The 288,358-nt window shown below is 44.1% G+C and overlaps 5 protein-coding genes, 1 long non-coding RNA gene, 2 other non-coding genes and 1 pseudogene across 19 annotated transcripts; 4 read left to right on the top strand and 5 right to left on the bottom strand.

Annotated features, from left to right (window-relative positions):
* Positions 1 to 53,179: 53,179 nt before the first annotated feature.
* Positions 53,180 to 68,301, top strand: LOC140618025 (uncharacterized). The gene is made up of 4 exons (XR_012018171.1): positions 53,180 to 53,492; positions 61,625 to 61,764; positions 62,511 to 62,748; positions 67,332 to 68,301. It is a non-coding gene; the product is annotated as an uncharacterized lncRNA (long non-coding RNA).
* Positions 68,302 to 70,923: 2,622 nt separating this feature from the next.
* Positions 70,924 to 96,845, bottom strand: SNX5 (sorting nexin 5). 8 transcript variants are annotated; one of them, XM_072799951.1, is made up of 15 exons: positions 96,590 to 96,637; positions 96,268 to 96,350; positions 92,337 to 92,488; positions 85,140 to 85,244; positions 83,570 to 83,680; positions 82,441 to 82,562; positions 81,162 to 81,285; positions 79,238 to 79,333; positions 77,995 to 78,100; positions 77,834 to 77,909; positions 76,887 to 76,926; positions 76,651 to 76,737; positions 74,794 to 74,953; positions 72,911 to 72,996; positions 70,924 to 71,783 (listed from the first exon to the last, which is right to left on the bottom strand). In XM_072799951.1, exons 3-15 carry the CDS (start codon positions 92,466 to 92,468, stop codon positions 71,733 to 71,735), a joined length of 1,296 nt encoding a protein of 431 aa, XP_072656052.1. In that variant the 5' UTR covers positions 92,469 to 92,488; positions 96,268 to 96,350; positions 96,590 to 96,637; the 3' UTR covers positions 70,924 to 71,732. The 8 variants fall into 8 exon arrangements, with proteins under 8 accessions (XP_072656052.1, XP_072656054.1, XP_072656055.1 ...); XM_072799953.1 differs by lacking the exon at positions 92,337 to 92,488 and having other exon boundaries at positions 96,590 to 96,845; XM_072799954.1 differs by lacking the exon at positions 92,337 to 92,488 and having other exon boundaries at positions 96,268 to 96,346; positions 96,590 to 96,727.
* LOC140618918 (small nucleolar RNA SNORD17) lies at positions 90,074 to 90,311 on the bottom strand. The gene has a single exon (XR_012018911.1). It is a non-coding gene; the product is annotated as a small nucleolar RNA SNORD17 (small nucleolar RNA).
* Positions 96,540 to 115,973, top strand: MGME1 (mitochondrial genome maintenance exonuclease 1). 2 transcript variants are annotated; one of them, XM_072799958.1, is made up of 6 exons: positions 96,540 to 97,015; positions 98,420 to 98,993; positions 101,139 to 101,171; positions 103,043 to 103,259; positions 114,170 to 114,302; positions 114,911 to 115,973. In XM_072799958.1, exons 2-6 carry the CDS (start codon positions 98,486 to 98,488, stop codon positions 115,082 to 115,084), a joined length of 1,065 nt encoding a protein of 354 aa, XP_072656059.1. In that variant the 5' UTR covers positions 96,540 to 97,015; positions 98,420 to 98,485; the 3' UTR covers positions 115,085 to 115,973. The 2 variants fall into 2 exon arrangements, with proteins under 2 accessions (XP_072656059.1, XP_072656061.1); XM_072799960.1 differs by lacking the exon at positions 101,139 to 101,171 and having other exon boundaries at positions 96,548 to 97,015.
* A 17,659-nt stretch (positions 115,974 to 133,632) lies between these two features.
* Positions 133,633 to 212,021, bottom strand: OVOL2 (ovo like zinc finger 2). 4 transcript variants are annotated; one of them, XM_072799945.1, is made up of 7 exons: positions 210,247 to 212,021; positions 164,315 to 164,493; positions 162,823 to 163,650; positions 162,499 to 162,624; positions 161,958 to 162,178; positions 148,642 to 148,831; positions 133,633 to 134,323 (listed from the first exon to the last, which is right to left on the bottom strand). In XM_072799945.1, the coding sequence occupies exons 3-7, from the start codon at positions 162,920 to 162,922 to the stop codon at positions 134,013 to 134,015; spliced, it is 948 nt and encodes a 315-aa protein (XP_072656046.1). In that variant the 5' UTR covers positions 162,923 to 163,650; positions 164,315 to 164,493; positions 210,247 to 212,021; the 3' UTR covers positions 133,633 to 134,012. The 4 variants fall into 4 exon arrangements, with proteins under 4 accessions (XP_072656046.1, XP_072656045.1, XP_072656047.1 ...); XM_072799944.1 differs by lacking the exons at positions 164,315 to 164,493; positions 210,247 to 212,021 and having other exon boundaries at positions 162,823 to 163,884; XM_072799946.1 differs by lacking the exons at positions 162,499 to 162,624; positions 164,315 to 164,493; positions 210,247 to 212,021 and having other exon boundaries at positions 162,823 to 163,878.
* Positions 147,604 to 147,735, bottom strand: LOC140618913 (small nucleolar RNA SNORA43). Its single transcript, XR_012018907.1, has one exon. It is a non-coding gene; the product is annotated as a small nucleolar RNA SNORA43 (small nucleolar RNA).
* A 24-nt stretch (positions 212,022 to 212,045) lies between the features above and the next one.
* On the top strand, positions 212,046 to 216,354 carry PET117 (PET117 cytochrome c oxidase chaperone). The gene is made up of 2 exons (XM_072799948.1): positions 212,046 to 212,249; positions 215,208 to 216,354. The coding sequence occupies exons 1-2, from the start codon at positions 212,154 to 212,156 to the stop codon at positions 215,355 to 215,357; spliced, it is 246 nt and encodes an 81-aa protein (XP_072656049.1). The 5' UTR covers positions 212,046 to 212,153; the 3' UTR covers positions 215,358 to 216,354.
* Positions 215,662 to 250,775, top strand: KAT14 (lysine acetyltransferase 14). The gene is made up of 10 exons (XM_072799943.1): positions 215,662 to 215,920; positions 217,879 to 217,997; positions 222,793 to 222,914; positions 229,172 to 229,353; positions 231,404 to 231,820; positions 231,954 to 232,522; positions 243,995 to 244,131; positions 245,650 to 245,825; positions 247,166 to 247,356; positions 250,070 to 250,775. Exons 1-10 carry the CDS (start codon positions 215,662 to 215,664, stop codon positions 250,241 to 250,243), a joined length of 2,346 nt encoding a protein of 781 aa, XP_072656044.1. The 3' UTR covers positions 250,244 to 250,775.
* Positions 250,776 to 285,130: 34,355 nt separating this feature from the next.
* On the bottom strand, positions 285,131 to 285,780 carry LOC140618861 (trafficking protein particle complex subunit 2-like; annotated as a pseudogene).
* Between the last annotated feature and the right edge of the window lie 2,578 nt (positions 285,781 to 288,358).

Raw genomic sequence — 288,358 nt, 5'->3', positions numbered from 1 at the left:
GGGTGGGGGGCATGTGTGCAGAACTCAGCACAGCAGCTGACCTAAGGAGGGCGCCCAGGGGAGACACGGTGTGAGTGAGAAAAAGACAGAGAGACAGAGACAGAGAGACTGGTTCTTCTTTCCAGACTTCAGCCAACCCCCCTCTTAGCTTCTCTCTCTCCTGTCTGAGAAGTGGGGCCACCCTTTTTGCCAGGCTTGGGTGGGTGGATGGTTGTGGTGGGAAGGCCCTGAGGGCCTGACCTTATGGAATTTGGTCTACGTGGGCAGCTTTGCTGAACCTTGACCACTTCCGTCTAGCCATTTCAAACAAAGGGTCCACGGGGGACGCCTGGCCCCAGCCTCCAGCCTGGCCACCTTCGCCTACAGCCTATGACCCCCATGAGGAGGTTAGTCCAGCCACACCTGCCTGCAAAGGCCTTTTTGGGAAACAGTGCCACCTCCTCCAGGGTCAAGACGTAAGGCAGGCTGGTTGTGGCAAGGCCCTCGTACAGCAGGGAAGGGGTGAGGACGGGAGCTCTGCTGGGTCAGTGATCCAAGCAAATATTTGGCAGATCGATGCTCAAGGTTGACCTTGACAGTTCATCACCTGGATCATCAGGAAGTGGCTTCCAGATGCTCTCCCCCACACTTCCCTTCGCTGCGGCCTTCGCCTTCCGGGACAGACATTTCTGGCTGGGGCCGGTGGCTCACCCATCCTCCCAGGCCCATTAAGCTAGAGCTCCTTGCTTCACCCACCTAACCATGGTGGTCCCAGGACAAATGACCTCCCCCAGAGTGAGCAGCCAGGGGTGGCAAGTGTCTGGCACCGCGCCGAGTCCCTCCCAGTGAAAGGCCAGCTTGCTTGCTCTCCCCAACCCACCCAGCCACACATCCTGGCCCCCCTCCATCTAGCAAGGACATCCCTTCCCCAGGCCCCAGAGGGATAGAGACTTTGAGGGAGCTGGACCCACATCTCCACTGTAGCTGGAGAGGGAGTCCGGTGCTTTCTCAGAAAGCTGCTGAGTGTTGCCTGGAGCCAAGAGCCAAGAGCACAGCGCTGCTTCTCAGAGCGCTTTGTTCCACTTACTGGAGGGCTAAAAATACCCTGGCACTGCCACAGGGAGCCCTCGAGAGCCCAGGGGAGCTGGCAGTGGAGACTAGGTATCTTGGCACCTGGCACAATTAGAAGGAGAAACACAGTCCCTCCTTTAACACAGAATTCACCAGCCCCACTAAGCCCCCGTGCCCATTTTGTCTCCAAGACTCTCCCTTCCTTTTCTTCTTGGACATGTGGGCTTCCCTGTACCCCCACTCCACCCCCTGCTTCCTTCCTCTTTCCCTAGCCTAGACCACCTTCATCCCTGGTGGGAGCCTGGGGCTGCCTACTTAACTGTGCTTTTACACATGTCAAGACAGCAGCTCTCCTGCAAAATGCCCAGGAAGCTTCAAATTCCTCTAGCAAAGCCACAATTAGCAGCAAGACTCAAAATGAAAATCTCCTTAGCAGGCAATGACCCAGCGGCTTAATTCAAGAACTATGTATTGACACCTGGCTTCAATTGGTTGTAATCTTTCCAGGACCTCAAGCCTCTTTGAGAATCTGGTGGAAGCTATGCACCCAAAAAAATTGCTCCTAAGCAGCATTCGCTGACCAATTTTAGGGTATTTATGAATAGCATAAGCTCTATCCAGGAGTCCGCCCCCCATCCCCTGTGCCACACACACACACACACACACACACACACACACACACACACCTCCAAGCAAGGTACCCTTGGTTACCTGGCAGCCAGGCCCTAAGCTGGACCCTGAGCTGGAAAGATAAGAGAGAGGGCTGACTTGCAGACACATAGCAGCCAACACCATGTATGTTCAGAGAGGCAGGAGCCAGGGGCCTTGGGATTGGGGAGTGGGGAGGAAAGCCAAGAGAATGGGGTATATCTGAATGGAGTTTTGAAGGACAAACAAGATTTTACCAGAAAGAAAATGCAGGGTTAGAGATTTGTATACAGAATTCGTGTTCTTAGCAGGACATGCAAAGGAAAATGTATTTGAAAGCTGGGTGGGCCTGAGGACTGGTAGAGGCAAGCAGGGCCAGTATGTTGGTTTTCTGTGGCTGTATAACAAACTACCACACACTTGGAGGCTTAACACAGCACATGCTAGGGATGCCTGGGTGGCTCAGCTGTTGAGCATCTACCTTAGGCTCAGGTCATGATCCCGGAGTTCTGGGATCGAGTTCCACATCGGGCTCCTTGCAGGGAGCCTGTTTCTCCCTATGCCTGTGTCTCTGCCTCTCTCTCCGTTACTGTCATGAATAAATAAATAAAATCTTAAAAAAAAAAAACACACAGCACACTCTTTTTTTTTTATTTTTATTTATTTATGATAGTCACAGAGAGAGAGAGAGAGGCAGAGACATAGGCAGAGGGAGAAGCAGGCTCCACGCACCGGGAGCCCGACATGGGACTCGATCTTGGGTCTCCAGGATCGGGCCCTGGGCCAAAGGCAGGCGCTAAACCGCTGCACCACCCAGGGATCCCATGTGCCACCCAGGGATCCCTACAGCACACTCTAATGATCTTACAGTTTCTGTGGGTCAGGAGTGAGCATAGCTATGTTGAGGTCTTCACTCACTCACTGCAAGAAGTGTCATCGGGAGCTGTGATCCCATCTGATGCTTAATGAGGGGGAAAAGGTGCTTCCCAGTTCACACACAGATGGTGGGCAGGATTCATTTCCTTGCAAGTCTGGGACCGAGAGCCCCAACTTCCTCCTGCCTGGGGCTGGAGGCTTTCCCCAGCTCCTCACCTCATGGCTCTCTCCATAGGCAGTTCACAGCACAGCTATGGCTTTTTCAAGGCCAAAGTCAACTAAGACAGACTCTTCTATAACATAACCTGATCGAGGGAATGACGTCCCCCCACCTTTGCCATATTCTATTGGCTAGCTGCAAGTCACAGGTTCTAAGGCACGTAAGGGGAGAAGACTATACAGGGGGCCACAAAAAGAGTGGAGGTTTATGGGGAATTCTCAGAATTCGGCCAACCACAGTAAGACTTAGTTGGAAAGAGGGGTAGAGCCCAATGGCGAAGGTCCTTGTAGACTGAAGTAAGGACTAAGAACTTTATTCTGGAGACATAGGAAGCCACTAGAAGGGGTGGAGAAGAATGATAAGAGCAGAGGCAGAGAGGCCATTGCCCTTTTGCAAGGTGATTACCTTGCCTCAGAGGCAGAAAATGAGGAGCTGTGGTCACAGGGATGGAGAAGAAAGACCCGATACCCGCCTGGCTGACCCTCATTTACTTGTGGTTTCAACTCACACATCACCTGATTGGTAAGGCTGTCCCTGTCCACCTAACATAAGGTAACTACCTTCCCTCCTCTCCCGACCCCTGGCCCAGGCCTATTGGCTCACAGCACTTACCACCATTTGTCATATTACGCACTTACCTATTTACCTATTTGTGGTCTTTCTCTCCCTAGAACGTAGGACTCTGTTTGGCTTACTACTGTATCTCCAGCCATTAGAACAGTGCCTGGGGTGTAGTGTGGGTTCTTAAATGTCTGCTAACTAAAAAGATGAATAAACAAACAAACGAATGTGTTCAACAGATACTCTGGTCATAGGCCTGCTAACCTCCGTACAATGAAAATGTGGTAGCAGAGGAAGGATGTGTTAGTGATGTTCTCAGTTTTCTGCCTTGACAGACTGGGTGGTGGCCCAGTGACCTGTGAATGAGTAGCTCAACACGGGAAGGGGACACTGAGTGAGTTTCACTTTGGTTTAATGGTTCCTAGCTGGTTATGGATCAGCCACTTTGGGATATCTGGTGGGAAGTTGGAAAAGTGAGATTCAGAGCCCGTGAGGTAAGGAGGAAACAAGAAAATAGATCCCACAGTCGGTGCTAATAGGGGTAGATGAAGTAATGGGCTTAAATGAGAAAAGAGAACCAAGGAGCCAGGCTGAGAGGTAGAAGATGTGGAGGTGCCACAGGAAGAGTGCCAACAAGGAAGGCAGGTCATATTCAACGCTACAGTGAGGCAGAGCAAACAAGATGAGAATGTACAGGACAGACTTTGGTGATGACCTCGTGAGAGCAATCTCAGAGGGGTAGGGTTTCCAGGTCAATGAGAGGCTGCAGAGGATCGATCACTCCTTTGAGAAGGAACATGGTAATTCTGAGAGCACATTTGAGGGCGAGGAAGGGAGGAGAAGGAGAAGAATATTCCCTTCCCTACTTTGCCCCAACCCTCCCCTCAGTGGAATGGTGAGCAGGCCCAAGAGGAGCTGATGGAGGAAGAGACTGGGGAAGAGAACACGTTGGGGCCCCTTGAACCTGCCCCTGACCTTGGGCTTCTCCTAGCTGTTGACAGAAGCTTAAAAGGGAAAACTCATTGGGAACCAAGGCAGTGGTGAGAGTTTCTGCAGGGCACATGGAGCATTCTACCATCACCTTTTCTCTGGGAGTGGAACTCAACATGGCCCTGTGGCAAGTGGCATTTCCTCAAAACAACGTCACCAGTATTTCCCACCACAAATGCTCATCTGCAATGTGGCTTTGATACTCTCTCATCGAGAAGTGGGGTCTGTGTCCCTTCACCTTGAACCTGATGGGCCTTTGTGACCTCCTCAACTAGTAAAGTCTGGCAGAAATGAGGTTGAGGGGCAGCCCCGGGTGGCTCAGCAGTTTAGCGCCACCTTCAGCCCAGGGCATGATCCTGGAAACCCGGGATCAAGTCCCACGTCGGGCTCCCTGCATGGGCCTGCTTCTCCCTCTGCCTATGTCTCTGCATGTCTCTCTCTCTCATGAATAAATAAATAAAATATTAAAAAAAAAAAAAGAAAGAAAGAAAGAAATGAGGTTGGGTGACTTCATCCTCATGATGGGACCTCACAGTTGGATGGGCCATGCAGCCTCCACAGGCCTCTCTCTCCTGAGACATGTATCTTTGAAGCCCTGAGCCATGGTGAAATACATCCAGTTATCCTAAAGCCACCACAAAAAGACAACCCCAGCCCAGCCTCAGTGAGTTCCCAGGCAACACCTGGGCTTTCAGGCCACACCTTTTACTATGACTCTTGGCTATAGTCTGCCTTGTTCTCTGGAGGTTTTCACAAGGGCCTGCCCCATCACCCCTGCTATGCATTCCCTGAGAAGGCCAACTTTATCCCCCCACATACACCCTGCCCAAGCTCCAGAGTAAGTGATAAGCAAACAGGCCATGGGAGGAGTTCACCCTGAGCAAGTCCTGGTGGTGGTGAGCCCAGGTCACCTGCCCAGCTCCCAGATCCCCACCCACTCCACTCCAGGAAACATGGAAAATCCAGAGACCATCCCAGGCCCAGCTGCACTCCAGGAAGAAACTGGGCAGGCAGCCCAGAATTGCACAAAATGGACTTTGGGCTGGTTGCCCAAGCTGGACTAACACCCCCACCTTCTTAGAAAGGGCACTGTTTCTGGAATCAAGGCCACGGCTTGTCACAAAAGCCAGATGTTGGCGGAGCAGGACTGATGGGGGTGGAGGGGCCCCTTGGGGTAGATGAGGCACATCTCTGATGCTTCCCACAGCCTGCCAATCAGGAGGGGGGAAGGAGACCCTCACACACATGAAACACAGATAATCCTCATTGTTGCAAGCAACCCAGCTGCTTCTTCTTCTTCTTTTTTTTTTTTTTTAAGATTTATTTATTTATTTATTCATGATAGACATAGAGAGAGAGAGAGAGAGAGAAAGAGAGTCAGAGACACAAGAGGAGGGAGAAGCAGGCTCCATGCCGGGACCCCGACGTGGGACTCGATCCCGGGACTCCAGTATCGTGCCCTGGGCCAAAGGCAGGCTCTAAACTGCTGAGCCCCAAGCCCAGCTGCTTCTAGGAATGGACTCTAAGGCATTGGAACTCATCCCCCTCATCCCAGCCATTGGCAGTGAGTCAGTTTGGAAGCATAACAAGATGGTGCTCCTTAGAGCAAAACTAATAAGTAAGAACCAGGAAAAAATTACTTCATATTTTGTATTTGTGTTAGGATACATGTAACCTGTACCCCTGAGGCATTTAAGATAGGATTTGACCGATCACTTAAGTTGCTTTATTCTCAGTTATCCATTTTTTTTAAGTTATCCATTTTTCAAGCAAAAATTCATTAAGCATCTACTATGTGCCAAGCACCACAAGTAAAAAACACAGTTTCATAAATAAATATGCATGTGGATATGCAAAGGATACCTTTAGAATGGTGGTTCTCATCCAGGGCCCCTGGGAACATTTCTCAATGTCCTTGGCCATTTTTGACACCTAGTGAGCCAGGGATGCTGTTGAACATCCTAGTGCACAGGATAGCCCCACACAACAAAGAATCATTTGGCCTCAAATCTCGTTACTGCTAAGATGGAGAAACCTGATCTAGAAGGAGACACAAAAAACAGGTGTACAGTGGTTACCTGGTGGGGGAGGGGGACAGGGCCACCAGGCCTCATGGATGATCACTTTGCACTGCGTGCCCTTTTGAAGCATTTTGTGGTGTGCAGGTATTACTTTTTTTTTTCTTTTTTTAAAGAATAACCATGACTTGAGCCATAATTATTTACTGGTCTTCTCCTGACTACAGAGAGAAAAAAATTTGAAGAGGAGGGAAAAACAAGCACTGCCCAATGCCTGCTGCCTGCAGCCTGTGACCCTACCCAGCCTCCTCTAAACCAGGGTTTCTCGACATTGGCACCTCTGACACTAGAGACCAGATCATTTTTCCTTATGGGAGCTGTCCTGCACGCTGTAGCATGTTCAGCAGCTTCTACCCTGGCTTCTACCCACCAGATGCTAGTAGCACCCTCCCCCAGTCGTAGCAAAAAAAAAAAAAAATATATATATATATATATATATATATATATATATTTCCAGATTTTTCCAAATGTCCCATGGGTGCAAAATCACCCCTGGTGGGGAACCACCGTGCTAGGCCCACTCTGTGCAAATCCAAACATGAAGAAGTTTCCATTCACTGACTTACTGAACTTAGAGTCCAGCTGGTCCCTCAACTGGACACATAACCACACAAACAAGCCCCAGGACGTGGAGTGAGCAGACAGTATGCAGAGCAAAGGGTTGGGGGGTGCAAGCAGCCTGTGGGAAATGTTGCTCATGGATCTCTGAGTATAGGAAGGGGCCTCAGGGCTCCTCTGAACCATCATCTGCCCATTTCACAGAGGAGGGAATAGGGCATGGGGTGATGTGGCCAAAGTCACACAGTGAATATGGCCAGGTGAAGCCGGGATGACTCTATTCCCTGTAGCATCCCAAGATGTCCCTTGGAGATTTTCCTTGTTCCTCATCTACTCCCTGGCCCCGTGGTTACCCCAGGGTCTCCTGGTGTACCCCTCTTGAAAGTGATCACCTATGATGGCACATAACTAGCATCATGTGTCTTTGGCATTCACCCTGTCTTTCTAGATAAGCAATCTCTCAGCTGTTCCCTAGCACTGCAGCGGGCTCCTGCAGGAACCAGCTTGTTTATGGACACACAGAGATGTCGTCTATGGGCTGGAGTATCACTCCAGCAGCTGGCTGCAGCAGACCCAAACGTGTAAATGTCCATCACTGTGGCTGTGGCCCCTTCTGCAGCCACAGGCAGCTAAGACCTGGGGAAACCCGGTTGACAAAACTCTCTGACTTCTCCACAGAAGAGAGCAGCAAGGAGGAGTGGCATGAGAATCAAAATCCACCTTGTTTCAACTCCTTGGGAAAGGCAGGGCAGAGTGAGCCTGGCTTGAGGCAATGAAGCCAGTTAGTCCCTTCCTTCCTTATATTGTGAAAAGCTGGGTTGCCCTTCCCATAGTTAAAAACTCAGCCCAGACTGCCTGGGCTTGTAGCCCCATCCTCCTATTTGCGTGGTCTCAGACAAATTACTTAACCTCTCTAAGCCTGAGTAACAGCATCAATAAAATAGACATAGTAACAGTGAGCTCTTCATACTATCATTATAGTCAGCTGAGATGCAACATGTGATGTTCTTAGCATGGTGACGATCACATGGTAACTCAAGTTAACATGATTTCTGCTGCTATTATTTTATTACTAATGATAAATATAGTAATAAATACCTATTATGGCTCATGAGCTGATGAGTGGAGCCTGATACAAATTTACACAAATGAATTTCAGTCTGAGGTCAAAAGGGTCAAAAAACCAATGAGAATTTTGTATTGGTCATTTGTATAATATTCTCCTTCCCCCCTCCTCACTGACATTCCATGTTGGAAAATAAAAGGATTTTTAAAAAACACATTTAAATGGTGTTTTAGCTCATCTGAACAGCTAAGACATGAGGGCCATGTTCTCGGTTTCGGCTCTTTTCCAGTTGCGGTGTTTTTCTCATTGATTAGAGAGAAATCCCCAAGGTCTGGCAAAGGAAGCTTTTAATTGCTCTGGATGGACTGATTTTTGGCATAGCTGCTCAAGCATATAATTGAATGAGAGAGAGAGAGGGAAGGAGAATGAATCACTTTGAGATTGCTTTGAGATAAATACATAGTCAGATCTCTTTCTGACCAGACCTAAAAGACACCCCAGCCCAGCTCCCAGGAGCTCTGGGGGAACACGAGTGAGCTAGCACAAAGAGGGAAGTGCATTTTCCTGATTCTTATCAAAACAACAATGGGTGGTAGCAACTGTAGCTATCCTTTGTCATTTGTCCTTGCCATTGTTGAATTTCCCCAGAAGCAGACCCTGAGACAAGTGTTGCGGCCAATCTAGTTGACTTGGAGGGAATCTTGGAAGCACCAAGAAGGGAATAAGAAAGTGATGCAGAGAAGGAAAGTCAGCCAGTAAAGGATGCGTTATGAAGCAGGTTACTGCCAGGAACCTGGACCTTAGTCCCCTAGGAACTGTGGGGGCCTGAAGGATTTATACCCCAAGCCCTATGAGTCATTGAGTGAGGGCTGCTCCCAAAGGGTATTTATTCCAGCCATCACAGCACAGAAAGCCCTGGGGTAAAGAGTTGCAAGGAATATCAGGGCCTTCTAGAAAGGGGATGTTGCAGGGGGAGGGCACCAACAGTGCCCAAATAAAAGACAGTCTCTGAATGAGATGACTCCCCAATATCCCCATTCAAAATATCCGAAGGATTTATGACCTAATTGAATATATAATCTTTTTTAAAGTAGATGGAATAAATACCTGTCTTTTTTTTTAAGATTTTATGAGTTTATTCATGAGAGAGAGAGAGAGAGATTGAGAGAGAGAGAAGCAGAGACACAGGAAGAGGGAGAAGCGGGCTCCCTGGGGGGAACCTGATGTGGGACTTGATCCCAGGACCCCAGGATCATGACCTGAGCCAAAGGCAGACACTCAACCACTGAGCCACCCAGGCATCCCTAAATATCTGTCTCTAATAATTAATTTATTATTTACTGTGCATGCCTACGATCACATATGTTATAATACGTTAATTCACAAGAGTTGCTTCCTTCACCATCATTCTCTGACTCTACTTTTTGCCAGTTCCTCCAACCTGTCTTGGTGCTCAGGGTCTTCATCATCATCAAAACTCCCTTCTGAGTCATCTGAGTGTCTGAGCACATCTTCCCTTCCCTCTTGGCTCTTGGCAATACAGCATTTTTGGAATCTGGAGGATGCTTTCAATGAAATTCTTTTTTTTTTTTTAAGACTGTATTTATTTATTCATGAGAGACACACAGAGAGAGGCAGAGACACAGGCAGAGGGAGAAGCAGGCTCCCTACAGAGAACCCATGTGGAACTGATCCTGGCACCCCAGGATATGGCCTTAGGCAAAGGCAGACGCTCAACAGCTGAGCCACCCAGGCGTCCTGAAATTCTTCATCCTAAACCTAGAGCACCTCTTTGCACACCATTAGGGCAGTTGGTTGTTCCATTCATCCTGGAGATGTTAACGCGCCATCTTCATAATGTAACCACTGACGGGATGGCTTTCCTAAGTGTCCTTAAAAGACTTGTTTACACTCCCCTTGCAAAGCTATGATGCCACACCTTTAGGAATTTAGGAACTAGTTCCAAATCTGGGTTAAACTTCTTAGCCTCCTTTTATCAGTTCCTTCAGATGACCTCAGTAAGAGGCCAGAGCGACCGCCAAGGGAGGTTGATTCAAGTTACATGTCTCACCCAAACAGCACATGGCTGTTCAACATAAAATAACTGAGAGCACCCCATGACATGAAAGACCTTGTGAGATAATTTTCTAAAGTCAAGAGCTTCTTATCCCAGGGATCATCCGAGGAATGGGGAGCTTCACAGAGAATCCAAGATAGTGGTCTTGGCGTAATGCACAAACTCATCCAATCTTTACAACCACACCACAAGGTGGGTTCTTTTACCATTCTCGTGTCACAGATGGAGAAACTGAGGCTCTATGTGGCTCAGACAGCTGTGGAATGACAGTGGTGGATATGACTCCAGCACATGTGTCAGCCCTCTCACTGCACTGCCAGCCCTGCCAGGTGAGCGTAGCTATACCCATGCACTTAACTAGTAGACTCCCTTGCCCATCAAGAAACCCTCAGCAGACACAGCAGTGTGGCAAGGTCCTCTCTCTCTTCTCCCTGGTCTTCCAGGGAGAGCTAGAGAAGCAAGAGGCAACTTCCACCACATCAGCTGAAAACTTCTGTGAGGAAATGCAAGGATGGTTTTCTATCTGCAGGGATCTGGTCTCCTTCCAAAAATGAGGCCCAAGACCATTTCAAATGGGCAAGCAAATGTCCACAAGGGTTTTAAAAATAAGACAAAACAGAAAAACCTCGATTCCCCCTTTTGTTTCTGTCTTGTTGGTCAGTCGGTCACTGAGTGACAGAGTGACACTCTGTGACAGAGCAAAGGACAGGGAAGGATTGTGACAGGGAGATGGAACTCAGCGTGATGTCATAGGAAGACTGCGGGCCTTGGAGCCCCACAGGGTTGGATTCACCACCTTCTGGCTCGCTCAGCTTTAGTTTGCCATCTGTAAAATGGGTACTAACCCCTACTTTGAAGAGCATGATGACTATTAAAATAGAAGGCAGGGACGCCTGGGTGTCTCAGCGGTTTAGCGCCTACCATCAGCCCAGGGCATGATCCTAGAGTCCTGGGATCGAATCCCACGTCGGGCTCCCTGCGTGGAAACTGCTTCTCTCTCTGCCTATGTCTCTGCCTCTCTCTCTATGTCTCTCATGAATAAATAAAACCTCTAAGACATGAAGGAATTTTCCTGGGGTCACACTGAAGTGGCAGTGGGGTGATTTGAACCCAGGTCTGGCTGGAAACAGAAGAGAGAAGGGAGGGATAGTGAGGGCCACCTACAGGCTGCATGGCACAGGCTGGGTCCCTTGAGCTGGGGGGTCGGGAGGTGTGCCTAGATGGAGTGAAGAAAGCCATTTCAGGAGTAACAGGGAGCCAGACACCTGGCTTCCTGCCCATGCCCTGGCAGGGGCATCTCTGCCAAACCCTAAGAGTCTCCCTTGGGTGGCCGACGATGTGCCTGTCTGCCAGAACTCCTCCTCCTCACTCCGCTGGGGAGCAGTCCAGTCCAGGCTGGGTACCAACAGGTTGTGTTGCGGGGGGGCACCCTGGTATCCCCAGGCCTGGGGATCGGGGATGTCCAATGAACTCACTTGCACCCCCAGGCAGAGCTTCTCACCTTCTGGAAACCGAAATGCATTGGGGCCACAGGCCTATGAACCCCCACACAGAGCTGTGGGCGTCCCAGGGGACCCGGAGTTCCCACTGGAAGGCTGCCCCTCACCTTGCTCTCACATCTCTTCACAGCTGTGATGTGCAGAGGCTTCTTAAGGGCAGGGTTTCAATTTTGCAAATGGATCCTCAGAAAATTGTTGCCTCCCAGCTCCCCGCAGCCGGCCACGTCAGCAAAACATACCCCTGGAAAGCGGTCTGCTGCCAGCAAAGCTGGGAAGTGGCCCAGAAGCCGAAGGCGACTCAGGCTGCTCTGTTTTAAATTAGCCGATGGCCGTGCCCTCCCCCTGGTGACAATAACCAGATTCGAGGGGGAGCAGGAGTGCCCTGTTTTATGAACGACTTAAGGGCAGTCCCCAAGGCACACTGTGAGACCGGGACCGTCTCACAGGCCACACAGAACCTGAAGCTCACACACAGCTCAGTGTCCTCAAGAGGAACCTAAGAGGATCATGTGAGGTGGCTTCTGGGACCCTGCCCCCTTCAGACACTCTCTACTTCCAGCTTTTCCCTCAGCCTCCTTTGTACTATCTCCACAAGGTCTGCCAGGCTGATGCCAGAGATGCCCTCGCCATCTAAACAAAGCAGTCTGTGTACTTCACGGTGATGGCACTTAGGGACGTCATGATTGGGTTTCGAGTAGACAGCTGTCATCTGGGGCAGCCTTTTCCTATCTGGGGGAGAGGGACTCTCCCATCACACAGATCTGGGTGGGAGATAGGCTCCTGCCTCCTACCCTGGCAGGCCAGGTGGGGCAAAGGCATAGGTTTTTGCCCAGATGCTTGGATAACCCTGGCAGGCCTTCAGATGTTGAGAGATGAAAACGATCAGGAGCCGATCAGGAGCCAGTGTTCATTTCATGGTGGTGGCAGCTTGTGGCGAAGGTCATGGTCGGTGGCCACGGGCAATGATGTCCAGCAGTGGTGGGGTCCAGAGATGGTCTCCAAATGGGCCCATCCTGTGCTTTCACCTGTAGTCCTGCTTTTGCTCTAGTCTATTTCCCAAGTCCACAACTTTGGGCTCTCTGTAAATTCTGTAAGCTACCCGATAACCTCCAGTATATTCTTCTTTTTCTTTTTTTCTTTTGCTTAAAGTTAGCTACCATTGACTTCTGTTGCTTGCTCCCTTCCAATGCTGACTGATGCAGTGTGCCAAACCATTCTTTTTAATTTGAGTTAAATCATGTCAAAAAATAATTTGGGGTGGGGGGCACCTAGGTGGCTCAGGTCGGTTAAGCATCTGACTCTTGATTCTGCTCAGGTCGTGATCTCAGGGTCCTGAGATCCAGCCCTGCATCAGGCTCCCTGCTCAGGGGAGAGTCTGCTTGAGGATCCTCTCTTCCTCTGCCCTTCCCTCTGCTCATGTGCCCATGCACTCTCTCTCTCTCTCTAAAATAAATACATCTTTTTTTTAGAAAGAATCATTTTGGTGAAAAAAGGAATAAATTATGACTCTCATAAAAGTATGAAAATTTTATTTAATTCATTCATGAATGAGGGATTGAGTTGAGGTGTTCTAACAGGTTCAAAGGATATTTCCAAGAACCACACACATACAGGTAATCAGAATGCTGACATGACTTTACAACAGATGCAGGAGTCTGTCCACAGGGCAATAATCAATTGAGTTCCACTGCACGCAATTAATTTCTATTTCTATGAACACATATCATTGGCATCATTATTTGTTTTCTATGACTAACAGGGTTGTAAAAATAGCTTTTCAAAGACAATGAAAGGCTGAGATAACCTGGAAGGGTGGCCAAGACAGGACATCCAGTGATCTATTTCTCCTGTCCATTTGAAAGTCTTTCACTGATTTTCCCTGACAATCATACAGGAGATGACCACATGGATGGAAAAGACAACGAAGGCAACCACTTCAGGGTAGAACAATGTGGAAAATTCTTGGAGGAGACAGAAACTGAACTGGGTCTTCAAGGCTGACCAAGAGTGAAGGGAAGGGCATTCTGGGTGGATGGGACAGTGTGAGCAGGAGTCTGGGAGCAATAAGGAGCCTGGCATGTTCCATTGGCAGAGTACACCCATCCCCCCAGAAAAGCTGCTTTATGAAGAAACTGACAGGTGACAAGTTTCAAAATATAAATCGGAACATCCTCGGGGCTTATTACTGTGGCCCTCAGAGCTTATTCATAGTCTTAGGGTAAGATAAATAAGGTGATAAAGTTAAAATAGTGTGCAAATACTCATTTGAAAGGGATATTTGGAGGTACCCTTTCCCTTAGTTTGCCCATAATACACAATTTTGGGGTGTCTTCCTAATGACTCTGTCTTTTGGGCGACTTTCCCCCCTTCTTTGCTGAGGATGAAGCAGCAGTTGAAGCAGATGACCCCACTCTTTGGAGAGGAGGAGGGGGAGTAGATTTAAACTCAGAAAGACCCAACCACAGTCAGGTGATGCTGACCCAAGAACATATACAATTGGTGCTCCAGTTGTTACCATGGCAACCCAGAGCCTGTCATACACAGAGTTTGGGGGAACAGAAGCACAGAACCTCAAAGATATAGTCAGTCTGTGGGGAAATGGGAGCAGGTTGGCAAAGAAGTGACCACAGCCCCAAGTTGTCTGGCAACCCCCAGTCATGAGCCAGCAAGGCTCCTCCTCCATTCCAGGTGCCTACAGGGGACCGTTTCTCCCTTGACTCCACCTGAAAACGGCTATCTGCTCTTAGCCCCCAGCCTGGCTTCCAGGAGTATGCCAAACCCGGAGCCATTTCTCCCCCAATATCCACTCTGTCTGTGCTGTGGGCAAAGTATGCAGGAGCATTATTGAATGAAGATCGAATGAATGAATGGACTATGAATTGTACAAAATTCTGTAATTTCACTTCTTTAGGAAGACCGAAGACATTCAACTTCACCTTTTTCTTGTTCATTAACAAAACATCAATGGTGACCTTTCACTGGGCCCTACTATGTGCCAGGCACAATGCTAAGCTCTGCGCATCTCAGAGGCAGCAGGTAATGACAGGTTCAGAGCTGAGCTGAGCCAACTGCCTGAGTTTAAAGCCTGGTTCTGCCTCTTTACCAGCTAAGTGACCTTAGGAAAGTTACTTAACCTCTCTAGTGTGGGTTTCCTCACTCACAGAATGGGAACAATAACTTATCTGCCTCAGGCTGTTGTGGAGATTCAGTGAGTGAAAACAGGCAGAGTATCGAAAATGACACCTGATACAAAGTGAATATTAAGATAATCTTCAAAATACTCTTCAAAGGTAAATACTCTTATTATGCTCATTTCAGAGAAAGAAAAATTAAGTTTAGAGAGGTGAACTCTTCTCCTGAGCTCTGACTAGCAGTAGAGCTGAGATTCAAACCATGGCTAATTCCAGAACCTGTTTACAGAGCAATTGTGTTGTGCAGCTCCAATGTTTATTGTGTGTCTACGAAGTACACAGCACAAGATCATAGAGATACAGATGTCTCCAAGACACATCCAGTCCTGGCCCTCATGGAACCTGCTGCTCCAGCCCCCAATGCTCACTGGAGGTGGAACCAGCTGGACCTTCAGGGCAGCCTTTGCTGGAAACCTGTGCACCTCTGCTCCCTTGATGTGCCACAATGTGCACCCAACCCAGCCCCCTCTGAGGACCCAGGTCTGTGGTAACATGTCAAGGAAGGAAGGGGAAATCCACTGCAGGAGGGAACCTTCTATGGGTGACCAATGTCTCCATGAGCCCACTGCTTCATTCATTGAAGATGGCAACATTCAGATCTTTTTTTTTTTTAAGATTTTATTTATTCATTCATGAGAGACACAGTGAGAGAGGCAGAGACATAGACATGGCGAGAAGCAAGCTCTCTAGGGGGATCCCGATGCGGGACTCGATCCCAGGACCCCGGGATCACGACCTGAGCCAAAAACAGATGCTCAGCCACTGAGCCACCCAGGCATCCTGGCAATGTTTAGATCTTTTAGTAAAATATGGTCCGGCCTGAAGTCAAACTGGAGGGGACCCTGAAGTCCAGGTGCACGGCCCTGCCTGTCTCCCAGCTAGTTGGTAGCAGAGGCTTAGGGCCAGCAAGATGCACGTAGCATAGCCAGCCTCCTAGTCTCTAGCCCATCCACCTCTCAATCTGCTTCTCATTAGCTTCAAAAGTGAAGCCTGGCTCCCTGCAGGGCTGGGAGGGACAACAAGGGCTTGGCCTGGCTGTTCACTATGAAGATGGACCAACCCACCAACTGTCTGGCCTCCCTGGGTTTGGTTTTCTGCGCCCAACCCAGTCCATCAGCACAGCCGACCGCTTTGAGGCCCCTCTTACTCCCAGGACTAACTGGAATTTAGAGCATTAATCTTCCCAAGGAAGGCCCTGTTTTCAGGGACAGGAATTATGGTTTCGTTTTAGGATAGCACAAGGGAGTAGGAGGCTGGAGGGGCCTCTCTAGATATTCTAGATGCCTCAAAGGCTGTCAAATTCCGCAGTTTACATTTGTTCATTGAGCATTAGGGAGCACCATCCCCGTGCCAGGCGCTGTACGGGGGACCCACAGCCTCTGGCAGATCTAGGACTTCTCAGAATCCAGAGGCAGAAAGACACGTAAAAATAAACAATCACTAAGCAACAGATCGCTGAGGGCAATACGGAGGAGTCCAGAGCTCTGCAGAAAGGGAAGAGGAAACAATTCCAAGCTAATGGAGGGGTGGGGGTGGGGGGGTCAGTTAGGGAACCTCCCTGGGGTGACGGGGAGCTTGGTCTTAGAGGAGGCCCCCCGCGTGGACCGAAGGCACCCCTTTTCCTTAGCTCTGGGATGGGTGACAGGTCCCATTTGCTCTGCAAATGAAGCTCCATGCGGATAATGGAAAAGTAGAGGCCCTGAGCGAGTGGCGCCCTCCCCAAGAGCTGAGTAAAGGGGTGTTCCCTCCCATCCCCAGCCAGCTCTTTCTGCTTTCAAACTGGGTGGGAAGTTTGCCAGGAAGGGCAAGAAGACGATGGGGAGGAGCAAGGCTAGGACGATAAGTGTGGAGCCGAGCAGGGGACCTGAACTTTGTCCCATGCAGGCACAGGGAGCCTGCGCGGACGTGCCCACACTGCCACACTGCTCCCACAGTCACAAGGCCAGATTGTGTCCGTGTCATTCCTGTAACTGCCCCGAAGCAGGACTCCTCACCACTACATATAGTTTAAAACCCTGTGATTTTAGAAGGAGCCTGCTCAGGGAGAGAGGGGGCTGTCCCCTGCCTGGCCCCTTGCTGTGCCAGTGAAGGGAGTGGCTGGGAGGACCGAAGGGGCGAAGGGGCGCTACTGTTTACAGGACACTGAGCTAGCCAGGCCCCTGCTGGGACCTTCCCAAATATCCATCCCCTTCGCCCTTAAAAGCCCCTGGGGCAGGCATCATCAACACCAAGCAGAATGGAAATATCTGAGGCAGAGTGGCCTGGAATGACAGTAGCACAGAAGCCCAGCTCTGTCTCAGCCATATGGACATCTCTGGGGTGAGGGGGGTGGATTTTACCCCCACCCCTCTGCTCAAGACTGCAGGAGGGCAACATGGGGAGAGGGCAGGCTAGAGAGGCACGGGTCCCCTGCTTTACTCTGACCCAATGAGTTGGGTAGCAGGACAGGAACCTGCTTGGTAAGGTTAGGGTCAGATGGAGCGGGAGGCACTGACCAGCTGCAGGGCAGCCGGACTGAGCAAATAAAAATAGAAGATGCCTGACTACATTCGAATTTCACATTAACCAGAAATGATGTGTAGTATAAGGTGTCCCACAGTCTAGGCCATGGCAATAGAGATGAAGAGAAAAGGCAAATATTAAGATCTGGTTTGGAGGTAGGCTCTGTGGAGACTGGCCGCGAATGGATGCAGATGATGAGGATGTGGGGAAATCAAGGATGACCCCCAGGCTCCAGACTGGAGCACCTAGTGGTTGATGGGGCCACTGGGTGAGAAAGGGAAACAGAGCAAGATCCGATTAGCAAGGTGGGGTGCAGGCCCTGTTTCTTCTGATGTTGAAAGGATATCTACCCAAGCCTTAGGTGGAGGTGCAGGGCTTAAGGAACAGCTTGCCTGGGAGCTACCTGCCGGGGATGGCATTCGAAGCCAGGGTTCTGGATGTGACAGCCTGCGGAGTGAGAATTCAGACAGCAGAGACACGGGTTAGACCCCGGCTTTGAAGATCCTCACCTTCTGTGGGTCACTCAGAAGAGGAGCACAGCTATGGAAACTGACTCAGAGCAGCCAGGGAGGCAGGAGGAAAATCCGCAAGATGGGTAAGAAGGCAACAGAGCAGAGAGTTTCTAGAAGGCAGGGGCTGACTGTGTCAGGTGCCTCAGGCAGGCCTGGAAAGAAAGGGGAGGAAACCAAAGACAGCCTGCTGTGGATCGAAGAAAGAATTCTGGACGAGCATGTAGAGACAGGAAACATGCCCGCCATCCATCCTGAAATCCTGCAGCGCAATAGGGCTGAAGGCAGGGTCTGGGCAGGTTTCCATTTGTGACCTTTGGGGGCACTGCCCTGCCGGGAGACGTAGAGATGGCTCTTGACCACCCTCTAACAAGCGGTGGGACCCCAGACAAATCAAATGGAAACCATAAACAAGGGCCTTTTAAAAACTGTATCTGGGGCACCTGGGTGTCTTAGTCGGTTAAGTGCCCGACTCTTCATCTCAGCTCAGATCTTGATCTCAGGGTCATGAGTTCAAGCCCCGCATTAGGGCTCTGTGCTGGGCATGGAGCCTACTTTAAAAATAAAAGCAGTGGAGGCGGGGGGAGCCTATTAAGTGACATAGAAAGATGTGAGGGAAAAACCCACCATGGTACCCACACACACAGTACGCCCGATACGCACAACAGTATGGATGGATTTCAAAACCATTATAGGGAGTGAGAGAAACCAGACTCAAAAGAGCATCTGTGGTATGAGTCCATTTATAAGAAGTTCTAGAAAGCAAAACTAACTGATGATAAAATAAAAATCAGAAGAGTAGCTGCCTCTGGGGGCAGGGTGGAGACGGATTGGGCAGGAGCATGAGGGAAACTTCTCGGTGATACAGTGGTCCGTATCTTTATAGGGACTGGATTCACACAAGTGTGTGCATTTGTCAAAACACAGTACATGGTACGTTTTGTTGCATGTGAATTCTACCTGAAAAAAAATGAACTACATTTATTCAACTCTACCTAATGATATATATGTTGAGGTGTTTAGGGGTGAAGTGTACTGAAGTTTGCAACTCCCCCTTAACAGAATAGAAAAATAATCTTGATTCTTGGGTAGACAGAGAAATGGCCAGATAAACGCTGAAGCAGAGTAAAACGTCATCCAGGTGGTGGGTAGAGAGGGTGTTCACTCAATTCTTTTCAAACTTCACTCAAATTTCCTGTATATTTGGAATTTTTTACAGCAAAATGTTGAGGGGAAGTAGAAAAAAGAATGTGAGAATACTCATCATCTAACCCAAAGATATATGTTGACAGAACGGTTGGTGGTTGCCCAAGGTGGGGTGTGGGGATGAGGGAAATGGAGGAAGGGGGTCAAACACTACCAACTTCTAGTTCAAAATTAAATAAGTCTCGGGGATGTCATGTACAGCATGGTGGCTGTAGTTCACTGTATTTTACTGCATATTTGAAAGTTGCTAAGAGAATACAAATTCTCATCACAAGAAACAAATTATAACTGTGTATGGTGTTGGATGTTAACTAGACTTACTGTGGTGATCATTTGCAATATATACAGATACTGAGTCATGCTGTACACCTAAAACCCATATAATGGTATATGCCAATTGCATCTCAATTTAAAAAATAAAGATACACGTTGAGTGCACACTGTGCATCAGGTGCAGCAGACAGAGAAGTGGTGCTGACACAGATGCTCAAAGCTGTGCCACAAGGTGCCACCTGGTGATGGCCAGCTGACTCCGTAGACCAGAGAAATGTCTCCTTAGACCAGAGAAATGTCATTGTCCCTTCTCAAAGGAGAGAAGCAGGGCCAGAGGCCCAGGAGTGAGATTAGGGTAAAGGAGAAAAGTACACATAGGTCTGCCAGGAACAGATTTAAAGAAATAAGCCGCTGGATCCTGTGGGGAGAGCAAAAAGCCATGTGGCCTGACCCCCGGGATAGGGGATTGGGGTGTTCAGCACATCCTAAGAAAGTTAAATGCACTCAGGCTTGAAAACAACAGCTTAAACCCCACAGTAGAAATATGCCCCTATCTAATTTGCCTACTGCTTGGGGTTTTGAAGAACCTTCGGCCCTTCTCTCTATACAACAGGAGAATAGGAAACCCAGAATCTCCCACCATCCCACCAGGTTGTGTCCTTAGAGATGTTTGTCACAGCACTGTTTTAAGGGTGAAAGTTTGCCAACAGCCAAGGTGTGCATGGTGGGAGCCACTGGTTAGTTCCTTTATACTGGTTTATAAATGCAGTGCAATTCTATACAGCTATTGGAAATGAGTGAGGTAAATCTATATATCCTTCGAATCTTAATGTGAAGAAACAAATAAGCATATATATATTATATATTTATTAAGATATATATACGTTTTTATTTATTTATTTGAGAGAGAGAGAACACGAGCGGGGTGAGGGAGGTGGGTGGGCAGAGGGAGAGGGAGAAACAGGCTCCCCGTTGAGCCTGGAGCCCCATGCAGGGCTCAATCCCAGAACCCCAAGATCATGACCTGAGCTGAAGGCAGACGCTTAACCAACTGAGGCACTCAGGTGCCCCTATATATTTATTTTATGTTTAATATATATCTTTTTAAACAGCGCAGATTTTAAAGTTGTATATATGTGTGTGTATGTATCCCATTCATATACAAATTATATGGCTAACTATGTATGGATATTAATATAAATATAAATTAATTAACTATAAATTGCATGTTACAGACCCCAAATACATATGTTAAAACCCTAACCTCTAGTGTGATGGCATTAGGAAGTGGGAACTTTGGGAGGTAGTTAGGTTAAGAGGAGGTTGTGAGGGTAGAGCCCCCAGGATGAGATTAGTGTCCTTGTCTGAAGAACAAGAGACTAGGGGCTGCTGGGTGGCTCAGTACATTAAGCGCCTGCCTTTGGCTCTGATCATGATCCCTAAGTCCTGGGGTGGAACCCTGCATGGGGCTCCCTGCTCAGCCATGAGTCGCTTCTCCCTCTCCCTCCCTGTGCTCATGCTCTCTCTCACTCGCTCTCACTCTCAAATAAATAAATTAAATATTAAAAAAGAAGAAGAAGAAGAAGAAGAAGAAGAAGAAGAAGAAGAAGAAGAAGAAGAAGAAGAAGAAGAAGAAGAAGAAGGAGAAGGAGAAGGAGAAGGAGAAGAAGAAGGAGAAAGAAGAAGAAGAAGAAGAAGAAGAAGAAGAAGAAGAAGAAGAAGAAGAAGAAGAAGAAGAAGAAGAAGAAAGAAGAAGAAGGGACTAGAGCTGTCTCTCTGCCACGTGGGGAGAACACAGAGAAAGAAATCAGGAAGAGGGCGCTCACCAGACATCAAACTGCCCGTACCCCAATTTTGGAAAATACTTCTGGATAGAAGACAGCTAGCTCCATTCGACCTAACAGAAGGAGAGTCCGAATTAGTATCAGAATTTAACTCTCAGCCTCTGGATCTGTGAGAAATAAACATTTGTTGTTTAAGCCACTCAGACTAGGGCCTGTTTGTTGCAGCAGCCCAAACTAAAAGTACATAAGTGCACATGCACAGCACCATAGCAATGTGCCTCGAAATGCTAATAATGGATTTATATTATACGTTGGCAAATTGAATTTAAATAAAATATTTTTTAAATAATAAGATTTTTAAAAATAGTTACTTTTCCACAAGTGAATTTGAATCATTTTTCTTCACTTTCTTCTTGATAGTTTTCTTACTGTTTAAAATATTCACAATCAGCAAATTTAATTTTAATGAAACCATCATTTTTAAAGATAATTTGGCGGGAGCTGTTAGAGTAAACAGATGTTTGTGACGTGAAGAGACTGTCGCTTAACCTCAAAGGTTGACAGAGACCTCCTCTAGTCCTACCCTGAGTCAGGGACTGGGGCAGGTAGTGACTTCACAGATGGTGGGTGAGCAGAGGACTCTTGCTGGGCTGTGACTCTGCTCCCCATCTGTCCCTGAGCCCTGAGACAGGAGCAGCTACATATTTTGTGGGACCCAATATAAAATGAAAGTATAATGCCTCTTGTACAAAAAAAAAGAAAAATTAAGAATTTCAAGATGGTGACCAGTAAACTAAGCCAAATTAAGCCAAGTGCGAGGCCCTTCAGAAACCAGGGCCCATGCGACTGCATGGATTGCAAGCCTGTGAGGCCAGCCCCGCCTGGTGAGAACTTCTGAGCAATTACAGAATATTTGCTGCCAGAGAAACAGCCAGAGAGGAGGCCAGGAGACATGGTCAAGGAGGAGCTGGTCAGGGCCTCAAGACTCTGTGGCCTAAGTGAGAAAGAGTTCCACACAGGACACTTCAACTCACCAGGAAGTCACCGGAGCTAGCAGGATGAATATTCACAAGGTGCATTTGGAACCCTGGCCTTTTGAGATGGGTAAGGCTCCCAAGCCGGCTGCATGGGCCCCGGGTGCCAAGTCATTGTAATGAGTAAGGGGGGCAGTCAGGAGAGCCTTCAGGTCAGGCGAGGCATGTGACAGCCACCCCCCTGTGGTGTCCCCTGGCTGGCCCCAGAGAACCTTCCCCTGGGACCGCCCACACCCTGGAAGTGAAAGGCACTCCTTCCCGCCCCATCTGTGTGGGGCCTCAACTCTGCACACCGCTGCTCCACGGAAAACCTGTCTCAGAGCCTCCCATCCTCCTTCCCCACCCCCGCTCCCCAGCTCCTGGGTCCCACAAAGAGAGCCTGTATTGGGGCCAGCGGCGCTGAGTGCGCAGACAGCCCACACCTCCCCTGTGCCACTCAGCACAAAGGCCGGTCTGTGCGTCCAGCCTGGAGGTCCCACCGCCTCCCTTCCTCTGCCAGGCACTGGGACACCGCCACGGGAGTCTCCCGGGAGGCTCAGCTCAGGGTCTGCAGCAGGCCCGGTGGCCCAGGAGCAGACCACGCCCAGGTGAAGCACACCGGATGGCCTGGTGGGGCTGGTGTGCCCAGAAAGCGGCAGCGGGCTCCAGGCTGGCTGGCAGAGTGTGAGCCGCCTCCAGCCTCTCTGAGACCCCTTGCTCTCTCCGGGTTCGGCCCTGCTGGCCGCGGAAGGCCTCTGTCGAGCTGTCCGCTAATCGGGATCCCCACCGGCAGCCTTCCCACATCCCCCCAACCCACCCTAAATAAGAGAGCCGTGAGGGATACAGAGACCTGCACAGGCCCCCACTGTCTGCGGACAAAAGCCAGCACGTCCCCTGGACACCGCAAGTCCTCATCTCCAGACGCACTGCCTCCTGCTGCCCCCGCCCAGGCCCCTGCAGCCCCAGCCCCGTTTGACTTGGAGCTCCTAAGCCACCTGTGCTTAGGGGGACCTGGGGGCCTCAACAGCTCTTAAAGGCCTTCCCAACCATGTCAACCATTCAAACCCAATGCCCCCCAGTATTCTCAATTCCCTCCGCCATGAGGAACATCCTCTCAATAAACCTTTACTGAGCACCTACTGTGAACAAAGCACAGTCTCTTCTACAAGGTCCAAGAGCGCTTTGCATCTCTGCCTTAGCGCCTCTAGGACCTGGGTGGGTGCCTCGTCCTATTCCCTTCTGTGCACCCACCAAGTGCTTGAAGGTGGGTTCTCAGCTGAAGACACCATTTGTCCTCCATGGAGCCTTTGGCAGCTCTTGGGCACCCCCCACCCCTCAGCCCTCCTGTGTGCTCCCCTGCGCTTAAGCAGACAGTTTCCAAGGAAGAGTGTTGCTGTCACCTCCGGCGCCTGCATGGCTGTCCTTCTCCAACTAAAAGCCTCTCTCAGCTGTTCAGCCTGTGCTCAGAACAGCCCAGAGGCCGGGGATTCAATGCTGTCAGGAGCCCGCCACCTCCCACAAGAGTGAGGAGTTGGTGGATAAATCCTGCAGCTGCCCCCTCCCAGTGAGACCATCCTAAGGTACGTCCTACCTGCTTCCTCAGGTGATCCCAGCAGAATGGACTCCCAGGTGCCCACGCTGGTAACCGCCCACGAATGCACCTGCCATCAGCCTCCCCCTTCCTGTCTCCTTTCCCCACTCATTTCCCCATGCTTCTGGAATCTTCTAGCAAACACACTGCCTGCACTCAGGTCACTGCTAGGGGTCTGCTTTGGCATAGAATAGCATTCCAGGCCTTCCCCAGGCCCCCAAGCTCCCCCTACCCCCCGCCTGGTTCACATGGACTACAAACATTTGTCACCTGCTTGTTATGTATGAGGCAGTAGTGATTTGGGGCAAAGAAAACATTCTGTGTGCCCCCTGTCCCCTTTCCCCTAGCTCTCATTGTGAGGGGAAGGGGGAGGACAAAGAAAACAGAATCTAGGAGAGGAAGATGGGGGAGAAAGGGCAAGGGGAAGGGGAGAGAAGGGCCACATGGCAGGGCGCCACTTCCTGGGGGACAGGTAGGAGGATTTCTCCCTGGGGTGAGCCGCTGGGTCCTGGCGTTCAGGCACCCTGGCTGCCTCTCCAGAAAACCCCTCTGTCCTTGCTTGTACTCTGCCTCCCAGATCACTCCCCGCCCTGCTGGCACCCTGGAAAGCTGAGGCTGGGGGATCGTGTGGCCTGGGCATCCTGTTGTCTTGCTGTTGGATCCAGCCTGCAGGACACTCAGGCAGGAGATTGGCGGGCAAGGAGGCGGGGATCCTGCAGAATCATCCCGACCCCCCACTCCTCCGTCAGTCCCCACAGCCTGGCAGGGGCTTTCCAGCCCCTGACCCTTCAAGTGCAGCAGGTAACATCTCCCACAGCTGCTGGGGCACTCGGTGCCTGATGCTGGTTCCCTTCACTCAGCCCACCGGGCTGTCAGCCGCCCCCTCCTTCCTCGTCCCTGCTGAGCTGCTGTGCCTGTCCTGTTGCCCTGAATTACAGATCTGGGCGACTTCTGTCTCCAGAAAAGTGGCAAATGTTCAGCATCCAACTCAGGTGACCTTGGTTCGAATCACCACTTACTTCCAAGGTCTTGGCTTCTCTCCGCCTGTATTTCCACATCTGGAAAATGGGTATGATCAGAGCAGGGCTAATCGCCTCAGCATTCTCAGTGTGGCAGATAGCAGCCCGTGAGCGAAGAAGGAGGAATTACGGGAAGGCACTGAGCACCCGGACAAAAATAAGGAACTAGCTCGGTGCTCACCCCTGGTTCTTTTTATCTCTCTGCGTCCACATGTCTCTCCTGCTTCCCTTTCTGCTATGCCTCGCATGGGGTCAAATACATCTCAGCTCATGAGTTCCTATATTCTAAATAAATACAGACTTTCTGCGCAAAAATGGGCTCACTTGTATACCGCACTGCAACCTGCTTTCATTGGCTACCGGCGCGAAGCGGAGCCCCGCATCGGGCAGCCCCTAGGGTTCCTCCGACCCTGGGCCTTACTTCGGGACCTGTCCCTAGCCTAGCACCTTAGCATGTTTGTGTGGCAACTATCACTGGCGTCCCTTCCCCAGGGCCATCTCCCAGGATCCCTTTTAAAGCGGGGGACCCACTCACCCTCCGTCTCCATTCCCCCTTCCCACCCCCAGCCCTGATCTGGCTTTCGTTGGAAGGCCACCCCAGCCAGCGCGGGGGCAGACAGGGCATCCTCTCTTTCCGCCCTGCTTGGACTCACTCCAAGCTTTCCGAAGATGTCCCCCTCAGGGACGAGCCCACCGTGTTCCCCGGCAGCTGTGACTGAAAACGCAGTTGATTCCCGCCCTGAAGATAGGCACAAAGCCACTCTTCTCCCCTTCTCCCAGGGCCAGCTCTGCTTTTTAAGTTCAAACAACAGCAATTCTATTGAACACACGCATCCACTCCTCTCCTGAGACCTTCGAGAGAGGGAGAGGATACCACAGGACTTTCTAAAACACTGCACAAAGTATGATTTCGAATATCACGTCAGTCATGGTCCCCGGGGACCCAGATGGCTGCAGTCAACCTGGACAATTTGAGATGAGTTTGAGAAAGACACCATTTATCAAGGTGCAGGGAGGATTTAGGGAACCAATGCAGGGACTTGCAGAGCCCGGGGGCAGCAATCCAAGGGTGAGGGAGTAATCACTGGAACCTGGAGAGGACAGCAGTGGGGAGGGGGCTCTGGACGGGAGCTGGGGCCTTCGAAGACAGGTGCGCCCAACCTTGGGGTCCCAGACCCTAGCTGGGAGCTGGGGCAGGGGGGTAGTACAAATACCGAGATGTCACTTTCCTATTCCCTCCAGATACCCTCCTACTGGGTGGACCCAACTGGAAGCGAGATGTGATGGCTGCCTTTGATACAAGCTATGTGTCCAGGACACAAGTCAGAGCAGACAGGGACCAGGGAGGGCTGGGAGGGGAGCAGGAAGGGAGAGCTATGGAAGATAATTTTCCACATATGCTTTGAAAGTATGCAATCCAATTAGAAATTATGAATTTAGTGAGCAGAAACTGGGGAGTGATTATTTGTGCAGCTAAATGATTTTTTATGGCTTTACAAACACTTTCAACTAGTTGCCTTTTTTTAAAAAATTATTTATTGATTGATTCAGGACAGACACAGAGAGAGAGGCAGAGACAGGCAGAGGAAGAAGCAGGCTCCATGCAGGAAGCCTGATTCGAGACTCGATCCCAGGACCCTGGTGTCATGACCTGAGTGGAAGGCAGATAGATGCTCAACCACTGTGCTACCTGGGTGCCCCAATTAGTTGCCTTTAAATAACAAACTTCCCTCTGCATAAAATATGGTTCCACTTATGGAAAATTCCGCTTATTCAGAGCTGTTCAGGACTCCAGACTTTCAGGTAAATGCAAATATGGCACAAACTTGGGTTGGATTTCAGTTAAGGACATTTCCTGCAAATGTCCCCTCCAGCCACCTCCTTAATTGCCAAGTTGAGGAGAGCAGATAGTTCCCAAGAAGGACATGCAAGGGGAAGCAGACTCTGGAAGGCCACCGAATGCCAACCATCCATTCCACAAAGGCACAAATTAACCTGCAAAGGTCACCCCACTGTCAGTGCCTGAGCCCCGATCGAAAACAACAAGCTGTTCTCCCCAACAATTCTCACAGATATTCCAGGTGGCCTTCCACATTGAACTGTGATCTTTAAGCACCCAATCAGCAGGGGCCTTTCCCAAAGATGTTTTCTCTTGATGTTCCCATCAAGAATACCGGATCTACCATATGCACCCTCTGCCTAGGGTGACCTGGTACCCCGCAAGTATTTTCCAAGGCAAGTCTTTCTAAGGGGATATTTCTTTGCTCTGTTCTCAGAGTCCCAGACATGAGACATCACTGCAAAGTCATCCTTCACTGGTAATAACTGAGCATATGACACCAATGGGAATAGACTCCTCCTTCAGCTGAGCCTTCTGCTCCCATCCAAGGCCCGAGACACCCCTAGAGCCGGGGCTAGCAGACACATGGCTGAGCCCGCACCCCGGCTCCCAGCCCAGGACAGCATGTCAGCTAGCACTGTGCTGGACACAGGATCTCAAGAACAGAAGTCAGGAAGCAGACCAACCTCAGCGTGCCTGCCCAACTCCTTTAAACACATCATGCTCAGACCCACGCCTTCTGGTTCCGAATCTCTTCTGGCCTTCTGCTGATGGAGAATGATGGCTTTGTAAACTTGGAAAATGGATCCAACAAGTGCTGCCCTGGACCCAGCAAGGACAAACTGCAACCAAGGTCAGAAGACACTGTGTGTTTAAAAAGCTGTTTTGAACAATTGACCTTTTCCAACAAATCCCAACATTTAAATGTCTCCCTTGACATCGTCTCAGAGACAGCAGGTCAGGAGGGTGTGCAGGGCATGGTGGCTTCTTGCTGACCCGCTCAGCAATACCTCCTGTGCCCTCTTGAAATATCTATTGTTTCCTGACGTGGTGGCCATGGACTGGCTGGTCCATTATGTCATATTTCCTCAATGGAGACCATTGTCTCCTGCCGGCAGCTCCACGGCTTTGGTCTTCACAATGCACTGCCCTCACCCCAAGCCCTGCTCCATGGGCAGTGTAATGTGATCCTGGCAGGCTCAAAGGAGGCCTCCACTCCCTCCCAGCACGTGCAAGAGTCCCACTGGCAGGACCAAGGAAGGGAGATCTCTGTCCCGGAGATCTCTGGGCCCGAACTTGGCCAACTTGAGCGAGGGCAGATTTCACCACACCCTCCAGCTCTGGGCATTCCTGATTCTCTTCTGGCCGCCTCACACCCCCACCCACTGTTCCTGAGATAGCAGGCTTCCAGATGGACCCCACCTCCTGGCCATCCGGCCCTCCTGCGGTCACCTCCCACACCCCATAGGGCTGGCCTGTGTGATGGGCTGTGGAAATGCCAGCATGTGACCTGGTTTTAGCAGCCATTGAGGCTGCCAACTTGTTCTCCTGGGGGAGAGCCAGCTGCCCAGTTGTGAGGACACTCATTCCGGTGGTCCATAGGGTGGAGAATTGAAGCCTCTTGCTAATGGCAGGTAGGAAAAGCCGTCCATGGGAGTGAGCCATTTTGGAAGCCGATCCTCTGGCTTCAATCAAGCCTTTGGATGAGTGCAGAGCTACTGCATCTTGATGTCAACCTCGTGAGAGACCCGGGGCCAGGCCCACCCTGCAAAACCACTCCTGGATTCTGGACCCACAGAAACTGAGAGACATTAAATGATCATTGTTGTTTCAGGCCCCTATGTTTTGTTACAGGGGATGATTTCTTTCACAGCACTGGCTAGCTTAATATTTCTGGGTGATAAAGTCCAAAGAGGTCAGCCTCTAGAGGCTCAGAGCAGAGTGCAGATGGCAGAGAGCAGACATAGAGGGGCAAACTAATTCAGCATGCTTGGTTTCCTGATCCTTTACCATGTGCCTCTCATTTGGAAAAAAAAAGAAAGTGTTAAAAACTGAACAAAGTTGTTCAACATGCTCCAGCCAGCGGTGAGTATATACGACCATTCCCTTCTATGAGCCAGGCACTACCCTCCCCACAAAGAACTCCAAACTATGTCCTTATAAAAAACAACCCCCACCATTGACCACTAAAACCATTGACTAATAAAACCTTTTCATGTAAACTGCTGCCAGGCCAGACATCTTCCCCCAGTTCTGTGCGTGGGCAAAGGATTTCTCTTTAAAATCTAGCTTTCTTGGGATGCCTGGGTAGCTCAGTGGTTGAGCATCTACCTTCTGCTCAGGTTATGATCCCAGGGTCCTGGGATCAAGTCCCACATTGGGCTCCCTGCAAGGAGCCTGCTTCTCCCTCTGCCTGTGTCTCTGCCCCTCTCTCTCTGTGTCTCTCATGAATAAATAAATAAAATCTTTAAAAAAGAAAAAAAAACATAGCTTTCTCTTTCATGAGTTTCATCTCAACTTTATTCTAAAGTTCCAACCTCTCAAAATAACTTTCATCTTGATTCAGTCAGTTAAGCGTCCAACTCTTGATTTCAGCTCAGGTCATGATCTCAAGGTCGTGAGATCGAGCCCCACCTCAGGTTCTGTGCTCAGTGGGTCTGCTTGGGATTCTCTCTTCCTTTCTCCTCTGCCCCTCCCCTCAAAAAAAAAAAAAAAGTCAACTGAAAGAGTGACCTGGACAGAGCTAATGCCAGAGCCCCTTTGGCACTCCTCTGTGGACTCTGCCACTGCCCAGGTAACAGAGACCCCTTAATGATGTACACTTGGTACAGAGTTGTGGAGCCTGCCATAAATCTCCTGGAAACACTCTCATTATAAATGGGTTTGCTCAGCTTTTTTTAAGATGCGTTTACTCATCCCATCCACCAGCACTGTCTACAGAGGAAGTTCCCTTGGCTGGTGTATTAGCTTCCTTCCATTGCTATAACAAATGACCACAGACTGAGTGGTTTAATACAGGAGAGATCCATTCTACAACAATTCTGGAGGCCAGACATGTGAAATTTAGAGTGTCTGCAGTGCTGTGCCTCCTCTGGAGGCTCTAGGGGAGACTCTATTCCCGCCTCTTCCATCTTCTGGAGGTCACTGGCATCCGCTGGCTTGTGGCTGCATCTCCAACTTTCAAGTCCAGCACCTTCCAATCTTCTTCTGCTCTGTCTTCACATCACTTTCTCCTCTGCCTGAGTGTCAGGTCCCTTTCTGCCTTTTTCTTATAAAGATACTTGCAGTGGCATTCAGGGCCCACTCTTATAATCCAGGATAATCTACATATCTCAAGATCCTTAATCACATCATCAAATATCCTTTTTCCTTACATTTGCAGGATCCAAGGATTAGATCCTGACACCTTAGGAGATCATTATTTAGTCCACCACAGCTCGGTACAGCTCACCGCCTCCATCAAGCTTTCCCACGTGGGCATGGTATTCTTCTCTAAAGGTTACAGATAAACTATGTCATGCTCTGCTCTATCATCTTCCAAAAAGTTAACATATACATCACCTGTCTCTACTTCTTGGAATCCACTTGAGATCTGTATTTCCCCCAGGTCACATCAATGTAAAAATGAAAATGGGTTCGTAATAAGCAAAACCAGGGTTTCTCAAATTTACCATTATTGCTGGCTTTCTAGCCTCCTAGAAATGTCAGGAACCCTGGGTTGCCTGACTGGCTCAGTTGGCAGAGCATGCAACTCTTGATCTTGGGATTGTGAGTTCAAGCCCTATGTTGGGTGTAGAGATTACTTAAAATTTTTTTTAAAAAACCTTTAGAAATGTCAGGAACCCCAGGATGTATCTCTTAAGAGGAGGCAGCCTAGAAATTGAGGTCACAGTTTCTCAGCTCAGACTGCCCTGGTTTAAATCCTGGCCCCGTCACTGTGGCCAACTATATTTTCCAAAGATGGCCACAAAAATATCTCTCATCCTACACATTCTTCTGCATCAAGCAGCAGCACCCATTTCTCCACCCCCTTGAATCTAGTGAGCCTCTAAGTACTTTCTCCAGCAGAATATGATGCACTTGACATAGCCATGTCCATAGAACATGATGCACATGACACTGTGCCATTTATAGGCAATGCTTTTAACTAGCCTAGCATTTTCCTATTCACGCCTTTTAGAATGTTCATTCTTGGGATGCTGCTCTCTAAAGCCAGCCAGCATGCTGTAAGAAAGCCCTGGTCACACAGAGAGACCACTTAAAGATCTCTGGCTAACAGCGCCAGCTGATCTTCTTGCATGGGAGTGAGCCATTGTGGGTGTCCCAGCCCAATAGAGCCTTCAGATGCCTCCAGCCCCACCAACATCTGCCTGCAACCACACAGAGCCTAAGTGAAAACAAACAGGCTGAGCTCAATTGATCCACAGAATGATGAGTGATAATAGGGTGCTGTCTTAAGACATTGAGCTTTGAGGTGGTTTATTATATAGCAATCGACACTCAGATGAGCCACTTAAGAATTTTGTAACCTGAAGCAAGTGATGGGCGTTAGTTAAGAAGCAGACCTGGCAACAAAGACTTGGTGTGTGTCATTTATCTGAGTGGTGGTTCCTGGAACTACAGGTGGGAGAGTAGGGGAGTGAAAACAGAAAGGAGGCAGGAAATAGAAAGAGAACATTTACGAGCAGGTTACCACTATGATCAGTCCTTCTGGGGACCCTCTGAGAGAGTTCAAAACTCATCTCACAATTGTCTCATCAAGAAAATGGTGCAGCCACCATGGAAAACTGTATGAAGGTTCCTCAGAAACGTAAAGATAAAATTACCATAGGATCCAGCAATCATATTTCTGGGCTTATATCCAAAATAATTGAAAACAGGATCTCAAAGAGACATTTGCATACCTATGTTCACTGCAGCATTATTCACAAGAGCCAAGAGGTGGAAGCCACCCAAGTGTCCATCAGTGGATGAATGAATAAATAAGATATAGAATTTGCCTACAATGGAATATTTTTCAGCCTAAAAAAGAAGGACATTCTGTCACATTCTACAACCCAGATGCACATGGAGGACATCATGCTAAGCGAGATAAGCCCATCACAGAAGGACAGATACTGCACGATTCCACTCATATGCTCTATGTAAAGTAGTCACATTCATAGAAACAGAAAGTAGAATGGTGGTTGTTAGGGGCTGGGAGGGAGGGGGAAAAGGAGAATTGTTCAATGGACACGGGGTTTCAGTTTTACAAGACGAAAAGTTCTAGAGATCTATTGCACCAAGTGCATATAGTTCATACTACATACTGTAAACCTAAAAGCACTTAAGATGGTAAGGCTTATGTAATGAGTTTTTTGACACAATAAAAAAAATAGTCTTATCAAGGAGCAAACAAGTTGGGGTATCCACCATCAATTCCCTAGTTGAGAGTTGCTCTTGGGTTATTAACTCCTCACACCCCAAAGGACAGAGAACATCCCTGAAAAGAGATGCAGGAAGCTGTCAGCACAAATGGAGATCTTCTAGGGTGCCCTCCAGGGGGCTGAGGACATTGGGTGAGGCACTGGTGGGATCTGCAACATCACTTAGGTTGGAGTCTTGCTTTGTCTTTAAAACAGAAATGAGAAATACCCACCTGGACAGACAGTTGTGAAAGCTATTTTGGGTGATGCATGCTCCCTGCCCGCCCCTGCCCTGTGTCCCCACCTCAGTCTGAATCAGGAGCCCACTTGGTCTCCAGCTGCCACCTTCCCACAGCCACACATCATGCCTTCATCCTCACTCTTATTTTTAGAAATCAGTAAAATATTGCCCAGCTCCAAACTTCTGGAACAAGCCTCTGAGTTTTGCAGAGATTGGGGCAGTGGCTCTGGGCCCTCCAATCCACCCCATGGGTCTTCCCTGGGCTAAACTTTCCCCTTCTCGGCTTACAGACTTTGTCCTGGCTGAGTGAAGAGGACACGCAGGCAATCCTTGCTCCCCAGCCTTCGCTAGCATGACATCACCTACCCCAGCGGAGAAGACTTAGCTGTCCCTTATTTTGTTTCGTGCTCCAAGCACAGCTTTCAAAGCCCTTTCTGGAGGCTGAGAGCAAATGTGCCAAAATATTAGCAGTGATTACAGCTGGTTGTAGGGCTCACAGAGTAGGTATTTTCTTCTTTCTGCTGTTTGTGTTTTCCACAATAGACACATTCTATTTTTTATTGAAGGAAAAACACATTGGTTTTTTTGTTGTTGTTGTTGTTTTGTTTTGTTTTGTTTTGTTTTTTACATTGGTGTTTTTTAAGCAAGCAATTTAAAAGCTTGTGCAGATGTCTTCAGGAGGTTTCATAGCCTCCACTGATTCTGGGCATCAGCTTTCCAGACAATACTCTTTCCAATGTTTCCCTCTCTGCCTTGAGTCCTCCTCTTCTGCACCTTTGCTCCTGTCCTTTGAAGACCTGAGCTCATTGCAGCTGCTCATGCAAACCACACCAACCTCCCTATATGTTTTTTGATTTTCCTCCTTGCTGGGAATATTTATTAATCCAATTTGTTTTAAAATCTCCCCAACTAAGAAATTGACCTCCTTCTCCTGATATGATGTACAGAGAAGAACCTAACACCCCTGTCCTATTATTCTTGCCAAAATATGCAACGTGGGTGTACTCATGAGGAAATGTCAGACAGATCCACCTGAGGGGCTCTCTTCAGAAACACCAATGTACTGAAAGACAAGAAAGTCTGAGGACCAGTTCCAGCATGGAGAACAGAGTGGACAGTAAAGTGCAACATGTGATTAGGGATATTGTTTACACATGAAGGACATTATTGAGACCCTTAGTGAAATCCAACCCTGAATAAGGTTTATAGATAGTTGTATTGAATTGACATAGTTTCCTGAGTTGGGTAATTACACTGTGGTTACATAAGAGAATGTCCTTTATATTTTTAGGAATTATACAATTGGAGCTTTGAGAGGTAAAGGGCATCACATCTGCAAGTTATTCTCATATGATTAAGAAAAAAAATACACACCACACAGAATCTGGGTGAAGAGTAAAAAATTTCTTTGTTCTATCCTTACAGGTTTCCTATAAGCCTGAAACAATGTGAAAATAAAAACTTAAAAGATGAAAACAATTGGGCAAACCTCAGACACCAGTGGCTTTCACCCCAGGGGACTGTCCTATCTTCACAAGTGCAAGGAACTCCATGTCAAAGACATCTCTGTCCTGTCTGGAGGCTCATCCTTCTCTCACCCACCACTCCAAGTCCCCACTGAACCTTCAGAGCTTCCACTTGGGGCTAAGAATCCCTTTCTCTAATGAAGACAAAAAGGCCTTTCCCATCCAGCTCTAAAGCAGGAGTCCCCCGCTGGCGAGCCCCATCAGCTGAAACTGTGCGTCTCAACCTCTGGAGACGTTTACAACTCCAAAGCTTGGAAAACACCCTAGATCAAAACCTCTGAGGGTAAGGCCCCAGCACCAGGGCTTTTTAAAGCTCTCCAGGTAATTCGAGTCAGTAGGCAAGACTTTAAAAAATTGACCCTTCATCCCACCCGGAGAGACTTCAAAATGTCTGGGCAACATTCCAGATCAATCAAACTGGAAGCTCCAAGCACAGACCTTTTTTTTGAACTCCCCAGAAAATTATAACTTAACGATGCTGACTCCTTTTTTTTTTTTTAATGATGCCGATTCTTAAAAACAAACAAACAGGGGCACCTGGGTGGCTCAGTCAGTTAAGTGTCCAACCCTTGATCTCAGGTCTTGATCTTAGGGTTGTGAGTTCAAGCCCCCACATTGGGTTGTTCCACACTGGATGCGGAGCCTAGTTAAAAAAAAAAAAAAAAAGTAATAATACATTTAATTTAATTTTAAAAAAGAAACAATCAAAAACAAATTTTAAAAGGTAATCAACTAGAAACAGATGATTCCAAAGAGCAGATATGGGGATCCCTGGGTGGCTCAGCAGTTCAGCGTCTGCCTTTGGCCCAGGGCATGATCCTGGAGTCCCGGGATCGAGTCCCGTGTTGGGCTCCTGGCCTGGAGCCTGCTTCTCCCTCTGCCTGTGTCTCTGCCTCTCCCTCTCTCTCTGTGTGTCTATCATGAATAAATAAATTTTTAAAAAAAATCCCAAAGAGCAGATATGTTTTTGAATCAGTGATTGCGAACAGTGATTCTCAAACATCATCTGGCATCTGAATCACTGGCAAGGCTTGATAAAACACAGATCACTGGGTGCCAACCCAGAGTTTCTGATTTAGTAGGCCCAGGATGGGGCCCAAAGAGTGGGCTTTTCTACAAGTCTCCAGCTAAGGGTGTAAAGCTGCTGGTCTCAGGACCACACTTCAGAACCACTGATGAGACAAACTTGCTATTTAAAGTGTGGTGCTAGGACCAGCAACATCAGTCTCACCTGACAGAATACTAGAAATGCAGACTCTTAGTAACACCCAGAACTCCTGAGACAGAATCTGCAAATTAACAAGATTCCCAAGTGATCTGTGTCCACAGGAAAATTTGAGGAGCCCTGCTTTAAAGGAAATCCACATCATCTCACACACATTATGTGTATTAGAGCCTCAAGTACTTAGGACTCTGGATGAAATGCATGCAGGTAGGGAGAACCCCCAGGGATCCCCCAAAAAACCCTCTTGTCAAAGAGGTGACAAGTGGAAGCAGCCAATCCACTGCACCCAGAATGGGAGTTTTAGCTGGTACTGTTTGTCTGGCCCTGATCATGGTAAGGACACTGATGGGGAAGGAGAGGATAGAGCCTTGCAAGGGTCCACTATCCAGAGAACACAGGTGGGGGTGAAGACCCTGCCCCCTTGGAAGACAGCTCAGCCCCCTGGCTTGCCCCTGGATTTTGATCTCTAGATGAATGAATTTACATAGCAGCCTGACTCCTAGGTGACTCCTAGCCAATATTTTTGCTTGATATTCTTCTTTTTTTTTTTTAAGACTTTATTTATTCATGAGAGACAGAGGGAGAAGCAGGCTCCACACAGGGAACCTGATGTGGGACTTGATCCCAGGACTCCAGGATCATGTCCTGGGCCAAAGGCAGGCACTAAACCACTGAGCCATCCAGGCTTCCCTTTGCTTGATATTCTTAACCTTGGATTGTGTCCTTACTCTGATATAGCCCCAGTAGAGACACTTAGCAGGAAGACCACCAGTTCAGAGTTGGGTGGTCTGTCACCATGCCATCATTACCAGCAGGGGCATCTGACTATGTGCTGGTGCTGCCCTAAGGACTGTCCTTCACTCACTTCTTGCTGTAATCTTGAGGTTGGTGTCATTATCCCCAATTTACAGATGAAGAAACTGAGTCACAAAGAGATGAACTCATATGCCCAAGAACATAACAGCTATTAAGTGGCAAGGCCAGAACTGACTCCCAAATTTCTGTGGCTCCACAGTCTTACACTAAACCACCCTGAAGTGGAATCGTCATCAGAGATATTGTTGAGAAGAGGATTTATTGGACTCATCTGCCCTGTTTCTGCATTTCCTCTCTTGTTTTTCCTTTGCCAAAATGATGGGAACAAAAATTATTCTAAAGCTGTGCTACCTGATACAGTGACCACTGGACACATGTGCCTATTTAAATTTAAATTAATTAAAATTTAAAAAGTTTAAAATTCAGTTGCTCAGTCACACTAGCCATATTTCATGGCCTCTGTGGTTACATGTGGCTAGTGGCTACTGACAGTGGACAGCTCAGATTGTAGAACAAATTGCCAAAAGTTCTATTGGACAATGTTAGTCCAAAAAAATGTCTCGCACCCTTCCCTACCCAACGTCTCTTCATTTAAAGTTACCTCTTTTTTAAAAACAAAACTTCAAATCCACAAAATATACTTTTATACTGTTCTCATATGTCCCAAGGAAACCAAAATTTTCAGCAGTAGGAGCATCAGGTGTTAGGAGGGAGGCACCTCCTGGCAGCAAGTGGGATTACAAACTAGCACAATCAAACACTGGAAACTGGCCAGAGCCGGGGGTCTGATAGCCATTAGCCAGGGAATCTACAAGTGAGGCCGGAAACCTATGCCAGGAAAGGACAAAGATGAAGTGCTGGGAGGAGAAACTGAGTCATAAAGTGCATCCACCAGACTGAAATCCCCAGTATTGTATCCCTCATGGCTAGCACCAAGGACATACATAATAAATGTCAGTTATTTAAATAATTAATTGATTTGTTGATTGATTGATTCTGGGGATTCCAGAACTGAATCACCGTGCATCTTATCCTCAACATTTTTTTTTTTTTTTTTTTTTTTTTTGCCAGTTGGACACATCTCTTATTTTGAAATCAACAGAGAAATAGAATTTACTGGGGGTGCCTGGGTGGCTCAGTCAGTTGAACATCCAACTCTTGATTTTGGCTCAGGTCATGGTCTCCGGGATGTGGGATCAAGCTTGTGTAGAATTCCATGCTGGACATGGAGTCTGCTTGGGATTCTCTCTCTCCCTCTATCTGTCCCCCCGCCCCCCCACACACACAAACACACACACTCGTGCACACATACACACTCTCTCTGTTTGGCAATTTCTTCTCTTTTTTTTTTTTTTTTTTAAGATTTTATTTATTTATTCATGAGAGACAGAGAGAGAGAGGCAGAGGGAGAAACAGGCTCCATGCAGGAAGCCCGACATGGGACTGGATCCCGGGTCTCCAGGATCACACCCTGGACTGAAGGCGGTGCTAAACCACTGAGCCACCAGAGCTGCCTAGCAATTTCTTCTCTTGAAAGAAAAAGAAAGAGGGGATCCCTAGGTGGCTTAGCCCTTTAGCTCCTGCCTTTGGCCCAGGGCGTGATCCTGGAGTCCTGGGATTGAGTCCCACATTGGGTTCCCTGCATGGAGCCTGCTTCTCGCTCTGCCTGTGTCTCTGCCTCTCTCTCTCTCTCTATCATGAATGAATAAATAAAAATTTTTTAAAAAAGAAAAGAAAGAAAGAGAAGAAAAAGAAGAAAGAAAGAAGAAAGAAAGAAAGAAAGAAAGAAAGAAAGAAAGAAAGAAAGAAAGAAAGGAAGAAAGAAAGAAGAAAGGAAGATTGATTTACAGTTTCAAACAACTTAGCTGACACACAAGTATTCAATCATTAAGAGGGATTAGGACTTCATGAAATCATCAAGAACAAGATGTCAAAATTTTCGAGTCTCTGGTAAAACATGAAAAGATGGTCCCGTTTTTTCCTTTGGCCCAAGGTGGCACTAATGAGAGACAGATTGTCTGATTGGGAGATGAATCAGGCCCTAAATCACTCATTTATCCATTCAGTTCACAAATCCTGATTGGTCCACTTGGGAGCCAAGTGTAAAGCAGCCCTTGCTTTAAAGCAGCCTCCTGTGCACACAAATGAACATAATGCATCCAGAGTTAATCACCAGTCTGGAAATCACTCTGGGCAGGGCAAATGTTTACAAAGACCTGAGCTGGGGAGGACAGCCTGTGGTCTCTGAGGAGCTGTTTGGGGATCCAACCATCTAGATACCAGGAGACTTGTGCATTTGGATGCAAATCTTGACTCTCAAGAAACTGGAGTGTAGATAGTGATACAATCCCAGGGATGTGGAGGACCCCTGTTACTGGGGAGGTTGTTCATGGGACCCAAGAAGGCTGATCAACAGATCTTGATAGCAAGCTGGCAGCCTAGGGCCCAACTGAAGAAAGATAGATATATTGCCTACAGCACACAAGGGAAATGAGCGACTTGCTCTTACACACAATAATAGGGATGAATCTCAAAAACAATGTTAAGAGAAAGAAACCAGATATGAAAGTGCACATCCCGTATAACAGTATATATGAAGTTCAAGAACAGGAAAAACTCACATATGGTGATAGAGGTCAGAATAGTGGTCACCAGTTGGTGCAGTGGGAGGTAGGGATTGACCAGAAAGGGACTCAAAGGAACTTACTAGAATGAGGGAAATGTTCTCTATACTGATCTGGGTGGTGGTTACACAGATGTATGCATAGGTAAAAATTCATCAAACTGTCCACTTGAGATTTGTGCTGGATGTAGGTTAAGCCTCAATGAAAGAGGAAAAACAATTAAAAGCTTTGGGTGACCACGCTTGATAGAAGCACAGCTGGACACCAAAAGCTTGTGTGTAATACAGTGGACATGGTCATCTGGGGATTTAATAGGACAGCCTCCAATACAATCACTTCCCAAAATCTTTGGCCACAGTTTCAATCCTTACTGCTCTCTGGCACCAAAAGAACAAACAGATGCATTTCTTTCCAGGCAAGGAGGGTATGGTCCTGCACAGAGCTTGTGAGGGCCTCACTCTCCATGAGTTGTCCTCTTACTGCTCTCACAGCACCCAGGGCCAATCACATGCTGCCAGCCTGGCCTGGCATTCCAGAAAGCCAGGCCTGCCCAGAGCTCCCAGGAGGGCCCCACAGGTCTGTAGAGGGAATTTATGGTGATGTGAGCACACTGGGCACACAGAGCTAGCATACAAGAAAAGACCAGATGAAGAAAGAAGCCCTATGGGAAGATTCTGTTTTCAGGGCGCCACTTATACCACCAGAATTACACAGGTCAGCCCGTGGACCAGGAGTTACTGATCTCAGCTTCACATCAGAACCCCCGGGGACCTTTCAAAACATAGGCTTCCCCCAGGCTCGCCCACCTAGTCCAGGCCAAAAGAATCAGGACCGCCAGCACAGTGCTTCTCAAAGTAGATTCCAGAAACAGGAACTTGTTAGACCTGCACATTCTCAAGCCTACTCCAGACCTGCTAGATTCTGGAGCTGCCCCAGGAATTTCTGTTCTAATTGTTCTGACAGGCCATCCAATTTGATGCATGCTCCAGGGTGAGGCCCACTGCTGTGGTCAGAAATCTGCATTTCTAGTGGGCTTCTAGGTGATGCAGCTGTTGCAGCTCTGGGCACCATGCTTGGAGACCCACCACCGTCTCATGGGCAGAGCCAAGCTTGTGGACAGAAAGGGAGAATTAAAAGCTACCCAAATAAGTGACTCCGATGCAGACGAAGGCGAGCAAGTGCTTCCCTAGACTTTCATCCTGTAATCTGGCAGGAGGCCCACATCTGGGCAGGAAGCCCATAGAGGTAAGAATGCTACAGGAGAAGAAAAATGATTTGCTGCTCAGCGTGACCTATCTGGGGCCTCTTTTTATCCCATAAAACTGCAATGTGGGGTTCCTGGTGGTGAAGATTTACTTTCTAGGTGTCCATCCCTGAGAGTTTGTCCTGACGCTACTGGACCTAGAGAAATTTCTGGTAGGAGACTTCACAGAAAAGTAAATTTGCCCCCAAATTGGGAAAATTTCCCCTCAAGTTGGGGAAACACTTGATTTTACCCTTAAAGGTTAATCTGTTGTCCAAGATAGATGGAAATCAAAAGCAGGGGAAATTAAGGAGGAGCAAAGGCAGTGAACAAGAAGAGATTGTGTGTAGGGCTGGGTGAGAGGCAGGGAATGAGCGGGAATGGGAGGAGAGAGAAGACAGAGCACCTCAGGTGAGAAGGGCAGAAAGCTACTCTTCTTTCAGAAGAGGCCTGACTCAGTCTTTTTTTTAACTGAGCACTGAGAGAGGTTTTGTGTATAAGTGGATAGAGGAGCTGGGCAAGCCGACCTGCAAAGTAAGAAAGGAAGAATGTGAAGTCAATTGAGGGTAACCATCAGGAGTCAGGGGGTCAGAGAAGCCAGCATGCCATGGAGGGGTTCAGCCATCATCAGCATTACAACTTCCTGCTCTGAAAAGGCACACCAACTCCTGGGAGAAAATATTAACAATACATATATCTTTAAAAAGAAGAAGAAGAAAAGAAGAAGAAGAAGAAGAAGAAGAAGAAGAAGAAGAAGAAGAAGAAGAAGAAGAAGAAGAAGAAGAAGAAGGAGGAGGAGGAGGAGGAGAAGGAGAAGAGAAGGAGAAGGAGAAGGAGAAGAGAAGGAGAAGGAGAAGAGAAGGAGAAGGAGAAGGAGAAGGAGAAGGAGGGAGGAGAAGAGAAGGAGAAGGAGAAGGAGGGAGGAGAAGAAAAGACACCTGGGTGGCTCAGTGGTTGAGTGTCTGCCTTCTGCTCAGGCCGTGATCCCAGGGTCCTGCCTGGGATGGAGTCCTGTATCACGGTCCCCGCAGGGAGCCTGCTTCTCCCTCTGCCTGTGTCTCTGCCTCTCTCTCTCTCTCTCTCTCTCTCTCTCTCTGTCTCATGAATAAATAAAATCTTAAAAACAAACAAACAAACACATGTTATCTTAAGAAATAAAAGGTTTGTCCAAAAACGTGCACTGCAGCTTTATTCACAATTGCTAGTAACTGGAAACAATCCAAACATCCAACTAAGAAATGGGCAAACAAAATTTGGTGTATCCACAGAAAGGGATCATAATATAAAGGATGAAATTACTCACAGACACCAGGTGCCTGGGTGGCTCAGCCAGTTGAATGTCTGACTTGATTTTGGCTCAGGTCACAAGATCAAGCCCCAAGTCTGGCTCCAGGCTCCACAGGGAGTCTGCTTCTCTATCTCTCCCTCTGCCCCTCCCACCATGCGCTTGCTCTCTCTCTCTCTCTCTCTCTCTCTCAAATAAATAAATCTTTTTTTAAAAAAAAAGGACCAAAGAAATTACTCATAGATGCAACAACACAGATGAATCTAGAAATCACTGTGTAGGATACAAGAAGCTAGATGCAAAAGAGTGCCTACTCCATGATTCCATATAAAAATTTTAAACAAGTAAAACTGATTTAGAGAAAACAAATCTGGGCTTGCCTGGAATTGAGGAGATTAAAAAAAGAAACTAAAGAACTTTCTGAGATGGTGGACAGGCCCTTTATCTTCGTTAGATTCTAGGCATTGGTCAAAATTCATTGAACTGAATATGTAAAATGCATAAATGAATCACATTGCAAGTAAATTATACCTCTAGTGAAATAGCAAAAAAATTTAATGAGGCGTACCTCAGTTTATTGCACTATACTTTATTGTGCTTCACAGACACTGCATGTTTTTGCAAATTGAAGGTCTGTGGCAACCCTGTGCAAAACAAGTCTATCGGAACCATTTTTCCAACAGCATTTGCTCACTTAATGTCTCTGCATCACATTTTGGTAATTCACCCAATATTTCACTTTTTTAATTATTATTATATTTGTTATGGTGACCTGTGATCAGTGATTACAACTCACCGAAAGCTCAGATGATGGTTAGCATTATTTAGCAACAAAGTATTTTTCAATTAAGGTACTTACATTTTTTTAGACATAATGCTATTGTTTGCTTATTAGACTAAGGTATAGTGGAAATGTAACTTTATGCACACTGGGAAACCAAAATATTCATTGGACTCACTTTATTGCAATAATCACTTTATTGCAACGATCTGGAACAGAACCTGAGAGATGCGTCCAGTGGTATGCCTGGGGAATTGTCCTTCATTTCTGTAGAGCGGTGTTAACTATAGTCATCGTGTTGTACATCACATCCCTAGAACTTATTTATCTTGCAACTGCAAGCTTGTACCTTTTGACCACCTTCACCCATTTCCCCTACGTCCCACCCCTTGCCTCTGATAAACACAAATTTGGTCTCTTTTTCTATGAGTTTGGGGTTTTTTTAGATTCCACATAAAACTATTGGAATGATACAATTTTGTCTCTCTCTTTTTGCTTTATTTAATTTAGCATAAAGTCCTCAAGTTCCACCCATGTTGTCACAAATGGCGGGATTCCCTTCTTTTTTATAGCTGAATAGTATTCCATTATATCTATAGTTTTATCTGTCATATTTTCTTTACCCATTCATCTGTCCATGGACACTTAGGTTGTTTCCATTGTAAATAATGCTGCAATGAGGAGTAATTCTTGAGAGAGATGGGTTGACAAGTAACAATGGGGGAGAAGGGAGCAGGGAGTGCACCTTAGCCAAGCAGGTTTTGTCAGGATGCTTGAGGAAGGAGAGAATGGGATCCTAACAGAGCTTGCTATGAGAGTCCCCAGGAAAACCCACCTGGTAGCCTGAATTTCCCAACATCTGTTATGTATCAGTTCTTCATTTCTACAGAAAGATGGACCTTATTTTAACTGCCACTCTGGGGCAAAGCATGTCAAAAGTCCCCATGCCCTTCCTCTATAAGGACTTATCCTATACTTGCTCTGAGAAAGGCTGAAGAAACAAGGTGAATTGTCCCATCTTGAGTTCCAGGGTTAAGACTGGCATGCTCATCTAGGTCTCCTTTCCACTCATTTGTGTTGCTGGTGGGAATATATACTGGTATATACTGGCACAGCCTCCATGGAAGACAGGTTGGCAAAAATCTATCCAAATTACACATGCATATACCTAACACTCCTACCTCAAAATATTTATTTTGCAGAAAAACTTGAACACATGTGAAACCATGCACGTCCATGGTTATTTATTGCCTCACTCTTTGTAACACTGCTTGGCCAGCAACAACAAAAATGCTCTTCAGTAAGGTCATTAAATAAACACTAATATTTATATAATATTGAATATATTATAATTGTATTCTTATGTTTATATTTATTATGTTTATATTTATTTCTTATGTTTATATTTATTATTTAATATATTTCTTTTTTAAGTATGGAACATACCAACAATGGATACAATTCTGGTTACCAAAAAAGTAGTAAAGATGCTCTCTATGTACAGACATTGAGTATTTCCAAGATACATTTTTAAGTGAGAAAAAAAGCAAGGTGCCTAACAGTTGTACAAAACCATTTACATCTAAAAAATAAATAAAAGGTACATAAGTCATGGAGCACCTGGGTGGCTCAGTTGGTTAAGTGTCTGCCTTCAGCTCAGATCATGAGCTCAGGGTTCTGGAATCAAACACTGCATCGGGCTCCCTGCTCAGCGGGGAGCCTGCTTCTCCCTCCCCCTCTCCCTCTGCCCCTCCCCCTGGCTCCTGCTTCTGCTCCCTCTCTCTTTCTTTCTCTCAAATAAATAAATAAAATCTTTTTTTTTTTAAAGGGTGCATAAGTCAGATTCAGAAGAATATATTTCTTTATAAATCCTCCCAAAAATATCATGGTCAGAGTCCTTTAACCTCTTAGGTTTAGTGCATGGGGGTCTGCATATTAAACTGACGAGAGACATATTAACAAGAGAAAAGATAGCTTATTAACACATGCAACATATATATATATACATGCATTACTCATTACTCATGCTCATTTCTCAATATGAGTGCCTTAAAGTGGTCATTAGACTTTGAGCCTTATATATACTTATATACCTAACTTCATAGGGAAAAGGAAAGGAGAGAATAAAGGCTTCTATGAGACGAGCAAATAGGTTTCTTTAGGAATGACAAATGGGTTTTGAGAACAAACTGGAGATCAGAAAGTTTGTGATGTTTGTTTATGCAGGTGCAGGTGGTCTTTCCCTATTCTTCATGGCCATAAAACTCTCCCAGAGAAGGGACTTATGACAGGCTTACTCTTGGTCTCTCTCCTGGACATAGAAACTGCTCCCAAGAGAGGATTTACAGCAGTCCTCCTTTCTCAGAAATTTCTACTTTTAGTCAGATAAGGGAAATTCTGAAGGCTTTTTCTGCATCTGTTGAATCTCAAATGCCTTCAGCTTAAAATAATCTTTATAACAACTCTGGGATTCTGAGTGGGTCCTCACACAAAGCTACACCAGAAACTGATAACAATGGTAATGCCTTTGTAGGGCAGAGCAGGGCATGGCAGTGAATAGGAACTGGGAGGCTGGGGACAGTGGTGTGGAGAAGACTTTTTGGGTACACTTTTTTATCTTTATTTATTAAATTTTAGCAAAATATGAATGTGTTGCCCATTCAAAAAAAAATGAGTTCTAAGTATGTTTCAAATCTATTTAAGGAGTGGTTTCCCACACACACTCTCTTTAGAAAAAGATAAGATTTTTGCCTCATTAGCAAGGCCTAATGGGATCCAGCCCTGAGGGAAGTGCAAAGATTTTTATCATTGGCTGCAATTTCTACCCAGAAAGGTTGTAAAACAGAGTCAGAGCACCCTTTCCACTTTGCTGAGAGGGACCTTACAAGCTGAAAGTCCCAGGACCCTCTCACACTGTCCCACTCCAATCTCCAGGAACACAAAGGCAACTGCAGAGGATGGAGGGTGGGAGGGACCTGGCCGTAGAGCCAAGACCCAGTGGACAATGGAAACCTGCCCCCTTCAAACAGATGTCAGGATTATTACTGGGGCTTTGCATGTGGTGGAAGACAAAAGGACTGTCAGAACCCTGACAAATGCCTGCATCTTATTCTAACCTTCTGACTCATTGCCCATAAAAGAATCAAAGTGCTTTCTAGCTCAGAGAGGAAGACATTCCTGATCTGAAGATTCCAAAATAAGAATTCGAGGTCAGTTGAATGTTTTTCAGATAGAATTCTTGAGCAGACACTATGACCCAGCAATTGCACTACTGGATATTTACCCAAAGATAGATGTAATGGAATGATGGGACACCTGCACCCCAATGTTCATAGCAGCAATGTCCACAATAGCCAAACTGTGGAAGGAGCCAAGATGTCCTTTGACAGATGAATGGATAAAGAATATGTGGTGTACCCTCTCCAACAGAAAGGACAAATACCTATCATTTACATGGACGTGGATAGAACTGGAGGGTATTATGCTGAGTGAAATGAGTCAACTGGAAAAAGACAATCATCATATGATTTCATTCATATGTGGAATATAAGAACTAGTGAGGGACGCCTGGGTGGCTCAGTGGTTGAGCGTCTGCCTCCAGCTCCGGGCATGATCCTGGAGTCCCGGGATCAAGTCTCACGTTGGGTTCCCTGCATGGAGCCTGCTTCTCCCTCTCTATGTCTCTGCCTCTCTCTCTCTCTCTCTCTCTTTCTCATGAATAGATAAATAAAATCTTAAAAAAAAAAAAAGAACTAGTGAGAGGGACCATAAGGGAAGGAGAAGAAACTGAGTGAAGAAAAATTAGAGAGGAGGACAAACCATGAGAGACTTCTAACTCTGAGAAACAAACAAAGGGTTGCAGAAGGGGAGGTGGGTGGGGGGATGGAGTAACTGGGTGATGGGCATTAAGGAGGACATGTGATGTGATGACCCCTGGGCATTATACTATATGCTGGCAAATCGAATTAAAAAAAAAAAAAAGAATTGATGAGCAGATCTTAGATGCCCTAAAATTCTAAAAAACAAGCCAAACAGGGAAGGGATCAAGATTCTGTTCTAGGGGGCACATCTCAGTTGCAGAATATGCCAAGCACACTCCCACCTGAGGGCATCTAAACCAGCTGTTGCCTCCACTGAGAATGTTCATCTCAATCTTCTCATCCTGGCCTCAGCTTCTTATCCTGATCTCAATTTACACTCCCCCTCCTCGGGGAGGCCTTCTCTGATCACCCCAAATGTAAGTCCACCAAACACTCTCAAACACATACATCCCCATTTTCACTTATTCTCTTCATAGCCTTTACTATCATCAAATTCTATATCTGCTTGTTGGCTGTTTCTCCCAACTATAATGTCCTCCAATGGTATAGCCATAAGTAGCTCATTGTCCCCACATCCCTAATGTTTAGAACAGTTGCCTAGACCATAGTGGGTGCTCAATAAATATTTGTGCAGTGATAAAATCACTAAAAGTTAACTTGAGATGTCTGTGAAATATCCAAGAAGGGATGTGAAGTAAGAGAGTTGTTGAGTTGTCAGAGTGGAGAAGATCCAGGCCGGAGGCTCATATTTGGACATCATTAGAACAAATTCAATTTTTAAATCCATAGGAATTGATGAACTCTCACCCAAGGAGAGACTTAAAAAAAAAAAAAAAAAAAAAAAAAAAAAGCCAAGATCCTGAGCTCCAAGGAAGCAAAAATTGAGAGGTTGGAGAGAAATGGGAGCAAGCAAAGAGTGAGGAGAGACCAGCAAGGTAAAAGGAAAACTAGAAGCAGGTGTCCGGAGGCTGAGAATCCAGGGTTTTTCGAGACAAGGAACCAAGCCATCTGTGTGGAACGCTGCCCTCCCAGCTGCCAGCATGGATGCTCTCAGGACAATGAGGAGAGAGACCAGTTTGGGTGCAGTGATGGGAGAAGCCTGCCAGAACAGATTGAAGGATCACTGGTACATGAAGGAGTAGAAGTGCAGCTGAGTTGGATGGCAAATATGCTCCATGTATCAAGAGGGAAGCAGATATGGATCAAGGGAAGATTCTTAGTTGCTCAACTTTTTATTTTGAAAAATATCAAGTCTGTAGAACAGTTGAAAGAAGAGTACCATACACACCTCTTCACTCTTTCTCTTCATGCATCCTTTGTAAAGACTTTGCCACATTTACTTTCCACACACACCCAAATATATTCATTTAAGGGTGAATCATTGGAAATAAAACTACAAATACCTCTAAATACTTCAACATGCTTTTCCTAAGAAAAGGGCCATTCTCCTGTGTGACCTCAGTGTCATATCCCATCTGAAGAAATTTAACATCGAATCAAAAATATCATCTAATAAACCATATTCACATTTCCCCAACAGTTCAGAAATGTCCTTTTTAGCCATTTTCTTTTTCCCTGGCCTATTATCCAATCAAGTTTCATGCATTCCATTTGGTTGCCACATCTCTACATTCTCCTTTAATCTGAAACAGTTCCCAGTATTTTTTTGTCTTTCATGGCACTGACATGTTTAAAGAGTTCAGGCCAGTTGTCACGTAGCATGTCCCACATCCTGGATTTGTCTGATTGTTTCCTCATGATTGGATTCAGGTTAAATACTTTTGGCAAGAATACCTCACAGATGATGTGAACTTCTCAAGAGAGAGGGGGGTTTTTTGTTGTTGTTTTTGTTGTTTTTGTTTTTTTTTAAGATTTTATTTATTCATTAGAGACACACAGAGAGAGAGAGAGAGAGAGAGAAGCAGAGACACAGGCAGAGTGAGAAGCAAGCTCCATGCGGGGAGCCCGACATGGGACTCGATCCGGGATCTCCAGGATCACACCCTGGGCTGAAGGCGGCGCTAAACTGCTAAGCCACCCGGGCTGCCCAAGAGAGAGGTTTTTTAAAGGTGGAAAATACTCAACCTACTTAAACTCCAGTGGAAATGAGTCAGTAGATGCAGTAGATCAAAGATGGATGATGGGCAAGGAAATCAGAAAAATTAATGAAATCTTTGAATTGACAGGAGGGGGCTCAATTGGTTAAGCATCGGGCTCTTGATTTCAGCTCAGGTCATGATCTTGGAGTTGTGAGATCAAACCCCATGTTGGGTTCCATGCTGGATGTGGAGCCTGCCTAGGATACTCTCTCTCTGTCTCTCTGTCTCTGCCACGACTCCACACCCCTTCTCTTATTTTTTTAAAATATTTTATTTATTTATTTATTCATGAGAGACACACAGAGAGGCAGAGACACAGGCAGAGGGAAAAGTAGGCTCCCTGTGGGAAGCCCGATGAAGACTCAATCCCAGGATCCCAGGATCATTCTCTGAGCCAAATGTAGATGCTCAACCACTGAGCCACCCAGGTGTCCCTCATACCCCTTCTTTTAAAAAAGATGAATTGGCAGAAGGGTAGTAAGTGGAATTAGATGAAGAGATTTGTCCAGACTGGCAAATGACATGTCTCTGTGGTTATAGAAAACAGAAGAAGATGGTGTAAATGAATAAATGCAGTCAGACACAGGAAGAATGAGTGTGTTTGGACTTGATGACTTCTAGTCTCTCAGCAAAGTGAAGCAAAGCCAGCTGTGGAAGGGGAAAAGGGAGCTTTGAGGAAGGAAGATATAGTCTGATCATTGGTCATTGGTGGAAGTGGCAAAGTAGGCTTTCCCAGAGAAATATCCGAAGTTATGCAGTACTGTTGTGACATGGACAGATCCAACAGGACATCCGTATGTATGTCCAAATCAGTATGGATATAGTTGGACCAATAGCACCACATATCAAGTGGATATAAATGACATCCTTACACTACTTCATCCAACAATAGCACAATACACATTTTTCTCAAGCTCACAAGGAATATTCACCAAGATAGACCATATTCTGGGCTGTAAAATACACGTTAACAAACTGAGAATTGAAATCATAAAATGTCTGTTCTCAGACCATAGTAGAATTAAACTAGAAATCAATAATGGAAAGATAACTGGAAAATTTCCAAATATGTGGAGATTAAATAATACATTCATGAATAACAATGAGTCAAAGAGGAAACCTCAAAGCAAACTTAAAAATATTTTGACAATGAAAATACAACTTATTAAAATTTGTGGGATATAATGAAAGCAGTACTCACAGGGAAACTTATAGAATTGAATGCATATATTGAAAAAGAAGAAAGATCTTAACAATCTAAGTTTTGGGGCACCTGGGTGGCTCAGTCAGTTAAGCATCTGCCTTCAGCTTGTGTCATGATCCTGGGGTTCTGGAATCAGGCCCGTGTTGGGCTCCCTGCTCAGAGGAGAGTATGTTTCACCTTCTCCCTCTGCCCACCCCCCATGTTCTCTCTCTCTCTCAAGTAAATGAATGGAATCTTAAAGAAAAGAACAATCTAATTTTCTATCATTAGGAAACAAGAGAAAGAAGAGTTAAATTAAATCCAAAGTAAACAGAAGGAAAGAAATAAGAGAGCAGAAGTCAATGAAATTGAAAACAAGAAATCAATAGAGAAAATCAGTGCAACCGAAAGCTAGTTCTTTGAAAAGATCAATAAAGATCAGTAAGATCAATAAAATAAAATCTAGCCAGACTAAGGAAAAAAAGGAAGAAGACACAAACTTCTAATATCAGAAATGAAAGAGAAGGGCAGCCCGGGTGGCTCAGCGGTTTAGCGCCGTCTTCAGCCCAGAGCCTGATCCTGGAGACCCAGGATCAAGTCCCACGTCAGGCTTCTGGCATGGAGCCTGCTTCTCTCTCTGCCTGTGTCTCTGCCTCTCTCTCTCTCAATGTGTGTCACTCAGTGGGGGGAAAAAAACAAAAATGGGAAAAATTAAATTAACCTGGAAGAAATGAACCACTGTAGGAAACAGAAAAAAATTTCTCTATTATTATCTGATTAAGCATCAGAGAGATAAGGAAATAATGCAGGGATGCCTGGGTGGCACAGTCAGTTAAGTGTTCAACTCTTGATTTCAGCTCTGGTTGTGATCTCAGGGTTTTGAGATTAAGCCCCTTATTGGGATCCACACTCAGCATGGAGTCTGCTTATGTTTCTCTCTTCCTCTGCTCCCCCCTCACCATGCTCACATGCATGTATGTGCACATAATCTCTCTCACTCATTAAAACAAATAAGTCTTTTAAAAAGAAAGAATAAAATAATGCATCCAAGAAACAAGAACAGGATATCAGGGGAAAAGGTAGCCATTAGAAAACAAGAGAGTTTTTAGAAATTAAAAATATTAGAGCCGAAAGTTTTTTTAAAATATTTTATTTATTTATTCATGAGAGACACAAAGAGAGAGAGAGAGAGGCAGAGACACAGGCAGAGGGAGAAACAGGCGCCGTGCAAGGAGCCGGACGTGGGGACTCGATCCCAGGTCTCCAGAATCACGCCCTGGGCTGAAGGCAGCGCTAAACCGCCGAGCCACCCAGGCTGCCCTAGCTGAAAGTTTTAAATTCAATAGAAAAGACTTTTATTGCCAGGAAGATGGAGTAAACATAATTCTCCTTATTCTTCCTTCTGCATATAACTAAAACTCCTGAACATTAAATATAAAAGAAAACTGTGAAAGATAGAAGAAGGCACATGATTAGGGGACTTGGAACACAAAAAATGACATGGCAGTAAGTTTCTTGGTTTTTCTTTTTGCCTTATATATTCCATAGCTTCCTGAGAAGCCCACAACCCAGAAATGCAAACAGGTATACACCAAAAAAAACAAAAAACAAAAACAAAAACAAAAACAAAAAACAAACAACAACAACAAAAAACCTCTGCTCTTTAGCCAAAGGACTGGGGGAAAGTAGCCTTGCAAGAAATTTGGAAGATAGAACTGTAGAAATTACCCAATCTGAGGCACTTGGGCCCTCAGTTGGTGGTTGAGTGTCTGCCTTCAGCTCAGATCATGATCCCAGGATCCTGGGACTGAGCCCAACATTGGGCTTCCTGCTTGGTGGGGAGACTGCTTCTCCATCTCCTCCCCACTCATGCTAACTCTGTCACTACCTCTCTCTCTTAAATAAGTAAATAAAATCTTATTTTAAAAATGCTATAAATAGGGACATCTGGGTGGCTCAGCAGTTGAGTGTCTGCCTCTGGCTCAGGGCATGATCCCGGGATCCAGGATTGAGTCCTACATCGGGCTCCTTGCAGAAGGCCTGCTTCTCCCTCTGTCTGTGTCTCTGCCTCTGTGTGTGTGTGTGTGTCTCTCATGAATAAATAAATAAATAAAATATTTTTTTTAAAAAGTAAATAAGTCAAGATGTAATTCAAAAAATGTTCAAGCATTTTGAACATTTCAAGGGGAAAGAAAACAGGAACAAAAGACAGAGATAGCAACAGAAAATAAAAATAAGATGGCAAAGTCAAACCCTAGCATATCAATAATTATATTAAATGTAAATCATCTAAATATACCAATTAAAAGACAGAAATTGGTAGAGTGGATCAAGAAATATGACCCAACTATATGCTATCTACAAAAAAACTCATTTCAAATATGAAATACACAGAATATAAAAGAATGCATACCATCTTTAAAGAAATGGTAGTTCACCCCTATCATGGAATACTACTAAGCAATAAATAGGAATGAACTATTGGTACAATTAATAACCAGGGTGTAATTCCCCATTGTGTGATTCTATTTATAATTCCATTGTTGAAATGACAAAATTATAGAAATGTGTTAAACAAAAAATGGTTGCAAGAAGCAAGTGGGCTTCAATAGTGCTACCAGAGAGATCCTTATGGTGACAGATGTGTTTTGTGTCTTAACTGTAAAAATGTCAATGTCCTGCCTGTGATGTTGTACTATAGTCTTGCAAGACAGTGATGTGGGAAAATACATTATGGTTCAAAGCTGACGGCCAAGAATGAGTTCTTGAGACGTGCAAAAAGATGATTTTTGGTGCAGAAAGGTGATTTTATTAAAGCACAGGGATTGGTCCCATGGGCAGAAAGAGCTGCCCTCGAAAAGAAGAGTGACTCCTTTATACTTTCAAGTTGGGAGGGGGTTAGGGAAAGAGTAAGTCTCTAAGGAATTTTGGAAGCAAGGTTTCCAGGACCTTGAGGGGACTGGCTCTTGTTGGGAAAGGGTCATTTATTACTGTCTACTAAAACCTAAGTCATGAGACCCTTTGGATGTATGTCGGTGGGTCATATTCCTGGGGGATGATTGCCAACACGTATCTTGGGGGGTTTGAAGATAAAGGAAATTTCTCAAAGTAGACTTACAGGGGGCAGCCCCGGTGGCACAGCAGTTTAGCGCTGCCTGCAGCCCAGGTTGTGATCCTGGAGACTCAGGATCAAGTCCCACGTCGGGCTTCCTGCATGGAGCCTGCTTCTCCCTCTGCCTGTGTCTCTGCCTCTCTCTCTCTCTCTCTCTCTCTCTCTCTGTGCCTCTCATGAATAAATAAATAAAATCTTAAAAAAAAAAAAAAAAGTAGACTTACAGGATCCCAGGGGTCCGGCTAGGATTACCTGTTGCCCTTAACAAAGTACTAACACTGAGCAGTTGCCTCCCTAAAGGTAGGTCAGTCTGCCTGTTTCAAGGACTCTCAATGGGCTGTAGGCAGTAAGGAAATTTAATAATTTCTCTTCTGCCTTTGTTTCCTACATCAGTTACCAGTAGAGAGAAGGATAAAGGGTACGCAAGATCTATCTGTATTATTTCTTACAACTACAGGTACATTTACTTGAAAAAACAAATCCAATAGAAACATTAGAAAATGAAGTTGAGGTACGCCCCAATGGCTCAGCAGTTGAGCGTAGGCCTTCAGCTCAGGGGGTGATCCTGGGATTCCAGGATAGGGTCCCACATCAGGCTCCCTCCAGGGAGCCTGCTTTTCCCTCTGCCTGTGTCTTGCCTCTCTCTCTCTCTCTCTCTCTCTCTCTCATGAATAAATAAATAAAATCTTAAAAAAGAAAAGAAAAGAAAATGAAGTTGATGGGCCACCTGGGTGGTTCAGCAATTGAGCATCTGCCTTTGGCTCAGGGCATGATCCTGGGGTCCTGGGATCGAGTCCCACATTGGGCTTCCTGTGGGGAGCCTACTTCTCCCTCTGCCTGTGTCTCTGCCTCTCTCTGTGTGTGTCTCTCATGAATAAATAAATAAAATTTAAAAAAAAAAAAGAAAATGAAGTTGACGAGATATTCCAAAAAATAGAAGAGCAACAAAAAATGATAACCTAGAAACCAAAAAGAAAACATAAGAAAAATACAGCATTAATGCAGATGGTCTGACATCCAGCTAAGAAGAGTTCCAGAAAAAGAACAGAGAAAACAGTGGAGGGAGATTATCCAGGAAATTATACAATGTAACTGCCAGAATGGAAGGAAGTGATTGTCCATATTGAAAGATTCACATAAAGGTAAACCATCACAAAATGTCACAACTCTAGGGTCAGAGAACCCAGAAAGGAGAAAATAAAGGAGCCTTCTGTGGTGTAAGTCATGTCACTTGGCAACCCCCACCGCTGACTGGGGATCCTGTTGTCTCCTGTCCACTAAGTCTGTCAGCGACTCCTCCATGAGCCTTCCAGCTCCATTCTCTCCATCGTCGTTGAATTTTGTCTCTCTTTACCGTCATTTGAACCAAGATTCAGGAGGGAGCTACGACTGGATGGATACCTGTGCTCAATCGACCCTCAGCTCAGAAGTCAGATGTTAGAGTTTTCCTTTATGTTTGAATCTAAAATCCAAATTCTCTTTTCTGCCTCTGACCACCTCACAGGCGGCTCATATGCAACCAACCACCCAGTCCCTCTCCCCCGCAGGCTCCAAGGGGGCTCAGATGCCATCTTTTTCATGTGAGTTTGCCCTTGATACTTACTGTTCGTTCAATCCATATCACACCCACGTAGCAGAGTGCATCGTGTGTCCCTCTCTCGGGGGCTAGGGAAGAATTCAGGACATTTGGTTTCCAGTGTAACTTTGAGGGGCGGGGAGAGGCTTTTGCTTGCCTTAGATCAACCTTGCCTGGATGCTAAATTTGTTTTCATTATGCAAGTAATATTTAAATGCATTATTTTCATAAAAATTAAAGCATTACGAAAGTTTCCCTCTCTACCCACCACTCCTGATAAGCAGCAGCATGCATTTCCAGTCCCTTTCCATATATTTTCCTACATATTTATGTACCTATAGAAAATACCGAGTGTTGTTTGTTGTTGTCTTTTTTCACTCAATAATGTGTGTCAGCCACATTTCCATGTCAGGAGTCGTGTCTTTATGTCTTACTATTGCGTGGATTTTATAGCATGGACATAAAATGTTTTATGTATTGATAAATATTTAGGTTCTTTCTGATTTTGTTTGTTTTGCAAGCAACACAGCAGAGCAGCCCTACTCAAAGACTGGGGTCCAGCACCTGGTGATAGCCCCCGAGCTATTAATTAGCAGTCCATGATGGGATACGAATAGAAACTGAAGGCAAGGGGTGCCTGGGTGACTCAATTGGTTAAGCGTCTACCTTCAGCTCAGGTCATGATCCCAAGGTCCTAGGATCAAGTCCCACATCTGGTTCCCTGCTCAGCATGCAGTCTGCTTCTCCCTCTGCCCCTCCACTGCTTGTGCTTGCACATTCTCTCTCGCAAATAAATAAAATCTTTTAAAAAAAATGTTTTAAAAAAAGAAACTCAGGGTAAGCACTGAGAAACTTTTATTTGACAGAGTGATGTTATGTTGAATCCCATAATAAAAATCGCAGGCTTGTATTTTCTAAGCCTTGAATTTTAAAATTTCATTCTCTAGCAATTCATTGTTATTATAAAATAAAAAATGTACATGTTTGCAACCATTTGGAAATAAAAAGCCTACAGATGGTTGAGAAGTGCTGCTTTGGTGAACAGCCTCATGCATACCTACTTCCTTATGCTAGCTAGTGTGCAAGGGTCTCTCTGCCATAAATTTGAAGAAGTGATTCTCTGCATTTTGGATATGAACATTTTTTATTGTACAGGCATACCGCAAAGGTATTGTTGGTTTGGTTCCAGATCTCTGCAGTAAAGTGAGTCAAATGAATTTTTGGGTTTCCCAATGTATATAAAAGTTATGTTTACAATATTCTGTAATCTATGAAGTACGCCATAGCAGTATGACTAGAGAAATAATGTACATGCCTTAATTTAAAAATATTTTATTGCTAGGGACGCCTGGGTGGCTCAGAGGTTAAAACATCTTCCTTTCCTTTCTGGGTCTCTCATTAATAAATAAATAAAATCTTTAAAAATAATAATAATAAAAATGAAAAAATTTTATTGCTAAAAAATGCTAACCATAGGAAAGTTGGTTGGAGGGGATGAGTAAAATATGGGGATTAAGGCTATGGGGATTAAGGAGTCCACTTGTGATGAGCACTGGGTGTTGTATGGTATTATTGCATCACTATATTGTACATCTATAACTAATATAACACTGTATGTTAACTACATTGGAATTTAAAATAAAATCTTTAAAAATCTCAACACTTAAAAGATTAACAAAGGCAGGGATGCCTGGGTAGCTCAGTGGTTTAGCACCTGCCTTTGGTCCAGGGCATGGTCCTGGGATCCTGGATGGAGCCCCGCATCAGGCTCCCTGCATGAAGCCTGCTTCTCCCTCTGCCTGTGTCTCTGCCTCTCTCTGTGTCTCTCATGAATAAATAAATAAAAATTAATAAAAGTAAAATTTTAAATGCTAACCATCATCTGAGTTTTCAGCAAGTCATAACCACTGACCACAGATCACTCTGACAAAGTATCATAATAATGAAAAAGTTTAAAATATTGCTAGAATCACCAAAATATAATACAGAGACACAAACTGAGCAAATGCTTTTGGAAAATGTTGCCAATAGACTTGCTTGACTCAGGATTGCCACAAACCTTCGATTTGTAAAAAATATACCATCTGCGAAGTGTCATAAAGCAAAGCACAGTAAGACGAAGTATGTCTGTAATACCTAGTGTCAACTTGCTAGCTGGACAACTTCCCCCAAACTCCAGCATGTTTTGCATGTTTTCTTAATTCACCTGTTCCTGAATACCAGTGAGGTGGGGCTTCTTTTTATATGCTTATTGTCTGTTTACGTGTCTCTTGAAGCCTCAAGCCCAGGAAGCCAGCCAGGCCCTGGGTGGTGACAATCCCTTTGTAAACTCATCTGCTTTGCTGTTCTGGGCATTTCTAGGAGGTGGGCTGGGGAAGGGGAACGTCTCCTTCAACACTCTCTCGATTCCTCCCGGGGGAAACGGAGGCTGGGGCTGCGCATGTGTACTGTTGGCAGAGCCCAGGTCCCCTGACCCACCTGTCTCTCTCCAAACTCATAAGGATGGCCTAGGTGCAAAAGTTCACCAGGAGAACAGGCTGGGAATATACAGATGGTCAGGCAGTCAGAATAAGAACCAGAAACAGATCTGTGAGGGAAGAAGAGGAAGGGGGACAGTAAGAAATGGTGACACACCCCAGTGGATGTACTGGGAAATTGTAGCTTATGGAGATGTCAGAGGAACCCTGGGACTAGAGATTAAACAGGTTCTCTGTCAGCCCAGCAGTCTAAGCAAACAGGAAGCCAGGAGTTTCTTTTGTCTATTTGCCTAATCTTTTAACACAGCTTATTGGTGGGTTGATGTAACTCAAGCCTCCTGAAATAGTACAGGAGCTTGTCCCCATCCAAGCTAAACAATGCATGTACGATTACTAAGACATTAAGCCAAAGCATCACTCATTCTGATGGGATGTGACGTTGTGCAAATGTGCACCCATTTCCTAGCCGGTCCACCTTGCAGCAAGTGAGCAGGCAGCAGAGGAAGAATTTGCCAGAAGAAGCCAAGGGAAAGGGAGATATCAGGGTTGAGGGGAAACCTAGAACCATTTAATGCACCCAAATCACAGCTTTAGGTACCAGCCCTCAGTACCATCTCTGTGAACCTCAGTTTCTCCATCTGTAAAATGGGGATGCGCCTGTAGTGGGCGTTACTGGTGCCTCACCTGTGTCCTGGAGAAGAAAGACCCTTACCATCTCCAAGCACAACTCTGCCACTCTTGCCTGCATCTTAGAAGTGTTAGAGAATTATCATGCCCAGGAAGAGTCCTCAACCAAAACCTAATGGGAGTTGGTGGGTTCCTGGGTGGCTCAGGCAGTTAGAGTCTGCCTTTGGCTCAGTCATGATCCTGGCGTCCTAGGATCAAACCCCATGTCCGGCTCCCTGCTCAGTAGGGAGTCTACTTCTCCCTCTGCCCCTCCCCCAACTCGTGCATGTGCTCTCTCTCTCTCTCTCTCTCAAATTAATTAATTAAAAAAATTAAAAGTGGATATCTATAGATTTCAGGGGCTCTCATCACACACACACACACACACACACACACACACACACACAAAATAACAAAAACTAACAGGAGTTGGTATATAAATACCCCAGCTCCTGAGGGACAGGATTACTCTTAAACACGTGTTCTATACTGTCTCCCTCCAGGTTCTACAGCTCCAGGGACGCATAGTGATAATATGCTTGATACTACAGTGACAGGTGCCCTCCATTTCCTGTCTCACTTCCCCACTCCCCACTGAGATCACATCCCAAAGCAAATACTTGCACTTGAATCCTTATAACAAAATCAGCTTCTGAGAGAACCCAAACTAAGAAACGTTCCAGCTTTCTCAGTTGTTGGTAAGAACAGGTCTTAGACAAGGGCCAAGGTTATCATCATAAAATCTTGACCCTATTCTATATGCCAGGCAAAAGGAGCTAAGGGCAGTATGAGTTGGGTATTCTGGGGCTTTTGAACTCTAGGCGTTCACTGTGGAGCAACATCCAAGCTCCAACTGGTGGGAATTTCTTCCAAAGAACCTGCTCTGCCAACACACCTCTCAACTAAGGAGTAGGTTTTGAACACAATCTGGCCCATAACTGATATCAAACAGAAGATGTAATTTGTGGCTGCAGTAGATCACGATGTATGCAGAACACCAAGAAGGATACTGAACAGGGTCACCTGGGTGGGTGGTGCAGTCAGTTAAGGGTCTGACCCTTGGTTTCAGCTCAGGTTGTGATCTCAAAGGCATGAGAGATTGAGCCCTGTGATGGGCTCTGCTGCCCGCATTCAGCATGGAGTCTGCTTCTGCCCTCCTACCTCGCTCTCTCAAAAATAAAAATAAAATAAAATAAAATAAAATACATCTTTAAAAAAAGAGAAAGAAGAAGAAGAAGGATCTCTAACAGCTGAGTGAGACCAGCAGCAAATCCTGGAACTCTGAGTGAAACCATATACTGAAAGAACACAGGAGCTCTCAGCAGCCAGGGTTGGAATCATCTGAACAATAAAATAATGATAGTATTAGAGTATAATCTACAGAATAAAATATCCATGAGTCCACGCTGATCTAAATAATTGCTGAAATAAATCGATGGAGCAGAAATGACAGCTCTTTCTTGCAATGGAAATGAAGAATAAATGTGGAAGGAAGGAGAAAAGGTGAAAGTCAGCACTGGGCAAAAAGATGACTGCTATGGACCAGATCTGCTGATAGATGCTAGAATCTTTGGAAGGTTTAAGAAGAAAAGGGATTCGAGTTGCCTCAAGACATCTCTCCTAGTTTGTTAACTAGTCAGGGAGTGGCAAGTAGATGTAATGCCATAGAAGAAAAACCCATCAGAGACCAAACTGACCGCAGATCCGGGCCATCAGTGCAGAAGACACATCAATGCCATGACCCCACAACATGACACATTGAGCTGCACACTGCCCTTGCCTGGGATGCACGACCTCCACCCAATTGTGAGAAGACCCAGACAGGCCTGTACTGAGGGACATTCAGCAAAGTAGTTATCGATACTCTCTGTGGGCATCCAGATCCTGAAAGACAAGGAATGACCCTTGCAGACAGCAGCACAACAGAGGGAAAAAAGCCAAGTAAATGCAAACATGGGTTCCTGAACACTTCCCTGGAACAAAAGGAGATTAGTGCAAAATCATGGGAGGTTCTTACAGGGGCTTTAGTTTGATTAAGGTGTTAATACCAAGGTCAATATTTTAGTTTTAATTGCTATGCTATGGTTTTGGAAGTTTGAGGGGAGGTTGTGGGCGGGACACAGGGTAACTTGGATTTTTGTCAATAAATACAGGTCAGGACCGTAAATGTATTTTCTCTTCCTTATGATTTTCTTAATAGCATTGTCTTGCCTCTAGCTTATTTTATTACAATAATACAGTATATAATACTGTATATGTATAACCTACACAATGTGTGTTAATCAACTGTGTATGTCATTGGTAAGGCTTCCAGTCAGCAGTAGGCTATGAGTAGGTAAGTTTTGGGGGAGTCAAAAGTTATATGTGGTCTTTGTGAGGGGGTTGGAGCTCCTAATCCTCCACTTTGTCCAAGGGTCAACTGTATTTTGAAATCCAGGAGTGGGGAGGAAAGAGCCAAGGCATTCTCTGAAACATGTCCCTGAGGTTCGAAGGAGACAAAAATTAGAAGATCCCTTGGGGCACCTGGGTGGCTCAGTGGTTGAGCGTCTGCCTTTGGCTCAGGTCATGATCCCAGGGTCCTGGAATCAAATCCCACATCGGGCTCCCTGTGGAAAAGCTACTTCTCCCTCCCTCTGCCTGTGTCTCTGCTTCTCTCTGTGTGTCTCTTACGAATAAACAAAATCTTAAAAATAAATTAGAAGATCTCATCTGAACAGATTTGGAAAAAATCAATGTTCAGTGACGTGTCTGAGGGCTTCACACATTTATCAGTGGCTCTGTGGCTCGAGTTCAGGTCTTCCTGGCCTCACCCAATACCAGGATCTGATTTCACAGAATATGATGCTCACGTCTTCCTCAAACCACACAGCCTTTCACCACAACGACCTCCCCATGGCTTGTTCAGACTTGGATCTGGAGTCGTGCTGTAAGCCTGGAGATTTGGGGAACATTTAGAAGGTTCTGAGTTCTGGGCCTGTAGTCCAGATGTGATGCGTATGGAGCCAGAGGACAGGTTCAGGGGGTCTCTGAGGGGAAGTGGAGTCAAGGGTGATGTGAGAAAGCTCTCTTCAGGCCTTGAGCCCCGTGCTGGAGCCAGGGGCAGAGGCAGGAGGCCAGATGATTCGAACATGTCATTTTTTTTTTTTTTTTTTTTTTTACTTATGATAGTCACAGAGAGAGAGAAATAGGCAGAGACATAGGCAGAGGGAGAAGCAGGCTCCATGCACCGGGAGCCCGATGTGGGATTCGATCCCGGGTCTCCAGGATCACGCCCTGGGCCAAAGGCAGGCGCCAAACCGCTGCGCCACCCAGGGATCCCTTCGAACATGTCAAAGACCAGGTGGCCCACACAGAAATGCCAGGCAGGAAGCAGAGAGCAAAGTTGGCCATGTCTGTTCCTGCCCTTTAAGCAAATACCAGGCTGCTGGAGGCTGGTAAAGAAATAAATATTGACAAAGGTGAGGAGCAGCAGGAGGCCTGGTGGCCAAGGCTGCAGAAAGAAGCTGGCCTAGAGAGGGTCCCCTGGAGGGAGCTCCGAGAAACGCCCAGCCACTGAGCTCCCCTTCCCTTTCTCCCCAAGGTCCTTGATGCCTTTCAGCTGATGCTCCTGGACCCCTGCAGACTCTGAATCAGGCCTCCAGGGTGGGGGGCCCATCCCCCAGGGCTCCGCAGCTTGTGTTTGGCAAAGGTGTAGCCCCAAGGGGCCACCTGTAATCTACGACGAGTGCCAGGGTTGGGAGGTCCTGGGTAAACAGTGTCTCTGCTTCAGTGGGTACTTGGTGGGTCCAGGTCCAAAGGGCCTGCTGGCAATCTCAGGGATTCAGGAGGAGCTTCTCAGGGCATGGGTGCCGGGTGGGCATGCACATTCCTGGGCTGCACCTACCCCACACCCACCCCTTGCAACACTCCAGGATGAAGCCCAGGAAGGAACCTGCAGTTCTAGCACCTTCCCTGGTGATTCTGATGCCTACAGCTGTGAGGCCTATTAGACCCATTTGATGGAACAGTAAGCCAAGGCCTACAGGGAGTGAGGGCAGTGAGGGAGGAGAGCCCCAGCACCCTGGCTTCTACTTCTCTCCACAGCCCCCAGGGAAGGGAGCAGTCAGATGTGCTTCTGTCACTTTGGCTGGGAATGCTTGCTCCTGCCTCCCACCCAGACTGTCCGGATAACCACTGCAAGCCAAGAAAGTCTCAGTCCCTTCCCCTAGGAAGGCTTCCCTGGATCCTGCCCTACCCTCTAAGCCCTGGGCTTCCCTCTCTTCTGGCACTGCAGTGTGACAAGCCAACACTTGGGTGCCCCACAGCAGCGTGGTGCCTGGTAACGTGGACACAGGTGCAGGGGCAAGGTCATCAGGGGTCTTGCTGCAGTGGCACTCAGGTCAATCTGGGGTGATGGCGCTGACGAGGCACGTCACCCAAAGGAGAGAAGGCAGCTGGTAGGCAGAGCCCAGCACACATCCGCATCCAGCCCATCTCCCCACCTCTACCTCCCCAGACCAGGGCCCATCCATCATGAGGGCTGTGCTAGTGATCAAAACTCTTCAGAATTGAGTCCAATCCCATCTCCCTGTCTCTCTTACACCTGCTTCTGCCCTTTTAGTGCCACACAGAACAACCATTCCTTTTGTTTAACGGCCCTTAAAGGGTCGGCTGACAGCTCTCCTGTCCTCCACCAACCACCCCAACGGCACTCCCATTGGCACTCCCATTGCATCGGTGTATCCCTGGTCCTGCACTTCCACCTCCTCTGCCCAAAACTCCAGACCTTTCCCCTGCCGGCTGCCTGCCCAACACTGGACACCTGCTGTTCGTCACACAGGAACCACTCCCCCGGTCCAACCCTCAGTGTACCCCAATACCTGCCATCCCAATCCTCACTGTAAGAGCCATCTAAACCAGGCCCCAAATAGAACTGACAGTCATTATGCCAGAAGCCGTTCTGATTATTTATAATGAAAAAGGTGAATATCTCCAAATTCTCTGACCCTCCTAGAGACTGGACCCACTCGTGGGCACTCTTTTCTTGGGCAAGCTCCCAGGACAGCACGTGGAAGCTCTGGGGAGCCTGCCTGACTGCTGAGAGCACAAGCCTGGCCTCACCCACTGCGGGGCAGGGGATCCCATGGAGCAGAGGTGAGCTCTCCCAGTTTGGGCCATTCCAAACCACCAGCCCCAGCCCACCTGGCAGGTGACCCCAGACAACGCAAGGGAGCCTCGCTGCCAGAACTGCCCAGCAGAGCCTGCCCACTGAAAATAACCAGTGCTATTTTAAGCACCAGGGTGGTTTGTTATGTAGCAATAGCTAACTGATCGCACAGAGAAGTTCCCTACCTCAAGACCTTTGTTCTTGCTCTTTCTTAGCCTGGAATCTACCTGTTGGTCAATGTCATGGTTCCCTGGTCCCTGCTCAGTGATGTCATCCTGGCAGGTCTATATAACATAACAGCTCCGCCCCCATTCACTCTCCCTGATAGATACCTGGCCATAGCACGGGTCACTTCACCTCTTATACTGGCTTATTAGTGTATTGTCCCTCCTGCCTCAACACTCCCAGCAGAGTATGAGCTCCATGAGAGGAAAGATACTGTTTTCTCCATGCAAGTCCTGGTGCCCAGCCCGTAGTAGGGACTCAGCTGCTTGTGGAACATGATAGAATGAGTTCATCTCACAGACTGATGATTCTGGGAATAGTCAACCACTCAGTAGATTTATTCTGGGCATCCCCTCACCTCCCACCTCGCTCTTGGCCCTCAGCTGCCCTTAATCACAGTGGTCCTTGCATTTAAATAATTCCGTTAGCATGTAAAGGGACCTCCACATTCCTCTGTTTGGTCCTCCACAATCTGCCAGTGGGGGACACTCTCACTCCTCTTTTTTAGATGAGAAACCAAAGACCAGGCTGCTTGGTGTACTCTGAGGCCCATCTTGCCTGGAGCTCCCTCAGATCACGAGACAGAGGTTCTTCCTGCTACGGCCCCCACCCAGACTCCCGGGCAGGAAACCCGGCTCTGAGCCTCTCTCCTCCTCCCAGCAGCACTGGAGCCTGCCTCCTGTGCAGACGAATGCCCAGCCCCCAGTAAGAAGCCAGCTGACACCCAGCCCCTCATTTAATGCCAAGTGAGCAAAGGAAATGGGAACAATAGGCTAACAAGTCTTGGCTGTGGGCCACTCCACTCAGAGCTTGAGAGACTAAGAGAGGAAAGGAAGGGGCTCCCCTGCAGCCTCAGGCTGCTCCCACCTTGCACCTCAACCTCCTTCACTCCCTGGTGGGGGCCTCAGGGAAAATGCTGGGAATTTGGGAGGGAAGCCGCAGAGAGCAAGTCTCTGGAACTTGCCGATGCTTTTGCCTTCGCGTGGGCTCCTTCCAGAGTGGACACTTTGCTTGGGAGGTAGCCTCAGGAAGTCTGGCAGGGGGCATGAAGGTACAACCGAGTCCTTGAGGAGGGACTGTGTAGAATCCACCTTCAATTCATCCCACTGAGGGATCCCGCCTCTCGCCAGGTGAGGCTCACTTGTGGGTGCCACAGGCAGGTGTGCCCTGGGCCAGAGAGCCAGGACCTGAGGTAGAGCCAGCCTGTGCGTGCAGGGACCCCTGAAGTGGCCTCTGTGTCCAGGGCTCCAGGGAAAACTAAGAAGCCAGAGTGTGTATCAAAGAATGGTTCCCTGGTGAGCCTTTCCACAGAAAAGGCCAACGCATGGCCTGGGCAGGGTCTCCTGTCGGGGACTCTCCGCCTTCAGGCTGGGTGGGGCATTGTCCAGGCTGGCCTGGCCAAGCAGCTTGGCCCGCAGAGGCACGGGTGCAAAAGCAGAGCAGGGCCCTGGCTGCTGCGGGAGCTGCCTCCCAGCCACAGAAAGCCATGACCCGTTGCCTCTGGTTATAGGCTGAGAACTCTTCTTTGGCAGAGATGGAATTCCTAGAATCATCCCCCAGGTAAATGGCTCCAAAGGAAAGCGCTGTGTGCACACAGCCAGCAGCCAGGAGAGGGGCAGGGACCAATCATAAGACACAGTCACTTATTAGGCACTGACTGTGTGCCGAGCACCATGCTTATAAGGCTTTACATGGACTCCCTCGAGCCCTCAGACTGGTCTGAATTATCTTCATCACAGATGGGACCGATGCCCCAAATGCTTCTAAGGTGCAGGCACTGGGGCCAACCACTTCACCAAATAGACCCCTTTATGGTGCTGGGAGTAGGTTGCCCCATGCCACCAATGCCCAAGCAGTGAGCTCAGGAGTGTGCACTGTCACCCCTGCCTGGAAGTGAGGCAGAAACCTACTCCTGCAAGGCCTGGATGATGCCAGGACCTCACCAAATCCTTTCCTGCCGGAGCCACATTTCAGTGGGGTAAAGGAGACCCAGAGGAGGGTGAGCAAGAGAAGTTCACCCCAGCACAAACCGGTCACCGGAGAGGTGACAACCCGGAGCTAGACGGTGGCCCCCAGATGTCCTAGCTGCTCCTGCCCTGGTGGTGGGCCCCCTGTACTCTTTACAGATTCTGGGCAGTTTCTAATTAAGTGTCTGAAAGACTTACAAGTGGCCCTAGGTGGACAGAAGGGGTTGCTGCCTTCTACTCTGCAACATTTGCCACCGGATTCCCGCCCCCTCCTCCCCCCAGGGGGGAAGGGCTCTAGGGCTGCAGTCCCTCCCCCTCGGGACAGGCTGGAAAGCAGCCCCTTTCAGGAGGCCAGGGAGGGGCCTTCCACCGGAAAAGGAGCCCCAGGCCTGGGAAACTGCTGAGGAGGCAGTACAATTAGAGGGAAGGGCGGCGAGCAAATTACAGAGGGGGAGCGGGCAGGGCCAGAGAGTCTCTCATTAGCCTGATGAGCTCGGAGGGCCTGGATGGAGGGAGGATGGGCCCTGGAAGAGGTGGTTCTCGGCCTCCTGTGGGATAGAGGGCCTCTCCCAAGCCCAGGACAGGGCTCGGAGGAAGGCGGGGGAAGAGGGGTGCGCCCTAGCCCCAGGCCCCTGCCTTCTGGGGAGGGGAGGACCAAGGGACTGCCAGATGCAGCATTTCTCACCCTTAGCTTCTGGGTACACAGGGAGCTCTGAGCCTCCTTGTCCTCATCTGTAAAGTGGGGCTGGCTCAGAGGCAATAACCAGGATTCATGGAAACAAGTGCTTTTGTTATTTTTAAAATTTTATTTATTTACTCATGAGAGACACACAGAGACCTAGGCAGAGAGAGAAGCAGGCTCCCCACCAGGAATGCCATGCAGCACCCAATCCCCAGAACTCCCGGGATCAGGTCCTGAGCTGAAGGCGATGCTCACCTGCTGAGCCACCCAGGTGGCTACTTTTTTAAAGTATCCTCCACCTCCACATTGGGCTTGAACTCACAACCCTGAAGATCAAGACCTGAACTGAGATCAAGAGTCGGATGCTTAACCGCTGTGCCACCCAGACCCAAGTGCCCTTAAACAAGTGTTTCTAATCCTTCCCTATCTCAGAACAACCAGGTAAATTCTGTGAACTGCCAACACTGGGGCGTACCCTGTACCATCAAAAGCAGAACCTGTGGAGGTGGGCCCAGGCACCAGCATTTAAAAGAACTTCCACAGTGACAGGTTGAGATGAGACGATGCCTGTGAAAGTGGCTACAGCTCCTGTGTTCATGTCACAAACACCACGTTCAATAACGAATTTGAGGGTGGCCTTCCTGACCCTAATCCTCTTAAGAGAGACTACCTGAGGACATGGGCACCTGTCATGGGGACCTCTGTATCCCCAGGTCCTGGGACAGTACCAGTACCTGGCGTGGAGTGTTTGTTGAATGAATACTATTAACAGGGAGTCTAGGGACAGTGAGTGAACAGCACAGCCATATATTTTTTTTTTTTAGCACAGTCATATTTGAGAGGCATCTGGAAAGATGGCACCTGCTCATCCACTTAACACTTTGTCACTCATCCCACCAGTATCTACTGAGTACCGCTTGTGTGAAGGGCACTCTTCTCAGCATCTGGGGCACATCAGAGAACAGGGAAGGTGAAGACCCCAGCCTACCCTCCTTGATCTCATAGTTGAACAGAAATAGACGGAAAATAAGCTATATATAAAGAGTCAAGGTGGAGAGGTTTGTGAAACTTTTATATAGAGTAAGGTAAATTGAATCAGGAATTATATAGGGCGGGGTCAGGGAAGGCCTTACTGAAAAGTGAGCTTTGAGCAAAGATTGGAAGCAGAAGAGGGAATGAGCCAAGGGCATAAAGCAGAACATTCCACCACGGGGAGGAAGTGAAGCAAAGGGTGGAGGCAGAAGTGTGCCTGGAGTTCCCTAGAGTGGAATGAGGGAGGGGGCCTATGGAGGGAAGGTCGGAGAGGTCAGGGGAGTTCCACTGCTATTGTTGAGAGCAAACCCCCACAATTTCAGTGGTCATGCTTCAGGACAGGGTTTAGTGGGAATGGCTTGTCTGTGTTACAAAGTTTGAGACTTCAGATGGGGAGACGTGACTGTCTTGGGGTGACAGAGGGACTGATCTGGAGCTCTCTAGAGTGCTCACTGTAGTAGCCACCAGGCACTTGCAGCAAATCAAATTAAAATACAAACAAAATTTAAGTCGCTTTCTCAGTTGCACTAGCTACATTCCAGGTGCCAGACTTAGCCAGTAAACATGCAGGAGGCCCAGGGAATTTGATTTCAGATACACAATGGATAATTGTTAATGTAACTATATTCCAAATAGTACATAGGACATACCTACACTACAGAAATATTTACTGATTAATTTAAATTCAAATGGAATAGGGTGTTGTGTTCTCTCTACAGCTTAGCTAACATACAGCTAACAGCCATCTTATTGGACAGCACAGGTATAGAACATTTCTATCACAAAGTTCTATGGGACACTGTTGATCTAGAAGCTTCTAGAGACTTGTCTGTTCCTGGGCTGGGATGACTGGAAGGCTGGGCTTAGCTAGGACACACCCAAATGAGGCCTCTCCCAAATGAGGCTTGGCTTCTCCCAGCTTAGCAAATGGATTGAGAAAGAAGAGACAGAAAGAGAAAGAGGCCCTGGAGAACAAGGATCATCCAGAAAGCAGGGCTTCCTCTGGTCTATACTGGGAGGGGACCTCCCCACATCACTTCTGTCTCCTTCAATGGTTTAAACAGGTGTCACTAAAGCCAGCTCAGATTCAAGGAGGCAATTCCAGTGACAGGGCAGCGGCAAAGTCACATACAGAGCACAAGGGACTGGAAACATCATCTTGGAAAGTTTTGGAAAACACCTCCTTTAGGACAGGGATGGCTAATCAGGCAGGACCTTGTCCTTTGAAGAACTTGGGCTTTTCTGTTGCATCAAACGGAGAGTCATGGAAGGGAGAGAAGGGTCTTAATCAGACGTGGGTTTTAAAATAAAGCATAAGGGGTGAAGGCAGGAGCGGGGGTGGGTATCTAGCACAGAGCCAGGCTGCGTACCAGCCCCTGGCAGGACCCTTTAGTAGGTGCTGCAGGGCCGACCCGCGCTCCTCCCAGCCTTCCCCATGGACCCTTGCAACACACCACAGGGCGTCTCCATTTCCAGGCAAGTCACTTCCGGTCAGGTCCTGTCCTCTGCCCCTCCTAGTGGGACGAGGGCTTCCCAGTGCAAAAGGGGTGCAAAGCACTGCAGACACAAAGCAGACCTTAGAAAAACACTGTGCAAGGTCCGTAGGGACCCAGCAGATATTTCCAGCATTTTCCTCTCTGCCGCCCAGACGGGATTTCCTGTCTTCTGGGGCATTCGCTGAGCAGGCCAAGATCAGCTTCACGGAAGGACTGGGGCTTTATCCTTCGCCTATCTGCGCACACTCCCTGGCTCCTTCTCCTCTGGCTCCCGGAGGATCCGGTTTCTGTATTCTTCCTCCTCCTGCCCCTTTGTCTGCCCCCAGACACAGGCTCGGCCACCTGGCTCCCAGCATGACCAAATTATGGGCTCTGTGATACAGCCAGCAGCTCCAAGGAGCAGAGGCCCTGGGAGCCACAGCTGGAACCAGCTGGAATCTTGAAGGCTGACTCTGGCTCAAAGTTTCCACACTGAGCAAACCGCTTTGCAGAAATCTCCCTTGTGCTGGCAGGATGGCAATGGGAGTTGTGACTTCCACCAACTATGCTAAGGATGACCCTGCCGATCAGGCCGAAATCAGGAATCACTGGTACTAGCCTAACGCCCCCAGCAGCACTTTCTCTTTGCTATTCTGGAATTTTGCCTCGTGTCTTGGGTTCATCATCGGGGTGTGAAAAGTTCCTTCTGTGGGTTTGTGTGGAGGGGACACGGCAAAGAAAGGACAATCTCTCTTCCTCTGCAAACAACTCTAAAAGTGACGGGAGAGATCTGCGACGTGGCAGCTAAAAAAAATATGACCTGTCACAGTTCCCGAAACACAAGCTGCCAGCCAGCTCCAGCCTCCACTACGTAATTCTGGCAGCAAAGTTCAGTGGGAGTCCTAGGCCCCGACCTCCAGATCCCCCCCCCCCGTAGTTTAGGGGGCACCAGATGAATTAATCAAGAGCTGGAAGGCAACCGTCAGAAAGAAAAATGGCCATGGGCCTGGAGTCTCCTTTTCCTGTTTTCAGTATTACAGGTCCCACAGTTTAACAAGCTGTAAGGAAGTTTTGTAAAGCGGGAAACTAAGACCCAATTAAAATTAAAATCCTCTAAAAATGGCCACTGACTTCAGTCTAAATTAACAAAACCTGTGCGGGGCGGGGCTGCTGACAGGGGGCGGGCAGTGGGAAGACAGGATGCCAGAGGTGTTCAGGCGGCAAAACCATGATCAGCCCAGAGATACTTAGCAGCTAGGAACCTCCAAAAATCACAACTCTGGCATCCCTAAATTGTTTTCCATAAACAACACTACATGTATGGCTCAAAAACAAAACAAAACAAACAAATCCATCTAATAACTTTTTAAAAAGTCTTTTGGTAATCTCTATACCCAACTCAAACTTATGACCCCAAGTCCCACACTTCCAACTGAGCCAGCCAGGCACCCCTAATAACGGACTTTTATAATATAGAGGACGTTCTAGTTTATACATACATGTATTGCTCAGCATGTATGACCATTATAGTCTGAAATAAAGATCAGAAACAAAAAGCAAATACCTTTGGTGACAAAGCAAACTTCAGATGAGCAATCTGCTCTGCCCGCCCAGGCAAAAGGATCCGTACATTCAGGGGAGGAGATGTGAAAGGGTTCTCCCAGCCTTCATTCTGGGTAGGTCACTTGGTCCAGCTCTGAACCACCTCCCCCATGCTCCCCTACCCCCGCACATTACCCCACAGCTTTGTGCGACACCAGTCCCGGAAGGCAAATTCCCAGAACCGGAGCAGCTTCAGCAACAGACATTGTCTTGGGTCACCAGGGACCAGAGGCCCACGTCCTGAAGAGGACTGCTGGTCTGGGAACACACCATCCAGAGTACTTGAAATCTTTGGTCCCATGACATTTCTCTTCCTGCCTCAAGATGATCCTTTGAGCAGCCCTGCAGGACCACCAAGCTCTCCCCCTCAGCTGCCCTGAGGCCCCACAAGAGGGTGTGTGGCTGCCCTGGGAGCATCTGCCGCCTACAGGCGGAAGCCTGATGGTGCAAGGTGCATAACTTCCCAGTCTGCAGGAAAGAGCTTCCAAGTGAAGTTTCAGGGCTGGGTCTAGGCATTCTCTAACCTTGCAAACCCAAAAGGTGGGCAAGTTTCCAAGTGAGTTTCAGGGCTGGGTCTAGGCATTCTCTAACCTTGCAAACCCAAAAGGTGGGCAAGGCAAATGCTGACACTCAGAAAAACAGAGGTGGGTCAAGTGAACCTGTGGGGAGGCAGCTAGCCCACAGATAGCGCTTAATGACCAAAATTTACAGACTATGGTGGTCTTCCCTGGTCTATCTGTAGGGAGGATGCATCACCTCTGAACAGTGGCTGCATATGCTACAATGCAACATCCCTGCAATCACTAGCGGTCAGGCTCACTGAACACCCCCACAGATCATTCTGAAGTGACCCCAATTCACCCACTGGGCTTACATTTTGAAATGCCCAAAGCCCACTGTCCCTCCTAGGTTCCTCAGCAGCTAGTCTCCCCCTGGACTTTCTCCCTGCAGAGACCCACACACAAGTGGCCTTCCCTTTGCTCTGCACCCCTCCCCCCAAGCTCTGCAGCTGGTGGGACACACCAGCACCCAGCACACCGCCTGCCTTCAGGTTTCCAGGTGTCAGCTACTGCTGCCGGTCGGCCTGGTTCCTCAGGAATACTGAGCTCAAGACAGCACAAAGGCAGGGTTGGCTCTGTGGAAATACTCAGAACCCAATGGTTTCATGGAAAGGACTGGCAGATCCAATTGCGACTCAACTATCCTTGAAACCAAGAGACTGCAGAAGGCGCACACCTGGAAATGTACTCAATTGTACTTGAAATCATTGGTATAAAATTGAGAGGTACCTGAAGAATTGCTTCACTCAGCATGCAGGGTCAAGACTGAGGACCCCAAGTGTCCTGGCTGCTTATCTGACACCCAACCAGACCTAGTTCAAAGCGCAATAAGGCCCCAGTGAAGCATGGTGGATCTACAGCTGGAGCTCCTTAGACAAGCTGTGACCCAGGGACAGATACCCACCTCAAGCACACATAATAGCCTTTGTGCTACCATCAACAATATGGGGCTGCCAGGTAAGCAGGAAGACAAATGCACGCGGAAATCCAGGCCAGAGCTACTGCTGTATATAAATCCACTCATTTTGTGTACCAAGCTGCCTAAATATTAATAGAGAAGCCAGCTAGGTCTGGCCCGTTTAGTACATTTAGGTACCTGGCCAATTTTAGTTAACTGGCTGGGTGGGGAAGCAAGGCTTGAATGCCATTTAATAAAAAATGTTCCTGGTCGTGTTCAAGTATCAATATTCTGGTAACCCTCCTACCAGTTACAACTAATTAAAGAAAAGGGTAAAAGTGGTAGGTAAACACCTTTTAGTTTCAAAGATCTTCCCAATAGTTACTTACAAAGGCTAAGATGTGAAACTTCACAGGGAACCCCTGGCAGGCACTACCTTAAAAAGGACAGACTGAACCTCTCTGAGGACACTTACTCTAAGCCTGTCAAAAATGCAAACTTGAATCAAACTGAAAGCAAACAGACAAACCCAGATCTGGGGACCTTCTAAAAAACTGGCCATCGACAGTCTCAAAAAATGTTAAGATCAGAACAGAGGCTAGGACAATGGGCAGAGACCTCAGAGCTGTCACCACCATCAAGGTTTAGCACCAGCTGCACGCTTGGGGCACACCTGGGCTTTGTTTTCCACAAAAACACTCCATATGGTAACATGATTATTTTATTATACACTTTTTATAAAAAGTCCAAACACACACATACCCTCCCGTTGTGATCAGGAAGGGGGCTCACATCTTTAATGTAGACTGCCCATCTTCTGAAGTAGGCCATATATTTGTTTTTACACAAGATACTTCTTTCTCTCCCCTAAAATATTTACAACCCAATTACACGCACGCGCACGCACACACACACACACACACACACACACACACACACACAAAATGACCTGTAAAGGGTATATAAAGACAAATGAGATTTTCTTGCTCTTGTTATAGTACAATCACTTAAGATGTCTAACATACCATAAATGTAAGAAGGGGGAAAAAAAATCACCTTAATTAAGGAATGGAATGTTTATGTTACCTGCAACTAGCAGCAGGCATATTCGTTGTCATTGGCACCTACTCTAAATTAACTGGTTTGTAGGGACATGAGCACATGAAACAGTGAGACAACATGTGCCAGGCATTGCTTGTACTTGTTTCCAGAAGGCACATGTTTCCTGCACTCTTTAATAACTAAAGACAAGTTACAGGAAAACTTAGCATTTAGATTCTGCCCATTTTGAGGTATTAAATGCATAAGGAAAATATTAGTTATGTCCAAGTAGCATGCAATAGAAATATTTTTAAACCAACATGGTTAAGTGTTAAGATTTTAGAAATCAAAATATTTATTCACATAATTTTTAACTAAAGTGAAAGGTAATAAATCTTCTGTGGTAATGATTTAAGTGCAAGTGATACTGGCTTTCTTTCACATTCGTGTCCTTCATTCATAGAAAAGGCAGATCAGTTGTTCTTGAACAAGTCAATGCAGCTCTGCAGGAGGGAGACATTGTTCTGAAAGAAAGATAAAAGTCAAGGTAGACCAATGAATCTCTGGAGTCCAGACCTCCTACATATCTCTTTAAGAATTCAAATCAAAACCACTGACAAGCTTTTCACAAGAAATTTTTTTAAAGCCAGTGCAAAACTGGGTTGGTCCTTTTCTTCATTAAATCACAACTGAACGTCAACCTACGACCTGTACCCTCTCCTTCTGAAGGTTTAAGACTGCCGCCTGGAGAGGCTCAGAGCTCCACCCAGGTTTGTTCTCAAATGCATTCACACTAATTTTGCTTATTGTGACTTAACCTAAATGCTATTTAAGATTTGCGTTTTGAAGTTGAAGGCCTTGAGAAGACCAGATAAAAAGGTGCTAATTTTAAGATTATAAATGATAAACATCCATACAGAACTTAGCACGAATACCATTACAAAATTCTCTTTAAAGGAATTGAGAAAACTCAGAACACCCAGAACATTATGGGTACGATTTACGTATACATGACACTCTAAAACCACAGATGAAAAAGTCGTAAGACAATAGGACTTGGACTTAATCAAAAAGTAAATGTTGTAGTCAAAATAAATAAATTCTAAGTACATATGTATGTTCAAAGTCTTTCTGCGTAAACAAATGTTGATTGGCCAGTGACAGTTCTCTCCTACAGCAGCTTCCTGCTGATCCTGCTGCCCTGGGCCAGACAGCACTTCTAGGCTCCCATGCACTATACTGCAGGAGCCATGCCCAAAAACTGAGTGAATTGGTCTGTGCACCTAAAAGTCCTTAAAATTTCCTTAGTTTTAGTATGTACCCAACACTGAAGACCATTTTTCTTCATCTTTTCTGTACCAAATTAAGCTACACACATTAAATATAGAAAGTTCTCCCTTTCTAAATAAGAAATCGGTATTAGAAGACACTAGTATGCTCTTCTCAAAAGCAGTATTTCATCATTATCTTACAGAATTTTAGTTTGCAGCAGAAAAAAATATTCCAACAAGTAACTCCCACCTATGTCACAGGAGATTAAAACCACAAAGGAAACCCCATCTGCCCAATGACATTGATATGGTGAACTGGGAAATAACTTGGGAAGGGGGAAACCTAAAGTTTCTGGCTTAATTTGAAGGAAAACACTCACCCTGGCATGCTTTATTTCCAGTTCAGACATTTCAATTAGATTCTTTCTAAATGCTGCCACTCTCTTTCGTTTGAAATTGATTAGTTCTAGAAAAGAAAGTTTACCAATAAAAGCTGAACAATTCTTAGGCTTAACCCCAAATATCATTCTTGCATATAATCTCCAGAGGCAAACAAGTTAAGACCCATTCATCACAATGTTCTACAGAATAGTGTACTTTTAAAAAATAAAATATACCTAAGTTTACATTTTTAATAAAGAGTATAAAAATCTAACACAGGGACAAATCTTAGGCAAGAACGACAGGCCTAAATTGTGCATTCAACTTTGCTTTGTTGATTTTCTTTAATCTCCTCTCAATTTGTCAGGGCTACAAAACTCTGGCCTGTATAATAACCTAAGATTTCAACTCAGTAGTTTCAAAGTCTGTTCTTTTCCTTATAAATCTTTCCTTTTTGGTGACACATCCGAGGGCCGCTGAGAATTGCCAAGCAGGGAGACCCCATTCCCCAAAGAGAAGACTACAATTTAAACTCCTGTTGTGAAAATGAAACACTATCTCCCAGATAAAGTCAAGACATATTCCCTTACTCTGGACTAGGTTAAGACAAGAAACTCCAGGCTATGGACTTGGATTTGGGTTACTACCATGGACTCATGATTTCTGAACAGAGTGAGTTAGTTACACACCCCTCTATTTCCTCAAGGTCCTAGAAGCAGACATATCCCAGGAAGAATGAGCAGAGCACTCACATCTTGTCACAATTCTGTTAAGTAAACAGAATGTGGGCTTCTGGAAGAAATGGTGATATCCAGGGCTAAGGAAGGACAGAAAACCTCTCTACTCTGTTCAAAACACTGGTGGATATATCATAAGCACACACCAACCTAAAGGTGCTTCTCTTTAAGTCTGGACAAATTGAGCACCAACATAAAAAGAGTACAATAATGAATTTAAGAACTATTTTCAAAAATAGAAACCCACGACTCTAATAATGACAAGGAATGGAATGTGGGAAAGAAGGGAAGGCTTGTGCTTAAAGGGTAATGATGCCAAGGGCTTGGAAAGAGAATGCTAGAACTGGCGAAGGGGAATCACCTCTCTCCAGAACCATCACAGTAAAGGCTGGCTAGGGCAAGAATCAACACAGACTAAAATTTAGGGAGAAGGTATGAGATCAAGGGCAGGCTATTGGCAAGGTCTTAAATTATCTCCCCATACATTGTTGATTAGTGACATGGGGGAAAAAAAAACTCACTACCTAGTGGAGAAACTGGGCAACACCTTGATTGGGTAATCAAATTTAACACCACAAATAAGAGGAAAACGGAACAGAACATGCCTTCAGATATGACACCTGAGAGACACATCACTCATTATTCTGCTGGAAATGCTTAAATACAACCTATTCATGAGAGAACAGCGCATCCAAAAATGAGGAACACTATTTGAAGAGAAACTGTGGTCCCTAAGAAGGGTTCCTTTCAAATTAGAGACACAAGAGCTATGGAAACCTAATGGGAACCCTATATGGGAGAATGTTATTGGGATAAACAAAATGAGACTATAGAGAACAGGTTGGAAATGTATTGTACCAAAGTTTACCAAAATCAGTAACTGTTTAGGGATCAAAGAATGATACACACAGCTTAACTTCAAGTGGTTGGAAAAAAAAAAAAAAAAAACCCATGCCATGCATTTATAAATACATACGTGGCACCACGTGTGCATGTGCAAGTGGTGAAACAGAAAAGGAAACTGGACAGCTAGGGGATTCGAATAAAGAATGTATGGGTGTTCTCTGCACTACCTGCGCAACTCTTCTCTGTAAGCTTAAAATTATTAACTAAAAAGCAAAAAGTAAAGAATAGCCCTGTTCAACCTTCTTTCGCAGATTCAGAAAGCTGTTCAAATTTCTGGCAGCATTCCTGCTGATGTGACTCAGCCAACTTGACATCTTTGCTTTTCAACCGGGCCTTATCCAAGGCTTTATTTGAGTTCTCATAGTCTGTGAGGGCTTTGGTGCGTCTATATAAGAGATCCTGAGAAGAAAATTAACAGATATGACATGGTAGTTAAACTTATCCTGGAAAACCGTCAGAGAACAAAACAGGAAGACTAAATATCTAAACTACTCTATTAAAAAGCAAACGATGAAACAAGGCCCAAGTACCACAGAGTCAATGCACTGCCTGAAATGTCAGAAGGCAACATCTAGTTCACTTCTATTTCCCCCTTCCATTATGAGATTTTTTTTTTTTAAATATCAAGATTAGCCTGGGAACAGCAATCCTTACCACACTGTTGAGAGCTTTTTGGAATTCTTTATATGGACCAAAACAAAGACAAAACAAAACCCCAACAACTGAAATCTCTAAGGACTAAGTCATTTCCATGATTCAATCATGGAAAGCAATTTCAGAAAATTAATCACCTTATACCGAAAGCAAAGCTGGCCATGTCAAATGATGCTGCTAGAATGCAACTGGGCAGTGAGGCAGAAAAAAACATTCTACTAACCCCAACAGCCACAAGCCCATGTCTGAAATCTGTCAGAGGATTTCATCTGAAATAAAGACTATTTGCAGTCTTCAACAAAGTACAAGTTACCTCCGTATTTAAAGTAAATATGGGAGTTTGACATACAAGTTACGTGTTTCTGTGTACACTCAAAAAACTTGTGCATCATCAGCTCTCAATTCCATTACAGTACAAAATAAGAAATATAGTCTAAAGCACATTTAAAAAAATACCCAAATAGAAGACTAAGGAAATAGACCAAAACGACAAATTAATTAAAAATGAAAACTATGAGGAAAATAATGAATTTCTACTTCCTAATGACACCTCTAACTTTATGTGGCCTGATTATATACATTTCATAGGAAAGTAATTTAAAGATTCCTGTTCAGGGCAGTGTTATCCCCTGCAAATGCAGGTTTCATCCCCCAAAGGTCATCCTGCTTACCACTTCGTCTTGTTTTTGGTAAATAATGGTTAGACTCAAAAACTGCAATTCAATAAAAACACACAAACCCTATCTTTTTTTTCCCTCAGAAATAGTCCTTTAGGAACGTATTCCATTACACCCGTATACAGTAAAGTCTAATTCCCCAAATAAGTATCTGTCCACTTAGCACCACCCCCTACTGATGATACAAACTAGAGAAACAATGCCACAAAAATGTATGTTACTATAGAAAGCTTTCAGTCTGAAAATGGAACCACAGGCTATGAAATGGAGATTCTCATGCACATGCCCTCCAAAGAATGGAACCTAAACTCTAAAGGACTTGTTTACAAATGTCCAATTTATAGGCGACCCAGAAGAGAGACTTATCTCCTGATTGACCAGATCACTCACTCACTTCTTGGTACAAACATCCTCAAGCCAATGATTGTACTCATCAGATTCTGGCTGGATGTCCCTCTCTTCACATTCCTAAACACAAGCCCAGGCCAAACCCTTAAACGCACGTGCCCATAGCTGATAGCATGTGTTTCGGGCACTGCAATTCCTTTGCTATTCCAGAATCAACTCAATTTCTGGTCAAACTGGCCTCAGTTTACCTCTTTATTCATTTATTCAATCAGAGTTTGTTATACAAACAATCCTGATAAATTCCTATCTTCTTTCATTTTTGACAAAAAGAATTCCTCTGTAACATGAGACCTCTTCTGGGTCACAGCAAGGTGGTCCTGCCATTACTCCAGCAAGTTATAACGACTCCTGCCTTACCTTAGCAGCCTCTATGTTGAGCATATAGTATCGGAGAAGCTCTGTCAGCTTTAAGTCTTCATCTGAGGAGACTCGACTTTCTACTTTCTATTTAAAAAGAAGTAAAGGATAAATAAATAAATAAATAAATAAATAAATAGATAGATAGATAGATAGATAGAAGTAGTAAAGGTCACCATCATCTAAGCAGAAATCTACAGATTAAATATTATGAAGACCAATATAAAAATGCTTACCCTAAGTTTTTCAAATAGCTCAGCAACCTTCAATAGGTACCTGAAAATATATACGTGATTTTGGTTTAAGGTCTTAAAATAATGTATGAAATAGGACCTTACAGGACCATAAGACATGAATGAGTGAATGTAGGAGTCCTAGCCTTTGGTGCTTTAGAATTAAATTATCAAAGCAATACTTCATCATCAATTGGCCCAACCTAGTAGAGATGATGGTAACAGAAAAGAGCACATTTACGTAAAGTGCTACACCTGCGGCTATCAGCCTCTCTTGGTAGCTAGCCCCTCATTCACCTTGCCATGCAGTGTCCCAAAATGGTCTTTAACCAATGTCAGCTATGTTAACCAAGGACAGATTCTAGTGAGCTGTCAGAGCTGTCACTGTGGGTGTCTCAAAGACATGCTATTTAAATGAAAATAAAAATTTTTAAAAAGCTGCTTTAATTTGGGTTTTGATGGGACTTCCACCTTCAAATCAGAAATACTACCACCACCTGTTATACCAAGTCCTAGGTGTTAGGTAGAATGCAGCTTCACACCAGAAATGCCCAGGATGGAGAAACTATGAAAAATTCATATAAAAAAGATCAAAAGCAGATGGGGTCATTGCATTATCCTTAAGACCATGGCATTACCAAATGAAGCACCATTTGACAGAGAATATATAAGGCAAGCCTCATAGACAACTCCAGAATTAAATCAATAAAATAAAGGCTTTGACAACAGCTATCCTGTTTGGTACAGAAGTGCCCCCTGATTACCCTACAAACACCTTCAATGTTTCTATGTTCAGAGGGTGTGCAAGATTTGAGTGCTGGAGACTATTATCTAGTCTTGATGAGCTGATACTCAAAAGTAGAAGTGAAACTATACAGTCATTCCTCATTATACCACCCAGGAATTTTCAATTAAGGGAGAAAGGAAATGCTTTTCCATCAAAAACCTACTTTTTGATGACTGTTGGCTCTTCTAAAGCCAGGCTATGCAGGCAGGCTGCAGTGTGGATATAGTCATCTGCAACATCTGCAGAAACAAGGACAGCCCTTTTTATATGAACAGAGCTAGCACATTAGCAAAGCTAAGTGGCTGGTGGGTGAATGGTATTTACTTTTATGAGATCGAGTCATTTTGTCAGCTTTTGCACATGAATCCTTGATCCTATTATAATAGTTAATGAGGAAATTCTTCTCTTGCTCAAAGAAGTCATCTACCTCCTAAAAGAGGAAAAAAGAAATTTAAGAAGCCAAACTTTTAAAAATATGAATGTATTTTGTATTAGAAGGAACATTAAGGAAATAAAATAAGTTCATGCATAAGAACTTGAACCTCTATGGACCAGGGAAACCCAAGCTGACGAGACAGCATTTCATATCCAAGATTAGGAGAACTCAAGTGCTGTCAGGAAACGTCAACAGAGAAAACCATTTTCAAGAACCATTCAACAGTGTCCCAGAAAACTCTGGTATTCTCTGACATCCAGCAATCCTGGCAGATAAGTGATTCTGCCTGGTAGGCTGCAACCTAACGGTGGATACCCACATATGTGCATATGGGTGGGGGATATACTTGGTGGGTGCCAGTCAGGGACGGATATACAGGTGGGTACAGGACAGCCCCATACACCTTAAGAAAGCACCAAGGAGAAATTACCCTCCAGTTTCCAAATTTCTGACAATGGCCTCTACTCAGGAGCACCTGTATTCTGGGCTCCTTGCTCAAGCCCTCAGCAAGTGGCAAAATCAGACACAAAATGGTAACTCAGTTAAAAAGTGGCTGGGGGCTGAGAAGTGAGGAATTTTCACCTATGAGGGTAATGAAACACTTGTATAGTAATTTAGTCTTTTAAAACAACTCTGTCCAACAGAAATAGGTAAGCCACATGTGCTATTTAGAAATTTTCTAATAGCCACATGAAAAAGTGAAACTACTTTTAGTATCTTTACATTCTTTTCTTCCTTAACATTTTACACATAAATAAAACTAAAAATCTGGTGTGGCTTGGACTACCAAAATGGACATTGTAGTTCTGAAGAATGGTATGAAATATTAATCTTGTAGCTTTTCTTATTAAAAAATAATTGAATAACCACTCTATTCACAGAAAAGGAGAAAACAAAGAATTAAGTGTGAGAATGTTATCCCCTTCTCTTAAAAAAAAAAAAAAAAAACACAGGGTATTTTAAGCATGTAAGTGAAAACTCAAGGAATAGATAATAACTAAAATTTGGAAAAATTATTTTTATTTCTGTGAAGTTTTAATACCATATTTCACAAACATCTCTTGTGAAGAAATAAAAAAGTCACGTATTCACATGAAGTCAAAGTTTCCTATAACAGCTAAAAGCCCTTACCTTAACTCCAGAAAAAAGGACCTCATCCGCACTTTTCACCACACTTTTGAAAAAGCCACCAAACATCTCTTTGGTATTTTTCCGCCTAACACTTAGCTGAAAAAAATACATAATAATACTACTAAAAAAAATCCCCAAAGAACAGTTTATGGTACGCATGTTTCTCTAAATACTTTAAGCCCGAAGTACCTTCCAAGTGATACTGTCTACTAGCATAGGCACACACATGAGACACCTTTAATTTAGCCACCAGGTCTAAAATACAAATAAACAAGAGTGCCTGGGTGGCTCAGTCAGTTAAGCATCTGCCTTAGCTCAGGTCATGATCCTGGTATACTGGGATCGAGCCCCACATCTTTGCTCTCTGCTCAGTGGGGAGTCTACTACTCTCTCTGCTCCTTCTTCCCCCCATGCTCATGCCAACTCACTCTAATAAACAAAATTTAAAAACAAAACAACACAGAAAAAACACCCCACACTACAACAAAACAAAACAAAACCACAAATCAACAGCAAAACCTAAGCACAGTCTTAATTCTAAAAGCACGATCTAAAGGTATTTTGGAAAAATAGTTGGCACCAAGTCTCAGTGGCTTTTTTAAAAAAATCTTTTAAAGTAGGCTCTACACCCAACATGGTGCTTGAACTCAGATGCCAAGATCAAGAGTTGCGTGCTCTTCCAACTGAGTCAGCCAGGCGTGTCTTAGTGGTCTTTAAAACCTTGGCTGAATTATTGTACTGTCCTATGCTGTTCACTGAACTTCATGGGTTAGAAGATACTGAGGAAATTTTTTTTTTTAAGTAAGAGCTTGCCTTGGGACGTCTGGGGGGCTCAGCAGTTAAGCGTTTGCCTTCAGCTCAGGGCATGATCCTGGAGTCCCAGGATGGAGTCCCACATCGGGCTCCCTGCTTGGAGACTGCTTCTCCCTCTGCCTAGGTCTCTGCCTGTGTCTCTCATGAATAAATAAAATTAAAAATATATATATAAATAAGAGCTTGCCTCAAACATAATCTTAAAAACATAAAAAAAAAAAAAAATAATAAGGCAAAACCCCTCCCAACAAACAGGTAACCAGGAAGAAAACAAATGTGACCTGAAATTCCTCTTAATCCCAAAACTGGGTTGCTTGGGTGGCTTAGTCGGTTGGGGATCTGATTTCAGCTCAGGTCATGATCTCAGGGTCCCGACACTGCACACCCACCTCAGGCTCCCTGCTCAATGGGGATTCTGTATTCCCTCTGTCCCTCTTCTCGCTCTTTCCCCCTCTCAATAGTCTTTAAAAACAAACAAAAATCCCAAAATCAACAGAGAGCAAAAAAACTGGTCCTTAGAAAGGAAAACAAGTAAAAATCTTTAAGCAGCATTTTATAAAAAGGTCTTAAAATGTATCTATGGGGGAGATGGAAACAGTATCTAAAAAAGGATTCCATTTGCCATTAAAAAATCCAGTTATTTTAAAAGTCAATTTTCCAGAAAATGTATCAGGTCATCAAGTATGTATTTTTATTTATTTTAAAACAATCTCTAAAAAAATAAAAAAAAAATAATAAAACTATTATTAGCACCCAATGTGGGGCTCAAACTCAGGACCCCAAGATCAAGAGTTGCATGTTCTTCCAACTGAGCTGAGCCAGCGAGGGACCCCCTCAAGCATATTTTTAAAAAATAGTCATGGAGGGGGTGGTTACCTGGGTGGCCCAGTTGGTTAAGCATCCACATCCAGCTCTTGATTTCAGCACAGGTCATGATCTCAGGGTTGTGGGATGGAACCCAGCATCATGATCTGTGCTAGGAGGGGAGTCTGCTTGGAATTCTCTCCTCCTCCCTATGCCCCACCACCACCCTCCATAAGGGAAAAAAGGAAAAAACTACAGTTATATACATTTTCACTGGATCATGAAAATGGGAACAAAAATGCCTTACATCCTGATCATATTCCAGGAACACATGGAAGTTGCGATCTTTACTGAGAACAGGGTGAGAAGAGAGCCGCTGCAGAAAGACTTCATGGGAAGATACAGTCTTCTTAAAGACCGCAAGATACTCACTGGAAAAGAAGCACACAAGGCCATCAGCTGGCACCACTTGACTAAATGACCAGTACTGGTCCAGGTTATCACCACCGTTCTGCTCATGCCACTAAGCAAAACACCTGAACCAGACCAAAACATTTTGGTAGAACTTTTTGTCTAATTAGTAACAAGGCATCTGCCATTTGGGAGCCTATGGAATAAATCAAAAATAGGGAAAAAGTAGTATTATAATTGGAGTTCAGACAGCAAGTCTAAAAGCCCAAGCCTACATGCAATTATTACTAGTATTTAGCAGCCACAGAACATTGGTTTCTGTAGAACAATGAAAATCCCTTTGTCCTGCAGTCACATACACAGCAGTGAAGTCTATTAAGGCTTGTAATTAACAGACATTATTAAAGTGACTTTATCTCAATCTAGGCATTGAAAATCACTCAACTTCTCAATGGTAGGACTTCAGTCTGTTGCATTCAGTACCTTATCCTCAGAACAGGCCAATCAGGTACTACAGCATTTTACAGGATGACTTAGTACCTGGAGGCATGTGAACACTGGCTCTACACAATATGGAAGTGGGGCGCAGCACAGAGGACAACTGCTGCGATGGATACCACGCTGATGGTATAGAGGGGAGGGAGTACAAGGAGTACAAGGCAAATTTCCTAAGCAACTTTAATGCAAATCCCAACTGGGATACATTTTTGTTTGAAATAATTATAACCCAATTAAAATATGCTTCCTAGGGACCTGGACTTCTTTCAAACCATCACTATGATTATTATTCAGAATGCTTCTTTGTGACAGCATCATTGCAATCTAGTTTCAGCTATACTCCTGGTAACCAAACTTCACAGAATAAGCCTTTGTACATTAGCAGCAGCCTGAAGAGTTCTTTATCTATAAAGACACAAAGGCTTACTTCTTCACTATGACAGACCAGCATTCCATAACAAGTATGGTCCACGTGGGGGAAAACAATCAGTCTATGCAGTATAAGTAGCCACCAGGGAATTAACATCTGAAGTAAAACTGCAAAATACAGTTCTACAAGAAAGCACTAGGCAACTATTAACTTCCATACTTTAAGAAAACTGCCAGGCTTTCCTGATTTCTGTACACATCACTACTTGTTCTCAAAAGATACAGCCTCATCAAGAAGATCCACTTACGCTTCCAGCTCTTGCTTCATCTTAGCAAATTCTTCTTTGGTCATAGATCCTTCACCCTCTCCCAACTTCTGCATCTTTTCTCGAGGGCCATCGAAGTCAGGCTTTGTAGGAGCAGGTGGGATCTGTAGGAGAGGCAGGTTAACTCGCGAGCATTCCCGCTCCAGCAACCATCTTCCAGTCAGTGCCAGTGTATAAGGAGGCAGCCGCCAGCCCAGTGGGACTAACAAGTCAACCTCTGTTTTTCTCTTAACTTTATCCCTTTTGGCCATTTAAAAGAAGTCTCCTCCACACAACTGGGCACTCAGATTATAATCATTTGTTCAGGTCACCCATTATGGATGATTTTAAGGGGATAACCGTGTTTTCAGCCTGGTCAATGTCAGTTACATATATACATATATGTTTTATATATTATATATTAAAATATTATATATTAAATATTAAAATATATTAAATACCAATAATTAAAATTATTAAAATATATTAAATTACATAATTATATATTAAAATTATATATTAATACACATGCTTTATATATTATATATTAAAATATATAATATATAAAACAATCAGTGCTAAAATGAAATCGAAGCACCATTAAAATTTGTCTCTGCACACGAAGGTAATTTTTAATTCCAGAGGATAATCAAAAGATTCCAATTTTAAGTGAACACAGTATTCTCAAACACAATCTTTAATACTACTCTTTTGTACTTTTGTCAGCACGACTGCTTCCTTTACTCCTTGAGCAGACTACAACACTTTTAATAAATCTATTGTACACCATCACCACTACTATTGTTTCCATAGAAATCAATTCTACTTGACGCCTGAGGTAAAGTACCAGAAAATATCAAACCCAAAGGTAGAGAAGATTCAAACTATGAAACCATTTAGCCTCTTATATTGTTCAGGTTGTAAGACTATGTGCTTCACCTCACAGCTATAACCCAATTCTTATGTGTTTCAGCCTTTACCAATAGCACATGCTCTAGCTGGTAGATGAAATCAGACAGTTTTCACAATCTATCATAAAAAATGTTTTGGTAAAAGTCTGTTTAAACAAAATGAATAATAAGGTAGAAGAAACTGGCTTCAGTACTTATTTGATTTTCCAACATACACTTACAATAAGCCCAGCATAGTCTGCAGTTTCAATAAGAGTGTCATGTAGCCACACAAAGTCTTCATGTTGCCTTGTAACAGAAAACTCTGGGCTCTGAAACGTGGGCAGCGTGGTCTGTAAAGAATAGAGTTAAGAAGTTAACTGGTAACCACCACTTTTTGATAAAGTGGGTTGGGTTTCCCGGGCTGCCCCATGGGAACACTCTGCATAACAAAACATTTCAGTGAGACCCAGTAAAGAACAAAGCAACACATGATCTCCCCACTAAAAGTCATCACAAAAGATTCAACTTGTTCTTTTAAAGAATTCTTTTCACAAAACTCTACCTCTAAGTCAACTCAGGCAGATACAATCACGTAGCTAATCAAGCCACCAAGGCATTAAGAGAGGATCTTACAGATAGCAGGTCCATATGCTGGATATGGCACGTAAGCCAAAAGCTTTGTATAGCATCAAACTGCCTAATTCAAATTGTGCCTCAGCCATTTATTTTACTTAAACCTGAGGATAATGCAGTATCATCACAAGGTTATTATAAAGAGAAAATTAATCTTTTTTAAAGATTTTATTCTTAGGAGACAGCGAGCGAGCGGCAGAGACACAGGCAGAGGGCAAAGCAGGCTCCCTGTGGGGAGCCGAATACCAGAATCAATCCCAGGACCCCCAGATCATGATCTGAGCAGAGGCTTAACCACTGAATCACTCAGGTGCCCTATAAAGAGAAAATTAAATCCATGCAAACCTTTTTAACAATGTCTGGCATAAGACAAAGATTCAATACATTTAAATTACATTTACTCTCCACATTTTTCAGATTGGCATATTGCCTTCCTCAAAAATGTCAATTTGTGTATGGGATACTTCGGTGGCTCAGTGGGGGAGTCTGCTGGAGATTCTGTCCCCCTGCTAGTGCTCTCTTTACCTGAAATAAATAAAATCTCTAATAAACTTTGGAGGGACGTCTGGGTGGCTCAGCGTCAGGTTAAAGTGTCTGCCTTTGGCTCAGGGCGTAGTTCCAGAGTCATGGGATCAAGTCCTGAATCGGGCTCTGCTTTTCCCTCTGCCTAGGTCTCTGCCTCTCTCTTTCTGGGTCTCTCATGAATAAATAAATAAAATCTTAAAAAAAAACTTTGGATAAAGAATAAAGTGTTTTCAATCACAAAAAAAACAGGAGGGGGCAAAGGCCAGTAACTTACTAAATATGGGAAAAAGCAAGCACTTCTCACTCATGCAAATAAAAACAAAGGTGGAAGATTTCAGCTGTGCAGGTAGGTGGCTCTACACATCACTATGCCTAGTTTGTTTCCTCATGGAGAAGAGTATATATAAGCCACACAAACATCAGCAATACTCACAGCCCTAAGGCTTCACACAGTAGAAAATGCTGAAGCAAGAGCTTATCTGATGCTCACTACAAGCCAAGATGAAGATGAGGGGTGTTCTCACTCAGCAGTAGTGCCATACTGCAAACAAGCAGCAACCATTTCATTCAAGACATCTCTTCTTGCCCACTGTGAATCATAAAGATGCAATGCAGCATTGCTTTAATTATTTAAGTCATTCTGTCACTTACCTTGGTGTGCACTGTAAATTTGACCTTATCTCTCTCACTGAGTGCATCAGGTATGTCAATCTGAAGTGAGGGATCAACATTCAGGTCCACAGATACAGATCTCAGCTGAAATACATTTTTTGGCTATTAGTCTCAATTTTACTGTAGTGTTAAACCACATGATTCTATGTCTATGTGAAAAATACATTTAACCAAACAAATACTTCAACTAAGGTGGCTTAGAGCCAGAATGAAATCTTAAACTTCTCACATATATGCCCCAACTACAAAGAATATTCAAGAAGCATTACCAGAGAGGACACCACTGAAAGAAGTTAGAGAAGACAGAACAGTCATGTGGTATGGGATTCTGGAGAAGAGAAGAAAAACTAGCTCAAGAAAACCAATTTATATTCAGGAATTGTTTCAAAGAGAGGAAACTAGACACAAGGTGTGGATTATAAAAACAAAGGCCTCAAAATTAGAGAATCCCATTGTGGTGACACAGGAGGACAAGTGTGAACACTGCCCTGAAAGCAAAAGCAACTGATTTTGTGATTTGGTAATTCAGAGGAAAAGAATACCCAGTTTCTTTTTGCCAGTTTAAGTATTTTGGAAGAACTAGACTGTTTGGGGGGGAAGGAATGTTAAAATGATTTTCCTACTAAGTTTAAAATATGATAAATTTCCTAATTCTTTTTTTTTTTAATTTTATTTATTTATGATAGTCACACAGAGAGAGAGAGAGGCAGAGACATAGGCAGAGGGAGAAGCAGGCTCCATGCACTGGGAGCCCGACGTGGGATTTGATCCCGGGTCTCCAGGATCGCGCCCTGGGCCAAAGGCAGGCGCCAAACCGCTGCGCCACCCAGGGATCCCCAATTTCCTAATTCTTAAAGCATATAAGCTGATGGTCACTCTGAAGATCTGACACACAGCATGACAGTATGCAGAACAAGCAGCTCATCTCCCTCTCACCCAACTAGTAAGTAAGTGTCACAACTTTACATTACTGAACCTAGAGAATGCCAAGTGAAGACTGGCATTAATAGGATTACAGAACAGGAAATATGAAAGTATTTCCCTTTGGATTCTTTGCTTCAAACTTAGAAGCTCAACACCAAGGTTTAACTTCTGAAACTAGAGTATCTGGTTCAATCAGGTCTATAAACATATTCATATACAAAAAAATGGATTACTGCTCTATCTTGGAAGTAGTCAGTACTCTCCTTTTCCTGAGAGCACTGCAACTCAACTTTAAATTGCAAAAACCACTCAGCCCTAGAACAATAACTAACTCTCCTCTAATAAGCCTCAAAGAATAAAGGATAAGTAATTCTTATTCAAAGAAAGACTTCAGGTATTAATAGGACCATAGCATACTTAACAGTCCCTGACATCTGAACCTCAATACACCTTCTAAATGGATTCTTGATGACTTCCATGAAATATTTGCTTGTTTGGCTTAATTTTCACATGTCCGTTTATGAAACCTCTGCAGAGATAAAGCCTCAAGGTCAGGGATACTTAATTTTACCACATCTGTGACTCTAGCACTGACATATTTCTGATAAAAGCTTCCTTCCTTCTGTTCATTTCCTACTAGGCAAATACGTGTTGGAAAGAAAACACCTCAAAATACTCACAATTTTTTTTAAAAAGTACACACAAAATTTGATTGCAGAGAATACTGACCATCCCACCTATCTTATGTTTGTACTCTGTAGACCAGAAAATAAAGTAGGCCAGATGTAAAAGAGGCAAGAGACACTGCTGGAAAGACAGGGTAGCCCGTGGGACCGGTCAAAGGTGCATTTAAACAACTGCTGTTGGGATGCCTGGGTGGCTCAGCGGTTGAGCATCTGCCTTTGGCCCAGGGCGTGATCCTGGAGTCCTGGGATCGAGTCCCATGTCGGGCTCCCTCCATGGAGCCTGCTTCTCCCTCTGCCCGTGTCTCCGCCTCTCTCTCTCTCTCTGTCTCTTATGAATAAATAAAATTTAAATAAAGAAAAAAAAAAAACTGCTGTTTCCTAAGATTCATGAAGAATCCCAAAGAAGTCACAAATCCTGGTTTCTAGCCAGCTCTCAATTTCTGAACACACTGACGATCCCATTTTAGCTCACCACAAGTAAAGCCTACAAACTCCACACGAGCTTTTTGAGTTAGGATTGACGAGAACCCAAGAGGAATGTAATCTAGGAAATGGGGTTCAATTAAGCACCACAGTCAAAGCTGCAATGGACTTTTCCAACTGCTTTTTGTTCCACTCAAATTATTCTGGTTTCCTCTCTTCCCATACTCTCAACCAGAGAGGTAAAATCCCAGACTATTTATTACTACCTTCCTTTCTTGTCAGCATACAGGTATCATTTTTTTGCAGTGAAGACAAACAGTGAAAACTACCAGAGGTTTCAAGGCTTTCCACCATAGCAGGATATCAAGCATCCAAGCTTCACCAGCCAAGTAATCATTTTTGCCAGGACACATCACCCTAGAAAGGGATTCAAACAAAAACCCAACCACCTGATATGATAGTCTTAGCCAAACACACATACAAAACAAAAAACACCAAACAACAACAACAAAAACCAAAACACACCCAGACAATACATTAAGTCTGCATTTGAGCCTTAAAGAACTGTTGTCTGAAAAAAAGATTCTAGCATAATTCTAAGCATTGAGGCCATCACCAACTCAAGAGTCCTCCCCCCCCCCCATTAAATGAACTTTCTTGTATTGAGGAAGCATAGAACTCTCCAGATAATAAAGCAGATACATCATCAAGGAGTAAAAAGTTCTGAAATGTTCAAAGCTCCTAAGTCAGCATTGTATCCTAACTCCAGAAGCACAAGTATGATTAAAAGGTCAGCATTCCTTCTTCTGCATAGTCAACAAAACACTCCACAGCCCCATGCCACAGTACTTGCTAAATAAACCACCAAGATGGAGGGTATAAGGAGATGGCATCTCTCCATAAACTTTCCCCCATTCATCCACCTCCACCCCCTATTCTAAATAAGTATTCAGAGTACTGCTTAGCAATGCAGGCCAACACTGTCAGTCTTTGACTTGAGCCACAGATGTCAAAATACCTAGAATGGCTGTATTAAATCAGCAAGGAAACAGACTTCAGAACTATCTGACCTAGGCATTATTTTTTGTTTCCCAGTTCCCTTAGGTACCTGAGAATGGAATTTAAAATGTATCTACTCTCAAACAATGTAGTTTTAAAACTTTCTTTTGAAAAAAAAAAGAAAACAAAACTTTCTTTTGTAGGTTTCTACTGCATCACATATCCAAAGTTACAGACAGGAGTTTCCGCCCCCAAAGTGCTTCCCTACCAGATTCTTTTTTTTTTAAACCAGATTAATTCTTACAGTTAGGATTACAATAATCTTTATGAGAAGGGTAAACAAGCACTGTTCCATTTAGAATGCAAATTTTAGCTGTTTTTTTAAAAATCGGAATGCCTAGTAAAAGAACCTAGAAAGGAAAAAAACTGATTCAGAATCCCTGTGCATTCCCTCACCTGCTCCTCACCTTTAGAACTGGGGTGATGAGCCTGACACTGCTACAGAACAATTCTGCAGAGTCCTGAGATGCTAAGGACTACTTTTGGTCCAAATCTTACTTATGATTCACCCTGGTACAAAATACCACCATCTATCTGCAAAGCTCCTTCCTCAAATGGTTTAATGGCTTACAGATGGCAAAGGGTACCTATGTGACTGGACAACACAGAAAGCTAGATTCTGAAATTCAGAACCCATAGGGCGAATAGGAGAAAATACTTACAGAAGTTATAATAAAGGTTAGGGTGACTACAGATTCCAGTATACATTAGCGCCATACAACCAAAACGACAAGACAACACAATGGGAAGAAATTATCTCCCAGTAACTGTTCTGCTAGAATGGGGGCTAGCTGAAAGCCATTTATTACATGAAACTCTGTTGGGGGCAGGGGATGGGCTAAATAAATGATGAGTATTAAGGGAAGGCACTGGAAGGCACTTGTGAGGAGCACTGGGTGTTATTCTAATCGATGAATCACTAGATTCTACTCCTGAAACCAAAGTTACACTTTATGTTAACTAACTACAATTTAAAAAAAACTTGAAAATTAAAATAAATAAAACCAGTTTAGCACACAGGAAGAAGTTGAATATGCTAGCATATGTGACATAATGTATCTTCTCAAACTGTTTATTTCTCTTAAGGATTTTGCTTTATCCTCAATAAAATGGTCTAGGAACTAAGACCTGTATCAGGGAGAGGGTCAATATGACCCATCACTCATGAATGATCTTTTAGCAGCATGGAGCCAATAGAGGCAAGAAGCCTGCCTTGTAAACCAGATTTTAATTTTAATCACGAGAACCAAGAAACAGGCTATTTCAGCTAGAAAAGTATGCATACCTTGACTAACCCAATACTCAGTAGTGAGGAAATAAATCAAAAAATACTCAGCTGCAGACTTATTCTAGATTTGCATTAGTTCCAAAAACAAGACTCACATGATCATACTTATAGACGCTTTGCTACCGTTTCAATTCATTCATAAGAAGTACTGTATTAGAAATTCTATTACCATACCCTCCTTGAAACCCCTCTTTAAGATTCAAGTATTACTACTCCCAAGTGTTTGTTACGGTTTTCTTCCATCCTGAAGGGTAACTAAAACCTGCTTATTATCTGTGTTCAGTTCCAGCTTTTTATCATAGCACTGGTGCATGAAAAACAATTCAACCAACTGTAAGCAATGTATAAGCACTGCTTTTACAGATACTTGTCTTCATCTCCTGGATCTCCCCTTCCTGGAATTCAGGGCTGCCAATATTAGTCCTCAAAAATAAAGGAATCGAAGACTTCTGGAAAATTTCAGTCTATGAACACAGGTAAGAAGTACGGAAGTTAGTCAAATGCTTTCAAAAGTATATAAAGGGCTGCAGCAAGTGATCAGATTTCCACCACTCATCTTGGTGAGATGGGACCCAGAGGGACCCCATCCCTACTGACACCAACCATTCTAACCAGTAGTCTACCAACACACAAGCTGTCCACGGTAGAACACCGCAAACTGCAGGGCATTTGGAGGCTACGTAGCCCCGAGTTCCTAGAACAGGAACCAAGGCTTGGAAGAAGGTCAGTACAGTGCACTCAGCGAATGGATAAACTGAATCATCACTTCACAAAGCTGCAACCCTATGAACAAGTCAAATTCCAACAAGGAATCAGAGATTAAATTGAAATACTGGCGTAAATACATTCATTTCAAGAAACCCACCTATGTGCCAGATACCTGAATTATTTTTCAAATTAGTTCACAAAGCAAATGGGTTGAACTGTATGATCTGTAATGATCTTCTAGCAGAGTCTACTCAGAAGGCAATACACAAATGCTGCAGAGGAGGAGGTAGCACCAACAACTCCATTCAAAGCTCAAGTCCTCTGCCTCCCCACCAAGGCTGGGTCCAGCAGTTCCCAGGTCTATCAAGTCTAGGGCCCTCTGAAACAAACCTGACATTTTATACATTAGTCCTGTTGATGAGGGTGTTTAGAAACATTCATTACCCAATCCTCAAGATCTTACTTTATGATCAACCCAAGATGAAATGGACATAGGTTTAAAAATAAATTTACTTTCGCCACCACTGAAGATGGTTCAACAGGGGCAGAGCTGAGTTAAGCTTGTGTCATCTAAATTTGAGATACAAATGCTAGCATACAAAGAGAAGGCAAAGGCAGCCTGTTTCATGGTTGGATTTCTGCTTTGAGTCAGAGGTAAAGCACATTTCCCAGATCATTCAGATGTAAAGTTTACAATACCTTATTTACCAGCTCCGTGTTTCCATCCGCATAACGTTCAAGCTTTGTAGTGCTCTCCACGATAGGTCAAGCAAAAGCCTTGGAAACTGGGGACATCTGCATTTGTACTCTTCACGATTTACAGACTAGAATGAAAACTTACAGGCCTGCCCCCCTTCCCCCAAACAAGCAAATCATAAACTCTTCAGGCAGAAAATGCACACCACAGGTTAACATAAGCACCTATCTTGAGAAAATTACCCTCTCTCTCTCCAGACCACAAGCAGTACCTTAAAAGGTTACACCAAATTTGTGAAAGGAAAAGCAGGAGGGATCAAGCCAAACACCCAATTTCTTGGGACACTTGGGTGGATCAGCAGTTGTGTCTGCCTTTGGCTCAGGGCATGATCCTGTAGTCCCGGGATTGAGTCCCACATTGGGCTCCCGGTATGGAGCCTGCTTCTCCCCTCTGCCTATGTCTCTGCCTCTCTCTCCGTCTCTCATGAATAAATAAATAGTCTTTAAAAAAAATTCTTTTTTTTTCTCTAAAGATTGTATTTATTTATTCATGAGACACAGAGACAGAGAGAGACAGAGAGAGAGAGGCACATCCTGGTGGGTCTCCAGGATCACACTCTGGGCTGAAGGCGGCGCTAAATGGCTGAGCCGCCCAAACCGCTGGCTGCCCAAAAGACCCAATTTCTAAAGGGAAGGAAGTTCAGTCCTTTCTCTGTTCCTTAACTACAACTTACACAATCCCAACCCCCCCCCCATGTATTTGCAAATGATTTGCATTTGGGGTATGAAACCGCAGACGAATTCCACATCCCTCTCTTAGGGGGAAGATCTCTTAAGAGTAATTATTGGCCAATCATAAATAGGTGTTAAGAGATGAAGAAGCAGCTTTTTAGAAAGCTAGATCATGCAGAGAAATTTCAGTTTATACTTGTGAGGGGCAGCCCCGGTAGCGCAGCAGTTTAGCGACGCCTGCAGCCCAGGGTGTGATCCTGGACACCCTGGATTGAGTCCCATGTCGGGCTCTCTGCATGCAGCCTGCTTCTCCCTCTGCCTGTGTCTCTGCCTCTCTCTCTCTGTCTCTATGAATAAATAAATAAAATCTTTTTAAAAAAAAATTTATACTTGTGAGAAGTTTGCCACGTTCACAGGAGACAAGATGTCCGGTCTTCTTACGGTTTCAAAGACTGAAGGCAGAATTTTATAAAGCTCTAAAATACTTTTCTCAAAAAAAACTGGGTTCATTACAAGTTAGGTTGCTTCCTTAAATACTACCTAACTGCATGAGCCTTTCACCATAGCCATTTGAAGCATGGAGTGCTAACCACCTACAGAACTACTCTTGTCTAATTTCCTCAAGCATTCAAGCCCCGACAAAGCAAAGATTTTACCCACAGCACACTTCTCTGTGAGCTTGCATCCGGGTCCACAATGCTCTGAGAGCAAGTGCTGTGTCAGAGCCTTTGCAGTCTCAGGTTTCCAAAATGGTATTGAACTCCACCATGGTAAACACACAGCTGACCTCATAACCTTCAATTGTCCAGAACCTGCTAAGAAAACCATATTTTACCATCTTTTGGTAAATATGGTTCCTCAAAACTGAGGAGAAAACTAATTCCAGACACGGTCAACAATGCTTGTTTCATACAGCATATTATTTCCTTAGGATTTATCAATCCTAAATCTGACAAAATTTGAAATGGATTAGCCTCTGGAACATGACCTAACCCACACACACCATATCATCTTAGGGAGAAAAATTAACAAGTGATTCTCAATCAAGGGACACTTGACAATGCACAATTTTACTCACTACTGGAGGGAAGGGAGCAATCACCTAGTAGAGGCCAGCAATACTGCTGAACACACTGCAATGCACAGGACAGTTCAGAACAAAAAATTATCAAGCCCCAAATGTCCACGGTTATTTAAGTTGAGAAACACTGCTTTACACTAAAGCTCTATATTAGATGTTTAGGTCTCACCAAATGAGAATTTAATCTCAAAATCTAGATAATTCTCCCTTGACCATTTCTTTTCATAGCCAAAAAAATTTGAGCAGATTATGACCTGCTAAACTAGAATTCACAAATAAGGGTAAGACATGATGTACAAGTTACTGATCCAGAACTAAGGTCTGGGAGGCTCTGATTAAGTCCTACTTCTGGAGCATAGAAAATTAAGGGAAAAATGATGTCAACCATTTACGTATTAACTTCAAGTCCACAAAAATTAGTAAATGTGGACTTGCTATATATCGTTCAAAGTTCAAGACTGTTCCTTTTTGTAACACAAATTCTAAGTCACTCTTCACCAAAGCTGAGAGTAGGGTCTCTACAACTTCCACACCAGTTAAACACACACACACACACACACACACACACACACACACACACACACACGGCACCTGGGAGGCACAGTCAGTTACACGTCTGACTCTTGGTTTTAGCTCAGGTCATCATCACAGGGTCCTGGGATCAAGCCCCACACTGGGCACCACACTCAGGGTGGAGTCGGCCTGAGATTCTTATCCCTCCTTCCCTTCCCCATCTAAGATAAATAAAACTTTTAAATAAGTAAAAAAATAAAAATAAAAAAACAACTACCTGCAAGCTAGAGCAGCACCATAAACATTAATGACTGGCTGAGGAGACACCATCCACCCAAAGTCCACAAAACCAACTAGTGAAAAGGTCAAGCTATAATAGCGGTAGTGGGGAGGGGGTATCACCATGCACAGCTTTTCTTAGGTGTTAAAACTTAACCACTCCAGCAGCAATTTAAGATTAAAAAAAAAAAAAGTGGAGAAGCAATCAGGACCTACATTCAATTTACCATAGGTCTGCTAGACTAGCAGGAAAGAGATTCATCACCTTAGAAAGATATACAATGAATCTGTTAGTAGAAACTCAAACATGCTGCCCACCTATTTTAAGGACTTGGGGGGGGGGGGGGGGAAGGCGGCCCAGGTTAACTTTCTGCAGAAACAACTTTCTGCATAATCTTCAATTGTATTCCCCTACCCACAAAAAACTCCAGATAAATACAATCTTTCCTATCAGTAGAGGAGTTAAAAAAAACAAAATCAATCCTGTATCTTTTCTCCCAAACTGCTTTCTGGGAAAAGAGATATATCCTTACACCCTCAACTAATGGATATAACTAAACGGAAACGTCAGGCTACCAGATACAAACCAATATGCCTTTTAGTTTTGCTAAACAAGCAGAAAAGAGTACTTACTACTCAAGCATTCAAAATACTTCATTATGTTCCCTACTTTATTAGTGGATCTAAACTCCATGAACCCCCATCCTCATGTAAATCCCTAAGTAATTAGGGGGGAAAGTTTATACGTAAGACATTTTTTTGTAAAAACATAAAATAATTCAGTTGATTAACAAAGCTATATTATGGAAATAGTTTGCCGAAGATTTGACTTCCTGTTATTTCACATTTGTCCCAAACTCCCTTTTGCTGAAGAGTGAAAACCACCTAGACTTGATCCACAGCAGAGCTACTAGCATCAGACACAAGAAAGCAAAATGAAGCCTAAGAGTTAGAGTAATATTTTATTAGGCTTCATTATTTCCCGATTTCTATAACTTAAAAAAATAATCCTTTCCTGTATCCACTAAAACAGAAGGAAATAGCCTTTACAATCCTTCAATTCTGTTGGGAGCATCACAGTGGTAGGAAAGTTATTTTAAAAGCCAGCTACAGGGGGATCCCTGGGGGGCTCAGCGGTTTAGCGCCTGCTTTGGCCCGGGGCGCGATCCTGGGGTCCCGGGATCGAGTCCCGCGTTGGGCTCCCGGCATGGAGCCTGCTTCTCCCTCCGCCTGTGTCTCTGCCTCTCTCTATCATAAATAAATAAAAATAAATATCAAAAAAAAAGAAAGCCAGCTACAATATACTGTGGTAACAAACAGGTCAGTTGAAGGAGTTAAGTCCTTTCAAATAGCTGTATGAAACAGATTCCGGATCAAGAGGAGAGGTTACCAGGTGGGGAAAAAAATACTGCTGTCAAAAATCCCTGAATTTTTTTTTTTTAAGATTTTATTTATTTATTCATGAGAGAGAGAGAGAGAGAGAGAGAAGCAGAGACACAGGCAGAGGGAGAAGCAGGCTCCGTGCAGGGAGCCTGACGTGGGACTCCATCCCAGGTCTCCAGGATCAGGCCCCGGACCCAAGGCGGCGCTAATCCGCTGAGCCACCAGGGCTGCCCCAATCCCGGATTTTCTATAGAGAAAACTACAGACCGCTACAAAGAATCATGATCTCGAGTTTCCACTTCTAGTTTGGTCAAAAACAAAAAGCAGAAAACACTACTTCCTTCAACTTGGGGTGTTTAGATCTCCTTCGCACATAAGGCTGCATCTCCAGAACGCAGCACGGATACTCTTGTTGGAAGAATCCAGCTGGCTGTTACCCGCGGCACCCACTACACGTGCGGCGGATCAAAGGTTGCTTTTAACCTCCAAGTAGATGTAACTAAAATGCCTCCCAGATTACTCGCATTTGAGAACGCTCTGTATTCTTAAGATTTTTTTCATTTTCTGTCAGAAACACTTTCCTGGTGATGATTTTGCACTAACGTGGCTCGTACCCACCTCTATCAACTGTGAAACTATCAAATGTAAATGACCAGTGAAAGTAGAGACCTCTCCTAATCGTTAAGCGGCTACAGTAACCTAAACTTACTGCATTAGTTATCTTTCAGACCTCAAGATTTAAGGGGCGTGCGGGCAGCTTACATAAGCAGTTTTTAGAAGGAAAAAAAAAATAGTTCAAATATCCGAGCACCTACTAAGAAATGGCAGAATTCCCGCAGTGACGCATCTGGTGCTTATAAAGTTCTAAAGATGTTAACATGCTTCAGATTTGACTTGATGTAATTTCCCCAGTATTTGGGCCAAAAAGAGCTTGGGGGGGGGGGGGGGGCACAGCTCGAAGGCAACAGAACCAAAAGCTGCCATTTACTGCACGTCAAGCGGGTTTCAGATTCCCCGTCCAGTCTTTACAAAGCCGGAGGAGTTTTCACAACTTTCTCCGTGAGAGCACGTCCTCGAGCCCCCGAGAGGAGCTCCGGGGACTCGCCGCGCGCCCTCCTCAACCGGATCCCCGGCCGGTCCTGCGACGCCGGTTCTAGCCTCGGGTCTGCGGCCCTCGAAGAGAAGGGAGCAAAGGGCGCGCGGGGTCCGGGGAACGGCCCTCGTGGGGACCCAGGGCCGCACGAGCAGCCCCCGAGCGACGGGGGAAGGAAGGCGAGGCTCCAGGAGGTCGGCAGGGCCTCCCGTCCTGGAGCATGAGGGCGAGGAGGGCCTCACCTTGCTGCGATCCTCCTCTTGTTGCTGCAGCAACTCGGGAACCGCGGCCATGGCGACGCGGGCCTCGAGCGGGGGCAGCCTGGCTGTGCGAGGAAAGAAGAGGCTGGGCCGCCGCCGCCTCCGGAGAGCCTCACGGGGGCGGCCGCGGCCCCGCCTCCGCCAGCCTCCCTGCCGATGGCAGCAGGAGGCCTCCGGACTCCGCCACCATCCCAGCAGCCCCGGGAAAGGCCCGCAGCGCGCGCCACGTGCTCCCCCAGAGCGGCCTCCCCTCCCCGCAGCCGTCCATCTTGGAGCCGGGCAAAAAAAGCTATGCGTGGCCTACCCTCGCTCCGGGCCACGCGGAAACCGCCGTCCGCAGGGCCGCGAGAAGGACTCGGAGCAAGGAGCACTCCAGCAGCACGGCGCCTCTCAAGAAAGCCCGCGCTCTCGGGCGGGGGAATTTATCACTCAGCCAGAGTCCAAGATGGCGACGGGCTGTGACGTAAAGAAGATCTCGTGAGAGAGTGAGGGCGCGATTTGGAGGAGCCCGCGCGAACGCTCGAGGGGAGGGACTCCCCAAGGATCGCGGGAGCGTCTCCAGTGGTGAGGAAGAGGCCGGCAGTGGGGCGTGAGCGCCGCAGCGCATGCCGGGATCGCCGCCCCTTAGGCGGGGCCTAACTCGAGCTCGGAGCGCGGGACCGAGGAAAGTACGGGTCCCGGGAGGGTTGCCGGCGCTCTGGAAGTCGCGTGAAGTGTGGTGGCTCTTGAGGTACCTCCCCGGGCCGTGAGCGGTCTCTTCCCTAAGCCTGACTTCCACACGAGGGGCCCGGCCGTCCTGTCCCGCCCCGCCGCGCTTCCGCACGCAGGGCGGAGCGGGAGGGCCCTCCCGGGGATCGCGACGGGGGGCCCCTCTGACCCCCCCCCCCCCGCTCCTTCCTGGGCGGCCCTTCTGAAGCTCCGTTTCCGCGACTGTAGCGCGGTGACGGCGCGGCCCTCGGCGAGCCCCCTGCCTAGGCGGACTGAACACCGGGGACGTCTGGCCCCGAGCGGTGCTAGTTCACGTTCAGCAAGTGCTGGTTCCTCCGGCTCTTTTTTTCTTTTTTTTAACTTATTTATGATAGTCACAGAGAGAGAGAGAGAGGCAGAGACACAGGCAGAGGGAGAAGCAGGCTCCATGCACCGGGAGCCCGACGTGGGACTCGATCCCGGGTCTCCAGGATCGCGCCCTGGGCCAGAGGCAGGCGCCAAACCGCTGTGCCACCCAGGGATCCCCTAAAGATTTATTTCTTTATTTATGATAGACAGAGAGAGAGAGAGAGAGAGAGGCAGAGACACAGGAGGAGGGAGAAGCAGGCTCCATGCCGGGATCCCGACGTGGGACTCGATCCCGGGTCTCCAGGATCGCGCCCTGGGCCAGAGGCAGGCGCCAAACCGCTGTGCCACCCAGGGATCCCCTAAAGATTTATTTCTTTATTTATGATAGACAGAGAGAGAGAGAGAGAGAGAGGCAGAGACACAGGCAGAGGGAGAAGCAGGCTCCATGCACCGGGAGCCCGACGTGGGACTCGATCCCGGGTCTCCAGGATCGCGCCCTGGGCCAGAGGCAGGCGCCAAACCGCTGTGCCACCCAGGGATCCCCTAAAGATTTATTTCTTTATTTATGATAGACAGAGAGAGAGAGAGAGAGAGAGGCAGAGACACAGGAGGAGGGAGAAGCAGGCTCCATGCCGGGATCCCGACGTGGGACTCGATCCCGGGTCTCCAGGATCGCGCCCTGGGCCAGAGGCAGGCGCCAAACCGCTGTGCCACCCAGGGATCCCCTAAAGATTTATTTCTTTATTTATGATAGACAGAGAGAGAGAGAGAGAGAGAGGCAGAGACACAGGCAGAGGGAGAAGCAGGCTCCATGCACCGGGAGCCCGACGTGGGACTCGATCCCGGGTCTCCAGGATCGCGCCCTGGGCCAAAGGCAGGTGCTAAACTGCCGCGCCACCCAGGGATCCCTCTCCGGGCTCTTAAAGAGAGTTTTGCTTTGGAAATAGCTTTGTCCAAACATGTCGAAAAATGTTAATGGAATGCAGCTGAAGGCACCTTATCGTACTGATGCGGCTACATTTTCGCCGTTCACATATCTAATACATCTGGTATCTAATAACATTTTTCTCTTTCATAGGAGTGCAAAAATAAAACGCCTTCGATATTGCAAGTAGATTAGAGGGAAGTGAGAAAGCTTCTAAAGATGAAGGCGTTTCCGACCATCTGCAGGCAGCTCAGAAGCTCAAGGAGGTTTTCTCTAGAACCAACCGCCCATGTGGATTTCTCCACTTCTTGCGCATGTAGCCGAAAGAAAAAGGTGAGCCCTTATAAAGAAGTGGACCAAGGAAAGTACTCCGATTTAGTACAGTCTGTCTTGTCGTCCAGAGGCCTTGCTCAGACTCCAGAATCCTTGTTTGAGGAAGATAATTTACTGTATGGCCCTGTGAGTAAGTGTAAGCCCCCAAAGCAAGATGAGAAAGCAAGAGTTCCAGGAAACTGGTGTCCTCTCTTCAACCCAGAGAGAATAAAGCTAAATGCAACAAGTACTCCTACAATTCCTTTGAAAATCCCTCTGCAAAGAAATATGATACCAAGTGTGACCAAGATCCTTCAGCAGACCATGACATCGGAACAGATTTTCTACTTGGAGAGGTGGAAAAAGCGGATGATTCTGGAACTGGGAGAAGATGGCTTTGAAGAGTATTCCTCAAGTAATTTTCTCAGTCCTGGTTCTATATAGTTACTGTGTTTTCTAGAATATAGAGCACCAGTGTCAAAAGAGTAAGGGTGTTTTTTGACCTGAACTAGTGAGGCGCTACTTTCAAGTGATAATTAGCATTAAATAGCACTCTGTGCATATTAACTAAAACCTCATGAAAGCCCTATAGGTATACTATTCTCATTTCACAGATGAAACCGAAGCACGGCGAGCAAGTAATTTGACCAAATGATGTAGAAAATCCTTTTATAAACTGCAAACTTAAGTATTAGAGCTGATTGTTTTCTTTAAGGAAAAGAATCAATCACCTGATAATGGAATTCTACTTGTTTGCCAGGCATTCTAGTCAGAAGGTAGTAAATACCCCTTGCTCTACTTGTCCTCATTGACATGTAAATTTAAACACTAGCGATAAACACGTGATTTGAGATAATCTGATGCTCTTGATTAGTAACCATAAACTTCAGCTTTCAACTCCTAATTTACTAACTTGTTAGGCAAGGAGAATAGCTTCCTTTAAACAGGTTCCATTCAAAAACAAGGTGAAAGACCATTGGTACAAGTGAATTAGCTGGTCCCACTCAGGATTATATGGTTGTCTTTTGTTAAAGCTAGGTTTTACATTGATCAATCCGTAGCCCCATGCTTCTCGGAGTGCAGTATGTATACCCCTAGTGGTTTGTACAGAGCACTTTTAATTTTAAGAGAAATGCACTTATTTTGTACCATCTTAGAAAAAACTGTGGGTAATACAGTAAATGTGTGGTCACGTGTTTTAAGTATTTATGTAGACAGCACCTGGATATGGCAAAAAATGGTCAAGGTCCGAACATTCCTCAGCTGTGAGGAGGGAGGAATCTATGCAGGAGCTAACTGCCTTTAGGTATTAAGTAGCAACCATTAAGCTTTCTAAACAACATAAAATGAAATCTTTTAATGGCATCTCACATTTTTTATTTGTACCTCTAGGACTTAGAATTGACATTGGTTCCTCATGGGAAGTTGTTTTTGAATTTCCTTAAAGCTGGATTATCAGAACTTGTGGAATCCTGAGATCACTGAGAAGAAAAGTAAAGGCAGACATCTACTTAGGACTTTGGGAACCTAGGACTTGTATGTAGCCCGTGGCACAAAGCAGAAAAGTACTCTGGAGGCCCCCTTGATATAGAGAAAGAGTTTCTTTTAGTAAGGTGAAGGTGCTCCACTATCCCAAGCAGAGAGAAAACTGATTGTTTTCCATATAATCAACCTTGTTGATCTCAATGATTTCTTTGATGTGTTTCTCAGTTAACTCAAGATCAATTTTAAGAAACGGGCAGAATCACTTTTTCCCCCCTGTAAGAGGCAGTCATAGGAAGATTAGTATCATGCTCTTCCCCAAACGATAAAAAAGGGAAAAAAAGAAAAACCATGCCACAATCCACTAAATTGATGAATAGGTCAGGAGAGACAGGTTTTAAAATACTGTATTGATAAATTCCTGTCCTCCTGCTCTCCCCAAAGGCTAGATAGAGCATAGAGATGTGCCCAGAGCTGGCATTCTCGAAAATTTTAGTCAGTATCACAAGCATCAGCTTACCTTCTGAAGATTGAAAAGAATAAGAAAGTCTGACTTTGATTTTATAAAGTGTTGATCATAGTGGAAAGGGCTTGGGTTTATTTTTTGTTTTTTACTGCAGTAACTTTTTAATCTTGAAATCTCCATCATGCCAGTTTATCAGAATCTTGGAGATTAATGGAATATTTTTTTATGCACTTTATAATGCTGGGACTGGAAAACATTTCACTTTCATTCCTTTTATTGAATGAGTATTCTGACTTGATGCTATCTGCAATAAATCTTGTGCCTTTTAAATTTTACTTTGATAAATTCAGTTATATTTAATGTTCTGAGCCTTACAATGTCGCAGATCCTATAATCTAGATTCTAATGTTTGTTGCCTCTTATATGTGAAGGACCCAGCCAAGGGTTAAGCCTGCAGTGGAGAATGAATTGTTTTTTACTTGGCATTAGATAAAGCAGTTTGTTTTCTTCCTGTTTTGACTATGTTTGTGTTCTGCTTCATTAAGCTAGTTTATAGATGAATACTGTACTTTTACTTAGGTTTTAATTCCATCTGTCTTAAATTTTTTGTAGGCCTTTCATGTGCTAATAATCCAATTGAGCCAGGTAAATTTGGAGTGTAATAATTCAGTTCTTTAGTTGAATTTCATTTAAGTCCACAAGAAATTTCCCAGAAGTGGTTCCAATTTTTTGCCAGTGGTAGAAGAACTGACCTTTCAAAATATTGGTAAAATAGTATTTGACAAATGTAATGTGCTTGAAATTACCCAATTAGATGAGATTTTCCTTATTTTCTGGGGGTCTTTTTCCCTGCATGAATATTTCCTACTCTGCTTTTGTGTATATGTAAATGATGGTCCCTAATTTTGCCATCCTCACTCTGCTGTATGATGGACTGGAATTGAACATGGTCTCTATTGCCAGGCTGCTAGTCTATCTTTTTTGCTTTCGGGCAAATTAAGAATATTGTGTGGGCCTCACTCGTTAAACTGGGAGTAATGATTCTTATCTTGCTGGATTGTTGTGTTTGAAAGTTAAATAATATTTTGAAAGCGCCAAGATCACTGTTTAGCACAGTGCCTCCTCTTTGTTTCCTTCCCTTTTCAAGGGTCAAGTGAATATGTAGAATTTCTTGGATTTGTTTGTGTTGTCTTCAGAGTGTATGAGGATATACAGATATCAAATCATTTTGTTGTATACCTGAAATAAACACAATCTCATGTCAGTTATACTTTAAGTTTTTTTTTTTTTTTTAAGATTTTATTTATTCAAGAGAGACAGACAGAGGCAGATACATAGGCAGAGAGAGAAGCAGGCTCCATGCAGGAAGCCCGATGTGGAACTTGATCCTGGGACTCCAGGATCACACCCTGAGCCAAAGGCAGACGCTCAACTGCAGAGCCACCCAGGGATCGCTCAAAAAAATTTTTTAAGCATATGAGGAAAAATTTCAGGACAGAGCTACTGTTTAAGCTGTTCTAGTCCCCTCGAAAAGTACAGAAGAGTGTTACATATTTCCTCTCCTTGCCCCCAAGTCCCAAAACATCCAATTTGTTTTTAATTTGTATAAGCCTTGATTTTCATTCCTTGTTTATTAGTAAAAAGATTCCCTCTACCTATGTTCATTAACTCAGTGTTAGTCATAAAAAGAACTGTGAACAGAAGCCCTGTTCCTTCTTTCTAATAATTATCATAACTAGTTAAGTTACTAAAATGAATACTTAAATTCATAGTACCATACATTACGTGTGGTCTTGTTATCCCCAGATCTTCAACTGTAGCTTTGGCCTAATTCTACTAGAAATTCTTCATTTTAACTTATTTTTTTTAATTCAAACCATTTTAATCCCTTTGGTTTTCTTTCTTTCTTTTTTTTTTTTTTTTTTAAGATTTTATTTATTAATGAGAGACACAGAGAGAGATTGGCAGAGACATAGAGGGAGAAGCAGGCTCCATGCAGGGAGCAGGACACGGGACTCCATCCCCGGTCTCTAGGATCACACACTGGGCTGAAGGCGGCGCTAAACCGCTGAGCCACCCGGGCTGCCCTCCCTTTGGTTTTCAAAGTGCATTCTTAGATTTCACAAAAGGCTAAAATGTGGTATCTTAGCAGTTATCACTTAAAGATAATTTATGGAGGCAGCCCGGGTGGCTCAGGGGTTTAGCACCGCCTTCAGCCCAGGGCCTGATCCTGGAGACCCAGGATTGAGTCCCACATCAGGCTCCCTGCATGGACCCTGCTTCTTTTTCCCTCTGCCTGTGTCTGTCTGTCTGTCTGTCTGTCTGTCTCTCTCTCTCTCTCTCTCTCTCTCGCTGTGTCTCTCATGAATAAAAAAAATCTTTAAAAAAAAAAACCTAAACATCTAAAAAAAGATAATTTATATAATTTCTAATTTTATTGTTCAGAGGGTTTTAAGTATTTGTTTTTTAGTACTAGCTTTTTGTTTGTTTTTCTTTTTCCCCTGATTTCTTTTCAGACCTATTTTTACAAGGGAAACGGTTCCATAAAGCCTTAGAAAGCATACTTTCACCCCAAGGGGACTTGAAAGAGAGAGATGAGAATCTTGAATGTGGATATGTTGAAAGTGTCCAGCATATTCTGAAAGATGTCAGTGGAGTGCGAGCTCTGGAAAGTGCTGTTCAACATGAGACCTTAAAATATGTGGGTCTACTGGACTGTGTGGCTGAGTATCAGTAAGTATCAGAATTTTTTTTCCATCAAAGTGTGGAGATAAATTAATGCGGGTAGGACAGATGATGCCTGTCAAACAGTATTTTTTCTTCTAACCTGCTGTTTCAAGATATAGCCATGTGAAATAAAAACATATGTGATAACTATAAAAGAGTTGGGTATGGGGCAGGAGGTAAAGACAGATACAGGAGGAAGAGCCTCATAATTCTTGTAAATCTGTGTTCCAAAATCAAAGTGTGTGTATGGTGGAGAAAAGGTATAATTTTTCAATATCCAGCATGTTCCTCCTCCCCTAACCCCAAGCAAGCTACCAACCACTAGATCCAATTTGCTGGGGCACTTGGGTGGCACAGTCAGTTAAGTGTCCAATTCTTGGTTTTGGCTTAGGTCCTGTTCTCAGGGTCATGAGATCGAGTGCTGTATTGGGCTCTGTGCTAAGTGTTGAATCTACTTAAAACTCTCTCCCTCTCTCTCTGCTTTCCCATGTACTTGTATGCACACACTGTCTCTCTCTCTCTCAAATAATTCTTAAAGATCCCTTTTGATTTCTGCATTCTCTTTCCCATTTCCCTAAAAATAGCACCTTGATCTGTTAGCCCTGAAAATAATTTCTTTCCCTGGCTTCCATGCAGCGTTTGCGGTGGATAGGAACTCTGAGCTTACTTAAGCTTCCTGTGGTTTGTAAATTGCTGCTGTGTTACTATTTTTCCCACATACTCCAGATTCCAAAAAAAGGATGTAAGCCACACACCATGATAGGTTAAAAACCTGTGAATGTAACTCTTGGAACTCCAGTTAAAATTTAAACTAAAACAAGTTGACAGAATATGTATGCATTAATCTAGAAACTCTTCAAGCCCCCTAACAGTTTTGTGCCATAGCTGCCTCATATCTGAAGAATTCTATGTGCCTAGAAATTCAATAAGCTATTTTTAGTTGCCCTGTAACCAAGGTGGCCATACCATCCGTTCTACCCAAGGCCTACAAGAAGTTTGTGACACCAGACACTTCACACAGTGCTGTCCACAGTACCAATGTTTGTTTTCTGCTTTTTTTTTTTTCTTTTTTTAATTCATGAGAGAGAGACAGAGAGAGAGAGGAGGCAGAGACACAGGCAGTGAGAGAAGCAGGCTCCATGCAGGGAGCCCGACGTGGGACTTGATCCCGGGTCTCCTGGATCACATCCTGGGCCAAAAGCAGGCCCTAAACCGCTGAGCCATCCAGGGGTCCCTGTTTTCTGCTCTTTAAGTGGAAAGTATCAACACTGAAAATATGAACATTAAACATTTTAAAAAGTAAGGTTTCAGAAATTTTAAAAACATTTTTAACAGATAACATGTGTTTAGTTAATCCAAGCAATTAAGTCTCCCATCTCTACCTTTTCTTTAAAAAAGATTTTTAATGTGGCATTAAATTTATCATAAACTTCACCATTTTTAAGTATATAGTTATCATTAAATACATTCATAATGTTGTACACCATCAACACCATCCATCTCCAGGACATTTCATCTTATAAAACTGAAATTCTGTGCCCATTAAACAGTAATCACTGTATTCTTCCTCTACTTCCAGTCCCTGGCAACCACCATTCTATTTTCTGTCACTATGACTCTTTATACCTCATGTGGGTGGAATCAAAATATTTGCCTTTTTGTGACTGACTTATCTTTATCCTGGCTTTTGATGCATAATTTTTAAAATTTTTGCCTGTAAGCCAGTTTGTCTATTTTTTTGTTGCCTGTGCCTTTGGTGTCCTATCTAGTAAAGAGGAGGCAGAGACACAGGAGGAGGGAGAAGCAGGCTCCATGCCAGGATCCCAACGCGGAACTCGATCCCGGGACTCCAGGATCGCGCCCTGGGCCAAAGGCAGGCGCCAAACCGCTGAGCCACCCAGGGATCCCCATATAGGTCTTTAATTTCTTTCAGCAATGATTTGAAGTTTTAATTGTATAAGTTTCAGGATCCTTGATTAATTCCCAAGTACTTTTTTATTTTTGATGTTATTATATGGAATTGTTTTTGTAATTTCCTTTCCAGATTGTTCATTGTTTATGTATAGAAATGTAGTTGACTTTGTATCCTGCTACTTTGCTGAATTTATATAGTCCTACCAGTTTTTGTGTGGATTCTTTAGAGTTTTTAACATAAAAGATCATATCATCTGTGAACAGAGATAGTTTTACTTCTTCCTTTCCAATTTGGATGCTTTTTTATTTCCTTGTCTTGCCTAATTGCTCTGGCTAGAACATCCAGATGCTGTTGAATAGAAGCAGTGAAAGCAGACAGCGTTGCCTTGTTCTTGATCTTAGAGGAAAACCTTCCAGTCTTTCATCGTTGAGTATGATGTTTGCTGTGGGCTTTTTATATATGGTTTTTATTATGTTGAGGTAGTTTTTTTCCTAATCCCTAGCTTGTTGAGTATTTTTTTCATAAAGGGTATTTCATTTTGTCAGATGGTTTTTCTTCATCAATAAAGATGATTATGTGGTTTCCTTCATTCTGTTAATAAGGTATATATCACATTGGTTGATTTTTGTGTGTTGAACCATGTTTTGAATTGAAACATGAATTGAAAACAATTCATTCCAGGAATAAAGTTCACTTTATCATGGTGTATAATTCTTTTAATATGTTGCTGAATTTGATTTGCTAGTATTTTGTTGAAGATTTTTGTATCAATGTTCATAAAGATTAGTATTCTGTAGTTTTCTTGTAGTGCCTTTTTTTTAAAGATTTATTTATTTATTATTTATTTATTTGATAGAAGGAGAGAGAACAAGTGAGAGAGCACAAGCAGGGGGAGTGGCAGAGGGAGAGGGAGAAGCAGGCTCCCCGCTGACCAGGGAGCCCTGCTGCGGGGCTCAATTCCAGAACCCTGGGATCATGACCTGAGCTGGAGCAGATACTTAACCAAGTGAGCCACCCAGGTGCCCCTCTTGTAGCATCTTTGTCTGGATTTGGTTTCAATCTATGCTGGATTCATAGAATGAGTAAGAATGCCCTCTTTTTCAATTTTTTCAGAAAAGTTTTAGCATTGTTATTAGTTATATCAATGTATGGTGGGGTTCCCCCATAAAGTCATCAGTCTAGAGCTTTTACTTGCCAGGAGATTTTTGATTAATGATGAAATCTCTTTCTAATTACAGAGCTGTTCAGATATTCTATTCTTCATGATTTAATTCTGGTAGGTTTTGTGTTTCTAGGAATTTATTTCATTTAGGTTATCCAACCTGTTGGCATATGATTTTTCATAGTGCTCTCATCCTTTCTATTTCTGTAGAATTAGTAATAATGTCCCAGTTTCATTTCTGATTTATGTAATTTGAGTCTTCTTTCTTTTTTCTAAGTCCATCTAGGTAAAGGGTTGTCAATTTTGTTGATCTTTCCAAAAAAACAGTGTTTAGTTTCTTTCTTTTTTTTTTTTCCTATCGGTTTTCTCTCCTGAATTTCATTTGTCTCTTCTCTCATCTCTTTTATTTCTATTCTACATGCTTTGGATTTACTTCTTTTTGTTTGTTTTGGGTTTTTTGTTCCTTAAGTTGTAAGGTTAAGATGTCAAATTGATTCTTCCTTGCTTCTTAATGTAAGTATTTATTCCTATAAAGCTGCCCTAATACTGTTTTCACTGTGTCCCATAAGTTTTGGTGTGCTGTGTTTTCATTCTTGCTCACCTCCAAGTATCTTCTAATTTTCCCTGTGATTTCTTCTTTGGTTGATTTTGTTTATTTTCACAAATTTGTGATTTTTTTTTCCAGTTTTACATCTTTTATTAATTTCTGACTTCATCTTGTGATTAGAGAAGATACTTTGTGTGGTATCTTTTTAAATATATTGAAACTTAATTTATGGCCTAATGTATGGTTTGTCCTGGAAAGTGTCCTGTGTCTACTTGAAAAGATGTGCATTCTGTTGTTGGGTAGAAAGAACTATATGTCCATTAGATCTAGTTGGCTTATTGTGTTGTTTTAAGTCCTTTATTTCCTTACTTACCTTCTGTCTGGTTCTATCCATTATTGAAAATAGGTATTAAAATCTCCAACTAGTATTATAGAACTGTATTTCTGGGGCACCTGGCTGACTCATTCAGAAGAGCATGTGACTCTTGATCTTGGAGTTGGAGTTAGAGTCCCATGTTAGATGTAGAGATTACTTAAATAAAAATAAAGTTTACAAAAAACCTATTTCTCCCTTCAATTTTGATGGTTTTGCTTCATATATTTTGCTAGTCTGCTACTAGGTGCATAAATGTCTATAATTGTTATATCTTTTTGATGTAGTGAACCTTTTTATTAAATATAATGTCTGTTTTTGCCTCGTCTTTTTTTTATTTAGACTGTTTTGTCTGCTGTTAGAACTATCTTTGCTTTCTTCCAGTTACCATTTGCACAGAATATTTTCTGTCTTTTTACATTCACCCTATTTGTGTCTCTTGTAGACAGCATGTAGTTGTTGAATCGTGTGTTTTATCCATTCTGCGAATCTCTATCTTTTGATTGAAGAGTTTAATCTATTACATTTAAAGTAGTTAGTGATAAGTTCTGTCATTTTGTTATTTGTTTTCTATAGGCATTCTAGCTCTTTCGTCTCATTTCCTGTATGTTACTGTCTTCTTTTGTGTTTTGTTTCCCTTTTTGTAGTGAAACATTTCAATTCTTTTCTCATTCCCTTTATGTATATTCTGTAATATATTCCTTGTGATTTCCTTGTGATTACCATAGGGATTACATTTAGCATCCTAGTTATAATGCTGTAATTTGAATTTGTACCAACTTAACTTTGACATACAAAAACTCCTTTAACAGCTTTGTCCCTATCCCTTTTAATTATTGATGTTACAAAATTGTCTTTATATATTATGTGCCCCAAAACATAAACTAACAATTTTTTAGGCTTCTTAGTCTCTTATATTATGTAGAAAACAAACCACTGACCCTCCACTCACCCATCCATGGGCCCCTTCCTCTCATTGCCAGCAACAGAATACTACTGGTAGGATAAGGTTAAAAGTTAGAAAGGGAGTCAGTATGTCTTCAAAAGTACTTTGGAACATGTCTAACTCAGGATCTTGCAAAAGTGGCAAGAATTTGCCTGGTGGATCCAACAGAATGTGTAGTTGGAGTATGGATATACAAGTGTAAGGAAATGGACTGGAGCAACTGAGACAAAAAAAAAAAAAAACTTGGAGCATAAATGAGAACTAGCTCTGATGGGGCAGGAAATGATGCAGAGACTCAAGTCAGAGGAGCTCCAATTTCAGCAGCAATAGCTGATACTCCAGCTGGAGTTGAAAGTGCAAGAAAAAGCCTAGGAGAACTGCAGAGAGCTCAAGAACAATTAGAGAAGGAGATGAGTGGGGCACCTGGCTGGCTCAGTTGGTTAAGCGTCTGCCTTTGACTCAGGTTATGATCCCAGAGTCCTGGGATTGAGCCCCACATCAGGCTCCCTGCTCCACATCCCTGTCTGCTTCTCCCTCTCCCTCCACCCCTACCCATTCCCACACTCTTACATACTCTCTGTCTCAAAAAAATAAAATCTTCAACAAAGAAAGGAGGAGATAAGAATGAGTATAGAGGGATCCCTGGGTGGCGCAGCGGTTTGGCGCCTGCCTTTGGCCCAGGGCGCGATCCTGGAGACCCAGGATCGAATCCCACGTCGGGCTCCCAGTGCATGGAGCCTGCTTCTCCCTCTGCCTATGTCTCTGCCTCTCTCTCTCTGTGACTATCATAAATAATAAATAAAAAAAAAAAAAAAGAATGAGTATAGAAAATAAGAGCTAGAGCACCTGGGTAGCTCAGTGGTTGAGCATCTGCCTTGGGTTCAGGTTGTGATCCTGGGGTCCTAGGATCGAGTCCCACCCACATTGGGCTTCTTGCAGGGAGCCTGCTTCTCCCTCTGCCTATATCTCTGCCTCTCTCTCTGTGTCTCATGAAAAAATAAATAAAATCTTAAAAAAAAAAAAAAAAAGAGCTAAGGTGTTTCCCATAGAGAGGATACAGCAGCAGAGTCTGGCCAAACACTAGTTGAAATTTGTGATATGGGGCAGCTCACTTGAGCAGAGTGGAAGAATATGATGAACCAGTGCTATCTGATGTTTCATTAAACACTGATCAAGATTTGTATGATCAACCAATCTAAGAGTAATAAATTTTTCTCCTTGTTTCAAGTTTAAAAAGAAACTGTAGAAAATAAAAAGTAGAGTTAACAAATCATTGTTAGGGCAGCCTGGGTGGCTCAGTGGTTTAGTGCCGCCTTCGGCCCAGGGCATGATCCTGGAGACCCAGGATTGAGTCCCACGTTGGGCTCCCTGCGTGGAGCCTGCTTCTCCCTCTGCCTGTTATCTCTGCCTCTCTTCCTGTGTCTCTGCCTCTCTCTCTCTCCTCTCTGTGTTTCTCATGAATAAATAAATAAAATCTTTAAAAAAAAAAATCGTCGTTAAAATAATACTCGCTTTTATAATTGCCGATATATTTATGTTTATTGAGGTCTTTGGGCATCTTTAAGACGAAAAAGGTCTTTTTCTAGTAGATCTATCACATCTTTTTCAGGGACAATCTCTGTTGATTTATTTTTTTTCCTTTGAATGGGACATACTTTCCTGTTTCTTTGTATGCCTTGTGATTTTTGTTGTTGAAAACTGGCTATTTGGGATGCCTGGGTGACTCAGTGGTTGAACATCTGCCTTCGGCTCAGGGTAGTCTCAGGGTCCTGGGATTGGGTCCCACATCAGGCTCTCTATGGAACCTGCTTCTCCTTCTCTCTGTATCTGTGTCTTTCTCTGTGTTTCTCATGAATAAATATATAAATTTTAATTTTAAAAAAAACCTGGATATTTGAATCTAATATGTAACTCTGGAAATCAGGTTCTCGCTCTACCCTACGGTTTGCTGGATTTTGTTCATTGTTTTTGTTCGGGGTTTTATTATTCTTGTAGGCTATCTCAGTGCTAAGGATCAGCCTGAGGTATAAGCGTAAGGTCTTCTCAGGTCTTTTTTGAGCCTGTGCCTTTCCCTGGACATGCACAGACACTTTCTGATTTTCCCCATATGTGCAGTTTTTTTTTTTTTTTAAGATTTTATTTATTCACGAGAGACACACACAGAAAGAGAGGCAGAGACATAGGCAGAGGGAAGAGAAGCAGGCTCCATGCAGGGAGCCCAATATGGGACTTGATCCCGGGACTCCGGGATCATACCCTGAGCCAAAGGCAGACGCTCAACCAGTGAGCCACCCAGGGGTCCCTGTGCAGTTGCTTTTGGATGTTGTAGTCTTTAGTATCTAATTCCCAAAAGAAGAAGAAGAGAAAAATGAAGGGTTAGGGAAAAAATGGGCATTGGTCCTTTAAATCTTCTGGAAGTCATTCAGCTGGAGGAAGAGGGGCTTGCTGCAGTGAGTGGAGAGGTACGGTAACAGTGGCCACCCTGCTCTGGTCTACTCTCTGTGAACAGAAACATCAATCAGTGATGAGAGCACAGATCCTTGACATTTGGAGAATGGGGTCCTTTTTGTCCACTCTCCTTCCCACAAGTTGTGTGCATGCTGCTCCAGGATCGTGTGCAGAGCTACCAGCCCCATGAGAAGAGGTGGGGAGATGGGTAGCTATTAAGAGCCGAAATTGACCAAAATTAACCACAGTTTACAATCCAAACCTTCAATAGGCCCTAGATTTCCAATAATTATGTCAGACATTCTGCCATTGCCGTGTTATTTAGGTGGGCCTACAGATTTCTGGTGCTTCCTAACTCTTCCATCTTCCCAGAATCCTCCACTCCCACTCTGATTTTAAATTATTGTGATCTTGGAGTTCCTGGGTGGCTCAGTCAGTTAAGCATCCAACTCTTGATTTTGGCTCGGGTCTCGATCTCAGGGTTGTAAGATTGAATGCTCCATGCTGGGCACTCTCTCTCCCCCTCACTCCCTCTCTCCTTCCCTGTCTAAAAATAAAGTTCTTGTGATCCTTTTTTTTTTTTTTAAGATTTTATTTTAGTTATATATTTATTAGGGAGGAAGAGAACACCCAAGGACATGAGTAAGACAGAAGGAGAAACAGACTCCCCGCTGAGCAGAGAGCCCCATGCAGGCCTCAATCCCCAGACCCCAGGATCATGACCCGAGCCAAAGGCAGACGCTTAACTGACTGAGCCACCCGGGCACCCCAGTTCTTGTGAACCTGAGATATTTTATGACTGTATGTACAATCATTTGTCCCCACCCCCACTTACAACAGAGTTCCAAACCCTGCTTTTTATCATTTTGAAAATATTTTAGAGGCCTTTCCTTATTAGTATATAGATCTGCAGTATCCTTTTCTCTTTTAATAATTTTCCATTACTCAAAATTAATAGCTATTAACAGTCACGTTTGCTTCCAATTTTTTTTTTTTAATATTGTAAATTAAGCTCACACACTTGTAACCATAACCACATCTTCCCTCCTCTCGCAGTCCCCTGGCCAAAGACAATCACTGTGATAAGTTTGCTACTGTATCTTTTTAGGCTACTTCCTATACTACTAAATACACCCACAACACTATATAATGCACGCCCAACACATTGCCAATCTACTTTCTACATACACATACCACACTATAACACACATACACAAAATACCATGTATTGTTACCTGCATGTCTATGAGAGTCACAATATATAGACATTTCTCTATGCATAGTATCACAAAGCTGGTAAGATATTAGGCTCTAGAGCCTGGCCGGCTGGGTTTGGTTTCTAACTTTTCAGCTTAGCCTTAGACTAGTTAGCCTCTCTGTACTTCTTTGTTCCTCTGTAAAATAAAACAAATAAAAGGACTTACCTCATTGAGTTGTTACAGAGATTAAATGAGACATTCTCTGTATAGTACTTAAAATGCATACTATATACTCAACAAATGTTAGCATGATGATTTGACCTTGTCCTCTCTTAAACAAACAACCTTAACTGTTGTTTGGTATTCCTTTATATTAATGAGCCATATCCATTTCCCTTTTGGGAACATTCAGTTTATTTCTAGTTTTTCACAATTACAAACTGTAGCAGTGTTCATGGCTCCATATATACAGTGTTGTGAGAGTTTTCTGTAGGCAGGTGCACTGGTTCATTTGTTGGTTTGTTTTGGTAGATGATATATATAGTTTGGATCAATTCAGTTGGTCTGAAATAGGCCAGGATAGGAATACTTAAATTTTTCAGGTACTTGTCACTTGCACCCAGGGTATCAAACCATTGCTCTCTGTGCATACCTAAAAGGGAAATTGCTGGGTGATGAAAGGGTATGAGCATTTTAATTTTTCCCAGGTGTGAGTGTGCTGATTTGGGCACACCTTTAATGACACAGTGTTAAACACAATTTATTAACATTGTCAAGACTTCAGTGGTTTCGACTGCATTTGACTTAAGTTAGGGTGAGCATCTTTTCATTTTTATGAACTAAAATGTTTTAATTTGGGTTTACACTAAAATCTCTTTTCCACATTATTAAGTTCTGCAAGTTAGAATATATTGCAAGAAACAGTGGTCCATGTAAGAAATCTTTATTTTTAGGGTATTTCGATATATTTTAGGTTGAGAATTAAGAAGCGTCCTAGGGATACTGGGGCCTTCTCTTTATTTGTATAGATTATAATTGTTTTGTAATATTACAAAGTTTGACAAAGCCAATAAAACTACCTCTAGACCTGCACTGTCCAAGAGGGCACCCACTAGCCACATATGGCCATTAAATACTTGAGCGTGGCCAATCTAAAGTATGCCACATTTATAACATATAAATATACAAAATAGTTTTCAGTGCCTTAGTACAAAAAAGAATGTAAAGTATCCCATTAATAACTTTTTTACATTACATAATGAAACGATAATATTTTTGGTATGTTGGGTTAAATAAAATATTAAAATTTCACCTCTTTTGATGTGATTACTAGGAAATTTGAAATAACATACATAGCTTGCATTTTCTTTCTTCTAGACAGTGCTACTCTAGGTTGACTTTATAAAATACCTTGCATAAGTTGTAATTCTAGAGCCAAGTTGATGGTGGGTAATGTGCATACTTTCTACAAAATATCCCTCCAAAATGGTTTTGAAATTGAATTTCATGAAAGCCAGAATGAACAGATAGTCACCAGTTATCAGTTTGCTCACCCTGTGATCCTTCTGATAGCTGCACTTCACAAGTATAAAATCCTACCAGGAGACGGGTAGTGAAGAGGAATGTACTAGTTACTTGACTTTTTTAGGAAGTGGCAGGAATTTTTTTATTTTCCCAATATCCTTCATAGTAAGACACCCTACCCTGTGTGTAAACTTTTAGGGCAAGGACCAGGTCTTCTTATTTGTATTTCTGCATATAATTGGTGCCTATTAAATGCTGATAGATTTGAATCTCAGCTTTGATTTCTGAGCAAGAAAATTTCTGAAGCACCATGATGCTTTGTCCTTTGTGATGGGGACTCTGCTACTGGTCTATTGTGGTTCACCCCGATAGATACTTTAAATGAGATCAACTAGGATAGTGATAGACATAGTTTCAATTCCCATGTCAACTGTTAAAGGAAACAAGGCCATGGAGGTCCAAAGGAATTTTAAGACAAGTTTAGAAACTGGACTGTGGAAAAGTTCCTCAGCACTTCCACATGGCCATACCTGTAGTTCTCACCAGTGTACTTCAGGAAGCACTTCTCTTCGTACCCCTGACAGGCCCATTACTGACCTCAATATAGGGCTCAAAGGAACGAGAACATCACACTTCCCTAATCCTCAGAAGTAAAGCTCAGAAGAGCTGTCTTTTTGAAAAGTGGAGAAGAGAAGCAACAGTCATTGGGTGATAAGTAGTAAACCATACCTAAGATGCTTAACCTATTAGAGTTTCTCAGTTTGAACTATTACCTATGAAGACTTCTTTGGTGTCTCTTTAGGGGCAAGCTGTGTGTGATTGATTGGAAGACATCGGAGAAACCGAAACCTTATATTCGAAATACATTTGACAACCCACTGCAGGTTGTGGCCTATATTGGTGCCATAAATAATGATGCCAACTACAGCTTTCAGGTCAGGACACTGAACCTCTACTTATGTAAAGCTTTGCTTGATGCTTATTTATGGCTACTTAACTCCTTGTGGTTTTTTTGGGTTTTTTTTGTTTTGTTTTTTTTTAAGATTTATTTATTTATTCATGAGAAACAGAGAGAGAGAGAGAGAGAGAAGCAGAGACACAGGCAGAGGGAGAAGCAGGATCCATGCAGGGAGCCTGAAGCGGGACTCGATCCTGGGTCTCCAGGATCACACCCTGGGCTGAAGGCAGTGCTAAACCGCTGAGCCACCGGGGCTGCCCACTCCTTGTGATTTTTATTGTTTGTGTCCCACTGCTTACTGTTCCTTGACTTTCTACCACCTTAAAAAGCACTTCCCCCTGTTGTGAGCTTTCTGTCCTTGCTAATAGTGTTTTGGTGTTTACAGTCCAATCTTCAATATCTTCCTTGTCATCTTATATATGTTCTTATATATCCTGGTGTACCTTGTCATCAGTCCCTCTTAGAAACAGTCAGGAGATATTACTGTAGATTGTTTTGTTCTGAGTTTGCCCCAGAGGAAGAAGGAAATGAACCTCAACTCGGATCCTACTATAAATATTGGAACTGTGCTGTGTTTCTTCCTAGGTTCAGTGTGGCTTAATTGTGGTGGCCTACAAAGATGGATCTCCTGCCCACCCACATTTCATGGACACTGAGCTCTGTTCCCAGTACTGGGCCAAGTGGCTTCTTCGACTAGAAGAATATACACAGAAGGAAAAGAACCAGAATATTCAGAAACCAGATCAGGGGACAGAGTGATGTTTGGGAAGCTCTATTGCTGTTTACTATAGAGATGCCACAGGATCTGAGAGCTACATAACACAAGTGGAAGCATTTGTTGAAATGTATTACAACTAAAAAGTTCAAAAGCCAGAAAAGTTTAGATCTTAAGGATTGGAATTGGGCACAGGAAAGAAGCACAAGTAGGCAACGTCTATCATTTACCTGGAAAAGGGCAAGCAGGCACTGGTGGCTCTGGGACTCCTCCTTAGAAGTTTCTGTATCCCAAGCAGGATGCTCAGTCCTTGAATTGAGATTGGAGGGTGGGAGGTTTGGCATGCAAGGAGTTCCCCAGGGTACCCCAGGAGGGAAGGGTCTGCACACCCCCAGGCTATGTATAGAGGGAGAACATAGGCCAACTCCTTCTGTCAATGTGGTTTCCTAAAACTAGTTTTATATGTTGAAGATTTCTATATATTTGGGGAAGGGGGAAGCTTTCATTTAACATTTTTGAAAAAATTCATTTTTTTCATATTTAATGTGATTCTTTAGCCTTAAGTAAACATTGTTCTCTGGGAAAATTCAAATTCTCATATGAATTATGAGATTCATAATTATGGATATTTTAGTAGCTCTATTCTGGTTTGAGTCCATGAGCCATGTACATAAAGTAAAAGTATCACTTGTGAGATTCTTCAGCTAGGGGGAGCAATAATTTTTGTGTTTTTGGTAAGTAATAAAAAGTATTAGTTGTCACTGAGATGCCCATAATAAATCCCCACTATAGCTTTGGGGAAAGGCTCCCTGTTTTATGGAATGGGATAGCATTTAAGTTACAGTTGTGGTCTTAGAATACTAGGGTGCTACAATTAATTTTGTCTTTAATTAGCTATATTAAGAAATAAAATACAAGATGTGAGTAAAGTAATGAGGCTTTGGTTCTGTTTCTTTGTATTTGGATTTGTTACATATAGAGTGATCCCATAAACCTGGAAATTGTTTACATTTTGTATTTAGAAGTTGAGAATTCAGTTTTGCCACTGGCCCAGGAGCATTGGTGTGTGTTCTACATAAGCACATACAAGAAGAAGGCATCCTCCACCAGGGTCACCTGGCAAGAAAAGTTAAGGTTCAGATGGGAGAGAGGATTATGGGGGACCTTTTACTGACTGTACACCTCTGCATTCACTTCAAGCAGCAGGTACTCATGTAGCCTGTAATTTCCAAAGCCAGAAATCAAGTGAGATCATTAAAAGTTGTAACAGCAGATTTTTCCATACTGCTTTTAATAAGTCTCCCTCCAGAATTTAGGAGAGTAGGCTCCGCAAGACTGCGTTTTAATACAGTTTTCTAGGGTTCATATAAATGCACCTTGGACCTGTCACTTTGTACCTACTCTTCCAAGCTAATGGCATGAGGAGTTCCATGTAAGACCCTCAGAGTCTGACCAGGAAGACAGGGTTGTATGAGAACAACCAGAGTTAATCCCTGGGCAGGCTTCTCAGAGACAGAAACACACCAGTTTCTCACTATAATCTTGACATTCCTTGGATCTCACCAATTAGAGAAATCTCAATCCTTTTAAGAGGGAAATGTCAATGAAAAGTTATTTTCCCTAGAAAGGCATAGGAGGAGAAAGCCAAATCTGAGTTTCTAAGTGAGACAACTTTTCAAGAATTACCATGTATGTTACTAAATTGTGGGTACTTTTTCCCCCTAAGTGATATGGCATATTAAACTCCAGTGAAATGAAACAAGATTTATGATGAGGGATTCTCTAAAATAATTTTTTAAAATTTTATTTGAGAGCACAAGAGGGAGGAGGCCAGAGGGGGAGGGAGAAGCCGACTCCCCACTGAGCATGGAGCCTAACATGGAGTTCGAACCTAGGAATCGAAGATCATGACCTGAGCCAAAGTCAGATGCTTAACTGAGCCACCCAGATGCCTCCAAAAATTTTTTAAAAGGAGGTAGAAATTGCTTTTGTGGAGGAGGCTCCCTCATAGTATAGGACATAGTATTACCATTTTGGGCTTTGAGACAATCCATTAGGTTCAAAGCTATCCACATACGCTTTTCCTCTGCAGTTCCACATTCTTAGTGCATTCAGCAGCTGACAAAAGCTCCATGCCAGCCAGCACTAAAACCAATTTTCGAAAAACTTAACACCTTCCGCCCTCCCATCCTCACCCCCAGACCTGGCCTCTTGCTCAGAGCCATTATCTCCTTTTAATCTAAGAGCATTAGCCTCTATAAACCTATTATAGTTCTAGGGAAACTTGTCAGCGTATGACCTCTGGTTTCATATGTGTTGACTCTAGTAAATACAGGAAGAGAGTTGGTTATGTCATTGTGCTTCTAGGTAACCAATTTGCCTACTGGCTTTAAATGGAATTGGAGAGGGGTAATTTGTTTGAATCACAGTGTCTTTCCACCTGAACAATTACACATTTGATTATAACCTGCCTTCCCCTCCTGCACAACACACAAAAAAAAGTGAAGCAAGGGAATAGTCGGAACTTTACCTGAAAAGAAACACTTCATTGTTTGGAGCTGGTGTCCTAAGGAGAACCACTGTCTTAAATCAACCACTAAGCACAAGGCAGAACTGAGTCTCCCTGTCTCTCTCCCCCTACCTTCTTTCCAGCCTCAGAGGCCTACTGGTTTGCCTGCAGTAGGAAGTTTGATGTAGGGAACCTCGAGTGATTGACAGCAGGAGCTTGAGAAAAGTGCTTTGGGGAGATGCCCCTGATGGAGTAAAACATTTGATGGTTGCTTGACAATAAGAGTTGCCAGGTTTGAGGAATGCACTTATGAGGATCCAATCATAAAATGATATTCTGTATTAGACTAGGGTTGGAGCTTTTACCTTTTTGCCAAAGAGACAGGTATATGACAATAATACAGATACAAGCCCTTGTCTGTTGTTTGCTGTGTCCCATTTCCCTCACCCGAGACACCATCATAAATTTGGTATGTATCTTTCCAGTGTATCCTTTTATAGTTTTATAAAAGGATACACTGGAATTATAGTTTTACTTTTGCTGGTCTCCATGAATAATATACAGTTTGCTTCCTTTTTTATTTTTGCTTGCTTTACTTTATCTCAACATTTGTTTCTGCCGGTTGACTACTTCTAGATCTAGTGCATGGCTTTAAACTGCTCTGCAGTATTCCCTCAGGTTTTTCTGTCTCACTAATACAGTTAGGCTAACACTGTTTTGCAACTACAGACACTGCTGCAGGGAGCACCCTCCTGTGTGTGTGTGGAGGGGGGGTGTCCAGGTGTACACGAGGCATGTGCAATATAGTGGAAGCAGGGTGAGTACTGGGGCTCCTTCACTGAAGAGCTCTGTAACCTTGGTCAAGGTGCCTGACCTTTGTGTGAAAATTGGGAGGGAAATAATTGTACCTGCTGAGAGCTGGGAGGATTAGATGAGGCAAGCACTTAGAGCAGGTCCTGGCACATAGTTGGAACAAAATAAACGTTAGCCACCATCATCATTCTCAGATGATCAAATCCAGACCTGTCGGGGCTGGGTCACACTGTGCACAGCGTAAATGTTACTGCAAAATTCCTCCAAAATGGTGCTATCAACTAAGGCTTCCACCAATGCTTTCTGAAATTCCCTGCTTTCCCACATATTCACTGACACAAGAGTTTTAAGACTTTTTTTCCATCAACATGATGGGTGAAAACAGTTACAGCTTTATTGCTTGAATAAAATGTGCTTTAAAACGGGATTGCCATCTAGCGGTAGGAAAAGTAGACTGCACTTACATGGCACAAGCCAAACCCGGTGGACCCACATGTATCTTGGCATAATCTGGCATTCGAGTCACTACCTCAGGTTTGGTTGCCCATAAGTCCCCTGTGTAGAGGTTTTTCTATTATCTTCCCCCTTTTTAAGCAGCTCGTGATTTTCTCCAGCGTGGCAACATGGAGACCTGTCTGTACAGCCTCCTGTGTGTGGCTTCCCAGTGGGATGAATCTGGGTCACTGGCTCAGAAAAGAGGAGTGAGATAAATTAGGAACGGGGCTATTTACAAACTGGCAGGAGACTGCGGCTCCCAGCAGGGCGGGCTTTCCCCAAAAGTGGAGAGGTGGTCAAGTGCCTGCATCAGCCACGTTCCCTCAAACCTCCAAAGAGGTCTGAGCAGAGTCCCAGTGAATGTCCTTCCAAATCAGGGGCTTGGACTGTCTGCTGTGAAGACTTAAAATCATAGTCTACAAAGATTTAAAAGTACATGATAGTGTTAGATGTTAATCATCAAAGACGTAGGTATATTTTTAAAGATCTGTACAAAACTGTTCCATGAAAGAGAAAGAGGTATAAATAAAGCAATATTATTGGAAAGCTTATACATCATGTGTTTAATTAAGTACTGTTACTAAACTAATGGGATATTAAAAATTAAAGAAAAGTCTCAGTAAAAACAAGCAAAGGTCAGCTGTGATTAGAACACGGACTCAGGAGTGCCTGGGTGGCTTAGTTGGTTAAATGTCTGCCTTTGGCTCATGTCATGATCCCAGAGTCCTGGGATGAGACCCATGTTGAGCTCCCTGCTCAGGGGGGAGCCTGCTTCTCCCCCTGGCCCTACCCCGCAACTTGTGTGCACATACTCTTTCTGTCTCAAATAAAATAAAATCTTAAAAAAAGAAAAGAGGGCAGCCTGGGTGGCTCAGTGGTTTAGCGCCACCTTCAGCCCAGGGCGTGATCCTGGAGGCCCAGGATTGAGTCCCACGTTGGGCTCCCTGCACAGAGCCACAGAGCCCGCTTCTCCCTCTGCCGCTCTCTCTCTCTCTCTCTGTGTGTGTCTCATGAATAAATAAATAAAATCTTTAAATAAATAAATAAGAAGCCCACTCAGGCTGATCTGACTGTCCCTCAGCACCAGGCTCATGCCCATTTCTAAGCTATTATTCATGTGCCTTTGCCTAAAATAACTTCCCTTCGTCCCTTTGTTCAGCCAGATCTTAGTTTTCTAAGTGCTTGGGCCTGAACCCCAGTCCTCCCTCATGTCTTACCAACAGGAAAGGAGATGGTGTAGTGTAGAAGGCACGAGTCTCAGAAGCAGGCAGACCTTGAATCCAGCCTGCTGCCTGTTTCTGTACAATCTGAGCTAACACTTATTTTCACGTGTTGAAACGGTTGAAAAAAGTTAAAAGTAGACTATCCAGTGACACAAGAAAATTATAAAAATTCTAATTTCAGTATCTAAAGTGTGATTAGAGCACGGCGTCACCCACTTGTTTACATATTGTCTGCGGCTGCAGAGTTAAGTGATTGCAACAAAGGCTGTAGGACCCGCAAAGCCTAAAATATTTGCTATCTGAACTTGTTCAGAAAAAATTGGCCAACTCCTGGTTCGGATGAGAGCTGAGGGTGGCTTGGGCAAGAGAGGTGGCAGGAGATGCTGGTCAAGAGCCAGGTCTGAGATGTGGCTAAGAGGGAGCCCTGCCTGGCTGTTTGATGAGTAGGATGAGGAAAAGGTAGGTACAGAGGTAACTCCTTGGTTCGGGGCTTGAGCAGGTGGGTGTTACCTGCTGGAATGGGAAAGACAACTGAGAGAACAAACCAGGCAAAATCCTAGCTCTTCCCCTTGCTTACGCGACCAGCTAGTTTTGCTGTGTTACAAATCACCCCCACATTAGTGGCTTAAAACTTACTTCTCATGAGTCCAAGGACAGGCTCTGCACTTCTGGTATGTGGGGGGGACTCAGCTGGGGCAAGATGATCTAGGATGGCCCACAGTTAGCTCAGCACCAGCTGGAGCCATGGAGATGCCTGGCCCCGAGTCTCCTGTCCTCCACAGGCTAGCCTGGCTGGCTCAGAAGGCAGTGGTGGAAGGGTTCCCGGGAGCAGCAGCAGAACAAGCCCCAGAGCACTGTGCTTTTCAAACTTGTCTGGGTCATGTTCACTGCAGCCCCAAGGTCCAAAGCAAGTCATGTGACCAAAACAAGATGGATGGAGGGGGACCCTTAATTCCATTTATAGCCTCTAGGTGAGAGAAGCCAAAAAAGTCACATTGCAAAGGGGTGTGGCTTATTTACACAATATTTTTCTTTAAAGACGTTTACTCTTTATTTAAAGAATTTTATTTCAAAAGCAAACTTTATCTCACTACCACAATAAAATAGGCCATGGCTTATCATAAATAGAAGGCAACCATAATATACAGTAAAAACATAGCAGTGCTCTGATTTCAGCTTAGGTCATGATCTCAGGCTTGTGAGATCAAGCCCCTCATCAAGGTCTACGCTTAGTGGAGTCTGCTTTCGATTCTCCCTCTCCCTCTCCCTCTGCCCACAAACTCTCAAAAAAAAAAAAAAAAAAAAAAAGGGAGGGGATTCAAGAAATAGGTGCCAAAGAAAACCTACAGAGGTTTTCTTCTCCATATAACCAGCAGGATGGAAGACTCTCACTGTGTGCCCCTGTGTTATCTCCAGAGCAGCACTTAGAATGTGCAGTACAGGAATGGTCTGAAGTCATTTAGGAAACACAAGGGCAGACCAGAAACAAGAGGAGAGAATTGTTTCCCACCCTCATGAAGGCCCATAGGCCTCTGAGGCATAGCAAGAGGAGGGAGACAAAAGGGATCTGGGGCAAAGACCCAGGTGTGCTTCATGGACCTGCCACTTCCCACCCATATAACCTATGGGCATTTGGGGAACCTTGGTTTCCTCAACTGAAAAACGCAGTAGGAACATCATACCTGCCTCATAGCGCTGCTGTGAGGCTCAATCATGAGCCTCTGTGTCATGGTGCTTCTCAGTCTACAAAGTACCATATAAATACAGCAGATGATAAGCCTATTCCCTGAGGCGAGGCATGACGTGGGCACGAAGAGGAGGGTTGTAGAGGAAGGGAGAGGTTATCAGCCACCAACAGGGCAGATTACCACGTGTTGGCACATTCCCCTCCGACATGGTCTCAAAATCAAGGAGCCAGCCAGTTGTAGAGCAGGGGTGGTGGGAGAGGGCAGGGGCCTCCCCAGCCACCTCTCAACTCTGGAACCCTCTGATTCATCACCGGGGCCATCAGCCAGCTGTCCCTTGTAGCCTGGCATCTTGGATGTTACCAGAGGACATGGTGGTGACCAAGTAGGCCTTGGTAGCCTTCTGTGCTGAATGTCCAGGAACAGTTTACTGGTTAGGAACTCCAGGTGTCCGACATCACAGAAGGCAGCCACCACCTGAGTGCAGTACTAACCGTGTGTAACCCCAAATTCATATCCGGCTCTCAAGATGCCACCCACGTTCCCTGCTCTGCAGAGGTTCCGGGACCCTCAGTGGTGATCTGCCCCCCACAGCATTTGACCCAGGCGTCTGCGTCAGTCACCAGATCCACTGTATATCCATCTCCCCCACTAGACCACGAGCCAGGGTCCAGCTTAATATGCGTAGCACCTGACCAGGACAGGCGACAGTAGGCCCTTGGCACTCACTGTTCCAAATGATGGTGCAAGGCGCTGAGGGTTTCTGTCCCCCCAGATTCATATGTAGAAATCCCGACGTGATGGGATTTGGACATGGGGCCTTTGGGAGGTGATTAGGTCGTGAGGGTGGAGCCCCGTGAGTGGAATTATCAGTGCTCTTCTACTTTAAAAACTTTTTAAAGATTTTATTTATTTATTCATGAGACACACACACACACACAGAGGCAGAGACATAGGAAGAGGGAGAAGCAGGCTCCGTGCAGGGAGCCCGATGTGGAACTCGATCCGGAGACTCCAGGATCATGCCCTGAGCCGAAGGCAGATGCTCAACTGCTGAACCACCCAGGTGTCCCCTATCAGTGCGCTTCTAGAAAGAAGCCAGACAGCTAGCTTGCCCTCTTTCCATCAGAATACCAGAAGTCAACAGAAATCTGTAGCCTGGAGGTGGGTGCTCCCTAGAACCTGACCATGGTGGCTCCGTCTTTCAGCCTTCCAGGCCCCAGGACTGTGAGAGATACAGCTCCGCGGTTTACAAGCTGCCCAGGCTATGGTGCATGGTCCTAGCAGCCTTCTTCTGAGAACGTGACAACTGCCTGCAGGTTTGGTCTGGCTGCAGGGGAGGCCAAAGTGCCATGAACTAAGGTCCTCCAGGCCACCCTTGGCCAACAGGAGAAACAGGAGTTGGTGGATGAACACATTTGGATGGGACAGCCCTGTGCGTGCTGTGCACAGCCGCCCCCAGTGGTCACTTGCCCGCCGACACGTCCGCCCGCACCCCCCCCACATCCCGGCCCATGTTGCCTTGCTTCCCTCCTGTTTCCCCTCCTTGCCACTTGTCTCGGGGTCTGCTTCTGGGACAGTTGGTGAGTTGGTTGATGGAATGTAGAGGATGTAGCAGCAAAGGAAGAAATGGAAGCCAGCTTGCCCAATGTCCCCAAGCACATGCGGCTGCTTCCGCAGCGTCTAGACTACGCCGGAGCACGCGCACAGCCAACAGCTCTGGCACAGGAAAAAGCACTTCTCAGCTGTCCCCACCATCCTGCTATTTGTCATCCCATCCATCTGCTGTCCCCACGAAACGCTCACCCACGTCAGCTAAAATGGTGCACTGTGCTTGGAATCAGTTGAGAAAATGTCAGGCCGACGGAACAGAGGAGAGAGAACCGAAATAGCAACTGCACGGACCGTGGGGACGGCGCAAGTCTGCCCCTTCGCCCAGCAGGCGGGACTCCTGGAGCTCAGAGGCCTCTCCTGGGGGGCTGTTATGGGGTTGGGGTACAGGGCGGGCCCTGAGAACCACGAGGAGCAGGGGCAGGTCACTGGGTCCTCCACGTGGCCCCCGGGTGCTCTTTGCTCCTTCCTAAGCCCGGCTTTGGGTCAGCTCCTGCTTCTTGCCCCCTCTTGGGGGCCACGGGTACAGCAAGGGAGGGGCTGGGGGGGTTCCCCAAACACAGAACTGGATTTGTTTAAAGTTGCTGCTTATTTTTCAGACGTTCATGTTAGTCTTTCAGAGTTCCACGGAGAAAAAGTTCATTCGGTAAAGATGTGTAGATCGCACGCCCAGGGGCCGCCGCCAGATACGTCTCCCAGAACCGGGCGTGCCCTTGTGCCCCTACGTGCCGGGCGTCGGACGTTCTCTCTCAGGGCAAGAGGGCCCTTCTGAAGGCAAGGCCATCCTGACCTCGGAAGGGCGGAGACTTCTTACGTTCATTCAACACATTCATTCACTGTCATCCGTTCCCGGTTATTCGTTCATGGGGCTGCGTCTCACCAGCTAGACCCGGTCCCGAGCTCCGGGAATAAAAAAGCAGGGAGCAAAGCCGAGCTTCCCCACCTTGCAGAGAGCATAGTTGGGCGGGAGAGATGCAGTCAACAAACGCACGTAGCAACGTCAGGAAATGTGAAGTGGGGTGAAGGGAAAACAGGGCGAACGGGACAGAGGCCACAGCTGGAGTCGGATGGTCACGGAGTGTTGCCGGCAACTACCCTGCGTGACAAACCGCCTCAGAGCTAAGTGCTTGAAACAACTATTTTTTTTATCATCTCCCAGAATTCCGTGGACTGAGTGGGCCCAGCTGGGGGGCTCCTCCACTCCCCATAGATTTGCACTGGGGCTCTCGTCCTCCGAGGCCTCACTGAGTCAGAGCATCTGAGGGGACCCACTCACGTATTCGACGCCCTGACGGGGAATGACAGCACGGCTGGGCCCCTCTCCTTGGTCACCTCGGGGTCTGCCCCTGCCCAGGTGGCCTATCCGGACAGCCCTTCCCTTCGGCCTTTCCAGCAGGGTGACCAGACTTCCTCCACGGCAGCCCAAGGCTCCCCAGATTCAAAAGAAGCTGCCAGGCCATCTCACGGCTCTGGCCCAGAGCTGGCGCAGCCTCACCTCTGACACACTGTGTTGGTTCAAGTGGGTCACAGGGCCAGCGGCAGGGATTCGTGTGTGTGTGTGTGTGTGTGTGTGTTGTGCATGCACGCGCGCAGGGGGCTGCACAGGGCACTGGGCGCAGGGAGGCATGGATCCCTGGGGGCCAGTCACCCGGAAGGCCTCACTGACCACCTGCCATTTGAGCAGACACCACAATAAGTCAACGAGCGAGACATGCAGCGACCCGAGGGCGTACCAGTGCCCGGAGACAGGAGTGTGCCTGGGCTGTGTGACAAGAGCAGAGTCCACCATGGGGGAGCCGGGCGGGGCACCACGGGGCCAAGAGGCAGCTGGAGGCTGGACCACCTCGGCAGCACAGGCCAAGCGGAGGGACCCGGGAGCAATCTGCCTGGAAGCACGGGCCGGCTGTGGTGCAGTGTCACCTGATCCCTGGGTCACGACTCCCCCTCAGCTTCTCACCCTGGCCTCCTAGGATCACCTTATTTATGTATGTATGTATGTATGTATGTATTTAAAGATTTTATGTATTTATTTGAGAGAGAGAGTGAGAGAGAGCATGAGTGAGGGGAGAGGCAGATGGAGAGGGAGAGGCAGACCGCTGAGCAGGGAGCCCGACATGGGGCTCGATCCCAGGACCTCAAGATCATGGCCTGAACGGAAGGCAGATGCTGAACCGACTGAGCCACCAGGTACCCCGGGTCACCCTATTTAAACTGCGACCTCCCTCCCCTCCCGGCACCTTCTCTGCCTGCTGATTCCTCCCCAGCACTGAGCACCAACTGCATACTTGACGTTTACTCATTTATCTTAGCTATTGTCTACTGTGATCTAGCCTTTCCCTCTAGCGTGCACACTCAACACAGGCTGGGATTTTTATCTGTTCTACCTGCAGGCCTGCTGCCAATATTTGCTGTATGAACGATAATCAGCTGGCTCTGGTGCATGGGTCCTGAGGGGACCGTGTGCCTGGTAAGTACTGGACTACTGAATTAATTTGGCACCAACTTTTATAGTTCAACTGCACTTATCTAGAAGTTACCTTCCAGTAAGCAATTATCCAGGGAAAATGAAGAAGAAAGGAAGAAAGCCTTCAAAGCAGCCTCACTGGTGACCAAAGGTCACAGGACAGCCCCTCATTTTATGATTCTGGTGCGCTGAATGATAAGCCAGTTATCGAGCAATTGTGGCCTGGCAAGATCTGGATTAAAGAGGGAGGGCCTATGACAGGACAAGAAGGAAAGGGACACCTGCCAACAAGGGGAAGCAGGAAAATGCAAATGCACACACAAGGTTCGGAGCCAAGCAGTCCCACCGCAGGCCTGCGGGCTGCAGGAGCCGAGTCTACACATGGTATGACAACAGGCCACATGCATAATGACGACTAAGTCATTTTCAGAGGATCAGCTTGTGCTCAGTCTTTTGTTCAAGATGAGGGGGTACACCTGAGCAAGATGTTCATTCATAGCACCCCTACTGCCTCTCACCGCATCCCCCCTTTCCTAGGCAGCCCCTTCTTATTCTCCATGTGAGTTCTTCACACCCCAACTTCTGCACTGCCGTGCCCAGGGTTCTTCTCATGGCCAGAGGACGACCATGGCAGCCTCCTGGATTCATCTTTATTCATCTTCCTCTAGTCCAGTAACACTCACATTGCATCTCTACCTCAGACACCCCACCACCTACTCACCTAGTCCTTGTGCTCACAGGACACTTGGACATCTCTGATTCCTCCTGATGCCACCCCTCTCTGACCAGCAATTTGTGGTCACTCCGTCTCAGTAAATGGCACCATGATGCTTCCAGTTGCTCAGGCCAAAAACTTTTTTTTTTTTTTTTTTAGGATTTATTTATTCATGAGAGACACAGAGAGAGAAGCAGAGACATAGGCAGAGGGAGACACAGGCTCCCTGAGGGGAGCCCTATGTGGGACTCAATCCCAGGACCCTGGGACCAGGACCTGAGCCAAAGGCAGATGCCCAACTGAGCCACCCAGGCCCTAGGCCATACACTTTAAAGCCATTCTTGACTCTTCTCTCTTTTCCTAACTAGAGTGCCAGGTCATTCATTATATAAACTAGCACTGTCCGAGACAAACCAGGATGTGTAGTCTGTCCATTAACCCACATCCAATTCATCAGCAAACCCAGCTGGCTCTATTTTTAAGTATGTATCTAGCATCCGGCCATTGTCCCACCTCCTACTTTATTGCCCTTGGTCCAGGCATTCATCCTGTCCTGCCTTGATTTTTACAATGGCCTCCTAACTGGTCTCCCCACTTCCACCCATGCCTCCCACCTCCAAATCTGTTCTCTCAGCAACCGCAGCAAGCCCATTAAAACATGAGTGAGATCACGTTACTCCTCTGCTCAAAAGTCTCAATGGTTTCCCAGTTCATTCAGAGGAAAAGCCTAGGTCCTTATACAATAGCTTTGCCTTTGCTGTTCCTTCTGCCTGGAACGCCTCCACCAGGTAACCACTAGGCATGCTCCCTCACTTCTTCCAGCCACGCGTACTCACTCTCTATATAAAATGTCAATAATCTCCACCAACATCACTTATGCATCCCTAACCCAGCTCTCCTTGCCTGATGCAACACACTGCATTTTCTAAAAATGGCCATAGAAATTTGTATGGTCCTACAAACTCTTCTAGAACCACTTCTCTCATCAAAAGGGAGTCTTATTCCCCTCCCCTTTGATATGAACCAGCCTTAGGAACTCCCTTCTAAACAGATAAAATGTGACACTACAAGCCTCCAGAGGTGGGCTCCTCACAGGTGCTCATCCTCCTCCTGACTCTGTCTCTTGGGACCTTCTCCCCGGGAACCCACGACGCCAGAGGAAGCCCAAACTAGTGCACACAGAGAGCCCAGAAGGGGACGAATCAAGGCCCCAGACAACAGCCACCATTAACCACCAGCTGCATGAGCGAACAAGCCTTTAGATGGTTCACAGGCCCCAGGCCTCAAGTCTTCCAGCTCAGGTCCTGGACATCATAGAGCAGAGAAAAGCTACACCCTTGCCCTGTTCTATGCCTCCAATCCAAATCCGTGACCCACAGAACTCCTAAGTCTTCACACTATTTGTTACACAGTCCTAGTAACCGAAACATCAAACTTGATTTTTCTCTCTATTAGCTATCGCTCTATATATTTGCTTGCTGATTTCTCATGTCTCCCCGGAAGAGAATGGGAACTCCTGGAGGGCAGGTACTTGTGTCTATTTTCCCCTCACCTCAGTATCTATAAAAGTACCTGGCACACAGTGGGCCCTCGGTAAATACTTGTTGAACAAATGAATCTTTGCTAATTAAAGAAAACTGCTCCGTACTATAATTGCAACACCTTCTGCTGAAGCACGCGACCTTTTCCTGAAGAAAGCGTTCTCTGGTGTGTTTTGGACCAGCTCCCTGTTAAAAAATATCTCTTGTCAGCCATCTGGAAAATGATAAAGTTGGATCTATACCTCCCACTATACGCCAGGAAACAGTCCAAACGGATCAAAGATTTATACGTGATAAAACGAAACCATTAAAATCCTAGAAAAAAAGGCACGACGAAATTCCGATATAACCTTGGAGTGGGAAGGCCTTTCTAACGACGACTCTCTCACAGCCATAAAGGAAAAAGATGGATCAATTCAAAGTACATAAAAACCACAAAACTTCTGTTTGGCCGAGGAAAAGCAGCATGAGCAAAATCGAAAGATAAATGACAATCTGGGAGGAAAGCCAGTAGCTTCCATCACAAAGAGCTAAACTTCCTGATGTATTTAAACAAACAAACAGACTCCTAGAAGTTGGACAGAAAAGGAGGCCAATAAATCAGTAGAAACATGGCCGTTCGAGGCAGTTCACAGGAAAGGGAACGACAGATGACCCTTAATCGTAGGGAAAAATACTCAACATCCTTTCTCTCACATATAATGAGAGAAATATGAAGTAAAACTACCCTGAGAAATTATTTCTCACCTAACACATTGGCCCAAAATCCAAATCATGGCAAACGATGCTGGCAGGGTAGTGAGGAGAGGGCTGGTCTCACGTGTTGCTGGTGGGACGGTGGGTATGCCCTGTGGCCTAGCAATGACATTTCTGGGAATTTATCCCAGATCAGTTTGCGCATATGTGAAATGACATATATATGAAATCACTCATCTAGCATTCTTCATAGTAGGCAAACACAGAAACAGCATAAACGTCCATCAGTAGAAGATTGATAGCCTACATGATGATACATGTGTGCATACAACACAACACCAGAGAGCTATAAAGAAGAATGAGAGCTTTGTTGTCCTATTATAGAAAGAGCCAACAGATGCATCATAAAAAAGGAAAATGCAAGGTTCCAAACAGTATGCATAATGCTATCTGCTAATTAAAAAAAAAAAACAAGAGAACAACAATACTCATATTCCTGTTTGCTCATATACGAGTAAAGAAATTCAAGAAAGTCACACAAGGGGCACCTGGCTGGCTCAGTAGGACAAGTGTGCGACTTGATCTTGGGATTGAGTTCAAGCCCCATGTTGGTTGCAAAGATTACTTAAATAAATAAATAAATAAATAAATAATCCATGGAGAAACAGCCAGAGCCTACAGACTTCAAGCTTTTTCACCCCTAAAAATCCATTCCTGTGATTAAGCCCCCAGTTGGTTAGAGCACTGGCAGCTAAATAGCCCAGTGGTCATGTCCTTTACCCCCTCCCCACCAGGGATTACCCAAAGGCAAGGACTGGTCTCCCAGCCTCAAGAAGGACCAGCGTCTATGGTGCCATTTACCCTCCAAGTCCCCATGAGATCAGGCTGAGGCCAGACTCCAGCTGAGCCCACATCTTTGCCTGGTTTCTTCCTGTTGTAACTGGTTTCCATTTCGTCCCTACTGGCTTCTCCTGAGAACCTCCCCCAAGAAATCACTCAACGCAGAATCCCTGTCTCAGGCTCTGCTCCTAGAAACCCAACCTAAGACATCAACCAAATAAACCACATTAACTGATAACAGATCCCTTCCTCCAAAATGCACCATCAGTCAGCACTTCTGACCAGCACATGCATAATTTTCCACACTGTGCTGGCCTAATACCAATCAAAAGCAAAGATACTGCTGGCAGGACTTCATACAAGTTAATACACAGTTTCTAAGAAGGGATATAAAATGTTGACTGTATTTTTATCCCCACCACCCATGGACCTAAGGTCCTGAGACCCCCCAGCCTGAGAACTCGTTCTGGCTAAATCATGATTCCAGACATATTAGCTGGATTTCCTGACCACTGGCTGAGAGCAGGAAAGGCAAACAGGATTGGGAGGAGGCTAGGGTGGATGTCAGCTGGCTTTGCCTGCCGTCGCAGACTTCGAGATGTCCACCCCAATTGATTCCCTGGTCCTGGCACACAAGAGCGTAATCTCTGAGAAGGCTGCATCCCCCCCCCCCCCCTCCCGCTTAGGTAATACAGCAAAATCCTCACCGTGGAATGGGAATGGAAGGGCTAAATGCCGTGTCTGGGCCAGCAGCCTCGGATAGTGGGTGTGACCCTTTCACACCTACACCAGACCCTTGCCACATCCCATACACCCTACTCAGGTCTCAGCATTCAGCTCTATGCGCTGGAGACTACTTACAGCCAATCCCCGTGACTCAGCAGAGCTTTTCCAGTCATGTGAAGCATGCTTGACCAGGGCAAGTTGGAAGGGCCCGGAAGCTCCCTCAACTAAATCCCAAAGGACGGGAAGGTAGTGGACAGATGGTTTCCTATGCTCTCAAGTGGGGTAACGCCAAGGCATGTCTAACTGTTTCCCAGAAATCCCCAGTACGGTCAAGCTCCAGTTGCCACAGTAGTAACTTCCTTGATTATATTCCCCTTATCAGCTATCTGCTCTTTCTCATCATGCTTCCCTACTCTCACTACAGATACGTCCTGGGATTGCCTCCTAAGCAGCTGCCTTGAACTTGAAACCTTGCCTCAGAATCTGTGGAGAAATCCAAACCAAAACGCTTCTACCAGCGGATCTACACAGAGATCCAGTTTCAACCATGCATATGTTAAAAGCACCCTGGGGCATGGTAGAGCAATGAAGGAAAGAAGTCCAGGTCTCTGAGTGATGGCATGAGGAGAGCCACCGCCAATCCAGAACTGCTAGGTGAGAAACAATCTTCTCTCTTCTTTAAGCCACAGAATTGGTGGGGAATCTTTGTTACGGTAGCTGTGGCTTGTGCTAGTTAGGAAACCTGCCCAACATCCATTTCCTCTCTGGTCACGGCATGGCTTTTCTGCTCAGGAACCACTTTCCTACTCCCCTCCCAGATATAGCTGACCTGCTCATGCCACCCCGGCTTCAGGGGAGGCAGGAACATATGGCTCAGGCCTAGGCCCACAAAGCCCCTGTCTCCCAGACCATAGTGAAAGGCTTAGGGGAGGACCCAAGAGCCAAATCAGGCCAATCAGAGACAAGAAGCATCAGCCAAGATCTTTAGCTGAAAGACAAACCCTTCTGCTGCTGTCCAATAGGACAGAAGTCCAGAGCAATGAACCTGCACTTGAGCCTGCCTGGGGAAGAAGTCACCTGTGGGAAAACTAGATATATAAGACAGAGAGAAAGATGAGTGAGAACATTATTTAGGCACCTAGATCCAGCTATCCGTGAAGCTGGACAACCCTAGATTTGTCAGCCAATACATTCGCAACCAAGAATTCTATTTAATAAAAATCTGCTCCAGGGTGCCTGGCTGGCTCAATCAGTGGAGCATAAGCCTCTTGATCCCAGGGTCATGAGTTCAAGCCCCATTTTGGGCATAGAGCTTACTTTAAAAAAAAAAAAAAAAAGTCTCAAAAATAAATAAATAAAACTCTATCCCTAAAGAGAACACCATGTCCGTTAGTTCATAACTCTCTGTGCAAAACAGGCTACGGGCCAGCTGCTAGTCGTTTAGATAATTCCCTTATAGGAATACTCATTTTTGTTGTCACAATTACCCAGATAACTGAGGAAAGCAAATCAAATGCTTTCTAGACTCTCTCCTCTGTATCAAGTGCTAGGAGACACAACGTGATGTCAGCAATTGGCCCGCTGCTGCCAGGGCCAAGCCCTCCATGCCAGCTGTCCCAGGAGGCTTCACCAAGTAGCCACCATGCCATCCCACTCTGCTGCTATGGGTCCCAAGTCCATCCTCAGCCACTGCAGATTCTTGAACGTGGCCATGTAGACCACAGGGTGCTGTGGCCTTGGCCCAAGCACCTGGACCTTTACTCGAGGCAGAGCAGGACCACGTCGACCCTTCAGGATGGCTCTGTGCCACTGAGCACTGCCATTCAGAAAAACCCTGAGGTTTTCTGAGGATGAGGACTGAGGATCCCAAAGCCTGCCCTAGTCTCATGTCTGCCTCTTGTGTAGTCCAAATTGAACCTGGGGAGTTTTCTTTCCTTTCTTAAGGAGGAGGAGAGGGAAAAAGGGATTTTGGCCAGATTTAGCTGGCCCTCTCTTCTGGCCACCAATGGATGGCCCCAGCGGCTGCCTCATCTGCTCCTGGGCACTGGGATGCTGACCCCCCCAGGTGTGCTCTGAGAATTGTTCCAGAGAACACTATGCAGACGGCAGTGCCCAGCTGGGTGCCCAACATCATAGGTGCTCAACAGAAGGGTTTATTTCCTCCTTCAGAAAGAAAAAGCTGACCTGCAAGAGAAATGCTAACTCAAGTTATAGGACATGCCACTGAAATTGTCCAGGTCTTGGCAGAATGCCTGGCCCACGGTGTGGGAAAGGAGGGGGCAATGAGAAACCAGGAGAGAGGTGGAAGCAAGCAGAAGAAGGAAAGGAACAGAGGAGGAGGAGGGAGGAAATTGGAAATGGCCCCATCACCCACATGTCCCCCAGACCAAGAAGCAGCCTGGTCCTAACGCAAGATTTCCTTCCACTTCTAGGGTGAAGAGGAGGCTGGGGAACTCAGACCCAGGGCACCAGAGGAAAGCAGCCAAAGGGCCACAGGGTGGGGCAGATGAGCACTCAGTTTGGGCAGCACCTGGGACTGAGGAAAATCTCTCTCTCAGCCACCATGATTCCCCCTGACGGTTTGGGTCCTTCCTGCTATCCCCACCCCCCAATCACAGAAGGACCCTGGAAACCACCTCTCATCCCCATAGGCTGCTGCCTCTCTTTTACCCTATCTTGGGCTCAGGTCTGCTTTATCGTTAACCTCCTGGGCCTCTGGGGCCAGACCTCCCAGGTGAGGAGATGCAGGTGGCCAAAGGTCACAGCACTCAGCAGTCACATGCCCCAAAGGAGACTGCTGTCCCTCCCACAAGAGCACAGTGTGCACCAGGCCGGCGAGCATTCCTCACGCTCCAGCGTTTGCCACTTCTCCACCACTGCCAGACTCAACAAAGGGACAAGTACTTACAGCCAGCAAGTCCCAGCCCCAAAAACCCAGAAGCATCTCCACAGTAACCCCAGGATCTCAAAAAGTGACGAAAGCGTTGGTGAGTGACCTTCCCCGTCCACCCCAGGCATCTCTGCTCATCAGCCTTGAGGCACCTGTTCATCTGCTCTGCTACCCAGGGCTCAAGAGTTGCTTCTTTGAACTCACCCGCCAATACACAAGCATCCACCCCAAACAACCTCAAGCGAATGTCACAAGAAGCCCTAAACAGGGAGCTAGCCCTCAGTGCTCTGTTTTGTTTTTATAAGGGAAGTTCCATGAGAACATTTCATTTATTAAAATAATTCCTTTAAACTCTTTCAGAATAATAAAATTCATTTTCCTTACTTGAGTAGCACTGCAAGTAGAAGTACTTTTATTTCAAGGCACCATAAATGATAGTCTCTCTAAGAACACCTCTGCCTCCACATATGAAAATCCTTTAAAAAAAAAAAAAAAGAAAGAAAGAAAGAAAGAAAAAAGGAAAACATCTCACAGCAATCATGATCAACACAAACTTTTGTTAATGTGACTGTTCAACAGGATGTGGGTTACGGGGGGCCTGGCTCCTCTATGATCATTGACAACCCTTATTAGAACAGATCCCCCAGCTCAGGCCCTGGAAGGACAGGGGAATGAACGAAACCCACATAAGGTGGGGGACATTCCAAACCCAAAACTCCTATCAACGTGCCAGCTCTGGAGTTTCTCCCAGCTCCTCCTCCTCTTCACTTCTCCTCCTCGCTCAGGTTGGCATTCCCCTGGCGTGTGGACATCAGCTTGGTTTGCAAAAGAGCCGCTAGTTTTTTGGATGTCTTTTTGAGAAAGGCGCTGCCCGGGTGGGCACTGTTCACGTGCAGGTACAGGTCCTCCTGGGTGGGCCCCGTGTAGCCACAATCCTCACAGACATAAAGCTTGTCCCGACGTTGTTTGTAGGCGTACTGCTGCTGCACCCCGTGGATCTTCTTCAGGTGCGACTCCAAGGAGCAGCGCTGGGTGAAGGCTTTGTTGCAGATGTCACATTTGTAGGGGCGAATGCCTGCAAGGTTGATGGGCGGACACATCACCAGTTGGTCACCACCAAGCCAGAGCCTCCCAACCATGAAGCCATTTAAAATCATGATGCACAACCCAATAGCAGAAAACCAAATGGCCTGATTCAAAACCGGGCAGAGGAACTAAACAGACCCTCTTCCAAAGAAGGCAGGCAAAGAGCCAACAGGTACATGACAAGGTGCTCAACACCGTTGATCATCAGGAGAATGTGAGTCACAACTGCCATGAAATATCACCTCGCACCTGTTAGAATGATTATCATCAAAGACAAAAGATAGCAAGGGTCCTTGAGGATGTGGGGGAAAGGGAACCCTTGTACACTGGTGGTGGAAATGTAAACTGGCACAGCCATTATGGAAATCAGTATGGAGGTTTCCCAAAAAATTAAGAATAGCACTACCAAGGACGCCTCGGTTGCTCAATGGTTGAGCGTCTGTCTGGCTCAGGTCGTGATCCTGGAGTCCCGAGATCGAGTCCCGCATCCAGCTCCCCGCAGGGAGCCTGCTTCTCCCTCTGCCTAAGTCTCTGCCTCTCTCTCTCTCTCTGTGTCTCTCATGAGTAAATAAATAAAATCTAAAAAAAAAAAAAAAAAGGAAGAGCACTACCATATGATCAGAAATCCCACGACTAGGATACATATCCAAAGAAAAGGAAAACAGGATCTCAAAGAGACATCTGCACACCTGTGTTCACCGCAGCATTATTCACAACAGCCAAGACATGCACATAATCTAAGTGTCCATCAACAAATGAATGGATAAAGAAGATGTGGTGTATTTATACAATGGAATATTATTCTGCCATGAGAAAGGAAATCCTGCTATTTACATCATCGTGGATGAACAGTGAGGGCATTATATGAAATAAACCTACAGAGAATGATAAATACAGCATGGTACTACCTGTACATGGAAAAGTCAAACCTGTGGCACAGAGTGGATAAACGGTTGTAGGAGGGGTAGGAAAAATAGGGAGGAAAAAATATCCGCACGACCAGGGATTTGACGTGAGGAAAATGATTAAGACAGGAAACAAGGTGTAGACGTCTACAAAGGTTCACAACATCCCCATGAGCAAACATAAAAAGGGATGCCAACCTCGCAAAGAAACACCACCTGGCTTTGGGAGGAAGGGTTTTGGTCTTCCCACTTGTATGCCTTAATGTTTTGGTTTTATAATGGGCAAAGCAAAACTTCTTTTTAGTTTAGTTGTGGTTTTCCGGAAACAGACCCTCTGACAAAGATTCCAGCAGCGCCTATAAGTGAGCGAAGACATGGGGGCTGGGAGAGGAAGGAGCCCTATGAGGTATGGACAGCAAGGCGGTCACTGCTGTGGGCAACCAGAGTCCAGTTCCCCTGGACAAGTTAGGACACTGACCTCTGAGTCATCCTGCCCCTTACAGCTAGGGTACCCCCACCCCCAGCAGCACTGTCAGGGGCCGCCCCTGGGAGGTGCCGATTCTCCCTCCCCGGCTTGTGCCAGCAAGAACACTGTCAGGCAGAGTTGCAGGTGTGGGCAGTCACAACGTCAATGGGTGTGCCCAGAAACGGCAGGAGCCAGGGGCGTGGGCTGGACATGGGTGGCATCTGCCACAGTTATGAAAGCATTTCCAAACGAGATCTCATGCTGGCCTCAGCATCCGGCTAATATTCGTGGGGATTGCCTTCTAGATGGATAGTTCCCATGTGCCATCCACACCAGGGAGCTCAGCCTCATGAAAGCACAGACCTGCCCATTTCACGGAGGGCACTCATTCTGACTGTGAGGTTAGAGTGCCACATAAACTGATGTGTGTAAGGCCTAATGTAGGCTGTAAGGGATGAGTGTCATGCCAGGGGTACCAGGAACAGGTGGGGGTCAGCCACCACCATCAGACCATCTTAGAGCCCAGAGGCCGGCAGAGTCATCCTGCGCAGGAATCACCAAAGCAAAATTTAAGGGCAGGCCAAAAACTCATCAATCAAGTTAGATAATGTTTCAAAAATTGAAACACACGGAAAAAAAAAAATCCCTAAGAACAAGTTATCAAAATCTTAAACAAGGACAAGACCCGACAATATCCTCCTGGAGCTTGCAACGAAAGGAAAGATGTGCACTTCAGGGAGATGTTTACATGTATTTTTTAAGTGGTTATTCTTTATCCCCATCCTGTTCTGATTGTTGAAATAAATATACTGAAAAATTGAAAAGGAGCTGTATTAAAACTTCCATTTAAAAATGTTTAAATATTTTTGTACACAAACATAGGATTTATCATGCTTTTACTATCCTGGCTTTAGTGGAAGCAAACTTATCCTAAGATATTTTCAAAATCTACTTTTTTAGCTCCACAATAATCTGGAGGATTTATCCATGTTGGTGCTTACAGCTGGGTTTCATTCCTTTTCAACAGCACCAGGGTGTTTTGTTGTACTGCTATACCCAAATGCCATCTTTCACAAGCCAGAGATAGACCGACTGCCTTGTACAACCGGGTCCTAACATGTACTCCTCAGACGGATAATCGAACTGCACCACTTGGGAGCTTGTAGTAAATGCAGAGTCCCACCAGGTCCCACCCCAGCCCGAATTGGACGTGGTGCTGTGGTCCTCCAACCCAGGGTGGGGGGGATAGGGGGGCAGGGTGGGTGAGCGTTTGCCAAAACACAGATTCCTGGCCCCAGCCCTGGTGGTTCTCATTCTGGAATGGATAGGGCTGGGACTCCCAGGTTTCTAGCACATTCCCAGGTGATGCAGAGGCTTGCTTGTCCCGGGACCTCTTTGGGAGTCACAGGTCTAAAGACACACCAAATTAGGCATGACCGATACTGAACAGGAAGAAAACAGAACATCTGAATACACCAATTACCAGCAAGGAGATTGAATCAATAAACAAAAAACTCCCAACAAACAAATGTCTGGGACCAGAGGGCTTCACAGGCAAACTCTACCAAGTGAGGCATGAAGACAGCACTTCGGGGGGTCTGCAAGCAGTCCTGGTCCCAATATTTTCTCTCCAAGGTTAAAAGTCCTCACTTTCTTAATGGTGGCTCACGGAATTGGGCAAGAGAGCCCCTCCTGTTCACGAAGTACACAGATGATAAAGGAAGTTGAAATGAAAAAATATCCACTCCCCACCCCCATCCAACCAACTGAACAAACCAAATTGCTTTCATTTTTCATCCAGTCCACATCCAGAAGTACACACATGAAACATATCCCGTAACATTCAGGTGAAAAGTGTGTTGGGTCAATGAAATTCTACTCAAGCAGAATGCAAGTCTATATTATATTCCACACATTCTAGAAAAACTGCCAGAACGTAAGAAATTCTTTTACAAGCCTCGGCATTCGGCACATAATAGGTGCTCAGTAAATAATTTTTAAATGAAGGAATGAATGAATGAACCCCTACCGGCCCTGGCCTGCAGAAAAAGATTCAAGAAACAAATGTAAGGAAGAGGGCTGCTTTGGGTTTCATGCTCAGGCCTGTTAGAGGGCTTTGTATCTCTTCAGGCCTTCTGCGCCATGCCAGCAGCGGGCTCCCCCAATCTCTGGCAGATCAAGCAACAAACCTGATTTCAAACCCACAGCTCATCACAACAGAAATTCACCCAGAGACCAGTTACTCCTTTCAGCAGTTATTGGAAATAACCCACTACTGTCTTAAAACATCAAACTAGGGGGGATCCCTGGGTGGCTCAGCAGTTTAGCACCTGCCTTTGGCCCAGGGCATGATCCTGGAGTCCCGGGATCGAGTCCGGCGTTGGGCTCCTGGCATGGAGCCTGCTTCTCCCTCTGCCTGTGTCTCTGCCTCTCTCTCTCTCTCTCTATCATGAATAAATCAATAAATCTTTTTTTAAAAATAAATCTTTAAAAAAAACAAAAACATCAAACTAGGGACGCCTGGGTGGCTCAGTGGTTGAGCGTCTGCCTTGGGCCCAGGTCGTGATCCCAGGGTCCTGGGATGAGTCCCGCATCAAGCTTCCTGCAGGGAGCCTGCTTCTCCTTCTGCCTGTGTCTCTGCCTCTCTGTGTGTGTCTCTCGTGAGTAAATAAATAAAATCTTTAAAAACAAAACAAAAAAAACCATCAAACTAAACATGTGAGAGTGGCACATTTACACACACACCCCCAACCGCCGCCGCCGCAAACTCCCAGGCCCCAGGGAAGATGAGGCTTCCAGTCCTGCTCTAGGAGACCCCACCCCCTTGGGGACACAAAAAGGTCATGGGAAGTGACTGTGGACCAGGACTCTGCTGGATCCCTGCCCCCTGGCAGAGGCGAGCATGCCAGGAGCACACCTGCTTCTCCTGCATCAACAGGTCAGCTGAGCACCTTCCACGGGCAGAGCACCCAGCAAGGCCCAGACAGCAAAGGCTAGAGATTCCAGAGCCTTGCATCGTCCAGACAATAGCTTGAGGATGACTGCTGCAGGATGGCTTTTCTCAGGGAGGGTGGGATGTGAGCCTGGCTGGGTGGATAGGGGACTTGCAGACACCAAGACGTATGGAAGAGAGCAGGCACCAAAAGTTCCAGTTGGGGCAATTCTGGCTTTGGCACACCTGCTTCACCTCCCCTCTCTGGAAATACTACATTCATCCCTCGCTCACTGGTGCAAACAGACGCTGTCATGCAGCAGCCTCCAGGGTGATCCTTTCTGGGCTTGAAAACAAACCCCTTCCTCCTGCAGCACCCATCCCCCCATGAACTCGGGGGTGGGTGGGAGACAAAGGTGGCCAGAGAGAATGCCTGGGCAAAGAGGACAGACGCCAAGGCCTCCCCAACTTTGGAGTCTCACCCACCTTAGTGCTCTGGAGGAAAGGCCAACCTTGCTCAGCCTGCAGTGGGATACCAGGAACGGGAAAACATCAAGCCCACACCAACCATCAGTAACCTACAGACACCCACACAGCAGGAGGCCTCTGAAAACCCACACATCACACATCAGCTACTTGTTCCATGAGCACTGGATAGATATGGCTGAACCCCTCCAAACCTCAGCGTCTCTCCTGAGTAAATAAATAAATGGGGATAACATTCATACCCCCTTGTTAGGTTGCTCTGAGGATTAATGGACCCATCACCTGCAAAGGGCCCAGCACATATTAAGCACCCAGTGGAATAGAGCTCTGAGAGTTTACAGGACACAAATACGTCCTATTCATAAACTGGTTGGTGGGGACATACATAGTATTTGTCTTTACGTAGGATCTGTACATACACTTGTATTTGCATGCACTTTGGGGTATGTTGCTTATTTCACATTGAAAGAAAAAGGGGATCATTGTTTTCAATGTAGTCATTAGGTGTCTGGCGGGAAGAAGGGTGGAGAGACCTCCTTCGCCAGCAACCCTTTTGAACATTGTACCCTATGTGCTCTGACCTCATCCAAAAAATACTGCATTGGGTTATCCAAAAGTGTTTCTTCTCCTCAAATTGTCTTTCCTATTACCAAAATCAAGCTTCAAATCACACACCTCCAAAGAAAATTCTTTGCTACTGGTGCTTTCTGCTTGCTTTCCATGCCTTAGCTAAGTGCTCTATTATTGATACAAACATGAACTTTAGCAAGAAGCTCCTTGTGGGAGTGAGTATTTAGGGCAGCCTCCTTGGGAGGCAATGTGGCCATGCCCATCAAAGACTGTTGTTTGTCTACCCTCTGGCCCACTTTAGGGAAATTATCTACAGAAAGACTCACACAGGTAGACAAAAGATGTATAAGAATATTCATGGCAGTCTGACATTTTAAAAAGGGAGGGAGGGAGGGAGGGAGGGAGGGAGGGAGGGAGGGAGGGAGGGGAGGGGAGGGGAGGGAGGAAAGAAAAGTCTGAGAATGGAAACAAGTTGCTTAGTTGGGACAAGGGGAAATGATGGTGCCTCCACATTTGAAATTGTCATAATCTCGTATTAAAAAATGCTCTGACAATTATTTAAGAGGTGTGTCTACCCGTGCAGATATAATACAGTGTCCAAGATATATATGACATGAAAAAAGCAGTGTGTATTAACAACTTCTGGGGGAAAACTTAAATGGTGGTTTGCTTTCAGTGTGGAACTGGGGCTTGGCAGGGGAGGAAGGCTTACTTCTTTTCCCTTTCATATTACTTTTTTAGCTAAAAGGGAAGCCAGAATGAAATAGAGCAGGGACAGCCTGATGAGTGAAGGAGGTGATCCCACCACACAACCCTTCCCTAGGGGTGGAGTTTACTTTCTTTTTTTCCTGCCATCTGCCCCACTCCAAAATTCTCCCAATCTGCATTTCCCCCCTTCCCCCCTACCAGTCAATCCTACCTGGTGGCTCCAAACAAAGACACCATTGTTTCCTCTTCTTCAATCAAGATGGGATTTGTTTGCCTTCCTGGCCCTCTCAATGTGGCCGATGGAAGATCAGGCCAGAGGGCGTCTCAGGGGTGGGGCAGATACTAACTTCAGCTTTGACCCGCGCCCCCTCCCCACTTCCCGGCCCTCGAATCTACATTCCTCAGCTTCTCTCTCTGGAGCCTAGAAGCTAGCACAGGTATGGCAGGCGCCTTGAACGGGCTTCTTTATTCCAGAGTCATAAAGTTATGACTAACGTGGGTGCTACCTCATGGCACAACCCCATAAAGTCTGAGCTGGGGACCCCACAGGTGTGTGTGCCCTTTACAGCTCTCCCCCTAAGAAACAAATCATTTCCTTCCATGGGTGGCCAATCCTAGGATGCATCCTGGTTGGTTCAACCTAAACATTTAAACAAATCCAAAAGAACTGCCTCTAAAAAAACAGGCCCATGATGTTTTTCCCGGGCAGCAAACTGAATATCCATTTGTTTCTTTAAAGCTCATGGCCCCCTCTCTCTATTTTTTTTAAATATTTTATTTATTTATTTATGAAAGAGGCAGAGACACAGGCAGAGGGAGAAGCAGGCTCCCCACAGGGATCCCGAAGTGGAACTCGATCCCAGGACCCTGGGATAACGTCCTGAGCCCAAGGCAGTTAGTTCCTCAACCACTGAGCCAGCCAGGCATCCCCGCCTCTCTCTATTTTTTTTTTTTTTTTTTTTGCCTCTCTCTATTTTGACCATAATCTCCCACACTAGCCTTAGTGGACCTGTCAATCCCACTCAAATACAGCAGTTTCCTCCACTATGTGTGTGGTGGCTGCTGCCAGTCCCTTTGCAGACCCTGTTTCTGAGGCACTTCATTCTGCATCTACCGTGTGTGTTGCTAACAGTTCCCGGCTGTCCCCTTCTCCAAGGAATGAGCACGGGCAACTGACCTCCCGGCCCAGGGGAGTGGCTTCCCTCAGCCAATATCTGATGGCATCGAAATGTCCCCCACTTGCCTATAGTGCCATTCACACTAGAGAACCCCCAGGGGACCAGACTAAGGCCACATCTCTGCTCACCCCCTGCCCCTGCTCTATCCTGCTCCCCTCCCCCACCCCATTCACAGGTTTCCTCTGACAGCCCTCCCCCAAGAAATCATTTTATAAGAATCACCAGCTCGGAAGCTGCTTCTAGGGAACCCGATCCAAGACAGTCTGGATTGAAAAAAGCCCCTTGTTTGCTCGCTGATCTATTTTCACAAATCATTAAGTGTTTTTGGTGCATCAGTTTCTGTTTTCCAACCTTGAATCAGATGTCATTTGACTAACATCTCCTCTCCCCATCTCTCTCTCTCTCTCTCTCTCTCTCACACACACACACACAAACACACACCCTCTGAGTTACTTTTTTCCGTGAAGTCATCCAAAAAAAAAAATCTTAATCTTTTCTTTCATCCACTTGGATATTAAGGTAAGACTTTTACAGGCTCTGGTTTCCCTGGGTCTCTTTCAAGAGATCTCCTGGTATTCTGAGTCTTTCCTTAGATGCCCTGTCCCTCTCAGCACAGGACAGGAGATGTGGGGGAGGAGAGCTTCATCCTGGCTCTCTGTGCCACTCACTTTGCCCACTGCATGGATACTGATCTCAGGTCAGGCTTTCAATCAGTCATGACTGGTCTAATCAGACTGTAAACAAACATAGCCTTCACTCAACTGTGTCTACCGTATTTGTGTTCACACATCTTTGCTTCTGCTCTAAATACATTTACTTGTTATCGTCAATAGCAAAAAATCCAACCTTCATAGCTTAATCAAGACCCAATTCGCAGAATTCTGGTAAGATCTTTGGAACCAGTGAGGTTGTTTGCACAAACTTTAAAAATGTTGAGAATCCCAAATTTTTGACCTTTTAACTGATTAACTGTTTTGTGTAGAGCTCCCCAGGATGCTGTGGTGGGTCCTCCAGCTGCTGGCATGACCACACCCCCAGAGCCAGGACTCCTTTTTCAGTTTGCTGAAGTAAGCCCTTTGCTCCTCATTTTGGTCCCTTATTACCTGGAGGCACATCTCCAGCAGCAAATAAGCCCAGGGCAGGAAAAACAGGTTCAAGATATTTCTGTAATTCTACTTGTTGATCACTTTAAAAGTCAAAACTATGATTGAAAAATTTTTAAATCGTTATCTCTAGATTCGATCTCTTTTTTTCTCTAGATTCGATCTTACAGGCTATGCTATCCAACAGAAATTAAAATGCAAGCCATTTTGTAATCTCACAATGCCCAATAGCCTTATTAAAATAAGTAAAAAGCGGAGCACCTGGGTGGCTCAGCTGGTTAAGTATCCGACTTTTGATTTTGACTCAGGTCATGATCTCGGGGTCCAAGCCCCGCATCGGGACTTCAAGGTGGGTGTAGAACCTGCTTAAGATTCTCCCTCTGCCTCTGCCCCTCCCTCCCCACTCCTCACCCCCTTTATGCATGCATTTTCTCTCTCTAAAAAGAGGTAAAAAGAAGGACTCCTGGGTGGCTCAGCAGTTGAGCATCTGCCTTTGGCTCAGGGCGTATCCTGGGATCAAGTCCCCCCCCTTCTGCTTCTCCCTCTCTCTCTCTCTCTGTCTCTTATGAATACATAAGTAAAATCTTTTTTAAAACAGTTAAGTAAGGGATCCCTGGGTGGCGCAGCGGTTTGGCACCTGCCTTTGGCCCAGGGCGGGATCCTGGAGACCCGGGATCAAATCCCACGTCGGGCTCCCGGTGCATGGAGCCTGCTTCTCCCTCTGCCTGTGTCTCTGCCTCTCTCTCTCTCTGTGTGTGTGTGTGTGTGTGTGTGTGTGTGACTATCATAAATAAATTTAAAAAAAAAAAGTTAAGTAAAAAGAAAACAGATGCAATTTTAATGATATATTTTGTTTAACCCACCGTATTCAAAATATTAGCATTCCAGCGTGGAATCAACATTAAATACTGAGGTGTTTTACATTCTTAATTTGCATTCAATCTTCAAAATCTGGTGTCGGTTTTACGCGTAACAGCACATCTCGGCCAGACCAGCCGCAGGTTGGGGACTTGGAGGCTACCTGTGGCCGGGGCCTGCTGTGGCTGGGATGGCTGCATTTTCCCCCTCTTAGATGCCCCCCTTCATGGGTAAACTGTGGAAAACACTAGGTGGAAGACATTATGATTCATCAACTTCAGTAACTTTCAACCGCTCTATGAGTCACTAGGAATGTCACCTTTGAGGAGAAAGAGATGGAGGAGCTCAGTCAGGAGTCTGAGTCTTCCTCGCTCACTGAATGGGTATGTTGGCGCCACCAAACATGCACACTTGGGCTTCTGTGCAACCTGCTCACTGCCAGGCTGCAGTGCGAAGTCTGTGCCACGCCTGAGTGTCCCCTCACCTCACATTCTTGCAGAGCAAGTAAGCTTCTAGTAACTGGAATGGGGCCGGCTGGTGAGCCCCCAGCCTCAGGGAGAAAACTGAGTGAGGAAGACACTGGGAGGTGAAGGGGACAGAGAAGGGGACTGACAAAATGGAAAACCGTGAACTCCAGCACGGAGCTGGTCTGGTTCTCAACTCCACCACCTATGGTTATTTGACCACCCTGAGCCTGGTCTCCTTATCTGTGAGGTGGGGCTTGTGAACTCCTTGGGGTTGAGATAGCAGGATAAATGCTGAGGGCCTGGCATGAAGGCAAGTGACTACTCACAGCTTGCTGCCATCTGAAGAAGCTGTGTCACCCTCTGCAGAGACTCCCAGTCTCTGCCAAGCCATCTCCCTCACTTGCTCACTCCCCAGCCTTCCACTGGGTCACCTCAGTTCCAGGAAAGTCAGTGGCTTCCTGCATCTCGCTGCTGGAGGGAAGAGCTGCCTAGGAAATGAGGCCCCAGGATGGATGCCCATCAAGGAGGGATGGGAGTTGCTGGATAAATACCCCAGCTTCTTCATCCCTGGAGCAATTCTCTGGTGCATTCTATGTGGTTCTCCAGGGCATCCCCAGTGGGGTTGAGCCCCAGTTACTCACAGTGATAACCTGCTCATTAGCTTGCTCCTATTGGCTGTCTCCCCCTTCCCCCCTCCCCTCTGTAACCCCTCACAGGGCCTCCTGAGATCACCTCCCAAATAAACTGCTTACAATCAAATCCTTAGGTCAGGGTCTGCAACCCAAACTCAGACACTTGGCATTTGCGAGGCCCTTCCTCCTTCTGTCTAGCTGTGGAGATCTGGCTCATCCTTTAAGACCGGCCAAAAGGACACCTCCAAGAAGTCTCCCTGGAGCCCTGGCAGAAACAATGCACCTGCCAGGCCCCCCACAGGCTTGGGCTACTTTTTCTTGCTTAACACCTCTGCAGTTTTTTCTCCTGTGACAGTCGGATGTCTGAGTTATTTCACCCCATGCCAGCTGAGCTCTCCATGAGCACAGAGGGGAATCCTAGGGCCTGTCACATAGCAGGGTCTCAGGAAACCTCTGCTAATTATTTGAACGTTTACTACTAATGATAGTTAATATTTACTAAGTGCTTATGATGTATGAAGCACTTTATATGCAATTATTATCCTGAAACCACACAACCATTATTTTCGGATCGGTACTAAACCTATGCCCACTTTAGAAATGGACAAACTAAAAAATAAATAAATAAATAAAATTTAAAAAAAAGAAATGGACAAACTAAGATACCCGCCCCCCAAAAAAAAGATTTAAAAAATTGAGACAAGGTTGCACAATCAGCTAGCTCTGATCTGTAGTTTTAAAGCACAGTGCAACTGACTCAACCTGCAAACTCTTCTCAGAGAAGCAGTCAGTCCCTGATATTTCCATTAACAGTCAACTCAGTCACAGATGAGGCAACCCCTTGGGCTCAGTGCTTTACTCCAATCAGCCGGCAATGACCCCTGAGCCCACTTCACTTTGTCTTAAAGGTCAGGGTCAGGGGGTAATCACTGCGCCCACCAGGCAAAGAGTTTCAGGAGAAGCAGGCCACGTCCTCAAGAACATCTTCAGACAGAGATGGAAAGCCAAGAAACACTCCAGGACAGCCAGTGACAGATGACTGAGTGAGGAGTCCCCAACTTCCTCCAGCCCCTTGGGTCGGCTGTCTTCGAGCCCAGCCACTTGATGGGTCCACTGATAGCCTTGGACCTTCCACCACATACAGGACTCCCCACATCCTACAGAACGCTCCACCTGCCCCCCTCAGGATGCTCTACCACCCACAGGACCCCTGGCCCACCACTAAGTATTCTCCTTGTGCCACCCTAAGGAGCTAGCCTGGCCACACAGAGATCAAACTTTTACGGATTCCCTGGTGCTAGGGACTAATAAAGAAGCTTTACAGCCAGACCCAGAAGAGTACACACTATATGATTCCATTTCTACCATGCTCAAAACCAGACAGTCATCCATGCTGTTACAAGTCACACTAGTGGTGCCTCTTGGAGGAAAGGTGACAGCGACAGAGGGAGAAGCCGTGACTTCTGGGGGCTGGAAGTATGGCAGTCCCCCTTATCAGTGGCTTTGTTTTCAGCGATTTCAGTTATCCATGGTCAACCGCAGCCCAGAAGCAGATGATCCTCCTTCTAACATACCATTAGAAGGTCAGTAGCCTAGCATTACATCACAATGTCTGCGTCACTCACCCCGCTTCATCTCATCTTGCAGGCATTTTATCACCTCACATCATCACAAGAAGAAGGGGGAGTTTGGTATAATAAGATATTTTGAGAAAGAGAGACCACATTCACTTAACTTTTATTACAGTATACTGCTATAATTGTTCTATTTTATTACCAGTTATTGTTGTTCATCGCTTGCTATGCCTAATATGTAAATTAAACTTGATCATAGGTGTGTGTATATATATACGAATATATATATACGAAAAAGCATAGAATATATAGGGTTTGGCACTACCTGGGTTTTCAGACATCCACCGAAGTCTTGGAATGTATCCCCGTGGATAAGGGGGACTGCTGTATTCTGTTTCTGGATCTCAGTGCTAGTTACGTGGGTGTGTTCATTTTGTAAAAATTCCTAAACTTGTCAAACTGTACATTTATGATCTGTGTGCTCCTCTGGCTGCATGCTACATTTAAATGAAAAATCCACTTGAGAAAAGGTTTCTTAAAAGGAAAAAGAAACTCTTGGGTGTGCCAGCCCACTCTCTCAGGTGGATGACACTCTGGCCTGGGAAACAGCTCCTGGCCAGCACAAAACAGTGTGATAAGAGCTATAAAAGAAATCTGAATACGGAGGATCAGAGAGGGGGGCCCTGTGTGAGAATTAAAGAACAGGGAACTCCATCTGGAGGGAGGAGTGGACACTTTCCTATCCCAAGATGCCAAAGGAAACCCCAAACTCTGAAAGGGTTTGAGGATCAGGAGACTATAGATAATAAATGCTATGGGACTATCGGGAGAATGGGTCATGACCAGGACGGGGTTGAATGGTTAGGAAGGGATGGGTTTATTTTTTATTTTTATTTTTTCAGCCCCAGTCACATCCCTCCACTCACCAGCGTCCTGGTTTGGACCATGGCTCACTGGGCTCCACACAGGCCTGACCTTTACAAAGCCAGGTGCGGCCCTCTGGCCTCCCTCCCATCCCCAGCCTGACGAGACATCCTCTCCTCTCAAAGGGTCCTTAAAGCAGGGGTCTGGAGGCACAGGGAGGGACAACAGGCCACTCATAGCAGCTCTCAGCCAGGGATGCACAACACACTTGCCCAAGGACTTCCAGAAAGCCCTCTGCAGACAGACCTACAGAGGGACTGTTTTCAGGAAAGAGACCTCCTCCCGGTCAATCCCACTGTGCCAAAAGCTCATATACATGCATGGTGCACTCAATTCCCATAAAGGGTCTCTTTACAGACAAATCAGAAAAAGCGTTTGGTGCCAGGCTCCACATTCCCAGGCAGAAGCCCGGGGTAGGTGTGTCTGCCGAGCGCACGTAGTAGCAACCGCATCCCCGGCAGCTGAGGCATGTTTGGCTACAAACCATTCTTAGTGCCCACTGTTCTGAGCACTGAGCGTAGAAATAGCCACTTCCTCTTTGCCCTGACATCCCAGGTGCAGCAAAGCAGCTGTATCTGTGGTGCTAGTAGAAGGGATGGGTTTAAATGAGACAAAATGGGATAGGATAGGATGGGACAGGACAGGACGGGGATTTGAAGATGCAACTCAGATTGTAAGGAGCTTTACATGAAGCCCATCAAGATGAGGAGTCTGGATTTCATCTCGCCCAGAGTTGGAGATTTTCAGCAAGGAAATGGCATCCTTAGAATTATCCTCCAAAGAGCCCTCTTTTCAAGTGGGCCTCAAAGGAGAGCCTTTGAGGAACTGTGGACCTCAAAGGGCAGCCTAGAGGCCAGATGTTTCCAAATGACAGCTAAAGAGGCCTTAACTAGTCAGAGGGCTGGGAGAGAGATCAATGGGCACCTCTAGGATTCTCTGTGAACTGAGCTGGTAAGGACCCAGATCCACGCTTTGTAAGTCAGGAAACTGAGCAAGGAATGAAGGGAGGAAGACACTTGCCAGCCTCACATACGAGCCGAACATTTCCTTCTCTTTTTGAGCTCTTAGGAAATCATTCTGAGACAGGCTTGCATCCCAACAAAGGGGCAGAAGACACCACCAGTGGCATGAGAACCCACACTAGCAGTCAGTTGGATGAGGGCTGAGCTATGCCCCCAGCCTTGCGTCCAACTTCACAAATCCTCAGAACACTCCCAGCCAGTGATCTGTCTTGAGTGGTCCTAGAACTTGGACCATTACCACATCTTACAGAGGTGAAAACTGTCAGAAAAGAGGCTTGCCGGGCACAAGGTGACTCAGCTGGTGCTGACACAACCAGGAGGTGAGCCCAGAGGTGCTGGCCTCAAATGCCCCCAGCCTTCAATCTTTCCTGAAATTCGATACCGCCCCATGCTCTCCATCTGGTTCTTTGGTGGTGAAGGAGCAGGAACTCCATTGGCCAGGAGGACAAAAGCAACCGCGGAGTACACGCCCCCTTCCTCACCTGTATGCGTGCGGACGTGCCTCTTCAGGTCAAAGGTGTCATTGAAGCCCTTGCCACAGAAGGTGCACAGGTGCCTCTTCACCTGGTTGTGGCACTTGAGGTGGCGGTTGAGCATGCGCTGCAGGCGGAAGCCCTTGCCGCACAGCTCACAGTTGTGGGCCGCTGGGTCGCTGCACGTGCCTGTGGTGAACTGGGACAGGGAGAGAGAGAGGGTGAGGGTCCTGGTGCAGAGTGAGCACACCAGGTGGGCTCAGCCTGGGAGTGCACCTCCCTATGTCTCCAGGCTTGCCCAGCCTGGGGTTCCTGACTCCTAACACTTCCCAGAGGGTCTTCTTGGCTTTGGGGAAGGCGAGAGAAACAACCGGCAGCTTTCCCCAGCATTGATTCTCCCCTTCTTCCTCAGAATAGACTTCTGATTTCTGGGTCCAACAGCCCCCAGCTAAATGTCTACACTTGCCAGCCTGACAGCAAGTCCCTAATGAAATATACTCCTTCCATGGGGGAAGGTGGTGCCCTCATTCTCCTTTACTCCTTCCTGCTGGCTAGAGCTCCAGCAGCCAGCCTGGACGACTGAGAGGAGGCAGGGCTGAGGAGGAAGAGCAGAAAGGAGTCCAGGTCCTGGAGACGTCGGGGAGCCTATCCTACAGAGTCCCCAAAGACAGACACAGTCAATTCCCTCCTCCCTGCCGGCATGCTGCTCCATCCATCAAGAGATGGAAACCATTTCCTCTCCCCTGGGATCTGGGCAGGGCCTGTGTAAATTCTAGGTCTTAAGAGACTTAGCAGCTGGGGCACCCGGGTGGCTTAGTCAGTGGAGCATCCGACTTGATCTCAGTTCAGGTCATGATCTCAGGGTTGTGAGATTGAGACGGCTCCTTGTGGCCCCCTGCTGAGCAAACATGGGGCCTCCTTGGGATTCTCTCTCCTTCTCTCTCTGCCCCCTCCCCCAGCTCATGCACATTCTGCTCTCTCTGTAAAACCAAAACCAACACAAAAAAGACTTTAAAGTTTCCACACATTCCCTCTTGGAAGCCAGCTGCCATGTAAGGCATCCGATGCTTCGAGGAAGTCCAAGCAGCCATGTGGAGGGCAAGGCCACTCAGAGAGGCACTGAGGAGCCAGCTAAAACCTAGCCCATGGCTGCCAGCCCCTAAGTGGCTCCGGCCACTCCTCCCAGGGTAGAACTGCCTTGCCGGGCCATGCTTCAGCTTCTAACCCACCGGAGTATGAACAAACAAAATGATCATTTTGGAAAGAGCCTTGGTCAGCATCCCACAGCTTCCAAACCCCAGGCCCTGGGCTTCTGGTCCCATGTTCCCTCGACCATGTTAGCGGCCTCTAAGGAAGAAAAAGGAATCTATAAGTAAGTGGTGAAAACACCAGATCTTATATATTCATCAAAGGTTTCCAAGCTACCAAATCAAATCCTTTAGAAGCTTGATCCAATTGCTCTGCTATTTACAAAAGGGCCTAATAACCTTATTTTCATACACACATCATTAACAGAAAGAGTTGGTCATTGCCTGCCTCAACACCTCCATCACCACTAACACCCTTCTGCTTCCCTTCCCCCTCAGTATTCCCCCCCCACTAAGACCCAGCTCAACTGTTCCCTCCCTGATGCAGCTTCTCCAACTACTGCAGCTTCTTGCCCAAACTGTTGTCTGTATCCCTCAGATGAGGGCCCTCAAACCCTGGTGTGTGCATGAATTCCCTGGGGGTCTTGTTAAAATGCAGGTTCTGATTCAGGAGGTGTGCTGGAGTCTAGATGCTGTGTCTCTAACCAGCTCCCAGGAGGGGCCACTATGGCATGGATGGTACTGAAGACGTGAGGCTCAAGTACTGGCCCACACATAGTTTGGTACTTTATTCCACTCGTTCCAGAGGGTTCCATCATGCACAGATGTTTCCTCAGCATTCTTCTTGTTTCCTCAACTAAATGCCTTTTGCAGAAGTTAGCAAGTGTTTGTGCACATTCCTGCTCCCCATGCCCCAAGCTCAGACTTGGGCTGGTGCATAAAAGAACGTTGATGGGCAGTGGCTCACAAGTGGCAAAATACAAAGAGACTCAGGGAAGGCAAAAGACCCCAGAACACAGTTACTCAGTCGGCCTCTTCATCTGCATGGAGCTTAACGTGTCTCAGGTGGCATATGGAGTGCCCAATCGGCAGCAGGCCCTGTGCTCAGAGCTGGAGGCAGTACAGTCACGAGGATGACTTGTCCCCAAGACACTGCCAGTCTATTGGGGTAGCAGACTGGTCAAAAGGCCACCGACATCTGGACAATGGACAACTCAGAGAGGGACCTACTGCACATGTAGAGGGTGTGAGGGCAGGTGCTTCCAAGGAAGTGAGCCCCCTAGCCAGGCAAAGATGAGGAGGAAGAGAATGACAATGGCAAAGAGTAATTCCAGAAAAGGGTAGTGGGAAACGGAGGACTGTGCGTGGTTCCATAGGGCTAGCCTGAGCCCAAGAAAGTAGTTAAGGAAGAGAGGGTAGTATCCTCTGTGGGGCTCTACCTCAGGGCTCTAAAGAAACTCAGCTCTATTCAAAAGGCAGAGTGGGCATGAGAAGGCACAGAGGAGTTGGGTTGTTGAGTGGTAGCTAGATATCCTCGGCCTCCAACTGCTCACATCCCACCTCTGCCCTGCAAGCCCACAGGTGTAGGGCCTGGCACTCATCCTGAGGGAGACCCAGATGAGCCCAAGGCTTTCCTATTTCTGTCACCAGGTCAGGGCAGGTCTTCGCCTTGCCCAAAAGTCCCCATTCTGGGGACTGAAGCCCTTTAAAGGATGTGAAAAGACTAAATAAGACCCAGGGCACCTGGGTGGCTCAGCTGGCTAAGTGTCTGCCTTTGGCTAAGGTCCTGATTCCAGAATCCTGGGATCCAGCCCTGCATCAGGCTCCCTGCTCATCAGGGAGTCTGCTTCTTCCACTCCCTCTGCACCTCCCCACTGATCGTGCTCGTGCTCGCTCTCTCTCTCTCTCTTAAATAAATAAATAAATAAATAAATAAATAAATAAATAAGACTAAATATGATCCAAGTCTTGGCAACTGAATATACCCGGAGCTTCTCAAGGCCAGTCTACACAGGAGAAAGGTCACTGAGAGCTGGTGAGTGCCTAATAAAACAGAACATAGACAACCGACTCAGGTAATTTGATTACGATCATGGAGAAAGCTAGACCTGTACTCCTGCAGAACATTCTCAAGGACTTGCAAACTTGCAGTCCAAACCCGAACTCCTGTTGACTTGAAGCCTTTTGGTCAATTCCTATTTTTAAAATGCTCTACACGTAAAATGGATACCTTCTATTATAGCCCCAGATGAAAACCTCCAATCACTGGCACTATTTTGTTTGAAAAAAAACATCTTGAAGGGTAGAGAGAAAAGAGATGGGACGCCTGGGTGGCTCAAGCAGTTGAGCATCTGCCTTCAGCTCAGGGCGTGATCCTGGAGTCCCGGGATCAAGTCCCATGTCGGGCTCCCTGCATGGAGCCTGCTTCTCCCTCTGCCTGTGTCTCTGCCTCTGTGTGTGTGTGTGTGTGTCTCTCATGAATAAATAAGTAAAATCTTAAAAAAAAAAAAAAAGAGAAAAGAAAAGAAAGAAAAGAAAAGAAAGGAGGTTAGTGACAATTTAAGGGAGGTGCAGGGCCAATGGATCATCTGACCAAGATGATACACAAAGTCTTTTTACACAGGGGAGAACATGAGAACAGGGGAGGAGACTGGGAACTAAGCCTCCCCCCCACCCCCACCCCAGTCCCAGGGAGAGTTTTCCTCTGGTTTTCTCGGAACAAAAATAGAAACTCCCCACGTGTGCTTCAACAAAGGCAATTTTTCCATTTCTCCACCTTCGTGTATATCTCCATTGCACAGAATAGAAAACTGAGCCAGCACCAGGGGGCTCATTAGGGAATTTCCCCAAGGTGCACCCTCCAACCCATGAAGGACTGTTTGCCACGTCCCTCTCTCTATGACAATCCAGCATCCAGACATCAACAAACTATATTTGAAACCTTAAAAGGGCCCTATTGAAAGACATAAGGTTAATTACATGGCAAAAGACCATGGCTGATGAAGTCAGCTTCTGCCAGACTATTTCAATTCTCGGAAAGGAAGGAATATTTATAGGACAAATTCCTAAATGTGAGATTTATTCCAGAGTGTATTTCACATATCTGTAATGGCAAAAATTCTGTCTATAATAGCAAAAGACCAGGAACTACCTCTATGTCCATGAATAGGGGCTTTATCAAGACGGTAGAACCATATCATTAAAGCAGCTAGCAAAAGGAAACAGTTATCAGCTGTCAGACACGTGATCCAGGCCAGTCAAACCCCCAGAGGGTTCCAATCGGCTGCCATCTGACCACAACCACAAGAGAAACAGCAGGCAAGAATGGCCCAGCTAAGCCCAGTCATTCCACAGAGCTGGAATACAGAATGATAAATTAAGCTGCGAAATGTGGGGTTATTTGTGAAAGAGCCATAGGGAACTGAATAATAAGAAATGTATTACATTCTCTCCAGAGCACCAGACCTGCCACGTTTCCTAAGGTTCTCTTCCAGGATGGGCCAAAGGATACAGACAGCACATCTGATGTCTGGAATGACATCCCACGGGTCAGAGCACCAGCAATCCCTCCCCGGGTCACAAGTTGGCTCACTGGGCCAGTTCTGCAATGTCTACAGAGGTTTATACTTAACACCGGACCCCCTAAAAGTTCAAAATAAGGTTAACCAATCTTACCTTGTTATACTACTTTCCAAGTAGTAGACCCAAACTAGTTACATCTTGGGCATCTTAGTTACAAAATGAGAATGGAATGAACAGACAAGGGATGCTGAGGATCAAGTAAAACCTACACCTGCCATCACCGATTTGCGTGATGTCATGGAATATCCCTGAGCCACAATTTCCCACATATAAATAGGATAAAATGGCAGGGTGCCTGGCTGGCTCAGTCAGTGGAGCATGAGACTCTTGATCTCAGGAACATGAGTTCGAGACCCACATTGGGTGTAGAGATTACTTTGTTAAAAAATGATAAAATGGGGGATGCCTGGGTGGCTCAGCGGTTGAGCGTTTGCCTTTGGCTCAGGGTATGATCCCGGGATCCGGTATAGAGTCCCACATCGGGCTCCCTGCATGGAGCCTGCTTCTCCCCTGCCTGTGTCTCTCATGAATAAATAAATAAAACCTTAAAAAAAGAAAAAGAAAGAAAAAAGAAAGAAGAAAGAAAAAAAGAAAGAAAGAAAGAAGAAAGAAAGAAAAAGAAAGAAGAAAGAAAAAGAAAGAAAGAAAGAAAAAGAAAGGAAGAAAGAAAAGAAAAAAAGAAAGAAAGAAAGAAAGAAGAAAGAAGAAAGAAAAAAGAAAGAAAGAAAGAAAGAAAAGAAAGAAAGAAAGAAGAAAAAAGAAAGAAAGAAAGAAAGAAAGAAGAAAGAAAAAAGAAAGAAAGAAAGAAAGAAAGAAGAAAGAAAGAAAGAAAGAAAGAAGAAAGAAAGAAAGAAAGAAAGAAAGAAAGAAAAAGAAAGAAAGAAAAAGAAAGGAAGAAAGAAAAGAAAAAAGAAAGAAAGAAAGAAAGAAAGAAGAAAGAAGAAAGAAAAAAGAAAGAAAAGAAAGAAAGAAAGAAAGAAAGAAGAAAAAAGAAAGAAAGAAAGAAAGAAAGAAAGAAAGAAAGAAAGAAAGAAAGAAAGAAAGAAAGAAAGAAAGAAAGAAAGAAAGAAAGAAAGAAAGAAAGAAAGAAAGAAAGGCTACTTTAAAAGGACCTCAAGGGGGCGCCTGGGTGGCACAATCAACTAAGCAGCGAACTCCCTTTCGGCTTTCAGGCAGGGTCACCATCTCAGGGTCCTGAGGTCACCAGGAGCCAGACTCCATGCTCAGTGCAGTCTGCTTATAGCTCGTTCTACCCCTCCCACTCATTCTCTCTCAAATAAAATAAATAAATCTTTTCTTTAAAAAAAAAAAAAAGGACCTGGAGGTCAATAACTCTTAGAGTTCGACCACCTCCAAAGTTCTGTGATCCTAATAAAAGATAATTGGTCAAAATCCCTTGAATCCCTTGTTTCTCTGTTGGCCTTTTGAGTTTTCTCTCTCTGATGGAAAAAAGGGGAACTGATCTTCAGTATGAGCGGACAACCCCCAGTCCTTCACCCATGACCCTGAAATCCAAAGAGCTCTGAAAACCAACAGTCTCACGTATCTCCCTTTGGAGATAAAACTGGACGCGAGCAGACGTGGAGCTATGCAGATTTCATCCCATTTGGTGTCAATATTCGTGTGTTTTGATATGGAAATTACTAATGTGTTTAATTATAGGGTACTGTTCCAGACCTACTGGGGGTGGTATAGACACCACGCTACCTTCTGGAAAAGCTTCACCGTTAATCCAAAATTAACACTTCGAAAGAAGCTTATTAATGAAATGGATGGTGGGAGGTGACATAGGTCTGGAGATTAATTCAGGGCAGGAAAGATGAAGAGAGGCCGAGTGATTATCTAACTACATGGCTTGTGCTTTCTTGCTTGCTATTCTGTTTTCTGCAGGATCTTGACTTTCATTTTAAAAAACACACAAGGTTCCCCTCTAGTTCTTCCAAAAAAACAGGTCTTTGCAGCAAAAACAAAACAATCATTGTATCAGGGCTGCCGAAAACTGCAGGAGTGTCTGGGGAGGTAGGGACCTTAGCTGGCCCTCTGACCAACTTCCAAGCTGGCTAAGGTCACTTACCCATCAAACTTCTAAAGAAAAAAAAAATCCTTTATTTTCTGTTGATGCTTCCACCAGACAAGTTTATTAAATTATTAATGGTCCTATTTCCTGTGGGAGAGTACTGTGAAGGTGGTGGCCATTTGGATAAGATTTCCACTGACACATTTGTATGCTTCAGCATTAAAACATGCTAAGCTAGGGGCACCTAGCTGGCTCAGTTGGTAGAGCACGGGACTCTTGATCTTGGGGTCATGAGTTGGAGCCCCATGGTGGGCACAGAGATTACTTAAAACAAACAAACAAACATGCTAAGCATATTGCCCGATTCCCTTGGGAAAAAAAAAAATCCCCTCTTGCTCCATGTGCCACTTCTTTGGGATTCACAACTCTACTATAGGGTAGAATGGAGAACCTTCTCAAATGCAGAGATAATGAAGAGAACATGTCCCTATAATCCAGAAAATAAATGAGGCTCCAAGAGATCTAACCTGCCCTTGTAGGTTACATGACTTGTAGGTGCCCACACTGAAATTTTGGGTGTGGCCTATTGTCCGCAGAACTCAGGCCTACACCCCCCTGGACAGGTCCATGGGTCTGGACATGATATGGGGGAGAGAGAGGGGATAAATCCTACTGTTTCTCATATCATGGTGAGAAACAGCTTCAAGTCAGACTGTCAAGGCTAATGGCTAAATAGTCAAAGATACCTCCCCCACAGTGTAATACAACAACCCTAAAACAGTGAGGATCCTTGGGTGGGGTTTTGCTACTAAAAACTGTGCCAAATTCAATGAAACCTCTCTGGGTTTTCCCCTTCATTCCTTGAAAATGAAGGGATTGGACCACACAAGCTTTAACGGTTCGCTGGATGGACACTCTTCAAGGCATCTATTCCTACTTCTTCTGGTGGACCTTCTTGTACTACAGAGGCTAAAAAGCTACAAACTACATTTCCCAGACTCCCCTGTAGCTATAGGTTTTAGATATGACTTGGATGCACTATCAGGAGATTTGTATTTGGGCCTGAGTTAATAGGGCAGAGGCAGATGCATGGCAATTACTCTATACTCTGCATTGGCAGCAGCAGTGTGATGCAGGAGCAGGCAGCCAGAGAGGCTGTAAGTGTAGCTTCCTTGGTGGGCCGGTTCTGCAGTGTGGCTCTGGGATTATATTCTGGTCTATCTTTAGTCCATTTATTAACCTATCATTAACCAGGCTCAGCTGGAGCTAACTACAATGGATTCTGTTGTCTGCCACTAAACCTACTTCACCTGTGTTCAAATGAAAAGCCAGTGCAATTCAGTTACATAGTTCTCCTATTCCTTTTCCCCCTTTTATTAATTAATTTAGTCTTTTTTGAGCACCTATTCTAGATATTTCCCAGATCTATGTTCTCTTCTTTTTTTTTTTTTTAAAGATTTATTTATTTATGATAGACACAGCGAGAGAGAGGCAGAGGGAGAAGCAGGCCCCATGCCGGGAGCCTGACGCAGGACTTGATCCCGGGACTCCAGGATCATGCCCTGGGCCAAAGGCAGGGGCCAAACGGCTGAGCCACCGAGGGATCCCCTATGTTCTCTTCTTACTTCCCACTTTCCTCCAAATGTGTTATTGACATCCAGGGAGTACTGGCTCCTCCGCCTATACTTCTGTTCTATGTTGACCTATGTCCTCCTATGAGTCAGACATTACTGTACCAGGTGCTGGGGATACAAGCCCGGTAGGAATGTTCCCTGCCGTCGGTAGGTCTAGAGTCAAGAAGAAGAGTCTGGTCAGCCAAATGTCAGGCACATGGTCAGTGAGTTATAATGGGGGTGGGGGTGAGGGGCATCCAATTCAGTCTCAGGAGAAAAAAGACAATAGGCAAGGACTTAGGGACAGAGCTTATATTCTCCTCCAAATATCAAATGGATGAGTTTTTAAAAACTGCTTAAATCCGTGATTCGCAACAATGTTTTAAAAATAAACAAGTTGGCCACTGCTGTAGAATTCTGGTGAATCAACAGGTTAGCTTGAAAACTGGTAAACAGGGAATCTTATTTGGCCTTTCCTAAATGAACTGTCTTACTGGGAACCAAACAACAGATGAAGGGAAGTATATCTCTAAACAAGATTATCAGCTCAGAAATGAAGGACAGAATATCACAACCCCTAATAACCTAAAATAATTAGACCGAGTATCAATAGCTGCAATCACAAGGAGACACCCAAATATTGTTTTCTTCTTGATGTTAATAGTTGACCTTCCCCCCTCGACACACTTTTGAACTAAAATGAATATACCTGATCAAATATCTAAAGCAGTGTTGTCCAATTTAACTTTCTGCATTGATAGAAATGTTCTAATCTGTACTGTCCAATACAGTAAGCCACTGGTCACACATGGTCACTGGGCACCTGAAATGTGGCTTGTGCAACTGAGGAACTTAATTTTTAATTTTGCTTAGTTTAAATTTAAATAGTCACATGTAATTTTGGCTGCCGTAGTGGATAGTGCAGCTGCAGAACCAACTACCCATTTAGAGAAGACACAGATCAAGGAGCATTAGATTCTGATGTGATGCATTCCTCAAAATCCAGATTGTTAGCAACTCTCCAGGCAAAATTACTCATCTCTTTAATAATTAGCTTGTAAGGACACAGAAAAGAGATGGAGGAAACATGGACAAATTACAAGAGACCTGAAAGACATGTCAATCAATTACAATATTAGACACTGTGTGGACCTGATTCAGCAAACTGAAAGAAAAAAAAAAAAAAATTTACGAGACGATTAGCAATGTGAACATCGCTGTGAATGTATGATCAGGTATTTTGGCCTTTACCTATTACAGGCACATTCTGAGGTATTTATGGTTGCAATAATATGATAACTGAGATGTACCTCAAAATCATGTGTCTGGGATGGGTGCCGGGTGGATGGGCAGGAACAGCCACGGTTTAAATGGTTGTTGGGGCTGAGTGATAAGTGACGGAAAGAAAGAAAAAAAAGACTACTGCACGTTCCTATGTCTGGCATGACTCAAAGACCTGGACTACAGAGCCAGGTAGAAGACCAAAACTATTTTAGAAGGAATTCTATACTCAGTTCCTTTTGAAGCATCCTTGGGAGAGGCCAAAGGAAGAGAATAGAAGGGGAAAAAGGGAGACAGGAAGGAAAAAATATCCATCAACTACCTAATTTAACTTCAGAGTTAGTTTCTAATAAATCTTCAAAGGCAGGGCAATGGTGATCAGATTTTCTGGGGGGTCTCTACCCCACAGCTGGAGTCCTGCAAATGGTACCAGCACAAGAAAGGCTTAGAGCCACCTGGACCTGTCACTACTGCCTTCTTAGATATACACAATCTCTCCACCTCAATCTGTTTGGAAAATTACGGAGTTCTCAGGAGTAAAGAGGCGATTTTGCAAACTGCCCTGAGGCAGTCAAAAGGCAGATAGGCTCGAAAAGGCCAGTTTCCTAACCAGCACCTACAACTCCTTCCTAGATCCACTCACCAGCACAGCCAGATTGGCAAATCCCGTGTCCCTACCATAGGCAACAACATATTGGACATTACGGAAACCTGCCATACATCACTGTTAGCTAATTCCCTCCTGGCGGTTTACACATGCACAGAAGTGCGAGACACTCTGCACCCCTTATTTCACCTAACCAACCCTTCTGAGAGGTCAGTTCCATTGCTTTTCCATGCAACAGGTCCAGGAACTAAGACTCGGGACCGATAATGTATCCCTAACACAGCTGGGAGAATGGACCCAACTGAGGTCCTCCTTCTTCAAACCTTTCCAGAATCCCTGTTCTGCCTATGAAGGGGCAGCCACACCTCTTGGCTTAGCCCCTTCACCATCTTGTCCTGTCCTAGTTCCCCACCTTTCACACTTCCCTCTAACTCCAGCAGGTGGATTTTCCATCTTCAGACACCAGAGTTTGAAGTCCTTTACTTACTTAACCTTTGGGCAAAGCCTGCCTCTCCCCCCTTCTCCACTGCCCTCAAATCTACACCAAGAAATCTTCCCTAGCTCATAATTTATTACATCTTTGTGTGTGCTTTAGCATCCATCCCCTTTGCTGTAACAGAGTTAATAATTAATATTTGTGTCTCCCCACCAAGCCGGAAAATTCTAGCTAGAGTTAATGAGCACCTACTACGTTCCCTTCTTCATTCATTTATTATGTTCACCACTCTATGAGGTAGGTGTCATTATTATTCCCATTTCACAGACAAAGAAACTGAGGCCCAGCGGGATTAGCAACTTGCCCAAGGTCATGCAGCTAAGTGACAAAGCCAGAGCCTAGGGGCTTAACTGCTACAGTCAGATGATTCTAGACCGACCAGGCTGGGAACGTTATCTCCTTGAACACAGCAGATGCTCCAGAATAGTTAGATGGGAGGATGCCTCTCTCTGGGGGGGCACTGGCTCAAACCTGCTCCTCCCCTAGTCCCCTGAACTAACAGCTCAGTGAGTGTCTTGAAGTCATTCCAACTTAGTCATTATGCATCAATATATGGGCCTCATCCTGGAGTGGCATTCCTTTTCTTCCAGTTAAGAAACTAATGTTCTTTTCTTAAGGTTGTATTTATTTATTTGACAGAGAGAGAGAGAGAGAGAGAACAAGCAGAGGGAGCTGCAGGCAGAGAGAGCAGACTCTCCACTGGGCGGCAGGGAGCCCAGTGCAGGGCTCCATCCCAGGACCCGAGGATCACAATCCGGGCCGGGCGGAAGGCAGCTGCCTAACTAAGCCACCCAGGTGCCTCAAGAAACTAATTCTTGGGAACAGCAGGTTTTGTATAGAACTCTAAAATTACACAATGTGCTAAGTCACAGGCAATTTGGACAATCATTTGAAAACAGCCAATACCATAGATGATAATTCTGGAAGCTTGGAGCATCTTAATACCAAGATGTCTCCCATTTATGGATGAAGGCTGAGAGGGAAAAGGAATCTAAACATCCTCTGTGAACAAAATAAAACTTCTCCGGAAGCTGTGCTAATAGGGTCACAGAGCAAACGCCCCCCACCCCTGGTCCTGGGGGCAGCATGTAGGCAAGATCCTAGAAATAAGGTCGTGATTTATTTATTCCTTTAATCCAGGGCTCCAATGGCACTGTTTGCCTGGGACGAGAGAGCTTCTAAAACGTTAATTAAGGGACTGGATCTTTCTCTCCTGCCGCTTTCTTCCCGGGGTAATCTGGGAAGTTGGGGGACAGAGGAGCAAAACGACTAACAGTCAATCCCAAAACAACGTTGCAATTGTCCTTCCAGCCTGGTGATAAATATGCAAGTGGGACACTTTGTAGAATTTCCTGGAGGGGAGAGCTACCAGCCCCGGGCAAACTGTCCCCTCCCACTTAACCCCATCTGGCCCAGAAAAGCCTCAGGCCAGCTGACTTTGAACCTCAGCAGCACACTTAACACCAAGCACCGTGCGCCGCAGCAACCTTTAAAGAGGTCTTTCCTGGGGATTTCTGCTCCAGCCTTTAGCCTCAATTCAAAACCAAATGCACCTTTAGTCCGCCCCCAAGCCAAACCCCGGGAACCAGGAATATGCACAGGGAGGGATAGCCTCGCCCAGGAAAAGTAACCTAGTCTTACCCAATCCACAGCAAACACCAGAGTTCCTCCACCCACCCCCCGCCCCCCGCCCCGGCGGCAGGGCTCCAGGGCCGTCCCGGCGCGCGCAGGAATGATCGCCCCCCACCCAGGGCCTGGAGCCCGCGGAGTCCCGCCAGGCTAGGAAATGGGATCATGTGATTCCTAAAACACCACGGCCCGGCTCCAGCTGACTAAATCAGTGGAATGGGATTCCCTAATCTTGCGGGTAGCGGATTCACTTGAGCAGACGAACACGGAAGTTCTCCCCAGTAAAGCCAGGTGATGTCCCATAAGATGTCGCCTACAATTCTAGGAGGGGCGGGGGGCGGGGTACGAAAGAATGATCATGGAGGGTAACAAACACCACCTGGGGCGGCGCAGAGGCAGTTGCGGTTGAGCCCCTTTATCCATCAATTCACTTCAAGAAGTCGAGAGATGTGACAAATTCAAAGTGCCCGCACAGACCTCCAGCGTAACGGGCACTCGGTGCTCGTCAGTGGGGACCGCTGTTCCGGGGGGGGGGGGGGGGTCCACCGTGTGCCGACCTGAACTGCCGCCCCCGCCCCCGCCCCCAGAACGCCAGGAGGTGTGTGCACCGACTCCGCCGAGCGCTGGGAAAGGCGCCGCGGGGACCGGAATCCCGGAGAGCCTGGTCCTTCCTGCCCGCACCCGGGAACCCCGACGGCCTGGTGATTCCTCCGGCCCCGCACGCAGGACAGGGGCTGCCGGAGGCAGGAAGCCGGGCCCGGGTCCTCGGGGCAGGCGGCCTCCAGGCCCAGCGGCGCGGGCCGCCGCCACCCAGCGGGCGGGAGGACGCGCGGAGCCGCCCCGCCCGAGACCCAGAAGCAGGTGCAGGAGCGGCGCGGAGGGTGCGCTGGGCGCGGGGGGCGCGGGCGGCGGGGGCGCGGCGGGGAGGGGAGGGGAGGGGAGGGGCGCGCGCTCCGGGAGCCCGACGCCAGGGCGTGGCACGAGGTGGCGGCGGGCAGAGTCGACACCGTACCTTGATTTTCGACCTGGCGCCCGGGCGCTGCGTCGCCGCCAGGTGTCCGCCGGGGCCCTCGGCGTCGCCGGGTTCGGGGATCTCGCGCTCGGGGGCGCGCGGGGACGAGCTGCTCTCTGCGCCTCCAGGCTCCCCCGCGCTGCTGCTGCCGCCGCCGCTGCTGCTGCCGCCGTCGCTGCGGCAGTCCTCGGGGGGGTCGTGGAGCAGACGGCCCAGGCCCACTGCGGAGGGAGGGGCGGCGCCCCGACACAGACACGCGGCGTCAGGCCCCGGCGTCCGCGGCAGTTTGACCTGCGGGCGGTGCCGCCGCCGCCGCCCCGCCCCGCCCTGGACCTGGGCACCCGGCCAAGTGGGCAACACGCGGGAGTGGGCGAGCGAATCCCGGCTCGGCCTCCGGGTGGGAGGGGCGGCCCCGCGGCCCCGCGGCCCCGCGGCCCCAGTCCCCGCGCCCACCAGGAACCGAGGGCCCGGGGCGGCGGGGGGCCCCGCGCGCCAAGTTTCCTCTCCCTGGGCTGGGGGGCCGGGGTCTGACTCAACCCACCTAGCCCGCGGGCCTGGCGGATCCTGGTGCACCCCCGTGAGGACGTGGGGCTGAGTCTCCCGTCCTGGGCCACCTGGGCCCGCGCGGCAGTCAACGGTCCCGCCGCCGGGCAATTACGGGCGCCCACTAGGGGGAAGGGGGCGCAGGGCGTCGCGGGTTCTCCAGCCCCTCACTCGGTCTTCCCGCGCCTGGGACCTCCCCCACCCCAAAAGGGGGGCATGCGGTGGGGAGCCCAGCCCTCGCCGAGGAGCCGAGGGGACCCGGCGCCCCCTGCCCCCACCCCGGGACTCCCGCGCCCAGGCCCGGCCCCCGCGCGGCGCTCACCTGGGATGTAGGTGTCTGCCCTTTCCTCGTCTGGGAGCTCATCCCAGCTGCGGACGGAGACCCCCGGGCTCCTCCTCTTCACCAGGAAGACTTTGGGCATCGTGCGGCCCCCTCCGCGGCCGGCGGCCCCCTCCTCCCCTGCTCCCCGCTACAGGCTGCGGCGGGGGCTCGGTGCCCGGCTCCCGGCGGCCAGAGCCCACCTTCCCGCCTCGCTGGCCCTCTCCCTCCAGCCCCCGCCGCGCCGCGGCCCAGGCCTCTCCCCCGCACGCCCGGCGACTCCCAGCCTCCAGGCTCGGCGACACCTATGCCTTAAATCGCGGGTGAGACCACGCCGAGGAAAAAGTTTCATAAGGTGGAATAGAAAAGGCACCAGGAAACTTGGGAGTGAGCATGCGCCCTGCAACATAACGGTGTCAACAAGCTCGCTACCTGTCCGACCGGTTCCGGCGGCCGGGGCTGCCTGTTCCAGCCCTTCCTTAGGCATGAATGTTTGCAAAAGAATTTAACGTCTGATTCTTCCCCCCCTCCCCTTTTTAAAAAGGGAAGAACGTTTTTTTAAATCAGCCTCTTGCTCCGGTCCCCCTCACAGGAACCCCAGGGCAAATTCTTAGAGGTGAGTCCCCAGGCCCGCCTCCCGGGGCATCCATCCGAAGAGTTGGAGCTTCCTGCCAGTGGCACCCCCCTCCCCGCCCCCAGGTGGATTTGTCTCCGACAGGCAATCAAGAAAATGGCTCAGTCCCTCCGGACTTGGTAGATGGTTTCCCCGGCTAGTTGAAAGCTCGGCGGGCGGAAGGTGGAGGCGGCAGAGAGACTCTCCAGGACTCTGATCTGGTAAAGGGGGGGTTTTGGGGGGCTTCAGCTTACCATCATTTACAACACTCCCCCCAAATAAACACAATAAGATTTAAAGTTCGGCAGCTTTAGAACACGTCGTTATTACCGATTTGTGCCATACAATCTAGGAAAAAGCAGCTGCCACCCCAAGACCTACCACCCCAAGAGCCCCACCGACCCCCAAATAAACACACAATGGAAACAAAAGCCAAGGGCATGTTATACAAACGCGGCTTCGTCACAAATCTCTCACCCTTACCCCCTCCCATTAGGGTCTCCCCCCCCTAACCGCCCGCTCCCCAAATCCCGAGGCTGGGAATCCGTTTCCCAATAAAGTGAAGATGGGCTGCTACTGGGGAGGTGGCTGCAGAGCTTTCTATTTATTTTTGGCTTTGGCTTTCCTCTCTGTCTTTATACCTGGAGGGGGAGTTGGGAGAGAAGGAAGAGGAGTTGGTAAGAGAAAGATGCCAAGTTTCCCAGAGCCGCAGAGCCGGCTCGTGGGGCGCGCGCGCGGTCCCTCTCGGCCCCTGCTCGGGTGCGCCCGGGGATGCGCAGCTGTGACCCCGCCGTGGCGGGGGGCGCACCCCTCCGGGGACTGCGGGGCACGTCCAGCCCGGAGTTCCCCGGCGCCCGCGGCTCGCCCTGCCGCCGGACTCACCTGTCTGTAACCTGACCCGCCGCGCGCCCAGCCCACAGGGCCGAGGATCAACACAGCGGTTCGCCCGGTCCTCTTCCGCGCTGGAATGGCCCTTGGGGACACAGCAGCCTGGTAACGGATTTCTCGGCTCAGCTCAGTCCTCTCCCCGCGCGCGGAGAGGGGGCGCAGCTCTCCTGGGTCTGAGAAGGGAAGAGAAGCGCCCTGCCGCGGGGTCCGCCCTCAAGGGGTCACCCTCTCCTGGCTCAAGCCTGTCTGGACTCCAGATTTTCTGAGAACAATCAACGAAGAAGAAAACAGACTTTGATCCGGTGAAGGAAGACATTTCTCTAGCGGCACGAGGAAGCGAGGCTTCTTTCTAGTCTATGAGGCTGATGGCGCAGCTTATGGGAGAATCAGAACGTATTTTTATCTACCAACAAACTGAAGAATTTCTAGAAATTGGTTGAGTGAAAGTAAAATAGAGAAAACTACGAAATCACAGAAGTAACTCCCATCTCATAAAAATCTTTAAGACTTGCCTTCTTCAAAATTGCTCATGTTGTGAAAAAGGCAGTCAACCCCATTAACATTTTTTTTTCTTTTATTGGATTTCAAATCAATGAATGCCTGACCACTTTGTCCTTTATCTGAAAAAAGTATAAAATGACAGGATATAAGGCTAGAAAATCAAGAAGCAGTGCATCGTTTAGGATATTCGGGATGAAAAAAATAACTACACTTTTTTCTACGACGGTTGTTTGCACGCTTACCTTGATATTTGCTGGCTGTTTCTTTGGGAGAAAGGAATTCTAATGTGTTAGCTTTCTTTCATTTTTTTTTTTTTTTTTTTTCCTTGATCGGACTCGAGAGGGATTTATCAGTATTAATATTTTCTATGTTTTGCTTTTGTTGACTCTTCTTTATTTTAGGGTTACTTTTCTAAGTGTTATGGGGAGCTAATAGAGCATTCCCTAAAAGTAGATTAAGAAATAAGCTCAATTCTTTAAAAACCTCAAAGCTGGTGGTTGAAAGAGACAGCAGTCCTGATCTGGCCCACAGCCTGTCCCTCACCTCTCCACCAGTTGTGTGGGGGGGGGCCCTCTCTAGAGTCCTTAGTGGGGATGTGTCCGGCCCTCTTTGAATACCTACAGTGCCGGGAGCTTACTTTTTCAAAAAGAAATCTATTCTGGTTAGGCAACAGTTCTGTTAGAAAGCTTTTCCTTCTGCTTTGTGGAAGTCTGTTTGCCTGCACTTCCATCTCTCCTCTGCATTCTTCCCTCTGGGGGTGCTGAGACTCTGCCTGTGCCCCCTCCCCCTGGCAGGTCTTCAAATGCATGGAAATAGGTATGGGTGTTCTCACTTAAGACTTCTTTTCTCCAGTAATGTGTAGTCAGATAGAAAATAGACAGGTACAAACCTGCTCAGTGGTATCTTTAGTGGGTAAGGAGAGGTTAGGATGATGGGGAAATGGTCCTAAAAAAGTTTTGTTTTGTTTTGTTTTTTAGTTTTTACCAAAATATAACAGTGTTTTTAAAAATGTACAAATCATAAGTACACAGCTTGATCAATTTTTACAAAAATTGTAGGAGGCAGCACCCCAGGACAAGACCAAGCTACCTACTCTCAACACTCCACTTCGCATGAGACCGACCGAGTTTTTTATGGATAGAGGAAGACAGAAAAAGAAATAAAAATATAAAGATCATAAAGGAAAAAGCAAAACTCTCCTCATTTGTAGTCAGTATGATTAGCTTTATGGGGAACAGAAGAATCTAGAGACAAATTATTAGAATTAATAAGAGAGTTTTGTAAGGTTGTTTTATAGAAAATCTGTGTGTCAATTGCATTTCTGAATGTCAACAACATTCCAAAGTCATCTGTGGATTTAATACTTGAAAAAAAGATCTTTTTCGGAGATCTGACAAACTTGTTCTAAAGCTTATGTGAAAGAATAGCCAAAAGACTCCTGAAGGACAAGGTGTATAGATTCACTCTATCAGATATCAATAGTAATTAAAATAGCGTGCACAGCTAGACCACCGCACAAGAGTAGAGAGCCCAGGAACACACTACACACATGTGGACTTTTGATTTATGAGACAGGGCATTGCAGAAGGGTGGGGAGAGATGTGGAATGGAAATGATAGATTATCCATTTGGGGAAAAATAAAGGAAATTGAATAATGCACACACATACCAAGTTCCAGTGGATTAAATGTTTAAATGTGTATGTGTATACATATGCATAGATAGATAGGTAACGGAGAATAACGTTATGATCATAACTTAGAGCAGAATTTTATTTTTATTGAAGTACAATTGATGCACATGGAGAATTTTTTATTTTTTAAAACTTATTTTATTTAAATTCAATTAATTAACATATAGCCATATTATTAGTTTCAGAGGTAGAGTCCGGTAATTGATTAGTTGCATATAACAACTCAGGGCTTGTTACATCAGTGCCCTCCTTAATGCCCATCACCCAGTTACCCATCCCCCTACCCTGGAGCAGAATTTCTTAAGACACAAAGAACAAACCACACACACACACACACACACACACACACAAATTTATAAATCTGTCTGTGGAAAAATTAAGAATGACCATTTATCAAAAGACACAGTAAGGAGAATGACAAACTAAATCATAAATTGAGAGAAATTTTGCAACACATTTGGCATATAAATGATCAGAATTCAGATAACATAAAGAATTCAAATGTCAGAAAAAGAAACATTTTTGAAAAATGGCAAAAGACATGAACAGGCATTTTTCAGAAGAGAAAACATGAATGACCATCAACATATAAAAAGATGCTCAATCTCATTAGTAAACAGGGAAATGCAAATTAAAATGATAATGAAATTCTATTTCATGTTTACCAGACTGCCAAAATTAAAAGGTTTGCCATTCCTGCTAAGTGTCGCTTTGGATGTAAGAACAATAAATTAATGCATTGCTAATAGGTGTAGAGATTGATTCAAACATTTTGGGAAAGAGTTGGATTTTTATCTGGTAAAATTAGACATGCACATATTGAATAAGCCAGAAACTCCAACTTTTTAAATTTAGAAAAAGTCTTGCACTTTTGCCCCTAGAATTACAGGCAAGAATATTCACAGTAGCATCATTCATGTGAATGATGAATCTGAATACAACTGGAAATAAAAATCTGAATACAACTGGAATGCCCATCCATAACCCATTGGATTAATATATTGTGATAAATGCATCCAGTGGAAATGAGTGGCCCACACATTAACAAAGGTAAATCTCAAAAACATATTGTTGAATGAAAAAAAGCAAATTACAAGGATGCCTGGGTGGCTCAGCCGTTGAGCAATTGAGCATCTGCAGTTGGCCCAGGGCATGATCCTGGAGTCCTGGGATCAAGTCCCGCATAGGGATCCCTGAGTGGAGCCTGCTTCTCTCTCTGCCAATGTCTCTCCTCTCTCTGTGTGTCTCTCATGAATAAATAAATTAAATATTTTTTTTAAAAAGCAAGTTACAGAAGAATTGTGCTATAAGATTCAAATTATTATTAAAAATGAATCAAAGTAGGGACGCCTGGGTGGCTCAGTGGTTGAACTTCTGCCTTCGGCTCAGGGCGTGATCCTGGAGTCCAGGGATCGAGTTCCACATTGGGCTCCCCACAGGGAGCCTCCTTCTCCCTCTGCCTATGTCTCTGCCTCTCTCTGTGTCTCTCATGAATAAATAAATAAAATATTTTTAAAAGTGAAAGTAAACAATATCTTGATATAGGAATTCAAACGCACCCATTAAAACCATTAAGCACCAACCAGCCACCTGGAAGAGTCTCTAGAGAGGTATGCTGAGTTAAAAAAAGCAATCCCAAGGTTATGTATTATCTGATTCCATTTATGTAATAAAATTGGGGAAAAGATCACTGGTTAGTTGTCAGAAATTAAGGATTTATAAAAGGGCAACATAAGGGACCCTTGTGCTGGAAGTGTTCAGGATCTGTGGCAGTCGATACCTAAGCTTGCACACGTGATAAAGTGTATAGAACTACACATACACACACACAAATGAGTATAAGTCAAACTATCAATCTGAGAAAGACCTGTGGATTGTCTCAATGTCAATATCCTGCTGGTTGGTGATACTCTACTCTAGTGCTATAAAATTTACTACTGAGGGACATTGAATGAAAGGTACACAATTGCATGTAAATCTACATGATCTCAAAATAAAAAGCTTAATTTAAAAAAAGTCAAAAGTTGCTGGGAGAGTAAATCTTAAAAGTTATCACAAGGAAAAAGATATATATTTATGTGTGGCGCTATTAACTGAGCTTATTATGGTGATCATTTTGCAAAATATACGTGTATCAAATCATGACATTAAACACCTAAAACTAATAAACTGTCATATGTCGATTATATCTCAATCTCAAAAAAACAACAGGCAAAGCAAGAAAATGATACAAAAGTCAGGATAGTGGTGGTCACTTGGAAAGAGAGATAAAATTAGGGAGGGACAAATAGGGACAGCGGTTCCATAGTACTAATAATGCTGTTTTCCTCAACCGGGAGGATAAGAATAATCATTATTATTATTTAACCATGTACATATATTATAATCACTCTTGTCTGTGTGATGTATTTCACAATAATTTTTAAAAGAGAAAACCAGGGGCTCCTGGCTGGCTCAGTAGGTAGAGCATGCAACTCTCAATCTCAGGGTTCAAGCCCCATGTTGGGCATGGAGCCTACTTTAAATAAATAAATAAATAAAAATAAAAGAGAAAACCAGAGTAACTGGCGTGGTGGACAAGCACCGTGCTTGAGGAAACCCAATATTCTTTGTTCACCTTGACTTCTGGGTAGTTCTCTGTTACGAGTCTCACTTGCCAGAAAATAGCTTTTCCAGACCCCCTTGCTACGGGCTACAAGAATGTGACTCAGTTTCTACAACTGGGATATACCCACAGACTCCATTTAGGAAGGAAGGTCTGTGTGGCCATGTCCAGTGCTCTGTGCTGGGGTGCTCGGGGAGGATGGTAGGAGCTCAGGTGCTCTGGGCTACAAATGGCAACGACAGAGCCCCTACTGGAGAAGCCAGGAACTGTTTCAGGCTTCTCCTTTCCGAGACTGATGGATTCTCTGGTGCCCTGGAGGTTCCAAGAGCCACCTAACATCCTTTAATGAACTGTTTTTCTGATTCAACTAGCTACAGTGGGTTCTGTTGCCACATATTGGCTCATCTATTCTGTAATTGGCATTGTCCCCCGGACAGCATTAAGACCTTTGGTTGGGGCAGCCCGGGTGGCTCAGCGGTTTAGCCCCGCCTTCGGCTCAGGGTGTGGTCCTGGAGGCCCGGGATCAAGTCCCACGTCGGGCTCCCTGCGTGGAGCCTGCTTCTGTCTCTGCCTCTCTCTCTCTCTGTCTCTGTGTCTCTCATGAATAAATAAATAAATAATCTTAAAAAAAAAAAAAAAAAGACCTTTGGTTGGTCGTCCTCTAATCCAGGACAGGATTATGGTGTCTCATCATCCCCGCTTCACTGTAATTCAGAATAAAAACAACACTAATGCACAAAATACGTGTGCTTATTTTAAATGTCTAATTTGCAAGGTACTTGTTAAACCCATTAAGGCAAAATCCACATCTCTCTCCCCCTAGTTCCCTGTCTTTCATACTCCTGCTTTTCTGGAACTCTAGTGTATGCCTTGTCTGCCTCTGTCCAAAACAAAACCACCCTTTGGTCACATGTAGGTAGCTGATCTGAACAAAGACGTGCTGTAAGTGTTAAATGCACACCAGATCTTGAAAACTTACTGTGAAAAAAAATCTAAAATATTTCGTTAATAGTTTTGTATACTGGGCAGCCCGGTGGCTCACTGGTTTAGCACTGCCTTCAGTCCAGGGCGTGATCCTGGAGTCCTGGGATCGAGTCCTACATCGGGCTCCCTGCATGGGGCCTGCTTCTAACCTCTGCCTGTGTCTCTGCATCTCTTTCTCTCTGTGTGTCCCTCATGAAATGGGTGAATAAAATCTTAAAAAAAAAAAAAAGGACATGCATGTAATGCATGTAATAGAGAAGTCCCAGATTAAAAAAAAAAAAAAAGTTTTGTATACTGATTTACACATTGAAATGATATATCATGGATATATTGGGTTAAATAAAATATTAGTGTTAGATCAACTTCCACTTATTTTGTTTGTTTGTTTGTTATTTGGGGTTTTTGTTTTGTTTTGCTTTGACTCTTGTGCGGCAACTTGAAAATTTAACATTACATCTGTGGTTCTTTTTGTATTTCTGTTGGTCAGGGTTGGTCTAGACTACGATGACTGGCATGAATAGCCTGTGTTGTTCTGGAAGGCTGTCCTTAGGCATCCCTACTTTCTCTTGGTCAGCATTGTGATTTGAGGGTAACGGGGGTAGCATGGAGAAGCCAACAACTTGGCTTTAACTGGCTCTGCCACTGAGAAGCCCTAAGGATATGGCAAAATCATTTAAATTCTTTGAGCCTCCCTAAAATTCTTTGAGCATCCCTAAAATGGGAAAATAATGTGTCTCTCACTTACTGCACAGGGTTACTATGAGAATCTAATGGAATCAGATTTGCGAATGTGTTTGTAGGAAGTGTTTGCCTATTGTTCAAATAAGAATGGCCAACGTTAATCAAATGCCTTCTCTGATCAACACACTGGGTAATATGCCCTAGACATATTGTTTCACTAGACAATCTTTTGTGAGAGAGAAATGCTCATTTTGTACCCATTTCACAAGAGAGAAAACAAAGGTTTAGAAAAGTCAGGAACCCCTGGTCTTAAGCCCCTCATTAGGGATGCACTATGATGCCAAGAATGTGCATCCTGAGCTCAGCAGAAACCAGCAGTGAGTCCACCCATCAGGGCTCCCAGTCGGTTTGGGATGTGCCGTTGGGGCAGGCACCCCCTTGCCTGTGGGTTACTCAATTTGTAAACACACTGAGTTTTCTGAGAACAAGGTCTCAGTGTATCTTTCACACTATTGAGTTCTCCCTGGTCCCAGGCACATCTGTGAGTGTGGGGAAGGGAAGAGTCAACCTAAGGAGGACACCTGGTGTTTTCACCTGCCTTCTTCAAGTAACTGAACATGCAGTTCTGGGCAGGCTGACTCCACCCTTTCTGTGGGAGGCGGGAATCTAACCTGGCTAATTAGAACCTTCACCTTGGCCACAGTGATTGCTTCAAGGGCAGACATAAGAGATCCAAACTGAGACCCTTTCCCTGAGGTTGAGAGAGGATGGGATAGGAGCCCAGGACAGCCAGCCACCTTTGCCACCAGGAGCTGCCTGACGTTGAAGCCAACACAGAGAGAGCAAAGCAATGAGATGGGAGAGAGACCGAGTTTCTCATGATAGTCCTGGCCCTATGCCTGCCTGGAGCAAGTCTAATGGTCAAGTAAATTCTTCTATCTTGGTCTCTTTCTTTTGCTTAAGCCGGTTAGAATTATGCATTCTCACTTGCTGCCAAGAATTTCAACTAAACATTTTTTTAAATGACACTGCCTTCCTTCTCTATACTCCCGTGATTCATGGAAAAGGCAATGTGTTCTTTCCCAATAAACTGCAAGCTGGTTTTCCAAGTCACCAGACCACAGTCACTTTTCAGCTTACTTCTGTGAGACAGAGGGCAAGTAAATTAATTGCATACATGTGAAACAACCAATCTCTATCATTTTGGGTACCACAAAAATATAAATGTAAATGGATGACTTGGGAGTGAATTGACTATCACTATAAAAGTTACTGATCTAGGGATGCCTGGGTGGCTCAGTTGGTTAAGCGACTGCCTTCAGCTCAGTTCACGATCTCAGGGTCCTGGGATTGAGCCTCATATCTGGGCTCCCTGCTCAGTGGGGAGCCTGCTTCTCCTTCTTCCTCTGCTTCTACTCTCATTCTCTCTCAAATAAATAAACAAATAAATAATATTCTTTTTAAAAATTACCAATGTAATATTCTTAAGATGCTTATAGGTATATATAAATCCAGATCCACAAACCAGGGTGGAAGACGATGTGACATGATTTTATTGTCTTTATTTTGACTCAAAGGTCCATCCCAATGTGAGGGGTTTGCCACAAAGCCATCTTATTCTCCCTCCCTTACCTCTAGCAGAGGGTCCTCACTGTTCTCTGGATCCTGGACCTCTGCCCTCCTCTCTAACCTGAGTGACCCCTCTTCTCCCTTCATGCAGTTGCATGTGACACCAGCTGAAACAAGCCATGGGAAGCATGGCCAAACCCCCAATGCAGTGATGGATTTCAGAGAGCAGCAGTGGGAACCCAAGGCTGACCACCTCCCTGTAGTCGGAGATGTGAGTAGCCCATTCTAGTGGCCACCATATGATGACATAGGTGTGGCATACGTAGAGCTAAAATCCTACAGATAATGGCTGAAAGAATGATTTGGGGGCAATACTGTTCTGAAAGAAGGTGGCCTTTCAAGTGGGGGAGGGAGGATGACACAGTCATGTTCTCTCCTCTTCCTTTGTCTCTTCAATTGCAGCAGGCTGAAAAATGTTCCCGACCCTAAAGAAATTCATGCCCTGATCCCGGGAAGCCAGAATGAGATACTATTGGAAAAAGGGACTTTGCAGATGTAATTACATTAAGGATATTAAGATGAGGAGATTATCTTAGGTTATCTGGAGTGGGGGCCTAAATGCCATCACAAGTGTCCCTATAGGAGAGTGACAGAGAGATGTCACACAGAAAGAGAGGCAGAAGCCATGTGACCAGAGAGGCAGGGTCTGGAGTGATGTGGTCACAGCTGAGTAATGCCAATGGCCACCAGACCCTCCAAGAGGGCTAGAGTCTCCTGAGGGAGCATAGCCCGGCCAACACTCTGATTTTAGCCAATGGATACTGATTTCAGACTTCTGGACTCCAGAACTATGAAAGAATAAATTTCTATTGTTTTAAGCCACCAAATTTGTGGTAATTTGTTATAGCCGCCCCATGAAACAAATACCTCCCCTCCTTTCCTTCTTCCCTCTCTTTTCTCCCTTCCTTTTGTGCTTACTCCTCATTTCGATTTTCTTTAACCACTTTCTGTATCTTTTTTTATTATTCTTTTTACAGAATCAGCAAAAGTAATTTTATGTGCTAATATCCCTTATGTTCCTGTTTTTCAAGAAAACTTTGACTCATCCTGATTGTTTCTTCTGATTTGTTTTCTCTTTCTCTGACTTCCCTCACTCTTCCTAAGTAGGCCTTCTGCCCTCAAAACTTTCCTCAAACCTGTAACTCAGTATCACATCCATTTCCCTAACCTGTGTTAGGTGATGAGGACCCAAAGTGAACAAACCCTGGTTCCTGACTTCAAAGGGTCACAATCTAGAAAAAGGAGACAGAAAAACTGAGTCCTAGTGCCTTCCAAATTATTATTATTTTTTTAAGTAATCTCTATGACCAACATGGGGCTTGAACTCATGACCCTGAGATCAAGAATTACATGGTCTTCTCACTGAGCCAGCCAGGTACCCTCAGTGCTTTGATAAAAGTCTGTACTGGGTATTGTTGGGCAGAGGATGTGGTTGTTAATTCTGTTACAAGATGAAGAGTAAGAAACGTCCCTTAGTAGAGGTGACCTGGAGTCCTGACTTCCCAATCCTTGATGGCCACCATCTCACATCTACCACCCACCATGTACCCAACAATGACCTACACACATAAATGTGGGCGATATAATCTGGCACCATTTTTGTCAACTAAATATCCATTCCCTACTTTTCCTTGATAATGGACCTCCAATATTGTGTGGCACAGTAACGTACCAAGCTCCATTATCTCTTTCTTAGGCTCCCTTTCAGGTAATTCTGGCCATGTGACATATAGTTTCATCCAATGAGTGCTAAATAGAACCCTGCTCAGATTTGATGTCTGGAGGTGTGGCAGCTATTTTGTGACCATGAGGATACCAACATGATGTTGAAAGCCCAGATGCCAATGTTAGCAGAGCAAAAAGAAAGAGCATGGCCTTTGAAGACAAACTTGAGCAACCAAAGTAATTCCTACAACTTTTCCTTTTCATATTTTTTATAATGAAAGAAAAATATCTGCTACAGTTTAAGCTTTCCACTTCCTGTCTTCTTGAATGCTCACTCTGGGGGAAGCAAGCTGTCAGATAAAAAGTCCGAGTATCCTGAGAAGAAACTCAGGCTAGCTACAGAGGAGGCCACATGAAGAAAGAGAGAGAAATACCTGACCAGTTCTAGCTACTCCAGCCACCCCAGTTTAGGGCCAGACAGTTAAGTGAAGGCAACCCAAGCCCTGGGCACCATCTAACTGTGGCCTCTTGAGGGACCCCAACAATAGCCACCCACCTGAGACCATCAATCCTCAGAACCATAGGAGATAATAAACAGTGTTTCAAATTCCTCAATTTGGGGGTGGATTGTTCCATAGGAATAAATACTGAAGAAGGTATATACTACTATTATCATCATCTTAGAGGTGGGAAGATGGAGAATAAAAGGGATTCTCTGGTAAAATCAAGCCAGGATGTGGACAGCCTGGGTGTGAGCCATTGTCTGACTCCAGTCATCCTGGTTGGCAGAGGTTTAGGAAGGTGGATGTGGCCGACAGGGTCAAGGGAGTGCAGGTCCCAGGGATCTTGGTCTGAGCAGGTCTGGGGAAGGTACACAGGCAGAGGGAGGACTGCATGGCTAAAGGCATGAGCAGAAAGTAAGGATGCAAGAAAACCAGCAGAGAGAATTCAAGATTCTTGGCTACTAAATGAAGGAGGGATGCATATTTAGATCTAGAAAGAGTATCCAGTATAGAAGGGGTTATTTTTATTTAATGTTTTTATTATGGAAAACTTCAAATATTCATAAAGTGAAAAGAATAGTATAATGAAGCCACAGGTACCCATCACCAGCTATACTAATCATCAGATGGCCCCCTTTCTTTCCCTTTCTTTCTTTCTTTCTTTCTTTCTTTCTTTCTTTCTTTCTTTCTTTCTTTCTTTCTTCTTTCTTTCTTTCTTTCTTTCTTTCTTTCTTTTCTTTCTTTCTTTCTTTCTTCTTTCTTTCTTTCTTTCTTTCTTTCTTTCTTTCTTTCTTTCTTTCTTTCTTTCTTTCTTTCTTATTTAAAGAGTTATTTATTTGTTTGAGATAGAGAGAGAGAATGGTGGGGGAGAGGCAGAGAGAATCTCAAGCAGACTCCCTGCTGAATGAGGAGTCGGTGTGGGGCTCAGTTTCACAACTCTGAGATCAGAACTGAAACTGAAACCAAGAGTCAGATGCTTAACTAACTTCACTACTCAGGCACCCCTTTTCTTTTCTTTTCTTTCTTTTCTTTTCTTTTCTTTTCTTTTCTTTTTCTTTTTTTAAGTAATGTCTAGAATGGAGCATTTTTTTTAGCGATGTTCAAACATGGAGCTTGAACTCACAACCCTGAGATCAAGAGTTACATGCTCCATTGACTGAGCCAACCGGCACCCCACCCTCTTCCTTCATTATGCTCCCACTACTGAGATTATTTTAAAATACATCCCAGATATATAGTTTCAGCTGATAATATTTCAGTATGTGTTCCTAAAATATAACAATACCTAACATACATAACCACTGTATCATTATTGTACATGTGCCTTTCCATCTCTTTTTCTCTCTATGCAATTAATTTGTTGAAGAAAGCAAGTTGTTTACTTAGTAGAATTTTCCAGTCTAGATTTTACTGATTCTATCTTCTTCATGCTAACATGTTCTGTAGGTTGGTTGTTGGATCTAGAAGCTTGATCAGATTCAGCATTGATTTTTTTCCCCAAGGACACATCAGGTGGTATTGGGTTCTTCCAGCAAGAGACACAAAATATCCTGTCCTTTTTTGTGGTTTTAGCAGCTGTTAATGAGCATGGCTTATCTGAGCATTATTTCATCAGTGACTTAAAGATTGTTGATGCTCTAATTCTATCATTCTCTAGCTGGAGTGCTGTATAAAGAGAAACTTCCCCTTGTCAACAATTTATCTCTGGGATGGAATTTATTTTTATTTTTATTTTTTTAAATGTTTTTTTTTAATTTTTTATTTATTTATGATAGTCACAGAGAGAGAGAGAGAGAGGCAGAGACAAAGGCAGAGGGAGAAGCAGGCTCCATGCACCGGGAGCCCGACGTGGGATTCGATCCCAGGTCTCCAGGATCGCGCCCTGGGCCAAAGGCAGGCGCCAAACCGCTGTGCCACCCAGGGATCCCTGGGATGGAATTTATAGAAAATCTAAGATAAGTGTTTTATTCTGTTAGGGTCATTTCTACATTTAAGGACACATCTGAGAGTCCTTCTGGCTTCATGGCTCCTCTTGTCTGGAGTCCAAAAGCAGACATTCAACAATTCTGTTATAATCACTCCATCCCTAATACCTTTGATGCTTCAGCCCTCTCTCCCTTCGTCCTACCTATCTGAGAAAAGCTCATCCCAAATGCCCGTATCACCTACATTCTCTGGGCCTGTTGCTGAACTGGTGAATGTTGATGGAGAAAAAATCACAAACCAGGGCTGCTGATTTCTCAAACTTCAAGCACCCCTCCGCACAGCTCCACAGCTCAACTATGTCTCTCTAAGAACACACCATTGATCCTTAAGATGTAACTAGCGAGCCGAGGAACTATATTTATATTTTTATTTGATTTTAATTAAGTACAAATTGTGTCATGTGGCTGGCAGCTATTATATTGAACAGCACAGGTTATAGAACAATACCTGATTACAGAAAGTTCTATTAGGCCAGTCTAGGAAAGTTGAAATCCTGTCCCCTAAAATGACTTGTTCATACCTTCTCCCTTTGCCTCAACTCTCTAACGTTTACTGTACTCTCCCTTCATTCTTCCTTGAGAATATAGAGTACAGAAGCTTGCAGATAAAATCTCCATTCTTTATCAAGACTACAAGCAAACTTGCTCAATCTCCCACTGCTAATCTTCAAAATCAGCACACTTGCTCCCTTGGGGTAAAGGAAGCAAGGCCTACCAGAGGCCAAGTCTCTACAATGATCCAAATCGTTGCCAAGGACTGTCCCTTCATTTGTCCCCTTCTGGTCTGCACCATCCATCTCCCCCACCCTATTGGCTGCTCCCACTAGCAAGCAAATATGCTGTTACCTCTAATCCTTAGAAGTTCTTTAGGGATGCCTGGGTGGCTCAGCTGGTTGAAAGTCTGCCTTCGGCCCAGGTCGTGATCCCAGGGTCCTGGGATCAAGTCTCCCATCAGGCTCCCTGCTCAATGGGGAGCCTGCTTCTCCCTCTCCTTTTGCTATTCCCCCTGCTTGTGCTCTCTCATGCATGCTCTCTCTCAAATAAATAAATAAAATCTTTTTTTAAAAAGTTCTCCTTTACTCCCACTCCCTGCTGGTTCTTTCACGCCCATTCATACCCAAGCATAGTTCATGCTGACGGTGATTCTCAGGCTAGTGGCATCAGCATCACCCCGGGAATTTGTTAGAATGCAGGTTCCCAGGCACCATTGTAGACCTACTGAGTCAGAAACTCTGGGCCCCAGCATATCAGTTTTATAAACCCCTGCAGATGTTTGCTTAATTTCAAGAACCACAATCCATATTCTACAATAAGTGCCTACACTTTTTCACTTTGTGCTCATTCCTCCTCCCGTGGAACCCCCTCCAGCCTGGCCTCTATTCTCAGCTCTTCCTGAGAGCTTGATCCTGGCTGTTTTCATCTTCCCTATTCTTCTCTAAGGAAATCTCACCTAATCCTTAATGTTAAATCTCATGACCTTCAAAGTCATAAGTGCAACCTCCGCCTTCCTTAGAGCTCCCCATTTCCCCAGATCCAGTTGTTTATTTGCTAATTCCATCTGAATGTCCCCAAAATATCCTAGTTAGTTGGAAAAAATCTTGCTGTTCCCCCTCTACCTCTCCTTCCTGGTGTCCCTACCCCAGGCTGCCCCGTCTCGATAAATGGCATTCATTCGGCATCCTCAGCCAGGAACCTCAAAGTCATCCTTGATTCCTCCTTTCCCTGACCACCCCTGCACATCTTTATTTGCTCTGCACTGTGTAACCCACTGACAAGTTCTGGGGAGGAGGACATAGACCTCTTGTTCTGGGAAGGGTGTTTATTCTGCCTTCTGCACCATTTTCTAGAAAATGAAGCATCACTCTCCACTCCTCAAGTGTGATTTCCTTCCAAAGGGGACAGTATAGAAAAGATTAACTTTATAGTGGAGAAATCTGACAAACACTGTCACAACCAGGTGGTCAAGATCAGCATCAACAGTGATAAGTCATGAGGATAATATGTGCTGATAATAGTAAAACGCGATGAGAATGGCAATTTACCTCCATTATCTTTCCCCCCAAAACCCATATAGCCCCAGTCTAATCATGAGAAAAATCTCAGGTAAAGTCCAACAAGGAGCATTCTACGTAATACCTGTTTTTACCCCTCAAGACTGACAAAGCCATCAAAAACAAGTAAAGTCTGAGAAACTGTCACAGTCTAGAGGATCTTAAGAGGGGCACCTGGGTGGCTTAGTTAAGCATTTGCCTTCAACTCAGGTCATGATCTTAGGGTTCTGGATCGAGTCCCACATCAGGCTCCCTGCCCAGAGAAGCCTACTTCTCCCTCTGCCCCTACTCCCGCATATGTGCACTCTCTCACACTTTCTATCTTTCAAATAAAAAAACAAAATCTTAAAAAAAAAAAAAAGAGCTTAAGGAGACATGATCACTAGATGTAATGCAGTGTCCCGGATAGATCTTGGAATAGAAAAAAGGGCATTAAGTAAAAACCTAGGAGATGTGAATAAAGCATAGATTTTAGTTAATAATAATGTGTCAATATTGATTAATTATAACAAATGTACTACACATTTAAGATGGTAATAATAAGGAAAATGGGTGTAGGGTATCTGTACTATCTCTGTAATTTTGATGTAGACCTAAAGTTGCTCTAAAAATAAAGATTATTTTGGGGGCACCTGGATGGCTCAGTTAGTTAAGCATCTGACTCTTCATTTAAGCTTCAGGGTGTGAGCTCAAGCCCCATTCCAGGAGCAGTGCTGAGTTCTGTTTGGATGTCCACACTTCCCAATCCTGGTCCATGTGCTTTAGGTTGGAGATGTCTCAAACTCAGCTTATCTGTTCCTGTCAACTGAGTCCACCATGCCACTCTGAGATCTTTAGCTTGTGGCCCAGAACACTGTGCCTTCCTGCAAACTTTTTCCCTTGTACAGGGCAGTACCTCTGAAATCAGGTGTGCTGAATGTTCAGGGGAGCCTGGGTACTCTCTTATTTCTATGGTATGGGCTTGATGTTCTCTTTCATTTGTCAGAAGGAAGAATGTGTCCTGCCCAGGGGATCCCGAGAAGGACCCAACACCTGCTATGGGAAAGGATCCCTAGCATGGGATGGGGGAAGGTTGGCAGATCCGTTGTCCTGGCATCCTGTGGCAGACGCTGCTGCCACATCACACACATCCCCTTGGCATTCACCTCTACACATTGTGGCTGCTTGCTGCAAACACCTCCAAATTCTCTTGCCTGGGATCCCTGGGTGGCTCAGTGGTTTGGCGCCTGCCTTTGGCCCAGGGTGCGATCCTGGAGTCCCGGGATCGAGTCCCGCATTGGGCTCCCAGCATGGAGACTGCTTTTCCCTCCTCCTGTGTCTCTGCCTCTCTCTCTCTCTCTCTCTCTCTCTCATAAATAAATAAATACATCTTTAAAAAAAATTCTCTTGCCTGAGGACTTTTTTGTGTGGGAGGTGGGCTTTATAAGAGCAAGGTTAGCTGGTATGTAGGACAAGCTGAAGTTCTGGAGAATTAATACCCTAGAAGAAGCTCTATATCCATGATAGACAAGCTGGATAACTACTCCAGTTTCCTTGCCCCTCTGTTGGGATAGCTTTGAGGCAGGCTCTACACGGTATCCAGAGTTCCCCAGTGGGATTGGGCTTCAGCTGCCCCCAGAAGGAATTTGTTTGATAGCACGTTCTTTCTTTATTGGCTCTCTTCTTTCTTACCTTGCTTCCCCACTCCCCTGGAATCATCTCCCAAATAAACTGCTTGCGTTTGAATACTCAGCTCAGGGTCAGGTCCTGGGGGAACACAAACTAAGATACATCCAGGTCACTCTCTCAGGAACAGCACCCGGGTTTGGATTTCCTTAAAACACCTCCCTCAATCTTGGGGTGGAGGCTTTTGGGTTTTCTATGTAGAGTATCATGTCATTGGCGAAGAGGGAGAGTTTGACTTCTTCTTTGCCAATTTGAATGCCTTTAATGTCTTTTTGTTGTCTGATTGCTGAGGCTAGGACTTCCAGTACTATGTTGAATAGCACTGTTGGGGATATACCCTAAAGATTCAGATGCAATGAAACGCCGGGACACCTGCACCCCGATGTTTATAGCAGCAATGGCCACAATAGCCAAACTGTGGAAGGAGCCTCGGTGTCCATCAAAAGATGAATGGATAAAGAAGGTGTGGTCTATGTATACAATGGAATATTACTCAGCCATTAGAAACGACAAATACCCACATTTGCTTCCACGCGGATGGAACTGGAAGGTATTATGCTGAGTGAAGTAAGTCAATTGGAGAAGGACAAACATTGTATGTTCTCATTCATTTGGGGAATATAAATAATAGTGAAAGGGAATATAAGGGAAGGGAGAAGAAATGTGTGGGAAATATCAGAAAGGGAGACAACATAAAGACTCCTAACTCTGGGAAACGAACTAGGGGTGATGGAAGGGGAGGAGGGCGGGGGTGGGGGTGAATGGGTGACGGGCACTGAGGGGGGCACTTGATGGGATGAACACTGGGTGTTATTCTGTATGTTGGTAAATTGAACACCAATAAAAAATAAATTTATTATTAAAAAAACAAATGAAAACAATATATAAATAGAAAAAAACACCACCTCCCTCATTCCCTCTCTCTCTCCCTCAGTTTCCATAATGGTCCCACTCCAGCTCCAACACAATGGATGGATCAGACCTAGCCAATTAGCATTAATCTTTCACTAGTCACACAGGGTAGCATGTTACCCATTCAGAGCCAATGAGATGTGATGAGATTTTCATTTCACTGACTGAGCCTGGGAGAATTCTGAAGTTCAATGTAATGTGTCAATTTGACTGGGCTCAGGGTGCCCAGAGGGGTGGTAAAACATTATTTCTAGGTATGTCTGTGAGGGGGTTTCTGGAAGAGATTGGGATTTGATTCAGTAGACTGAGAGGTCTGCCCTCACCACTGCGGGCAGCATCGCAGCATCGCAGCATCGTCCAATCCATGGCTGGTGGAGGCAGGGGTTGGGGGAGGGGTGCTGAATAGAACAGAGAGAGGAGGTGCTTGCTGACCTTGGCTCTATGGCACTAGTACCTGAATGCTCAGAGACATAGTGGGGATTATTCTCTGCTTACATAGCAGGGAAAGCCGTATAGGCTGCTCTGGTCCCTAAGGGGCCAGGCACCCCCAAGCCCAGGGCGGCAGCCTAGGGGAAAGAGGATGGCCAGTTTGTTCAGCTGAAGCTCCTCCCTCCAGACTCTCTGAACCCAAAATAAAACAAGCTACCAGCAGCTCCCACTGAATACTGCAATTAAACCCAGGTAAAATTAAAGGCAACAGATTTCTACTTTCCTTCCAGGAATATCTGAGCCCAAACAGGCAGATCAGGATTTACACGAAAGCAGTCTGTCCCCTGAAGGTGACTTCAGGGAAACTGGAAGCCTTCCCCTACTCCAAAAACATCCACCCACCGATCGGCCCAGGCTGATATTGGGATGCAATACTTTCCCCCTGGCTCCAACAAATACTATCCCAAGTCAAAATGCAGAGGCAACCTAGGATAGGTGGCTCTATTACCTACTATCAGACTTTAATACGTAAAGAAAATTTATTACACAATTTCACAGATTGTCAAGATAGCATGCAGGAGGTAAGATGAGGAACCTGGAAGGAAGGGCTCAGCCAAAGACGATAAAGAACTCATAACTAAGAGCCAGAGGGTGCCTAGTGTAGACTTCAGACTGACCATAGGGAAGATGGAGACTCAGGGAACATTCTCTTTCTCCAAAATTAAAAAAAAAAAAAAATAAAATAAAATAAAGCCTTTGCTCTGCATTTACCTTATGCTCCAAGCATTCACCTGATTCTCTAATACCCAACTTAAGTCAAATCGTCAAGTCATGCCCCCTCGTTTACAGATCGCCTATGCCTGCTTAGGCTCTACAGTGGCATGCTGAATCATTGCCACAGGGACCATATGACCTGTAGAACCTAAAATATTTACTATCTGGCATTCTACAGATAAAGTTTGCCGACCCTTCTAAGCCAATGGCTCTCAAATTTGAGCATGTGTCAGAATCCCCCAGAGGGTTTGCTAGCAAACTCACTGCCAGAGCCTTGTGCCAGAGTCTCCAGTCATTCCATCTCAGGGGAGGGCCCAAGAATTTGCATTTCTAACAAGCTCCCTGTGCTGTTGCTACTGCTGCTGTTCTTGGGCCCTACTCTGAGAACCACTGCTTTGACCTCACCACATCCACACTGAATATGATGTCATTTCTTTCAGTGCTCCATTCTACAGTAACGGCTGCAGAGGCCCAGACCACATGGCCGTTCTGAAGGACTGCAGCTCCTTGTCTGACAGCCCTACTTGGGGAGATGGAGGAAAGATCCCAGAGAAGGACCAGCAGGCTGCCCAGAGCACTGCCCTATTCTCTATGATTTAAGAAAACAAAGGCTTTGTGGTCAGCACCCAGAGACATGTTCCAGGTTAATGCTGTCCTTTTGGATCCAGGTTGAAGAAGTGCTACATTTTTCAAATTTTGCTTTTTAAAAAATACTTTCTGTTAAGATTTTCTTTTTAAGTGATCTCACTACCCAACATGGGTCTCAAATTCACAACTCTGAGATTAAGAGTCGCATGCTCTGATCACTGAGCCAGCCAGGCGCCCCCAAATAATATTTTTAAAACATAGCATGCATAAAGAAAAATGCACAAATCAAAAAAAGGGCACTGTGGGTGCCTGGGTGGCTCAGATGGTAGAGCATCTAACTCTTGTTTTTGGCTCAGGGCCGTGGGATTAAGCCAGGTGTAGGGCTCCAGGCACCCAAGGGGAGTCTGCCTGGGATTCTCTCTCTTCCTCTACCCCTGCCTCTCTCTCTCTCTCTTTCTCTCTCTCTCTCTCTCTCTCTCTCTCTCTATGTATCTATCTATAATAAGGAGCACCTGGGTGGCTCAGTGGTTGAGTCTACCTTTGGTTCAGGTCATGATCCCGGGGTCCTGGGATCGAGTCCCGTGTCGGGCTCCTCGCAGGAAGCCTGCTTCTCTCTCTACCTGTGTCTTTGCCTCTCTCTCTGTGTCTCTCATGAATAAATAAATAGCATCTTTTAAAAAATTAAAAATAAAATAAATAAATATTTTTAAAAGTGCACTGGAAACCCCCTTATGCTTCAGTCTTTACCACCACCCTGTCAAGACTAACCACTGTCATGCCTAAACATAGATTAGTTTTGCCTATGATTGAACTTTATATACCAAGTGTTGCTGGAGATGTGCAACAGCCAGGACCCTTATACGCTGTATATCATACTGTATGGACTCTTCCATGTTCAATTCCTTCATTTGGAATATTTTCATTTGGAAAATATTCCTTCGTAATATTTTATTTGTGAGATTTATCTAGTTATTGCATGTAGCAAACAAGCAATAAATGTTTATTGCTTGGGGTTTTGTTTTGTTTTGTTGTACTGCTGGGAAATACTCCATTGATGAATGCCTTGTTTGTCCATTCTACCATTGATGGACATTGTATTCCAGTATTTGACTATTACTAGTAGCGCTTCTATGCACATTCTAATGCATGTCTCTTGGTGAATATATATTGCATTTCTTTTGGACATTTACCTTGAGTGGCATTTCTGGGTCATAGGGACAGGGTAGGTATATGCTCAGTCTTGGTGCTTATTGCCAGAGAGTTCTCCGAATGCTTGTACCAGTTCACACACCCATTAGCAGTGTGTGGGAATTGGGGTTGCTCCATATCCCCACCAACACTTACAACTTCAAGCATGGACTCTGATCCATTTGGACTTTGCTGGAAACAAACCATAGACAGACCATCATTCACTTTCAAAAGCCTCAGGATGCTTGGAGAGACACACGTGCAATGAATGACAAATATGACATTTCATCCAGTGTTCTCATTCACAGCATTAGGGAGCTCAAATTGGCAATCTGACATATTTTGTAGCCTGGGTATGAAATCTGGAGATTTCACATAAAAATATGGCTACTTTGCTTCTAGAAAAAAGTGGAAGATCCAGCAATACAAGGTTCCATGCTCCCTCATGACTATAACTGGCTGCAGTTGAATGCTGGTGGCTCCCAACCCAACATTCCCACCTTTCCCTACACCTACTGTGACTGATCCATTTCATTCAATTACCTTAGCCTCCTGACCACAGTAAATCATTGAGTTTCTTTAAAAAAAAAAAAAATTATCTATTTATTTGAGAGAGACAGAGATAGTGACAGAGATAGCAACAGAGGAGAGGGAGAAGCAGGCTCCCCTCTGAGCAAGGAGCCCAACGCATAGCTCGATTCTGGGACCTTGGGATCATGACCTGAGCTGAAGGCAGATGCCTAACCGACTGAGCCACCCAGGCACCCCGATAATTGAGTTTCAACACATGCAGTGAATTCCTGAGCTTCCTTCCTAGCTCTGATCATGGCATCTAACACGACCAACTGAGGCATGCTGTACCTTTCCTAGGATATGAGGAATGTGTCAAATATATCTTCTCTGCCCCCCAAATCTCACTTTTACAGCTTTAACTTTGTATTAATGTTCTAGGGGTGCTGGGTGGCTCACTCAGTTAAGCAACTGACTTGGTTGTCTCAGGATAGTTGGATTGCCTACAGGGGCTGGCTTCCCTTGGGGGCAAAAGCAAAAGCTGCCAGAACTTCTTAAAGCTTAGGCCTGAAATTGCATCATGTCTGTCACGTTCTATTGATCAAAGCAAGTCACAAAATCAGTCCAGATTCAAGAGGAGCAGAAATAGACTCTGCTCCCCAGTTGGAAAATCACCAAGAATTGGTGGCCATCTTTAATCTACCCCACTCCCTTACCTGCTCTCTTTCTCTATCCTCCACCAGCCATCCCAGCCACTCTGCTTTCCACATAGGTGTGTGGAACTTTCCTAGCCATCATGCTAGTTGTAGAAGTACAGGGATAACACATGGTCCTTGACCTCAAGAAGCTTATAATCTAATGAACAAGGCAAACCACAAACTGATAACTACAATAGAGTGAAAAATATAATATGTGTACATATATGGTCTTTTTAATTTTATTTTATTTTATTTTATTTTATTTTATTTTATTTTATTTTATTTTATTTATTTAAGTAATCTCTACACCTAACATGTGCTTTGAACTCACAACCCTGAAATCAAGAGCCAAATGGTCTTTTGACTGAGCCAGCCAGGCACCCCCACACACATGGTCTTCAAAAGAGAGGCCAATATATTATTTATGTTTATAACCCATCTAATTAAGGAGTCTGGATCAGAACCTCTGTAAATACTAATTGAACAAAGTAATTAATGAATGTCATCAACACCTGGGTAACAAGTTTATTTGATTACTTCCTATGAAGAGAAATAACTAGAGGGACACCTTGGAAAGCTTAATGACATTAACTGTCCAGTTATTAATTTGCCAAGTGATAAAATCTCAGGATTTAAATGTTTCTATCATTCAACATAAAATATTAATTTATGTGTCCTGAATTGCTGAAGCACCCCAGGAACCTGAAAATTCTCAGGGGGTACTGTTTGGAAAAGACTGGCTCGAGCATCCCAAGATCATGAGGACACATTGTAGGGGAAGCAAGCAGAAGGAAGGATCAATACAGGCACAGGGGCCTGAAGACCCAGTGGGATGGTCAAGGGGAATTTCATTTAGCTCATAGTTCTGCCTGCAAGCCCCACAATTTAACTGGCACTTGTCACTTTGAGGTTAATATTGTTTGAGGAAACAAACATTTGTTTGTCTAAGCTACCGCTTATCAGGTTTTTTGTCAGTCTCGGTCAAATGTCAAGTTTTTTTTTTTTTTTTTATTAACTCAGCATGTACACAGAAAGTGGAGCGGTTGGGCAGGGAAGATAGAGACATGGATGCTGCAAAGCTGTAAGCTGTCTTGGGGCAGGTTCCCTCGAAGGAGAGCTGAAAACGGGGGTTCTTGTCTGGGTGCTCACAGGAAAATCTTGTAAGGAAATAAGGAGAATGGGACCTGGCAGGAGGAAAAGCCAAACACAGATGTAGTTTCAGGTGAAGCTGGCCTCGCTTGATCCCATGGGGAGCTCTGAAGTATAAATTGCAACATTTTGAATCTGTCTGCCTTGAGGCAAGGGAACTGGGTTTTAGCACCCCATTATAGCCAGCCATAGGCTGGGACCACCCTGTGTTTCGGACCATCATCCATGTGGCAGCTCTAATGGCCCAAGGGCAATGTTGGATAAAGTTGCAGGTGTGAGCTGTTAGCAATAGCACCTGCAGCAGCTATGGGAGAGTAAAAGGGATCCCAGGGTATTCCAGCAAGGCACCAACAGCAACTGCTACAGAAGGTGACTAATTCTTTCCATGATTTATGACAAACCTTAAAATCTAATACATGCCATACATACCTATAAGAATGGCTAATAGGTCACATACACACTGACCAGAATGTTTCCCAAACGCTGGTGAAGACAGGGAACAATTGGAACTCTCTTACATTGTTGGTTCAATCACTTTGGGAAAATACTTGACTGTACTTAAACAAAGATCAAGAATTCTTCTGCTACATGTACCCAAGAGAAGTGAGTGCTTATGCCCATCAAAAGGCATGTAATCAAAAAAATAAAAAATAAATTTAAAAACCACAAAAAAAACAAAAGGCATGTAATCATGTCAACAATACAAAGGAATGTTGATGGATATCAAAGGAATTATTCGAGTGAAAGAAGCCAGCCTTCAACAGTTACATACTATATAACTTCATCTATAGGATATCCTCAAAAAGATAAAACTATAGTGATGGAGAGAGTAGGGTGGTCATTGCCAGGAACTAGGGATGAGGGAGAGCAAGGAGTTCCCTGGGGTGATGGGACTGTACCTTGATTATTTGGCAATTGTATAAATCTACACACATGTTAAAGTTCATAAAATGACACCTTCCACCCAAAATCAATCAACAAATTGAATTTTTTAAAAATGTGTATAAGAGTGTCATAGCACTTTATTTATGACAGCCTAAACTGGGAGCCTCCCAAGTGTCCATTCAGGAGAACAGAAATGTAAATCATAGTATGTTTGTATGACAAAATACTACCAAGAGCTGAAAAAGAAGAAACTACTGGCATGCACAACAGTGTGGGTGAATCTCATATAATATTAATAGATACAAAACAGAACACATTGTATAATCCCATTTGTATAATGATCACAAATAAGCAAAATCCATCTAAGACGAGCTAAGTCAGGAACATCATTGGAAGGGGACACTTATATACACAATATAACATGGGAGTAGTCTAGGGAGCTAATGCTGTGTACCATCTTGACCTGGATGGCGGCTTCAAGAACTTATTCACTTGTAAAAGGTCATTAAGCTATATAATCAAGATTTTTACTTTTACTGGTATATGTGTTTTTTTTTTAAATATTTTTATTTATTCATGAGAGACACACAGAGAGAGGCAGAGACACAGGCAGAGAGAGAAGCAGACCCCTCGCAGGGAGCCCGATGAGGGGCTCCTAACCTCAAGCTCATGCCCTGAGCAGAAGGCAGACCCCCAACCGCTGAGTCACCCAGGTATCCCAGTATATATGTTTTTAATTGCTTAAAAGATTTAGACTATTTTAATCTGATTTGTCCATGTCTAGGTGGTATTGTACAAAGTGCTAAATTTCACTGTTGGCTGTTGGTTCTTTGTGGGCATGTCTCTTTTTATTTTTTAAAAGATTTTATTTATTTATTCATGAGAGACACAAAGCAAAAGAGAGGCAGAGACATAGGCAGAGGGAGAAGCAGGCTCCACGCAGGGAGCCTGATGTAGGACTCGATCCTGGGACTCCGGGATCACGCTCTGAGCCAAAGGCAGGCACCCAACTACTGAGCCACCCAGGCATCCCTCTTTTTTTTTTTTTTTTTTTTTTTTAAGTAAACTCTACACCCAATATGAGGCTTGAACTCATGACCCCAAGATCTAAGAGTTGCATGATCCACCAACTGAGCCAGCCGTATACTCCTGAGACTTCTTACGGTAACTTAACAAGCATGGACAGGCACTTTGCTAGGCTCCAGGGACACAGCAGAGTGAAAATGCCATCCCTGCCCTCGATAAGTATTTGCTGTTGATAACAAAGGGGAAAATGCTGATATTTGGAATCCCCCAAATTCAGGATGACATTTTGTCCCTCTTGGTGAAAACACAGCTGCAGGAGAAGAACAAATGACCATTTTCCTCAAGAGGAAAAGGTTTTTAAAAGTACCGATAATACCTCCCTGGGGGTTGGAGGGGATTAGACCATACTTACTACAGACCACTTCTAAAGGAAAAACTTTCCGCAGAGTGTAATAAAGTACTGATCAGAATTCATACCAGAATGATGAGAGGAGCAGGGGTTTTTGTGTGCCATTTAGCTTCTAGTGGAGCTTCCTGAAAACATACTGCTCTTTCTCTTTGTCCCCATGTTTGTCTGACTTATACTTTCTTTGTCTTATGCATTCATGTTCCTCACAAAAAGTTTCCAAATAAAAATGTAAGAAAAATACTAAACCTCAAATCCTTTATTTGAGGAGGTTATTTACATATGTTAGGTTTGTATGATGATATAATTTTTACACTTATTTTTTCAAGCTCCCAAATACTTCCAAATATAGCCTATCCTTAAAATGCAAAAAGTCATTCCAAACAGAAAGAACCAAAGACAATTATATGTTTTCGACAATTATATATATATTTTTAAATATTTTATTTATTTATTCATGAGAGACAGAGACAGAGAGAGGCAGAGACACAGGCAGAGGGAGGAGCAGGCTCCATGCAGGGAGCCTGATGCAGACTCCGTCCAGGGTCTCCAGGATCACACCCTGGACCGAAGGTGGCGCTAAACCACTAAGCCACCCGGGCTGCCCCGACAATTATATTTTTAAATGATTTAAAAAGCACATTTATGAAATTGGTTACTATTAGAAAAGGATAGATTATTGCATGCATTTTCCTAATATTAATTCATTTATTCCACAAAGATTGGTTCATCCTTTTATTTTTTTTTTATTTTTTTCATCATCGTTTTAAATTTCATTTGCTTTTACTGACCATGTGGTAAATTCTGTAATAAATGATACATTGCCAAAAATAAATAAAACACAGCTTTCGCCTCCAGGAATTTAAAATGCAACACCAGTGAAGAAATCTATAAGTGTGGCTAATTCAATCATAATAATAATACAAGAATTATGCAAACTACACAGGAATATATAGGAATTTTTTAAGACTCCTACAAGAACATCAGAAACAGAGGTGATACCGGAAGATATAAAATGATTAAAAGCGATTGCGCTAGGTTTATTTTATTGCCTTTTTGGTAAAAAGGAGGGAAAATATTTGTAGTTGCTTACATACATTTACTCTGGAAAGATTCATGAAAAACTAAAACAGAGGTTATCCTGGGGCAGAAAGAGAACTGAACAAATGGGAAGAATAGCTTTCATTCACAGAGGGTCCTCTTATACTTGGAAATCTTGTGAAATGAACAAGGGTGTTTTAAAATGTACACAGAATTTTTTTTTTGTTTTTTCTTAATTTTTCTTAAACAAATATTTTTGTACATGAAATTTGTTTGAATCAGTTATTGTAGGACACACAGACATGGAAATGACTTCCACAGAGGAAGAAATTTGTACTAGTAGTCCCCTAGAAACAGGAAGAACAGCATGTAGGGGAAGCACTCGGGGAAGCACCAGAGTTGGTCAAAACGCAGAGGGAGACAAGAGGAAAATGTGGGCAAGCATCTTTACTGTGGTTTCTAAGGAACCAGTGAGGTAGGATCAGCAGGCTTGATATTGGCTAGTTTGATTATTTCAGTGGGCTCTGGGGCCTAGGGGCTGTCCCTACTTTCCTATTACCTGGTTAGAGTGTAAAAACCTGACAAAGAGGTGGTTGGGGTATGGACTCTGGATTGGTGGTTTACATGTGAAAGGCACACTTGCTGATAAGTCCTTCACTAGCTCTAGGAATGGCTAGCTCTGGGAGGAGAAGTATCTCTGGGTTCAGCAAGATGTCAAATCATCAAGAAATATAAAAAATAAAAAAACACGTTTCCCACAATGTGTGAAATGATTAGATAATCATTAATGTGAATGAATTTGCTCCTTCTTGTGATAGCTGTCTGGCATACAGCTCCACCTTCTCTGATACCCAAGATGGCCCCTAGCGGTAGTGTCTTCAATATTACATGATGGTGCCTGGCCATGGCTGATTGGTCCAGAGGAAGCTCATGATGGACCAATGAGAGTCTCTCTTCTGGAATCTGATGCTTGAAACAGAGAGGCAGGCAAAAAAAATTCTGGAGCTGAGCTTTTTCAAGGACAATAACAACTATTTTCCATACCTAACTGCCCAATATGGTAGCCACTAGCCACATGTGCCTATTAAGTACTTAAAATGTGGCTAGTCTGAGTTGAGATATACTGTAAGTGCATCAGATTTTGAAGACCTAGTACAAAAGCAGAATGCAAAATATCTCATTAATAAATTTTTATATTATTATATGTTCAAAGGATAATATTTTAGGATATATTGAGTCAATAAAATATATAAAAATTAATTTCACCTGTTTTAAATATATATATGTAGGACTAGAAAATGTAAAATGTTATCTATGACTCATGTTCTGTCTCCTGGACATCATTGCTTTAGACAAAGGGAGATCTGTGAACATTCAGTGGATTTTTTTTTCTTTTTATTATCCAGTGAAAAATTTCTTTCATCTTCCCTTCCCCTATTTTGGTCATTCAACTCTTCAATTATGTGAAAAGCTCACACGCTTCATATATCTATGTGTATAGACTAGCTGGAGTTCATTTCTATTTCTTGCCACAAAATTAAATGATACGATGCTGTGAGTGCTTAGAAAAGGATTAACCCAATCAAAGAGGGGTGATCGTAAATTAAACATGTGAACACATAAGTTAAATATATGAACATATATATTTATCCCCATTCATCCCTGAGTACACTGAAGTAATGACATAAGGATTTAAATGAAACCAAACCAAATCAAAACAAAACCAAACTAAGCAAACCCTACGAGGACACAGAGAACAGAAGCAACAACATGCAGACAAGAGATGTCAACACGGTTTTGAAAGATGGAAAGTAGATGGACAAGCAAGAAACATCAGAACACTGGAAAAACCTGCAAATTAGAACTACAAGAGATTGCCGGATAGGGGTATATTAGTTATCTACTGCTGAGTAACAAATTTATCCCTAAAGCTTAGTGGCTTAAAACAAATAGAATATCATTTGTCATGGTTCCAGTGGGTCAGGAATTCACACAGCAAACTGTGAGGACAACTGGTCTGTGCTCTATAGTGTCTGGGACTCAGCCAAAAGACTAAAAGGTGGGGGCTGGAGTCATCTGAGCATTTATGCACTGGCAATTAATGCTGGCTGTTGGTTGGGATCTTAGCTAGTTAGAACACCCACAAGTGGCCTTTCCACATGGCTCAGGCTCCTTCAATCTGGGTTCCATGGTAAATATCCCAAGAAAGAAGAAACTCCAGGATAAAGTCATATTACTTTCTGTGACCTAGCTTGGAAGCCATAGAGCATTACTTTTGCATGCATTCTGTTGTCAGTCAAGGTAGTTATAAAGATCCATACAGACTCAAGAGGAGGGAATATAGACCCCCCACCTCTCAATGGAGGTGAGTCAACATCAGTTTGTAAAAAGTATGGAGTGGGATATATATTTATGTGGCCATTTGGGGCAATTGAATCTGCCATAGGGATAAGAGATAAGACATATCACATGGATATCTATATAAGGAAGGTGCTGTTAGAACCATAAGGCCTCGGGATCCCTGGGTGGCGCAGCGGTTTGGCACCTGCCTTTGACCCAGGGCGCGATCCTGGAGACCCGGGATCAAATCCCACGTTGGGCTCCCGGTGCAGGGAGCCTGCTTCTCCCTCTGCCTGTGTCTCTGCCTGTCTCTCTGTGTGTGACTATCATAAATAAATAAAAAATAATAATAATAATAAAAGAACCATAAGGCCTCTCCCCTGTCCCATGCTGTCCACCATCTTGTTTTGCCCTGCCCTGAGAATGAAGAACTTGAATCACTCAGGGACACCAGGCACAGATGAGGCCTTACTGAAAATAGCAGACTTGAACAAAAGTCTACCTATGAATGGGGGATTCCTGGCATCCTTCTCCTACTGGGCTCCTAGGATGTTGACTTCCAGACCTATTACCTCCCAATCAGGACATTAGAAGATTTTTTTCTGAAGAATTTCTCAACATAAGAGAAAAGACCTATAGATATAAACATTCAGGGTTCCCCATTGAAGTGAAAAATGAAATCTTGTTTAAAAAAGGGGGGGGGGGGCGGCAGCCCAGATGGCTCAGCGGTTTAGCGCCGCCTTCAGCCGAGGGATCGTGTCCCACGTCAGGCTTCCTCCATGGAGCCTGTTTCTCCCTCTCTCTCTCTCTCTCTCTCTCTCTCTCTCTCTCTCTCTCTCGTCAGGCTTCCTGCATGGAGCCTGTCTCTCCCTCTGTGTGTGTGTGTGTGTGTGTGTGTGTGTGTCTCTCTCATGAATAAATAAAATCTTAAAAAAAAAAAAAAAAGGATTGCTTGTAAATGAAAAAAAGGGATCTTCCCGTCCAAAAATGATGAAGTAAAGTCAACATTTCTTCTTTCTGATGTGAAATATCCCAAGTCAACTATGAGGCTAAGAAACAGAAATGCAAACTCATTGTCAGGAAAGATTAGACTACTCTGAAGCCTTAAACCAAAATTTGAGGTTATAACAGCCAAAGTGCAGAAAAGATATGGAGAAAGAATATTTACAACTGCAGAGATTAGAAAATAATCAGCCTTGAACACTTCTCTAAAATAAGTGTTGCATCTTGAGACTCTAAAACCAACAACCTCCTGTTGTAACAGCAGGAAAAAGTTCTATAGGCTGTTGGTAGCACCTTCCCTGGACCCTTCAGCTAGAAGTCTTGAGACACACTCCTCCTCAGGCTTTTTATCCCCATTGTTGGCATCAAGAGAGAACCTAGCATCCTTAGCTCTCCTTTCCTCCAGGGCTCAGGAAAGATCAGGGCTGAGGATCAGGAAAGATCCCCAAACCCCCATTTCTATCTATGTCCAACTTTTACAACATGCTTTTACAACATGTCTTGAATCCAGGACTTACATCATTATCTTCACTCATGTCTCAGAAGCCCTGGAGGCCTAGCTCACCCCTCATCACCCACACTTCTGTCCCTGAAAAGCTCTGCACATTCTTTGTTCTGTCCTTTTCCCCTCTACTGCCTACTCAAACCTCTCTTCTACTGCACAAAAACAAAACCCCCTGTATCCTTAATTTCTCTCAACAGTTCCTTCATTCATGCTCTAGTGGAAGTCTGACTTTCCCCTGAGGACATTGTAATCCCTTTGTCACTGTATCCCCTTCATCCCTTTTAAGGGTGGCTGTTTTTTCTCCCACACTGGGGAGGAGGTAAGGTAGGTGTCCTCCTTGCTCCTCATTGCTGCTTCCAGATCATTCTTCCTCTTTCTTCCTCAAATCTCAGCTTTAAATATCCTCTATCACCTTGTATTACCCACTATCCACTATGGCTATCACCTATTTCCCTGGGTGTACCCCCATCCCTTGACATCTCTTGACAATCTTAGACCTTGGCTCAAAATCACTCTCTCTGAAACTTTTAACTCTGAGTGACTTCAATATACATGGAGGTGATCTTTCCAACCTCTGGTCTTTCACTTTTCTGAACTTCTCCAACAACTTTGGTCTTTATCTAACCTCAGCCACTCATTTCTATGACCACACACTAGACCAGTGCTACTTAGTGTGGGCCATGGGCAAGTGCTAGTGAAGGAATTCTTATCAGTAGTTCTCAAGAGGTAAGCCAGAAATTCTAGAAGAAGCATTTAGATACTTACATAGCAATTTGACATTGCTGTGACATACAACCATGTGACCAGTGCTTTTTTAGTCAGTGTATTTTATAAAATATCTTTTAAAAAAACTACATCTGTTCCAGCTGTGTGTATCAGGTGGGTGGGTGGGGTTGTGATGGATTGCATGAAGGAGAAGAAAGAAAAACATTCGCTGTATCACTGCAGCTGGCTAGCTGGCTTGAGATACCCTGCCTAGACCTTGTCACTACCAATAACCGCTTCTGTGACATAATCTCACTCTTTTTTTTTCTTTTTAAGATTTTATTTATTTATTTGAGAGAGAGAGAGAGAGAAAGAACAGGAGGAGGAGGGGCAGAGGGAGAGGAAGAGAGAATCCCAAGCAGACATCCTGCTGAGCAGGGAGCCAGTTGTGGGGCTCAATCCCAAGACCCTGAGGTCATGACCTGAGCTGAAGTCAGATGCTTAACTGATTGAGCCACCCAGGCACCTGCATTTTTTTTTCTTTAAGTGTGACATAATATCCCTTTTCATGCATTCCACTTCTTACTACCATCCCTTATTGTATCTCCAACAATCATTTGACCCACTAGAACCCCCAATCCATTAATCTGGCCACTTGTTCACCTTCCCTCTTGCCTTTTGTTCCATCCCCACCCAGCTTACTTTCCATGACCAGTAATTATCATCACACCCTCCCCTTGCTTATCCCTCTTTAATTTCAACATACTCACTTGGCAAAGCCTCAAAACTGATTAAATCCACCTCTCCACTTGTTCTGGCCATGTGCCCATGGAGCTGAACAAGCTGGAGAAAAACACTTTAAATGCATGTCAAGAGCTTTAGTTGGATCCCTGATGCTGCCCAGGATTCAAACTATATTTCACTTGTCCATTCACTCCCCTATTCTAGATGGCCATTGCACACATTCTCCTTGGTCCTCAAATATCTGACACCTCCCTCTCTGTCTTCACTCTTAACCGATGGCCTTGCTTCCTACTGCAGGGATCTTAAAATCTTAGCATGTAGCTTCTACATCTCCCACTACCCCATCTACCCACCCTTACCATTGGCACTCATATACTGTTGCCATGGATGCTGCAATCACTATTCATGCCCTTATCTAAAATAAATCCCTCCTCTTGAACATTAGATCCCATCCTCTCTTGTTCATTCAAAGAAATCACTCCAGTGATTCTCTCCTTCCTTTCCCACACCATCAGTGTTTCCCTCTCTACTACTAGATCATTCTCATCTGGACATAAGTAAGGTGTTGTTGCTCATACCTTAAAAAAACAATATAAAACAAAAAGTTATCTTAATTTTACTTTAATGATCATCTACCACTCTATCTCTTTACTTTGTAGCCAAATTCTTCTGAAGGGTCGTCTGTGTAACTGTCTTGGTTTTTTTCTACATTCTCTCTGAAATCCTCTCTACTCTGGCTTTCACACTCACATAAAAAATTCTTGAAGTGGTTCTTTTTATGATCACCAGTAACTTTCACATAGAGAAATACAGTCTTAGTCCTCTTCTTCCTTAAACTATTAGCAGTTGACACAGTTGATCACTCTTCTACTTCACTGGGCCTTAGGACATCTGGTCTCTTGGTTTTCTTTCTACTCATTGGTCATTCTCAGTCACCTTTGCTGGTTCTTCATCTTCAACCACCTCATGCTGGGTGTCCGAAGATTCTTTCCTTGGTCTCCTCTAGTTATGCTTATTTCTGCAGTGATGTCATCCAATCATATGACCTCAAATTCCAGGTGTATAAAACCCCCCAAATTTATATATCTAAATAGACTTCAGTCTCAAATTCCAGATTATGTACTCAAATGCTTACCCAACATCTCTATTTGAATGTCTAGTACACACCTCACAATAACCATGCACAAACTGAACCATTGATCTCTGCCCATAAGGTCCTGTATCCACAGCCTTTCCCATGGTGAACTCATCATTCCAATTAAGATGAAAACTTTGGAGTCATTCTTGATGGTCTCCTTCTCTTAAACCCCACACTCAATACATCAGCAAATCTGGTAGATTCCATCTTCAAAGCACATCTAGAATTAACCTACTTCTCATCATCCTTGCAGCTGCCTTCCAGGAGTAAGATACCACCACTTCTCGTTAGGATTAACAAGATGACTTACGACTGGCCTTTTGCTTCTACTCTTATAGTCTATTATCTACTCAGCTGCCAGAGTGATGCTTTCCAGTGGTAAATCTGACTGTGTCAATTCTCTTCTGAGAATCCTGCAATGGCACTCATTTCATTCAGAGTAAAAACCAAAATCTTTCCCATGTTCTACAGGGCACTAAATGATTTGGCTCCACCATTACCTTTCTAATTCCCTCTCTTATCATTCTCTACCTTGATCATTTCACCCTCACCACACTACTCTCTTTGTTGTGCTGCAAACATGTCAGGCATGGCCCCTCCTCAGAGCCTTCACACCTACTCTTCCCTCTGTCTGGAACACTCTTCTCTCAAAGGGCCACCTGGTTCTTCTGTCAGCTTCTTCCCATCTTTGCTTAATATCATACTGTCAGTGAGGTCAACACAGATCATCATATTTGTAATTGTAATCAGACTTCTCCCCACTGGCACTCCTAGTCTTCCTACACTGCTTGGTTTCTCTTACTACATTCCAACAGATACGCTATGTTAGGGCAGCCCTGGCGGCTCAGTGGGTCTAGCGCCGCCTCCAGCCCAGGGCGTGATCCCGAAGACCCGAGATCGAGGCCCACATCAGGCTCCTTGCATGGAGCCTGCTTCTCCCTCTGCCTGTGTCTCTGCCTCTCTCTCTCTCTCTCTGTATGAATAAATAATAAAATGTTTTTTTTAAAAAAAAAAAGATACGCTATGTTACATTATCTGTTTTCTCCACAAGAATCTCTTAAGTTTAGATATTTATCAGTTTTGTTTATATACATATATTCCAAGTACCTAAAGCAGTACCTGACACTTGGTAGGCACCAAATAAATATTTGTTGGATGAATTTAGACTCATAGATACAGGAAATAAACCAATGAACACAGAGTGGGGGTGTGGGCAGCAAAATAGGTGAAAGGGATTAAGAGGAACAAATTTTCAGTTACAAAAGAAACGTCAGGGACATGTAATGTACAGCATGGGAATATAGCCAATAGTATTGTAATAATTTTGTAGGGTGATAGATACTAACTAGACTTATTGTGGGGATCATTTCATAGTGTATAAAAATATCAATATACATCTGAAATAGGATGTTATATATCAATATTCCTTCAATAAAAAAATACTTGTTGAGTGAAGGAGTGAATGAATGAAGAATAAGAACAGAGATGAATAAGAAATCACCAGAGAATTCTTATTTGCAGATTCAATCTATCAGTAAGGTTGGGGAGGATGAGGGGATAGAGAGAGATTTCTGACTGTGAGTAGTCAGTCTTGGTTGGTTGAGGAGAGGTAAAGGCTAAAATAATTCACTAACCATGAACCCTATGTTATGAGTAGAACTCTTCATGTCTTATATTATGTCCTGACCTTTCTTCCATACATTTCTCCTGCAAATAGCACCACAGAGAACTCACTTCCTTCAAAGATTAAATGATGATGATAATAATTGCAGGAGAAGAAGAAGAAATGGTAAAGGATGTATACAGATACGCACAAGGAAATAAAAAAGGAGAGGGGCGGCTCAGTCGGTTGAGCATCTGACTCTTGGTTTCAGCTCAGGTCATGATCTCATGGGTTGTGGTATCTAGCCCTATGAGCCATAGTATAGTGGGCTCCTTGCTCAGCAGGGAGTCTGCTTGAAAGGTTTTTTTCCCTCTGCCCTTCCCCCTGCTTGTGCTCATGCTCTGTCTCTCTGCCTCTCTCTCAAAATAAATAAATAAATTTTTTTAAAAAGGAGAAAAAAACAGGAAAAAATGGTAGATGAAGAGCTTTTGCTCTTCCAGGAGTAGACCAAAATTTGACCATATGTAAGCTCAAGAGCATAAATTAGAGCTCCACAAGATTAAGTAAGCTATAATGAGACAACAAAAGGAAATGAAGGGAGTGACATGGGTAAAATGATGGACTAGAAAGCCCTACTTCAAGGAATCTCATTTACCTACAGAAACATTGAGAAAACAATCAAATGTTGTCTGAATAAACATTATAGGAGCTCTAGAAACCAACAGAAGATTTTCAGCAACGAACCAAATATTCTATCAAGCAAAAACACCTTCTCTTTTTTTTTTTTTTTTTAAAGATTTTATTTATTTATTCATGATAGTCACAGAGAGAGAGAGAGAGAGGCAGAGACATAGGCAGAGGGAGAAGCAGGCTCCATGCAGGGAGCCCGATGTGGGATTCGATCCCGGGTCTCCAGGATCGCGCCCTGGGCCAAAGGCAGGCGCCAAACCGCTGCGCCACCCAGGGATCCCCGCAAAAACACCTTCTCAATGGTGAGAAAGTTTTATGGTAAAGGTAAATACATAAATAAAAATAAAATCCATATCATGATAGTATTTCATATTTTATAATATATTAAACTTTAACATTTTACATTTTATAATTGCAACACTGTAACTCCACTTTTTTTTAAGGTTTTATTTATTTATTCATGAGAGACACAGAGAGAGAGAGAGGCAGAGACATAGGAAGAGGGAGAAGCAGGCTCCCTGGGGGGAGCCCGATGTGGGACTTGATCCCAGACCCCAGAATCGTGCCCTGAGCTGAAGACATATGCTCAACCGCTGAGCCACCCAGAATCTCATGTAACTCCACTTTTTATTTCCTGCAGGACTTAAAAGACAAACGCATAAAAATAATTATGTTAGAGTGCACAAAATTACATAAAGATGTAATTTGTGACATTAAGGCATAAGAACATAAAGAAGAATAAAGCTTTATAGGAATAGAATTTTTTTTTTATTTTTTATTTATTTATTTATTTATGATAGGCACACAGTGAGAGAGAGAGAGGTAGAGACACAGGCAGAGGGAGAAGCAGGCTCCATGCACCGGGAGCCCGATGTGGGATTCGATCCCGGGTCTCTAGGATCGCGCCCTGGGCCAAAGGCAGGCGCCAAACCGCTGCGCCACCCAGGGATCCCAGGAATAGAATTTTTGTGTGTAATTGGGGTAAGTGGTATCAATTCCAATTAAATAATAATAACTATAAGATGTTGTATGTAATCCCCAGGGTATCACAAAAAATATCTATAGAATATACATCAAAGTAAATGAGAAGGACATAAAAAATTAACTAAACACAAAAGAAAGTAGTAATGGAAGAAATGAAGGACAAAAAGGTTATAAGACCTACAGAAAATGAATAGCAAAATGGCAGAAGTCATTCTTTATCAGTAATTCATTTTTTAAAGACTTTATTTTGGGGGGCACCTGGGTGGCTGAGTGGTTGAGCATCTGCCTTTGGCTCAGGCTGTGATCCTAGGATCCTGGAATTGAGTCCTGCATCAGGCTCCTTCCAGGGAGCCTGCTTCTCCCTCTGCCTATGTCTTTGTCTCTCTATGTTTCACATGAATAAATAAATAAAATCTTAAAAAAAAAAAAAAAAAAGATCTTATTTTTAAGTACTCTCCACACCCAACATGAGGGTCAAACTTGCAACCCTGAGATCAAGAGTCACATATTTTACCAACTGAACCAGCCAGGTACCCCTTATCAATAATTACTTTAAATGAAACAGATTAAACTCTCCAATCAAAAGGCATAGATTAGCAGAATGAATTTAAAACATGATCAAACTATATGCTATCTACAACAGACTCACTTTTGATTTAAAGATGCAGAATAGGGCAGCCGGGGTGGCTCAGCGGTTTAGCACCGCCTTCAGCCCAGGTTGTGATCCTGGAGACCCAGGATCGAGTCCCGTGTCAGGCTCCCTGAATGGAGCCTGCTTCTCCCTCTGCCTGTGTCTCTGCCTCTCTCTCTCTCGTGCTCTGTGTCTCTCATGAATAAATAAATAAAATCTTAAAAAAAAACTGTTATAAGAGACAAAGAAGGACATAATATGTTGATAAAAGGGCCAATTCACCAAAAGGATATAACAATTATAAACATATGTACATCAAACATTAGAACATCAAAATAGAAGGAAACATTGGCAGAATTGCAGGGAGAAATAGACATTTCTATAATAATAGTAGAAGACTTCCACATACTACTTTCAATAGTAATAGACACTCAATAAGGAAATAGAGGACTTTAACAACACCATTAAACAAACATATATAGAACACTCCTCCCAACAATAGCATATACATTTTTCTCAACTGACTTCCTGAACACTTTCCAGAAAGACCATATGTTAGGCTGAAAAACAAGTCTTAATGAATCTTAAAGGATTAAAATTGAAGTATCTTTTCTGATCATGATGTAATGACCCAAGAAATCAATGACAGAAGGAAAACTGGAAAAGTCAGAAATAATTGCAAATTAATCATCATGCTTTTACATTAAATTCCACACCTGAAACTAACATTACACTGTATGTTAATTAACTGGAATTTAAAGAAAAACTTGAAAAAAGAAAAAATAAACAGCGTGCTTTTATATAAACAATGGATCAAAGGAATAATGACAAGGAAAATTAGAAAATACCTTGAGACAAATGAAAACAAAGACACAACATACCAAAATGTATGGGATTCAGTGAAAGCAGTGCTAAGAGGGAAATTTATAGTGATAAACGCATACATTGAAAAAGAACACATATCTCAGATCAATAACCTAACCTACACTGAAAAGGAGAGCAAATTAAACTCAAATCTAGCAGAAAGAAGAAAATAATAAAGATTAAAGCAGAGATAGAAATGAAATAGAGAATAGAAAAACAATAGAAAGAAACAGGAAAAAAAACCACTAAAACTAAAATTTCTTCAAAAAAAATCAATGAAGTAAACAAACTTTAAAAAATATCTAGGGGATCTCTGAGTGGCCCAGCGGTTTGGCGCCTGCCTTTGGCCCAGGGCATGATCCTGGAGCCCCGGGATCGAGTCCCACGTTCGGGCTCCCGGCATGGAGCCTGCTTCTCCCTCCTCCTGTGTCTCTGCCTCTCTCTCTCTCTATGTCTATCATAAATAAATAAATCTTAAAAAATAAATAAATAAAAATATCTATTTTATTTTAAGTAATCTCTACCCTCAATGTGGGGCTTAAACTTACAACCCTGAGTTGAGAGTTGCATGCTCCACCACCTGAGCTGGACAGGAGCCCCTAAACAAACTTTTAGTTCAATTGACTGGGAAGAAAGGATATAAAAGACTCAAATCATCAGAATCATAAATGGAAGTGTGGACATTATTACAAATTTTGTGGATATAAAAATGATTGTAAGAGAATATTATGAATGTTTATATGCCAGTAGACAGGATAACCTAGAGGAAATGGACAAATTTCTGGAAACAATCTAACAAAACTAAATCATGAAGAAATAGAAAATCTGAATATATCTATATTATTGAGATTGAACCACTAATCAAAAACTCCCAACAAAGTAAGGTCCTGGGTCAGATGACTTCACTGATGAATTTTACCAGATATTTAAAGAATGAACACTAATCCTTCCCCGACTCTTTTAAAAATTGAAGAAGAGGGAATACTATCTCACTCATTCTATGAGACCAGTGTTACCCTGATACCAAAAGCAAAGACACTATAAGAAAAGAAATTTACAGGCGTAAAAAGAAAAAAAGAAAAGAAAAGAAATTTACAGACCAATATCCCTGATGAAAATTGATGCAAAAATCCCCAATAAAATACTAGCAAACTGAGTACAAATGATACTTAGCCATGCAAATAAAAAGTTGGATATGTTAAAGAAAACATACCAGCAAACCAAATTCAGCAACATATTAAAAAAAGATTATCCATCTTGACCAAGTAGGATTTATTTCTGGAATGCAAGCCTGGTTCAATACACGAAAATCAATCAGTATAACACATCACATTAATAGAATGGAGGAGGAACCCACATGATTATGTCAGTTGATACAAAAAAAAATTTGACAAAATTTAACACACTTTTTAATAAAAAAAGAAAACCACACTTAATAAACTAGGAACGGAAGGAAGCTTCCTCAACAAGATAAAGGCCATGTATGAAAAACCAATAGCTAACATCACCCGCAATGGTAAAAGACTAAAAGTTTTCCCCTAAGATCCAGGACAAGACAAGGATGCCTTTTTGCCACTTCTACTCAACATAATACTGAAGTCCTAGCCAGGGCAACCAGGCAAGAACAAGAAAAGTCACCTACATTGGAAAGGAAGAAGTGAAATGATTTCTATTCACATATAACGTACTTTTATATGCAGACCCTTCTGTAGAAGTTATACACAATAAAACAGAGCTAATAAATTCTGCAAAGTCGCAGATACAAGATCAATGTAAAAAATCATGTGCATTTTTAGGGATTCCTGGGTGGCGCAGCAGTTTGGTGCCTGCCTTTGGCCCAGGGCGCGATCCTGGAGACCCGGGATCGAATCCCACGTCGGGCTCCCGGAGCATGAAGCCTGCTTCTCCCTCTGCCTATGTCTCTGCCTCTCTCTCTCTCTCTCTGTGTGACTATCATAAATAAATACAAATTTAAAAAAAAATCATGTGCATTTTTAAAAAAAATTTATTTATTTGAGAGAGAGAGAAAGCATGAGTGTGGGGGAGGGGCAGAGGGAGAGGAAGGGAGTCTCAAGCAGACTCCCCACTGAGCACAGAGCCCCATGCAGGGCTTGATCTCAAGATCCCAAGTTCATGACCTGAGCCAAAAGCAGGAGTCGAACGCTTAGTCGAACGCTTAACTGAATGGGTCACCTGGGCACTGCTCGCTGCAATTCTATACATGAAAAATGAACAATCCAAGAAAGGAATTAAGAAAACAATTCTGTTTAAAACAGCATCAAAAGTAATAAAATACTTAGGAATGAATTTAACAAAGGAGAAGAAAGACTTGTACATTGGAAATGCAAAACATTACCCCCCCCCTCAAATTACAGAAAGAGATAAACCAATGGAAAAAGATTTCCTGATGAATTGAAAGACTTAGCACTGATGGTGACAATATTCCCCTACGTGATTTACAGATCCTATGCAATCCTTACCAAAATCCAACTGGTACTCCTTGCAGAAATAGAAAAGCCAGTTCTAATATCCCTATGCAATCTCAAGGGACCACAAATTGCCAAAGCAATCTTGAAAAATATCAAAGTTGGAGGATTCAGATTTGATTTCAAAACTTATAAACCTACAGTAACAAAACAGTATTGTTCCGTCTGGCATTAAGACAGACATACAGACCAATGGGATGGAATAGAGACCCCAGGAGTAACCCCTCACATGTATGGTCAATTTTTAATAAGGGTGTGAATTTTAATAATAATTCATAACAAATGATGCTGGGTGAAATTGGGGGAAAGGGGAGTCTTTTCAACAAATGATTCTGGAGCATCTTTTTTAAAAAATATTTTATTTATTTATTCATGAGAGACACAGAGAGAGAGAGAGACAGAGACACAGGCAGAGGGAGAAGCAGGCTCCATGCAGGGAGCCCGACGTGGGACTCCATCCCAGGTCTCCAGGATCCCGCCCTGGGCTGAAGGCAGCGCTAAACCCCTGAGCCACCCGGGCTGCCCAATGCTGGAGCATCTTGTGCCAGAAAGTAAGCAAGTGTAAAAAAAAGGAAAACCCACATTGGTAGGGATGTGTCACGAGTACAGGAGCCAGCTGAAGGAGCTCTCAGTGGTCAAAACTGGAATAATTTGAGCCACAAGATAAGGTGATGCTGCGTTATGGCTCAAAGTGTAAAATAAATATGTGTGTGAATCCATACTGATATAAATAAATGATTGAATATGTTACTAAATGGGAGAGAAGAGACAAATCTCCTACACAGAATTCCAAATAAATTAAAACAGCTCCTTTACTGAATTCACAGCAATCAGTTTCAGTGCTAGAGGAAACACTGGGTTGGGCTTATTGAAATGAAGTCTATTGTCTCCAACATATTCCCTCCTAAGGGATTTTCAAGGGCACTTTCAATGGTGATTTTTGCTTTCCATGCTTTCCATGCTGAGGGCTGACTTTAGAAGTTAAATCTGAAGAAGATCGGGCCCTATTATAAACACTGCCTGTTAAAGCCCACTACAGGGCCATACTCGAGGCAGGACTCCACGTTTGCTTTTTAAATAGTTCTAAGGGTGCTTTATGGGGTATCATGTGATGTGATGTTTCTACAGTCATTTGGTGCTGAGACTGGAACATTGACCCCAAAATCAGATGCTGGTACCAATTCAGCTGACAGCCTCCACCTTCTTCCTAAACAAATCAGCCCCTGGCTGCCTCCTTTCTCTATCAGAGCCCTGCCCCATACAACCTTCTCATTCATTGCCTTAGGTGTCCAGCCTCGCATGTTACATTTGTGCCCACCCATCTATCCCACTTTATACCTATGTCTTCCTGTGAACACTTCCCACTAGAGGACTGATGATTAATAGTCCCTAAAACAGAAGTGACTTGGAAACCTGGCTTTCCCATAATAGCTGCAAAGACCTGGCACCGATTCAAGCCCACAAAACACGAGCCAAATTACACACTGAGTGGTGAAGGCATTTTTTTTTTTTTTCAAATCTCGCCCTTGTATGAATTAAGGTGGAACAAGCATTATGTGACCACATTGTTCAAATATAGGGAGATGATTGTACTCCCCTCCCCAACTTTGTTTGCATTTCTTGGTTCTTCTCCAACCCCCTGATTTGCAACTATACTTCTTTTTGATGCCCCCTCTTTCTTAGAAGAGGCCAGAGGGGAGGGTAGAAGGCAGTGTGGGGCTTCATCCCCTAGGAATGCAGAGCCAGTGAGAGGTCTTTAAGGAGGTCAGATTTATATTTTTGTGTTAGAAATCAAGCTCACTCTGATGGCAGTTGTTGTGTCTCCCAGTGATTTTACATAGGAAGAATTATCATGCAAGCAATCAATCTCAAAGGGATGTCAAGGGTTGAAAACCCAGCGAGGGTAGAGTATCCTGAAACCCACAGGCTCCAGTACACCTGAGTTTGAGCAGATATACTTCTGAGGCTTCCTGTTTTAATATCATCACTAGCCCCCTTTTTTCAATCAAAACTAACATTGAAGGGACAGGAATTGTGAATGGAGCACCGTTGTCCTTCTATGGTGAGAGGAATAGAGAGCAGTGGTCACTCTGGTCATATCTGGGTCAGTCGAAAGTTGTGAGAGGTGGGAGCTCATGTGAGCTCAGGATACCAGGACACTAGAAGAAAGGCAGAGACATGAGGTTCAGACATTCTGGTCCACGAAACAAACTGTACTAAACTAGCCATGTTTCCAAATCTTTGTCCCATCCTGATATACATAAAAAAGGGATATTTGCATAGCGCACTGGGATCAACTTGAGGGAGCTTGGATAATTCTAAACAGAGCTTCATGGAAGGGAGCCTGGCTAGCTCAGTTTGTAGAGCATGGGACTCTTAAATGCAACCTCACAGATAATAATTATTTACATAGTCTTTATATATATTCTTATAAAAATAAAAACAAAAAAATCTATGGTATTCTATGAGAAGAAAAATGAAAACAAAATGTTGGGGCAGATTTAAATATTGAATCCATGTAAAATTTCCTGATAACAACTCTGTGTTGTTGTTGTTGTTTTTATTTTTATTTTTATTTTTTTGTTGTTGTTTTTAAATGAAACTATAGCTTGTTTCTCTGTGTCGTTTTTATACCAATTTTTATGTTTAAACCTGCACAGAGGGGTGGCTGGCTGGCTCAGTCAGAAGAGGGTGTGTGACTCTTGATCTCAGGGTCATGAACTCAAGCCCCATGTTGGGTGTAGAGATTACTAAAAAATAAATAAGCCTTAAAAAAATAAAAATAAGGAAATGAAAAAACGTCTGCACATAAATCCTGATTAAGACATTTTAAATGATAATCTTTTCTGTTCTTGATAGTTACGAGAAAAAAATTTCCTTGGCACAAGAAGCAACGATGATAAGACATAAAGCCATTTTTTTCTATCATTTCGTACTTTTATGTAAGACTTGTATAGAAGTAGGTCATATAGTAAAATCTATGTGCCACTTGATTAATTTTCATGAACTCCCAGTACCACAAGCAGATGAAGAAACAGAATGATACCGGGGCACCTGAGTGGCTCAGTAGTTTAGCATCTGCCTTTGGCTCAGGTCATGATCCTGGGATTCCGGGATTGAGTCCTGCATTGGGCTCCCCGCAGGGAGCCTGCTTCTCCCTCTGCCTGTGTCTATGCCTCTTTCCCTCTGTGTCTCTCATGAATAAATAAATAAATAAATAAATAAATAAATAAATAAATAAATAAAATCTTTTTTTTTTTTTTTAAAGAATGATATCAGCATCCCAGAAGCCCCACACATGCTTCTCACAGCAGATACTCCCTCTGCCCTCCCAGGAGGGTAACCACCATGCAGACTTCTGGAAGTGTAATTTATACAGATATGCTTGTGCCCCTGTCTTTTGGTGCACATGTGTATGCGGTTCCGTTGAGCCTATATCTGGGGATGAAGATGCTGGGTCATGGCGTTCACATCTGTTCAGCTCCAGCAGAGATAGTTGAAGTGCTTCCAACCCACAGGAGTACAGAGCGTTCCAGCCGTTCCAGGTCTTTGCCAACATGTGGTAATGTCAGTTAAAGTCATTATTTTTTTAACAACGATTTACAAATTTACAGCAGTCGAAATTATATTTAAAGGCTATAAATAAATAAATAAAGGCTCTAATAGCTCTTTTCTTCCATTAACAACGGTAATGTTAACTTTTTTTTTTTTTTTTTTTTCTGATAATGGGACGGGATTTTGAATCCAAAGGAACTCAGTCACACCAAGTATTTGGAAATGATGAAACTAATGCATAGTTTGGGCAAGCTGGGTGGGAGCCCTCCCTGCCACCCCAGCTAAGATGTCACCGAAAGGCCCACTCAGCTACAAACAAAGAGATATTGCCCAAATATATGAGGCAAGGATTCGGGGCCACTCTCAGCAGTAGTAGTGACAGGAGCCCGCCCCCTCCCTCCAGGGCCGAGGGGTTCCCATCTTCAGGCTCCCTAGCAGGAATGCCCCAACTTGCATTATGGCCACATGCCTGTCTTTGGTGCAGCCATGATACTAATTCACTGTCTCGGTCAGAAAGCCATGGAGGTAGCAGATATATCATTGTCACCACAGTACAGAGGAGGAAACTGAGGCCCCAAAGGTAAAGGATTGTCCCCTGAGTGAAGCCAGAATCCCTGCTTCCCACCCCCTCCACCCCCACCGTTTATTCCTGCAGAGCCGTGCTCACAGTGTCCATCTTCTGAGAACAATATTCTGTTGGATGCTGCAAGGCTCTCTTATCAAAGGGAGGAGTAGAAGACCCAAAAACAGAACTCCAAGGGGCTACATGAATGGGGCACATTTCTCAGAAGTCCATTTTCCAGTGAACATCCCAGGGAGGCGAATGCTATTGTCCCAGAACCACGGAGAGTTCCTGTCAGTTTCCCTGTTCTCTTCCATTCTCTCTCTCTGCCCCCTCTCCCATCAGGTGCCTAGTCCGGTCTTCCTCTCTCTTTCCTCTCCCCCCTCTCCAGCCTAGCTCTCTCCTCCTATTTTTTAAGTAGCTAAAATACAGGATTGGAAGATTCTAGACACACGTGTTCTCCTTGTATCTATTGACAGAAGATATATGTTCTCTGTTTTAAACTTTAAACCAGGCACATTTAATCTTTTATGTCTTCGAAAATAAAATTAAAAACCAATTAGGTTGCTCTGTAACTTTCTGGCTGTGGATTCTGGGTGCTTTATGTACCGCTCTGTGCCTCAGTTTCCTCATCTGTAAAACAGGAACGCAAACAGCACCTATTTTGTAGAGTTGTTGTGAAGATGAAATGAGTTGATACTTAAAAACAGCTTTTTTCACTTACTTGAACAGCTTCAGTGAAATAATTAATGTGCCATAGAATTTACTCTTTTAAGGTGCCCAATTCAGGGGTTTTAGTAGAGTCAGAGTTGTGCACCCATCATCATGATCTAATTCTAGAACATAATTATTATCCCCAATAGGAAACTCATTTGCAGTCACACTCTCTATCTCCCAAATCCCCCAGCCTTTGGCAAACAGTAATCTGCTTTATGTCTACAGATTTGGACACTTTCCTATAAATGGAATCATACAATACCTGGTCTTTTATGTTTCTTTTACTTAGCATACTGTTTTCAACGCTTCAAAGTTCATCTATGTTGCAGCATGTATCAATACTTCTTTTCTTTTCATGTATACATAATATATTTTTTCACCTTGGTGCTTAAAAATTTTAAATTCTAAAATTTTCCTACAATTTATTTTCTTCCTAACTTTATTGAGGCATAATTCACAAATAAAAATAGTTTATATTTACAGTATACAATGTGATGATTTGATATACCTATACATTATGAAACAATTACTGCAATCAAACTTTTTTTTTTTTTAAGATTTTATTTATTTATTCATAGACACAGAGAGAGAGAGGCAGAGACACAGGCAGAGGGAGAAGCAGGCTCCATGCAGGGAGCCCGATGTGGGACTCGATCCCGGGTCTCCAGGATCACACCCCAGGCTGCAGGTGGTGAAACCGCTGCGCCACCGGGGCTAGCCTCAAGCTCTTTAATACACCCATGACTTCACATGGTTATCTTTTTGGTGTGTGGTGAGAACACTTAAGAACTACTCTCTAAGGAAATTTCAAGTATACAACACAGTGTTATTCACTATAGTCAGCATGCTGTACTTTAAGGTCCCTAGAACTCATTTGTCTTATAACTGAAACGGCCAATAGGTAGATGACAAGGTTCTCGACATCACTAATTGTCAGGAAAACACAAATTATAACCACAAAGAGGTATCACCTTACACCTGTTAGAGTGGCTGTCATCAGAAAGACAAGAAGTCACAAGTATTGGCAATGGTGAGGATGTGGAGTAAAGGGAACCCTTGTACACTGTTGGTAGGAATATAAAGTGGTACAGCCATTATGAAAAACAGTATGCAGATTCCTCGAGAAATTAAAAATAGAACTACCATTTGATTCAGCAGTTGCACTTCTGGGGTATACATCCATAGGAAATAAAATCAGGATTTTGAGGAGCTATCTGTACTCCCATGTTAGTTGCAACATTACTCAAAATAGCCAAGATATGTTAACACTGTGACCACTGACAGATGAATGGATAAGGAGTATGTCATTCTCTCTCTCTCTCACACACACACAGGAATATTATTCTGCCACGAAAAAGAGGGAAATCCATTTTCTTTTTTTCTTTTCTTTTTTTGGGGGGCGGAATCCATTTTCAACAACATGGATGAACCTGGAGGGTATTATGCTAAGTGAAATAAGCCAGACACAGAAAGACAAATACCATCTGATCTCACTTCTATGTAGAACCTACAAAAGTCAAAGTCACAGAAGAGAGAGTAGAATGGGGGGAATGGAGATGCTGAGAAAGGGATAAACAGCTTTGAAATGCACACAGCACACTGATGTCCTAAGTGTCCTTCAACGTTACGAAGTGATTTTCTTTAACCCTCCCAGTGGGTCCGTGGGTCTCAATTTTACGCCCTCTCACTTGTCGTAGGAGCTCTGCCCCTCCTTACCTCTGTGATTATTTCAGGAGCACCTCTTGCTGAGATTCTCTGATGGTTAAGCAGGACTCTTCCATCTAGTTTACCACTGAGAAAAAGAAAGCAAGGAATTCAAGACCACTAAGTACCTGGCTCCTGGAGGAGAGTTGCTAGAAGGTTCTGACAGAAAACTGGGTCTTGAATCTTGTATGTTAGATGTGACTCTGGAGCAGGATTCCACACCCACACTTGACCTTGGGGAACAGTTCATTGCTGTTTTAGCTTGGGTTGCTGTAACAAAAATACCGAAGACTGCATAGCTTAAACAACAGAAAATTGTCGTTATGGAGGCTGGGAAGTCTGAGATCAGGGTGCCAGCCTGGGTGGGTTCCAGGGAGGGCCCTTCCTGGTTTACGGATGGCCATCTTCTCGCTATGTCTTCATGTGGTGGAGAGCAAGCTCTAGTCTCTTGCTCTTCTTATAAGGACATTAATCCATTCTGCGGGCTCTACCTTTATGACCTTATCTAAACCTAACTACCTCCCAAAAGCCCCATCTCCTATACCACCCCACTAGGGGGTTAGGATTTCAACCTAAGAGTCTCAGCAGGGGGCACAAACATGGAGTCCATAACTACTGCTACTTGCCTACTTTTCCTGTCTTTTTTTGTTGTGATTTTTGGATATAGGAGTCTGCAGTCATTTTCTCACATACCAGTCATTTATGTGACAATGACCACACAAAATATCCTGCTGAGGTTCATAAATAATTAAACAGATAATCCACGTTTTGACACTGTTAACATATAAATGATTTTTAAAAGTAGAATAAAACTACACTTCAAGAAGACAAATTGAAAAATCAGTCACGATAGAACGGAAGGCCATCTAATTCTGACAAATTCTAAGGCCATGTAGGTCTGTCTGCTGAAGGCTCACTGGCTTACAGAGAAAAATACCTGGAGTCCATCACAAGTAAAAAGCAGTCTAATGCAGTTTGTTTTGTTTTTTTCTTCTATTTGGAAAGTATACAAATATACTTGAATTAAAGCGCTTCCCGTTCCATAGTCCATTAAGGCAGGAACCCAGGTTTCCAATTCAATGGTACATCTTTCTCTGGCTGAGAAAAATGACATGGACAAAATGTGATTTGAAAAGAGTATTTACATTTTTTTGTTTCATTACAGTTCTTAAAAGTGATAATCCCCTCGTGCCATTTACGCTGAAATAACAGAAACTGGAATAGCGAAGCCCCGCAGCAGTGAGCGACCGAGAAGCCCCGGGTGATGCTAAGCGAGCCCCGGCCCTCAACGCCGTGCACGGTTGTTTCCACAGGAAGCAGCCTGCTGCGTGTGGACCCCAGCGGGAGTATTCCACTAACTCCAACACTCCATTGCCTGCGCTGCCAGGTACTTCACAGCTTCTGGAAAGCCACACTTCTTTCTACCACAAGGAAAAGTGAAAATGGCGCACCCTATCATTCATTCATTCATTTTCCGAGAAACGTGGGAATCGGGAGCCCCGTCCTGCCGGCGCAGGGCTGAGGCAGCGAAGGTGGACGGGCGACCTCCTGAAGATCACACGCGCCGTGGCCGTTCGGATGCTCTTTAGGCTTTTAAGGAAGGTTTCAAGGAAGATCAGAGACTGATCCGCCAGCGCACAGCACCAGGAGGAAATCAGGTGGCCGTTCCTACGACGTTTTGTTACGAATCTTCAAGCAAAAACTACATCCTCCGGTGGCACCAGCCCCGCCAAAGGGGCAACGAGGCTGCTGTGGAGCGAAGGCCCCGCGGGTCCGCGTCGCGCTCGGAGGAGGCGGGGCAGGGGGGCGGGGAGCGGCTCTCCGTCGGGTCCCAGGCCCGCGCCCGCAGGCACGCTTTCCGCGGAGCAGACGCCGCTCGGCTCTCGATTGCTCGCGCCTGGCACGTCGGCGGCGCACCGGGCGGCCGGGGCTCTGCGCTCGAGCGGTCGAGCCTGACCCGCACCCGCGGAGACTAGCTCGGCCGCGGCCCCGGGCCCCCGGCGGGGAGGAGGAGGCCGCAGCGGCGGGCGCGGGGATGTCGAGGAGCTCGAAGGCGGTGCTGGGCCTCTCGGTGGTGCTGACGGCGGCCACCGTGGCCGGCGTGCATCTGAAGCAGCGGCTGGACCGGCAGGTCGGTGTCACGTGACCGCCTCTTCCGGGGCCCGCGCGGGGCGGCGGCGGCGGCGGCGGCGGCCTCGGGCCCTCGGGTCTGTCTCCGCGTGCTTCTCCGCCGCTCTTCGTCTCTCCCTCCCGCGCTCTCGCCCCCGCGGCCGGGCCGCCGCGTCCTGGCCCGCGCCCGGAGCCCCGGCGCCCCCCGCCAGCCTGCAGCGGCGCGCATCTGCGGCGTCTCCCCCGGGCCGCTGCGGAGTCGCGGCGGGGAAGGGGTTTGCGTGGGTTCCCTCAGCCGGGGGTCGGCTTCGCCCCAGCCGCAGCCCCAGCCCCAGCCCCAGCCCCGAGGTTGAGGCGCCATCCTAATGTGTTTCCGTGCCAGTGAGATTTTATCCCAGGATTAACGAGGCTTCCCGCATCCACTTTCCGTGCCTTTGCCCAAGGTAATTTGGTGGATTCCCGCCCCCCCCCCCCCCCCCCCCCGCCCTCGGTGTTTTAAGGAGCAGTTTGCGATGGAAATCCTGTTCTGGGAACTAGAGATGCCAGCCTCCGTACTTTCTTTTTTCCGTGCCCTTCCTTCTGGAAATAGCCGTGGCCTCCTGATGGGTAGACCGCCCGTCCATTCTGTGTCTCTCAGGTCATATTTTCTTTACTCTGGCTGGCAGATGTGTAATGACCGATCTCTGTGTGTCGGGCACCACACTAGGCACGTGGGGAAACAAAGATAAGGACCGGCCTTCCTGAGTCTGTAAGTGATTCACAGCAGAGCTGAACGCTGGCTGGGCACAGGCACCTAGGCCAGCGCGTCTGTTAGGGTTGAGCCGAGTTCGCCCGGGGTGAAAGTAATGAACGGGGTGAATCACTAGTAAACGGTCTTTTCTTGCATCGAGCTGGTCAGTGTGCTTAGTATACAGAGATGAAGCAGAAGAGGTCTTTGTCCTCCTCCGAAGTCTGGAAATCCGAGAAAGGTGTGATGGTGTAAGAACTTTGGGGAGGGGATATTGAGGTGAATGACGACAGCATGAAAGAGGTTAGAGATTTGGGAATAAAGTATGACTTCTAGGGGGGTAGCTTTTGGAGTAGAGGCAGGAGAGTCCTCTTCTAAGAAGTGAAAGGAAATGAGGGTTATCAAAAGAAATTTGAGATGGAGCAGAGAATGGTGTGTCCAATGTAGCGCTGAGGTCAGAGAAGGCAGGAATTTTCAAAGAGTGTGGGTAGCGTGGGTGAGACCTTGGTTCTGAACTAGCTGTGCATCTCATGTTCCTGGGAAGTTTTTACAACATAACCTTCTCCAGATCTTTTAAATCAGAATCTCTTGGAGATGGAATGGGGGGGAGGCTTAGGTATGTTTTAAAAGCTACCTAGAGAATTCTGACATGCAGCCAGAGTTGAGTATCACTATGCTAGAGAGTGGAAGAACAGAAAGATTAAGATATTTGGAAGTCAGATGAAGAAACGATTGACCAGAACAACCTGTGTTTATTTTACGTCTGGTCATTCATTCACTGTGGACTTTCTCTCTAGCCTGCCTGGGAAGGAGTAAAACAGATGATTGACATGGTGGGTGTGTTGGAAGGTTCAAGGAAACAAGAAATAAAATAATGACCATAGTTTTCTCTCATTTTTTTTGACTGCCTACTACGTACCAGGCACCGACATTGATCCTTACGGGAACCCTGTGAAACGAGTAGTACATGAGTAATGGTGAAGAGGTCTTCTTGGTGGTTAGTAAGGCCGTTAAGGGGAAGTCACAGGCAATCAGCGTATATTAAAACTTGGAGGAAGATAGCAAATGGTGGCAGGAAAGCAGGTTCCTAAGCTATATGCTGGAGTCTGAGAAAGGAAGGGTAGGATCTCAGAGGCAGGTATGGAAAGAATGATTCCAGCGGATGGCCTGCGCTTTGGGGGGCAGGGTGGGGTGTGTGGGTGGGTGTGTCATGGTATAAGGAACACAGGACCCAAGAACTGGAGAGGGAGGAGGCAAATGTCTTTGCACATCTAGCCAAGGAGCGGTGTTCCAGAAAGTTGATTTTTGGTTGTGTTGTCTGTTCCAGCACGCTTAAATTCCCCAACTCCTCCGTAATAATGAATGAACCTCTAGGTCTGAAGGAGGTCTGGCAAGTAGGTATTCTGTGAGTTTTTTAAATAGACCTAATAATTTAAAACAAAAAAACGAAAACCCAGGCCCTGGACCCCACTCTCATTAATTCTACCTCACAAGGCCACTGTTAAAGACATCAGTTTGTGACCTAAAAGACTATAAAATGGTAGTTATTAGTAATGACTGGATTTTTGCTTTGAAAAGTCTCACCTTAGGCGCTAGGTCCATGTTCTGGAATTTTTTTACCAGTCTTTAGTGCTTATCAAAGTATCACTGATGGGTCTTTATTTTTTCCTCTGCCAGTAGCATTGTATTTTTTTCCATCTCTCTCGGTTATATAATTGGATAGTAATTCTGTATAATTTTTTACTACTTCTCTTTACACACTAGAAGAAGCCAAGATCTTTCCTTTCTTGTATCCTGACTATTTAAGTTTCTGTAATCTTTTCTTTTTCTTTCTTTGATGTTTTATTATTCAGCTACAATAATTGATGACAGGAAAGTAGTTCATACAGTTACTATAGTAAATCTCACCAAGTCTTTTAAAACCTAGAATACCAATTAAACTTTTAAAGTTCAACACAGGAGCAGTTTTTTTCTTTTTAAATTAATGTTATTTCCCATTAAATTCTATACTGAATGTCCAGTTCAGGAATTTCTTAAAATGTAAGAAATCATTTCTACTGGTGGAACACACTACCAAATTAATCTGATGGTTTATTACATTTTATATTTATACAGAAAGTTGAAATAGTAATTGGGCATTTGGAGTCTGAAAGTTTTAGTGGTTTTTGGTAGCACTGTTATTCCGATTGAATGGCACAAGGATGGGAACCACCTGTTTAGGGTGTTACTAAAATCTGTTTCTTACGTTTTTAGAGGCTTCACGATGGAGTGATCAGAGACATTGAGAGACAAAATCGGAAAAAAGAAAACATTCGTCTTTTGGGAGAACAGATTATTTTGACTGAGCAACTTGAAGCAGAAAGAGAGAAGATGTTATTGGCAAAAGGATCTCAAAAAACATGACTTGAAATGAATGTCACATATTAATGGGACAGTGTTGAGTGTGGTTGTGCCACTGTGGATGGAGAATAGCTTAGTGAGGTCTTCCAAGTTTGCTTTGGTCACAGTCCTTTCAAGCTTGGCCAAAGAAAAGGACAGTGGATCATATATTCTAAATTATTGCTTTAAAAGTCAGTAAATCAGGCAGACACTCTTCTGAAGAATTTCTGTCAGTTTGTGTGATCCTGATAGAAGCCTCTTTGTAAGCTTGGTGTCTAGAGTTTAGGATTATTAGTGAAAAGCACCTTGGAACCTGTGAGAGGAAGGGATGGATAGTAACATCCACCTGAGTAGTTTGATAAGCCGGCATGATGATGAAGCCACCAGAACATCTACCTCAGAAGGGCTGGAGGAGGGGGAGGTGGAGGGGGAGACTCTCCTGATCGTGGAATCGGAGGACCAGGCTTCAGTGGACTTGTCTCATGATCAGAGTGGGGATTCCCTCAACAGTGATGAAGGAGATGTGTCGTGGATGGAGGAGCAGCTGTCCTACTTCTGTGACAAGTGCCAAAAATGGATACCGGCCAGTAAGGAGCTTCTTAATTCCTTTGATTTGTCAATTACTATGTGAAGGTTTGTTTTTTTAACCTGTGAACAAAACATGAATGTAAAATGGACCTAAATAAAAAGATAATTATTATATTTATCATCAGTTTAGTTGGCTAATGACAGATTTATATAAAACGTAGATAACATTTGTATTAATAAAAATTACTATCAACCTCATGTTAAATTAACATTTTTGATGGCAATCCAATAAAAATCAGAAAATTGGAAATTCTGCGTTATTTAAAGAATTAGCCACATTGTTCTAACAAGATCATGTTATGGATTTGGGACCAAATAATAGGCCCAGTATAGAATTAAAGTTCAAGTTACTCTGGTAATATTTAACTCCCATGGAAAACTATTGTTAAATGCTGAAATCAGAGTTAGCTGATTAAAAGTATTTTGTGCTCTTTTTCTGGGACCATTCTTGTTTTCCACTTGCCGGCCTCCTCGATCTGCTGGCAAGAGATACATGCACACACATTCCCCTGATACCACACTCTTTCAGCTTAATCTTTGCATCTGTCAGCTTCTTGGCTCTCAAGGAGCATGCTTTGCCAGCCATCATGAGTCTTACCAAAACAGGATTTTCCCATTAGGCAGAGACTAGTAAAGACATATGTACCAGAAGAATTCTTTGTGTAATAGTTTGTAACTGGTCAGAGAAATTTCTGTGTATGTATGTGTGTGTATGTATGTATATGTATGTACATATACATACACATATACATACACACATGTATACACATGTTGATGTGAAGGGGGTAATTTTCTGGTACGTGGAAATGTGTCTAACATGAATTTAACTATTCAGATTAAGTTACTAATAATAAATTAACATTGTCATAGGAAACCTTCTAGAACTTGCTATGCATTAGCTAGTGTTTGTTTCTGAGCAGTTTCTGATTATTGATTCATGCACCTGCCTGAAGATCTCAGTGACATTCCCCTTGTCCTCTAAGGATGTATTTTAAACTGTCCTTCACAGTTGTCTCCCTGCTAACTTCTTCAGCTTCTCTGTGTGGTGTCCTTTCCCCACACAACCAGAACTTTGTATTAGAGTAAGCTTTTAATTCTCCACAAACAACTCTTTTCTTATCCTAAGATCTTAGCATCTCTTAATTTCTTCTCTGGAATATGTGTCTCTCCAGCCCCTGTGGCCTCCCTGCCATACACACAGGCACCCCTCTTCACCTGGCCAATTCTAGTCATCCTTCAGGTTTCCTGTAGACCCCACTTTTTCTAGCTCTACCATCTTCCCAGCATGGTTTGGGTCTCCCTTCTGTGTGCCCTCTCGTTTCCCTAAGCCCACACCACATTCTGTTCCAGAGGTTACCCTGTCTCCCAGAGCATCAGCATCACCTGGGGAACAAAAAATTCAGAGACTCAGACTCCTCTTTCAGAGATTGATTCATTCTGTGTGGGATAGGCCCAGGCACTTAAAAACAAAACAAAACAAAAAAACACTCCCTGGGTGATTCTGATGCACAGTGAGGATGGAGAACCATTGTGCTATTCTGAGGACCTATTTTCTCATCTGTGGCCCTTAGAATTTATAAAATGCCAAGAGCAGGCTTTCGTATTCCAGTTCCTGCACCAGTGCCTGCCATGCAGTGGGAACTCAGATACTGCTTGAAAGAATGTATAAAGACATCCATGGGAGTCAGGAATGTTAACAGTTGGAAAATCCAATGACAGCAATAAAAACTTGCTTTTCCAGTATCTTTCTCCTTAAAATTAGGGAACCACGATCTCAACAGGCATACACTATGTTAGAAAAATAAAAATCTTTTCTTCTGCCTTCCCTGTTCTTATCCTGCTATCATGGGTTGGCTGAAAAAGAAGAAAAACGTGGAAAGTGTGGAAAATCTGGTTGATAAACTGATAAATACTGCTGTAGATAAACCTATGATGTGCCTTTTTGTTTTTCTCCTAGGTCAGCTGAGGGAACAGCTCAGTTACCTTAAGGGTGATAATTTTTTTAGGTTCACTTGTTCTGATTGCTCGGAAGATGGCAAGGAGCAGTATGAAAGGCTGAAGCTCACGTGGCAGCAAGTGAGTAGAAAGCTTTTCCCCTCAAATTTATGAATTCGATCCCCCAAAGAATTTAGTGGAATGAATATTCAGAGAATGAGGAGCTTACTTCTAGGCTCTTGAGCTGTTTTGGGGTCGTTGAGCTGTTTATTTCACAATGACAGTGTAATGAAGTTAGACACTTCAAATACATGGAGAAAGGACTTCTTTGTAAAAATACTCAATGCTAACTTAGTGAATTAGGTTTGAGATTCTTGAAAACCTCAGACACAGAATTTCATATTGGAATTGAAAAGGAGGTCCATATGTTTCTGGCAGCCATGTTTAGAACAATAAAACCGTTTAAAAAATATAAAATTGCCACATTAGAAATAGTTTTGGGAGGTATAATATGGCTCAATTGCAGAAACTGACATAAATCCAGATTTTCTGTATTTAAACTCAGACATGCGTGTTGTTTTTTTTTTTTTTTTTTTTAAGATTTTACTTATTCATGAGAGACAGAGAGGCAGAGACACAGGCAGAGGGAGAAGCAGGCTTCATGCAGGGAGCCCGACGTGGGACTGAATCTTGGGTCTCCAGGATCATGCTCTGGGCTGAAGGCAGCACTAAACCGCTGAGCCACCCAGGCTGCCCTTGAATATATATATATATATTTTTTTTTTTTAATTTATTTTTTATTGGTGTTCAATTTGCCTACATATAGAATAACACCCAGTGCTCATCCCATCAAGTGCCCCCCTCAGTGCCCGTCACCCAGTCATCCCCACCCCCTGCCCACCTCCCCTTTCGCCACCCCTAGTTCGTTTCCCAGAGTTAGGAGTCTCTCATGTTCTGTCTCCCTTTCTGATATCCTTGAATATTTTTTGTTTGAGGTATACCTTTGTCCACCTTTTAACCATCTCTAGTACCGGCACCCTAATCCAACCCAACTATAGCCTGAACGATAGCTTTTTTGTGATCCCCAGATTGCCTTAAATTTTTTTTTTTTCTTAAATTACTATGTCTATAACAGGGTACCAATGTCAACAGTAAGTTCTAAAAATGAACGAATTATATGTTACTTTCTCAGTATTTATGTTTATTCACTTTAACAAATAGTGCCTACAACAAACCCAGTGCTGCTTAGGCCTGGAAACTGCTGTGCTGAGCGAAGCAGCTAGGTAGCTGGCCTTCTAAGCATTTATTTTAGACAATAAGCAGACAAACACGTTAATTACCCATAGCACTTTTTTTTGCCATGAAGGAAATAAACAGGGTAATGAGGAAGAGAGATTAGATGAAATGATCTTAGCCACTTAAGATATTCCTTATAAACTGCAGTTGCTGTAGCAGCTTTGACTGTTATCTCAATTATCAGTGCTTCACTGGGAGATGTGCTAATGAAATCTGTCAGGGGTGAATTTAGGGAGGATTTTTTGACTTAGTTGAAAATATGCAAGTGGAGTTTGTACTGAGGATATAGTCTCAAATTTTATAAATGTGATGTTTTTCCCATCATGTACATGGGATATTTCTAGGCAAGGTCAGATTGATATTAACAGATTATTCTGAGGCATATACCCATGGCCCATTTGCTTTTGATCTGCAAGTAGCTTCTCAAAAAGCTGTAAAATGGAAAAATAGCAAATATGTATAGTTCACTTGCAAGAATATGAGTTTTCTGTCTGTGGAAGTTCTTTTGAAAAGGACAACTGGCTTTTGGTTATATTGTTCAGAAGATGTAATGTTGGTTTAGTTTGTATATTTAATTAGGCCAACATCACTTGAAAATTATGTTTTCATTACCAGAAGACAGATTGATGGGAGATAATACCCTGGTATGATGAAGTGGTAGATCAGACACATCTGGTTCTTGGTAAACTACTGACCATATTTTCTAGTTGCACCTAAAAAAGCCAGCCTCTCAAGAAAGAGCTGAAAGAAAAAAAAATCAGATGCTTTTGGTTAGAGTCTATTGATGTCAGCAAACGGTGTACTGGGATGTGGGTTTTCTGTCTTTTTAAATCTTAAATTTTGTATTTGTTGATTTATCAAAGTAATAAATAGAAATGCATATTTGATCACAAAATACCATTTGTAAATAGGTCTGGTCTCCTGATCCTGAACTTTCTTCCATGCCCTTTCTTTGTGTCCTTTCCACCTTAGTGACTTGTGAACAACAGTTGGAAATTCAGGAGGAACTTTATCCTGTGTTTGGGAAAGATAGGGTACTTGTTACATTCTCATCTTGGACACTTCTTACATGGCAGGTGAAGAATGTACCATGATCTGTACTCCTTTTTCTAGGTGTTTTCCAGTAGGGACTTGTGAAGTAGCTACTGAGGCTGTGTCAGCCCTGGGCTCAGCAGCCCTGGAGATACACTGTTACTGATGGGATTGGGCTGGTAAAAAACAAAGTATGAGAGCAGAAAACTGAAGTAGGATTCATTTCTTTAAGATTATAGATTCCAGGAGAGGAGGAAAACCAGGTCTTTCATATATTGAGTTTGCAGTTTGCTCATAAATATTAAGTCATTATAGAAGAAGTTATTTTCAAGTAAATATGTGAATTTCCACTTTTTAAAGTCATGAGATATTTCAAACATACAAAATAAAGTAGCAGACAATGTTTCTACCCCTGAGATTAGCCGCTAATATGTGTGTCTTCCATGTGTCTTCCCGTACTCTAGGGGTCTGGGAGTAGGCAGAAGCAGCTCATTTCAGTCTGTCCTTAAAGTATTTCTTGAATAGTAACTGTTTTAAGTTGTAGTAAAATATAAATAACATGAGTTTACCATTTTATCTATTTTTTAAAGATTTTTTTTATTTATATGACCCAGCACAAGTAGGGGGAGCAGTAGGCAGAGGCAGAGGGAGAAGCAGGCTCCCCATGGAGCAAGAAACCCAACATGGGACTCGATTCCAGGACCCAGCAATCATGACCTGAGCCGAAGGCAGACGCTTAGCTGATTGAGCCACCCAGGCACTCCCATTTTATCTATTTTTAAGCATTTAATTCAGTGGCATTATGTACATTCATGTTGTTTTGCAACCATCACCGCCATCCATTTCCAGAACATTTTTATCTTCCCAAGCTGAAATTCAGTATCTGTTAAGTAGTAAGTCCCTATGGACAATACCTCTTTTAAGGAAGATGTTTGTTGGCTGATACGAACCTGTTGCTAGAGTGCATTGAAGAACTTGAAAACTCCGTTGATGGGATTAATTGTTTGGTGGGCCATCTGGAGGATTCCTGAGTCTAGGGAGTGGAATTACTGGAAGTGTTAGCATTACCAGGCCCTCGGAGTCAGAGGTTCATCAGGGTTCTTAAGCTGTGGGTATAGGTACTGGGGAGCCTGAGTTGCAGCTTACTAGCCCCCTTACACTTTCAGAATCCTCCTTCTGGAAAGAGGAATCAAGTTAGATTCTTTTTCATGGATTCTCTGTCCCCTTTGTGATTTCAGGGGCCCCAAATCAATCATTGTTTTTATTAGGTTGAAACGTAGTTTTGAATAGGTGATATAGTTTTGTCCATCTACATGACATAATGTAATTCAAAATTGCGGGCAGCCCTGGTGGCTCAGCGGTTTAGCGCTGCCTTCAGCCTGGGGTGTAATCCTGGGGGCCCGGGATAGAGTCCCGCGTCGGGCTCTCTGTGTGGGGCTGCTACTCCCTCTGCCTGTGTCTCTGCCTCTCTCTCTCTCTCTCTCTCTGTCTCTCATGAATAAATAAATAAAATCTTAAAAAAAGAATTGCATATAGATGTAAGAAGAAATTCCTGAAAAGATAGTAATTAAATATGTCAGAAGTGATTCATTCTTTCTTTTTTTTTAAGATTTTATTTATTTATTCATGAGAGATACAGAGGCAGAGACACAGGCAGAGGGAGAAGCAGGCTCCATGTGGGGAGCCTGATGTGGTACTCGATCCTGGGTCTCCAGGATCAGGCCCTGGACTGAAGGCGGCACTAAACTGCTGAGCCACCCAGGCTGCCCGAAGTGATTGTTTCTTGAAGGTATATCTAAAGTGATTTTTACCTTCTTCTTGGTTCTTCTCTCATTATTGAAGTCTTTTACAGTGAACATGTGTTACTTACATTTCTAGAAAACGCTTCCCAATTCGGGGCCATGAATTCATTACCTGTAAACAAGCTAGGCTAAACCAGATGAGAAGTTTTCACATGGAGCTCTTGGAGCCTTTGAAAGTGGGCTGAGCAGCTAGGCCTCTTGCCTCTGGGCCCCTCTCTAATGCTATTACCGTCTGAAGAAAAGTTTCCACATATGAAAATGGCTAACCACTGCATAGATGGTGACTAACATTATTTTCAGCTTTGAAATTCTGAGAGTCTGTTGTTTCTGCTCTCTAAAGAGCTTAGAAAAATACATAGGCTGGGGTGACTTTCAGAATATTTAATAAAGGTCAGCACCATCAGTCAGAAAATGTGGGTCTAGAGGCCTGCAGGCTGGAGGTTATCTAGAGCCGCATCGTGTAAGATGGAGAGATTCAGGGACAGAGCTGGGGGGTGGGGGGGGTGAGGTGTTGGCCAGGTTGCTTAGGATGGTGGTTGTTTATCATCATCGGTTCAGCCACACCTCAGCTCTGGGTGTGCAGCATGCCAGCAACAACTGCACGTACTTAAGTGGATTAGTGCTATTCATCAAATGAAAGCAAAACAGGAAATAAAATTCTTTACTGAGTCCATTCCAAGATATTCCTTTTCCCCCTGTGTTCCCTGCCATTTCTACTCAGAATAAAAAACAAGGAACTGATGCCCCTGCAGGTCAACATCCCCAATCATGCTTTTCTCCCAGCCCCTGTTGTGTTTGTGTTCCAGGTTGTCATGTTGGCAATGTACAACTTGTCCCTGGAAGGAAGTGGACGGCAAGGTTACTTCCGATGGAAAGAAGATATCTGCGCTTTTATTGAGAAACATTGGACCTTTTTACTAGGGAATAGGTAATGTGATTTTTTAAAATATTAGACTTGCGTGAACAGGTAAAGAACAAGGTACATGAGATTTGAGACTGTCTGATGAAGCCGTTTAGGAATGAGTACTTGTGGCAATTACAAAGAATGTTTTAATTCCAGAAAATGTTATTTTTTAAATTAAATAACTTGTTTACTATGGAAAACCGAAGTGGAAGTATATACTATAAAAGTATAGGTTTCCAGGGGGACCTGGGTGGCTCAGTCGGTTAAGCGCCTGCCTTCGCTCAGGTCATGATCTCGAGGTCCTGGGAGTGAGCCCCGAATTGGGCTTCCTGCTCAGCTGGGAGTCTGCCTCTCCCTCTCCCTCTCTTCTGCTTGTGCTCTCTCATTCTCAAATAAATAAGATCTTTAAAAAAAAAAGATAGCTTTCTAGACTTTTCTCATCCTACTTTATTTTTTTTTTAATTATTTATTTATTCATGAGAGACACGGGGGGTGGGGGGGCAGAGACACAGGCAGAGGGAGAAGCAGGCTCCATGCAGGGAGCCTGACATAGGACTTGATCCCAGGTCTCCAGGATCACGCCCTGGGCCAAAGGCTGCGCTAAACCGCTGAGCCACCCAGGCTGCCCTTCTCATCCTACTTTAGAGGAAACTCTTGGTTTCTACTGAGCATGAAGAGATTTGAAGAGATTCTTAGAAAGTTAAAAAACAGAAAGTTGGATTGCCCGAGGCTGTTTAATAATTGGATGAGTAACCATGTAATGTAAGGATATAGGATCATTATGTCCTTTTGAAATCAGTGTCTTACAGAAGGTCAGAGGAAGAAACGCAATGGCAGTGACAGGCTGTATCTGTTTAAATTGCTCTTTATTAACAGACTCTTATCAGTATTTGTTTTTATTAACCAGAAGGTAGAACCTGTAGATACGTTTCAGTATCACAGCACTTAGCTAAGTCTAGGCGCATTAATACATATACACCTTGTTCATTCATTCCACTACATGATAGTGCATTGACTTACTGCTGAGCACGTCTCCTTGGTGGTGGCTTTGGCTCATCAGACCTATGTATTCCAGTGCACAGATATTGAGACCACATGTTTTAACTAAAGGTCCATGCAGCTCAGACAAGATTTTTATTGCTATTAGGGATCAGTGAGTTTGCAAGTGCATTGGCGAATTGTATGAGATGCTGATTATTAGTTTGCCGTCTGAAGTCCCATGTGAGGTTCATAAACCTTGCCTAATTGGGTCAGTGTAGATGTGCTACAGACTCTGATCACAATCAGAAGAGGAAGTTTGTACCTGCCCTACTCTAAAGGCATTGTAGCCTGTTTCCTTGGGCCCTGAGAGGTCACAGCTCTGCCAGCATCATTTGGAGCTCAGGGAGGGCAGATGAGAAGAGAGGCAGCTTTCTGAAGGCTCGCTGTGAGGAGAAAATAGAAGAGATTCAGTACATTTTTACAAAAGGGGTTATTTTTGTTCTTGAGTTATTTAGTGCTACTAAGAAAAGAAATGACAGTATAACTGGTTCTTTTCTTAAAGAAAGGAAATCTGTTGTCTTAGTTTAATGATTTAGCACTATTTATGGAGCTTAATATACCCCATTTATAAGGCACAAGAAAGGGAAAAAAACGATAAAATTAGATCTTGGAATGTTTTCATGATCTCTCAGTGCCATTCTGCTTAGTAGATTGTCTTCTGGAAGAAATTGGATTTAAATTGCCTGTTTTTAAGGATTTTGTCATATTTTAATATAAGTTCAGTTGTTTCATTTGTTCATTTGTAGAGCACGTCTAAGAAGAATCAGCCAAGGCGTTTTTCTTTTTTTTTAATACTTTACTGAAAGGCATTAATTACTTTCCAGTTCCTATGTAGTTTAACCATTAAACTAGTGGATTTTGGCTGTGTTAGTGTATCACTTGAATTACCATTTACTTATTTAAATCAAGTCACTTTTTTTCCTAATAAATACATTCATTTTAAAAAGGAACTTTATACTACCATAAGTGGAAAACCCATATCATTTGCCATACATAGAATGACACTATAAAAATAGATGTGCTAAAAATAAAACAGTGCTATTAAATTATAGCTGGATCCCAAGGCCTGTAAAGGCAATCGAGGCCCTCTGTCTTGACCTAAAAGGGCAGCAGTGTGTGTTAGGGAGAATTTAAAGCAACAAACTTACTCCTTGATCTAACGGAGGAAAAAAAGATTATTAAAAATTACTCTGTGAGGGGCACCTAGATGGCTCAGTTGGTTATGCTTCTGACTCTTGGTTTCAGCTCAGATCATGATCTCAGGGTTGTAAGAACCAGCCCTGCCTGCTCCATCCTGGGAGTGGATTCTCTCTGTGCTCCTCCCCTGCCTGCTTGAGCCCGTGTGCTTGTGCCTGCACGCTCACACGTGCACACTTTCTCAAAAAAAATTCCCTGTAATTCCTTGTCAGTTTCCTGCCTCAGTACTGTCCTTCACTTTGGGAACTGCTGTGAACATCAGTGACTGGAAAAGTCACCTGCAGCCCCTCACCAGAGGCAGTCACCATGTGCTCATGGTTCTCTGTGAGCATACACAGAATGACTATGCTCCAGGGAAGCAGCCCACAGAGGACATGCACAGTTAGACTTTTTTCATAGCTACTGAAGATTTTAATTCTGCTATCCACAGAACATTCTTTAAATTCTTAAGGATAAGCATTTCTCATTTGCCATAGGATCTAAGAGTATAGTATATACTGAGTAATGAAGTACAAGATTTGAATACATTTTCTTTCAGATGTTTAGGCTCTATCAGGCTTTTCTTTTATGCCTTTCAGAAGTTTAAATACGTAAAGATTTATTTTACTATGTACCTATTGTGGAAACAAATTTAAACATATACAAGAGCTTTAATTAATTGGTGCAGTTTAATTGCCTTTGTTTTTTTGTTTTTATTTATTTATTTATTTATTTTTTGTTTAATTGCCTTTGTATGTGTGATCATTTAAGCTGCTTTTATAATCCTGGCCTTGAATTTTTCCACCAGGTATAACTTTTTTTTTTTTTTTTAATTCCAGTGTAGTTAACATACATTGTTCTATTAATTTCTGGTATATAGCGTATAGGAGGTATATCTTTGATTAGTGAAGAATACTTTGAATATTTTTCTCTATTACCAATTATTATTGGTATTATTATCAATCTCTATTGATTCTTAAGATGCACACATTTTAAATTTTTGCATCTTTGGCAGCTGGATACAATTTTACAAGAGGTAGTGTGTCATAATTGATGGCTAGTTTTTTTGTTGTACATAAAATGATATATCTTAAAGTCAGTGGGTCTTACAGTTGATGAAATATGATAAAACACATTCATAGTATTTAGAAAATTTTAAATGATACGACAAGGATTTCAGGAGGATGGCAGAGTCAGAAGCACCAGAAGTCTTTCCCCACCTAAACTGTAGTTGCAATGGTAGAATCTGTCTCATGTAACTATCTTGGATCTCCAGAGCTATATTGGAGGTTTGCAACTGCCAGGGTGATGCTTGGAAGGTAAATTGCAGTTGATTTTGGTGGATTTCATCTCTTAGCACAGTGACATTTCCCCATTCCGCACCTCTCAGCCAGCAGCGGTGCACTTGTTCCCCAGATAACTCATACATAGCTTGTGGGATCAGGGTAGACAGAGGGACCCTGTCCTTCAAATATTAGGAATCTGCTCTGATCACTGATTGCTGCTTCTGATCACAAAATGTAGATAAAGAGGTGGGTTGCACCTCCCCTGAATTGTTGCAAACCTTTCTCCCTCTGGCTGAAATGACCTTGAGGGGACATGAAGGGCTGACACTCTCCTCCCAGCCTTCATTTTTCTCTTTGTCCCGTTTTTGGAGTCAGACATTGAAAACTGAGACAATCAGGGATCCCTGGGTGGCGCAGCGGTTTAGCGCCTGCCTTTGGCCCAGGGCGCGATCCTGGAGACCCGGGATCGAATCCCACGTCAGGCTCCCGGTGCATGGAGCCTGCTTCTCCCTCTGCCTGTGTCTCTGCGCCTCTCTCTCTCTCTCTGTGTGTGTAACTATCATAAATAAATAAAAATTAAAAAAAAAAAAAAAAAAAAGAAAACTGAGACAATCAAAAGTAACCACACACACAGAGGGAATTAGAAAGTCACCATGCATGCCCATGGGAAGGCACAGGCTTAGAGATGACCTGAGAAGAACTTAAATTTTTACCTCGGGCTGATCTTTGATACAGAGACACCCTACAACAATCAAAAACAAAAACCTTTAAACCACAGAGAAGGAAAAGAATCTGATCTCCAGAGTTACTGCACTATTAAATTCAAATATCCAGTTTTCAACAAAAAATTATAAGGAATACAAAAACAGAAAAGTATGGCCCAATCAAAGGAAAAAATAGTAAACAGAAACCGTCCCTGAAAGCCACCTGCTGGTGGATCTGTCAGACAAAGACTTTTAAACAACTGTTAAAGATACCCAGAGAAGTGGTGTGGAAAAAGTCAAGAAAATGATGTATAAACAAAATGGAAATATCAACAGAGAGATTGAAAACCTAAAAAGAAACCAGAAAGAAATTCTGAAGCTGAAAAGTACAGTAGCTGAAATGAAAATCTCCCGGGAGGGATTCAGAAGCAGGTTTGAATGGGCAGAAGAAAGAGTAAGCGAATCTGAGGGAAGGACAGCAGGAGTTACTAGTGGTCTGAGTCACAGAAAGAAAGTTGGAAGAAAAGCTAGCAGAGCCTGAGTGACCAGGACGGGGACAGGAGGAGGGGGCACAAGCAGCTGGACTACCATACCCACTGTTTGAGGAAGCAAGTGGAACATGCCTCCCCTCCTGACCCTGCCCCCCCCCAAAAAAACCCTTTGGGGAAGAGGGGGCTTGGAAAGGTTAGAAAAAGGTACAAGGACTCCTGGGTGATTCAGTGGTTGAGCATTGCCTTTGGCTCAGGGTGTGATCCCGGGGTCCTGAGATCGAGTTCCACATCGGGCTCCCCACAGGAAGCCCACTTCTCCCTCTGCCTATGTCTCTGCCTCTCTCTGTGTGTCTCAGATGAATATATAAATTCAGTCCTAAAAAAATAATAATAATAAAGGTACAAATGTGAGACAGGTGCTCTGGGACCAAAACACTGGGGCAGAAGCTAAGGTGTCAAAGAGTGGTCCTGCCTATTAATGTTTATATTTGTGGTTTTTCTTTGTTTTCTAGCACTTCTTTGTCTCTAAGAATGCTTTTTTCTTTTTGCCTCCCTAGCAATATTTTCCAACAGTTAAGTCTGGTTGTCTTAGGAAAGACTGGTTCAGGATTTCTGGTAATTATGTTTTCAAGGTGGAAATAGAAAAGTTGCCTTTAAAAGATTTTTTTTTTCTTTAAAAGAATTTTCAACAGGAATCTGGATAGTTGACATTTTATGTATCATTTAAAATTTTTGTTATATATTTCTTCTTTTTTTTTTTTTTTGTTATATATTTCTTCTTTTTTTGCCCCCCCCCCCCCTCCAAGCTGGTTATTCCCCCAAAGTTCAACTCTATTTGTGGAACATAACATAGTTTTATTCCACTCTCCTACGTACGGGCATATAGGAGCAGACAGAGGTACATCCAACTTCTGAGGTAAATGAACTGTTTACAAGGGCTAAGGATTCTCTTCCTTGCTTTCTTGAGAGCTTAAAAGCAACTCAAGTTCATTTTAGTTAGCCCGTGGAACTCCATAATCATGATGATTGTGATAAGTGTTTTATGAGCTTTGTTTGAATTATTTCATTTTAATCCCCATGGCAACCTTATGAAGTAAGTTCTGTTATCCTGATTTGAAAGAAGAAACTGAGGCATCCAGAAGGTGGTAGAGCAAGGACTTGAAGCTGGACAAGCTCCAGACCCTCTCTCTTTTTTTTTTTTTAAGATTTTATTTATGTATTTTGAAAGTGTATGAGTGCAGGCATGAGTGAAGGGACCGAGTGGGGGACAGAGGGGGAGGGAGAGAATCTCAGTCAGACTTCCTGCTCAGTGCAGAGTCCCACGCAGGGCTGGTCTCATGACTCCAAGATCATGACCCAAACTGAAACCAAGAATCAGAGGCTGAATGGACTGAGCCACGCAGGCACCCCTAGAACCTTTCTCTTGACTCTTAGGCCTTGTTTCTTCAAAAAATTTGAGGTTCTGTAGCATATCATAGGCTTTGATTCCTAGAGTATATGGAGAATGTTATATTCTCCATATATGTTATACATAACGATAGAATGGAAAGGCCAATAATTTTTAAATTTTTGGACTTTTCCAGGAAAAAGACTTCGACCTGGTGGAGCACAGTAGCGGGTTGCCTCAGTGTGGGAAGTCCGATGTTCTTCCGTTCAGGTGCTCAGGAATTTGGAGAACCAGGGTGGTGGAAGCTTGTTCACAACAAGCCTCCAACAATGAAGCCTGAAGGAGAGAAGCTGTCTGCCTCGACTCTGAAAGTAAAAGGTACTCTTGTGAGAGTGGTACAGGATGTGCTGGCCAGGCTGAAGTCAAGCAAGTGTGAGCTTATGAGACATCCTGCTTGTACTAGGCAAGCCCATCTGCCTCTCTGGAGCTACTCTATTTGGCCATTTCATTATGGCGTGTTTTGTGTATGCTATAAATAAATATTCTTAAAAAAAATTATCATTTCCTAATCAAGTGGCTAGTTGTATATGTGCTCCTGAGGTGAGCATTCAAGTTACAAGTTCTGTAAATTTCCTTTGGTATCAAAAAAATTCTCTATTTCCAACCTTATTTTGTTTTACAATTTTTAATATGGAAATATTTGGTTTTTAATTTTTTTTTAAGATTTTATTTTTTTATTCATGAGAGATGCAGAGAGAGGGGCAGAGACATAGGCAGAGGGAGAAGCAGGCTCCCTGCAGGGAACCTGATGTGGAACTTGATCCCAGGACTCTGGGATCACGACCTGAGCCGGAGGCAGATGCTTAACCACTGAGCCACACAGGTGCTCTATGGAAATGTTAAACATATACCAATATGAATAGAAAAATGTAATGAATCCCTATGTACCTTTTCCCTCACTTTGGCAGTTAACTGCTACCAGTCTCATTTCATTTAGACTCTTGGGTACCTTCCCTCAACCCTCCACCCATTGGATTATTTAGAAGCAGATCCCAGGCATCAACATTTAATTCTTAAACATCTCAATCTGTTATCTTTAGAAGATAAGGAGTCTTGTAGCCTATGCATGATGCCACTCTCACACTTAAAAAAAAAAATTAACTCCTTACAATCACACATTGATCTGATTTTTTTTTTTTAAGTCTAAAGAGCAGGATGCCTAGGTGGCTCAGTCTGTTGATCATCTGCCTTGGGCTCAAGTCATGATCCCAGGATCCAGGGATGGAGCCTGGAGCTGTGGGTCTGGCTCCCTCTTGCTCTGCCCCTCCCCCTGCTTGTGTGTGCACATGCTCCATTTCTCCTTCTCTCTCAAATAAATGAAAAATAAAATCTTAAAAAAAAAAAAGGTTTTAGTGAGCTTTAAATTTTTAAAAATATAATTGAGAAAAAATCAAATAGAATTGAAAAGTAGAAAGCCTGACAATGTCCCCCTCCCCCAGAGTAACCACTGCTGTCTCTTGTGAATGCTGTTAAAAATTATCTCTGCATATTTAAGCTTTTTATTTTTATTTTTATTTTTTTTGAAAAAATAAACTCATACTGTCTCTGTTGCCTCTTCCCCTCACTTGGATACCCTGGACATCTTTCCAAAGCAGTACATGTAAATCTACCTCCTTTTATTTTTATTTTTATTTTTTTTTGTTTTCTCATTGTGTTCCTTTGGGTGGTCTTAATATGGTAATATATAATAGGCCATTCCCCTGTTGATGGATGTTTTGGTTACTTCTTCCTCTTTACTGTTGTTATTTTAAATAATACTACAATTGTACACATTTGTGTGTAAATTATTTGTGATAAATTCCTGGAAATGGTTGCTGTATCAAAGGATGTGTTTATTCAGAATTTTAATTGGTATTGCCAAATTATCCTGCAAAAAGTTGTGATAAGACTTCTGCCTTACTAGAAATGCATGAAAGTACCCATTTACCCATATTCTTGCCTAACATTACCAATCTTTTTTTTTTTTTTTTAAGATTTTATTTATTTATTCACGAGAGACACAGAGAGAGAGGCAGAGACATAGGCAGAGGGAGGAGAAGCAGACTCCATTCAGGGAGCCGGATGTGGGACTTAATCCCGGAACTCCAGGATCACGCCCTGAGCCAAAGGCAGATGCTCAACTGCTGAGCCACCCAGGCATCCCACCAATCTTTTAATATTAACCAGTTTTGATAGGCACAAGATAATATTTATCATTTAAATTTGCATTACCACTTTTTTCTTAAGAAAGCTCTAAGACTTAGTTTAGGTCCATTCATTGACATTTCTCTATTTTGAACATAGTAAGTTCATAATAATAAATTAGCAAAAGAAACTGAAGTTGAAATATTTATTCTTTAAAATTTAGATATTTATTTTTTCCTGGCAGCCTCAAAGCCAACTTTAGATCCCATCATTACTGTTGAGGGCCTTCGAAAACGGGCAAGTCGAAATCCGGTGGAATCTGCCATGGAATTAAAAGAGAAAAGGTCTCGTACTCAGGAAGCAAAGGACATTAGGAGAGCCCAGAAGGAGGCAGCTGGCTTTCTTGACAGGAGTACTTCTTCAACTCCTGTAAAGTTTATAAGCCGTGGCCGCAGGCCAGATGTGATTCTAGAAAAAGGAGAAGTGATTGACTTCTCATCCTTGAGCTCCTCAGACCGCACCCCACTGACCAGCCCATCTCCGTCTCCATCTCTGGATTTCTCTGCCCCTGGGACCCCTGCCTCTCACTCGGCCACACCCAGCTTGCTTTCAGAAGCGGATCTGATTCCAGATGTGATGCCACCACAAGCCTTGTTTCATGGTAAGACTTGTTCTTGCGTCCTTTGCTTTACATGTGGGCCATGATATCATGCATGCGTTTTCATCTTGTGGGCAGTGTGCCCTGCATTCCTTCCTTCCTTAATCTTGATCATACTGTCTTGCCCTCTGTACAGATGATGATGAGATGGAAGGCGACGGGGTCATAGACCCAGGGATGGAGTACGTTCCACCCCCTGCCGGGGCAGCAGCTTCTGGGGCAGTAGTTGGGGGCAGGAAGAAGGTCAGAGCACCAGAACAGATAAAGCAGGAGGTTGAGAGTGAGGAGGAAAAGCCAGACAGGATGGACATTGACAGTGAAGACACAGATTCCAACACATCTTTGCAAACCAGGGCTCGAGAGAAGAGGAAGCCTCAGCTGGAAAAGGAGAGGAAAGCTAAAGGGCCCAAGTTCACCCCGGTGAGCATCTATGAGGAGAAATTGCTCCTGAAGCGGCTGGAAGCTTGTCCCAGTGCTGTGGCCATGACACCAGAAGCTCGCAGACTGAAGCGGAAATTGATTGTCAGACAAGCAAAAAGAGATAGAGGATTACCACTTTTTGACTTGGATCAGGTTGTTAATGCTGCTCTTCTGTTAGTTGATGGGATTTATGGAGCCAAAGAAGGAGGAGTTTCTAGGCTTCCAGCTGGACAAGCCACATACAGAACGACCTGTCAGGACTTCAGAATCCTTGACCGATACCAGGTAAGACTCTTGGGGGCACAGTGGAGGTGGGACAGGCAGCACCATGAAGTGTGCACAGCTCTGCTGGGACTTAAAATCCTGAGTGATTCTGAGAGGGAGGGAAAACAGCAAGGGAGAAAGATACAAAAATTACTGGGCTTTATTTTTTGAAACTGAATTATTCATTATGAAAACCCCTTAATACATCTGGGTTTGTTTGTTTCCTTTTGGGTGTTCAAGACAGAGCCTTGACATTTTCTTTGCCTCCTCTAGTTTCTGGCGGGGACTGAGTTTACACATGGTTTGTGTCATAGCTCTGAGTGACCTTTTTTTTGAGGACATATGATACACCATTCCATATACTGAGCAAGATCGGAGGACACATAAACATCTACATAGGTAGGAGACAACACATAGAGGTAGATAAGTGCATGTCAGCGCTGCTTGAGAATATCCAGAGGAATATTCTGAGAATGATTAATTCCACTCAGAACTTCAAGAATATACCTTTCCACAGCACAAACAAGAGGCCTTATTTTCCTGAATTTTTGCTAGCACTTGTTCATAAGCAGCCTTTAACTACTTCGGTTAATCTCATGGCTGTGAAGTGAAATCTTATTTTTTATTTACATGTCTTTATTTACAAATGAGTTTAAAAAAAAAAAAAAACAAATGAGTTTAAACATTTTTCATGTTTCCAAGTTGTTTCTGTGTCAGTGAATTGCCTATTTGGATTATTTGCACATTTTTCTGTCTCCTTTGGAAACTAGTGGGCTGTTATTGCCAGTGTTCTGATCTTATTCTGTGATGTACCATGTGTGGAGCTCTTTCTTCTATTGTGTTGGGCATGTGGTGTGTGGGCCTTTTCAATTTGAAACTCTTCTGGAGTTTTCATTTCCTGTCTTCTATTTTCTCTCTCCTGTCTTTTTAGAGCACACCTATTATTTAGATATTTGACCCTCTAGACCAGGGGTCAGCAGGCTTTCTGTAAGGGGGCAGACAGTAGATGGTTCTGGCTTTGCAGGCCATTATACTCTGAGTTGTAACTACTCAGCTCTGCTGTTGTGTGAAAGCCAGATAAAATGGATGGGCGTGGCTGCGTCTCAGTGACACATTATTTTCTACAACAGGCTGGATCTGGCCTATGAGGTATAGTTTGCTGACAACCCCTACTCTAGATGGATCCCTTAATTTTCTTTTTTTCTCCTGTTTTGCATCTTTCCTTTCCTGGGAAGTACTTAGCTACCTGCCTGCCTGCATGCTAGGGGTGGGTATGGAGGGCCAGGAGCCTACCATTCAGCTGGCAGACTTCCCTGAGCCTCCCGGTTTTCACTCCCACCCTTGGCTGTGTCCAGAAGAGATTCTGGACACTGGGGCATCGGGCAGTCTAGTCTTCTGCCCATGGAGGAAAAGGTCGTTTTTGGATGTGGGCAGTGAGCGTGTAATCGGAGGCTTTAACCTCTTTTTTTTTTTTTTTTTTTATTTATGATAGGCACACAGTGAGAGAGAGAGAGGCAGAGACACAGGCAGAGGGAGAAGCAGGCTCCATGCACCGGGAGCCCGATGTGGGATTCGATCCCGGGTCTCCAGGATCGCGCCCTGGGCCAAAGGCAGGCGCCAAACCGCTGCGCCACCCAGGGATCCCTAACCTCTTAAGTAAAGAGACTCTCACCCACAGTCCCTTCACCCACTCTCAGTGTTAGCAGGACCCACTGCCTTGCTGCCTTTCCTGAGGCCCTTCATGTAAATCATGCTGTTCCTGGTCTGTCTTCATTGCTGCCTTAGGCTCTGGTTCTCTGGTTTCAGCTGTTTGCCACTTACTCATAGTCTTTTGTTGCAGTCATCTGTTCATTTTTTCTTTGTTCCTGTGGGTTTGTCTTTTTAATGCCTATAGTTAATTTTATAAATTGTGAAATGTGTCCAATGACAATAGAAGAATACATAGAACATATCTGTATGATTTATAGATTAATAAAATAAGTGCTTCTATGTCTATCTCTTGGGTTAAACAGAACATTACAAGCACGTTGGAGGTTCTGTGTACTGCCTACTCCCTCCTCAGAGGAGCCACTCTGAGTTTTTTATGTCACTAAGTAGGAGGCACTGATCTAGCTGTGTAAGGACTTTGCCACTATTAGAGGAAGGCTTTCAGGAGAGGGTAAGCTGAGCAGTGCCTCCAGGTCATTGTTGTAGAGGGAATTGTGCCCTCCCAAAGGACATATTGACATTTCAGCCCTTGGTACCTGTGAGTGTGACCTTGTTTGGAAATCAGCCCTGGGACACCTGGGTGGCTCAGTGGCTGAGTGTCTGCCTTCAGCTCAGAGCATGATCCTGGAGACCCAGGATCCAGTCCCACATCAGGCTCCCTGCATGGAGCATGCTTCTTCCTCTGCCTGTGTCTCTGCCTCTCTCTGTGTCTCTCATGAATAAATAATACCTTTAAAAAAACAAACAAACAAAAAAAGGAAAATGGGCCTTTGCAGATACGATTAGCTAAGGTTTTTTTTTTTTCGTTTAAAAGATTTTCTTTATTTGTGAGAGACACACAGAGAGAGGCACAATTAGCTAAGTTGAGGTCACATTGGAACAGGGTGGACCCTTCATCTAATCTGACTGGTGTCCTTATAAGAAGAGGAGAGACACAGAGACAGACCCAGGGAGGCCACCATGTGATGGTTGAGGCAGAGCAATGAAGCTACAAGCTAAGGGACATTGAGGATTGGTGGCATCACCAGGAGGTAAGAAAAAGCTTGGAACAGATCTCCCTTAGAAATTCAGAGAGAGCACCGCCCTGCTGACACCTTGATTTCTGACTTCTGGCCTCTGGAACTATGGAAGAAGTTTGTTGTTTAAGCTACTGGTTTGTGGGCCATTGACCTAGCAGCCTGGGGAAACTCATAGTCATACTCTGGCTCCAGCTTCCCTGACCCCTTTCCAGAGAAGTCAGTATCCCAGGTCATTAGGCAGTCCCAGGAAACTTGAGGCATCTCACAGTCTGACCATCAGGCAGGGCTGCTCTGTGTACCACACAATGTGGCAGAAATCTGGGCAGGGGCAGCAGGGCCCTCTCTTTCTTGCCTCTGGACTGATGTGCTTCCTTCCAGCTTGTAGGAAGCCAACGTGATTATTTGTGGGGCCCTCTCCTGATCCAGGGAGTGGGCATGGGGGGAATAGAGGAGTATTAGAGTACATGGTGAAACCCAGCTGAGTACTGATGATATTCTGAGCTACAAGTCCCTGGGTTTAATAGAGGATCCAGTATACCTTACGATCCAGCAGTCATACTACTGGGTATTTACCCAGAAAGTACAGATACGAAAACTCAAAGGGCTACGTGTATCCTGATGTTTATTGCAGTATTACTTACAATACCCAAACTATGGAAGCAGCCCAAGTGTCCATTGATAGATGAGTGGGTAAAGAAGATGGGTTTTACAGGTATACATAGGTGTATATAGATACACACACACACAGAGTAGAATATTACTCAGCCATAAGAATGCCATCTTGCCATTTGCAACAACATAGAGAGTTATAATGCTAAGCAAAATAGGTCAGAGAAAGACAAATACCATATGATTTCACTCATGTGGAATTTAAGAAAAATGAAGGAGCAAAAAAGGTAAATCAAGAAACAGACTTTTTTTTTAATGATTTTATTTATTGATGAGAGACACAGAGAGAGGCAGAGACATAGGTAGAGGAAGAAGCAGGCTCCCTGTGGGGAGCCTGATGCCAGACTTGATCCCAGGAGCCTGGGATCATGACCTAAGCTGAAGACAGATGCTCAACGACTGAGCCACCCAGGTGCCCAAGAAACAGATTCTTAATTACAGAGAACAAACTACTGCTTGCCAGAGGGGAGGGGGAAATAGAGGATGGGGAGCGAGGAAGGCATTTACAGTGAAAAAAAATAAAATGACAAAACTAAATAAAAGGTGGTGCGCTGCAGCAGGGACTTAAGATGATGGCCTCATTGTGCATGCCCCTCAAGTGACACTTGTCACTCAGTAGTGTTGGTTACACCTTCTCTAGAGAAGGGACCTCCAGACGTCTCTGGGGAGGCAGCCACCTGGCAGTAGGAGGTTGAGGATTATTTGAGGATGGAACTGCTGTGCAAACAGCTTTTACCTGCTCCATATTCTACCTCCCCATTTATCCCTAGCTCCAGAGGAGTCTGACGCTGCTACAGAGTTTTAGGAGTGTGCTGCAGTACAGATTGGTCTGGTTCTCACCTTACCCAAAGCCAACTTGGAATTTTGGCTTTAAAGTAGTATTTGTCCATCTGCTTCCCAGATGTTTCTTCCCATGATCTTTCTATTTTTGTATGCTACTCTTTTTTTTTTTTAAGTCTGATTCTGTAGTTTTAGTGGGTTTTTGGGAGGGAATAAAATTATGTGATTAATCCCCCATCCTGACCTGTGATTTTCATATCATTTTAATGTGGTGACACATGAGAACAGCTATAAATGCATTTGCTCAACCCATACCCTTTCTTGTTTTCAGATAAATACAGTCATAGCTGTAAATGTACCTATAATACTGATTTAGCTATGACTTACGACTTTAGATATACAGAACTTTTAAACTATCTTTTAGTAATTGATTTAATTTCTAATTAAATTATGTTGTGGTCAGAGAAAATAGTATATATGATGTTGATTCTTTGCTATAAAGAAAGTTACGTGCTCTGTTTTTATTCTTATAGGCCGTAACTCAGGACATATTTTTCTCTATTGATTTTTTAATAGTATCATGTAGTCTTCCCTCCAGATAGGATATTTTTGCATGCTTTTATCTGTTTTTTTTTTCTTTTGTATTTACTTAAATAGCAGTAAACCTCACTTACTTGTTTATTACTCTTATGTGAGTACGACGATCATGAGTAGGAACTTGCCTTCTAATATGTCAAAATACATTATAAAATATATTAACTAAAATAATGTGTTATTGGCATAGAAAGTACAATATACATCAATGAAATAAAAATAACCCAAATATGTGTATATGTACACACAGTATAAATGAATATAAGCCTAGATTAATTTCTTGCTAGACTACTTCCTTTAACAATTTTTAAAAATATGGTTGTTTTGAGGTTAATTTTGAATACCTATATGCCTAAAAATACCTTCATTTCACTCTTGTATTTAAATGATAGTGTAGCTGGATATAAAATTATCATTTTGGTTTTTCCTTCAACATTTTGAAATTATTACTCTATTATATATATAGTGTTGCTGAGAGCGGGCCCCTCTGTTGGTCTTATTCTTGTTTCTTTGTAGGTGGTCTCCTATTTTATTCTCCCATACCCTGGAAGCTTTCAGAATTTTGTCTTTGTTTCTAATCTTTAATTCTTTTTGAGCATTTAAAGTAGTATTTTCAGTCTCCTTTATTTTGTTTGACACCACTTCACCTTCAGTCACAAGTGTCTTATATGCTGATTTGTTGACGAAAACCACTAACCTCTATGCTTCAGAGCCAAGTACAGCACGAAGACAGAGTTTGGGATAAAAAAGGAACAATAGTTTTGTTGCTTTACTAGGCAAAGGAGGTTGCAGCAGGCCAAGGCCTTTAAAACTGCGAGCCCGCCCAGAGAAAAGATCTAGCTGGTTTTGACAGGATTTGTGTATGTGCTGCCAGCCTTGTTGGACATGTCTTCAGGATCATACTGGGTCCCTAAAACAAAAGGCTGAGAAGGGAGGCGGAGAGGTGTGTGGAAGAGAGGGAGAAGGTTACTTTAAAATCGAGCTTCACTGAAGCGTTAGTGCAACCATTTTGATTTTTGTTCAACTTTATGCTTTTAAGCGGTTTCATCTTGACATTTTTTTACATTGCTTTTATTTAAGTTCAATTTGCCAACATACAGTATAACACCCCGTGCTCCTCTCATCAAGTGCCCATCACCCAGTTACCCCAACCCCCTTCCCACCTCCCCTTCCACAACCCTTTTCATTTCCCAGAGTTAGGAGTCTCTCAGGGTTTGTCTCCCTCTCTAATTTTTCCCACTCAGTTTCCTTCCTTTCACTATTTCTTATATTCCACGTACTCATCTTGACATTTATCCTACTTTTGTTCTTTGAACTTTCCGGATTTGTGATTTTGGTGTGGTGTCTGATTAATTTGGTGAAATTCTTCATCGTTACTACTTCAGTTATTTCTTCTGTTCCTTTCTCTTCTTTTTCTGGTATTCCTCTTAAGTGTATTTTACACTTTTTGTGGTTGTAACACAGTTTTTGATATTCTGTTCTTTTTTTTTTTAATTTTTATTTATTTATGATAGTCACAGAGAGAGAGAGAGAGGCAGAGACAAAGGCAGAGGGAGAAGCAGGCTCCATGCACCGGGAGCCTGACGTGGGACTCGATTCCGGGTCTCCAGGATCGCGCCCTGGGCCAAAGGCAGGCACTAAACCTCTGCGCCACCCAGGGATCCCCCTGTTCTGTTTTTTTTTAGTCATTTTTTTCTCTTTGCTTTTCAATTTTGTAAGTTCCTTTTGACATATTCTCAAGCTCAGAGGTTCTTTCTTCAGCCCTCTCTAGTCTACCGATGAGCCCACCAAAGACGGTTCTTCATTTCTGTTACAATGTTTTTGCTCCCTAGCATTTCTTCTTGATTCTTTCTTAGAATTTCCATAAATTGCCCATCTATTCTTGGGTATTGTCTGCTTTATCCGTTAGAGCCCTTAACATTTTAATCATAATTGTTTTATATTCCCAGTCTGATAATTCCAACATCTCTGCCATGTCTGAGTCTGGTTCTGTCTCTTCAGGTGGTGTGTTTTGCCTTTTAGTGTACCTTGTAATTTTTTATTGAACTCCCAAATATGATATCTTGGGTAAAAGGAACTGAAAAGTAAGCCTTGAGTGGTACAGTGGTGAGGTATAGGGTGAGAAGGGTTCTGTGGTCCTATGATTAGTTCTCAGTCTTTTAGTGAACACATGCCCCTGGGCTGTGACTATCACAGTGATTCTCAGATTTGCCTCCTCAGTTAGGTGACATGGAAGGTCTGGCGGGAGCTGGAGGTGGCTAATTCCCTTTCCACAAGTGGGTTAGGCTCTGGTAAAATAGTTTCTCTTGTGGGCAGAACTTGTTAAGAATAAGGGACTCTGACATATTTTCAAAACAGCTACCTTTTCCCTGCCAGAAGCCCGAGGGGATTTTTCTTTGATCCTTACAATGAGAACCTGGTAGAGCTCCTGGAGGTAAAAGTCACAAATGTCCCCTTCCCCAAGTTTTTTCTTTCTGCATTATCCACACTGTGCCTCCAGCAATTTGTCCATTGCTGGGTAGGTTTTCCTACCCCAGCACTGGTTCCTGGAGGTTTCTACTCTGCTAAGTTATGATTCCCTGTATTCACCTGTTTGTCTTTCTCTGAGCTCCCAATTCTCTGATGGGTCTACGAAGAGTGATTTTCAGTTTGTTCAACTTTTTACTTGTTAGGATACAGTGACGACTTCCATTCTCCTTATATGCTGGATGGGAAACCAGAAGGCCTTTTACATGTTTTTTAATCTGGGAAATTCTTCATCATTGCTTCTTTAAATATATTCCTCTTTTACTTTTCCCCTCTTTTTCTGGACTTCTTATATGGATGTTGACACCATTAATTCTTTTTTTTTTTAATTTTTTATTTATTTATGATAGTCACACAGAGAGAGAGAGAGAGAGGCAGAGACATAGGCAGAGGGAGAAGCAGGCTCCACGCACCGGGAGCCCGACGTGGGATTTGATCCCGGGTCTCCAGGATCGCGCCCTGGACCAAAGGCAGGCGCTAAACCGCTGCGCCACCCAGGGATCCCGACACCATTAATTCTTTCATTTATCTCTTCCTTTGCCTCTTTGAAGAGTTCCTCAATCTATCCCTAACTCATTCACTCAGTGCTTTATTTCAGTGATCATGTATTTAATATCCAGTAATGAATAAGAGATTCTTCATAACTATACTCATTCCTGTTCCCAGGTTCCTTTATTATCTTGGAGTCTACTTATGCTTTTTTTTTTTTTTAACAGCCTTTTTGAGATACAACTCCCATACCATACAATTCCCCCCATTCAAAGTGTACAATTTGGTGGTTTCTGCTATATTCACAGAATTGTATAACTATCATCATAATCAATTTTAGAACATTTTCATCACCCTGAATGGTGTAGCTATTACTGGCCAACCTCTATACCCAGCCCCCATTAATCTATTTTTTACCTCTATGGATTTACCTATTCTGGACGTTTTGCATAAGTAAAATCACATAATAAATGATCTTTTCTGACTGTATTCTTTCACTTAGCATGTTTTCAAGATTCATCCATGTTGTAGTATATATTAGCACTCCATTCCTTTTTATGGCTACATAATACCCCATTGTATGGATGCACTACATTTTGTCTATCCACACATCAATTGATGGACACTTGAGTTGTTTCCAGTTTTTGACTCTTGTGAATAGTGCTGCTTGAACATTGGTGTAAACGTCTTCTTGTGGACATAAGTTTTTGTTTCTCTTGGGTATATACCTAGGAGTGGGATTCCTCAATTAAATGGTAACATATTTAACATTTGAAGAACTGCCAGACTTTTCCAAATTAGCTGCACCATCTTATATTTGCTCCAGCACTTTATGAAGACCTTGACTTCTCCACATGTCATTACCAGGACTTGATACATCTTTTTGATATAGCCATCTTAGCGGGTGTCAAGTGGTATCTCATTGTTGTCTTAGTTTGCACTTCCCTGATCACTGTTTATTTGCTTTTTAAAAATGCTTAGTTGACTTGTAAATTAATTCTGCCCTTTTCCAGTATAGTTTGTTTACTTTCTTTTGCACTGCTTGTTGACATATCTTGATTTTTTTTCCCTTGTGAATGAATATTCCCTTAGTATAACCAGGTACCTTTGCTGGTATATACACCTGAGGAAAGGGCAAAAGTCTGGTTCTTAGCTTGTCACCCTCTTGGCAGTTTTAAGGCTCTAGCACTATCCTGTTGTGACCCCTCCAGCTGACACTTGCTGGCAAGTTGATTGGCAGAGATCCATTCAGAGCAGAGCTTGCAAGAGGAAATGGCCTAACTAGGAAGTGCCCCCATCCCTACCTGTGATGGAGAGCCTTTCTCTGCACCAGGCTGCCCTTTGCTGCCTCACCTACCCGGCCATCTTCGGTTGCTCCTGGGGTTTCTCACAGCCTTTTTGTTCCATCTTCCCTCACTCTTGTGGCATCTTTCAGGATGGGTTTGGGAAAGGGACCCAGCAGCCCACCTACTGCTCCATTTTGTTTAGAAGTTTGAAGAAACCCATGTAACATTTTCAAAACTGTTTAGCTTTGGGTTGCTTCCCTCCTCCTCGCCCCATACCATTTCATCATTCAGCAAACCTAAGTTGGGTACTTGATGTGTGCCACACACTCCTCTAGTTGGGGACACTGTAGTGAATAAGGGCAGAAGGTGCCTGCTAGATGGAGCAGGGAGATACTCCCATGAACAGGAGATGACAGGACTAACTAAATGGGATCATTTCCTGCAAGGTGGATGTGGCAACGGGTAGGAGAGCAGAAGGCAGTAGTACCACTTGGGACAGGGTGCTTGAGGACAGCCTTTCAGTGAAGGTCTCACTCGACCCCATCCTGGTCCACAAGGAGACCCAGATTGAGGAAGGTTCAAGGCAGAAGGCCCAGGTGCACACTGGAAAGCACCAGATAGTTTGGTGTCTGGAGCTGGAGCATGGTGACTGCAGAGGAAGTGGGTAGGAGATGAAGCCACAGAGGTTAACAGGCAGATCCTGCAGTCGCAGGTAAGGACTATGAATTGTAAGGAAGCCATGTAGGAATTTTGACGAAGGGAAGGGAATTTATTTATTTTTAAAAGAAACATCTAGCTCTGTGTGGAGAATGGTCAATAAGGGGTGAAAGTGGGAGCAGGGAGACTGATGGGAAGCAGTGGTAGTGATCTAAGCTGAAGTCGAGGAGGGGCTAGATGGAAAGAAGTTAGGGTACTAGATAACGTCTATGGAGTTCCACACAACTCTCCTTGAGACATGAACCAAATTGTCTATTATGGGAAAGTGGTTTGTTGGCTGGTGTTTCAGTTATCTTTTGCTGCATTATAAGCCACTCTACAACTGAGAGGTTTAATATTTAAACTTTCTTCTGATTCTGTGGGTTGACTAAGACTCAACTGGGGGGTGGTTCTATCCCATATGCTGAAGGCTGAGGTCATTCACATGGCTGCCTTGAGCAGGTAGCTGAGTCAGGATTGGAATGACCAGGATGGCTTCCCTTCCTCCAGAGCCCATCTCTGTAGCCTGTAGACATTCATTGCTCCAGCCTGGACACCATGGCAGTTGGACTCAAAGAGACAGAAGGTGGAAGCTGCTGGTCCTCTTAGGGCCTCGGCTCAAGGTCCCAGAGTGTTGCTTCTGACGCCTTATGATTGGTCAGGCCCACCCAGATTCAAGGGGTGGGAACAGATTCTGCCGCTTGACATGATGAGCCATATGAACCCACAGGCACAGGAAGAAGTGTTGAGGCTGTGTTTGGAAATTATATGCCTGGCTCTGAATTTCCCTCTGAAACTTACTGGAAAGTCTTAGAAGACTTTCAGAGTCATCCTTTGAAAGTTTTGGTGTCCAGTTGGGGAAAGTAATGAGAGCAAATTATAAAAGAAGGAATTCTTGCTCTCTTGACAACAAAGTTATTTTCTAGGGTAAAGAGCAAACTGACTCTCCCACAACAACTCAAGTTTCTAAACTTCATCCAGGCCTTGGCAAACCACTTTATAAATGTGCCTTTTAATCTTCCATCTGGGCTCTTTGCTATAAAACCTTAATTGCACATGTTCTGTTACTACATGGTGAGGGCCCTGGAGCAGCACTCCCAGAAGCAGGCATCTCTAGTCAGGCTTCCAGGGTGAAGCCCACCTGTTCTATCAGGACACCCACCTAAGGAACACAGAGCCACCTCCTCATTCAACCCCTGGTAGGGCCTCTCTGCTTTCATGATTTGTCATAGGAATGATAGTCCTACACCTGTTAAATTTACTCATCGGAATAGAGGCATTTTTTAATAAATCTGTATACAGGAGCAGCTGTAATTGGTCCCTGCTGCTCTGTGGATAACAGAATACTCCTGCAGCAGAACCCACGTTTTTAGTGTGTTAATATCTGATGACTGTGGATTGGAGATGTTATTAGGTAGAATGAAACTTACAGAAACCGTAAATCCAGTGCTCGGTCTTGAATTTCACTCACTTAAATGACTTAAGATCTTTAACTTAAAAATTTTTTTAATTATTTCAATTTTAAACTGTTAGAACCAAGATTGGTTTTTCATATCTAATTTTATGTGGTACCTGTGAGATTTGTATTGAAATCTGAGCGTTCCGAATAAGTAACACAAAAAGGCCTACTTTCTGACACATTAGAATATGTACATACTAATTCTCTGAAATCAAACCAATCCTTTCAGTGACTTTATCTTGACATAACCAGCGTTTCTTTCTCCTAGACTGCCTTGCCATCCAGGAAAGGATTTCGGCACCAGACCACTAGGTTTCTATATCGTTTGGTGGGATCGGAAGATATGGCTGTGGACCAGAGTATTGTCAGCCCTTACACCTCTCGGATCTTGAAACCTTATATCAGGTATGTGGAAAAGAGCTGTGATGTTGAGTGTGTTGTGAGGAATGGTATTTGTGGCTTCTGTGCCCTGGTTTCCCATTGGAGCAAGTCTAGACCAACCCCTGTGAGCAGGCATTGACACAGACTGAGTCTGTGCTCTGTGTTCAGTCTTTTGTTTGCTTCAACTATACGTTTTTTGCAGAAATGATGGTCCTTTGAAAGAAATATAAAAAGCAGGGTGCCTGGGTGGCTTAGTCGGTTAAGCATCTGCCTTTGGTTCAGGTCAAGATCCCAGAGTCCTGGGATCAAGCCCCATATCAGGCACCACGCTCAGCAGGGAGTCTGTTTGGGATTCTCTCCCTCTGCCCCTCACCCTGGCTGTGCTCTCTCCCTCACTCACTCTCTCTCAAATAAAATCTTTTCTTTTTTTTTTTTTAAGATCTTATTTATTTATTTATTTATGAGTGAGACATGGAGAGAGGCAGAGACATAGGTGGAGGGAGAAGCAGGCTCTCTGCTGGGAGCCTGATGTGGGACTCGATCCCAGGACCCCAGGATCATGCCCTGAGCTGAAGGCAGATGCTCAACCACTGAGCCACCAAGGCGTCCCTCAAATAAAATCTTTAAAAATAAAAATAAAAATAGAAGAAATTAAAAAGCAAGGATAAGTTAACTCCATTAGACTTCATTATGAGTATTATACTCATTATTGAGTTTCTTTAAATTTTAAAGTTATATATATTCAGTAGTCTGTGAAATGAAAAAAAAAAATGGGAGAGACATCTCAGTTGGGCTCATATTTGAGGGTGATGATGAGTCTCATTGTCTAGGCAGTGCTGTGGAAGCTAAGCTAACTAGAGAGGTCCCTAGTGCTGTCTTGAGAAAGTTGTGTTGTCTTATTGACCATGCTTTCTCTAGATCACCTGATCCTCTTTGCCCAGCACCGCCATCCCTGGCAGAGCCTGTGAGAGGCCGCATGCAAGCCTGGCCCAGCAGCCCCGTTGGACCTGCACCCTCCCTCCTCAGGCTCTTTCCTGGGCCAGAGCACGCAGGCTGGAATCAGGCTGCTGTGTGTTCCCTCATTCTGTCCATTAAGGCTCACCAGCACAAGTAGGGTTCCAGAGTACAGGTACAGAGTGCTTTGGTCTGATGCATGTTAATAGAGAGAATTTTATTTTTAAGGTTTTATTTGAGATAGAAAAGAGTGAGAGAGAACATAAGCAGGGAGCAGGGGGAAGGAGAAGCAGAGTCCCTACTGAGCAGGAAGCTGGATGCAGAGCTCTGTCTCAGGACCCTGGAATTATGACTTGGGCCGAAGGCAGATGTGTAATTGACTGAGCAACCCAGGCACCCCTAACAGAGCGAATTTTAAATTTCATTCCAGAAAACTGTCAGGCTATCAAGTTACCAAGCTGTCTGCCATAGGAAGTAGCACAAGTTAGCTTAAAATTTTCAGGCAGAATAGTTTATGTGAATAACTTGGCTAGGAATAATAACGGATATTTTTCTTACTTGAATTTGTTGTTTTCTGTGATCCTGGAGGCGTGACTATGAAACAAAGCCACCCAAACTGCAGCTCCTGTCACAGATTCGTTCCCACCTGCACAGGAGTGACCCTCACTGGATGCCGGAAGCCGAGGCACCTCTTGATTACTGTTATGTCCGGCCAAATCACATCCCAACGATAAACTCTATGTGTCAGGAGTTTTTTTGGCCTGGTATGTTCCCCTTCGAAACTAAGCAAATCAGTGTTTTGTGTAGTTCACTTTATTGATTTTTTTTTTAATTAATGTATGTCGTGTGATTCTAAAACCTTTACTCATGATTTCATTTAGTTTGTCTCTACTAAGATAGAAATAATAAAATATAAACACGTTTTTTTTTTTTCTGAGATCAAAAAGAAGCCAGCAATTAAAGTAATAAATAGTGTTTTTGTATGTTTCTCTTCCCTGTCTCTGCTTCCAGGATAAAAGTTTCAACCTGTTTTGCTTCTACATAAGTTTAGATACCAAATAATGTCTACCAGTGATACACTGACTGGTAGCTTGGGCATGTCTGGACACTTTTGATTTTTTGCTTAATAATTCTGTGATTTTGTTTATTTAGCTATTCCTTGGGGAGAGTGTTAGTACAGCCAAAAGGCATTTTTAAAAAGCCAAATACCCCAATTGCAGACTTTGAAAATAAGAGTAAACCCAGTGTGATTTGTCATTTTATCAGCCTCAATATGTTGTCTCTCTGAAGACCCAAGCCACCAAGTAAAGGAATGAATGCATTTTCGTCACTACATATAAACATGTTCTTTGTGGATCTGCCTTACTGCGCTGCTTTGAAACGCAAGAGAAATATTACATGTCTTCTAGATGTTAGATAAGATATCATCGGGATTAGTGCTGTGTCATCTTTCTTGTCTGATAGTCAGGTAATAGTGCACGTGGTGGTAGAGTTGTGCTCATTCTTTTAGGAGTGGTATGGGGGCCAAAAGGAACATTCCAGAAGCATCTGCTACTTCTGACCTTACTCTGGGTGCCTCCAACATTATGCATACAATTATTTTGTGTTTATCCCCTTTATTGTAAAATGTAGCATTTGTACAAAAGAGCTTGTCAGCTGTATATGTATAAGGTGAAGAACAGGACAGTATGGGCTCTCGGGGTCTTTGCTCCCACCCTTGGAAGTCTAGATGTGCAGACACTGAGGCCCACGTTTAGAAAAGTGCTGGCTGACACATGTTGTAGAGGAGGCTAGGTTCACAGCCAGGTATGTCCAGTTCTAGACCTGTGCGCTCTGTGCTACTCACCGTACCCTGCCTCTCTTCTCTTAAAATGTGGACTTAGAAAAAATGGTGTTTGTTTTGATATTTTCTAAAATTCATTTTTATTTTTATGATCTGACGTATGTCTATGCATATATCTTCGTTTTCAGTTTTGTTTTTGGTTTTTTGTTTTGGTTTAGTTTTTAGCATGCAGGTGTAGTTGTAAGTACAGACTGAACAGCTTGATGTTCCTTAATTCCAGAAGGCACACAGTTTGACTCTCCAAATATCTCTTTTCCTTAGGCATTGACCTGTCTGAGTGCCTACAGTATCCAGACTTCAGTGTTGTTGTCCTTTATAAAAAAGTCATCATTGCCTTTGGCTTCATGGTACCTGATGTGAAGTACAATGAAGCTTACATTTCATTTCTGTTTGTCCATCCTGAATGGAGAAGAGCAGGGATTGCAACTTTCATGATTTATCATCTGATTCAGGTACGGCATCTGTGCTACCAGCTTACCTCTGGGCTCCCCTGGAAGACTTGGAGGAAGGATGGAGGGATGACGCCAGCTGAGCCTTCCCAGCACAGCCCGACCGAATGGGCGGGCTCGGAAACCCAGTGAGAAAACACCAGTCACCTTCCCTCCTGAGGCTGTTAACACACACACCAAAAAAAAGCTTTGCCCCTTTAAAATAAGATCACTGTTCAGGCCCAGGTTTCAAAGAAACCAGTTTGTAAACATGTATAGTAAAAATGAGAAAGTATCAAAAGTGAGACCCCAAAGCACTTGTATGACCCATATTGGTAACTGTTTCTGCTTTTAGAAACACTACTGCCATGGCTATGAGAAGTAGAAGTGGAACTGTGATCTCTAGAGGTCTTTTCTTACTGAGGTATAACTGACCTACAAAACATGCTCATTTCAGCTGTACAGTGTAATGATTTGATATTTGACTATGTTGCAAAGTGATCACCAAGGTGAGTCTAGTTACCATCCATCACCACACATGGTTACAGACACAGTTACAAACTTAGTTACAAACATTTTTTTTCTTGGGATGAGAACTCTTAAGATCTACTCTCTTAGCAACTTTCAAATATACAGTACAGTATTGTGAGCTGCAGTCTGCATGCTGTACGTGACCTCCCCAGGATTGACTGCTTTTATAAACTAGAAATCTGTACCTTTTGACCCCCGTTCAGCCAGTTCACCCACCCCCCAGCCCTGCCTCTGGCAACCGCACCAGTCTGTTCTCTGTATCTGTCTGTTCAGCCTTTCATTGTTTGTTTTTTAGATTCCACATATAAGTGAGATCATACAGTATCTTGTCTGACTTCTTTCACTGAGCATGATACCACCTATGCTGTTGCAAAAGTTTTGGTATTTTTAAACATCTTAGCAAAACTGTATCAACCAGGACTACATATTCTATTACTGCTGATTATTATTGACTTTACTGTCATTGTATAAGCTGTGTAAGCCTTTGAGACTTGATTTTAATATTGAATTATAATTCATCCTTTGATATATCTGTATGACTGTTGAAGAAAATTTATATACTAATATCGAAAAACATGTAAGGAATTTATTTCTTTAATTAACTTTAATTTAGAAACCATTTGGCATGGAGGATTGTGTATTATGTGGGCAAGATTCTTTTTAAATAGAGGAAGGAGAAGATAAAATATCATTTTTCCAATTATTAACGAAACTTGCTCAGCACTTCCCAGTGCCGTCAAGAACCTAGAACCATTTTCTAGAAATTGCTTTCTTCTCTCTCCATACAGCAGTTAGCATGTACTCCCTTGTGTTGTGTTGAGAGTCTCAGTTATCTGTACCTCACCCCATTCCCCACCCCACTCACAGGCTCGACCGCCCCCTGTTCATCCTGCCGTCCTCACCAGCAGCACTGCCACCTTTCCCTTCATCAGCAGGGGCGATACTCCCAGGTTGTGTCTCATAGAAGGTCTGGTGCAGGGTCAGTGCTTACTGAGGGCTCAGCAGGTGGGTGCAGAAGTGTTCATCCTGTGTGTGGGACTCGGCCCTCAGCCAGACCGTAAGCCCCAGGCCCTGATGGTACTGCTCAGTCAGGCAGTAGTCCTTGATGGTGCCATGGTTAGACCATGCATCGGAACATGAGTGTCACTCCATGAAACTCATTTAATGCACTCATAGCAGTCCCACTGGGCGCACAACGTAAGAGAAGCAGAGAAAAGAGTGCAGTTGTCTACCTGAGAGTCCCTTACTTAAATCTATGCCTGGGGGAACTGTGGGTTACCAAATCTCAAGGACCCTGTCAACCTCAGTACTTCAGTGCCTTCCTCATCAGAAAGCTAGGTCTTGGGATCCCTGGGTGGCGCAGCGGTTTAGCGCCTGCCTTTGGCCCAGGGCACGATCCTGGAGACCCGGGATCGAATCCCACGTCGGGCTCCTGGTGCATGGAGCCTGCTCCTCCCTCTGCCTGTGTCTCTGCCTCTCTCTCTCTCTCTCTCTCTGTGTGTGACTATCATAAATAAATTAAAAAATTTAAAAAAAAAAAAAAAAGAAAGCTAGGTCTTAGTTTATATTTATATGACTTTGAGTTCTTTCTTCTGTGTAGCTAATTAAAGAATCTTAAGAACTTGCCTCATATTAATAGAATGAAGATTACTCCAGTAATGTTAGTTTGGGATGGATGGGAGGGGGCCTGTGGGATTCCAAAGGTCCATACCAAGTCTTCAGCTTTCATAACTAATTAAAAGTCCTAATACCTTGTATCCAGCCTCATACTTAGCATCTTTTCTGGTGGGTCTAGGAAGGGCATTTTTACAAGTTTGAGTACAAGCTAACATCGGTTTTAGAAAGCAGAACTTCTCGTCTTGTTCTCTCCTTCAGGATTGTCAGTGCTAGGTATTGGTATTTGGAAGTGTAATTGAATTATAAATAAAATAATCTGTTGACAATAAACTATCCCTCTGGGCCCTTTGTCCCAGAGAGCAAAAACACGCAGCACACTATCCTTTCCTTAGTCTCGAACACTTCAGTGAGTGTGTGGCTGGGCCACAGACTGGGGCTCCCAGCTGTCCCCAGCGCTGTGGCTCCCAGCTGCCGTCCCGGCTGTCCCCGGTTGTCATAACCACCTACCTACACTTCACAGACTCCCTCACCTACTCATCTCCCTCAGGCTCTTTCCTTCTCACCGGGTACTTTTCCACTCTTTTGGCAGACCTGCATGGGCAAGGATGTGACCCTTCACGTCTCAGCAAGCAACCCCGCTATGCTGCTCTACCAGAAGTTTGGATTCAAGACTGAAGAATACGTCTTAGATTTCTATGATAAATATTACCCGTTGGAGAGTACAGAGTGTAAACACGCATTCTTCCTGAGGCTCCGGCGCTGAGGTGAATGCAGCGCTCCAGAGACGCAGGTGCTGTTCCAGGTGGCTCCTCATTCCGGCCCACAGGCAGGTGCTCCTGTCTCCCAGGGCCCTAATCTCTGCCATCAGACGGCCATTCAGATCTCTCACCCAAGGCTAGATGGGTGGTGGGGCAGTGGAATCAAGAAGCGAGCAGCCCTTCAGCAAACCTGTCCCTTCTGCACAGGCCTTGGCCCCTGTCTCAGGACTCCACAGTTCACTGGAACTGAACAATGCTGTCTATCCGACAGCTTGCAAGAACAAAGGAGTATCTAAGCTGATACCCTCCTCGAGAGAATCTCTTCATTGAAAGGATGAGGAAGTGTGGTAGCCATGAACGATTGATGCTCTAGCCGGTCAGGGCCGATGGGAGAGTTAGCGCACGAGGGGAGGCCAGCACTCTCCCAGCCATGAGTGAGCTGTTGTTGAACCCAAGAGGACTTCTCTAGGGCACTGAGATTCTGCTGTCTTTCACTGACTTTGGCCACAGTCCAAATAAACAGAGTATGTGTGTCCACATGTGTGTCACCTGTTCTGTTACATCTCCTGTCAGGAGCTTTGGCCGGAGGGTGGAGACCCATCCTTCCCATGTCTGGGAAGTTGGTTTGGGCTTGGAGTGTCTGAGCTGCCTGCCAGTGAGACTGTGCTCCTGGCTGGAGGTGTGGGTGGTGGAAGTAGAGCCAGCTGGGGACAGAGCCTGTATGGTCTGCAGGACCAGGCTCTTTGGTTTATAGAGAGTGTTAGAGATGGACTGTCAGGTGGGGTTTTTTGGATCGAGCAGGAGCTTTTCCAAAAGTATCAGATGTTCTCAAAAATCTTTCCTTGTGACTATCTATGGCCAGAGCTTCAATCTAATTAAGAGCAATGATTCTTAACTTGTGGGGATGCGGATCCCTGTGAGAATCCAAAGGAAGCCTAATAGTCTCTAGAAGACTGTGCGTGCACAGTTAGAATCTGCATCGGAGATCTGACCACAGTCAGATCCTTTGTTCTAGGGGCTGCACTCAGAGCCAGCTCAAATCCCTCTGTTCAGGAGGTAGGCACTACTCTTCTGCCTGAGGGCTGCCTGGGAGTTCTGCCCTTGGAAAGCAGCCCAGGCTCTGCCGCCCATGAAGGTGACAGCCAGGAGCAGCGTTACTTCCTTCCTTTTCTTCCTTCCCTCCTTCCCTTCTTCCTGAGAGCTTTTGTACCTTTTAGAGATTTGGGGATTATGACCCCAAGAAGTAAAACTGAGGAAGTGATATTTTCCAAACTTGGAAACTAGCTTGTGATTGTTGTACATGAACATCAAGCATTTGCTGCAAAACCTGGCTGAAGCAACTGTCTCCATAACTTCAAGGAGCTGAGGAGTTCTGTGATTGCCTTAATTGACTTTTTGTCTTACGTTTTTGCTTTTATTTATTTAAGGATTTGATTTTTAAGTGATCTCTACGTAGACCCAATGTGGGAGTCGAACTTCAACCCCGAGATCAAGAGTCACTTGCTCTACCAACAGAGCCAGCCATGTGCCTCACATTTTTAAATTATGGTGCAACACTCGCCCACTACTCATATTCAGTAATTATCAAGGTTTTTGCCAGTTGCTTCCTCTGTCCTTTGCTAAGTATTTAAGGTAAATCTCAGATATCATATAATTTCACACCTACTTTGGAGCTATTTCTAAAAAATTAGGGATATTTTCTCAGATAACCTTTTGTTTTTTTTTTAAAGATTTATTTATTTATTTATGATAGAGAGAGAGAGAGGCAGAGACACAGGAGGAGGGAGAAGCAGGCTCCACGCCGGGAGCCCAACGTGGGACTTGATCCCAGGTCTCCAGGATCGCGCCCTGGGCCAAAGGCAGGTGCCGAACCGCTGAGCCACCCAGGGATCCCCTTCTCAGATAACTTTAATGCTTATTACCCCTCACAAGAAGGTGAGCCCATTTTCAGAATTAGCTAGTAGTCAGTATGTAGTCATACTTATGGGTTGTCTCAAAAATGCCTTTACAGTTGGTTGGTTTAGATCAGCGTCCAAGTGGGGGTCACACAGGTGACGAGTGACAGATGGCCCTGTCTCCACAGTGTATTCATGTAGATGTGTCCTGTCCCGCTGTAGTCCTGCTCTGGCATCAGGGCTGGGCTACTTCCAGAGATGGGCCTAGTGGCCCCAGTCCAGCAAGCAGCTGCTGGTTTTTGATCTGCCATTGGCCTTCCCCCAGGCTAACGCTATGGGAAACCTCTAACCACCCTCCAAATGAACTACTTAACAATGCATGGGGTAGGGGTTAAGGTGTGGAAGAGTGTTCTCAAATTACTGTGTTTTGGTGGACTTTCAGTTATAATGTATTTTGAAATTTCAAAATTCCCAAGTAAGATGAAGGGCCTATTTTTTGTTCTCCAAAAGCAGGTGTGAGTTTTAAAAACTAAAAAGCCTAGGAAACCCACTTCAGCTGTGTGTTCCTGAGGAGTCTGGATTGTCCTTGACCTGTAGCCAGGCCTCCCTGCCCCTGGGGAGGTGGCCTGTGGTAGCCGAGTGGGCCTTCAGGGCCCCCATGCAGGTAGGAGTGAGACCAGAATTAACCATATCCTTATCTACCCAGAGTCTTTCTAGGGAGGTTGAGCTCTTTGCAGCAGGATATTTGAGAACAATAACCATAATTTTGAGTTTTGTAAAATTTAGTTAACATGCTTTATGCAAAATGCTCATCACCTAAAAGCCATATTTCTTGGGACCTTCCCTGGAACTGTCTCCTGCTAGTGGGCTCGGTGTCTCTACTAAGCCCTAGCAGGAAGCATCCCAGGTCCACTCCACAAGGGTCAGTTTACATAGAACACTTTGTGGCTAAGGATGTGCTTCTGGTATCTACTAGCAGGAGACTGGGATAAAAAAGTATATCTCAGTACTGAAGTTGGCCATGGAGTGGTTGTAAGACTCTAAACTGGTACACACTTAACTTACATTCTTGAGCTTCATAGCATATACTGGACTCTGAGAAACATCCTAAGTTAACTCATACAATGTTGGACTTCAGCTTGTTCCATTGTAAGACCCACCTGGCAGCTTTGCAGCACTAGGCAACAACAGGCCAAGAAAATCACTAATGGAGGACCCTGAACTCAAAGTCAGGTGGTCTTGTGTCAGCCTGCAGCCTTCCCTGCTTGGGCCCCGCCCAGGGATGAGGGGTGATAGCTAAGGAGTTCCAGGAGGGGTCAGCATGTGCTCTGTTCACAGCCATCCCCAGTGCCTGGTATCCCCTGAGGCTTGGGTGAGTGAGGAGAAAATGTGTGTTTCTGCGTGAATCTGGGCTTATTTCAATAGTGGGGTGTTTTGGGATCCCTGGGTGGCGCAGCGGTTTGGCGCCTGCCTTTGGCCCAGGGCGCGATCCTGGAGACCCGGGATCGAATCCCACGTCGGGCTCCCGGTGCATGGAGCCTGCTTCTCCCTCGGCCTGTGTCTCTGCCTCTCTCTCTCTCTCTCTGTGTGACTATCATAAATAAATAAAAATTAAAAAAAATAATAATGGGGTGTTTTAAAAAAATATTTTATTTATTTGACAGAGAGCAAGCACAAGCAGGGGGAGCAGCAGAGGCAGAGGGAGAAGCATGCTCCCCACCAAGCAGGGAGCCTAACACAAGGCTCTATCCCAGGACCCTGGGATCCTGACCCTGAGCTGAAAGCAGACATTTAACTGACTGAGCCACCCAAGCGTCCCTCTTTTTTTTTTTTCTTTTTCCACTTTCCAAGTCTCACATATACAGAATCTGTTTATCACAAAATAAAATTTTCTGACTTCTTAGAGTCTGTGAGCCACAGGCCCCTTCTCTCTGCCTGGATGGGTAAAGGCGGCTCCTACCTCTTAGAACCTCACAATACTCTACACAGTTTCCACCAGGCTAGGGGAGTCCTATTAGAGTAACGAGAGACCATAACCAGATTTGGATTTGATGAGCTAAAGGAGAAGACTAAGGTTGCTCAGGTAAGAGCTGGCAGGGGCTCATGGTTGTACTGCCATGGGTGGTATGGCTTTGGACAAGCCCACGTATGAGGAGGGCAGCTCAGCCTTCTCGTCTGGCTTCACTAGATGATTTCTTACTGTGGGTGACATTACAGCATGTGCCAGTATTCTAGTGGTTCCAGTGGAATGCCCTCAGCCCTAGGGTAGCTGGAACCCCTAGGTGTTTGTCTCCGGTGGCATGCAGCCAAAGGTGTGCTGATAAACGTTTGACCACTGATGGGGTGAGGTTCAGGGAGAGAGGGGCAGTAAGTCAAGGACTGATTTGCAGCATTTGCTGACTTCCATGGCATAACCACTACCAGTGGTATGGCCGATCCAAAGCTACCAGTGTGATGTCACTGAACCCAGAGTTGGAAAGATGCACATCACACAGCATTGTACAGCATTGCTGTCATATAGATAGAATGGATGGAAATCACCTCGACAGCAGAGGGAACAGCCACGCAGTAAAATCAGCCTATGGTGAGTTTTGAGAATTTATTAGCTTTATTTTTAACATGATTTATGTAATTTTAAGTTCATGTAATTCCACATTTAATAATGGCTCACACAATCCCTGGAAATCTAACCATCAGCTCCTGCACGCAGCTGCCCTGGGCCCTGGAAGAGCAGGGCTGGGAGTTCACCCTGTGGTCCCTTGAGCAGCAGACACAAGAGACATGCAGACATGGCAGCATGAGCCCAAGTGAGGAAGGAGCTGTCTGGAGGCTCCCAGGGCTCTCAGTGCCAGCCTTACATGTTGATACATCTGTGCGCGCAGCTGCTCTGGCCTCTGAGCTGCTGCAGGGAGACCCCTCTGGAGCTTCTCCGGCACTTAAAAAGACTTGAAAAAAATTCTCTTGGATTCAAATTCCATTCACATTTTCATGATTATCAACATTATGTGTGACTAGGAAAAAAAACATAACAGGCTGCTCGACTATCATTTCAATTATTAGGAATTTTTGAATTAAAAAAAGAGAAGGTGAGGATCCCTGGGTGGGTCAGTGGTTTAGCGCCTGTCTTTGGCCCAGGGCGTGGTCCTGGAGTCCCAGGGATCGAGTCCCACATCGGGCTCCTGGCATGGAGCCTGCTTCTCTCTCTGCCTCTCTCTATATATCTCTCTATGTCTATCATGAATAAATAAATAAAATCTTTAATAAAAAAAAAAAGAGGGATCCCTGGGTGGCGCAGCGGTTTGGCGCCTGCCTTTGGCCCAGGGCGCGATCCTGGAGACCCGGGATCGAGTCCCACATCGGGCTTCCGGTGCATGGAGCCTGCTTCTCCCTCTGCCTGTGTCTCTGCCTCTCTCTCTTTCTCTCTGTGACTATCATAAATAAATAAAAAAAAAAAAAAATTAAAAAAAAAAAAAAAAGAGACGGTTAAATATCACCTACTTTCCTCAACTATTCTCATGGATGACGGTCAAGAACTAGAGGAGAATTAGTGAACACTCGTGATCAAGAATCATGTGTAATGATTTCAGACAAAATATCTGATATTTTAAAAAATTATGTTCATGGAAGCCAGACCGAATGTTTTCTCATGAAAACGTTTGAAGAGATTTTGCCAGTGGGGGGAACATTGGTGGTAGTATACAAATTCATATTTAGTGTCATATTATTTTATCTTTTCTTCTATTGATACAAAGATTATTTTCTTCACTAAGCTCCAGGTAGATGTGTCCCATCCCTCCACTGCACCCAGCATGCCATGCAGATGTTCTGTGGTCTGTGTGCCATGACATGAGGGGAGCTGTCACAACAGAAGAACACCCTCAGAACCTTTTGTGTCAGCTGGCCACACAGGCTAATGCCAGAAAGTAACCAGGTCCTGGCAACAACCGCAGAGGGAATGGTCTGTGTTCTGTGCAGTTTACAGCCATTATGAGCTATTTGTTTTTAACATGATTTTCTTTAAAAATGGAAACAACTTGATCAAAATTATATTAAAGAATTTTGAAACCATTGAAATTTAATGTTAGGGGAAAAGCAGACATAAGAAAGTATGGGAGAGGCCATTTGCTGATGCCACCCAACCCTGTGTTTTCACACAGCATCCATGAATAGACTTCATAAAATGTTAGCTTGTGTCAGTGCATATATGACACTTCTGGGTAAGGGTGGGTGCTGTGGTCTCAACTAGGTTTGGGACTCCCTGCGAGCAAAGACCACCATGCGCCATGTTTGTTCTCCCCAGGACTTGGCCCAGGATTGGACACATAGAGTCACTCAGTTGCCAACTTCCCCGAAGCCATGATGACTTACTGCCAGAAAATGAGTCCTCTGGACTCTTAATCACCTTCTTCCCCTTTCCAGAGAACTGCACCAGTACTGCCTAGTACCCCACATTACTGGGATCCTTTAAGGTTTAGGTTTTTAGAATTACAGGTATTTTATATTCTACTCTCTATCTGTTTTAACGTTGAAGTAACAAGTTTTTTTCCCCCAAAGCTTCAGGTTGAGTTGGCAGTCTAGGCAGATGGGCAGTTTGGAGGTGTGTGCACAACCTGCCGGGTGTGTGCCTGTGCACCACAGGTCTACAATCTTGTTCTTTTCTCCATGGCAAATACTCCAGGGGGTCAAGACAGACGTGTCTTCACTTTGATGACACCTTAGTATTCATATCATTCTGAGAGAGAGTTTCAAGGTGAAGATGAGCAGCAGTTGAAAAGCAAATATGCCAGGGGCACCTGGGTGGCACAGTCGGTTAAGTGTCTGCCTTGGCTCAGGTCATGATCTCAGAGTCCTAGAATCAAGCCCCACAGCAGGCTCCCTGCTCAACGGGAAGCCTGCTTCTTCTCCCTCTGCCACTCCCCTTGCTTGTGCTCGTGCTCCCTCTCAAATAAATAAAAAAATCTTAAAAAAAAAAAAAAAGAATAAAGCAACCATGCTGCTAATATGTTTACATTTGACCAAAATGTGTAGTGCTCTAGTTAAATTGAATATGGATAAAAGCTAAATTAAATGCAAAAGGGTGTCCAACAAAAAGCATTGGGCTCCAGGTGGAATGAAAAGCAAGAGCTGTAGGCAACAACAGCCTTTGGGGCCTGGGCCTTAGGGGCTCATGTCTGAGTAGTTTGTCACTGAGCAGCCGTATGGCATTGCCAGGGCAACTAGGTACAAATAGCAAGGTCCACATGGCATTGATCAGACACACAATAGGTGCTAAAGTAGGAAAACAATGACACCTCCCATTTCTGAGCTCTTAATTCTTCCAGTGACTCCATAATTGTGGGGCTGTGATTCCTCTGTTCCATGGCAAACTGAGTCTTGGGGGGCTGAGTAACTCTGTACCAATGGCATGCCGCTAGGAAGCAAAGGACAGTGACCCAGGTCCAAGTTGGAACTGTGTCTGCACCTGCCCTCAGAGGGGAGAGAAATGGAAGAAGAGCTCTTGCTCGGACCAAAAGCTCCTTGGACCTGGAATGCATCCTGTGGTTCAGAGCCACACCATTCACTTCCACCCTCACTCTGCTGCTTGTGCCTGCTTAGGCTTCCATGTGTGTGGATACTCCTTTTCTGGTCTCCTAGGCCAGGGAGAATAACCAGGTGGTGTTTTGCAAAGGCAGGTGAGTGTGTGAGAATGAATGTTTTTCTGGAGAGGGGCCTGAAGCTTCATCAGGTGTTCACAGAGGGGTGCGGGCCAAAAAAAAAAGTCACAAGCCCTGTTCGGACTGGAGGAAGGAACTTTCTAGAACCTGCTTAGGTGGTTGGGACAAAAGTTCAAAAGAAATGACTCATCAAAATTCCTTTAGTGTTTTATTTTTACATTTGACATGTGCACATACACTTTTTTTCTGAACCATTTAAAGGTAAGTTGCAGGGATACATGGCTGGCTCAGTCACTGTGACTCTGAGCCCCACATTGGATGTAGAGATTACTTAAAAATAAAATCTCTAAAAAATAAAATAAGTTGCAGAAATCACACCCCTTTTAATATTACAGTATGTGTTTCTACAAGCAAGGAATATTCTTACCTAATTGCAGTGTAATAACCAAAATCAGGGAAGCTAACATTGACAGCATGCTGTTACCTCATCTACAGACCTGACTCAGATTTCTCTAGTTGTCCTAACACTGCCCTTTTATAGCAGAGCAAAATCCAGGCCAAGAGCGCATTCAGTTGTTGTGCTGCTTTGGTCTCCTTCAGTCAGGAACTGCCCCCAAGTCTTTGTTAATGTGGACACTTCTGCAGAGTACTGGTTTGCAGAATGTTCCTGAGTCTGGGGGCAGCTGCTGTTTCCTCCTATTAAGAATCCTATGGCACTTTGGCAGGAATATCCTGAATGCAAAGCTGAGTTTCTCTTAATGCACTACTGAGGAAGCCCTTGCTGTTCGTCAATCCCATTTCTGGCAAAGTTAATTCTGATCTTTTATTCTTTTCGCAAATAAGTGTTGTATGAGGAGATTGAGAAGGTATAAATATCTTGCTAATCCTCAAATTTTGCACCACTAATTTTAGAATCCAGTGTCCTTTCAGCCTTCTAGATTCACAACCCCATGAGGAAGCAGCTTTTAGAGCTGAGTCACCACTGCCCGGCACTTTCATGTTGCTGTTCAGTAAGCACTGGTCCTGAATAAGAGCCCGAGTGCACCAAGTAGCTCTTTGACACCCTTCAGTAAAATGGCAGCCACCACTACAGGAACAAACAGCAGAGTGTCATGAGGAGGCAGAGGTACCATAGTCTGGGATTACCTACTCAGTGCATTAGAAGTTGTTCATCTCAGCATTTATCAGAATTTTTCTGGTGACAAAGGATGTCTTAGTTACTTAATGCTACATAAGAAACCACCACAAAATCTAGTGGCTCAAAACCCAAGCCATGTAGCAGTGGGTTTTCTGAGTGGTTCTCTTCACATGGTGCTAACCTGGACACCGGGGAAGCTATTGTCATCTGGGAGCTCAGTTGGGGTTGCTGGCCAGGGGTCTCAGTTCTTGAGTCCATGTGGGCCTCTCCACATATTTGCTTGGACTATGTCATGCCATGGTGGCTGGGTTCCAAGAAGGAACATTCTTCCAGCAGTCCAGGAGGACAAAACCTAGCTGGAAATGCTTACTATGCCTCTTCCTGCAAACATGCTTACTGCTGTCCCATTGGCTGGAGCAAGTCCCATGGCCAAGTACCTAGACCATGTGGGAGGGCTTCATAGGACAAATACCAGGTTATGTGGTTCACAAGGGGGGCCACCAAAGTGTAAAACCAAAAAGTACAGGGATGCCTGGGTGGCTCAATCAGTTAAGTGTTGGACTCTTGATCTCAGCTCAGGGCTTGATCTCAAGGGTCATGAGTGTCAACCCCCATGTTGGGCTCCATACTGGGTATGGAGCTTACTTTTAAAAAAGTACAAATAGGGGATCCCTGGGTGACTCAGCGGTTTAGCGCCTGCCTTTGGCCCAGGGCACGATCCTGGAGTCCCGGGATTGAGTCCCGCATTGGGCTCCCGGCATGGAGCCTGCTTCTCCCTCTGCCTGTGTCTCTGCCTCTCTCTCTCTCTCTCTCTCTATCTCTATGTCTATCATAAATAAATAAATAAATAAATAAATAAATAAATAAATCTTTTTAAAAAATTAAATTAAAAAGTACAAATAATAAAAGAAAGAATTGATAAATTTGACTTAAATCAAAATTAAAAACATTTACACTTCAAAAGACACTATCTAGAAAGTGACAAGACAACCCACAGACTGGGAAAAAAATACTTGGAAAAAATATATCAATAAGGTACTTCTATAGAGAATATATAGAGAACTCTTACTACTCAACTATAAAAGGATAAACAACTGCCCACATGGGGTCACTGGTGAATTCTACAAAACATTTAAGAGAGAAATGATACCAGTTTTCTACAATTGGTAGATTGTAGAACATCTACAATTGGAACATCTTTTCCAGAAGACAGAAGCAAAAGGAATACTTCCTAACTCTTCCATGAAGCCAGCACTTCCCTAACAAACACTAAAATCAGACAAAGACATTTATTTACAAGACAACTATAGACCAATTTGATCTTTCTTGAACATAGATGCAAAAATCCTCAACAAAAAACTTACAAATTAAACAATTTGTAAAAAGAATTATATACCATGACCAAGTGGGATTTTTCCTAGGTATGCTAGATTGGTTCAACATTAGAATAACAATTAATGTAATCCATAATATGAATAGGCTAAAGAATTAAAAAATCACTGTCCATATCAATGATACAGAAAAAACTGTTGACAAAATCCAACAGGCAATCACTATAAAAACTCTCAGCAAAATAGGAATAGAGGGGAACATCTTCAACTTGATAAATTAATTCTACAAAAAAAAAAAAAAAAAAACTACACCTAAGCATCATACTTAATGGGGAGAAACTAGCAGTTGTCCAGCTAAGATCAGGAATAAGGCAAGTATGTCTTCTTACCACTCCTTTTAACATTGTACAGAAAGTCCTAGCTAATGCAATAAGACAAGAAAGTGAAATAAAAAGTATACAGATTGGGAAGGAAGATTTAAACCTCTGCAGGTGACATGATTGTGTAGAAAATCTGAAAGAACTGAACCCCCAAATTAGAACTAATAAGTGAATGGCTGAGGTGCCTGGGTGGCTCTGTTGGTTAAGCATCTGCCTTTGGCTAAGGTCATAATCTCAGGGTCCTGAGATCAAGCCCTAGTTCAGGCCCTCTGCTCAGTGGGGAGTCTGCTTCTCCCTCTCTGTCTTCTCCTCCCCCCATTTGTGCTCTTTCTCTCTCAAATAAATAAATTAAATCTTAAAAAAATAATAAAACTGGAGAAAAATCAGGACACCACACCTAAGAAGATATGCAAAGAGCAAATAAACATATGAAAAGATGCTCCACATCATGACATCAAGGAGATGCAAATTAAAACAACAAAATACCAACACACATCTATTAAAAAGGCTCAAATCCAGAACACTGACAACATCCAATGCTGGTATGGATGTGGAACAAGAGGAACTCTCACTGCTGGTGAAAATGCAAAATGGTACAGCCACTTTGGAAGACGTTGGCAGTTTCTTACAAAACTAGACGTAGTCTTAATCATATAATCCAGCAGTTATACTCCTTCATATTTACCCAAGTGAGGTGACAGTTTATATCCACACCAACATTATTCACAATTGCCAAAATTTGGAAGCAACAAAGATGTCCTTCAGTAGGTAAATGGAGAAAATACTCTGGTACATTCAGACAATGGAGTATTTTTCAGCACTAGAAAGACACGAGCCATCAAGCATGAAAAGGACATGGAGGAAAACATAAATACATATTAATAAGTGAAATAAGTCAATCTGAAAAAGCCAGATACTGTATGATTCCAACAATATGATGTTCTGGAAAAGACAAAACTGTGGAAACAGTGAATGGATCGGTGGTTTCTGGAGGCTAGGGATGAATTAGTAAGCAGAACACAGAGGATTTTCAGGATAGAAAAAAATAGTCTGAAAAAACAGCAAATAGATCCTACACCCAGCAGAAGAAGAGAGTTAATAAAGATTCAAGCAGAACTCAATGAAATAGAGACCAGAAGAATTGTGGAACAGATCAACAAAACCAGGAGTTGGTTCTTTGAAAGAATTAATAAGATAGATAAACCATTAGCCAGCCTTATTAAAAAGAAGAGAGAGAAGACTCAAATTAATAAAATCATGAATGAGAAAGGAGAGATCACCACCAACACAAGGAAATACAAACTATTTTAATTTTTTTTATTTTTTATTTTTTTTTATTTATGATAGGCACACAGTGAGAGAGAGAGGCAGAGACATAGGCAGAGGGAGAAGCAGGCTCCATGCACTGGGAGCCCGACATGGGATTCGATCCCGGGTCTCCAGGACCGCGCCCCGGGCCAAAGGCATGCGCCAAACCGCTGCGCCACCCAGGGATCCCCCGATTTTAAAAACATATTATGAACAGCTATACGGAAATAAATTAGGCAATCTAGAAGAAATGGACGCATTCCTGGAAAACCACAAACTACCAAAACTGGAACTGGAAGAAAGAAAAAACCTGAACAGGCCAATAACCAGGGAGGAAATTGAAGCAATCATCAAAAACCTCCCAAGACACAAAAGTCCAGGGCCAGATGGCTTCCCAGGGGAATTCTATCAAACATTTAAAGAAGAAACCATTCCTATTCTACTAAAGCTGTTTGGAAAGATAGAAAGAGATGGAGTACTTCCAAATTCGTTCGATGAGGCCAGCATCACCTTAATTCCAAAACCAGACAAAGACCCCACCAAAAAGGAGAATTACAGACCAATATCCCTGATGAACATGGATGCAAAAATTCTCACTAAGATACTAGCCAATAGGATACAATAATACGTTAAGAAGATTATTCACCATGACCAAGTAGGATTTATCCCCGGGACACAAGGCTGGTTCAACACTCGTAAAACAATCAGTGTGATTCATCATATCAGCAAGAGAAATACCAAGAACCATATGATCCTCTCAATAGATGCAGAGAAAGCATTTGACAAAATACAGCATCCATTTCTGATCAAAACTCTTCAGAGTGTAGAGATAGAGGGAACATTCCTCAACATCTTAAAAGCCATCTACGAAAAGCCCACAGCAAATATCATTCTCTTTTTTTTTTTTTTTATTGGTGTTCAATTTACTAACATACAGAATAACCCCCAGTGCCCGTCACCCATTCACTCCCACCCCCCGCCCTCCTCCCCTTCCAACACCCCTAGTTCGTTTCCCAGAGTTAGCAGTCTTTACGTTCTGTCTCCCTTTCTGATATTTCCCACACATTTCTTCCCCCTTCCCTTATATTCCCTTTCACTATTATTTATATTCCCCAAATGAATGAGAACAGCAAATATCATTCTCAATGGGGAAGCACTGGGAGCCTTTCCCCTAAGATCAGAAACAAGACAGGGATGTCCACTCTCACCACTGCTATTCAACATAGTACTGGAAGTCCTAGCCTCAGCAATCAGGCAACAAAAAGACATTAAAGGCATTCAAATTGGCAAAGAAGAAGTCAAACTCTCCCTCTTCGCCGATGACATGATACTCTACATAGAAAACCCAAAAGACTCCACCCCAAGATTGCTAGAACTCATACAGCAATTTGGCAGTGTGGCAGGATACAAAATCAATGCCCAGAAATCAGTGGCATTTCTATACACTAACAATGAGACTGAAGAAAGAGAAATTAAGGAGTCAATCCCATTTACAATTGCACCCAAAAGCATAAAATACCTAGGAATAAACCTAACCAAAGAGGTAAAGGATCTATACTCTAAAAACTACAGAACGCTTCTGAAAGAAATGGAGGAAGACACAAAGAGATGGAAAAATATTCCATGCTCGTGGATTGGAAGAATTAATATCGTGAAAATGTCAATGTTACCCAGGGCAATATACACGTTTAATGCAATCCCTATCAAAATACCATGGACTTTCTTCAGAGAGTTGGAACAAATTATTTTAAGATTTGTGTGGAATCAGAAAAGACCCTGAATAGCCAGGGGAATATTGAACAAGAAAACCAGAGCCGGGGGCATCACAATGCTGGATTTCAAGTTGTACTACAAAGCTGTGATCATCAAGACAGTGTGGTACTGGCACAAAAACAGACACATAGATCAATGGAACAGAATAGAGAACCCAGAAGTGGCCCCTCAACTTTATGGTCAAGTAATATTCGACAAAGGAGGAAAGACTATCCACTGGAAAAAGACAGTCTTCAATAAATGGTGCTGGGAAAATTGGACATCCACATGCAGAAGAATGAAACTAGACCACTCTCTTGCACCATACAAAAAGATAAACTCAAAATGGATGAAAGATCTAAATGTGAGACAAGATTCCATCAAAATCCTAGAGGAGAACACAGACAACACCCTTTTTGAACTTGGCCACAGTAACTTCTTGCAAGATACATCCATGAAGGCAAGAGAAACAAAAGCAAAAATGAACTATTGGGACTTCATCAAGATAAGAAGCTTTTGCACAGCAAAAGATACAGTCAACAAAACTAAAAGACAACCTACAGAATGGGAGAAGATATTTGCAAATGACATATCAGATAAAGGGCTAGTATCCAAGATCTATAAAGAACTTATTAAACTCAAAAAAAAAAAAACTTATTAAACTCAACAGCAAAGAAACAAACAATCCAATCATGAAATGGGCAAAAGACATGAACAGAAATCTCACACAGGAAGACATAGACATGGCCAACACGCACATGAGAAAACGCTCCGCATCACTTGCCATCAGGGAAATACAAATCAAAACCACAATGAGATACCACCTCACACCAGTGAGAATGGGGAAAATTAACAAGGCAGGAAACCACAAATGTTGGAGAGGATGTGGAGAAAGGGGAACCCTTCTGCACTGTTGGTGGGAATGTGAACTGGTGCAGCCACTCTGGAAAACTGTGTGGAGGTTCCTCAAAGAGTTAAAAATAGACCTGCCCTATGACCCAGCAATTGCACTGTTGGGGATTTACCCCAAAAATACAGATGCAATGAAACGCCGGGACACCTGCACCCCAATGTTTATAGCAGCAATGTCCACAATAGCCAAACTGTGGAAGGAGCCTCCGTGTCCATTGAAAGATGAATGGATAAAGATGTGGTCTATGTATACAATGGAATATTCCTCAGCCATTAGAAACGACAAATACCCACCATTTGCTTCGATGTGGATGGAACTGGAGGGTATTATGCTGAGTGAAATAAGTTCAATCAGAGAAGGACAAACATTATATGGTCTCATTCATTTGGGGAATATAAAAAATAGTGAAAGGGAATAAAGGGGAAAGGAGAAAAAATGAGTGGGAAATATCAGAGAGGGAGACAGAACATGAGAGACTCCTAACTCTGGGAAACGAACTAGGGGTAGTGGAAGGGGAGGAGGGCGGGGTGTGGGGGTGACTGGGTGACGGGCACTAAGGTGGGCATTTGACGGGATGAGCACTGGGTGTTATTCTATATGTTGGCAAATTGAACATCAATAAAAAATAAATTTATAATAAAAAAATACTCTGTATGGTAGCATAATGATGGACATAAGTCATACATTTGTCCAAACCCATGGAATGCACAACATCAAAAGTGAACCCTAATGTAAACTATAGACTTTGGATGATAATGATGTGTTGGTATAGGTTATCCTGTAACAGACATAACACTGTGATGTGGGATGTTGATAATGAGGGGAATCTGTGTGTATATGGGGACAGGGTTACATGGGAAATCTCTGTACGTTCTGGTTAATTTTGTATGAACCTAGAACTGCTCTGAAAAATTCAAATCCAGAGGCACTTGGGTGGCTCAGTTGGCTAAGCATCTGCCTTCAGTTCAGATCATGATCCCCAGGTCCTAGGATTGGTGTTGGGCTCTCTGCTCAGCAGGAAATCTGCTTATCCCTCTCCCTCTGCCCCCCATCCCTGCTCCTGCTGGAGCTCTCATATGCTCTCTCTTAAATAAATAAATGCATTCTTTAAAATAAAAATAAAAATGGGCAAATGATTTGAAGAGACAGTTCTCTGAAGAAGATAAACAAATGGCCAATAAGCTCATGAAAAGATGTTCATCATCATTAGTCATTAGGGAAATTCAAATGGTACTCACTAGCATGACTTTAATCAAAGAGACATAATCCGTGTTGGCAAGGCTGTGCAGAAATTGGAGCCTCATATGTTGCTGGTGAGAATGTAAAATGATGCAGTCACGTTGGAAAATAGTTTGGCAGTTTTTCAAAATGTTAAACATGGGATTGCCATATGACTCAGCAGTCTTCGCCAGAGAAATGAAAACATATGTTCACACAAAGACTTGTATATGAATGTTAATTGAGGCATTATTCAGAATAGCCCCCAAATGGAAACAACTCCAGTGTCCATCAACCGATAAATGGATAAACAAATATGGTGTATACATACAATGGAACACTACACAACAATAAAAAGAAGCAAACCACTGATAAATGTTTCAACATGGATGAAACCGCCTGCATGAAAGCATTTCAAAACATTATGTTCACTGAAAGAAGCCACACACAAAAGAATACTTATTGCATGACTCCTTTTATATGAAATATCCAGAAAAGGCGAGTCTATGGAGACAGAAAGATTAGGGGTTACTTGGTGTGGATGTAGGAATGGAAGTAGCTGTAAAAATGACTACATTTCTTTTTGAAATGTTCTAGAATGGGATTGTGGTGGTGTCACACAACTTTGTAAATAGGCTACAAAATCGACTCCTAAAAAAAAAAACAACAAACCAAGAAACAAAATCAACTCCTATACTTAATAATGGGTCAATGTTATGGTATGGAAATTATAGCACAATAAAGGTGTCATTTTTAAAAAGATTTTATCTATTTAAGAGAGAGAGCACAAGCAGAAGGAGTGGCAGGCAGAGGGAGAAGCTATGCAGGGAGCCTGATGCGGGGCTCCATCCCAGGACCTGAGCCCAAGTCAGACACTTAACTGACTGAGCCACCCAGGCACCCCTGCATTTTTTTTCTTAAAGAAGAAGAGAAAGAAGAGGAGGAGCAGAAGGAAGAAGAAACCTCAGTTCTCTTTACTTGTTGTCTGTTCCCCTTGCTGTGTTTCCCACCAAGAGCAGCTCTGCTACTCAGTGCATTGCCTAGACTCAGTCCCCAAGCCTCAGTTTATCCCGTCCCACTCCCTCCTGGCCAATCAGACCGAGTTCTGCCATTCTGTTTTCTAAATGTCTCTCCACTCTGACCCGCCCTCCTTCCCCACCCGCCCCCCACCTTTCTATCACCTTCTCTCAGCATCTCTTGCCCGAGTTGCTGTGTGAGCCTTCTCCATGTCCCACTACTCCCATCTGCCTTCCATCTTGCCACCGAGTGGTTGGACTTCTTTAAAAAAAAAAAAAAAAAAGGATGTTTTGTATGTAAATTATTAAAACACAATAGAGAATATTTTTTCAAGAAAGCAAAAAACGATTTTGTGTTCTAAAATTGCCTTCATTTGGGGGGAGTCCATTTCTTTGATTTTTAAAAAAATATTTTATTTATTTATTCATGAGACACAGAGAGAGGAGACACAGGCAGAGGGAGAAGCAGGCTCCCTGCAGGGAGCCCAATGTGGGACTGGATTCCAAGAGCCCGGGATCACGACCTGAGCGGAAGGCAGACAGACACTCACTCGCTGAGCCACCTAGGTGCCCCTCCATTTCTTTTTTAAGCACAGTGTAATCGTGATACACATGAAGTTTCGTGTCCTGAGAGCATCATTTAACGTTTTATAGCCTCACCATTTTTTCCAGTTGCTAAATGGTTTTCATGACCAATTTTCCTAGGCCCTATTTTCCCAGGCCCTCTTGTTCCTCATGAAGATGTGTGCTTTTGTCAATAACCCTGCAGGGACGTATTTGTGCTTAAGGAGTTTTTCCATGGATTGGATTAGTTTAACTTCCAGATAGATTCCCAGACGTGGAATTTCAAGTCAAAGCATGTGAGCATCTTACTGCCACTGTCTCCTCATCAATGCGGTTCTTGATGTACTAAGGTGGCAGTCTCAGCACCCAAACTCCCAGGATTGGATATAATCACTCAAAATGTTTGGGGCTAATTTTTAAATAGGCCATACTGTGCTCGCTTAGGCAGCACATATATTAAGTAGGCCATAATTTGTTACTTAAATGGAACATTTTCCATTGTGTGTTTCCTAGTAGCACTTCTTTTAGAAACTCTTTGTGGTCTTTGTTAATCTCAAGGAAATAGGGGAATCTTGGTGCTTCTCCTTATTTATATATATATATATATATATATATCTGCTCTTTCTACAACTGAAGTAGTGACTTACTGAGTATGACCAGGCTAGTCCCATCTCAGGAATTGGTGGGGAGAGTCCCCGGAAATTTTCTTTCATATTAAAGAGGGAGGTGGTGAAAGGAGGGAGGTCAAGGGCAGGGAGGGACCAAAGCAAAAACAAAACAACCCTGAGGGAGGTCTTGGGGCATTTTTTCTAGGCCCTAAGTTGGTCCTCAACCAACCACACTACTTATTTCTGAGTCCAGGGAACAAGGACAAACTGGGCTGCTTAGCCTGATTCCCTTTCCATCTGCTCCCTTTAGGCTTTGAAGGCCACCCCCAGGAATCCAGCTTCTTTCTCTGGATCCCCTCCAGCCAGCCACAGCAGACTGCTCTTTCTGCCCACCCAGGCCGGGCCCTGTTTTGAACCTTGTGGAAATTTCAGCCTGATGTCCTAATTCTCAAGTCATTTGAATCACAGAGGCATGTGGCAGGGCTGTAAAAAGCTTGGTCTCTGGGGCACCTGGCCAACTCTGTTGCCACAGCATAAGTCTCAATCTCAGAGTCCTGAGGTCAAGCCCCACACTGGGTGTGGAGCCTACCTTAAAAAAATTAAAAATAAATAAAAATTTAAAAATAAAGATCTTCACCTCTGGACTCTGGACTGTTTGGGCTTGACTCCTGCACCTGCCACTTCTTGCTACCCGTGCCTCAGTTTCCCTATTTGTTAAAAACATGTCATTTGTTGGGGAACACCTGTGATACCATGTAGAGTATCTGGCATGCCGCCTGCTAGCTGGTGGGCACGTGATAATGGTGGCTGCCCTCAGGGCAGAGGAGGAATCCCTAGTTAAAACAGGGCTGGTAAATCCCAGGGCCGGGGTTCGTCCACAGAGGACTTGATGTAGTGGATTGGGGGTATGGCCAAGGCACAGGGATTGTTAAATGCTTCCCAGCTCTAGTGATTCTAATGGATGGCAAGGTTGAGAACCACAGGCCAGAGGGACTAACCAAGGTTGGCAATCTGTGTACCTCATCTCACACCCTCTGCACCCTCAATACAGCACCCTGGCTCTTGCTCTCAGCGCAGCCCTTGAAGGGCTTCCGGATATGAGCTTCGTCATCGCTCTTTCTGAAATGCAGAACTTCTCCAGCCCTGAAGGCCTGGCGGAGCATTTGGTGACTGACCTACTCTGACAGAAGCCAGAGAAGGACCTGCTTTCTCTTCTTTGGGGCGAAGCTGACTGTTCAGTTTCATCTTATGCTCACAACCCCCTTCCCTTTTGTCTCATAGCCTGTTCTCATCCTCCCTGCCCACCTGCAGACAGGAAATCAAACTCATTGCCTCCTGTGCTCCAAAAGTGTAAACCCTGGGAGCACCTTGGAGGATCCCAGGTGTAAACTAATGTTTGAGGAAAGCAAAGCTTTCTCCCCAAGGTTATCCGAGATTCCCTGGGGCCGGAGAAGATGAGGCCAGGAGGTGAGGTGGGGGGAAAGCTGTGAAGGTGGATTGAGCAGGATGCTTAGGCTGCAGGTAAGATAAGACCCAGCTCACAGTGGCTCAAACAACCACCACCACCAATTATTGTCATTCTAGCACAAATCCAGAGGCAACGGATCCCATGATCACATAACTTATTAGCTTATTAACTAGGTGACACTGAGCAAGTACCTTAAACTCAGTTTCTTCATCTGTGAAAAAGGATTGTGGCATGTATAGTGACTTAGCAAGACTAAAGGTCTCACCACGATCCCTGAATTGTTTTATAACCATTAGCTACTGTATTTGTCAGTCATTGCTATATAACAAATGCAAAAATCTCAGTGATCTGCAGCAAGAAGTGTTTATTTTGTATGTGTTTTCAGGTTGCTGGGAATTGGCTGGGCCACTCTAGATCTGTGTGTGCAGCTGGGTTATGCTCTGGTCAGCCCCACTTGTGTTCCTTCTGGGCTCCATGGCAACAGCATCAGGTGCTGGGGGCAAGCGCTTCTTGTGATAATGACAGAGGCACAAGACACTGGAAAAATACAAGGCCTTGGTCAGGAACCAGCACATTCTCAGTCTGGCCCCTTTGCTTTGGCCAAAGCTGGTTACATGTTCCAGCCCAATGTCAGCAGCGAAAGGAACTAACCCTAACCCATTCCAGTGGGCAGGTGTAGACAGGTGTAGACAAAAGCATCCGATTCTCAATTTCAGCTCAGGTCATGATCTCAGGGTCAGGAGATCCAGCCCTGCATTGGGCTCTCCACTGGGCGTGGAGCCTGCTTAAGATTCTCTCTCTCCCTCTGCCTCTCCCCTTCTTCATGCACTTGCAATCTCTCTCAAAAAAAGGTCACATGGTAAAGGACATGAATTATTAACAGTGTATAAATGAAACATGAATCTGTAGCTTAGATGGAAGTATTATTCTTTAACATTGTTATATTCAAAATATATTCTCATTTCCCCGACTTCTTCTTTGACCCATGGATTATTTAGAAGTAAGTCATTTAATTTCCATATCTTGTGGGAAATTTCCGTATACCTTTCTGTTATTGATTTCTAGTTGATTCTCTTGTGATCAGAGAACATGCTTAGTATCAGTGTTAAACATCTGAAGCTGATGACTGCACTGTGGTCCTATTCTTAGGACCACAAATACACATCTAGGTATTTACTTAGGGGTAAATTTCCATGGCATATGTAACTTACTCTCTAATGGTTCAGGAAGAAAATGTGTGTGGGGTGTGTGTGTGTGTGTGTATAGAGATCCCAAGCAAAAGAGAGGGCTGGGGGGGACAAAGTGAGGGATGAGGGTGAGAACATATGTGAATCATTCAGCAAATAAAAAACAAAATGAAAAGAAAAGATAAAGTAACGAGCTCCTCCCACTCCACTCCTCTAGGTGTATATCCTTCCATACCCTCTCCATGCCCTACACAAACTTATACTAATATTTATTCACTTAGATGGAATTTTGTTTTTTTATAAAAATAGGATCACTCTCTGTGTATTAATTATCATGCAGCTTGATTTTCTCCCTTAATAATACATCATAGAGAGTCCCTCCAGGTCAAAAGAGCTAGGTTTAAACACAGCTGCATAATATTCCATCGGTGTATGGAATATTTCTCCAACTGCCTCCTTAATGATGGCTACTCCAGCTATTTCCAGTTTTTTGCTGCTACACACAAGGCAGTGAAAACCATCCTTGTACACAGAACCCATTGTGCTGGTGCCGAAGCTGTGACTCACTTCTAAAACTAGAATTAGAGTCAGCACCACAAATTCTTCGTGATCCACTAAAGCTCAAAGCTGTTCAGCAGTGGGAGGAGGGCTGGTCTCCAGGGGCCATCTGCTCTCTCGTCCTGGTGCGTGCAGTCCCAGCCTCTCCCAGAGGAGAGCCAGCACGTCCTCCAGGAAGCTGGGCCCCAGAGAAACTGTAGAAACCTGCCTGCTGGCTGGTGGCAGGTGCCCCATATTTGCATGGCAGGTGAGTCTCACATTACCACGTGCTCACCACACTTCACACATCATTTCTCAGCTGGTCCATGGGTGCCTGTTAATTATGTAACTGTAAAAAGTTTTGTCTAGAAATGTTAGGCAGAGCCCAGGCTACTGTAGGTGGGGCTACATATGGTCCATAAGGAGCCTTTTGGATGCTCAGTGGTGTCAACCTCTAGCACCATTAGTTTGGTGGGAAATGTAGTTTCCACATGAGATACGAGGCCCCACACTGAGAGTAACAGTTAACATGCATGGAATGTATGTTAGCAAATTGAATTTAAATAAAAACTATTTTAAAATGAAAAATTTAAAAAAATCCATGGAATGTTGCCTTGTGCCATTCACTGAACAAAATGCTTTTACACAGACCATCTCATTTCATTTCCTCCAAAGCTCTGTGAGGTTCAAGAGGCCTAGAATCCTATTACCTGGCTTTCCTCCTGCTGCAATAGTTCTGCTTAAACCCACCCCAAAACATAGCATTTTAAAACAACCTCTAATCATTTGCTTGTGGTTTCTGTGAGTAAATAGGTTAGGTTGGGCCGTCCTCCTGGTTTTGCCTGCGTTCGTCACATGTCGGCTACGGGTCAGCCTCTGGGACTTGATTAGCTGCTGTTGTCTGCAGCGATGGGGGATTTGGAGCCACGTGGCCCCCCTATCTTCCACCCGCCAGCCTGGGCTTGTTTACATAGTGGGGCAGGAGTAAGAGAGGACATGAGGAAGAAGAGAAAGACAAAGGGGTGCCAAGGCTTGTTAGGTCAGCTCCAAATTGACACAACATCCCTTTCGCCACATTCTGTTGTCCAAAGCAAGTCACAAAGTTGGCCCATGTTGGAGGGGTGGCAAACAGACTCCACCGCTCCATGAGAAAAGCTGCAAAGTCACATGGCAAATGATCTGGATACAGGTGGAGTGGAGGTTGGTGGGTAGTTAGGTAATTAACCTCAGTGGCTTTTGCAGGTCAGAAGAGTGAGGAACCTAGAAGTTTCTTAAATTGCCAAGCTCGCAAAGCCAGCAAGTGGTGGATGTGAGCCTCGGCAGTCAGACACCAGTGACCACATTTTCAACCTGCCACCCCTCTCGGCACCTGGGAAGACTTCCTGACTATGAAGACAGGCCTCAAGGATGTCATCCTCTCAGGAAACACCCAGCACATGTGGTCAACCTCAAGATGAAAATCATTTCAAAAAGACCCTTTGCTCTCTGCAGGAGGGACAGAGGTTGGAGGTGATGTGCTGGTGGGCTTGTGGATGGGTGACTCCGTAGATGGTCGGGGACCAGAGTGTGTGCGCGATTGGAGGCTGGGTGGATAGCTGGTCGGCAGGTACATCATGTGGTGGGTTCAGGACCATGCAACCTCATCTCCACTTGGGTTCTACTAAAGTTGAGGGGCAGGAAAGAAAGAAATCAGAGCCTCCAGGTGGCCTTTCCTGGGGGTTCCAGCTGAGGGCCTGAGGTCTGAGATCTACACTGGGATGAGATAGCCTTTACAATCAAAGAGACATGAGAAACTGGTCGTCTGAGCTGGGGCCAGCGAGTACAGAGCCTGCCTTCCTTTGGAGGAGGGAGTGCCTAGCCAATTTTTGAAGGTATTTGTTCAGTCCCAAGGCTTGGGCTGATCATTTTCCATGTCTTTTTTTTTTTTTTTTTTTTTTAGGACTTATTTATTTTTGAGAGAGAGAGAGAGTCAGAGAGATCCTGAGTGAGCAGTGGGAGGGGTTAGAGAGAGAGAGAGAGAGAGAAAATCTTAAGCAGACTCCCCACTGAGCGCAGAGCCTATCTAGGGGCTTGTTCCCACGACCCTGAGGTCATGACCTGAGCCAAAATCAAGAGCCAGCTCTTCAACTAACTGAACCACCCAGGCATGCCTCCATGTTTCTTTTAAATTTTTCTTTTAAATGTGTATATTTTACTGAGTCAGCTTGATGATTTTTTTTTTTTAACCTAGGTACAGCAGACGTCTAGATAAAGGTTTCTTGTGCCTGTCCTACTCAGTATGATCCAAGATCACCACCTTTCTCACCTTTATCCCATAGGTGAGTTTACTGGTCACTGACTGCCTTAGAAATGGAATCATATTGAATCCCAGGCTTTCCTGTGTTCACATTTGTTCATTTGCAGGGCTGGAGGAACATGAGGGTAGAACTAGGTCTTAATCACCTCTGGCCATTCCCTCCCCCAACGCTAATGCAGAGCATGGTTCACGGAGGACGGGCCCTCCATGAAGGCCACCCTGCCTCTCTACAGCACATGCTGAAGGGTAAGCGCACACACTGCTTGCATTCCAATCCTGACATTCACTTACCGCTGTGTGACCTTGGGTAGGTGACCTCACCTCTATACCCAACCGAGGAGAACAATAGCCCTTGCCTTTTCAGGTTATGGTGATAATTAAGTGCATCAATATTTATAAAGCTCTTCCAAATGTCTGGAGCATAATGAGGCTATTTCAGTGTTTGTTAAATGAAAACATGAAGATATGTCTATATTTCCCAACTCAGCAGCTAAAGGCTTCTTTTTAAACTACCATCTCCTGAGTCACAGTTCAGCAAACTATGCCTTTGTGCCACAAGATTTTGTAAATAAAGTTTTATTGGCATATGGCCACATCCATTGCTTTGTGTATTGTTTATGACTCCTTTTACACCTACAATGACAGAGTCGAGAGGTTGCAGCAGACAATATAGCCCACAACGTCTAAAACATTTACTATCTGGCCTTTTCCAGGAGAAGTTTACCAACCTACCCTTGCTCTGGGTTTTCTAAACCCTCCCCCAACAAGGCCAGGTCGTAGCTTTAATGCAAACTGCTTTGGCCTGAGGGGAAAATGGTTTCTACGGATATGGTGGCACCTTTATGCACCTCCAGTATTCTCTCTGTGTGAAAGCCCCTTGACTTCTGAGAGTTTCCTTGGCCTTCATCCTGGTCCTCAAGAACTGAGCCTTTGGAAGCCTTTTGTTTGGGGATGTGGGGTGGGTTTGAACGCATAATCTCCCAGAGTGGAACAGGTGAGAAGAGAGCAGACACGCCCTCTGGGAAGGAAAGGCCCACACAGAGAGACAGCCAGCCCCTCCCCACCACAAGGGCCACAGTCACAAAACAGTTCTGTTTGAAGTAGGTTATTAAGTGTTGGCCTTAGGGCTGAGCTCTGGCAAGCCTGACATTTCTTCTAGGCTTTCCACCAAGCTTGCATTGGAGATTACTCAGGAAGGCGCCAGGGAGGAGATAATGAGATGCAATTTATTATATAAACCTGGGGCTATGTTAGCAGGCGGTAGAGTTTACGGTGGGCATTGCCCAGGGCCTTGCAGAGAGTTGCTGTGATGTTATTCCTGGCAACACACCCACCCACACTTCATAAAATCACTTAACAGACCACTGCCTTTGCACACTCACTCACAAATTTGCCCCATTTTCTAAGACCTATTGCCAACTGAAAAACAAAACAAAACAAAACAGCAAGAAGGTGACACGTACTTGAGGGGAGGCATGCAGTGGGGGGAAGGATAGAAGACCTTAGTGTGTCTATAGGCAAAATCCAGTCAAATATCAATGCGTGGGAAGGAGCATATGTTGCAACAATTTTTCTGGGAAGCAAATTGGCAAAATGCATAAAGAACTTTAAAATAGTCATGGCCTTTGACCAAATCAGCCCAATTAGACTAATGAAAAGACCTTTCTGTTAGTCAGCCACCACTGCAATTCCGCTGCATAACAAACTACTCCCAAACTCGGTGATTTATAGTGATAAATAGTTTTCTTGTACATGGGTCTCAAGAACCGTGAAGGATCAGAGGTTTTATCCTCTGCCCAAGTTAAGTTTGCCTTGGACGGGCCCCACCAGCAGTGATCAGGAGAATGGAGGCAGTGTCCTCAGAAATTCATCCTCAGGGATCAGAGGTGTCACAGAAGGATTTTGATGAGCTCATCTTCATATTAAATTTAATACACCTTCACTCCAAATATTGATTACTGGAAGACTAAAGGAAGCAGTCTAGAACACGGGAGACATAACTTTTGGCATGTTTCTGCCACTAAATCTCAGGGGGTGATGGTGGGATGGTCATGGGACCGCCATTCCTCTGCTTGTAAAGTGGAAATAATCCTTATGCTATTCCTCAATCTCTGGGAAGACGTCGGGATGATATGGGTCAAGCAAGGACTCTCAGAAGGAGAGGCCAGTCCAAGCTCTGTGCCCCTCTGGCTCCAGAGCAAATACCTTGGAACAAGGCACCTTAATCAGTACACACCCAGGAGGGATGGAAGGGGACCAGGAATCTGCAGAATGTCACCCATGAGGGGCGCTTGGTTTCTTTTGTTTGTGTTTTCCACAGTGCCTAGAACCGTGCCTGATATATAATGAGCTCAAAAAGAATTTTTGAATCAGTGAATAATTTCTGATATTTATCCTCAAAATGCAAATGAGGAAATGAAGACCCAAAGCTTTTCTTCCTCATTTTTTCCTGAGCCCATCCCCTCAGTCTATCCTGTGCCCCTGATTCTCTGGGTCAGGCTCTGCTTCAGGCAACCTTATGGAAGATAGCATTTACCCCACTGATAGTTTTCAAGGAGCTCACATCTGCATTTCTCTGTCTGATATGCCCAGCCTCCCTGTGAGGGTCCATTGATTTAGCCTCATCTTAAACACTCATAGCACCTTGCTAGGGACATAGTCACGACTCAGTAAATGTTAATTGACCTACTTTTTTTTTTTTTTTTTTTGGTCTTCTTTCCCATGCTTACCCAATCATCAAGCTACATTAATTAATCTTTGCATATTCCAACTTTTTTTTTCAGTGAAACTAAAGCTGTAAATTCCTCAATTAATGTTTGTTAGACACTTATAGGCTTTCTAGCAATGCCTCAGCTACCATATAAGAGGGCAAATCCAGGGAGACATAGCCACAAAATTTGATTTATTTTATTTTTAATTTTTTAAGATTTTATTTATTTATTCATGAGAGACACAGAGAGAGAGAGGCAGAGACACAGGCAGAGGGAGAATAAGGCTCCCTGCAGGGAGCCTGATGCAGGACTCAATCCCAGGACTCCAGGATCATGCCTTGAGCTAAAGGTAGATGCTCAATCACTGAGCCACCCAGGCCTCCCTGATTTATTTTATATAAGTCAAGTAGGTCTAAGAAATATCAGCAAACATTTTTGCTAGTCATTTCCAAAACCAGATATATCACAGACATGCCATTTGATTTTGAAGAGCACTAATAAACCCCCCAAAATAGTGCCAACAGGCTAGATGATAATTGCTGTTCTTGCTGACTTTTTCTTGCCTGCAAGCTGGCTTCCCCAAGCTGGCTCTCTAAGTTCAATTTTTTATCTCAAGTTATTAACTTTTCCTTTATATGGATCATACATAAGTATTTTTCTATACAGTAACAACTTACAAATTACTGTTTCATTCAACTACTAAATGAGTAACTTCTGAAGACTTCACTTTCCTTGTTTGAGACTTGAGTCCATCCTGATGCTGACTTCATAAACATTGTCATGGATAGTCATGTTACCACCAGAATTAGAGTTCACAACCCTAAGTTTGAGGCTCACTGGCCTGAGGAATTGCCTAGAAAATCTAAGATTCTAAATTGTAATTCTAATAAAATATATTGTTAAATCAAAAAAATGCAAGAAAAGAGAAACTAAGGAGCAAACACCAGATAAGACAAATAAAGAACAAGTGGCAAAATGGTAGATTAAAATCTGGCAATATCAATAATTACATTAAATATAAATGAATCAAATACTTCAATGTTTAACCAACTGAGCCACCCAGGCACTCTGATTTCAGTACATTTTTCTCATTTAGCTTCCAGTTTCTGAGAAATAAAGACAGGGACACCTGGGTGGCTCAGTCAGTTAAGCATCTGCCTCTAGCTCAAGTCCTGATTCCAGGGTCCTGGATTGAGCCCCATGTTGGGCTTCCTGCTCAGCAAGGAGTCTGCTTTTCCCTTTGCCTCTGCCTCTCCCCCCAGCTCATGCTGGCATGCACTCTCTCTCTCTCTCATAAATAAATAAATAAATAAATAAATAAATAAATAAATAAATAAATTCAATCTTTAAAAAAGAAATGAAAACATAAAAGATTATAGAGATATAAAGAAATACAAGAGTTCTCTTACAGTTCTTTTATATTCTTTTTTAAAAAGTAAAACAATACTTCCTTGATAACAAACTCTCTCATTGGGAAAATAAGATCTATCCCAAAAGTTCCAAGTTCAAGTCCATAGTAAACTTAGCATGATCCTAGGATCCTATTCTTGCTATGCAGCTTCCTATCAGCTAACAGAACAATAACAACAAAAAATTAGTTTCAAGGACCCAGAAAGTGAGTGTTATCTTTGCATCACCTGGGAGAGAGTTCTCAAACCTCAGTCTTCATGTTTTTTTGTTGCTTTGCTTTTTGTTGAACACCCTCTGGCTGTTCTGCTGGCTCCCATGGGAAATGTGCTTGGCAGTGCCCTCTCTCATGCTTCTGACAATTTTACTGTGCATAGAGGCAGAGCTGCAGGCTGAGGATCCCAATGACTGAGATTAAACCAACCATTCATTATCTTCTTCATCCCTGCCTGTAAAATAAGGAAACCTCCTCAGTGACAGGTCCTAGCTGAGGGTGATGTTTCCTGGATCATATATATTTTTCTTAGCTGGATGCCAGAGCTAAAAAATCCAAAGAACACTTGCAGGGAAAAGTCCCTATGTTTGCTTGCTTTGCTTTCTAATTCTTTCTCATCAAGATTTGAAGTGTCAGGGTTGAGAATAAGCAAATCCAACAACAACCAGGAAAATCAGCTGGTGAGGTGCATTGGCTGGGCCTGCAGGTTAGAAGGCCCTCCAGAAGTGGTGACTTTCTGACTCTTGTTTGCATCCTTAGTGTGTCGTTCCTCTTTTTCCTTACCTTTCCCATTCTGGCTTCGCAACAAAGGCCCAGAATTGAGGGCTGTTCTGAGTGTAGGTCCCAAGATAAGCAGAGATGTGATCTAACCATTTTCTCTATATCCTAAGGAAAGAGAAATATCAATTCAGATTCATGGATAACTCTTCTGAGGCAAAGAAAGAAAAATGCTGGTGTGGAACATGCATTCTTGGAGCTGTTATGTTATGACCCATGGTGTTTCGTGCACTGCTCTAGATGTTACTTAAATGGCCAAACAACAAAATAAAACCACAGTATCTAAACTAATTACAGTTTCTAAATGGTGGTGATATTGAGGTCTGGGATATTATTTGAGTTCTATCATGCAAATATAAATAAATATGTTTTGTTTAATTAGACAGCAGTATTATTTATTTTTCTATCCCAGGACCGGGGCAGGGAAAATCCAAGATGAGCCTGAAGCATCATGGGGACCATTAGATAAAGAAAAATTTGGAGAAGATGGGGACATGTCAAAAGGCATAGGAACCAATTTGAAAAAGTTCCTAATGACCAAAGCTGAAATAATAACAAAATAAATAACAAGATAAATAACAGTAATGTTGGACTATAACCTGTAGAATAAAATAAGCATCCATGGGTACATATTGATATAAGCAACTGAGTTTTAAAAATCAGTAAATAAGGATGCCTGGACAGCTCAGTGGTTGAGTGTCTGCCTTTGGCTCAGGTCATGATCCCAGGGTCCTAGGATCAAGTCCCACATTGGGCTCCCCACAGGGAACCTGCTTCTCCCTCTGCCTATGCTCTGTCTCTCTCTGTGTGTCTCTCATGAATAAATAAATAAAATCCTAAAAAAATAAAAATAATAAAAATCACTAAATAAGTAAATAAGAGAGAAAGAACAGCTCTTCCTTATAGAAGAATTCTAATTAATACATGTAGAAGGTATGAGGAAAACAGAAAACCACCATGAGATAGCTACTGTGACAACTATCTGAGGGACCAATGAATGCTAAAACCAGTCAGCAAAACTCTGAGGAAAAACAGGGTATTTGCAGTCTTCAGTATCCCTGCCAAGATGTTCATTAATTCCAAACAGGAAATAGTGATTTTACAGTGAACAAATCCAGTAAATGCCAGTTTGATCAAGAGATCAAAAGGAACATTACCCTTAAGAGGATATGTCAGCATGATGTCCCCCAGGTCAAGGCACCAGGGAAGGCACAATGACACCAGCAGTAGGTATCACCTCCAGCTGATCCCGATACAAACCCAAATTAAGGAATATGCTACTAAATAACTGATCTGTATTTCTCAATAATGTCAAAGTCAGGGAAGACAAGGAGAGACTGAAGAACTGCCACAGACTTGAGGAGTTGAGGATATGGGACATGCAGATGCAAAAGTGGGGAAACTGCTCAAGTTCAAATAATGTCTGCAGTTGGTTAATAGTATTGTACCAATATCAATTTCTTAAATTTGATACAGTTATGTAAGGTGTTACTGTTAGGGGAAGCTGGGAGAATGTAAATGGAAACTCTGTTGTTTTTGCAACTTTTCTCCAAATCTAGAATATATATATATATATATATATATATATTTTTTTTTTTTTTTAATAAAAGGACAGAATAAGGGGCACCTGGCAGCTCAGTTGGCTAAGCATTTTACTCTTGGTTTCGGCTCAGGTCGTGATCTCAGGGTTGTGAGATCAAGCCCCAGCCAGACTCCATGCTCAGCGGTGATCTGCTTGAGATTCTCTCTCCCTCTCTCTCTGCCCCTTCCCTTCACTCACATGAGTATGCTCTTTCTCTCTCTAAAATAAAGAAATAAATCTTTAAAAAAATTTTTCTATAAAAAAGGACAGAATACATTTGAAAGCAGGTCACTTTTATGCTCCACAAAGAGTTTACCTTTAAAGTTCAGAATGATCTGGTTTCATAGACACTTATGGACTTAGGGTGTGTAGAGAGAAGTAGACTTGTGCGTCTATGGAGAAAGAATCAAAAATCAACTGTCAAGGTAACTGAGATTTCCTTCTTGCTTTGCTCCTTGATGACTCAGTATTAATAGGTTGTGGTTTCCCAGGTTTGTACAAATGAACTCCTAGATCATATTACGAATAATCACAATTCTTTGCATGGGGTAATGTAGCTCATATGATACTTTGTTCTAAAACATAAAGCAAGTACAAAAACTAGTTGGTGTGAATGTTGTTGACTTGAAATCAAATATTGTGTTTACCCTATGACTTCTCTGGCCTCCTGTTGAGCACCAGTGTCCTCAGAGCAGATCTAGAAAGACTATATCCCTTAATACAAGGCTTTGGTAATAGGGATCCAACTGATGGGAAAGAAAACAGGAAAAAAGGGATATTCCCATTCTGACTAAACTCTCAGGACTTTCTGAGACTAAAAATAAAATTTCAAGTAACCAGAAAGGTTTGCAGGTCATCCTGGTTATGAAAATCACAGCAACCAACAATTGCTAGGAAGTTTGGATGGTGCCTTTTGTATTGATTGCATCAATGAAACAGCTGAAAAGAGCAGAATATTCTCTATTTCTACTTTTTAAAAAAAAAAGTTTTTATTTTTTTTAGGTAATCTCTACACATAACATGGGGCTTGAACTCATAACCCTGAGATCAGGAGTTGCATGCTTTACCAACCAGGCCAGCCAGGCACCCCTACTTCTATTTTTTGTGTGTTTTAAAAAGAAACATGTATTGGGGTACTTGTGTGGCTCAGTCAGTTAAGCATCCAAGTGCTGATTTCAGTTTGGGTCATGATCTCAGGGTCTTGAGATTGAGTCCCATGTTGGGATTCTTTCCCTCTCCCTCTGTCCCTTCACCCCCACTCTCATGCACTCTCTCTCAAAAATAAATACATACATACATACATACATACAATAGTTTGTTTTTTTAAAAAAGAAAAAGTGCATTTTTAATTTGAATTCAATTAATTAACATATAATGTATTATTAGTTTCAGAAGTAGAAGTCACTGATTCATCAGTCTTATATAACACCCAGTGCTCATTACATATGTGCCATCCTTAATGTCCATCACCCAGTTACCCTAGCCCCTAACCCCCTCCCCTCCAGTACCCTTAGTTTGTTTCCTATGATTAAGAGTTTCTTATGGTTTGTCTCCCTCTCTGATTTAATGTTTTATTTTTTTCCTCTTTCCCCTACAATTCTCTGAAACATGTATTTTCAAGAAAATTGTATTATTAACAACAGGGGCTATATGTTCTTTCTTAATCTATGAAGAATAACACTGGTCGAGTAGGGAAAAAATGGCTCCAGCCAGGACCACCATGAACATTGTGCATATTGTGCAAGGCAAAAAAGGCACCCAGTGGGGCTGAAATCCATCCATAGTTGCATTACTATGCACCTATATCCACCTAAAGGAAAGGATGCTTTTTCCTAATTACACAAAGGTGCTGATTAGGCTAGTGTTAGCTTAACAGTATCTGTGACCATTGAGGGAAATAGATTGGGAAATACATGTTTGTCATGGCAAAAGGGGTTTTGATGACCTATAACTATTGAAAATTCTTTACTATTTTATGGTAGATATTCCTTTCTAAATTTCTTGTTCTTGTTGAGAAAATGAAGCTCTCTGCCATCCCACTATCACCACCTGTGTATCCTTCAGAAATTTCCTATATACATACAAATATATATATGTATGTGTGTATACACACACGTACACATACATGTATATTAATTAACACAATTGGCAGCTCACTATTATATCCTTTGCTTTTTTTTATCCTTTGCTTTTCAAAAAACATTTAAATATATCCTTTTTATTATTCTCTTTTTCTCTTTTTAAAGATTTTATTTATTTATTCATGATAGACACAGAGAGAGAGGCAGAGACATAGGTAGAGGGAGAAGCAGGTTTCATGCAGGGAGCCCAATGCAGGACTCGATCCCCGGACTCCAGAAACACGCCCTGGGCTAAAGGCAGGTGCTAAACCGTTGAGCCACCCAGGCATCCCACCTTTTCATTATTCTGATAAAATATACATAATATAAAACTTACCATTTTAACCATTTTGAAGTATACAATTCAATGGCATTAAACACATTCATATTGTTGTCCAACCCTAACCACCATCTATGTTCACAGCTCTTTCATCATCCCAGACTGAAATTGTCCCCATTAAACAATAACTCCCCACATCCCCATCCTCCTAGTCTCTGCTGACCGCCATATTACTTTCTGTCTCTATGAATTTAACTATTCCAGATACCTCACATAAGTGAAATTGTAAACAATTTGTCCTTTGGTCTCTGTCTTATTTCACTTAGCATAATGTCCTCAAGGTTCATCTATGGTGTAGTGTGTATCAGAATATCATTGATTGTCAGGTTGAATAATATTCCACTGTGTGCATATACCACACCCTATTTATCCATTCATCTGTCAGTGGACACTTGGTTTGCTTCGACATTTTTGGGTATTGTGAATTATGCTGCTGTGAACACAGGTATACAAGTATCTCCTCAAGACCCTGCTTCCAATTCTTTTGGGTGTGTCCAGAAACAGAATTGCTGGATCATATGGTAATTTTATTTGTAAGTTTTTGAGGAATGACCATAGTGCTTTCCAGAAGTTGCACCATTTTAGATTCCCAACAGTGCACAAGGGTTCTAATTTCTTCACAACCTTGCTAATACCTGTTATTTCTGTTGTTGTTTTTTTTAAATAGTAGCTATCTTTATAGCTGTGAGATGGTATGTCATTGTAGTTTTGATTGTATTTCCATAATAATTAGTGATATTGAACATTGTTTCATGCGCTTATTGGCTATTTGTATATCTTCTTCGGAGAAATGCTTTCCCTGCATTATCTGTTGAAAAGACTGTCCTTTCCCAGGGTGCCTGGGTTAAGTGTCCAACTCTTGATTTCAGGTCAGGTCATGATTTTGGGGTCTTGAGATCGAGTCCCATGTTTGGCTCCGGGCTTGGCACAGAGTCTGCTAGAGATTCTCTCTCTCCTTGTCCCCTTACCCCTCCCCTACTTGCATGCTCTTGTTCTCTAAATAGATAAATAAAATCTTTAAAAAAAAAAAAAAAAAAGACTGCCCTCTCTATATAATAAGGTCTCGGCACCTTGGTTGAAAATCATTTGACCCTACACATGAGGGTTTATTTCTGAGCTTTGTATTTTATTCCATTGGTCTATATGTCTTTCTGCTGTATCATACAGTCTGGATTAGCATAGCTTTGTAGAGAGTTCTGAAATCATGAAGCTTTCAAGCCCTCCAACTTTGGTTTCAAACAATTTCAAGATGGTTTTAGCTATTTGGAGTCCCTTGAGATGTAAGGGTAGATTTTTGTATTTCCACAGAAAATGTCATGGGATTTTGATAGGGATTACATTGACTCTATCACTTTGGGTAATATTAACATTTTAACAATAATTAAGTCTTGCCATCTATGAAAACAGAATGTCTTTCCATTTATTCATGTCTTCTTTAATTTTTTTTAGAAATATTTTGTACTAAAAAAAAGAAATATTTTGTACTTTTCATTGTGGATGTTCTTCATCTCCTTGGTTAAGGTAATTCCTAGGTATTTAATTTTTTTGATGCTACTGTTAATGGAATTATTCTCCTCATTTCCTTTTCAAGTTGTTTTTTGTTCGTGTACAAAAATGCAACTGACATTTGCATGTTGATTTTGTATCCTGCTCCATCTCTTGCTTTTTAGTTTTTTAGGGTTTTTTTTTTTTTTTTTTGGACAAACATCTTTAGATAAGAAATCAAATAAATAGATGGGGTAAAAAAATATGGTAGCAACTTCACACAAGGGTATGAGACCAAACTTAGAATTACTTGCTCAAGCTATTCAGAATGGAACAGAATTCTTTAAGTGTTCACAATTAGCACAGAAAATATCTGGTTATAGTACTTGTTTTTAAATAGACATTTACTAGTTTACAGTAGGATCCCCCTTGTTACAGGAGACCACTCCCCACCCCCTTGGTATACAGCCTGAAAAGCTAGGAATGCAAATGTTAATGTAATATAAACTTTTATTTACAATTCCAGAATTACAACTTCATATAGTATAACTATGAACAAGTTCACTTACCTTTGGTTTACTGTCTGAGGGAAAGGTAATATAAGAACATAACCTGTCACTTTGGTCTCAGCCTCCCTTTTTAAAAAACATGGATCCAGGATTATAGATTTATAGCAGAATTACTATTCCCAGTCTTTGACAGAAGCTGGGATATGGCATTTGGCACAGCAAAAGCTATTTGCTTTGGCTTCTTGGATAGTGCTATGTATACTGCCTAAATGGTTTCATTACAACATCTCTAGATGTATAGAAGCCCATGTACATGCATCAACCTCATTCCCTTCTGCAGAAACTTTTACTTTTAAATCTGTCTACCAAAATCTTGACAATGACATTGGTTCCAGATTTTGACATCAAGATCAAGCTATCTGAACGAGTAAATTCAAAAGTTCATTCTTAATTTTTAGAATTTTCAGGGTTATAAAGAGTTTATAAATAACACTATTCACAAGCAAATAATACTGACCTGTTGATAATCATAAGAAACTGAATATATTGTTTTGAAAAACATAAGGAATTTCATTAGGTTTAGATAAATTCAGATTACAAATAAAACTTTTCCAGACTATTTAATCAAGGTACTTAAAATGTACACATTCTGAGAACACCCCATTATAGTGACATTATTTCTGAATTTTTCTGCATTCAACTTAAAAGGTGTTCTTCCCAAGAAACTGTATTTTTCTGTCAAATGAGCTTGATTAGATAGGCGAATTAGGTTCATAAAATGGATTTATTAGGACGCCTGGGTAGCTCAGTGGTTGAGCATCTGCCTTCAGCTCAAGGAATGATCCTGGAGTCCCGGGATCGAGCCCCGCATCAGGTTCTCTGCAGGGAAACTGCTTCTCCCTCTGCCTATGTCTCTGCCTCTCTGTGTGTGTGTGTGTGTCTCATGAATAAACAAATAAATCTTTTTAAAAAAAGGATTTACTGCAAACTTTATGTATAAATCATAGACATCAGTATAGAAGTTCATTATTTCATCTTCTTGCCTTATGTCACAAAGCATAATAAATCTCATCTGACCTGCAGTAACAAATGCTGAAACAAACCACTCATTGAACTTGTTCACAGTCTTCAAGTACACATTGACAGCCATGTGTACTCATCTATGAGGTTGAGAAGAGCATGAGCTATGAGTTGGTTCAGATGACCATGATTGTCTTTGTTTTTTTTTTTTTTTTTTTTTTTTTTTTTTCATGATTGTCTTTGGATTCTGCTTTTCTAGCTGGCAAAATTCCATTTCAAAAACTGGATTATCATGGTGGCCAAAAATTATGAAGGAGAAGCTTCCAGACATTTTCTTCAATATATAGCTCCTGTAGGGAGAAGCCAGCAATAGAAACAGCCAGTCACTTCCCTCCATCCCTTGCTTTTTAAAATATATGCATTGAGACTTTTTCACACAACCAATATTTAGACATACCTCTTCATACCTTGGATAGCTTTTCATTATGTGGATATTCTAGGCCAGAGACCAAACCCTGCCAGTTTTCACACCTGAGCTGAGAATAGTTTTAAAGTAGTACCTTCATAATAACTTCTATTCTGACTTTAGGCCCACAAAGCCTAAAATACCATCTGACCTTTTAGGAAAAAAATTGTTAATTCTTATTCTAAAATTCTACAGTCGGCCAGTAGCCTACTGAAAGGCCATTTGGAACTGTTTTCAATCCTCTAAATTTCTATCAATAAGAGGGTATGGTATGGGTAAGGGAATTCACATAGTCAGAGCTAGTGTTAGGACTAGAATGCGTGCTAAAATGAATATAGACATAGAGGATGTTGAGTGTCGTAAGGGCTGTTTGGTGAGAAGTTTTACGGGGTCTGAGTTGGGTTGTAGAAGACCATAGGGGGCCTACCGTATTAGTTGCTTTACGAAGTTGTGTATATCCTAATACTTTTTGTTCTCCTAGTGTTAAGGAGCCCCTGGTGAGAAGGATTGGTATGATGAGTGAAAGGATGTTAAGTATAAACATCATATTAGGGAGAACAATTGAACCTCTGGGAATAAAGGTTTAAGTTTTAAGCAATTACCGGGCTCTGCCACCCTAACAAGCCCTTCTCTCGAGCATAAATTAAGATAAACAAGTTAGATTAAGATAATATTATCTGTTAGTTTTAAGGCACTTTAATAAAGTGGGCCTTATTTCTCTTGTCTTTCTGTTCTGGGAGAAATTATTTAGTAGATAGAAATGGACCTGGATTACTCTGGTCTGAATTCAGATCACGTAGGACTTTAATCGTTGAGCAAATGAACACTTAACAGCTGCTGCACCATTAGGATGTCCTGATTCAAACATTGAGGTCGTAAACCCCATTGTCGAAATGAACTCTCAAGTAGGATTACACTGTTATTCCTAGGGTAACTTGTTCCATTGATCAAAATTTTTGGATCAATAAATGATAAGATATTTTGACTTGTAAGTCTAGATTTTTATCACTCAGAGTTTATTTTGTTCCCTCAGGTCACCCCAACCTAAATTGCTAGCCCATAATAGAAAATTGTTATCCCTGATCAGTTGAATTAAGTCAATCTATTTGGGTTAGTTAATTAAAGCTCCATAGGGTCTTCTCATATTATTATTTTATCCTTGCCTCTTCACGGGAAGGACAATTTCACTGATTGGAAGTAAGAGACAGTTAAACCCTCATGTGGCCATTTATACGAGTCCTTATTTAGAGAACAAACACTTATGCTACCTTTGCATGGTCAGGATACTGTGACCCTTTAACAAATGTCACTGGGCAGGCAGTGCTTCTGATACTGGAAATGCTGGAGGTGATGTTTTGGCAAAGAGGGATGGTTTATGTTTGCCAAATTCCTTTTACTTCTTTTAATCTTTCCTTAGTCAAATACCAGTGTTGAATTAACAATGAGTTTGATAAGCGTTTTATTGTTGGATTAGTTTTATCTTGTCATTAACTATCAGTGGTTATCTGTTCTGATGTAAGCTTATGCAAGAAGAAATAATTGTTACTCATGTTAGTATTATTGTTTCTATTATTAAATAGATTAACCTAGTATCATGTTAGGAGCTGGCTAAATATTTTTGGTATTAAATTAGGTTCATTGTTGAGCTTTCTTAATTGATGGCTGCTTTTAAGCCTACTGTGGTATTATTTATTCTTACTCTCTAAACAAGGTTGTATCCTTTTTTCTGGAAATCTGTACCCTTTTAGATTACATTTTAAACTTACATTAGAATTTTAGGATTTTTTAGGTAAGTTTAAAGTTGAACTGAAATTCTGTTCTGGGTAACCAGCTATTGCCAGGCTTGTTAGGCTTTTCACCTCTATCTATAAATCTTCTCACTGTTTTGCAACCTAGATGAGTTCATCCCAGTGGATTGTTCATAGGTAGCTCATCTGGTTTCGGAGGGTTTAGCTTAAGTTCTCTGTTAAATTATTCTAGTAATAATAGTAATTCATTATGCAAAAGGTAAAAGGGATAATCTGTGCTGTTTATGACTTTTAAGATTTCTTTCACCATTCCCTTATGGTACTTTCTCTATAGCTCCAATTAAATTTTCTATCTCCTATACTTTTATAATGTAACTGCATGTTTTGTTTGGTTATCTTATGAGAATTTTATTTGTAATTGTCTGGGCTAGCCTTAGTTCAAAGTGGTCATTCCTACATGAAACCTTCTGGGTGTGAGGTGCCTGGGTGGCTCCTGCAGTTAAGCATCTTCCTTCAGCTCAGGTCATGATCCCGGGGTCTTGGGATCGAGCTCTGCATCGGGCTCCCTGCTCAGTGGGGAGCTTGCTTCTCCCTCTCCTGTTGCCCCTGTTTGTTCTCTCTCTTTAAAAACAAAACAAAACAAAAAAAGAAATCTGGGTGTAAGCCAGATGCTTCATTTAAGCTACACTTTGATT

The sequence above is a fragment of the Canis lupus genome, chromosome 26 (assembly GCF_048164855.1).
Source record: "Canis lupus baileyi chromosome 26, mCanLup2.hap1, whole genome shotgun sequence".
In the NCBI taxonomy this organism is placed as follows: Eukaryota; Metazoa; Chordata; class Mammalia; order Carnivora; family Canidae; genus Canis; species Canis lupus.
This window is presented reverse-complemented; position numbering and strand designations above follow the sequence as displayed.

What these genes read in the sequence shown, in the direction of transcription:
- PET117 (XM_072799948.1), top strand. Translation starts at nt 212,154, where the DNA reads ATGTCGAGGAGCTCGAAGGCGGTGCTGGGCCTCTCGGTGGTGCTGACG. An exon ending in AGCAGCGGCTGGACCGGCAG is followed by an intron (nt 212,250 to 215,207) that starts GTCGGTGTCACG and finishes TTACGTTTTTAG; the next exon opens with AGGCTTCACGATGGAGTGAT.
- KAT14 (XM_072799943.1), top strand. Translation starts at nt 215,662, where the DNA reads ATGGATAGTAACATCCACCTGAGTAGTTTGATAAGCCGGCATGATGAT. An exon ending in CTCGACTCTGAAAGTAAAAG is followed by an intron (nt 229,354 to 231,403) that starts GTACTCTTGTGA and finishes TTTTCCTGGCAG; the next exon opens with CCTCAAAGCCAACTTTAGAT. An exon ending in GAATCCTTGACCGATACCAG is followed by an intron (nt 232,523 to 243,994) that starts GTAAGACTCTTG and finishes TCTTTCTCCTAG; the next exon opens with ACTGCCTTGCCATCCAGGAA.
- OVOL2 (XM_072799945.1), bottom strand. Translation starts at nt 162,922, where the DNA reads ATGCCCAAAGTCTTCCTGGTGAAGAGGAGGAGCCCGGGGGTCTCCGTC. An exon ending in GCGCCAGGTCGAAAATCAAG is followed by an intron (nt 148,832 to 161,957) that starts GTACGGTGTCGA and finishes TCCCTGTCCCAG; the next exon opens with TTCACCACAGGCACGTGCAG. An exon ending in GCACGTCCGCACGCATACAG is followed by an intron (nt 134,324 to 148,641) that starts GTGAGGAAGGGG and finishes TCAACCTTGCAG; the next exon opens with GCATTCGCCCCTACAAATGT.
- MGME1 (XM_072799958.1), top strand. Translation starts at nt 98,486, where the DNA reads ATGAAGGCGTTTCCGACCATCTGCAGGCAGCTCAGAAGCTCAAGGAGG. An exon ending in CTTTGAAGAGTATTCCTCAA is followed by an intron (nt 98,994 to 101,138) that starts GTAATTTTCTCA and finishes AATTTTTTGTAG; the next exon opens with GCCTTTCATGTGCTAATAAT. An exon ending in GACTGTGTGGCTGAGTATCA is followed by an intron (nt 103,260 to 114,169) that starts GTAAGTATCAGA and finishes GTGTCTCTTTAG; the next exon opens with GGGCAAGCTGTGTGTGATTG.
- SNX5 (XM_072799951.1), bottom strand. Translation starts at nt 92,468, where the DNA reads ATGAGGTCAGCTGTGTGTTTACCATGGTGGAGTTCAATACCATTTTGG. An exon ending in GAGCCAACAGTCATCAAAAA is followed by an intron (nt 76,927 to 77,833) that starts GTAGGTTTTTGA and finishes ATATATTTTCAG; the next exon opens with GTACCTATTGAAGGTTGCTG. An exon ending in TGGAAATAAAGCATGCCAGG is followed by an intron (nt 71,784 to 72,910) that starts GTGAGTGTTTTC and finishes TCTTTCTTTCAG; the next exon opens with AACAATGTCTCCCTCCTGCA.